The sequence below is a fragment of the Lethenteron reissneri genome, chromosome 16 (genome assembly GCF_015708825.2).
Source record: "Lethenteron reissneri isolate LAM-NWPU_2019-01 chromosome 16, ASM1570882v1, whole genome shotgun sequence".
Lineage (NCBI taxonomy): Eukaryota > Metazoa > Chordata > Hyperoartia > Petromyzontiformes > Petromyzontidae > Lethenteron > Lethenteron reissneri.
The window spans coordinates 4,136,981-4,382,773 of NC_083794.1; the positions used below are offsets into that span (position 1 = coordinate 4,136,981).

General features: G+C 43.5%; 2 protein-coding genes across 5 annotated transcripts; both read left to right on the forward strand.

The window, feature by feature from the left end:
- The first annotated feature begins 49,979 nt into the window (after positions 1–49,979).
- On the forward strand, positions 49,980–210,276 carry LOC133343101 (protein furry homolog-like). Its single transcript, XM_061552605.1, has 12 exons — positions 49,980–50,781; positions 133,434–133,735; positions 145,925–145,978; positions 165,293–165,432; positions 168,679–168,775; positions 175,167–175,246; positions 176,532–176,612; positions 177,865–178,033; positions 178,938–179,030; positions 182,399–182,497; positions 184,116–184,217; positions 210,235–210,276. Exons 1-12 carry the CDS (start codon positions 50,445–50,447, stop codon positions 210,274–210,276), a joined length of 1,596 nt encoding a protein of 531 aa, XP_061408589.1. The 5' UTR covers positions 49,980–50,444.
- Positions 206,341–221,081, forward strand: LOC133342865 (regulatory factor X-associated protein-like). Of its 4 annotated transcripts, none has more exons than XM_061552212.1 (5): positions 206,341–206,395; positions 210,235–210,361; positions 212,289–212,763; positions 213,296–213,381; positions 218,167–221,081. In XM_061552212.1, exons 3-5 carry the CDS (start codon positions 212,305–212,307, stop codon positions 218,429–218,431), a joined length of 810 nt encoding a protein of 269 aa, XP_061408196.1. In that variant the 5' UTR covers positions 206,341–206,395; positions 210,235–210,361; positions 212,289–212,304; the 3' UTR covers positions 218,432–221,081. The 4 variants fall into 4 exon arrangements, with proteins under 4 accessions (XP_061408196.1, XP_061408195.1, XP_061408198.1 ...); XM_061552211.1 differs by lacking the exon at positions 206,341–206,395 and adding an exon at positions 206,506–206,918; XM_061552214.1 differs by lacking the exon at positions 206,341–206,395 and adding an exon at positions 206,512–206,918 and having other exon boundaries at positions 213,296–213,406.
- The last annotated feature ends 24,712 nt before the right edge of the window (positions 221,082–245,793 follow it).

Sequence of the window (245,793 nt, forward strand, 5' to 3'; positions counted from 1 at the left end):
GGCTTTTTCATGGGTTTGGTGGTGGGGGGGGGGATCGTTTGAAGGTTCGTTCCTCTGCCGCAGAACCGGTTTAACGTGGGATGACAGTGGCGGCGACGGTGCTGACTGCGATAATGCCGGATTCTCAGCTGTGTGGCCATCAGCAGGACACCTGAATAGTCGTCACCTTCGCATTCCAACGCCTGCTCAAGGTGAGTTGCTATGCTTGTCGCGTTGTGTGAGATGTTAACTACCTCGCCTGGTGTGCAGGAGGTCGTGGGTTCGATCCTGACCCTGACCCCTGCTGTATATTTGGAGTTTGCGTGTCTCTCATCATCATCACGGTAGCTATGAGATGTTAACTACCTCGCCTGGTGTGCAGGAGGTCGTGGGTTCGATCCTGAACCCTGACACCTGCTGTATATTTGGAGTTTGCGTGTCTCTCATCATCACGGTAGCTATGAGATGTTAACTACCTCGCCTGGTGTGCAGGAGGTCGTGGGTTCGATCCTGACCCTGACTCCTGCTGTATATTTGGAGTTTGCGTGTCTCTCATCATCATCACGGTGGCTATGAGATGTTAACTACCTCGCCTGGTGTGCAGGAGGTCGTGGGTTCGATCCTGAACCCTGACACCTGCTGTATATTTGGAGTTTGCGTGTCTCTCATCATCACGGTAGCTATGAGATGTTAACTACCTCGCCTGGTGTGCAGGAGGTCGTGGGTTCGATCCTGACCCTGACACCTGCTGTATATTTGGAGTTTGCGTGTCTCTCATCATCATCACGGTGGCTATGAGATGTTAACTACCTCGCCTGGTGTGCAGGAGGTCGTGGGTTCGATCCTGACCCTGACTCCTGCTGTATATTTGGAGTTTGCGTGTCTCTCATCATCATCACGGTGGCTATGAGATGTTAACTACCTCGCCTGGTGTGCAGGAGGTCGTGGGTTCGATCCTGACCCTGACACCTGCTGTATATTTGGAGTTTGCTTGTCTCTCATCATCACGGTAGCTATGCGATGTTAACTACCTCGCCTGGTGTGCAGGAGGTCGTGGGTTCGATCCTGACCCTGACCCCTGCTGTATATTTGGAGTTTGCGTGTCTCTCATCATCATCACGGTGGCTATGAGATGTTAACTACCTCGCCTGGTATGGAGGAGGTCGTGGGTTCGATCCTGACCCTGACACCTGCTATATATTTGGAGTTTGCGTGTCTCTCTCTCTTCCCGTGGTTGCTTGATTTTTTTCCCTCCACATTTCTAAACAACATGCATTTCGAGTATTTGGCTGCTATAAATGTCCACTTGATGATGATAAGCCACTTCGTTGAGCTTTCATTTGTAGTCAGAAAAAGAAGATAGTTTAGTTCGTCACTTCTAGCAGCTATATAGACTACCTTGACACGGGGGTATTGAACTGTCATGTGTATTTGCCAGAGCATTGTTTGTTTCATTTGCTCGCCATGCCAATGTTGTGATGTGAATGTCGGCTCCATTATACTGAACTCTCATTAGTTGCCACTTCTCGGTTGTTCAGTGACATGTGACAGCTGCCGAGGAGCTTTACGCTTGTGTCTGAGGTGTAAACGTAGGACGTGTTTTACTGGGTGTATTTCCTTTTGGGTCAAGTGATACATCACTGTTTGAGGTTGTTGTTTGTTGGTTGGAACTGGCATGCGAAACAGAAAGCCACCGTTCGATTCGTGTTCAACACACGTTATGGTGCTGTCAAGCAATTGAAGTCAATGTCACTACAGAGATCCCCCCGTATAGCCTGTAACAGACTGTTGGGGTAAGTGCTGTTAGCGAGCACCTATGAAGGCTATGTTTACTCACAACACTGGTACACACACATACAGCATCACAGAACTTATACAACACTGGTACACACACAAACAGCATCACAGAACTTAGACAACACTGGTACTTATCTATGCTCACGTATGCTGTTAACTTTGACGTGTTATTATGCAACCACGATTCAATTATAATGTCATAGGCATTGGTAGAGGTACTTGTGGTGATAGTAATTGTGCAAACACATATTGGTTTTGTATTGGACACAATCTGTCTTTTTGGCTATTTACCTACAGGGGCACTGCCGATATGTGGTTATATAAGCACTGTGTCTGCATATATTGTTTAATTTATCACTACCTATAGAGGGGACTGGATTGAAACACTCTTCTGCCTTTCATGGCACAGCGCCAAATTGAAAATGAAATTTTTTATATATATCTGGACCCTTGTATGTAGAGAGGCTAAATAGTGCAAGAGAGATGTGTTCATACTTTTGGTTATTAAATTTAAACTCGGCGAGTGATCATCTGAATCCACGTTTTCTTTGCGTAGCGGAACTGTTGACAAAACAGAACATGGACTACTCATGAAACTCCACCACTGCAGTATATCGGACTTCAAGGTTGTGATGCATATTTTATCTGAAATTCGCAAGCGTATGCTATTGCACGCCATGATATCATGCGGTCCAATTCTCAAAAACGTATTAATTTACTCCAAAATAAGTTAACGTCTTACAATTAATACGTGCCCCTACGTCAATATAATTAATCGTGTGGGTTTTCTGACACAGGGGTTAAGGAATTTCAGTGGGCGTCCACCTCATTACATAGAGATGGTTCGATTTATATTGCAGTACTGTGATGTCCTAAAGTTGCTGTTTATATATGTAAAGGAACAATTGTTAGCATTAGTGGGGAGTGGTAACTGTAAATTGTACGCAACCCCATTTGATCGCAAGTAAGCTTGCACTTAGTACTGTGGCCCGTAACATAATCTACATCCATGGGCAGATAGGATTATGGGATTTTATTTCCTAACTTGGTCGTTTTCCAGTGACTTAAATATGATGGGGTGTAAATTGACAGTAAAATATTGTTCTTTGTCTGGTGGTTATTTTAACCATTGAGCAATACGCCAGGCTGGTTAGTGCAGTGGTGGCGAAGATGGGGAGCATGGACCGTGGTGGAAAATAAGTACAGCACAACAATGGATGTTGTTGCACTCTCCTCCGCTGCACACAGCAGGCCCACAGCTGCCCCACAGCTGGCAAGCACGGTGGTCAATCCATTCAAGCCTTATCCAGTGCGTGACCTTGCTTAGCTTAAAATTAGCATAAGTAGTTTAATAGAAATTAAAGAGTGGTGGTCACGGTATAAAGTTTGACCTCTGCTAAACTCTAGTGATATTGTGCGGTAACATCAGTTTGATGCACACAAAATATACACTTCAGTACAGCTTAGAATGCATACAATTCTTATTTAAATTATGTCCTGCGATTTCCATCACAAATCATGCTTGGGTGGTTATACGGATATTGCATTTACCGTAATAAAACCTGCTGTATCCACTGTCTCAAAGTTATATTTCATCATCTTGCTCTGAGAAATTCTAATCGTGGAATCAAACATTACAGCTGTGTGTTCTATTTGCCGATTCTTAACACCCCGGCATGGCACGGCAACATGCATCATCGAACACCAGCTAGGGTTACCTACCACCTGTCCTGGTTTTCTCAGGATCGCCCTCTATTTCAGGTACCTACCGTATCCTGGGAAACTTCTACGCCTTCCAGAGACGTTAAAAGTCCTGGTGTTAGTAGCATAACAATATACCACTCAAGGAAATGCATGTACATATATAGTGTGTGCGACTGTAGTCTAGGTTTTTGCACCCTTCTGGTAATGTTTAACACGTTGGCTTTTTCACGACCAATATTATACCAAAATAAAGGTTTTCTGGCAAATCACCTGATGAAGCTGGTTGTAATCATCAGCGAAACGTCGTACTCAAATTGTAAATATTGTGGGTTTACTCTCCAACACGTCGGTGTGCTCAACTAATAACTGATTAGCACGTTTTGTTCACGTGGCAAACCTTACTAATTGGCTTTGTCGGGTGGTGGTGGGTTAACGACACATTTATATTTGCACGAGCTAACGAAAAAATACCTTCTGGTAATTGCGAGATATCATTATTATTATTCCCATCATATACCATGGGTTTGTGCACTTGAAGAGTTGGAAAAACCGAAGAGTGGCTTATGACATCGAGTGCATAGTCCATAGTTTGATGATGCTTCTTACAGAATATGTTCTTGTCAGCTGTGCAGATGGGTAAAGTGGTTTTATTTCTGCCTGCCAAATATAGCTCAGCATGTACAGATTCGGCCATGACAGCTGTGCCCGGCCAGATTACAGTATGCAACAACTGTAGTAGTTCCAATCACTTTACAGTAACATTCTATATATAACGTCACGAGTTATTTCCCGATTGTCCTACCCGAATGAGGTTACTATGTGGACATGAAATGTCCAAATAGGTGTCTGTTTCTAGTTTAGCGGAGACAGACATCTCGTGAAGTATACAGTACTAGCGGGAAGCACCCGGTGTTGCCCGGCTGGAAAAATATATTGAAAAACTTCTCGAAACTTAAAAACATAACATAAAAAATGAAAAAAAAAACTTTGATCATGACCTCATTAGTATATAACTTGTTAATGCCAGAGGGTCATGTCACTGTGTAGCCACCAGAGGGCGACCGTTATCCGTGTTGAGGGTACTGGAGGTCACTCACCCCAATGGCTTCATCATCTACCCCAGTGGTGGTCAGTCCGTGTTGCGGGGGGCGTGGGGTACGTGGCATTGACCCAGGGGGTTGTTTCATGCATTACCGGGTGAGTGCCCATTGATGGAGGGAGCCTTGAGTCATGATACATTTCTGGGTTTGGCCAAATAAATTATCTCATCAACGCTGCATCATTGGAAACCTTCCACACCTCCAGACACAGCCAAACAGATGCTGCGTCATTGGGAAGCTTCCACACCTCCAGACACAGCCAAACAGATGCATTGTCACGTGTACAAGCGTTTAACAATGTGCCAAACTACGATCAAATGTTTGTCAGCTCACTAGGAAGTTCAAAAACAACATTCACAATCAAATTTAGCGATTTAAATGCAAAGTTTAGTTTGAATGGTTCCCAGAATTCATCATTACCATCATCAACCATGATCAATCAATCTACTGCCGGATCAAAGACCCCACACAATTCGTCCCCCTATCTCATGAGCCTACGAAAGTAATAAACCACATGGGACCTGTTGCACATGAGCTGATACGCAGATTATAATATCTCGGGGTAATGAGAAGTGAGTTCAGACTAAGTCAAGCGAAACATGGTTACTTTTGCTTTGGCGGTAGTCTCTTGTCAACCTCAGGCCTTGAGAATGTTGCTGAGTTATATTAGGTAGCTGCTCAGCATTCAATCCCAGTGCATCATCGGTGGCGATGACTTGGTACTCCGCGAGCTAATGTGTAACGGAGGTAAAGTGCATGACCAATAAGAGCACCCTTTTATGTAGTCACGTTTTCCTGTTCCCAAGGATAGAGGCAGTCAATTGTATTTGGGACACGCACACACAGTTCGGTATTTACACATGTGTCGTTCATAAATCCACTTGGAAGTTTAACCACCAAAGACACGGATAAAGATTCCCCGTGTAGCCTAACAGACTGTTAGGGCAAGTGCTGGAGCACCTATTAAGGCCGGCACAGCGCACGAGGGAGTGGGTGGCCAACACCACACCCGCTTTGTCTCCCTAGTGGCGATGTTTACACATCGCACCAGGTACAGGACTCATGTGAGGCTGAGTCGACCTAGCAGAAGCCCAGGACCAGTTCAAACAATCCTCACCGGTATTGGCCATGAACGAGAATCGAATTCGGGCCGCCAGGTTCGTAGCGCAGCGCGCTAACTGCTGCACTACCGCTTCACCACCACCATCACCTCCACCAACTTGCCGCCCCTTTGCCTAGCCATTAGTTATTTTAGCTGTGGGACCATTTCGCTTATCGTGAGTGTATCCACAAGAGTGCTTTTTGTACTATGCCTTAAGTAAATTTTGGCAATGTTTAAACGTTACAGGAGTGTTTATGACTTTTAGAACAGATAGCTTCTCAGGTGAAACGGCAAAGGATCCAGGCCACACATGTTGCAGGGAAATAACTCAGTGCCAGGCAGTGGTAGGTTTACGTATGAAGTACATATTTACGCAAAAATATATACATTATATACGCATGCCGTGCAGGTACATTGTGGGATACTCTGTATATACTATACTGAGTATCTTAATCAACAATCTGGCCGTTGTTACCCTGATACCACTCTTGCCACCTGGTTGGTTTGCATATTTGGTGCTTGAATTCCTGGTAATTTGGGTTGGGGAATTGCCAAAGCACATCATTTGGTGTTTAGTGCGTGTTAAAGACTCGGTGACATCATTCAAGTAAGCCTTTGTAAGGCGGTGTCATTGCACTTACCAGCGTTTGAAGAGCGCATGCAATTGAGCAAACTACTCTATTTACGCGATCTAGCCCAAAAACGTGATTGTTGGCAATATTGGTCACGAAAAACCGACGTGTTCATTTAAACTACTGCGGTATAGTAAAATACGCTCAAGAAGACTATTCTACTCCATGGAAATGTGGAATTTGCAGCACTGGTGCAGTGTCCGCTACTGCTGGAGATGAGCTACCACCTCCGATTATCATGGTTTGCTACATCCGATGCGAAAGAAGTTCAGCATACACACACCCAATGTTCGGTTGAAGAGGCAAACACTCCTTTTAACATCCAGCGCAGCAATCTATGCTAACTGACCTGTTTTCAGGTCGTTCGGCATGATGTCCGACGTTTCGCTATATGTGCTTGAAGCTTCTTAAGGAATGGAATGAAGATGCTCCCAGGGCGTAGAGAGGAACATCGGGTGTCATGCCTAATAATGGCAGTACAGTACTTGTACAACCACAGAACGCACCGAGGAGCTTCACGGCACAATTCCGAACACCTGCACAGTTGACGTGCACTAAAATGATGCAGTTTCCCTAGGTTGTCCTCAGTTTTACCTACCCTCGAGGGATGATTCCATTACGTGAGCCTAACTGGGATCGAACACGGACCCGATGTTCACAAAAAGCACAGTCAATTTAACACTTAGGCTTTCACAACCAATGTTATTCATAATGACGGTATTTGGGTTAGATTGTGTGAATATAAATGTGTCGTTAACCCACCTCCATCCGACACAGCCAATTAGTAATGTCTGTCACGTAAACAAAACATGCCAATTAGTGACTGCTTGAGCTCATGGGTTTGTGTTGGAGAGTAAACTCACAAGATTTACAATTTGAGTACAACGTTTCGCTTCATCCCTGCGATTGCCAGAATTGTGACGAAGTCTTCCTAGCAAACACCGTGCTTTAGTGACTAAGTTGTTTCGTCTTCTCATCCTTCAAACGTGATATTTAACTGATAAGTTTATGGTACTGTTTATCTCTCCTTCGTTTGGTGGTCCATACTTTTACGAGTTTCATGCTGCCCCCTATGCACGAGGTCGGCAACGGAGTCACACCGTCAAAGGGTTAATATGTGATGGGTACGAGTGGGAGAAAAGTCCAATTATGGTTGTGCAGGTGCATCCACTGATACCAAAAGTGAAGTTGCCGTAGTGAGTGTGCAAGTCTGACGTTGTATGAGGCAGCGGGCCACAAAATATGGAACAGATGGTAATTCTGGGCACAAGGCGAAATTTACGTTTCCGTGTAACGTGCACGGTTTTAAAACCTCAAAGTAAACCACATCTGATGGCTCAGCTGTTGGCTGTGTGAACAGCTCTTTTTTTTTGCTGCAGTTAAGATTGTATCATGTATTAGCACGTTTGGCTACGTAGGGTGCGAAAGAATTTCAACATGCATACATACATTGCAATGCGATAATGGCTCGTGCATGTACACTCTCACGCAATTGTGGTGCATGTAGAAAGGCAATATGGGTTGTTGATTTTTTTTACAAAAAATTCAGTTCCCTTATTCTCTGGCTTATCATATGCTCAGGATGTAATCTAAACTTATACCGAGTATCAATAAAGTGAAACAAACATGGCCACACACATACATACGATTATCTGAACCGACCCTGGGCTTCCCCTAGATCGACTCGGCCTCAAATTAGTACCTGGTGCAGTGTGTAAACATCGCTGCTGGGAACACAAAGGCGACCGGGCATGGCCACAACCCTCACACACACCACATAAAAAAACACACACACACCACACAGAAACACACACCACATTAAAAGACTGTGTGCCTTACAATCTGTAAAATTCAGCACAGTGAATTATGCCAATTAATCCGTCATGCAATGAGACATTTCAATATGGTCACAGTTGGTATTGCACAACGTTTCAGAGAACGGCCTCTCGAATACGTGACAATAACTACTTCTGACATCTCTTCAATAGGCTTTGTGTGCACCACAGGTGGTGCACATTTTTATAATCCCCGCAAAGAGTGTTTGTTGCACGGCACTCAGGCTTATTTGTTTTTGTCCTCAGGCCAAGTGTGCTCCAAATGAAATGAGAAGCCAACCGTTATCTTTATTGAATATATATGTATCCTGCCTCAGCAGTTCGCCTGCTGTATTTTTTCACCTGAAGACTATTGCTTGTGTTGCGTTCGAAACGTCGTGATTTTTTAAATATTTTTCTATCTACGTGACTTTACCGAAAGACCCAAAGAGTATCTTTAATGTAGTTTTTTTTTGGCTGCAGTCATTGGTGAGCGAGGTGAGGCATTCAATTTCCTGAATTTGAAACATTAAAGCGAATACAGTACGTGTTGTTTCACTGCATATCTGTTACATACCGCTCATTTAATCTGTTCACCATGCCCAGAAAATGATATGCTGTACATATGCATGCACCATTATGGCAGCTGGCTTGGTTCATTATCATGTATGAACTACGTGAGAGATTACAACCCCAACAGTGGATGGTCAAAGTTAATGTTTAGGATCATCGGCCTGTCTGCTTGCTCATGGCCAAGACCCAAGGGGTAATTTGAAACTAACTTTTTTTTCCTGTGGGACCTTTTAGCGAGCATCAAAGTCTGAAAAATTAAGAATAGATAGTTTGTTTTGCCCTTTCTGGCAATACAACGGGTGCCAACTGGTGTAGGCCAACCAGTTTCAAAGACAATTCACATGTTTTCAGAGCTTGTTTTTCCACAGGTACGTGTGGTTAATGCAGACTTGATGCCTCGCAAAAGGCATCCATTTGGTGTTTGAACTTCTTAACACCTCATTTATTGTCAGAAAGGGTAAAACGTATTATTATTTTTCGCAACTTTGTTCCCCTTTAGATTTACTTTGTTAGCTCCAGATTAACTTTGGACCTATTCACTTGTTTTGTTCTGATGCCATTCTACAATGGAATAATGCACAGTAGTCCATCAATATTGGCAGGATAAAAAGCAATTTGTGTGCCATAAATTGTGAAGCGAGCACGTTTAATCGGCTAGTTTCTTAAGTTTGCTTACATTATAGCCGGTTGATATGCACGATGTAGATATACGGTACAGTATACAGCCGTAATACTGTCAAAAATATAGTTCCAATTTGTCAGTAAAGTACAGCACTTTTTAAATTCGTGAGTTTGGTGGTTTCTGCATGAGATTGTTCCATTCCTTTTTTATTGAGTGTCTTTGCATGTATGACATACACACACACACATTTTCCTACTTGTGAAAATCTTCAAGTACGTCAGTAATACAAAAATCAACTTAATAGCATATGTACTTGTGGAAAGGTTAAAGTTTACTACATGTTGCTTATGGAATTTATGTTTTCAATTATTATTATTAGGGGCAGAAAACGAAAGAAAGCGCCAGTGCACTTTTCCCTTGACTTGACCGTTACGCCCCATGTGAATTGACAGACTGAATTTAAAACGTCTACATCATTGTGTTGCTGTGCACGCCAGTGAATGTGTCAGGAGGTGGCAGAAGTGTCATATTACTGAATATGGCATGGGTGTACGTTGCAGCCATTAATTTTTCAAGACTTTACCATTGTCGCAGAGTATTGTCGTTAGGTTACGAGCTTTTGCATAGGAACAAAAAAAACGAATCCTTATGTCGTGTAAGTGGGTTTTAATACATTTTCTTTTCTTAATATTCTCGTATTCGTTGTCAAGCAGTTGATATTTACTCTGCAATACGCTTTTTTGGGGTGGCACTCTTTTTAAAAAGTATCTCAAATCACGATCGGACGGCTTTGCGTTGAAATCTCTGGAGGTGGTTGACTCATTTTGTCCACAGGGTTTCAATATAATGATTGGAGCAATGAGTAAGAATGTGTAGGGCATCAACAATGGTTGTCCCGTCAGGTTTGTCCGTTGATTTCTTTCTCTCACGTTGGTTGAGGGCTACCAACGAAGGTGCATACTGCCCAGTGCTCGGTTGTGCTTAGGGGACATTTCGACCTTACATATCAGATCAGAATATTTATTTATCCTGGAGGAATCCTATGAGCTGTAAGACTCTTATTTCACAGATGTCCAGTAGGGGCACGGGGTAAGAATGGTACAACAAACAATACAGAAACACGATAGGAGTGCCACGTACAAGAAAGCTAAACAAATCACCCAGACACATACAAATGAAACTAAACCATCCCCATCTTACCAGGCGAAGCCCACTAAAGTATTACCATATATATCTAAAAAACAAGAGTATGCTATAAAGTGCTAAGCAATTGCCGCTTTGTTCTGGAGTTTTAATCCTGACAGCTGCTTCGTGATTATACCCGGCTCCTGATGTGTACTTTAGTTCAGTTGATGGTCTTAGCCCTGTCACGAATGACAATGCGAAACAAACCCATCCTGTTCAATTTCATTTTGCACTTGACTTGGCAACATTCTCACTGTGAGAAATAAATAATGTTGGTTTAATTGTCACGCAATGCATATTATACTCCTCTGTAAGCAGGGTGGGCGGCAAAGTGCTCCCCCCCCTCATGTGGATTTGAGGTCTCTTGAAAATATAAAAAGACAAAACAAATGCGTGTTCCATATTACATTGCAGGTCAATGCTGTATTGTTTTTTTATATTCAATCAATTAGAGCCTTCATGGGCCTTATTTTGCCATAGCCACTAGATGGCGTAAATTACTATAAATGAAGGATCAATCTGTGTCCATTAACACTGAAGAGGAAGTTATTTTTACAACCAAAACTGTGTGTTTTTGCTTACCTTTCCTATACTTTGCACTCCCATCGTGTTTTTGTATTGTTTGCTGTTGTACCGTTCTGACCCAGTGCCTCTTGGACGTTTGTGAAAAAGAGCTTCATTGCTCATCTGATTCCTCCCCCAGTAATAAATCAATACGCCCATTCTGCTGATGCCACCCCATCTCATCGCCAACGCTTTCTCCCCTCCGCCAGATCTCGGAGCAGGCTGCAGAGCAAACACACGACCCCCAACGCTCTGCCCCAATCAGCTTCCCACCATTTCGTTTCTTTCGAGCCGCTTTTTATGTTTAGTTTGTTTTTGCTGTTGTCCTTCTCCACCGCGCCTCCGATTAGCACGGTTGACTATGTACGGTGTGAAAGAAGTCCGACATACAAGACATACACCATCTGGCCTTAGGACTTCTGCTCGGTTGTCGGATTCGTGGAGACCACTCCAATTCCAGAATTAAGAATACAGTGCTGTTTGTCGTACGGGTAATTGAGGGCATAAAGGGTGCCACTGTGGTGAAATGTTAACTCCCTCACCTGGTATACAGGAGGTCGTGGGTTTGATCCCGACTCTGACGCCTGCTGTTGTATTAGGAGTTTGCATGTTCTCCCCGTGGTCTGGGGATTTTTCTCTGGGTCCTCCGGTTTTCACTCCACATTTAGAAACACACGATAAAAGCCCACATGATAAGCCACTTTGCCGAGCTATCATTTGTGGCCAGGTCACTTATAAAAAAGTGGTTTATAGCTCAGTGGGCCTTACTTGGTAAAAGAAACAGTTGTTATAAACTAAACTTCGCAGGTAGCCCAATTTACATACAAAGTGAGCTCAGCTATGAACTTCTTTTGCACCGTACGTAGCAAATCATGCTAATCAGAGTTATAGAGAAATTCGTTTTCGGTCTGCGACAAGTCTGTAATACGGTAGTATTGTAGTGACTTTCATCAACTGCAGTCACCATTGTACCTGCTGAAAAGTTAATTTGATCAGGCTGGGATATTAGGACACTAGTACAGTAGTAGATACTGTAAGCACAGTAAACATTTCACATCCGTTCATAAAGATAACGCAAAATAATCAGTGTAAGACAGACTCCTTCAAAGGCCAGCTGGCCGTTATGTTACTTCCAGGGCATTATGAATTATGTTGTATGTAATTGAAGTTTTGTGATAATCTTGTAATTATAAAAAAAAAATTACCCTGTATTTGATGCAGGTAGCCCGACCGGGGCATGCTCAGAGGGTGTACACGTGCAGTACTCTTATGTGTGTGTACGTACATCCCTGGATGTACCATTGCGTGCATATCTTCATTCATCTTCACACGCACCGCAATGTTTGCATTCCTTCCCTGTACCTGCACGTGTGTTTATCTTCATACACATCGATCCGTTCGTGTGCCTTTCAATGCTTCTGTGTGCAGCATCGCCAGCCTCTGCTAGGCTATACATGTAAGTGTTGACACATCCGAGTCCCCACGTGCTGTGAGCGCAGGGGGGGGGGGGGGGACTTGAACACACAAGTAAAGTTTTGCTTATGTGCTCGCAATAGACTGGGGGACATTCCAAATAAATTCTTGTTAAAGTTAGCCTTATGAGGTCAAACACATTTATCATATCCGAGATCGTGATCATGTATTGCAGCATTCTCAGAGTTGTTAGACACACACTTGTTTCCCCCCACCCAATTGCATTTTCGATAAACAAAGTCGAAGCTACCTCTCGTAATCTCGAGAATACATTGTCTTCCGGAAGACGCGTTTTAAATCTAACTTTTCACAATCATCTCCCAGAAGACATTTCCCCGATTAGCGCCGTTGGCTACATACGTTGCGAAAGAAGTTCAACATCCATACATGACCACCCAGAGGACTGAATACCACCAACAATCCGGTCAGAATCATCTTCCAGAAGTCATCTCTCCCTATTGTAAAGCTGCACGTTCATCATCTTCTGGAAAACTGCTGTCCATTAGTACCTTATTCTCCAAATTATAAAAGCATACTTTTCTTTCAAAATTACTCCAATGTTTGGGGAACGTCTTGCTTTCTGGAGAATCTTATAGTCTGCAGACTATAGCATTTGGCAGCAAGATAACTTCTTGTAGCTGTGTTGTTAGGGGTTGTTATAGTTGTTGTTGTTGCAGCATTTTTGACCTACCACGGCATGCGTGCAGAACCCATGTGTGGTTGACTGTGGAAATACTGGACCACAATGTGAAGTTCGCCTTGCACACACTGTCGACCTTATCCACCGTGACGTGAGGGACAAACATCGCAGATCCTATTCACGTTGTTATCCGCGAATTTTCTCAACTCATCTGCGAAAAACAACTGCTGGTAATCATGGCTTATCGGGAGAATAGGGACGTGAAATAAGTATAACCCGTAAAAACAAAGTTTTTCACTATAAATCCTTTATATGCGTGGCGGCTAGAGTCCTCTCGTCCTCTGGCTTGAGATGGCTGCCACCTATGGGTCAGATGATTGTCTGCCAGTATTAAGCAATTGGTAATTAAATATTTAATTTGTTTTCCCTAAACAGTGTAAAATTTTGGAAAAAAAAATTCACGAACATTAATTGTCTCGCACAACGAGTCTGTGTGCAAAATGTCAGCTCGATTGGATCACGGGAAGTGGGTTAAAAACGACCGAAAGATTTGCACGGTCGTAAGCAAGCAAGCAAGCACGCAAGCAAGCAAGCGAACTTAATATAAAGGATTTAAAAATGCGCGTTTCTATGACCCTACAGCTCCCACGGAACTAGGAATCGTGGATAATATGGTCACGGGTAAGTTAATTCTACTTTAGTGTTTGTGTACGAGTGCTTCGTTGTACTTTTTTTTGCTCCAGGGACTGCTACTTGCGATCGCTTTTGCCATAATGTGGTGTTGCTGTGCAGTGCGTGTACAATACTTTACTGCGATTTTGGCTTCTATATCACAGTACTGCCTCCTCTCGTGTTGCTATGTGAAGACAATGCTCGCTCGGTAACAGTTCTGTAGCTGTCAGGGCTGGCTGGCAGCCTTCGATAAAGCAACCCATACGCGCATTCAGTGGCAGTTAGGGAACATCCAAACACTGCTGTGCTGATGATGCCTAACAAAGCGGAAAAGGCTGAACCGATACTTTGCACAGATGTTCACTTACAACCACAAAAAGAGTTGTCATCGTGACTAAACAAAGCTGAAATTAGAATTACAAGGCAGATTACTGATACTTCATGATGAGTTTTAAAATCCCATGAACCTCTATGGGCCTGGTACCTTTTGTACGTGCGCTTCATGTCTGGCGGCACACCTTTGAATTGAGCAAAATATGAACAGGCATCGCTTAGGAAAGCACTGTAATCGTCACTTTTCCTGTTGTGACGTCACACAATGCTCATTTAAAGAGTAAAAAAAAGTGAAAAGTTATTTCCTGCCCAAATGAGCCTTGTATGTTGAACTTACATAGCCAACAATCGGAGGTGGTCCTCATCTCCTATTGACAGCCCTGAGTCAGTAGTGGGAATTCCTCATTTCTTTGGCGGGGTAAGGGGGGGTCTATCCACAGGACAATCACTTTTGCGACTCCACAAAGTGGTAATTATTGTATTGGCCCCTGAGGGATGATCGGCACAGTCAACCAATTAAGCAGGATTTGAATTTTCAACCCTCCAACTGCAGCCGCTCACTCTAGCGATGAGCCACCGAGACTAAAGTGTAAACAAACCCTGCCATGTGTTATGAAGTAGGCTTTGAATGGCCCCTGGAATGTTAAACAAGAATATGCTATTGTTTTCTCGTATAAGTCAACAAGTTCAAAGCATCTCCCTACCCAAACAATCAACAGGATAGTGCTCATCCTGTTCATTGTAATGGGCCAGTGGCATACAGCTTCATTCTCTTGGCAAGGGCCAGTCTTGCCATTGGATCTTCATGATCAATTTCCCTGGAGAGAATAAATGCTACTCCAACCATACATAATTTAAGGTAATACACTTTCACTTGAGAACCAAATGCTCCAAAACCAATTGCAAAAAAAACAATAATTGACCAGGCTTAATTACTATTCCACAGGTCACTTATGAAAGAGATATCAGAAATCCCTCGAACCTGTCACCTCATTATATGCCATTGACTGTGCACTTCACGCATGGCACAAACAGTAAAATATTTTCTTTAAAACGAATGAGAGGCCAGCAAGTTCATGGCCAGATGACTGAGCCAGCACTGCTGAGGTGCTGGCTTCAATTCTTGGCAGCTATACAAGGTTCCACTGGGTTCCTATGTGTAGCAAAAGTTGACGATCACCGACTACTGCACCAACCAGAATTTGATTTCCCAACCTTCTGATTACGAACCCGGCTGGAGTCCAAATAGCGCTGCAGAGACCCTTCTCAAATCCTGTGTGTAGCCTTCATCCTACCCTCTTGGAGGGGCTCCCTGGAGCTTCCTTGAGTTTAACTATTTTTAATTTCAGCAGGTAAGGCCCACTGAGCGATGTAGCTCTTTTTCAGAAGCGACTCGCCACAAATGATAGCCAAATGAAGTGGTTTATCACGTGGAAATGTATAGCAGCCCAATAACCTGAACGCATATTTCTTAATGTGGAGGGGAAAACCAGAGGACTCGGAGAAAAATCCATGCGACCACGTGGAGAGAGAGAAAATATGCAAACTCCAAATATACAGCAGGCATCAGGGTTGGGATTGATCCTACGACCTTCTGCATACGGGCGAGGTAGTTAACATCTCGCCATCGTGGCCCCCCTCCTTCCCACAGTGGCGTGGACAAGCAGCTACGGTGCTGCACATCATTCTACCTTTACCGATGCTCGCCACGGCATGCTGTACGCATGGCAACCCTTGCCTGTGTGCGGGTGCTTGTGCGTGTTTCAGTCTCCTGCGAACACACGTCTCACCGTGCCTCCTCGCATTGCTTTGCTTGTACACATCCGTGCATTTGCCCGGCTCTGATGGCGCCATTGACAGGAGGCACCAGCCGTCAATGAAACCTTGGCAATGGATTGTGTTGCATACTGTATGGGACCAGCAAAGCGTAACGTATGCAGCGTGGCATACGGTTACCGGGCTAATAGTGCTACGCTGATGACATTTACAGCAAAATTCCTGTTAGCTGTCACGGATCCTATAATCTGCATGGTTATCAACCAAAGTTATTCCACTCTGATAATAGGATGCATATGTTTATGAACTCCATTTATCTGCCCAAAAGGCACGGGTAATAGGAGTAAGGATATAAGTTAATGCTTGGAAAAAGAGCCAGACAATAGCTGTAGATTCGCCATGGATAATAATCGAATGAATTTACTGTGTTACTGTACTTCCAGTTATCCATGAAAATATTGCCGATAATTGGAAGAGGAATAGCTCCGGTGCAATCGTGCGGCAGGTGCCTCCCTGTCTCCGTGTGTGTGTATGTCTCTGTCTCCGTGTGTGTGTATGTCTCTGTCTCCGTGTGTGTGTGTATGTCTCTGTCTCCGTGTGTGTGTATGTCTCTGTCTCCGTGTGTGTGTATGTCTCTGTCTCCGTGTGTGTGTCTCTGTCTCCATATGTGTCTCTCTGTTTCTGTGTGTGTGTCTCTGTTTCTGTGTGTGTCTCTCTGTTTCTGTGTATGTGTCTCTGTCTCCGTGTGTGTCTCTGTCTCCGTGTGTGTGTGTATGTCTCTGTCTCCATATGTGTCTCTGTCTCCATATGTGTCTCTCTGTTTCTGTGTGTGTCTCTGTCTCCGTGTGTGTCTCTCTGTCTCCGTGTGTGTCTCTCTGTTTCCGTGTGTGTCTCTGTCTCCGTGTGTGTGTCTCTGTCTCCATATGTGTCTCTCTGTTTCTGTGTGTGTCTCTGTCTCCATATGTGTCTCTCTGTTTCTGTGTGTGTCTCTGTCTCCGTGTGTGTCTCTCTGTTTCCGTGTGTGTCTCTCTGTTTCTGTGTGTGTCTCTGTCTCTGTGTGTGTCTCTGTCTCCGTGTGTGTCTCTGTTTCTGTGTGTGTCTCTGTCTCCATATGTGTCTCTCTGTTTCTGTGTGTGTCTCTGTCTCCATATGTGTCTCTCTGTTTCTGTGTGTGTCTCTGTCTCCGTGTGTGTCTCTCTGTTTCTGTGTGTGTCTCTGTTTCTGTGTGTGTCTCTGTTTCTCCACGTCTCTCTCTCTGTCTCCCCGGATTAATGTGGTGGCAGTGTAGGTATGGAGTGCTCACCTGCTTACATCAGTGGCGAGTGATACCTGGACAAGGGCAAAGGTCCCCCCAAATGGCCTTGACAGGTTCTTTGGGTCAGTGTGGTTATCAAGTACAAGGAATAGGCTGACATCACGAATAACGAGCCACTCCTCAATAAGATGTGTAGCTGTGCAGTTGTGGGGGAATCCAGTTGGGAAAATGTTTATATTTCCACACAGATGCATGCAACTTACGGTATTGTAACTGGCGGAAAATACCAAAAATTAAAAGTGAAAATTACTTTTGTCTAGGCAGCACATTTTAGTCCCCATTTGCAGACGAGATTGGCTAGGAATAAGCTCCTGTCTGATATTTGACAGTTGCCCCCTATTAATGATTTGGTAACATATGTTGCATATCACGTGAGAAAATACACCTGCTAATTTAACTTTAGTTTTTTACACAGTAAGTACAAAGTCCAGTTACATCACTGCAGGGTCCTTTGTCAATAGGCAAGATAAATGTATGTTCGCTTATCACTTTATATGATTATTTACTCATTGCAACAGATATACTGTATCCACCGCTACGTCTAACACACTATAATTTTTATGCTAGTTTCATTGTCTCAGTCTCGAAAAAAAAACTATTTAAGCAACATATGGCTGTTTCCATGTTTGCAGTAGCAGATGGCTTTCTTTTTAAGTCCTCCCCCCCCCCCCATTAGCCTTAAAGGTGTGGGAAGGTAAGTTGTGCGAAAGTTATATTTTGCCTCAAGGATGAGTGTCACCATATTCTCCGGATTACTATACTGGAGGAATCCGATGAACTATGAAGCTCTTCTTTTCACAGATGCATCCCCAAACCTGTGCCTGTTGTCAATAAAGTTATTGCGTACGAATCTGGTCTCACACACACCGACCGGATGTTAAGATGCAACCCTAATGCTTTCTTTGAATCGCAGATGGGAAAAACAAGTGCATCTTATAATCTCTGGAACACGGAAACACAATACTGTAGTTTAATAATGCCTATCAGTGAGCAACACTTAGCATTCTTATTATTGACTGACAGAGGCATGTGACGTTCAGTTTGTACAGTAAGGTTATTCCGTATACACACACTGGTAAATATGCATAATTGTTCCTTTGCAACATAATTTTCGAGATAAAATATCATCTAGAAGTTGATTCGCCGAACCAAGGATCTTTCGTACCTCCGATTAGCATGGTTGGCTACGTACAGTGTGAAAGAAGTTCAATATACATATGGGGTACATACTTCACGTGGAATGTTAAAAGGCTCCCTACGTTATCAAAAATACAAAAAAAGCAATACCGTAGGAGCCTGGTTTCAGGGACATCGCTTGCAATGTGCTGAATTAATGTGTTTCATGTGAGCGGGTGAACAGCGTTGAAAAGGGGGTTACTTTTAAAAAGTGTATGCATCTTTGATGGCCGATTTGAGGAAACTCAAAACGACCGCAGGACGTTTCTCGAAGTTTGATGGCAAGTTCGAGGGCGGCCGCGCCTTTTGTGATTGAAGGGCACGGCATTTGTTGATTGTGCGGTCTTTTCTCTGACCCTTGCATTATGGGTCAGAGGGTAACCAAGATACATTGCTTGGAGCAGCAAAGAAAGAAAACACATCGGTACTGAGTTGTCTTGAAGGTCGATTCACAAGGAAGGGAACAGATTCCATTTTATGTTTTAAATCTCATAACTAGTTCTGTTCTGCGAATGACACAGTTTGCGTCATAAGTGTGTGAACGTCCCTCATTTGCACTCGTGATTAAAGGTCTTGGTGTGAAAACAGCAGCAAAACCTTCAACGAAAGCCTATACTACAGCACTTGGCACACTATTCGCTGCATGTGGATGTGACGGAGTGACCATTTTTACATCCAGAGATTTTCGAGTTGAAAATCCTCTTGGGGGGTAATAAAATAAATAAGTACACCTTTGAGGGAATTAAATGGTTGTCCTGTGTGTGACCTTTATCTCTGCCATTGGAATATGTAACTTCCACAACCTGCTGCTCAGGACCACCAATCATTTCCGCGCACCTCCAATTAGCACGGTTGGCAACATACAGCGCGAAAGAAGTTCAACGTACAATACACGCGCAAACCACGGAGCCCCAAACACATCCCTTGCAAGTGAGGCAATGAATATCACCGGGTCTATCATGTGGATGAAGAGCATCCAATTGAAAGCGATGCCATTGACCTTGCCCCAGAGTAACACATTCCTGCGGAGGGAGCTGGTAGGAACGTTGGGTTGCTCGGTCAATGGCCAGGGTCAACGGCGGCGTGCTGTATTCTGCAAATATGCCCGACTGTGGGGGCGGGCACAAGCCGGCGTGAGTAGGTTAAACGTTGAGTTTTATAAGGGCACCACGGGGTGACCAGCCCCTTCCCCACCCAGCCCCACCCTCCCCACCCAGCCCCTCCCCACCCTCTCCACCCAGCCCCTCCCCACCCTCCCCTCCCCACCCAGCCCCACCCTCCCCACCCAGCCCCTCCCTGCACGACGGACGGACGGACAGACACAATAATCCCCTGTGGGCTGGTGTAACCAGGAGGTTCCTACCAGTATTATTCTTTGATGCCCGGCCGATTACCACCTAGCGCATCAATTTTCAGGACAACCAAGCAAGCATACTGGATTCACAGTGGCTACTGGCACGCACGATTACGGGCCCACAGTCCCGGCCGAGTGCTCGCCACGCACCGTCACGAGGACAAATAGTTCAGGGGGGGGGGAAGACGTCCGTTTTCTTTCACCCCGAAGTGGTACCATGAATGCCCTCTGGGACTTCAGCTGAGCACGCGCTGCTATGCAGACAGCGGACTCACGTCTGATGATTTGCGACGGCCCGAAATGCTCCTCAAGGTTGATTTCCAATCTGTGAAAGCTTTTTTATAAGCTTCATGAACATGTTGTTGGCTTCATCTCGCAATGGTGGTTATGCACTGTGTAAAGTTGATCTGAGTTTTGTTATTTTAGGGTTACTTTATTGGTTAATGTTGGTATATAGGCTTACTTGATTACCCTTTAAGGTAAATACCGTACCACCGAATGTAACTGCATTAAGGCTAAGTTATGGAGATTAACACTTTATTGTTATTTTTTGGGTCTTTCGGTAAAGTTACGTAGATAGGTTGAAAGAAAATAACAAAAAACTACGACGTTTCGAAAGTAAAAGTTTTCAAAAGTAAAAGTTTATGGTAACACTGTAAAGTTTGAAATCATGGAGCATAAAATATAGGAGTAACGCGAGATTAAAAAAAACTCATTTAGTTTTACCCGTGATTTTTTTTCTCCATGTAAGGTTTGTTAAATCCAGCCATTTCCATTTTCCATTGCCTGCCATCTGTTTACTTTTCTCGAAGTGCTATACATAGTACTGTACTGTGTAGCCTAATCATGACCAAACACAAAACATCCTTTTAAGACATATCTCAAAAGCAGAAGAATGTACCCGTTAATAGATTTCATGAAAGTGCATTTAATTGCACAGTTATAACTGGATTTACTGCTAACATTTTACTGGCGTGTTTATGTATTTGTGGTTATACATTGCCTGTGATGCCCGACCATCTGTGCTTTTTATACACGCGCGCATACACACTGACATACACACACACACTTCAGCAGCTGAAGGTGTCAGTCATTTGCCAAACAGACCAAGTGAGAGGAGAAATCTGCTAGTGATGTTCACGTGCTCTCGCAAAAGTGGTTTCCTATCATGTGCGCAAACAAGATCGTAAGCAGACGTTTTACTTAAAGCGCATATGTGTTGTGCGGTATCACGTGTCTACAATTAACCACAAGAGAGTAAAAAAAACACGTTGCTATAATTGAGCCCTTCGGTGCATTTCTGAAAGTCTTTCACACTGGGTGTCTGAAAACATCCCCGCTCGCGGTTGGATCTCTAAACGGTTATTTCTGAATTGTTACGGAAAGCCGAGGGTCGTTTTACAAGTGGACGGAAGAGCACAAGCGACGAAGGGGGGAGGATGTTTTGTGGCTTTCTGTGTTCGGGGTGCAGTTTGGGGAGAGTGCCAAGCACATCTGGGTGAAGTGGGGCAGAGCCGCGACGTTTTGAGAGCCAAACGTTGACATGTCCTTTGGATGCAATTGACGGCTGGAATATTACGCTGGGAAACCGTCCGTCGCGGAGGGCTGAAGCGTCTGCCGTCATGCTGTTCAGGCGAGGAGCGGTCTCCCTCTATATTTGTGAGTACCCCTCCTGTAGAAACCCTCCTACCCTCTTTCACAGCTCTCTTTGTAATAGAGAAGAGAACATTGCCACATTGTCACAGCCTAACGGTCACCCATTTCCGTTCACGGCAAGGTCAAAGTAAACTTTTTGGAAGGGGTATATTGTCGGCACTAAACTAAGATAACATTCAGTTTTACTGCAGTGCAATAATTGTCTGATTTCGATATATATTTTTTTAATGCGTCTTCTTCCAAAAGAATGGCTTTAGGATGGCGCTGATCTCATTTGGTGGTCTTGCGCCATGAGTGGAGATTCCACAGTGCTATGGTGAGGCCAGTCTCTCTACTGGATGAACCCCTCTTTACTTGCCACAACTTGGTCGTAAAAATTTTTTTTTTTCACACCCGGAGAGACGGTGAGTTGAGGTGTTTCCCGACTGGGATTTGAAATTGTCCCCTTCTGCTTGTGAGCCGAGTGCTCTTGAGTCATCTCACTCAGCCAGCACGTATTGTTTTATATTATAATTAGTTATCTTGTTTAGTTCAGTGTTCTCTTCTAATGTCATTGTTCAGCTTTTCAACTTGTTAAAATACATACTACTCTATTACTGCAGACAGTGATCTACTGTTAGTATCGCCAGCTCTCTCCATCCACGCCACTGGGTGAAGACCGTTGAGCAATGCACACAGAGTTAGTGCCGTCTCTCGCGATCGCAATGCGATGTGACAATGTACCCAGCGCTGATTTCTTGCACAAGAGCCGGCTTCACCGCTCCATCTCCCCGGTGGAAATTCCTTCTCAGACGCCTTCCGGTTCCTCGGTTGCCACAAGCATTGCCATTTTATTGACCATCGGCCATCAACCCTCCTAGCAAAGTGTGCTTCTCAAAGACCACTTACTTTTCTTTACAGTTTGAATCATGTTCTCCAATACAAGTATGTCTCTCTCCCTCTGCATCTCGATGTCATTCCCAATGATGCATCTCTCCTTCCTTGCGTACGTTTCAGTTTGTGTTCCTGTCATTACAGGCAGTATGCATGAGGCACATTCGTTCGTTGCTTTTCATTTTCAAGTTGAGTTTTCCACGTGCACTCAAAAGTCACCGCTGTCAACTTCCTTAATTAATTATTATGATCCCAAGCGTCCATCAATAAATCACCTAGATATAAATGTTCTGCCATGTTTTCCAGTTGCATCATTACGACAGATAGCCAGTGTCTTGTTTGTTACTTTTGTTTTGTTCATTTATTTATCTTGGGTGCCCAAGCCACAGTAGCTGCACAAGTCACACATCTGCACCTCATCCATATCTCTTCAATATCAGGAGGAATTGGGGAAGATGTTAGCCCCAGATACAAGCAATTACTACTTTTTCACACGTTTGAAACTTTCAACAACTAGCTGAGACCAGGCTATTGAGGGATGATTTGGCTCCTAGGGAGAATGGCAAGAATTGCAGGTGCATCTTAGAGATGACAAGCCAATGGTCGATGTGTACAGATCAGTCCCGCTATAGGTTCTGGTATCAATGAGTTGGGCTCACATATTTTCCAGCAGATGTTCTTGCGTGAACCCTGATTGCACCCGATTAAATTATGTAATGCACCTCTGATGGAACGGTATCTGTAATTACATGCCCAAGGGCTTTATATGAATCTAGCAGTCTCTAGCAGATAATGTTGAACTAATCTGGCCGATGCCTTACAAACACTAGCTTGAGCACTTCCGATTAGCACGGTTGGCTACATACGGTGCAAAAGAAGTTCAGCACAGCACATACATTGAGCGTTAAAGTCACCCAAAAAGGAAACTTTCTTAAGGGACAACTTTCGCCAGTGTCATGAAATGTATCTGACTCATCAGCCTTACCCATGTGCTTCCACGGATATACATTTTATATTTGTCATAGGTCACCAGCACCACTTTTTTCTAGCCTCCTTTAATAACATCGTCAGAAGAAGTACCACTCCCTCCTGTTGTGTGACATATGCCCACCCCTCATCGTGCCAGGAGCTGGAACCAGTTTACTGGACCACCTGTGTCCCACAGAGGCCTCTGCATTACCAGTTCAGCTCCTGACAGAGGATTGGAAGTCTTTTCCCCCCGCATGTGCATCCCGACATTCTAAATGGCCAGCCGTATCAATTGCTCTTTGTTTCTGAAGGCTCACCGAGAGGGGGCTCAATCCCCTGGCTCTCCTTAATAGGCTTTGGCCAGGGGTTGTCAGGGATGCCAGTCTCTTCGAGGACTGATGACATTCTTACTTTATTTCCATAGTCCTTTGGTAATTCAAATTAAGGTGGACAGGTTACCAGCCCTTGACACTTGACAAGAGGCGGCACCATTTGCCATTGTGGTGGATGTGAGCCCTCTGCGAGCGTAATTGACCAACATCATCAGCCTTTCCCCAAATGGCATTTCTCGCAACACACACCACACGGGGTTACCGTCTGCCACCAACAATGTGACTGAGTTGTTTTGCCATACCCACTCGACATGCACACACACAAATTAGCACACTAACACACACACACTAGCACACTAACACACATGCACACAACAACAACCGCCATTCGCCACTAAGTGGCGTTGACGTCACCACGACGCTTGTGCCAGGTCATGTGCACCTTGAGGCCACGTGAAGTGTCGAACGCCCGCTGGCAGGAGGTCACGGGGCAGACCCAGGTGCCACGGGTCGACTGACTGAGATGACTGGCTGATGCATCACCTAACATACACACTAACACACACACACAAGCACACACACACTAACACAGACAAGATCACACTAACACACCTGTCTGCTGGCCACTGGAGCGTTGACCATGTGTCACACGTGGTCTATATTCAGCTCTGTTGACACACCTTGAAAAAACACCTGCAAGCGGTTTGCATGCTGCATGGTTAGCATCTGTTAGTATTTGCTGCAGTAGTTTACACCTTGGTTTACTGTTAAAGGACACCAACTTAAAATTGTATATTTACAATCTGTCCTCGATATACCAGGCTAATTCAGGCCCCAGTATAACCACTTTCTTTACAAACCCTGTTTATTTCCATGACTACCAAATTTAACCCACTTATAACTTGCAATACTCTGAAATCACCAGAAATCACAAGCATATTCGATAAAAAAAACAATCCAGTACAGGCAGTCTTCGACTTACGAACGAGTTATGTTCCTGAGAGACGTTCGTAAGTCGATTTGTTCGTATCTTGGAACTCATTTAATTGTACGTAGGTCAGTGCTATAAAATGTGTAATGGTTCAACAAAGAAGGGGAGCATTGTTAAACTCGCAACTTAGAAATATTGTACATTTGCATGTATGTATGTTGAACTTCGCGTGTAATATTGTAATACATAAAATAAAGTAACATGAAAAGAAAAAACTTTAATTTTCCCTTACCCTTGAGTTGACTGGTTCATTGTCGTTATGTATCACATGGGATGCAGGGACTCATTACATCTCGCGGAGGATCGCTCCACCAAATAAAATAGTTTCCGCGGTTCAGTGCGTAAGTACGACCAAACGTTCGCAAGTCGGATGGTTAAAAATAATAACATGTTATGGCGGTTGATTCGTACGTGCGTATGTTTATAAGTCGGACATTCTTGTATCTCGGGGACTGCCTGTACTACAGTAGTCACTCCAGAGTACAGTACTAAGTGAGGACTAACTGGTTCCGGGATCGGAATGCTCAGCCAGTGGCCCTTGGGGCCCAGTTTCAAATCCAGGCATTCATCTGTGATTAAACCAGGTGCTCGAGAGTAATACGTGATGGTTTCAGCCCGATCTCCAAAGACTTCGTATAGGGCTGTTGGCAAACATGAAGAACGCATGTATCGGGATGCCTTAATCCAGCAGTTTATGGATCATGGTTGCTGCTATTGCTGCCGATGATGGTGATAATACAGTAATAGTGTGGCCGATGGCTGTGGCTTTCTGTGTGGCCCTTTGTGCTGAAATGAAGCGATTGGGGACAACACGAGCTTTTTTTTGCAAACACGCAGCTGTGGGTGTTTTTCCTTTTGTGTAAAAGCGAGCATGGGGGTCGAGCTTTTCGGACCACTCGATTGTTTTTCAGAAATGGCCTTAATGGCACGAGGGTTCATCAGTTGATGCATGTCTGGCCCCTTGGAAAAAAAAAAGCGAGAGAATGAAAACAGGAGTCGGGTATTAGTGTATGCAGTCGCCCTATTTTTGGATCTCGAGTAGTTCAGCTGCCAGCTTGGGTTACGCTCGGGCCCGCACGTTTGCCGGCCTGCGTGCATCTGGTCGACACGCCACAGCTGTCGCGTCCACGTCGTCTCTCCCCTCTCTCTGTGCGTCTTTTTTCCTTGGCAGCGTTAAAGAAAAATCCGGGCCGTTTTTTTGGTGGCGGCGAATTCGGTAGAATAGACGTTGAAGCGGCTGCCTCTCGCGTCACACACTCCAGAAAACCGTTTGACCTGTGCCACCTTCCAAGGTCGCTCCCCTAGAGCTGCTTCACGTAAATAAACAGACCCAAACAAAAAAAAAAGATGTATTACGATGGTAGTCGCCCTGTGTGTGGGTTTCATAAAAGAAGCATTTACGTATTCTAAAAATGTCACTTGTTTATGGGGTTTTGTAGTGGTTTGCTCAGTGGTTAGCGCACTGTGCTGTGCTCTCAGATACCTGAGGTTCAATGCCAGGTCACGGTACTACAGCAATATCTGGTATCTGAACCAGAACCAGACCTCTTGATAAACCGGGTCTAAAATTAGTGCTTAAAGTGCGGTGTGTATGTGCTGTGGAGACACGGGTGGCTGCGTGTGTGTGCTACTTAACATAACTATCCCCCTGCAATGGGCAGATCTAAGGAATGAGAAAAATAAATTGCTTTGTGAGCATATTAGTCACTTTTTAGCACAGAGCATATGCATTATCATACCATAGCTTAAACAAACCAAACATTTAACATAGTTCAATAATTGTATACACTGCATTATATACATTATTACCACGTCATGTTAACATTGTAATACAGTACAGTGGAATTGTCTATGTTGATCCTATTATCCATGTGTAGCTTATCCCCATGGAACAAATGTGGGGAGTTTTCTGCTGCTTCTGGGCGATTCCTCATATCTGCGGAATCCCTGTGGATATGAGGAGGAATGCTTCCAAGGTGACTCAGAATTGCAAATAATTGTGGATGGTAGCGGGAATTCGCTGCTCGATTCCTCTTGTCAGTGTACTGCGGGAGATTTCAGAAGCACTCTTGAAAATCCTGAGATTGTACAGCAACGGGATATGATTATGATCATCAATCCGTCGTAAATCCAAATAAATAGCACCTCCTGAAAACTATTTAAGGGTGCCCTTGAACCGTGGGTTATACGAATACTTTTCTGAGCGACGACAGTTTTCTGTGACACTTTCCAGCAAATTCCTTGTACCTGCAGATAAACAAGAGGAAGTGACGCGGATCATAGGAGGTGTTACGGATAGATTTGTCATTGATAAGTGTGGTGTAGATATACATTGCAGAGCATACCATTGTTATATACCTCCGATTAGCATGGTCGGCTACGTCCAGTGCGAAAGAAGTTCAACATATGTATATATACAGTGCTATATATGCTGTGTGGGAGAGACAGAAATCCATAACATCCACTTGGTGGGAAGTCAGAAGTAGCTGTTCTACGAATAGACAGGCCTTCATAACGTGTAATTATTAGCACTGCTCAGCGCCGCCTAAAGATAAAAGCGCTAATCAGGGCCTGTTGAAAAGTGAGATGCTCTTAATTTATGCAAGGTATATTTTAACAATATGCAAATACCTGCCATTTGAATGCTTAGCATGCACGACTTCTTGACGTGTGCGCAACATTGCGCGGCATGAACGAGGCACCGCGGCAGTGTTTCGGATGTGCCATCGCAAACTCGGCTTCAATTTCACTGCAATTTGATTCGGTGTGCAGCATTTACCATTTGCTGCACGCACGTGTGTGAGCGGCGGCAGCGTCGCTCCATTAGTGTGGGCGAACAAACAGCGCAGACGCCAAGGGATGGGATGGTGTTTCTGGAGTAATCCGACCTCTCCATTTTGCATTATCTTGACCGGCGTGCGTGCAAGTCTGGCCTTCCTGCTGGCCGTGCGTCTCTGTCATCTGAACCCACGAGACAAAAGTCATATTCGAGGGGGGGGGGGGGGGCTTTAAATGCACACGCCAATCGGTAAAGTGAGCCCTACGTGGGGTGAGATACCACGTCCTGTGAGCCATTTTTTCGAGATGGAGCCACGGGTGGTGTGTTCTAAAGCTCCAAGAGGTACGGTGGTGCTGTGTTGTGCTTCGTACTAACCACCGGCGGTTGCAAGCTGTGTTAACTAGATATGGTACACGCGCAATATTAATATTTAAATGATAAGTCTTCCTGTGCTCAAACTACTTTTGGGTGGAGTTCTTCTCCATTGGTGGTTTTGAGTGAGTACAAGTGGACATTCCACATTGCGATGTCAGCAATTTGCTTATCTATAAGGTGTTCATAATAGAGTACTCGTTTTTATTTAAATATGTAGTACCGCATTGCATGTGCATATTTTTTTAACAGGGCAGATCTTTGTGGTCGCCGTGCCTTCTGTGCGGCAGCTGCTGGATCTGACGGAGGGAGGGTAGGAAGCATTGGGGAGGTGCAGTGGCATCGGCGGCCCTGCCCATGACATCTTGAACTTTTTAACCGGACAAGATGCGATTCAGATTCAATACCTGCTTGTTGCAAGGACTTGGGATCATCGTAGAGTACTGCACTCGCGTACGGATTGGTTATTGCGTAATTTTTGGTACTTTTCGAGCCTTTTACAAAGGAAATCGGTGGCTAGCGCTTTAATAATGCGGCTACCCAACCATATAAACAGAGACAGCAACATTTTTACGTAGTAGAAGATGAAGTCAATATGCTGTAAATAGGCTTGGGGGCAGGAACAGTCCCACGTCTCGGTTTAAACAAAAAAAGGCTTAAATTTCAATGGAAAATTTGACCAGCAATATGTTTGGTAAATATTTTTGCAGATCCCCATGAGCATCAGTGGTAATCCTATGGAAGTGTTGACCATAAGAATATGAAATTTCCACCACCGCTTCAGTGCTGCCAGTGCAATTAAGCACCACCTCACTATTCTTTTGCGCATGGAGGCAGAGTTTTCTGCACTAGCCCTAAGCCAACGTAGCTTTGTTTTCCCCACAGTTTTGTATCTGCTTATACTGTGGATTGGTACTCATCTGGATAGGTGCTACAGTTCACTTCCAAGTGTAGAAGAGTCGTCAAATACCCTCCAGAGAGGCTGTTTAAGAGCTCCCTCTTGTGACGGCCCTTCCACCAGCAGTGGTGTGGGGCTAAAAGCTGCAAGGCTGCACCTTTACCTTTTTAATTTGATGCATAGATTAATTTATAATTAACAGCAATACGATTTTGACGCATAATAGCACCCATCCGGTATCTTGTGATTCACATAACACGTGAGCTTGAGAGTGAAATGAAGGGTAACTTAGAGTATAGATGGCAAATAAATATGCTGTATTGCATTGACACAGAGCTATGTTCCTGTATAGCAGTGCATGATAAGTATAGCCATATTATATAAGTGCAGTGTGGTTATTGTATGAGCCACAGGCCAGTAGTGTATGAGCGACTTACTAATGCAGTGTTCTATTGAGGTATCTGCCTGAATAATTCACCAAACAGGAGGAAGGGTAAACTGACCTCGGGTTCTCGAGATGTCATACACAGGCGGACACACAGTGAGTGCACTGTCAAAGGGCACCAACCTGGCCTGGGATTCATACGTACGGCGCGAAAGAAGTTCAGCACACATCCAGTGCAGTGAGTGGTGCGGCTTCACTTGCCCGTGTCATGCAGTCCTTGATTGCACCGAAAGGTTTATGTTCCTTCGTAATACTCTCCCGAGCAATGAAACATGAGCTCCACTGTCTTTTTAGTGTGTGTCCAGAGAGATATTGTGCACTGCAAACACACCCACGCACACACACGTACTGGAGACCCCATGCAACCTGTGTTAACTCATTCGTCCATTATGTACCACATTGGTAGCTGTACGAAATGCAGACAGGGTCTTTATATAAGCAGTAAACAGACCGTGAATAAAATTACGTGGTGACTGTTTGATGAATGCACATTGCTAGTCAGTGTCTAGAGCCATGTTGTTTTACACATTGGAGAAACATGCACTTTGGGTATTACGACCGCAAATAAAACACGTATTCATGCACGCACATGTGTTTCCATGGAGCATCATGGGTAAGAGTAAATATAAGCAGAACCCCATGCTGTATCGCCACATTCATACGAATATATTTTAGTCCATCAGCTTATACCAGTGTTCTTCATTATGTAATGACATCGCGGATGTCACTGTGTGGTGCCGGCTCTCGCGAGGCACGGAGTGCGATGCATTGTCATCGCAGACACCCTGTAGGTGGATGTAGTACCAGCCCTAGAGGGGGAGCGGTGAGCGCTGGGATAGCACTCAGTAACACCACGCGTGGCGTGCAGTGCTGACTTCTACAGGAGGGAGTGTGAGAGTGTCAGCCATGGGATGAGGTTACCCTAGGTCAGGGGTCGGCAACCAAAATAACAAGAAGAGCCATTTCTTTCCAATTCGGTACAAAATTCAGTATTTCAAGAGCCGCAATGCATCTGAGTACATACTGTACATACGTACATATCGTCAAGAAGCAGCCCGTAAAGAGCCGCATGCGGCTCCGGAGCCGTAGGTTGCCGACCCCTGCCCTAGGTGGTCGTGGCCAAGGGCGAGGCCAGACACGACTTGGGAGCATATTAACCGGGTCCCCACAGGGACCGGGGTTCTGCGTTGTTGTTGTCATCTGAAGATCTTCGATCTATGTTCTACATCCAAGAAGAAGTAGCCAACACGTGGACAAGGACCCAAGCCAGGGTCCTATCCGTTGTAGCTACTCCCAGTAACTAGCATAGTTAGCCTGGTGGTCCACCACCATAGGTTATCTGGTAAAGGGGCAATAACCCCTTTTGTGTTAATGTGTTGATGTTAATAAATATATGTTGCCTCCAAAGAGTACGTCTGCGAATCGGTTTAATCCACTAAAAATACAAGGCCCACGGGCCACTGGCGGCCCCTGGTGGCCTGTAGTGCAGCCCCTAACATGCGGCCGCCCGACAATGCATAAATGTGAAAACACCCCACTTCATCGTGGTCCTGTCAAACCCAACAATGGTATCAAATGTGCGGCGGCCCCTCGCACTGATGATGTGTTATCGGTGAAAGTGGCCCCTCTCTAAAAATGAGTGAAGAACACCGGCCTATATTGGCTTTCCAGACTGAATATTACGATGGACTAAAGAATACGATTTTATCTGCAGCAACGCGTAATGAGCTTGTGTATTCTGTACAGAGGGCTTGTACCAGTCGTGCCAGTAACATCTGGCAATTCAGCACCATTGGCTTAACAAGCCTGCATGATGATGAGACCCAGAAGGTCAAAGCCAGACCAGAAATGTGCTTGCTTAAAACAAAAAAAGTCAGCTGCCCGTTTGTCACGAGTGCTCAAACACGAGAGCATGCACAATATAGAGTATTACCATAAAGTATCGTAATTGTTGCATGAATAGCCATCCCATTCGTGTCTGAATTCAATAGTAAACTGCAGTACTGTGTGCACTCGCTGTCGGGTGTAATTGGTGGCATGTGTGTAGCTTGGTGACTGGAAATATTTCCTGGGGGTCTGGGGTTCATTGTCTCAAATACATCCTCGTCCCCCTGTTTAGGGGATGTCGTCAATGGAGGGCTGGTTTTACATCTATTCATATTGTTTGTCAAGTAACGCTGGTGTTTGCTTTTTGCCAATGGCAACAATTCCTCATTGTACCCTACCGCGATTCAACATCTATACTCACCACCTTTGTTATTCCACAATGGCCTATGTTACGAAATGCTACGATTTATGAATTTTTTTATTTTACGATTTTTTTTTACCAGGTAAGCCCCACTTAGCTATCAGCTCTTTTTCAGAAGCGACCTGGCCCACAGATAATATTTCAACGAAGTGGCTTATTGCGTGCAAATTTATAGCAGCCAAATACTTGCACGTTTCTAAATGTGGAGGGAAGAACCGGAGGACCCGGATAAAAATCCATGCGACCACGGGGAGAACCTGCAAACTCCAAATATTCAGGTGCCAGGGTCAGAATTGAACCCATGACCTCCTGTATACCAGGCGAGGGAGTTAACATCTCGTCACCCCCTAAATGTGATCAAATAACCCCTACAACCCACACAGCGCAGAGGAGGCTCATATCTAGAAGTGAATTGACAAGAGAATCTGTGAGGTCGTGTTTAACTTCATAAACGCCCTCCAGTTAAATCTAGATTTGAAGATTCGTGACTGCAGGGATCCATACTCTTTGGTTCTTTTGGTAAAGTCAGGTAGGTATAAAATACATTTTTTAAATGTATTTTTGTAAAAAAAAAGATTACATTTTATACCTACGTGGCTTTACCGAAAGAACCAAAGAGTATGCCCTCCAGTTATTGTTGGAAATTCCACATTTATATGGATAGTTCCAATCAATCGCTATCACAACCACTGTTGACTTCCTGTGAAGTGCAATGCAGTAAAGTACAATGCAGTACTTTATTATACGAGCATTATTAATCTCGGGTGAGATTATGGGCTGAGTTAATCACCGATTGTGAGTCGAGCATTTTCTGTTTCTTTTCCCGCACCTCCGATTAGCACGGTTGGCCACGTACGGTGCGAAGGAAGTTCAACGTCGTGTACTTACGTTTTTGCCTCGGCGCCACCCAGGGTGAACTCAAACAGATAAGGCGTAGAACGTGAATTTTTTTTGTGGACGTGTTTACGATGAAGAGTCTTAACAAAGTGAACTGGATATATGATTGCGTGCCACACAGTGTTATTCTGTTACCAAAGCAACGGATCTGTTCATTGGTCCGGGTGCGTGCGAAGCGAGACCTTATCCCGATCCTTATCCCGATCCTAACGTGTGCGCGAGGAAAATAATCCGGGCCTGACCGTGAGTACACGATTCTGGGTTGTTCTTAGACTTGGACAGTATATCAAGTTTTAGAAATGAGCATGCACCCTTATGGCCAGTGTTATTCTACGTTTCATCAATTCCAACTCTATGGAATGAAAGGACAATGGTGTGCTGCAATGTACAGAGCTGTACACCAGTATATGTATAAAACTTATATAAAGAAGCAGCCCTGAAAGCACGTGCGCCACCAGAGGGTATTTTTTGGTCGACTTTTCCACACTGGCTGGATATCTTGGAAGTGGTGCAGATACGCACACTTTTACCCCACCATGTGACATGCGTTATCGACCGACTCATGGTGTAACAGTTTACACCGCTGGGTGTACAGAGGCGGTGGAGAAGATTTTAAGGAAGGTGCACCATTGTTTCAAACTGCCGTGCCAAGGAGGTCGAACCGTTGACCTCTCTGGCTTGTCCAGAGGTGGCGAGATGTTAACTCCCTCGCCTGGTAAGCAGGAGGTTGTGGGTTCGATCCCAACGCTGACACCTGCTGTATTTTTGGAGTTTGCATATCTCACTCTCTCCATGGTTGCGTGGATTTTTCTTCAGGCCCTCCGGTTTTCTCCACATTTAGAATCAACGTGCGTTTCGAGTATATGGCTGCTTTAAATTTCCACATGATGATGAGCCACTTTGTTGTTGAGCTATCATTTGTGGCCAGGTCGCTTCTGATCAAAGGGATATATAGCTCGGAGGACCTTACCTGGTGAAATTAAAATAGCAAAAAAATAGTCCCATTGTGCTGACGATCACACCAAAGCAGCCTCCCAAGTATATGGACAGTATACTTGCATGCGGCTTGGTTAACAACAAGAGCTACATTGCTAAAAAAAGTACTCTTAAGAGACATGCATTGGCAGTTGTGTACACGGTCAGATCGAAATCAGCCCATCACCGTCTCTTACAAACCGATTAAAAATATTTATATTTAAGCCAACATGGGCATTTTCCACCGTTACCATAACGTAAGGGACCATCATTGTCTCAACCATTGGCCCACGACTGCATGGCGCCACCCGTGCGTGTTTTCCCCCGCTATAAGACGGCGTTAATTAACATGGTGAGCCATTTATTTCTGATCCCTCGTGGAGTTATTTTGTCTTTTATTAGAATAATTAATAAAATAATGGGACCTTTTTCCCCGGAATCAAGATATGAAAAATAAGTATAGGTTTTGTTTACCCTTTCTGCAAATAAAACAGGTTTTAAGATGTTCAAACGCCAAATAGATACCTTTTGCAAGGAATCAAGTCTGCATTAACCACGCAATACTTGTGGTGAACATGCAAACAAAGCATGCTCTGATAATATATGCATTGTCTTTGGAACTGATTGGCCTACACCAGAGACAGCCTTCTTTATGGCCTAGTCTCACCAGTGTCAGACCAGAAAACAACGCCAAAAGGTGAACAGCGCAAAGACAATGCACATATCAGAGCATTTATAGCTTGGGGTGAGCAGCTATTTAATAGATACCTTTTTCCAGTATCAAAGTGTTTGAACATCTTAACACATGTTTTATTGCCAGAAAGGGTAAAACCTATTAGTATTTATCATGTCACTATTTATTTGTGTAGTCATTTAAGAGTAGGGGGCATACCTTTCAACCCTTACGGTTTACCCATATTCTTGTACAGATATATTGAGTTTTCAGGTCCATACGGCGGACAGCCGTTTCAATACTGGCAACAACAGAATTTATGTTTGTGTTTCTCTCCTTGTGATGGGACTTTGTAGGATGAACGTTGAGGTTTATAAGGGCACGGGGTGACCAATAAGGTCTGAATTGGTCTAATAAGGTAGGCACTGATAAGGTATAGAAGGCTGTTTTTGTTGTCTTTGAAGCCCTTTTCAAAAGCTGCTGGGCGTGAATGTTTCAGCCAGGTGGCGCTGTGGTGAGAGCGATCGCCTCGGAACCAGAAGGGTAGCGAGATGCCGATCCCCGCTACAGGGAGTTCAACAACTCGGCCTCATCATCGATCATTCGTCCAAAGGCAGTAAAACGCCGTAGTATTCGGGTAGTCGGTCAGCAAATAAAAATAATAATTAATGAAAACATCGCAATTAATTACCGTCGAAGACGGTACAGCAAGTCATACCGGTCAACCCCTTATTAATCTCAACGTTCATCCTACAAAGTCCCATTACACGGGAGAAACACAAACAAATAGACAAAAACATGTTTTTGCCCGTATTGAAAAGGCGGTATGCCGTATCGACCTACAAACTAAATTTCCCTGTACAAGAATACAGGTAACCCGTATGGGTTGACAGCTATGGCAAGTAGACTTCTGACCCATGTGTCTGTATTGTAATTTTTGTTACAGGTAACCCATATGGGTTGACACCTATGGCAAGTAGACTTCTGACCCATGTGTCTGTATTGTAATTTTTGTTAGTGCTATCCACTCATGTGTGGGTGACAGTATATGTTAAATCTATTCTATTTAGGAATTATATAGCGCCTTATTCACAATGCTTGGTCAACAGGGCCCTCATTAATGATCCATTTGAGATACATTTTACGCTTTCCTGTTCCTGGGTAAATGAAAAACATTAATTATTATTTTATTATATCATAGACCCAGATGCTGCCATGATGCAATGGTTGGCACACTGCGACTTGCAATCCAGATGTCGCTGGTTGGGTCTTCCGGCAAGGCAGTTGAAACAACGGGTCAAAGTTTCGCCTCTGTCCACCCAGCTGCATGTATGATCTATGCATGTGTGTATGTTGAACTTCTTTCGTACCTTACGTAGCCAACCATGCTAACTGAAGGTGTGTTTGAAGGACAACAAACAAAAAAAAACAATTCTAAAGGAATGAACTGTACATACTCCTCAGTTCTCAGGACTCACCCTTTGGGTTCTGTGCTGGAGCGTGGAGGGCGAGCAAGCAGCAGTACTTGGCCTCTGTGCTCGGTGAGCTTAGGAGCTGATGAAAATGTGGGCCTTCTCACCACTGTGACTTGGACAGAGGCTTTTTTACAGCGACTTGACAGGCGTGGGTAACACCGCAGTTGATCGGCAGGTTTACGTGCAGTGGGGTAAAGTGTGGGTTACTCCCACCTCTTCCAAGACGTCTGGCCGGCGTGGGAGAATAGACCTCGACACTCTCCTGAGCTTTCTCGATTGGCGGCTCTTCCACCAGCAGTGGCGTGAGCGAGACATTTCACAGCTGCAAATGTAACTTTTACCTGTGTCACAGGGTACAAACAGAGACAAATGTAAGTTTTTCCATGTAGATTTGGCTACATATTCAACCTCTTGTCATCGGTGAATGTATAAAGAAGCGTCAGTCTTCTTGCTTCACTCAGAGTGCTGTCAATCAGACACCGATGTCGCTCTTGCAAGAGCCAGTGATGTTTTGTGTGTTAGAACGGGTTTCTTTAATCTCCCGGTTAATGAAGGATACAAAAACTGAGCACCGCCTAGAGCAGTGGCTCTCAGAGTGTGGTCCCCCCTGACCCACCAGGTGGTCTACGACGGCTTTGATGCGAACGCAGCTTGATCCAGACAATAATGACAACGTTTGTGATACCTTTTGTTTCGGCCATGAGTTAATATTTTACTCGTGATATTTAATTTTAAAATGAAGTTAGGGAAACTAGGATGATTAAACTACCCTAACCCTAATATCTCAATTGCTCGTTCCCCCTAAAAAATCTTTCTAACTGCGTTTTAATATTTTTTTTGTTATTCCGGTAAAGTGAATCATTTTGTATTTGTGGTATTTGGAGAGAAGTGAATGCGTTTTGTCACCAGGGGTGGGGCGCTGTGTGGTCCACGGAAATGTTTGGATCGGCTTGAGTGGTCACGGGCCAAATAAACGCTTGAGAAAACACCGCGCTAGAGGGCTGGCAAGAGGTGCAGATGGAATCATGGCACTGGGATGAAACCTTGCTCATGTTGTGAATATTTTGTGGTTGCGTGACTGAACTGGGTGGAAATGTGGCACAAACGCAGCAGTGTTGGGAGCCAGTTATGGGAGCGAGTTATGGGAGCGATTGATATCAGCTCGTGTGCAGGTGCCACGTGAGTGATTACGTTGCAGGATCATGAGAGATGGTGGTGGCTCTGGAGGCCTTGATCCAGCATTGCATTGATCAGGATTGATAATGATGGTGAAGCAATTTACTGTATATGAAAAGAATTGTCAATGCAGTAATATACCCACTGTGAATTATGTATCTCATGCACCCCCTAGTGGGTTGATATGTGTAGTACAAAATACTTGTCATTTGAATCACATTTCCAAGTGGCTGACGAGCAACAGATACCTTGAGCCAGTGGTTTAATATCCATATTCTCATGGCGGGGCCCAGTCTTGCCACAATGTATCATTGGATGAGTTGATGTATGGGCAAGGATGTGAACGTTATGTTTGTATGTATGTTGAACTTCTTTCGCGCCGTAGGTAGCCAACCGTGTTAATCGGAGGTGCGGGATAAAATCGGAGGTTCCGGGGGGAAACATTATGCACTTCTGATTGTGAGTTCTGAACTTGTTATCACTTTTGGGTGCACGTGTCGTCGATACTGTACGCAACATGCCAGGTGGACGTTTTGCATAGTTTACCTGGGCAAAGAGCGCGGTCCTTTGAATTTAATCAAAATACAGGGTGTTTTAAAAAGATGGACCCGATTTGAAATCGCTATATCTCTGCAACCACGAACCACCCATGAATTAAACTCTTACCACTTGAAAGCGCGGGGCATAGAGTTTCAAATGATTACTACTAGATGCCTCTCCCAGTGCACAAAAGCCCCTAGCCTCAATCATTCACAAGATGGTGACCCCGCAACACAAGGCGTTTTGCGTTCTGCAGTTCAGCAAGACTGATTCCATAATTGCAGTGCAGCGTGCGTTTCAACGACGTTTTGGCATTGATCCGCCAATGTCAAAGAGCATGGTGGCACAAAAGACCGTGTTTTTGTGCCACCATTAGCGACTAATCTGGATGACCTCAAAAACAGAATCACGGCAGCGGTGACTTCAGTGGAAGAAGACACTTTGAGATGCGTTTGGGATGAATGAAACTCGTCTCGATGTTGTCCGTACAGCAGGTGGAGGGCACATACAACATGTATAAAATGGTTAGTAAAACTTGATAACTCATTAAACCGTTTGTAACTTTTTGTGTAATTGTAACATGTTGCCATCGTGAAATATACTGCTTTGAAGTTGGGTCCATCATTTTCAAACACCCTGTACATTACAGAGTCGTACATTTGACTCACTGGGGACTGACGTATAGGTGAATATGTAAAAAATCTCCGGTTTGTGAACATCTGGAGAATAGACAGTTACACCATGCACACATGCTGCACTGGGAATGGGCGGTTTATTGGTCAGGACAAATATGTAACATTCGGATATGTGATGTTGTACTGCATGCTTAATAAGCAAGGTAACAGCTGTATGATATTTATTTCTTCTGGAGATCCTGAAACTCATAATTACATAGGAACTATTACATCTACGCATTTACATTTTATTTTAATATACGATTATCATTTCGAGATTGGGACTGACACCAGAACGCAATAACATAATAGTATTTCTTGGAAATTGTGATTTCATAAATGTATGTAAAAAATGTGTAGTTTTTTTTGTATAAAATTAATTCATTGTGCAGTTGTGTATTTCATTATTCAAAATGAGTCAAGTGTAGGCGTCATTATATGATAAACGATTAATACAAACCAAAATTTAAAGGCGAATTCGTCATTTTGGTCCCATACAATTGTAATGTCCTTTTAAAGAGATAAAATTGCCTGTTCAACCTTGAACTTGATAGAGCTGAGAGGTCATGGCATGGATTATGTTGTTTATTTGTTTATGAGGCATGACCTATAGAGCCCTGAATGCCTTGGGAACAGTTGCTATGCTAAGCTAAGCTATACTCCAAGGTGGAGCCTCTAAAAAGTATGTGATTATGAATACACTGCTCCGTTTTTGAAAAGTTTTTAGCTCAAGATTATTATATTCTTTGGTTATTTCAGTAAAGTTACGTGACTTTATCAAAAGAACTAAAGAATATGAATTCCTGCAGTCACGAACATTTTAAGTCAAGATTATTCTAGTTTATTTACAAGAGTGTTTCTCACACAGTCCGCGTGAGCAATGGTGGTGCCATGTGGTAAGTGCATCGCGCGATAAACCCGGATGCCTGGGTTTGATTCATAACCTCAGTGGCACGAACCAGGTCAAACTGGGGCCTAAATGAATGCATGATGTGTTGTGAATATCAGCACTAGGGAAATAGGGGCAGCCAGGCATGTTGCTGACCACACCACCCATCCATCCATGTGCCATGTAGTCTTCAGAATCAGAATCGTTATTTAGACCGGAGGAATCCGATTAGCTCTGAAGCTCTTAATAGGATGTCACTGTTAGTAACTGTAGGTGCAGCTGCAGTGGCGTTCTTTGTCCTTGTTACAGTTTCTCAGATCCCAGAGTTTCCTGTATTCTCAGCTTGCATTTTGTCCTCAATGTAGTACATTAATAATATAATCAAAGGAAATGACATGGCTATCCTTTTATTGATTGACATCCTACAATAACACTGTCATTTTAAAATTTATTTATACTCATATGCTAAGAATAATTGAGTTATGGAGTCGATACGTGTCGCTATTCTAAGCATTTGGCGTTGACCATCTCCATTGATGGTTTTGAGCCAATGGTGGAAATTCTATATTTACATTTCTCCATAAGAACCACTGTTGACTTCCAACAAAATGGTATTTATTTTATGCACCCCCAAAGTAGTCCATGAGCCCAGACCTGACATTTCAATTGCTCCTAACATCAGGGGTGGCATAACATCAGTGGTTCCAATGTCTCGCTCTGGCCAATAATAGTGAATTTTGTGATAACCACTTGAAATGAGTTGCTTATTAAACTATTTAATCTCATTTATCCATCTATAAATAAATCGGTAGAACGAAATGTTTTTGCCACCTTATGTGGTACCAATTTCTTCTGGCCATGATTTTCACTCGCAAGCCGCCACCTCTCCACGATCGTAATTTGAGCCGCTCTGGGCCAGAGTGCCACCCGGCTTGATGCTGTTGTGTTTGCTCAGTGTTTTTTTTTGCACACACACACACACTGGTACTGTACACGTGATGGCTAAGCAGCCTCTTGCGCGACATAGTGCACTCCGCAGCAAAACAATCACCACCCCTTGTCTCACAGGGTGTGCCGCGATAACACACGAACGGCATCGTTGAAAAGTCTGGCAGCTTTCCGCACTCCTTTGCGACGACCACCTGTGTTGTTCTTTTCGACGACCACTTGCGTGTCGTGGCTTTGATACCCCTTCAACTGTTAGTGGTCGTGTGCCGCCACCGCTCTTGCTTTTGCGGCTCCCTTCCATTTGCGCCGTGAGCCGTGGGCGATGCTGCAGTGGAGTTGGTGGAATAAACGCTTGAGAAAACACCGCGCTAGAGGGCTGGCAAGAGGTGCAGATGGAATCATGGCACTGGGATGAAACCTTGCTCATGTTGTGAATGTTTTGTGGTTGCGTGACTGAACTGGGTGGAAATGTGGCACAAACGCAGCAGTGTTGGGAGCGAGTTATGGGAGCGATTGATATCAGTGATACCTCGGTTCACGAACTTAATTCGTGAACTGACTCTGGTCGCGAACCGAATTGGTCGTAAACCGAGGCACATTTTCCCATAGGGTTCAATGTAAATCTGGTTAATCCGTTCTGACCTTTTTTTTGGTTTTTGAAGCACAAAAATATGAAACAAATTACAATACACATTAGTACTGTACAGTATAGTAATGTATAAAGAGAGAACACTAACCTTGCTTCAGATGACTTCAGTAAGCACTCAAACGGGTGAACTGTACAATACAGTAAGTACAGTATTGTACAGTACAGTAGTACAGTATAGTACTGTATGTGCTAAAAAGCAAAAAGTCACTGAAAATGTCTTCACAGTACTCACAGTACTTATTTCTGTGTCTCTTCTTCTCTCCGCGATCTTCCTACAGGAAGTCACGACCATGTGACAGCCTGGAAATAGCATTAAAATGGCCGCGGCTCCTGTTCGTGAACGGAGTTCGTGAACCGGAGCATATTTTTATGAACTTTTCTGTTCGTGAACCGAGTTGTTCATGAACAGAAGCGTTCGTGAACCGAGGTATCACTGTATGTGCAAAGACACGCAATACAGTAGACTCTCGATTATCCGCACTAATGACCGGGAGGATGGCCGCGAATTATTCAGTAATCGCGGGTAATCTAAATATATCAATTTTCCGTGGATCTCTATGCCAAAAAAAACAATAATGTAGATATTAATTATGTTTCGGTGAAGAAAATAGAGTTTGTTAATGAACAAAACAAAGACTTGCCTCCTCCGCCCACTAAGGCTTGTCCCACTAAGTGGATAGCAGAGCCACGCCAATCAAACTCCACCCACTGTTGTAAAGATATGCAACTACTGCACTGTAGGGGCGATCACATGGATTTAGGATTAATATATTTAAGCAGTGACTTGCCATAATTTTTCCAAGTATAACAATGTATACTTTTTTTTAATTATTACTTTGGGTTTAAGGCAAAATCCATGAGTTATTAATTTATGTCAACATCTCAGGTGCACGGTTAATCCACAAGTCGGGTAAACCGCACGCGGATAATCGGGAGTCTGTGTATTTTAATTGTACCGTTGGCGTCCTACAATGAGACAAAGTGTCTTTTAGCAATTTTTCGCAGAGCCGTATGTAATCTTGTGTAGCTCAAAAAACGGCCCGTGGAATAAAAAGTCACGCAACTGCTTCTTAGATCGCTTCATTTTACACGTATTATCCATACAACAGGGGGAATGCTTTTATACACGCTCCTACAGTTCTTCTAAAATTTTGATAGCTGACATTTTTGGCAAATTAAGTAAAAAAAAACAAAGTTAACGTGACGAATTTTGGTGCAGTAATTAGTGATCAGCAAGATTGGTCTTGTGTCGCTGCCAAGAATTGAAGTCAGCACCTCAGCAGTGCTGGCTCAGTAATCTGACCATGGACTTTCTGGCCTCTCATTCGCTTTCAAGAAGAGCTGTTTTACGGTTTGTGCCATGCATGGAGTGCACAGTCAATGTCATTTTAGGAGGTGAAAGGTTTCGTGAGATTTGTGATACCCCTTGCAAAGGTGACCTGTGCAATGGTAATTAAGCCTGGTTAATTATTGTTTTTTGCATTTGGTTTGGAAGCATTTGGCTCTCAATTGAAAGTTCATCAACCTACATTCTATAAGGGGTGGAATCGTATATCATCTCTCCAGGAAAATCGTTAGTGATGGTCCTATGGCAAGACTGGCCCTTTCCAAGAGAATGCCACGTTTATGCCACTCGCTCATTACAACGAACAGCAATAAGCACTGCCCTGTTGACTTATACTAGAAAACATTGGCATACTATTGTTAAAAAAATCCACGGGCCATTTCATAGCCTACTTCATAACACATGGCAGGATTTGTTTATATATTGGACTCGGTGGCTCATCAGTAGAGTGAACGGCTTGCGATTTCAAATCCTGCATGGTTGGTTGACGCAGCCGATCATCCCTCAGGGGGCCAATAAAATGATTACCACTTTGTGGGGAAGTCAACGGTGATTGTCCTATGGGTAGACTCACTCCCACCATAGTAATGTGGTGTTTCCACGACTAGCTAAGGACTGTAAACAGGAGACGAGCCACTGCCTCAATGCTCATTTGAGCAGCAGGAAATCACGTTGGCATGTTTTTGTTAATAAAGCACATAGGTTATGTGAGTGGCTGTGGGAATTGGATGGTTGATGCTAAGTAATCGCTCTCAAAGACAAGCTTGCTGACCACAAGTTTACACGACCATAAAAGACTGTAGACATAAAATAAATGCAGTGTGCTTAGTTATGAGAACATCTATGACATGGCCGCTTATATGCAGTCTTGGGAGAATTGCATTTAAAAAGTAATCAGTTGCTGATTACTGATAACTCAATGTTTTTTATATAAGGTAACATTTTCCTGTTTTGCATTGATGCTTCACATTCATGCATGACTCGATTACTTTTACGTTCGTATTCTTCGAATTTCTGTAAATTTGTCGAGTGTTGAATATTCTGTCGTGTTGTGTCCCAGTTGTGTCCCCTATGACTTGGGTGTACAATTGTGTGCCCAACGTATTGTACGCGATTTAAAGCTTTCGTGACTGCAGGGATTCATCTTCTTGGTTCTTTCGGTAAAGTCATGTAGAAGGGAAGTAATAAAATAATAAAAATAAAACATAATAAAATAATTCTCACGACGTTTTGGCCACAACGCAAGCAGCCGTCTTCAGGTGAAGACCAGGTCTGTCGGGGAGACAGCGTCTGAATGAAACACCACCACGCTTGGTGCGTATATTTAAGCTTTACCGAAAGAACCAAGAAGAGGTATTGTACGCGATGTTCGTTTTACTCATTTATTTTGAGCCAACATTTGCTCATTAATGCTCTATTTTATTTTGAGCCCTCATTTTGTTGAGTTGTTCAGTCGTTTCCTGAAGGTCAATGTTCATTCATTGTTAGAATGATTACGTCATCTGAGTATCTGAGACTGTATCGTTCGTGTTTTCCATTTATTTTTATGCCTTTATTTCTTCAAAGTTTTTTTGAAGACCTTGGAATATTGCCGCGAATAGCTTCTTTCTTTCTCTGATTCACCTTTATATGTCATTAATTATGAAATTTAAGCGTAGCTATTCCAATTTTCTTAACGGTTCTAATAATTAGTATGAAAATAGGTTTTCCCTTTTTTTCTGGCAACAAAACAGGTGTTAAGATGTTAAAACACCAAACTGAAACCTTTTACAAGGAATCATGTCTGGATTAACCACAATACTTGTGGTCAGAATGCAAACAAAAAACACACTCTGATAATATATGCATTGTCTTTGAAACTGATAGGTCCACACCAGAGACAGCTTTCTTTAGAGCCTAGTCTCAAATGGTGTTAGACCAGAGGACGTGTTAGACCAGAGTACGCCTTTTGACGTGTCAGACCAGAGTACGCCTTTTGGCGTCCTCTGGTCTAACACTATTTGAGACTAAGCTCTAAAGAAAGCTGTCTCTGATGTGGACCAATCAGTTTCAAAGACAATGCATATATTATCAGTGTGTTTTTTGTTTGCATTCTGACCACAAGTTTTGTGGTTAATGCAGACATGATTCCTTGTATAAGGTTTCAGTTTGGTGTTTTAACATCTTAACACCTGTTTTGTTGCCAGAAAAAAAGGGAAAACCTATTCTCAATGTATATATAGTGTAAAGAAAAGATGCCTTTTGGATAAAACACTTTTTATTTAGCTATATAGATATTGTGATGCTGTGTTTTGATGTGTGCTTTAGGATACACAATTTTTAGGACTCAACACAAACGAAAACACGAATTGTGTTCTGGGTCCAATGTCCCTGTTAAAAATGGATAAATGTTCAGCATTGTAGTTGTGTGGGGATTAGGGACCCATTTACCTTGGCACATAGGGATGCGATGGTGAACCCATTCAAAAGGACACTTTTTTTTACAAATCCATAAGCTTAAAGAATCACCGTCATTCATCTGGCATTGTACTTGGGCCATTCCATTAGGCAAGCAGGGATGAGCATAGAAACTGGAAAACATTGTTACCTAGAAACGAGTTCCAGGATTATTAACATAATTTCTTGACTGTAACGAATACAAAGAGAAGTTTATTTTTCCTGACAGGATGCCCTTTTTCACATCTGGCATGACTGTTATGTCATTGATGATGCTATCAAGTGCTGGTTGGGTGGTGTAATGTTCTTCTTACGTAGTTCCCTTCCCCTTCTGTCCCCTCTTTGAGACGATGAGGCCAAATTAGTTCATTCCACCTCTTCCCATCTGGCACCAGCTTTCACAGCTTCTTTATACATGTTGCCCCTCCCTGTTCGAGATCGTTCTTCCCTGTGCCAACCAAGCGTGTAAATTATCCTTCCTCCATTTCTTCTTCCGTGTGCTTGAGCGTGCAAAGCCATGCTTGGTAATTCTGTATGTATCGATTCTCGATACATGTTCAAACCAGTCGTCTCTCTTGTATCTTCCCTTTCAGTGTTGCCCCTTGATTGCTTCATGTCATCATTTCGCTAGTCTAGACACTGTCAGGATTCTGCTCAGCAGAGCTCATTTCTGCTCTTGCCATCATTGTGTTTTCTCAATCTCCAGCATTCGGAGGCATACTTCCATATCAGCACAACTATAGTTTCTACAACTTTGTTTTTTTCTTTGCATAAACACGTGACCATATCAATCATTGCCAAGCTTTCCAAAGGCTATTGTGGTTAAAGCACCTCTGCTCTTGATGTCAATTTCACAGCATCTGTTTTACGTGACTAGGCCTTCGAAGATTTTCAAATTGTTGCAACTTTCCTTCCACCTCAATTTGTTATTCTTCCTCTTGTCTTTCAATCGTCAAGACTTTTGTCTTTTTTATGTTGAAAAACAATCCAAGTTTTTAGCTTTTTTCATCTACTTTGAGTTTTTCTTTGTAAATCCTATATTACAAAAACAATAACTTTAGCGAATCGTAATGTTATTGTTTCACCACCTACCAGGACTCCAAATTAAGTAGAACACTTTTGTCATTGAGGGACATTGAAAATTAACAAACTTAAAATGTATTTCCATGAAATGTCACAGACATCATTAGCTATGATCAATCCATTAATGGATGAAGGCCTCCGCAAGCCACCCTGATCTCTCAAAATTCTATGATTTAACAATCCGTCTAGCACCTGCACACGAGCTTATGTCATCGCTCCATCTCCTCACTGCACATCCTTAGCTGCCACTCTGTCACTATTATTGACCATCAGCTATAACCCTCTCATCAATGTCCAGCCCAAGACCCACTTGTATGAACATTTTAATTTACATGTCGTCTTTAGCCTGCGTTTTTTTTTATCCAGGTCTTTAGCTTTCTGTCTCAGAATGCAATACCAAACACGCAAAGGACAGGATCATTATAACATATTTACGTACCTTAATACTTCAACTTACAGCTCACAGTGCTGTTAAAACTCTGATCATCCATCTGCCACAGTTATTCACCATTATTCTCCCCAGCCCACTTCAGTGTTTATTGTTACTGTAATCTAGCACATACTGGCATGACCAGCTGCAATAATAATCATCATTTGAAAGTGACGCGAACTGTGATTGCACCTGTGGTCATGCCCATACAGTTGCGTGCCAGCACGATTCACATCTCGGACCGGATTCAACTTGGCATATAATGGAATTAATATAATGCAGTGATTTGCATACCATTTCACATGTGTGATTGTCTGTCATCACTACTCCCACCGCAACTATACTTTCATCATCATTAGCCATGGTCATTCTACTGGGAGGAGGGGGGCTGTGTTTAGGAACAGGTCAACATTTATTTTAGATTTTCAATATTTTCTTCTATATATAGTGCTTGGTCTGAATGCTTTGAGAATGGACATCAAGAAGTGTTTATTAAAGCATTTGACTAATATTTAACATGCCTACACCTTTTTAAAGATATAACTGTATATGAATAGTTGAGGCCTGGGCCCTTAAACTAGCTTAAAAATAAGTGTCACAATGTTATAATTGTCAATATATATTGCATGAGCCCCTGCGAGCCTCTTGGTTACTGAAGTTGTATTAGGAGGTATGTTGATTATTGCATGGTAAGAACATAATAATAAACATCCATTTGTTAATCCACCGCTGAAAGAAGACATCCCCATGGCATGCCAGTCATGGCATTGTTTGACCATACTTCACCTCGCTGGTCAGTATGGGTTGGTGGAGTTTCAGTTGCACTCAATGCTGATGTTAACTGTGGCTGGCAATCAAACTCGGCTCACTTTTTTTTCGTATGGCTGATGTAGATGCAGAGCAACAAGTCTAATTTCACATTCAAGTGGTCAGGCCAGATAACCGCGTCAGGAGGAGTGGAGTGTGTCGCTGTGGTGTCTCCGTATTATTTGTGGATCGGGGCATTGCGTCGGTATGTGTTGTAGGGTCTGTTCTGGATGACCACAGTCGCACACCGCAGAGTTTTGAACTTTCCATTTGTCCATCAGGTATCCGCATCTGCTGCCATGGGATTCATGCAGTGGATGCGACTTAGGGTGGACTCGGCTCACTGGGTCATAGTGCAGCAACACTAACCACGACGTGACTGCTTTACCTTCATTACAAGGAATGTGGTTATAATTTGCCAGTTTTATGCCCCAATTGTGAATGGACTACAAAGAGGTCTGTATACACTTGTAGTATTCGGGCATCATAATGAGTGCAGTGAAGTATATTTCATTGGGAAATCCTGCCACTCATTATCCAGGTATTTTACTAATCGTTTTTGCGCACATCTGTTGGTGGAAATGGTGGAGTCAATAGGGCCGTTGATGTGGCGTACTTTGAGCAACTTGACTCTGGGAGGGGGGGCATCCTGTTGTCCGTGCATTTTTTCCCCTCTGATAATTACGACACACAGGGCTCACCCAAAGTCCAGAGACATGTTTTTGTTTCATGCTGAAATACCATGCCAGGAATTCACAGATATTCAATTGATTCCGCATTGTTGTGCAACCCATGTTTTAATGTTATTCTACTGAAATGTGCTCACTTCATGTGCGTTTTAGTAATCGATTTTTCATTTGTTCATTCTTTTAATTTCAATAAATGACAATTAAAGCAAAGCTTACAAACAAAACATGTGTAGCCACTGCAGAGAAAATGTGCTCTTGATGTTTTTGTCAACTGGCTATGTATGTCCCTAGATTAGAGACTGTGCCATATTGTTTCTGACAAAGCAGTTCTGCTAATATTTCATGGAAAGATTTTCTATCTCAGGTTAAGACTTCATTTCAGTCAAATTAACAATATTCTATGTAAGTAAGTAAACATATTTAGCAAAGTAGAATGTGTCGAGAATTAGTTTTGTTTTCAACTCATTTTGCAGTGATATAGACAGGTAACAATTGTCTCGTGAACTCATTTTTATTAAATTGATGGCATTATTTTATTATACAAGACAGCTCTGTTAATCTAGGGGTTAGGGTTTTCTTATTAAAGAGGTCAAAGGGAGCAACCGTATTGCACACACTGATACCTTGAGCTGCACAGGAATAGGAAAGGAAAGCTGTACCCAGTACTTATCTTGTAATAGTTTTTTTAAAAAGTTAAAAATTCTACTGTGTATTTCATTTTCGGATTCCCATGAGAATGTTTCTAAATTGTCTTGTTTTTTTTACTTACTGCAGAAAATACATGTTATCAATAGAGTCACTGATCGGATAGCGGCACTGATGCGTAGGCAAGCATATTGCCTATACATTACTCTACTTGCATATGCTTTGGTATGTCAATGCAGCACGCAATGCTGTGTGTGCATGCAGAGTGCATGTAATTCAGAAATATGTAGAGTTTTCAAGCAAACCCTTATATTGTTAAATCAGTGGTTGGCGCATTAGTGCAGTTTTTAGCACACCGCACTATGAACCTGGCGACCTATATTCAATTCCCATCCAAGATTAACATCAAAAAAAGAAACACGAACCAGTGTGGTGAAGTATGGTCAAACAACCTCATGGCCAATAATATAGTGTGGAGGAAGCCGTCATTCAGCAGGGGTCAGTAAATAATATAACCGAAAGGGCAGTAAATAATGAATTTGCACAACTGCTTAGTTGATTATATTTTTTAAGTGGACACTTTGTATGATGAAATTATACAAAATGGTGGGTGGCACAATCCGGTTTAAGCAAGAAAATGCCGTGACATTATTCTGCCCGTTTGTGGATACAAGTCCACACATTATAGTATTGTATGTACCGTATTTCATTATATGGGAAAACTTAATTTGGGTGAGGGACTTTCATTTGTGTGTTCTACATCCGTTTATGTTTAAACAGTTGAAGGTATATACTGCTGTGCCTGCTAAAACACAAAGGGTGGATGACCCGAGGCACTCTATATGTTTACACGTACTGTTGAGGCTTGCTTGGCTTCCTCTCATAGAGTAGGCAAATGTTTTCCCCGATTTTTTTCCGTACCTGCCTGTAAAACCAGAGCAGTATGACATACAAATCCAGAAGCATATTTTGTCGTGCACAGTAGCTTGGGAGATGTTAACTACCTCGTCTGGTATACAGGAGGCCGCCGTGGGTTTGATCCCGACCCTTGATGCCTGCTGTATATTTGGAGTTTGCGTGGTCCACCCCGTGGCCGTGTGGATTTTTCTCCGGGTCCTTCGGTTTACTCCTTCACATTTAGAAACACGCGTTTAGACTATTTGGCCGCTGTACATTGCCACTTAGTTGAACTTTCGTTTGTGGCCAGGTCGCTTCTGAAAAAGAGCTGTATGGTGATCCAGTGGTCCTCACCTGGTAAAATAAATATAGTTTAACATACGGGTTACATGATTCAAAGTCTTGCATTGGTTGACTTGTGCGTTTGCATGTTAAGGCAATTGTAATGTTGGCACACTGCGGTCGTAAAAATTGTAGGGACAGACACGCACACTTGGTTTGTTGTACACCATCAATTGAAATCTTGTTTGAAACAATATAGCCAGGTGAGAATGTCTTGAGAGCTGAACTCTCCTCCCTCATTTGCAAGGAGGAAGCCAAAGCGAAACTAAGGGTAGCGGTCGGTAAATTGTTCAAACGGTGCACGATATACTGTACAGATTCTAGCATATATGCCGCACGCATTTTGAACGGAAATCCGAATGAGTGAACTGCTTTTGGGCACATTTGTGAACCTCTTCAGAGTTCATACTCTTTGGTTCTTTCGGTAAAGCTTTCCCACCTGATGATTGGACGCTTGTATTGCGCCCGAAACGTCGTGATTTATTTTATTTTATACCTACGTGACTTTACCCAAGGAACCAAAGAATATGGATTCCTGCAGTCAAATCAACTCTTGAGAGTTCGTGAAACATTGTGGCCCTTTTTTCTGATTCCCTTCCCACCCGTCCCCTGTTTCACTGGCCACCAAACCACCACCAAACCACCACCACACCACCACCACTAAACTACCACCACCAAACCACCACCACCCCCAAACCACCACCAAACCACCACCACCACTAAACTACCACCACCACCAAACCAACACCACCACCAAACCAACACCACCACTAAACTACCACCACCAAACCAACACCACCACCAAACCACCCCTCTGGCTTTGCCGTTTTAAAAAAAATGGTTCGGTCCCCTTTTTGCGATGAACGTGCCCGACAGAGCGAGCGAGAGAGAGAGGAAAGGGGGTGGTGGTGGTGGGTGGTGGTTGTGTTAGTAGTTATTATGTAAATACTGCCGCCCCAGGTGAACAGGGAGGAGGAGGAGTTGGTCAGACCTGCTCCTCCAGTCTTGACGAGCGCAGGCTGAGACGGCATGAGTGTGTTGCGTGTGCCCCTGTGGTGCTGCTGCTGCTGCTGGTGGTGTAAGAGTTAAGAGAGAGAGGGAGGGAGAAGGAGGGGGGCGTAAGAGTCAACTTTTTTTTAAACAATTGACACGTGCGACGCTGGGACAGCTTCTCCGCTGAACTCTTTGTTGGTTCGCGGCTGACAATTTGCGTGACACACACGCGAACCCGTGTCGCTCATCATTATAGGCGATACGAGGCGCTAGGTTTGTGGCGTACGAACACGCACGGCGGGGTGGGTGGGTAGGTGGTGGTGGTGGGGATGAGAAAGCCGAACGCTTTTGAGAGGAAAAGGAAATTAGAGCAACAGGAGTGGAGAAAATAATATAAAATCAAAGCAGAACTTGACCGTCGGCAAAAAAAAGGCAGCGACTGCGAGAGCAGTGGACGTTAGCACGAACAACGCGAGAGAGAGAGAGAAGAGCATTGTGATATACGCAATGAACTATTTCATCAAGAAGGTGTCCTTCATCGATGCCGAGAACCCTGAGCAACCCATCAGGTTGCTGAAGCAACCCGAGGTCCTGATGAGCGACAGACGCGAGCCCGTGACGCCGCTGAAGAGCGCCAGCAGCTTCCCTCCCATGATTCGGCAGCAGAGGCAGCAGCAACAGGAGGAGGACGATGAGGAGGATGAGATGTTCCCGGTGTCATCATCATCAGCAGCAGGAGCCACTTACTCGCCGGTCGGGAAAGCTGCTCGGATCCTGTCAACTCCCTCCGCTATGGAAAGGGCCCGCGCGTACAGACGGGGCTCGTCGAGACCCGAGATGCCAGGTGCAGTTGTTGTTGTTGTTGTGGTGGGGGAGATGCCAGGTGTTGTTGTTGTTGTTGTGGGATATTCCAGGTGAGGTTGTTGTTGTGGGGGAGATTCTAGGTATTGTTGTTGTTGTGGGAGATTCTAGGTGAGGTTGTTGTTGTGGGGGAGATTCCAGGTGTTGTTGTTGTGGGGGAGATTCCAGGTGTTGTTGTTGTGGGGGAGATTCCAGGTGTTGTTGTTGTGGGGGAGATTCCAGGTGTTGTTGTTGTTGTGGGGGAGATTCCAGGTGTTGTTGTTGTGGGGGAGATTCCAGGTGTTGTTGTTGTGGGGGTTATTCCAGGTGAGGCTGTTGTGTGGGAGATTCCAGGTGATCTCCAGGGGTGCGGTTGTTGTTGTGTGGGAGATACCAGGTGTTGTTGTTGTTGTGGGGGTTATTCCAGGTGAGGCTGTTGTGTGGGAGATTCCAGGTGATCTCCAGGGGTCCGGTTGTTGTTGTGTGGGAGATTCCAGGTGTTGTTGTGTGGGAAATTCTAGGTGATCTCCAGGGGTGCGGTTGTTGTTGTTGTGGGGGAGATTGCAGGTGAGGGTGGTGTTGTGGAGAGGGATAAGGAGGCAAAAGGGCTCTCGGTCTTGTCCGTGCAGATTGTTTCACGCTAAGGGGTACCGACTGGTGTTATCCACCTCGAAGCTGGCAAAGAAATTCACAACAGTGACCACAACAGTGGCTTTCTTTACCAGCTGAGAGGTGACTTCTGCTGATGATACCCAGTACAAGTAGTTTGGTTGCATTCAATTATAGAAATAACTTTTAGATTGAAACGGACGGCCCATATATATACCACAAAGCATGCAGAGTCGTGTTTAAACAAAATTTACATGCAGTAACTGGATTGTATCATTATCATCATCATGGGACCTCCTTTGCCAGTACGAAAATATGAGGATAGGTTTTTCCCCTTTTATCTGGCAACAAAACAGGTGTTAAGTTGTTAAAACACCAAACTGAAACCTTTACAATGAATCATGTCTGCATTAAGCACAATACTTGTGGTCAGAATACAAACAAAAAACATACTCTGATAATATATATTTGTATTGTTTCATCCTTATTTGGTAATAAAGAAAATTGAATTTTATGGGTTTTTTTACATGTATTTCTTAAATACAAACGCTACTGCGTCTCAATCTTCGTGGTTGTTGCGGTTAAGTCCCACGACGCACGGGGATGGACGTTTCGCTCCACGTGGCTTTTTGGGTTGGTGGTGGAGGGGGCAGCTTCGGCCAGGAAATGAAAACGCATCGGAGGGCAATGCGTCTGAAACAAAAAAATCTTAGTTTATTCTTCACTGCGTTTAGGGAGCTGCTAGAACAGCGTTTGAACCCCATGTGACATTCAGTGATTACTATATTACATAGCATGGTGATTTTAAAAGTTATGCTGTATCCACTTTGTGTTTTCCTGTTAAACCAAATCGCCACAGCTTACTTGCAACGTTGCACCACCTTACCTTGTTTTGTACCTGATGCCTTTTTCTCCCCAAAACTTTTCACCGTCTTGTTCCATTCGCGTGTGTTGATGGCACTAAATTATTGTAACCAAATTTTCCCAGGCTCCTCTTGCTATCATATTTGCATTTTTTGTGTGTGTGTGCTTGCGTTTCGTTTACAAACGCTGAAACACACCTCATCTGTTGTGCAATATTCCCCAACGACCCTGTTACTCGTTCTGCGCAATATGTATGTTGTCTTTGTTTTGTTGTTGATACGCTTACTGGCTGTCGTTGATATGCAAATTCAACACATATAATAAACTCAAAACTCACTATGTAATACTGCATTGGGATTTGAGTGCAGTGGCTATCGTTTTAAAACTGTAATCGTGCTGTTTGTACGTGATCTTTTTTTGGGGTGCAATCATAGCAAAAGCAAATTTCAAAAAATGTCTTGGACATATTTTGCTTTTACAATTGACACTCCGCAAACTTGACTGAGAATCTCGGCTACATCAAAGCGTTTGTCTGTTCATAGACACACGTGTCTGATGGCACCCGCAACAAATCTTGCATTCCCACACCTTTAGTGTGTGCATTCATCAGTACAGGACGTGAATAAGCCTCAAACCCCCTTTGGCTGTATGCAACGTTTGCGAATGTGTTTATTTTGCTTGGGTAAGGTTTTGTGTCGTTAAAGCAATTTGCTTTCGTTATTTGGGGTACAAAGCTGCGTTGAATGAACGCATACTTGAGGCCGAGTTAAACTTGTGTGTCTGCCAAGCAAAAATACTGTCCATATGTGCGTTTAAGATTGAATATTAGCGAGAGGCATGGCATGCCGAGCGAGTGTGGGCCGTTCTTTGTTTAAATATAACTTTCATTCCTTTTGGCGATGTCGGAAAGTAGTTCGTAAAACTTACGGTTAACTCACTGATTTGTATTTCGATTTAAAGCTTTCGTGACTGCAGAGATTCATCTTCTTGGTTCTTTCGGTAAAGTCACGTAGAAGGAAAATAATAAAATAATAAAAATAAAACATTATAAAATAATTCTCACGACAGACCTGTTCTCCACCTGAAGACGGCTGCTTGCGTTGTGGCCGAAACGTCGTGAGAATAATTTTATTATGTTTTATTTTTATTATTTTCCTTCTACGTGACTTTACCGAAAGAACCAAGAAGATGAATCACTGATTTGCATTTTAGTTTTGCTTGGCCCACGTGTCGTTTGTTGGATGTCTGACGTGTATTGCTCCACATTTTGGGGAGCTTATTCAGGAGTTGACACTGTGCACGGTTGGCCGCGTACGGTGCGAAAGAAGTTCAAAATGCAGTACATACTGACAACTTAAAAAGCACATACACATCGGAGAGCTGTGCAGCACCCTACGCAGCAGTAAAACTTCGCTCTAAATCAAGTTGCTTCAGGGCCGCGGAAGGAGATGAGCCAACTACCCCCTCCCCATTGATCGTTTGAGCAGAGAGACCGTTTGTTTGATTATTAGTTTGAAGTAACATTTAGGTGCTGCTTCCAGTGGCAAATACAATTAAAATGCCAAACAGATCCCTAATTGGTTTTGTTTGTACAGGTGGGAAGCTTCCACTCAATGACGTTTTGTGGGAAAGTCGTCATAGTTCCCAAATGGGCTTTCTTTGAGTTTGCCAGGTGGCAGTTAATAAATATGTCAAAACACTGGCTGACATTGAGATGGTCCTGCAAGAGATCCTGGGTTCTGGTCTGTGCAGCCACAGTTGCAGTGATCTGATGATGCACAACAACAACAAAAACCCCATTTAATTTGTGGTCCCCCCTCCCCCAATTAAGGTTAATGGAAGATTATATATTCGAATTTCATCTCATGCGGAGCATCTATCTGGGCAGGCACATCGCCCAGAGTAGATAGGCGGTGACTGAAGGAACTTAATAAGGATTTTTGTGGATGAGTAACTTAACCAAAATTTGTATTCATTTGTCATATTTAACACATAACTAATTGTAATATATGGTGTACTGCATTTGAATAAAAACACTCAATATAATTTACAAAAATAAAATGAAAAAATGTTGGTCTGGGTTGAATCATTTTTGGTGAAACATTATGGTACATTATAGATCAAAGATTACTTGGCTCAAAAAAAGTTTTCATTGTGATCCAGAGTAATCACATCGCAAGGCGGATGCTGGCAAAAAAAAAATCTTCCATAAATGATAAAAACGTGTCATAAAACCATTGTAACCGGTACTTTGATATTTGTAATTGGGTAATACCTTTTAAATGAATCCATCATGTGCAGTCGGACGTATTCGTGTCAAGATGCATTTGTACCGAAACCTTTTTGACAATGAGAAACAAAATATATAGACCCACCGTGACAATTAAGCGTGCGCGTACAGCGTATTTGGCAACCTACAACGTTATACAGTGCACAGTTCCTGCTGCTGACATCCTGCCGGTAATGTTTTCGCCACCCATTCCACTAACGAGGGATATAAAGCCACAACTCGAAAGAATTGTGCTTGAACAAATGCACGTTATTGTTGGCCTCGATTGAATCTCCCCGCTCTTGAAGCACGAGGGCAAGCTTGTGCATGAACACATCAACAATGCTATGATGTTTGCAGAGCACCGGTGCTCCCTCTACACGATTGACAAATCTTCCATTTGTAAACGGTAGTCGGTGCATTGGACGGTAAATATTTATCGACATCAGCAGAGCTTGCCGGTGACATTACACGCGGAGGGTGCTTAAGAGGACAGTAACGCACACACGTGTAAAGACTTGTAGCGCATTCCTGGCACTGTCAAGTTTTAAGTTTCATGGTTACGATAAAATAAATGGTCTTAAACCACATAAAAAATGTAGACTCAGAGGCATTTGCTTTAAATAAAGAAAACCACGTTTGTTACTTTCTACAGATTATATTATTGTCAACATATTATGCCATAATGTCGATTTATATTGTACATTTATTAATATATTGGTTTACATTAACACTGCATACCACAATTGTTATTTGTGCCTATGAAGAGGAGTGTTGAAATTATTTTGCACCGTACGTAGCCAACCTTGCTAATCGGAGGTGCGGGGGAAGGACAACAAACGAAACACCAAAAGCAGTTTTTAAGAAATAAGGTTTCAATCTAGATGATTTTAAAGTGCATAGCTCCAGTGATTTCCTAATTTTGGAAGAAAGAGCATTCCAGACGACCGCAGGAATGCATCTGAAAGCGCACGATGCAGTGACCAGTCACCTACTGGGAGTTCCTGAAGAAGCTCCCGGCACGTGAAAAGAAACGTTGGACATCACGCCAAACAACACGCAGTACAAGCTGGAAAAAAACCATCAGAAAGTTACCAAAAATTATTGCCAATTAAGCGTCGTTGTTTTGGCTTTAAAATAATGTCACTTAAAGCAAATACTTTGAAAATGTTAGCATCTGCTGTGAAGTCAGTGGTCGCTGGATCGAGGCCATCAAACTTGACTTCACTTCAGAACCCATTGGGTCACTGCTTACTCTGTACTCTGACTCAAACGTCAGCCCAGCCAGGCTACCTCCACTGCACGTCGTTAATTGATACGTTTAATGATTAACGAAGTGACCTTTAAAATAACCTTAACATAATAAGTGTTTTTGTTATTGATGTGTATTCCGGCGCACCTCCGATTAGCACGGTTGGCTACGTACTGTGCGAACGAAGTTCTAAATACATCCAACGCCATGTAGTTGCTGTGGTGTCGGGACGGCCACTTGCTCAACCATGGTGGAAGTTGACCTGCTTAAATCCCAGGCTGAGGCACTTCATGAAACCTTTGGTAGTTTTATTACTTGTGCATTGCTCACCACCAAGCGATAACTGCAGCAGGGAGGGTACAGTGCGGGAACGGCTATTTCTTGCAATTGCACTGACCTGCGTGAAAGAGTTTAGGTCAAATACACAGCAAGATCAGTCCTGGTGTTACAGATGTTATAACTTTATTACATCCTAGCTGGGCGTTTTAAGCAAGGTGACAATAACCTTAATCCTTGTCTGGAAACCCCTGTGTCAGTGGAGCCACATGCCAATTGTAAAATCATTAAAAACCTACTTCACAGTGTGCAGTTCTTCAAGGGTCTATCTTAAAATAACCATCGAAATGAGCCCTTTAGGCTTGTGAGTGGTTCGCTGCAGCTATGGATGATGAGCATTTTGCAGTGAACAATTAAAACAAAATTCAAAGTGATTTCCTGCTCAAATGAGCATCGAAGCAGTGACTCCTCTCATGTTTAGAGCCCTGAGCCTTTCGTGGAAATGTAATGTACGATGCGAAAGACAACCACTGTTGGCTTTCCCACAAAGTTGTATTTATGTTATCGATGGGCTGAGTCAACCCCAACCAGGCTTTGAACTCTCAACCTTCCGATTGCGAGCATGCTCACTCTGCCACTGAGCCACCTGGCTGGATTTTTTATTGGTCGATATGGTAATTATGTTTGTCCTGTTTAAATAAAGAGTAATTAAATAATTCGCTTCCATTGGCAATAATGGCGGAAAAATATATTTTGATTCAAGAATTTAATCAATTACGTCTCATCGATCCAATACTGCTCCCGTGTTACCAAATGAAGACAACCTTGCATTCAAAACCTAATACAGAAATCTCAATTTAAATTTATCATCAGGATTCACCTGCAGGTCAATATAGCACATACTAGTGTTGCATCAATTGACCAGAAAGCATTAATATGCAGTGCATTCAATTTCAATGGCGTGCTGGTCCTAGTCTTGGCAGTCAATCTATTGTTATCTGAGATCAATATAAGCCTAGTCTCTGGACCCCTTATTTGCTTGTTCAAATACATTTGTATTTCCTGTACAGAAGTAACTTAACACATTCTTCTCAAGCTGAACACTCAGCCAAATATCGTGGTATAATTATATCAATTACTTTCCATTCACAAGAAACACATCTTAGAAACATTTGCAAGGTCATGTCTTTGTTGCATTTCTATTATTGACAAGACAACACAAACTATTCAATGTACAACATTGCCTCTGAACTGGTTTTCTTGGAATTGTCTGAAGAACTTTCATAACAAGGGGAGGCTACAGGATGTGTTTGAGTAGTACTGTATAGAAGTAATCCATACCTCTGTTACAGCACTATTGCTACAAGACTGATGATATTATTTGGCTGGCTGAATTTTTCTCCTGGTCCTCCGGTTTTCCCCTCCACATTTGTGAATCAACATGCGTTTCGAGAATTTGACTGCTATGAATTTCCACATGATGATAAGTCACTTTGTTCAGCTATCATTTGTGGCCTGGTTGCTTCTGAAAAATAGCTACATAGCTCAGTGGGGCTTTACCTGGTAACATGAAATATACCACCAATGGAACCTCCTATGCCAGTAGCAAAATATGATAATTGTTTTTTTATCCTTTTATCTGGCAACAAAACTGACACCTTTTTTTACAAGGAGTCATGTTTGCGGTGATAATCATTTTTCTCAGCATTTTTGAGTGTAGGAGGAAATCAACGTGATTAAGAGAAGAATAGAAACATACTCCTTGTTATTGTCGATTCTAAAATGCATAAAGTAATTAAACAAATCCGCTATTTTCACATTTCTTTGTGTTTACTGAGAAGTTATTTCGGATAGCTATTAATGGATTGAAAATGTATTAGAGTATTTTACCCCCCACATTGTGTGCAATTAATAGTGCCCATTTGTTATTCGTAGAATATTTATGTAAAGTACAGTATATGCAAGTACTGAAATACATTTAGGCAAATGGAAATTATGATACAATACAAGCAAGACAGAACACACCAATCAGGAAAGATAAATTGATACATCAATTGACACAACCAAAATTGATCCTTGAAAATTATTCTGACTGATTCACGTCGTTTCATAGGGAGATGTAAATCACAACATATCAACGAGGTGTACACGTTAACTGTAGGGGTGTGGATTATAAACAATACCAATCTTATTGACGCTATTTACCATTGCTACATCCCACCTGCTTCGCGCTCTCTTCAAATTCTAATTGTGTACCTAATATTAACGTTTCGCCCCCCCCCCCCCCATGTTACGCTGCAGGCGGTTGTGTCTATGCTGCATGCGTTGTTGCCATCGCTCATCTCTCTGCTGTATATCGTTGGCCATAGGACCAGAGCTTGGGCAATTGCTGGCGTTCGTTCTGGCTGCCTGTCCCGCTTGTCTGTGGTGGGTTGCCCACGTGTCTCCATGCGAAAACTGGACGTTACAAATTTTCCAGCGTTTTGAGGTGCGATTTTGGATAAATGATGCTATGGAAATATTAACACTATTATTATTCAAACTAGATTCGAAGCTTTCCCGACTGCAGGAATTACTCTTTGGTTCTGTTGGTAAAGTCACGTAGAACGAAATTAAATAATAATAGAATACGACGTTTCGATTGCAACGCAAGCAACCATCATCAGGTACAAATGAATGAGAAAACAAACATAGTAAACTTGGAAATATAATGCAATACAACACAGAGAGTCGGCCAACAAAACAGTCAACACCTCACCTGGTTCATTAAGTTTTTCTAAAGATTGATAAATTAGAACTTAAGTGTGAAACAAACAAGCACGGCAAACCCTCTCCGTAGAGGTGGTTCAAACTAAATTCGAAGCTTTCGTGAATGCAGGAATTACTCTTTGGTTCTTTGCTTTCTACCAGTGCTTGTTTATTGGTCCATTCTCTCCTCCGGCCGCTATGGGCAGTAATTCCACACAACGCTCCGTGCTTGTTTGTTTAGAAGTCCAGTGTCCAGCTCCCCCTCTGCCCCCCCCTCTGCCCCCCCTTCTCTCTCTATTTAAGGCCTCGACACAGAGATGTTGTCTTTCTATGTGCCTATGTGTGTGTCTCTCTCTGTTTGTCTCTGTGGGAGTCTCTCTCTCTGCTTGTGTGTCTCCGTGTCTATGTTTTGTCTCTCTCTCAAATTTAGCAATCTTTGGAAGAACGTCATCAACCAGGTGGGGGGTGTTGACTGTTGTGTTGACCGACTATCTGTGTTGTATTGCACTATATTTCCAAGTTTTCTATGTTTGTTTTCTCATCCATTTGTACCTGATGACGTTTGCTTGTGTTGCAATCGAAACGTCGTATTCTATTATTAAATTAAATTTATTTCTCCGTGACTTTACCGAAAGAACCAAAGAGTACTGTTATTGTTATCGCTGGCTGTGCTGTCAGGTTCGTACACGTTGCTGAAGTGGCGTTGACAATGACTAATAAGATGGCATGTGGCGGCAACTCATGTATGGCATTAACAATCTAAAATTGTCTCCACGCTAACATGAGCACTGAATGCTGAGATAGCGTTGGAATTTCCACATTTGTATGGCAGGAGCCAGTGTTTTAAAATGGCAACCATTGATGGCTTCCGACCAAGTGGTGTACCTGTTTTTATCAACTCTTATCTGGCTATACGGCACGCAAGACAACGTTGTGTTTTCCATACTCAGTGCAGTCGTGTGTATCTTAACAGGCAGCACTTAAATATGGGTGTTAGTACACTTTCTACAGAATACTTCATATGTGCGTACTGTTTTCTTCAAAGTTGTGGCAAAGTGCCGTCTAAATCCGTTGTGTAGAAGGGGTTAATAAAGATGTTTTGCACTTGATTAGACTTTGGCGAAAACTGATACCGTCACAGAGTACAAACTGCACAGACTGTGCTGACAGTGATGCCGGGTTGTTATCAAGGGCTGGACATCTTTCACGCATTAAAATTTTTTTTTACCGATAATTCAAATGGGTCAAAGTTCGCATAGTGTTATTTAAATTCGATATTTTCTGCTCTGACAGTGACGAAATAATGTACAGTATAGTATCCCGTATCCAACTCGCTGGGGACTGAGGTATATAGGGGGATATGTGAAAAGGTCGGATGTGTAAACATCTATCGAAAATGACCGTTACACCACTGGGTGTGGGCGGTTAATTGGTCAACGGTGAATGTGCGATGGTCATTTTTACGTGGTTGTTGTGCTGTCCATAACCTCACGCGAAAATACATTAAAAACGTGGTGGCCATGGGGTTCATATGGTTGAAAAAGATACATTCTGTGTGTGCTGCTCAGATCCTGAGTTTTAATCTGGGTTTCAGCTGCCTATGATTAAACCAAGTTAATTGTAATGACTTCTATATGATCTTGAACTTATTTTGCACCGTATGTAGCTAACCGTGCTAATTGGAGGTGTGGAGGAAGGACAAAAGACTAAAAACGCAACAAAAAGCAGTTCTAAAGAAATTAGTTTTCAATCTAGATTTAAAAGTGCATAACTCCAGTGGCTCGCTCGGAAGGGAAAAGCGTTCCAGACGGCCCTGGTATGCAGGAGGCCTTTGCATGTTCTCCCCGTGGTTGCGTGGATTTTTTTCTCCGGCTCCTTCGGTTTTGCCCTCTGCATTTAGAACCACACGTTTAGATTATTTGATTGCCACTATACATTCCTACACGTGATGATATATCTATTTTGTGTGGCCAGGTCGCCTTTCAAATAAAATAGTAAGTAAATAATTGATGCTCACTTCTTTTAACATATTTAGAGCTTTTTGCACTGCACATTTTGCAGTTTCACAGCCATGCGATGGACCCTTCTACAGCAGGGCATGTCAGCAGTGGCATGTTAGCAGTGGCACTGCCTGGTACCACATGGCTGGTTAGAGGTATTTTAAGGAATTTAGGGGTAGGTTTTTTTGCAGAGGCTGTCGTTGAGGAATTTGTGATTCACTATCTTTGCTAAGAGATACAAATGATAATTATTTGAAATTAATGCCGCTGCTAATGTAACTGTCATGTAACGTGGAAAAAATATACGAATAAAATGTGTGCAGTACAGTAGTGTCATATAAAAATGCGTGAACAAGTTTGAACTTACTACAGTTGAACAATTAAATGTCTTCATTCACATTATATAATGCACCTTTTGGCGCCAGTAAGCAATAGTAATTTGGGAAATAATTGTGGTCTATGTGACATGAAGGAGCCGAAACTGCAGAAGTTTCAGTTTTTTTGGCTGCAAGGTATTTAATTTTCGATCTAAGTAGATGATGCATAGTTTAGCGTTGTTGTGCACTCTTGTTGAATAGTAATTATGTATTGACTAAATGTATGCGCATGTAAAAAATGTAAGTCTGTTAGAGGTGCAGAAATTTTATCTTCGGGCTATTTACTACTTTTTAAGAGTTAATTAATAAAAACTCACTCCCACCTGAAGACAGTTGCTTGTGTGGCGATGGAAACGTCGTTATCTATGATTATTTTTCTTCTACCTACGTGACTTTACCAAAAGAACCAAAGAGTATAAAAAAAAAACTGTTCCTTGAAAATTGTGGTGAACGTAATTAACGTAATATTTTGCTTTCATTCCAAGCGCCCTTTACACTGGGTCATCTCTCCAAGAGATCTTTAGATCTCAACACATTTTGAAGGGGCACCCCCCAGTGCCTACTGGCCCTGTGTGGCACAAACTCACTCGGCACCTGGCGAAGCATTCGCAGGTCAGTCGGGTGGTGGTGGTGGGGGGGGCATCATTGGTACGGATAATGCCGAGTGAACTATTTGTGAGTGATTTAATAATACAGTCTAGCACATGTGGGTTATGTTGTTCCCTCTCTTGGCTCTGGGTCACGTAACCTGTTTTTTTTTATAATAAAGGTTATCCGTAACCACAGTGCTCAAGCCACTACAGGCACAGTGGGCCTCTCCCTTTCTTGGACGCATTTATTGATCTTATTCTTTCTGGCCAGACAGGTTGAGGTACCCACATAATAAAAACGCAATAAATACGTGTATGCTCGACAACAGTTTGAAAGGCTCAAGAGCTGTGAATGATTAGACTCCTCCAACTACCACAGTCTTGGTTTAGCTATCTGGTGGGGGTACTGGCCCCGTCATAGGAATGTCTATTTTCCTTCACTGGTCAAGGATGCCAAAGTAGATGAGCATTGCAACTTGCTCATCTGAGTATGGAATAAACTTTTACTTAATTTTTAAAAAAAACATATACAACAATTGACACAACTTAAATGTATTGGCTTTGTAAAGTGTGAAGTTATCTTGCGCTCATTACTCATACCATTGTAATTGCCACGGGATGGAAAAGTCCATCTTACAATGATGACCGCCTATATGGTTCGCAGACAAATGAATGCATGCGCTTGAAACCAGAACAATATGCAAGTTATATACATGGGTTCATGCGGCGTGCATTAGGTTGTGTACTGTATATGGTATAGCTTGCATAATTATGTTTGCACGCGGACTCTGTGACTCACTAGCAAAACGAAACGGGCGTATGTAATCATTTAGCTTTGGTAAATAGGTACAGGTGAAGCCCTGGAGTTGCTTTCTCATGGCACTGCTGGTGGAAAGGCCTCCACTCGAGGGACCTCTGGAGGACCCCTCTCAGAGGCTCTTTTGGCCTCCTCTTCCACGCCGGCCATATGCGCCAATGTCTTGGCAGAGGTTGGAACCTCTACCACTTTACCCCACCGCACGAAACCTGCCGATCGACTAACCGTGCTTGTATCCATTTATACCGCTTGGGTAGACAAAATGCCAGGGGGGATTGAAAAAAAAACAACTTGTACCATTGTTTAAGCTGCAGTGCTGGGAGATCGAATTTGGTGACCTTTGGATTACGAGTCTAGCGTACTGACCATAACACCACTGCAGCATAAAAACTACAAAAAAACTAAGCGAATCTACTTTTTTTATTTTACCAGATAAGGCCCCCTGAGCTATACAGCTCATTTTGAGAAGCAACCTGGCTGGAAATGAATGCTCAACGAAGTGGCTTATAATGTGGACATTTATAGCAACCAAATACTCTTAACGCGTGATGTTGATTCTAAATGTGGAGGGAAAAAACTGGAGGACCCGGAGAAAAATCCATGCAACCACGGGGAGAACATGCAAACTCCAAATAAACAGCAGGCGTCAGGGTTGGGATTGAACCCACGAACATCACGCTTACCAGGCGAGGTAGTTAACATCTCGCCAGAGTGGCATTCTAGCTTTAGTGAAGCTACTTACAGTAAAGAAATAATTGTAAATTGGTGGATGATCCTTTATATGTGTTTTGACCTTTTAGAGGCAATGCTGGTTTAATTAGGGTACAACGTCCTCAGTGTTACTCGCACAATTATTAAGCCAGAGCCCTAAATAATGGGTGCACAGATCGTGTCTTGAATAAAATGTCAAAGTACCCAGTGTGTTTTAATCAAATGAAGTGTTTGACAGCACTTTTCATTCACATTCCCATGAACATTTTGCCATGCACAAGAATAGAACAAAGCTACGCTGACCGAAAATATCACGCAGACAGAACTTTCCGGTCGACATTACGTTATACCGTATACCATTTAGCCATTTTGTAGCTCACAAATGATGACATACATGTAACAAACCAAGAAATTGTTTTCGCAAAGCCTCCGTATACAGCACTGTGTTGACTGGAGCAATATATTGTACTCGAGTCACCATAAGGCAGCCGTCCACTATAAACTCGTTGCCCCCTATATTGACTAAACACAACGGCCTGAACAAGTGCCATCTCCTGTATTACATCACCCGTCTTGCTGAATGATGACTGGCTTGTACTCGTTAAACATTGCACGTGATAAAAACAAGACTTTCTACTCAGATTTATATACTGTATTGGTGATGCAATGGGCCTTTACAGAATGGAATTTGCAGGCCAGGTCTATTATGTGTATGCACATTGCAGTATGGTATACAGTACAAGTTGACATTCTCTTATCTCAGTTAACATTGCGAAACAATGAAAATAGAGTACAGTGCTATACGTATATCTGCTTATGTAGTTAATGGTCTCATCCTAGCCAATAACGATGCCCTAATTTAAGTTTTTTTTAATCAAATCTAATCACTTCAAGCCCGATTGAAGGCTAACATTATGTTGCACGTGTTGGAAGAGTCGATGGGAACGTAACCACTAACCTGCACAGCACGAATGGACATCGTCTTCTGGCTGTGATTAGAGAGTGCCCTGTGATGTCTCGTCTGAAGTTTTAACTGATTAAAAGTGAATCGCTGTTGTGTGGATGACTTCCTAGAAAATATGTTTATGTTGATTTATGTTTGTAACTGCATGCATACCTGTCAACCCGTTGTCAGTGCCTACCTTATTACAGACCAATTCAGACCTTATTGATCACCCCGTGCCTTTAGAAATCTCAACGTTCATCCTAAAAAGTCCTATCACAAGGGAGAAACACAAACAAATAAACAAAACGTTGTTTTTGCCCGTATTCAAACGGCTGTACGCTGTATGGACCTGGACTCAATTTCCCTGTACAAGAATACGGGTAAACCGTATGGGTTGACAGGTATGTGTATGTTAATGTAACTTATTTCGCACCGTACCTAGCCAACCATGCTAATCTGAGGGGTGCTGGAAGGACAACAAACTAAGCGCGAAAAGCAGTTGTAAAGACATTAGTTTTCAATGGAGGTTATTTAAAAGTGCATAGCTCAAATGGCTTCCTAACATCAGAAGAGTATTCCGGACAGCTGCAGAAGCTTAGGGGTAGGACTTTGTTGCAGCGTTTATGCAAAAATAAAGGGTCAAAGTTCCTCTGCTTGAGTGTCACGGTGGTTTTCATAGTTGATGGCACCGTCCATTAGTAGTTCTATCTATGAGTAATTCCCATTTAGGCACCGAGATGCCAGCCAGACATATTTTGAAGGTACTTCTTATTCTTTTGCTTACTTGTGTAATGATGAGTATTGATAAAAGAACCGTACTAATACGTGACATTTCACAGTACTATGCGGTTCTCCGATATTCTTTCGATGTTTATTCACTTGCTGAAGAAGGTTCTGGTACGTGCAGCGAACGTCGCGCAATCACTGCCGAACAACACGTGGTACAACCCAAAGACGACACATCGGACAATAAAATATACAAACACATAAACTGCTTTATCGAGGGTGTGCGTGTGTACCTGTTTTTCTGGGTATGCATGAATGACTGCATGTGAAAGCCTGCAGGTAGTATTGACCCATTTGTTTTATAACCAAATGCAAATGTCTGTGTGCCTGCAGCACTTTGAGCTTTTTATATTATTTTTTATGGTCACTGTTAAAGCCTACCACAATTACACTTTTATTTAATACATTATGGACGTTCATTCATTGCCCTACTGACAATGCTTTGCCAAAAATCATTCTAAAGTGAGAGTCTGCAGCTATAGATTCAACAGCACAAACAGCTTTGCATTGACTTTCAAACAAAGGAAATCACTGGCATAATGGAGTTTTTTTTCCCTGTCATACGAGTGAAAAGCCAACTGGAAATCCAGCCAACTTGTGAGTATTAGCATTTCCATTTATCAGCAGGATTCTTGTTGTAAGGCGAGAACATTTGCTCCATGCAATTATCTTTAAAATGTTGAATCATCAAACTAGAATTGATTGATCGAAAAAATGTTTGTCATCCTGAATAATAGTCTCTCTCTAGCCAATTTGCAAATTATTGTTTTGCTTAAAGGCATGACCGGACCTGGAGGAGTGGGCATAACAGTTTAGAGAAGTGATTTGGTTGGTTCGGATTGCACTATGTGTTTCATTGTCATCATATGACTTCTGTATGGGTTTATTAAAATACGTTTGTTTCAGCATCATCGTAGACTTACTACCTGTAGTTATCCATTAAACGATGTTTAACAATGAGTCAATTTTAAACTGGAGCAGCCAAGGTAGTGAAAGGATGAACCTTGTGTACATGGCCATGATAATGAGATGGCACCAAAGGCACCGCCAAAGCTAGTCTTCTATACATTGTGTCCAAACACACAAAGATGTTATCTAAATGGCAAACATTTTTAAAACGAGAGCATCCTGTATATTCTGTAACAGAGGTATTGTAATTGTACTTAGTGTCATATTTTTTTACTTTCCAAAGAAATGAACACTCGCACCCCAGATACATAGTGTATACTCATGCACAGAGTCCACTTGTTCATTAAGATGGTGCAGTAAGAGTGCCTGCTTTGTAATGGGAAGGATGCAAGTTCTAATACCAGCTGGGGAAGGGCTCAACCCATCCTTTCCCTAAGAGTCAAAAACATAGGTACTGTATCACTTCTATTACTTCTTAGTAAGGCATCTGTGGTTATCCCGTGGACAAACTCTGCCCCACGGCATAAACATGGAGAGCAGGGGAGGACGCATTTACCTTTTTGAGATTAATATTGGATTTTAGATAAAACAATAAGTTAACATTACTCGTTGTAAATAAAAAGGCAGTTTGAAAGAATAGTGTGGGCTAATTGTTAATGTCTATAATATTTTCCACCATTTATCCAGTAAGTTGTGACCCATTATTGCACTTAGCCAGGAATTCATGCGTAACGCTGCTGCATTGGGTCTCATGAGGACATACACATTCCGTCCATTACATGCAGCTGGTATAGTTAACAACACCATGCTGACGAGATTTGTTTTATCGGTGTGCAAACTGAATGGTGAGTCGGTGTCCAGAGCTGATGGGTATTAATGTCATGTCGGTTTATAAGTTACATGACGTCATGGAATTCTAAAATGTGCTTTTTTCCCATCAGAGGTGAAAATGTGTTTCTTTAAAGTAAAGCTTGTGTTTTCTGGGTGTGAGGGTCAGCTTGGTGGCTATTTCCTCCAAAAGGCGAAATTGTAGATAGTCCAAAAGTCCCAAAACTTCCTCTGCAAGGGATCCACAAGTGTAGACAAACCAAGCAGCCTTTCAATGCACATGATGGAGTTCATTCGCAGCTTGTCATAGGTTGCGTAGGGCTGCAGAGGTTGCAGGATCCGGAGGTCTCGGCCCGGACTGAGAACAGTTGAACAGATCCCCATACTCGAAGGTCTCGGACACGGACCGAGCAGCGTTGTAGTGGTGGCAATGTTTCAGAGCTGAGTTGCAACCGGCATAGCCTCTCCCAAGTGCGTTTCTCTTCCTGGCACTGTAAACACTCTCCTGAGATCTGCACTCCGATATCTTCAGTCATCGACCCTGCTAACACTGTACTTAGAGCGACTATCAGGTGCCTCCACTTACTCTCTGTACTGTGATCTGCTCATGTACCTCCAGTAATCGACACTGTAACACCGTTCTGAGATCGACTCTCAAGTATTTGCAGTCACTGGCACTAAAACCGTCTAGTTAAACTCTGTGCACCAACTCTGTACGAAACAAGATGGTGTTCACCGCACTTGGCAGCGCAGCGTTTGGGTATTTGAACGAGATGTGGGGACACTCTTGAGTAGCCAAAGTGAATCTCGGTAGAGTCTGGCCAGGCAGGTCCGTGCATACACGAGGCTGACCACGAAGCACAAGGCCTTTTACCTCACAGTCTCCACTAGTCGTTGAACAGCAGCAGCAGCAGCCCTGTCAAACGATTCGCCCACAGCTCCGAAGTTGTCAGCTTCTCTAGGCAGGTCTCCTGGGTTCTCCTGACAACTGTCCAGGTTGGCCTCTATCCCCCTCAGGTACCCTGTCTCCCAGCCTAAGATGGTGAACGCCACATAGCCTCTTCAAGATGACATCTTACGCCTCCAGAAGTAAAACTCTACTTAAAGAATCTACTCGTGGAGGTTATGTTTCATTTACTTATTCAGTTTGGCTCTACCAACCCGACCAGGAGTGCCTTCCCCCCCCTGAACAGGTTGAGCACTACGCTGGGTCTTAAAGGATTGTGGAAATTGTAAAGGTTGAAGTAACAATGTTGCAATGTTGCATTAAACATTCCATGAAACAGGTTATGGGAGCAATGTGGCCAAGCATTTATCTACACCTACAGACAGGGTTTGGCTTATAAATAGGCTAATTTTATAATAGTAATATATATATAATTATCTTCTTGGTTCTTTCGGTAAAGTCACGTAGAAGGGAAGTAATAAAATAATAAAAATAAAACATAATAAAACAATTCTCACGACGTTTCGGCCACAAACGTGGTGAGAATTGTTTTATTATGTTTTATTTTTATTATTTTATTACTTCCCTTCTACGTGACTTTACCGAAAGAACCAAGAAGATGAACCCCTGCAGTCACGAAAGCTTTAAATCGAAATATATATAATTACTCACAATGCTTTGTGTTTTTTCTTTATATTTATTGGTACTTGGGAAACAATCTGTTCACCCACATCACTTGTGCTTCTGGAAAGTTCGATGCAATTATAAAAAAAAACACTTCCACATATTGAAATATAATTGTCAGAATAATAATGTAAAACAAGCAAATGCGATTGTTGTTATACGAGAGCAGGGCTCGGCAACCAAAATAACAATAATAAGAGCTGCAATTCGTGTGAATACGAGATGGCGGTCGTTAAAGAGCCGCGTGCGGCTCCAGAGCAGGAGATTGCCGAACCCTGAAACCAGAGCATCCATAGAGAATTCATGATTTTGCAACTCAATTGATGCGAGTGCAGTTTTCTCAATTACAGAATACCACGTTACCATACAAACATCGCTATGGGCTGAGAAAGCACGGAAGCCGTGGGGGCAGCCAACACTTATATTTGATAAAGCACCTGTAGAAACCCCTCTTAACACCAAGAAGCCACACACGCCAGCCCAAACAAGTTCCTCTTGTATCGTCTTCAGTACGCATGCCATGTTGGTGCCATAGAACACCTGGACAATGATGCCATCGCGAATGCCATCGCGTTACATCACCGTGTTGACCCCACATATCATCTCTATGCTCCTGGTGTGTGAAATGACAAACATGTGCATTGGACATGTTCCTGTCAATGCTTGTGTTGGGTGAACCCCCTGTTGTCTGCATGCTGTTCTCCATTCACAAAGCACACGTTCAGCTGAATGCGGTGTCCCTTCGATGTAATTTTCCATCAATCAATTTCAGTTGTCAGAAAGTTAGCTGATTTAAATGAATTGCACCCGTATAAATACTTTGGTGCAGTTTTAATAGTTGTGTGTGCGGTGTAACTACTGTATACAGATGCCACTGGCAGAACATTCTTATCATATTCTATTTTTACGATTCAAATCCCCTCTCTGGGGTGAAGTCAAGCATGTCTACCAGGGTCAATAACATCGTAAGTACCACTTTGTGGAATGTTCATATTGGTTGTCCTATGGAGAGAATGATCACTACCAAATGAATGTTGAATTTACGGTGTGTAAATCCAGTCATTAATCATAATTATATGGGACCACAAATATTTGTAGAAAATTACCATGATGAAAACGTAAAGCTGTAAATTTTTATAATTTTTATGTATTTTTGACATAGATGTTCATGATGTTGACGTTACTGATGACACCACGGTAATGAAAATAGCGTATTATAGCTAAACTGAATGCAGTAGTTTTCCCTTGCGTAATTATATTTAAAAACAAATCCGTACCTGTCTGTGTATCAGGTCATTAGTGGTCGAGAAAAACAATCCCCGAGATGAAAGGGACACTCATTGTGTTGTGTGTTTTCATGACTTTTCCCACTTCATCCTCGTTCAGCCTTTTGTCCATTAACACAAAGGAGGTGGGTGTCTGTACTCAGACGTAGGACTTCCCAATTTTAAATCCAAGGTTGTCTGGACTTGATCCTCACGTGCTCGCTTATTGTGAGCAGACTTGGGTATGGCATTGTTAAAAGGGCTCTGTCAATATCGAGGAGGCATTCATCTGGATGTCCTGTCAAAATGCAGACATTAAACATCCTGCAAAATACCTTTCACAAGAGCAGGCCCTTGTGTTGGTTCGTGTAGCGCACAAATGCATGCATCAGCTTCGGTAAAAGTTCGTGCCAAGAAACGGCACGGCCATCTTAAAAAGGAATGAAAAGACGACAAAGCTGCATGCGTCTAAGTGAAGCCATCTTGTATGCGGATATTCGGTGCACACGTACGGATATATTCAGTACTGTTATTGATCACTGCAGCTAGGTCTTGCGTGTCAGCCAACAGGTTTCAGTGAGACAAAGGACCTGCAGGCAAAACACGGGAGTTCACAGAACAATAATAATAATAATCCAGGGAGCCCATTACTTTGGCTGTGCCTGCTAGCGGGTGTTTGTATCTATCATGTGCACGCTTTATTGAGTCGGTGGAATGTGCCCATGCAAACTCAGCTCTGCAGACTGCACTGCAATAGCGCTGGTCTACAGCCTTCGTTCGCCACCCCTAACACACTCACTGCAATGTTTTTCACCCTTTCCCGTTCCGAGACATCTGTAAGTTGCAGGATAGTTCCCGTTCACCTCAGGATCTTGAAAAGCGCAAGCGGTTAGCGTAAATTTTATTCGGAGAGGCATAGCGCTGCTTCTTTTAAAGACATGGCACTCACCGTAGAAAACTGTAGCGACACGACCACACTCTGTGATAGCTGGCGCCAAACTGTGCCACATGCCCTCCCGCATCGCCTCGGTACCGATAACGTAATTTAAATGTTTCAGTTCCTTTCGGAAATGGAATCGGAAGAAAAACTGATGATGTACACGTACGTACTCGTACGTCGTCGGAACGGGTTAATGGGCATTTCTGAAATCTGCATCAGCTTCCCTTTCCCTGTTCTGTATTGCATGCGTACGGTAGTGTGTGTGTTTAATGAAAACTAATCAAAGTGTCTTCCAGCTTAAATGACCATATGGCTGTTCTCATCTCCTTTTATAATCGTAAGTGTATTATTCATGCCATTGTTACAATGCAAGGCTATCACAAAGGTGCTACGTTTCACAGTGAAGGGTGGTCTGTCAGTCGGGAGTGATGTAGCAATGTGGATTTTTCCCAATAAAGTCATTCCCATCTAAGTTTTAAGTTGGCAAATTTGGATCATGACACCGGCATGCTTAGCCCTACAATTTTTTTTTATATGTCATAGGGTTTTTAACATGCGCTGTGTAGCAGCCAGTGTATACCTGTCATGAATGTATTAAGCAGGGGCGGACACTGGCCTTGAATCCAAAATGATTTTGCGAAGTGTGGCTAATGCCTGGCCATTTGCGCACAGCCAGTGGTTGGAACATGGCAAACAGCAGTGGTTTAAATTCATGTTCCTCAGGCAGGAACCAGTGTCTCCATATTGTAAAAGATATACCTTGAGGACTCCCAAATGAGGACCAAAATAAGATGTCATATATGTTTTATTATACCTTGTAGTTTATTAATGATCCACTCCAAGTGCTGGTATGTAGTGTCCATGATCTTGCTAATCACCTTGATTGTCCACACCAGCATGGGGGAATTCACAAACATCATGCAAATTCCTTGGCCATATCTGCTGTGCTGAGTCTAGACATTTTTACTCATTTTCATTTGCAACCCTTTGAAGCATTTGCCAAAGTTGAGACACTGGCGGCTCCAAAGGGTGGCCACAGACACGCACGTACATTTTTTTTCACTTCAAATATGATGTTGATGTATGCTTCTGTCTAATCTGATTCATAATCAGTTTTTTTACTAAGGCTTGTTATGATGGACAATGTATGCTCTTAGACACGAAGTTCATTAAGGTTCGGTTCTACTTATAGATTTGAAGCTTGTGTGACTGCAAGGATTCATACTCTTATGTTTTTTCGGTAAAGTCACGTAGGTAAAAAATAAATTAATAAAAGTAAAATAAAAAATCACGACGTTTCCGAGGCAACACAAGCTTCCACCTGAAGACGGAAGCTTGTGTTGCCTCCGAAACGTCGTGATTTTTATTTTACTTTTATTAAATTTTTTTTTGCCTACGTGATTTTATCGAAAAAACCAAAGAGTATTTCAGTTCTACTGTTTGAGCTGTTTTGTGCTGAATTGGCAAATGGAACTTGTTCCTTCCTGCCTACGCCATAGGAGCCTGTGAAACTCATAACATCTGGTTTCTGAATTATTGTGTTGAAAGGAAGAAGCCGCCCAATGCATATGTATACTCTAGTCCTTATTTCACAGAAATTTGAATACAACATTTGTGCTTTAACTCACCATCTTCAGGGGTCCTGATGCAGTGGTGGAATTTTACAATTTATTAGCAGGAACAAGTTTGTTCATAGCAAGTTCACTGTTGAGCTTCCACAAATAGGGAAAGCGTTTTAAGAAGAAGAATTCACATGTATAATGCGGCATTGAATCCTAGGATCCAAATGCGGAATGCATGAAAAGCAGGGAACAACAAAACCAGGGTCACCGTCCAAAACTCGAGGGAAAGGCCACTTTAAAGAGATGGGTTCTAAAAGCGTACGATGCCAGAGAGGGATGGTGGTCTGAGTTGACTCCTGACATTAGCTTCAGCTCACAATTGTGATGTGCAAGCACTCTGACCACTGTGCCACCTTGGCTATATTTCATTCGAGGCTGGCTGCATCGTAATCATATTATGATTAAATGGTGCCACACTAAAATTTGTGAATGCATCTTCACATGTCCACCCTATTATCCAAAGCACGTGTTGGTATCAGAACTACTGCATTTTATTCGTGGCTGTGACATTGTTTGTTATATTTACATTAAAACCCCTCTCTGCACGGCAGTGGACATTGTTGTTGTGTCTTGAACGATTCAACAACATCGGCTGGAATTTGTACTGATTTGCTTTTTCATGTTGATAAAATTGCAACACCCCCCGTGCCCCACCTTTCAGTCATGACTCAAGTGGTGTGTGCTAGTAGTTGGGTGGGACAGGTCATGCAACTCCTCCTCCCTTGTAATTTGACCAAATGTGCACACCCTTGCCTTGGCAAATGCCTGCAGCAATTTTTGTTCATTTCCTTTGAACCTTCTATTTAAACTGGGTTGGTGTTAAGTTGACTGAAGCCACTGTTGACAAAACTTTGTGCTCGCGTGTTGGGCAATTCGTTTTTATAAAAGATAAATGATACACTGCAATTGAGACTTCTGTAAACTGCTGTGAGTAATAAGCTAGCGCTGATTGTTCTATTAAGGTGTTTGTTGTTGTCACTCCACCACACTCTGCGCAGCAGTTGAACAACAGCGGAGGCTTCCAGCTCACGTGGAAGGTTGCAAAAGTACAAATCCTGGTTTTGTGAGATCGACTCGGCCAGATGTTCCTCCTGGCTCAATAAAATTGAGTTGCGATTTGTGGGAAGTCAACCGTGAATAATGAGGTTGGCCCCCTTCCATGGTAATTTGTAATGTCCCATGTATGGCTGACCAATAAAGGTGAGCAGCAATATCTCATGCTGATTTGAACTAGTAGACAATGACTGAAAGCATACAAGATGTTAATTTATTTATATACGTTTTTTTGGAAAGCATTTAACTCTGGCCTTTAAATGTGGATGGATAACTTTGATACCCATGCACTTGCTACTGAGTCAACGTCCGTTTGCCTGTGGGTTTTGTGCGTGAAATGAGCTGTCTTGACATTTTCTTTAAATGATAATTGGTTCTTTACCCTTCTATCTGGCAACAAAACTGACACCTTTTTACAAGGAGTCATGTTTGCATAGACCGCAATACCTGCAGTCATAATACAAACAAAAGAACATAACTCTGATAATGTGCACTGTCCTTAAAGTTGATTGGTCCACACCCGAGACAGCTTTCCTTCGAGCCTAGTCTCATATGGGTTGGACCAGATGACGCCAAAAGGCGCACAACTCAAGGACAATGCACCATCAGAGTATGAGAGCTCGGGGCAAGCATCTACACTATGGGAACCTCATTTGCCAGTAAAAATATGATAATTGGTTCTTTACCCTTCTATCTGGCAACAAAACTGACACCTTTTTACAGAGTTATGTTCTTTTGTTTGTATTATGACTGCAGGTATTGCGGTCTATGCAAACATGACTCCTTGTAAAAAGGTGTCAGTTTTGTTGCCAGATAGAAGGGTAAAGAACCAATTATCATATTTTTACTGGCAAATGAGGTTCCCATAGTGTAGACATTTTCTTTAAAGTTTGGCATCAAAGGGAAACCTTTACAAATGTTCACGGAGAGTAAGCTACTCTGTGTAGGTGTCATGCAAATCAGCCACGCAAAGTGGCTCGGCAGTAGAGGGAGCAGCTTCACAATCGGAATAGCACGAGTTCAACTCCTGGCTGGGGGTTGACTCAGCCCGTCATCTCTGCAGGGTCGAGAGAACGAGTAATGCCCATGGGGAAGTCAACCGCGGTTGTTCTATGGAGAGAGTGGTCCCTGCCATAGGATTGCACGATTTACACCACTGGTTCAGGGCTGTGAAGATGAAATGAGCGCCGCTCCAATGCTCACATCATCGGGAAATAACTTGACTTTACTCTTTTCCTGCAATGCATTATTTCATTGCGACCCACAGCCAGATGACAACACAATAGTCACTTTCCTCATATCAGTATGAAATATGTATGTATTGTCAATGCGTCTCGTCTGGAATAACAGATTGCATTATTATATGGAGTGGTCTTGAGTGTGAATAGGAAATGCTTAATTAATCTGCTGATTTAGATGGCCAAATCAAAACTATGATTTGATGTGTTAACACATTGGCTCAATTAGCACGGTTGGCCACATACTGGTTGAACATACATACAAAATATGTATTTATGCAGAATACAACCTTTTGTTACTTTACTTGTGGTCGTGAACGATTTGTTTGTATTTAATGAATTCATCTGATTGTTTTGTCTGCTCAGTGAGCACGGGGTGGGGCTAATGCTAGTTGGTGGCATGAACCCTTGTAAAGTCAACATTCCTATGATAGGGCCCCTCTCTTGATAGCACAACCAGAGCGCTATCAAGCTTATGCCAACAATTCCAAAACATTATTATAATGTACGTAGTTATGTAACTTAAATGTGTTCGTTAAATGTAATAATTCCAATAAATGTGGTGGTAATGCTGGCAATTTAAATATGTGGTATCATTGTTAAAAGTACTGAATGGTCATTATTTAAATATATGTGTAGTGAGCTCAACTGAGTCACAGACGTACTCTTTGGAGGCAACACATTAACATCAACACACGGGGTAACCGCCCCTTAACAGAATAACAACCTTTGGTGGTGACCACCAGGCTAACTACACTAATTACACCGTAACTAGCTACAATGGACCGGACCACAGCTTGGGTCCAGGTCCACGTGTTGGAGACTCTGTAGGACGTAGAACGTAGACGAAGGTTTCTTCAGGATGAAGAACAGCGCCGGTCCCTCTGGGGGACCTGGCTGATCTCCTCTGTGGCGTGGCTGGCTCCGCCCTTGGCCACGACCACCTTCCAGAATCTTCGAGCAGGATCTCGACCCTGACACGTGACCACCCCCGAGCCCCCACTTGGGGCCCCTGTGTAGACTTAACTGGTCACGTGTCCTCTGGGGTCAACCAGAATGCCACGGCCCTAAATAACCCCATTCCCATAGCCGGCACTCCCACACCCCTATCCTGTAGGGGCCGGCACTGCACGCCAAGCGTGATGCCATCCGGCGCTATCGATCAGCGCTCACCGAGCCCCTCTAGGGCCGGTACTGCACCCACATCCGAGAGGTGTCCGCGATGTCAATACACCGCACGCCGTGCCTCTCTAGGGCCAGCCATTACACAGCGACATCCCGCGATGTCACTACATATGTATAAACATTATAATATATAAAAATGCAATTATAGTCACGCACTTTAATTGTGTAATTTGATATGGGTAGGCACCTTTCTTTTCATTATGTATGCATCTTCAGAGTTGATTTGGGTGTTCAATTAATGGTTTAACACGTAGGCTTTCGCGACCAATGTCATCCATAATACAGGTGTTCTTTTGGCTGTCGCTTGATGAAGCTAGTTGTAATTACTGGCGAAACGTACTCAGATTGTAAATGTTGTGGCTTGGCTCTGCAACACACCGGTGTACTGTACTAGTGACGAATTGGCACGTTCTGTTTACTTGACAACCCTTACTAGTTGGCTGTGTCGGGTTGTGGCGGGTTTAACACACACATAATTACGTAATCTCACCCCCAAAAAAACCTGTATGTATTCTATTAATATTCGCAACATGGGACCCAATGAGAAAATTAGCTGTCTTGTCATTGCAGAAAATTAATAAGGCATTAACCCCGGCTATTCATATTCCCCACATTGGAAAAGATATTAATCTGTTTCTTTGAACACCATATTTGTACCCATGCTTAAATCTGTGTATGGCCCAATTGAGGTGTTCTATCAAGTCACGAGTGTCATCATTCTGAAACAAGCATTGGCTGATTTTTAACTGAAGTGGCAGTCCTGAGCTAGTCACAGATATTCCACATTCCTATGACTGGGGCCAGACTCTCAAAAGGACAACGACTTTCGATTTAAAGCTTTCCTGACTGCAGGGATTCATCTTCTTGGTTCTATCGGTAAAGTCACGTAGAAGGGAAATAATAAAATAATAAAAATTAAAACATAATAAAATTATTCTCACGACGTTTCGGCCACAACGCAAGCAGCCGTCCTCAGGTGAAGAACAGGACGCTGTCTTTCCGACAAACCTGTTCTTCACTTGAGGACGGCTGCTTGCGTTGTGGCCGAAACGTCGTGAGAATTATTTTATAATGTTTTATTTTTATTATTTTATTATTTCCCTTCTACGTGACTTTACCGAAAGAACCAAGAAGAGGACAACGACTGTTTCTCATTTTGTGGGGGGATCATGGTGTGAATCAGCCTCTATCTGGGAATTTAACTCGGGCATTCTGATTATTATGAGTTAGGTTCCCTGACCTATGGGTTACGTTGGTATGATGGGCACAACATGGATGAATCAATTCACCTATGGTTACTATTTAAAAGTTCAGATGCAGGTCATCACACTATCTGAAACAAATATGCTTTCCTGAATAAATTGCAAGGTTTCCACATTCACTTTGTTTATGTAGGATTTACGTTTGCATTTATCATAATGGAAAGACAGGTAAACCTGCTTTTACAATACTTTATATTTAAGCCTGTATGAGAATACACTGCTCTACTTTGTTCAGTTAATGGGTTCATTCGTCTTCATAGAAATGTACTGAATTGTTCCCAATTCTCTTTCAGCTCAGATGTGAACATCGGTGAAAATAACCTCCCACCCAGCCATAATATATATAAAAAAAGGAATTTGCTGAAGGTTCAGATGCACACTTTCTTGTAATGTACCATTAATAATGTACAACATTCCTGCTCGGGAATGAGTGTATGACCTCGTGGGACCCCTAGTTTGCAAATTTGCTAACTTTGTCCCACGCATTCCTGTGCCTTTTAATGAACATTCGGGACAAACTGTATGGATGTTGGATCCCAGTGTGCATTCAGTCCTGTTTTAATATTTCTCTGTCTGATATCAAACATTCAGGTCATAGTGGCCATCTCTTTTAATTTTGCATGAGAACATTTCCGATTTCCAGACCACATTCATAAATAATGAGTGTTCTTGAATTCCCAGGTGCAAATATTTTTTATTTATTTTTGGTTTGATGCTATATGTTCAATTCAGGCACAACGCTTTGCAGTCTAAATGTGTAAATACATTTACTGTATTTTCTTTTTTAATATAAGGTAATTTGTTCAGTAATTCCATTCCCTGTGCCTTCACATTAGTCAGGCTTTCCAAATCAAATAATCTTCCTCTATCAAATTGCAGAATACATAGCTGCAGTATCATTTTACCGATTGGCAAAGCTGTAAGGTTGCTAGTTAATGCAATAGAAATGTTGCCAGCGGTATTAGAACTTGCGAAAGATTCTGACAGTGCTGCGATCGCGCCACACAGCTCCATTAACATCACCCCACAGTAGTATTTTGCTCAGAAGTTGTTATTACAGACATAGGTATGTTTGACAAATATCGATAAGAGCCGATGCATACCACAAGCGTTGTTAAAATCCCATTACATCAATCAACACTCGCCACCAAAGCATGTCAAACATTTAATTATTATCATCCGTGGACAGTGTTTTGTCGCAAAGCGGTTGGTCCCAGTGGGTTATGCTTCATTTTACAATTGTGACGAAATAGTGGTGTGAGCAAAACAGTCTAAAAACTATTAAAACTATTTTATTAGTTACCAGGTAAGGCCCACCGAGCTATGTAGCTCTTTTTCAGAAGCGACCTGGCCACAAATGATAGGTCAACGAAGTGGCTCATGATGTGGAAATTGATTGCAGTCAATTACTCTAAACGCATGTTTCTAAGTGTGGAGGGAAAAACCGGAGGACCCAGATAAAAATCCACGCGACCACAGGGAGAACACGCAAACTTCAGGTATACAGGCGTCAGGATCAGCATCGAGCCCACGACCGCCTGTATACCAGGCGAGGTAGTTAACATCTCGCCAAGTTGGCACCCTTTCTCCAGTACATTGCAGTTGCTGCGCCTTTATCTTTAGCACGAGGGAGAAATACTCTTTGCAGTGTGTTAATGTATGTACGTATGTTGAACTTCTTTCACACCGTACATAGCAAACCATGCTAATCGGAAGGCTTGTCCATAGTAGGGGAGCCGTTATTGAGATTCATGGGAATATAACCAATGAAAATCAATCTGTCATCGGTTACTGATTATTTGAGGATATAGAAATATTGGTAGTATGTTTGCATGCTGAAGAGAGGATAAATAATATATATTCATTTTGAATGCAGCTCTGTACTTTGTGCATGCAGTGGTTGCCTAAAGTGATTTTTAATCATGAATTATTTACTGCTGGATTTAAGCCTCCCCTTACAACCTTCTATCTCCCTTCTGCGCGTCGCCGATCTCATCTCCGTAGTGGTCGGCCTCATGGACGTTTTTGACCCTTTGGCTGCCATTCCATTCCCAGTCTCGTCCAATAATTAATTAATCATAATCCCTTGTAGCGATGTGTCCTGCCCAAACCCCACTTACTTTTCTCGACAGTCATTATGATGTCTCTAATTTGCTTTCGTTAATTGACACATTTCTCCATGTTTTTTTCTGTGTGTACTTTATCAGGATTTCCACCACGTTATTTGTCAGCGTCCATGTTTATGATCCATGCGTCACAGTGGATAATGTGCACTGATGGAACGGTCTATTCTTTTACAAATTCTGTACAAGGGGAGATAAGTTGTTGATGGATTTTGACTACAATTTTTCGTATGATTTTTCACATTCTCTATGAGGAATTGGCAACTGATATAATACATCTTAATAACTAGTTAAAAATATATATATAATAAAGGTCCTCTACCTCATAACAGAATGCACCAATATGATTTTAATAAAAACCAGAGAAATGTGATTCATACTTTTATTGGTGTCCAATAATAGCAACGTTAATGACCCCATATTTAGCAAGTACTTCAGATACATGCTATTACTATTCATCGACTTACAATCCAGAGGCTATATTTATGCAGCAAACCACGCCAGATATCGATATTCCGTGTACTACGAGCTCAGATTGACACACCCCATGAGAGACGTTTCTGTTTGCACGTTGGGCGTTGAGAAGGTTGATAAAAGGCGACACCAAAAATAAGTTTCCACCGAGCCACGTGTTTCCACTTAGGTCATATTGGAAAGTTCCATTGGCTCCTTCGCAGTCATCACCATCGTCATCAGCCATGGTCAATCCACTGCGGGCTGAAGGCCTCCGCAAGCCGTCGCCATCCCTCAGTTGTCCGATGTAACAATCCGTCTGACAGATGCACACGACATGATTCCATCGCTCCATCTCCCTGTTGGGTTTTCCCTCGCATATGCATTCAATTTCTCAGCTACCTGCCACTTGAACCATTCATGGACCATGGGCTATCCGCCCCCCTTCTGGTGACGTGCACTGCCCAAAATTGCTTACTCTTCTCAGTGTGTTGAATTATGCCTTTAACATAATTTGCACGGTTGGCTACCTATGGTGCGAAATAAGTTCAACATTCATCCATACATGTTCTCGAATCAGTGTGTTACTCTTGTTCTGTCTCCCTGTATATTCCAATCTCTGGATACTTCTTTTTTGTCATTGTTTTATGAACGATTATGTTTCTGAACTGCATGTTATATGTCTTAGTGGAGATTGCACAGTACTTTGGTATAATAGCACATGTGTACAATAACTTTGAATAATGATACTAATGATTATTGTTTTAAATTATATATTTGAAGCCTCCTGCTACAGTCGATGATTAGAGTTTATTTTCACATTTGACTGTACTTTGGGTGTTTGAGGTTACATTTGGTGTGTGTATAATTAAAAATTATCACTGTCTGACTTGCTTATGAAATTTAGGAATGCAAGAATATTGGAGCTGTTTGAGCAAGTCATGTTAACGATTTGATGGTTTAGTTTTAAATGATTTAATTGAACCATTTGGTTAATCTAATACCAATATCAGCCCTTTCTCCCATTTAGCTTTTTTATTGGCCCAATAACGTACCTTGTGATCATGTTTTATATTTGCAGATGATTATGTATCCATTCTTTATGACTTGGTGAAGTCCATTGGCACATATATAGCATTTGTTCCCAAGCTGTATTACCAGCAATAAAATTGCTATCACCAATGATTGTTGGGGTGGAGTAGTCACGCAGTGGTTTGCACACTGAACCAAGCATCATATTCGATTCCTGGCCATTACATCAATGTTGTACTTCCCCCACAATTCTGATTAGCGCGGTTGGCTACGTGCGGTGCGAAACAAGTTAAACATAAATACATACAAGTGATATGTGTGCTTAGAGCCCCCTTCACCAACCCACATTGACCAGCATGATGAAGTATGGTCACACAATCCACCATGATCGACATTGCGTGTGCTTCAATCAGCAGAACTACCACACAAACATGCAAATGCTGTAAAACATTTCCACATTTCAACTGTGATTTTTAAATGTTATTTATGATTGCAATCTAGTCAATCGCCAGGTCGCTTGTGGTGCGGTAAAGTGAGGGTAGTCCCAGCACTTTCAAGATGTCTGGAGAGCATGGAAGAGTAGGCCAAATGCTCACCAGAGCTCCACACGGTAGAGGCCCTTACCCCAGCAGCATTTGGAGGGCTGAATCTTTGCCACCCTTACCTAATGATATATAACTTGCATAAAATATTTAGCCACTGTTTATATTGTACACGATGCTGATGTTTTCCATTATTATTTGTATATTTTGTTGTTTTCTGGATAACAGTGAAATTTTAACTTTATATTTTACAAGCTCTTTTGTTGGGATTCCATGCCGGAGTCTTTGAACTCTCACCTACTGCTATGAAGAGCTGATTGTTTGGTTTAACTTATCTCAGCGAGAACAGCTCTTAGCACAGTGTTCTTCATTGCAAGGCCCGCGGGCCACTGGTGGCCCCTCGTGGCCTTTAGTCCGGGCCTTGACGTGCGGCCCCCCGACGATACACAAATGTGAAAACACCCCTCATCTTCATTGTCGTGCTGTCAAACCGCAATGGTTTAAAATGTGCGGCGGCCCTCACACTGATGGGGTCTTATCAGCGAAAGTGCCTGCCCCCCCTCCCCCCTCTGAAAATGAGTGAAGATCAACTGTTTTTAGTCACTTGGACTTCTCAAGCCTTCACTTCGCCCCTCCTGTCTGCCGGCATTATGAATGCCCTGGCTCCGCACACTGAGCTCTCACATCTCGTGCCCTTTTGTGCTTCGCCCACCAAATGAGCTCGAAAAAGGCCGCCCGGTGTTTTTAACAGAAAGCATTTTTTTGTTTTTTAGCATCTTAAATCCTCAACTTTTGCCAGCGATTGAACAGGATGTGTCTGGTTGGATGCAATTGTCGCATTCACGAGCGTTCTTGTATAAATCTCTCCCTACTCGCGGAGCTTTCAGCGTGCTGTTGACATAAAGAGAGGGCTTACAAGAAGGTCAGCTTCTTGGCACATGCGTGTCGATTGGCATGAATGCAGCCGCTCCCCAAACGCTGTATGTTCATACGCTTAACGTGCTCACTGAGATTACTGTTGTTGTATTTTGAGTGTCTTTTCAAAGGTAGAGGCTGAATTCCTGATGCGTTGGAATTTGATAACACTGCGGGATAGCAGAAAATGTGTACCTTGAAGCTCAAAAGGTGATTTGCAAATGTTGATGTGTTCTGCTTGCCCTTGGAAAGGTCACGCTGAATCATGATGAACAATTTCGCCGGGTTTTTGCCTTGAGCTTAAAAAAAAGTAATTGCATACGACTGATAATTGCTGACAAATGTGTTGCGTCCAGAAAACTTTACTGTGCTCTCTATGCAGTATTTATATTCATTCACCAGGTTTTCCATCCTCGGTGTTGAAGGGTTCAAATTAAAATCCCATTCGAGCATTGGCACAGGCGTGGTTCCTTGTTTGTAGACTCGTTATGCGGAACAGGTATGTTCCTGAAAGGTTTTCCGTAAAGCGAAATTGTGTATATCGAACGCTGTTTCCCCATTGACTTCCTTGCAATAATTGAAAGATGCGTTCCTGCAGGGATAAAAAAAAATCGGCACCAAGACGTAATAAAATCACACTTGAGAATGCAGCAAACCTTTTTTTAGCACCTCTTTCATGGAAAATTTTTACTTTTATGATGTAATAATAATACTCAAAAGAAGTAATGGGGAAAGCATTTACAGTAAGTCGCGGGAAACCAGTACAATATGAAAAGTGTGCTGCAACGATCTGGAGCAAACGACAGATCATGCAATGTTCAACTCCCCCCCCCCCCCCATCAAAAATGTATCATTTAGTGATCCAAAACTTCTGTAAATGCGAATTGAACGTGTAACGTGTATCGAATTCACGCTTGCCATTAGCGTTTACATAATCCTGCAATGAAAATGTCAAAAGTGATCATGGTCATTTTTAGTTGTTTCCTTCGGTCTCGAGGATCCCTGTAAAGCTTAATCTCAATAAAAAAGTGAGAGTTTCCCAATTAGGGACCTCCCAACAGACATCACCGTCACTCATTGTGTTATGGAACACTGAACATTTACATCATGGGTCACTTACGTGATATCTTTTGAGGACAAACCTTTCCGGTGGAGTCATTGGTTTTTCGTTTTCGGCTGGCCATAATGCTGCCTTTAACTTTGGTGGGAGCTCAGAATTCAAAGTGATGTCAACAATGCCTCATAACCCAACCACATCTAATCATGGTAATTCCTAATATAGTGCTCTAATGTATTTAACCAGAAATGTATCTGTGTCGTCCACATTTTTTGAGTGATGTGATTGTTGAGTGGCCTGATTGAGGGGCTGGGTTTAAAACGAAACTTTGTTTTTATTTTACCAGGGAAGTCCCGCTGAGCTATTGAGGTTTATTTTTCAGAAGCGACCTGTCCACAATTGATAGCTCAACGAAGTGGCTTATCATCACGTGAATATTTACATATATATGCTGGAACCCACAGATTTAGTTAATTGTCCATGCTTGATGCAACATTCCGCTCACTTCACCTTCCAGCAAAATCTAACGTCATCATGGCATGTATGAGGATGGCTCTGAATTTAGCGCATGTTCTACGACATCAACTTGATTTTCTGTGTGCATTCCTCCGACTGGGTTACTGCACCATTACAGAAGGCATTCAATTGCATCATACTGTACAGCAGTTAAACATTTTAAATAAAGAACAAATTACGAAGTAAACCAACAAATTCAAATACACAAATTTAATATAGTAATAATTATCAAAACCCCTCCCAAAACCTTTCCATTTTGACAGAATGAATAATCTCCCAATAGATTTTGCGGGGCCACAACAGAAGAGCTTTGTAGCGAGCGGTCATATTTGAACAGCCAACCCGCTGTCCCACAGTGTGTGTGTGGTGCAGTACACAGGGGGACTGTGTCCTGCTCGGAGCCGTTTAGGGTGTGGGTCTGTTTTTACTGGAAGCTGCCATGGCCTCATCGGTGCCCGCGTCAGACGTAATGTGACTTGGGGATAGCCGGGCTGTGGCCGGCCGTGGATGGGGCGGGCGGGTTCGCTGGCGTGGGTGTAACTGGCTTACGCCCATGGCCTGCTTATATATTTGGAGCTGGCATTTGGCGTGTGAGTGAGCGTGTGCGCGTGATACTGCACACACGCGCGTGTTCACCCTGCTTGCCCGCGCGCGTAGCCCTTCTACACTGGCCCTTTTGTCGATCTAATGAGAGACTTCAGTGGGCACGCCCTGGTGACTATTTACTGTACTGTGCCGCTGTACAGGCTTCATATAATGAGGGCTCTTGAGACCTTTGCCATTTTGAAAGAAAAAAACCCTTATGCGTGCGCGATATTGCGTGTTAATTTGGTTTTGGTTTTCAGAAATGTTTTCACGTGTGATGTTAAAAATATGTGGTTAGTTTTATTTTCAACCGAGATGTCAGTGGTTTGCTTGTTTTTGTTAATATCATTAGATGTACACTTGTATTTTGTTCGTAACACCTCACCACAGTTCCTTTTCATAAAAAGATGCATAAATGAGGGTTGAGCGGCACTCTCCTCCACTGGTTGACCTGAACCAGTGGTGGACATTCCACATTTCTGCGACATGAGCCAGGATATTAATATAATGACAAAATCCGAACAATATGATATGCATATTCTTCACCCCCGGACCCTTCGTAATGGCATCTGTAGTCTAAAAAGTTCATTTCTGAGTCGCATGCTTGTATTTGCACCACTCGGCAAGATTAGCAATGTACAATATTCACTCTAAGTGCGAGGCTGCCAAGTAGTAAATCTTTTTGCCGTCTACTGATAGTCGAACCAAAAATTACTTACTTTTTCTGTAGTAAAAAAAATCCAAAGTGGGACGTTCGGATTTAAACATTGGTATTCTGTAAAAGTATTTCGCATTGGCAAGCATCTGTCATTGCGGTTGATTGGGTTGGCAAGTAAGCAATATTGCAGTTATAAATGTCATCTATAATTTGCACTTACATATTCCCATGAAGCCATATCAACTCATACATGTAAATATATATATCTAGCTCTCGTTGAGTCTACTTTGGCAAGTGAGAATGTTTTCTTTAATTTACAGTTCAAAAATGTAAAATTCTGTTCTTTGCACCGGATGACAAGTTTCTCGTGAACTATTTCTGTGCATGGAAAATATTTTCGTAATTAAGTCATGAAATTGTAGATGACACTTTATTTACACAGTAAACATTCATTAAACTGCTAAATTTAAACCCAGCGGCTTAATCCAGCGGCTGTTTTGCCTGACTATACAAGGACATTGGACTGAACCAAGCAGATTTCTAAATTTTTCCATTATTTTCAAATGGCACGTATAGGTTCTGAAATTTGCGAAACGTTTAACCTGATCAGTTTGAATTTTGTTGCGCATTCACCAATTTTACCATTTTCACACGATGGAATGATGCAAAATAATAACAATGTGCCTATCCACTGCTGGTTTATTTTTCTGCTGATCGTCGTGTATTGTATAGCACAGCAGCATGGTGATTGCGCATGCAAGCAAACACTGTCCATGCTCCAGCCTGTGTGACGTCCTATATCCGATGAGATTGGACGCATTTATTTTGGACAATTTTGATACATGCAATGTCATAATACCCTATTGCATGGGAATTTCAATGCGCTGGAATGATGCATTGTCTTTATTATCACGCGAGCTAAATTGTTACTTTTGTTCAGTTCAACAAATGTGAGTTGTCATTAACTTAACAGGACTAACCGATCAGTGTCTCCTGTAATCATACTCCATTTGGATGTTAACGCGTTTTGGTCAACCTCTTTCAACTGGCAGTGACCTCAACTGCTCTTGCCCTGCCATTACATTGGTCAAGTGAATGCACAGGCATCGATATTAGAGCTCAAAATTAGCGATTGTTATTGTTGTACAAAGTAAGCCGCACATCACTCGTGTATCACACATTTGAAGACAAAGTATGTGTGTGAAGATACAACGATTATTTTAAAACCTTAAACATTTTAAACCCTAGGACAGGAAAGAATCGTGTCTGTTGTCATTTTAAATTGTGTACGTTTACTGTGCAGAAAGAGTTTAAATCCAGAATTGTACAGAACTGTATTTCAATAGGACCTTTAATATGCATTCATTTTGATAAATTTAGTCTCATCAGTCTCAAACAATCGATTGACATTTTCCAAATAATTACACGAAAGCCTAAAAAGAATGAATGTTCTTAGAGAAAGGGAAAAAAACCATGCTGGTACATTTTAGTCTAGGAGATTTCTGGTCATATGGATATAATTTTCTCGTCAGCGTTGGCACGAGACTGCCTTGGTGCCCCGAGTATAATCCAAGAATTGTACCAACTTATACAAAACAGTCGGCGATATCCAGAGGTTTCCTTTGGGTGGCGTGCGCTCAATTAGCCTTCAAACCACCAAGTTCTATAATGGGTTCTGGACACACTGAACATGTGTTCTGCACTCAAACAAAACCATCTGCTCGTGTTCCCTAATCTTGTTCACGCTGTTTTCATTTTCGTAGGGCGAGAACAGCGAAAGGACATTCCAAAGGATAGTAATTTAACAGTCCAGCAAGTTTCAAAAACCAATTCGCCTTTGATCCACAGCCTTTTTGCTTTGCTGTAATAAACCGGCCACCTTGTGTACCCCTGCAAATGGGAGTTAAATGCAACACCATGAATGAATGCTGTAACAGTTCACAAACCCCACTCCCACACAGTGCTGGAACACACCACACCCATGTGCCACCACCCTTCTAATAAAATGTCCTGAGGGACTGAAATGCTCAGGTCACTATTCTTTTTATGACGATGAGGTCTGTTGTTGTCCACTTGAACTTCACTCCTTAATTCCTTTCCACCCTCGGTGAGGACTTTGGTCCATCCACACCACCCATGCTCAACCCACCGCACACTGCAAGGTTGCAGCGCTTCTCTCTCTGCGTCTTTTCTCACACAAGCTCAACTTCGGAATCCCCTCCCAATAATGCAGCTGACACGTTAGGGTCGTCCGTAAACATTTCTCAAAATCCGAATGTCAGAACCAAAAGGTACGCACATTCGTGTTGACCTTGGCTGCTTAAGTAGCGCTCAACAGTTGAGGTTGGGATTCCATGAATGCCTTCTGCTTATGTGGCTGAAACCTTTTATCTCTCTGGCATTGGTAAAAAAATTACATGCGTGGCATGCATGCATGTACTGTCAATTCAAAAGTCAAAGTATTGTCCTTCTCCAGTGAGCCACGGGGTGGCACCCATCTTTGTTGGTGGCAGGCACAAAGCCAAAGATGAACATCACTAACAGCGGTGAACAGTCTCTCCAGACGATAACGTACTTTTTCTTTCAACAATACGGTACATTTTGTATCCATCACAGAGCTGCTTTAAAGCATTTGACCTTGTTTTCCCACTTGCACTCTGATGGTGAATCAAGTGCTTCTAGCCAGAGTGCTGCTTGACCAGAGAAGGCTTGTTTAATGCACGCGTGTCTCGGGCATCTGGTGGTGAAATGGCACAGCGGAATCTGGCCGGCTGCCCTGGTTTATTACTGCAGGTGTCATAACCGTAACATACACACCGTCGACTTCACAGGGGACTTTAAAGATCCCCTTACATCATCGAAAACGAGTAGGGTCACAGTGTTGCCGGCGTCACGGTCCAAATTTACCAGATTCGGTCAAATTACGCTCAAATTATTTAAATGGGGTTGTACGTAGCGATCGTAGCCCCCCCCCCCCCCCCCCCAACGGGCAAGACATGGGCCCACAAGGCAAGGTAACCTTGTGCCCACAAGAGCAGCTTACCCCTGGGTGTGCCCTCTCAAATGTTAGAATGCTATTTGATGTCAGTTCCCTATCGCGTGTAAAGCACTCTGAGATATTCCGGAATAAAGGGCATCTGTATGTCAACAAAAACAAATCACGATATAGCCATGCATTTTTTAAAAAGAGGTTTTACCCTTGATGCTAATCAAACAGGTGTTAAGATGTTCATACACCAAAAAAAAAACCTTTTGCAAGAAATCGGAGCATGTTTTTGTTGCATGTTCACCATAATTCCGTGTGGTTAATGCAGACGTGATTCCTTGAAAAAAGTTTCTATTTGGTGTATGAATATTTTAACTGCTATTTTATTGTCAGAAAGGGTAAAACCTATTCTTATTGTTTCATATTTTGATCGTGGCAAAAGGTCCCACATATAGCTATGTAATTGTTTAATTTGAAGACACTATACCTACTCCTCTTCACTCCCTGTGGAGCATAAGGCCGCAACAAGCCCATGCCATGCCAGACTGTCTTTAGCAGCTTTTTCTACTTCACCTCAAGACAGGCTCACGGTCTTTAGTTTGTCTAGAATGGTGCCGTCGCCAGATGGCCTTCGGCCTGCCCCGTCCGTGGTCTTTGTCCCTTGTGGTGTCCACCCGAGGGCAGTTTTCGCTATGGACTCGGGTTAAATTCTCAGCGCATGTCCCAGCCACCTGAGTTTGAAGACACTGTTACCCAATAAATAGATTGCGATTTTTTGTTGTGTCGTCCCCACCCCCCCCCCCCCCAATTACATTACTCAACAATTGCAGGAATTGTGAAATGTCAACAATGTAGAATGTGGGTACGTGGTATTTATTTTCAGCAGCAGCAGCAAAAAAAAACACATTTTTCTTGCAACAACAATGCCTTCCGATTAAAAACTTGCTCCTGCAAGTTGCGTTATCTAAATGAAGATCACGTGTGGCATAAGGCAAGGTGAATTCGGTTGTAGCTGCTCTGCCGTAAATCCAGCCTGTAATCTCATTTTGTGCTCTCAACGAACGCCACACGCCACTCTCCGTGACGATTATGTTGGAATTATACCGACCCAGTTGCTCGGTCCAAAATGGATGACAAATAGAATACAAGTCACCTCGTATCTAGTTTGATTGGGTTTTTAACTGTCCTTTATCCAAATATTATTTATATAAATAATTTACAAACAAATTCTCCAGGCACATGCCTTTACTGTATTCTTTATTGATGGATGCATTGATCTGGTTTGTGAATTCTATAAATCTAAGCCACTCAAAGCGTGAGACGGACTAAAGAATCCACAGCTATGGCCCTTTACATAAACCTACACGAGATCACATCACACTTATTCAGAATAAGTTAACATTATTATAATTCAGGTAAGTTTACACTCAATATATCCGAATTGTATAAAACAATTTCTCCTTTGTAAAGTACATGACCTGTTTGTGTTGTGTAAGGAGATGGTTGTCTGCATTATAAGTGTCTACAATATTCACGCACATGCTTTTCAGTTGGTTAGCCAATCTTGGGTGCTGACACCTGATACAAATGTTTGAAATGATGACATGCACCACGGACACAGTATCATACCATGAACGTGAGGCTTGCGTGATGGATGGTCACTTCACGTCCTATTCTGCTCCCAGTCTAGACTGATCTTTTGTTTAGTTACCTCTCTCGTGGCCTTTTCCTTATCGTGGCCGTGGATTCCTCACCTTGCCGGTCAGCATATCGAGAATTATATCAGCAGAGTACCTCGAGTTGGCCTTGTGTTCCTTTTGTAAGACCAAATTGAAGGCTGTACGGACACAAGATACGGGGCACATTTTTTGGATCAATACTGCAATATATATTTCCATTTACTCAAACGTGTAAGACGTGCCTTCGCTGGGACATGGGAAAATGATGACGGCGTTGGCAGCACTTGTACTCCATAAATGCACGTTTCTATTTTTAGAAATCCATGCATGTCAGCCATGTGAGCGTTGTTCAGAACAGGGTAATGGCCAAACAACGACCCTAATACACTCGCTATATCGACAGTGTTCCTCAGTCGTGTCTAATTGAAGCAACTGACTGTACTCTAATATTCTGCCTAATTGTTGCTTAATCCTTAGAGCCTAAGATTACACGCCGGTAATATTCTCATTCAGAGATGCCCCTTGGTCCGAAAACAGTGCCAGCAGCGACAAAATATAAAATAACACAAACTAAAATGTGAATTAACCCGGCTAAACCATGATCATCCTAGGAAGATAAAAAAAAGTTTAGTTTTATTTGAATATATATTTTTAAGTGATTTTACCTTTCCTATACTTTGCACTCCTGTCGTGTTTTTGCATTGAATGTTGTTGTAACGAGCTTTATAGCTCATCGGATCCCTCCAGTATATATAATAATTCTGATTTTTACCCTATGATTACGCTTTGTCTCCATCATAGGAATGTGGAATTTCCACTGCCGTCTTTGGTTTGCCAGTTTAAATGAGGTCCATCCGAAGATTGTTTGAGCCTAGATATTATTTCACTCTTTATATGAAGGAGCGTTCTTCAGCCGTGAAGACTGTGCATTATAGTTATACTGTACTGCTTGGTGGAGAGAGGCAAGAGGGAAGTTACGACCCTCGCCCGTCTTTTCAATTGGCGCAATCGAATCAAACCGGCGACCTCTGGATTGAGAGTTCAGGCCGCTAACCAACATACCGCAGCAACATCCCGAATGACACGGTACGTCGGTAAGCATTTACATATCGAGGTTAATCTGCACTAATTAATACATTCTATGTAGGGCGTCTGTGAAAAAGAGATTTTGTGGCTAATCGAATTCCTCTTGTATGAAGCAAGATTCTGATTCTGATCCATATTTATTGATAATCCATTTTCTCGTTTATCGCAAGCGGCATCTTGGGACCTATGGATGAATACTTTTCCCCTCGACTGTGCCACGCAATTGGCGTCTCCCGACTCGCGCCATCAGCAGAAGGTGGCCTGAATCCGTTTGGAAATTATTTTGCAGGAGCGTTTTCGCAGCTGTCATCATGAATCTCTTGCGCATTCAAAGCTTTTTTTTTTTAGAGAGATTCAACGACAGTGGCAATAATGGTTGTACTGGAGAGACCGTGTAGGTGAGATTCCTTAAGTGTGAAGTAATATGCACGATTTTGTTTGTGTGGTTGTTGTTGCCTTCGTTTTACAATGCCTTTTTGCAATTTTGTTATGGGTGGGGAGTGTTAAGTTGCGGGATGAAACGAATGCGATGACACTCGGTTACTGTTCTGAAGTATGGCTGATGGAGCGGTGATGATGTTGATTGTGTGAGCGAGGCAGTAGTGCTGCTGGTCTTGTTTATCTTTATCTTTTTATCTCCGTAGATCCGTTGGCACTGCTCACGAGACTCTCCCATTAATGTGCTGTTATCGGATGGTCACTTCTCTGGCTGATTGCTGTATTTGTGTAATATAATCAAGCGTTGGCATTATAGAGCCCTTGTAGAGGGTTTTGGGTTTATTTATTCAATAATTTGTGCACAAGACCAACTCTATCTATATTTGCTGCAATACATTCGTTATTTTGTATGTATGTATGTAGAATTGCTTTCACACCATATGTAGCTAACCATGCTATTTGGAGGTGCTGGAGAATGGTCAAAAATGTTTAGTGGGGAAACAGTGAATTCCGTCAGAGAAATGGCTCCCTGCTCAAATGAGAAATATCTTTGAACTCATTTCCATGACTGGCCCTGAGCTCATGATGGAAATTACACATTTCTGTGATTGGGCAGAGTCTTGTCCTGAGGACAACTGATGTTGACGTCTCACAATGTAGTGCTAATTTTGCATCATGAGACCTTTGCCAAAAAAAAGAGGGGAAAAACCCTATTATTATATTTTTGTACTGGCAAAGGAGGTCTAATGATGTAGATGCTCACCCCGAGCCCTCATTACTTTGATAGTGCACTGTCTTTGAGCTGTACGCCTTTTGGCGTCTTCTGCTCGAGCATCAATTAGGTCGAGGCTCAAAAGAAAGCCGTTCCTTGGTGTGGACCAATCAGTTTCAAGGGCAATGCATATATTATCATAGTGTGTTTTTTGTTTGCATTGAAGTATTGTGGTTAATGCAGACATGAATCCTTGTAAAAAGGTTTCAGTTTTGTTGCCAGAAAAAAAGGGGAAAACCCTATTATTAGTTCTAATTTTGTTCACCACTGGGAAATGTTTTTCTTAAAGTCCTGCCAATGGCGATGCAGCAAGCACTGTCACAGCACTGTCCATCCGGATTGCTGTTCCGTCATTGATGTGCAATCATCCGGATGGATGTTCAGTCATTGCCTTTTGGTGGAGTGTTGGCGGGTTTGTGCACGAGCAAACCAATTTGGAATATGCAATCGGAAACGAAGGCTGAACATTTCCGGCCTAAATAATGTAATATAAAATCTTCGAGTCTCAACGGTAATCACATAAAATTTGACCTGCATTACAGTTCATCCGAAGCCGAATGTTCACACAACTCTTATGATTTGTGTTGACGTTTCCATTCTGACAGCCGGCGGAGGAAGTACGGTGCTGAAACTTGCATATTGACATTTCTATAACGTAATTCGCAAGAATGGGTCATATCTTGTGCTGCCAAATCATTTTTTTTCAAATTGCAAAATTAATCGCACCAAATTGAGAACCATAACAGTAATATTCCCGACCTTGTACTATAATCCCTTCCAGACATAGGTCGCATATCAAATTGTTCTCAGCTTCTTAAATAGGGGACATTGAATTTAACTCATCATTATTATTTATGGACATTTTGACTGCTAGAGAAATACTGGACCTGTTTTGTGGCTTATGGCATAAAAGGTGAGTTTATCGCTGGGCTAATGATTTGTGTGGGAAAACCACACGTGTTTGGCAAGGAAGTGCGTGGCTTGCATCTCTGATAATAACGAATAGCGTTATAAAGAGAGGGCCTCAAAGCAGCAGAGGCTGGGCACTCCCGGCATCTTTTGGGCGACAGGACAGCCATCAGTCCGACATTGTACACAATGTGTTTGCCACAAATGAACCACAATACCTTGCTGATCTTGTCAAGCAGCATAGACCATCATGCAAACTCTGGTCATCCTCGCAGTGGCTTTTGGCTAGCCATCTATCAAATATGGTCACCGCATCGTGCGGCGCTTTCAGATGCGCTTCTACGGCCGTCTGGAACACTCTTCCTTCTGCACTTTAAAATCTAGATTGAAAACTATGGTGTGAAAGAAAGTTCAACATACATATGTACATACACTTTGGTTCTTTCGGTAAAGTCACGTAGGTATAAAATACAATAAATCGCGACGTTTCGGCGCAACACAAGCTTTCCCACCTGATGACGGACGCTTGTGTTGCGCCCGAAACGTTGTGATTTATTTTATTTTATACCTACGTGACTTTACCGAAAGAACCAAAGAGTATGGATTCCTGCAGTCACGAAAGCTTAAAATATACATACTTACAGTTAGGACGATGCTGCCACGTGTAATCCCGATTGAGTAAATTTGCATGTAATGTTTTTTTTCCACCATTGCAATGTTTGGCCAATAACCATTACACTGTTGTTTTTATATCTCTGCGAGGAATTCGGAGAACCCAGAGGGAACCCATGTAGAACAGGGTGAGAGCATACAAACTCTACACACAGAAAGGTGCTCGAGTCGGGAGTTGATCCCAGGCCCTTATTGGCGTCAGGTATGAGGTTACCACTGCTGCCCAAGTTAACGCGATGCAAAGTTAGCATCTTAAGAACGTACTTACATTTTTGCTGTCCAAAAGAGGAATTAAATGGTGTTTGCCTCTTGATCAACCTGAGCCATCCATTGGATGCTCTACATTGATTCATGTTGCAGGGACCAATCTCCGTTGGGTCTGTGTTATGCGTAGTACGGAAACAGTATCTACATGACCACTTCTGAAAATGTTCGTCTCTTCTCCACATGCTGTGTTCTCAAGCTGTTCACATGTAGTCAATGACAATATTAATCATTGAAGGGTTTCTTTGTGATACACACTGAACTAAAACAACATCCGTGCAAAGGGAACTGCTGTTATGGTTCAAGCTGAAGGATTTACTTCCAATGCATTTGTAAATATGGTCGAAAAAAGTGTGAATTATTTATGCAAGCTTTATACCAAGCTCACGACCATCCTTTTTTCGCAAAGTCACGATGCCCTTCTCAGAATATCGCGTTTTGTTGTCCATGGAGACGAGAGCGAAAAAAATATATTCATCTTTTGTTCTAGTTTGTGAATGAGCAAAATACGATTACTCAGCAGGGGCTCGCAATGGTTGGGCTACACCACCTCGCGCATCCTCCACTCTTGTTTTCGCCTCCCTTCCACCCCTTCCCATTAGCTTGCCCACAGCCTCCGCGCAGCCACTCGCGCACGCACGCATGCTCTCTCTCTCCCGTGGGATTATGCAGCAGGGAGCAGCGTTTACGTCACTCGCTCAGTGACTAAAATAACGGCAGACGCTTCGCCGGTGGGCCCCGGCTTTATTCCCGTGCCTTGCCGACACCCGCCGGCGGATGAAAGCCGGCACAATGGCTTTAGCAGCGCGGCCAGAAGGTCTGGGCAGGAGCTAGCGGTGCAATAATAACAACTTAAGAAAAACGTTTTTATTTGTAGCGCTGACAGGTCGACGTTTGGTCAGGGTGCGCCTGCTGATCTGCATTTCAGCAGAGTCCGTGCCGATTCATTTCGTGGGTTTGGTCGAGCTGCGTGTTGGGCAGGAACCTCCGGTGGAAACGCCTCTGCTCATTACAGGCCGGCAGCCGCATATATCTTCCCTGCGACTCCTGCTCCTTGGCTGCGTTCACCTGTCGCAAAGCGCCGAGGAAAGGGATTCCGGAAATATCCACTCGCCCATGGCTCGGCTTTGCTTTGACGCAGAGAGAGGATCGTGTGTGAGTGTGGCCGGCAGAGGGGCGACCTCACAGCTGCCTTCGTGACTTGGCTCCCGGAGATTTTTTTGTCTGTGGCTACTCGCCGTTTTTATGACGACTGACGTCGACACAGACTGAGCTTGCGTGTGAAGCCCATTTATATTTCTTGTTCTGCAGTTGTTATTGCGGTTACTGCTCATAGAGGTTTTTTTCCGTTCACATTTTTTTCATCGCTACAAAATAATTTACCTAGTCTTTTGTTACTTTATATGTCGTTGCTAACTTCATTATTTATTACTGTTATTTATTTTAACAGCAACTTGAAGGACGTAACTGCCGACATTATGTCAACATTTTGTGGTTTGTTTTAACTTCATCCAGTGACCAGCATTAGTAATTTGCAGGATGGCATAACACGTTTGAGGCTCGTTATTTCAGCAGAATACTCCACCAACCTTCCATCTATCTTTTGCCATCGATTTGTTGATGCAATTATCTCATCAAGAAAAAAAAGAAATCCCGTGGATGTTTAAACATCCTATCGGCTTCACGTAGACCACTGTAATTTGGTGAAAATATTAGCGATCCGTATATCATTTAGGAACAGTCGACGGTCAAATGCCTTCTAGCTTAAGCAATTTTTCGAGTCATTGATCAATATTTTAAAAAACAACAAGGACCCTTTTTTTCTGCCGGCTCTTGGGAGGCTATATTTAGGAGACTTCTTCACGAGTGAGTTGAGCACATTGAAGTTCCAAGGAAGCGAGCGCATCTCACGCTGTCAAAGTCCAGACTCTTGAAGTTGGAACAGTCTGTACCAAACATGGCTGGACTCCATGATTCAGGCTTTTTTGAAATTAGTCTCAAGTCCCTGCTGAAGTCATGGAGCTGTGAGTATCCGGGTGTTTAATTACTTTATATTCGTATATATTGTTTACCCATATCTATTCACTGTCCCTAAAAATTGTGTGATGCAAATATTTCGTGTGATATGTCTCTTTTTGTAAAGATTACATAAAAGTGTAAGATTTGTGCAGATTGGTGCAGTGTATGAACATCTGAAACTCAAAATCTGAAGGTCATGAATTTACATTCCGGTCGGGAATCATCTCACACCTTCATCCCTCTGGCGTTAACACATTTATACTTTACCACTGAGAGGAGAGTCAATACAGTACTGCAGGAGGGCTCCTATGGATATGCTGGTCAGTGCCAGGGAATGTGGAATTTGCACCACTGTCTCAGTGACACCGAGAGAGATGAAGTGCTGCCCCATTGCACATCAAAGCAGAAGGACACTGTGGCTTCTCTTGATAGCCAATACACTCTTTTGAGTCGCCTTCTTGTCAATCTATAAACTATTACTGCATCTGTTATGCCTCATTTATCCGTAGTTGCACAACAAATAATGTACGCTTCCACCAGTTTCAGAAGTATATTGCGGTTATGCTCTCGGTTGTATAGAATTTTTAAAGGAAACAGCCATATTGAAAGTACTGGAAATAAATTAAGTGTTGTAATTCTAGATTTGAAGCTTTGGTGACTGCAATGATTCATATTCTTAGGTTTTTTTCGGTAAAGTCACGTAGGTAAAAACATTAAAAAGTAAAATAAAATAAAAATAATAATCACGACGTTTCAGAGGCAACACAAGCTTCCGTCTTCAGGTGGTACCGTCACAGCCACGACAGCTGTAATCTCTCATTTACTTGATACAGCTGTCGTGGCTGTGACGGTACCACCTGAAGACGGAAGCTTGTGTTGCCTCTGAAACGTCGTGATTTTTTTATTTTATTTTACTTTTTAATGTTTTTACCTACGTGACTTTACCAAAAAAACCTAAGAATATTAAGTGTTGTAATTTTAAGTCAGGAAGTTTACAGACATTACAAGTGAATGGGTATTAATTGTTTGCAAAATGACATTCTAATTACAATTTTTTTGTGTTCTAAAAAAACTGACATCCATCTGCATCAATATAGCTGTATTACTTGTCATACTTACACGCTTTGTACGTTGAACTTATTTTGCACAATATGTTGCCAACCGTGATAATCGGAGGTTCTTTGTGAGATAATTATTACGTTTCTCATTCGCACATGCACACACCCATCATCCTGGGCAATGATATTCTGGGCATGACCTTAAACTACATCGTTGCGTGCCCACCGCGGGTAGCGGACAACGGCCTAAGCAAGGCACCGCTTGATAGCGTGATGTCCTATGGGGCTTGTTCCCCAGTGGCCGTGAAGGCCTGCCAAGAGCCTGCCAAGAACCTCGAAAATGGTGGCCAATGAGGCTGTGGTGGCGTAGGTACTGGGCAGCAACCACATATCCGGCCGGCATCGGCGGATCAGGTCCTCGCTTTGTATGTACGCTCGCACGTGCTTTGAACTTCTTTCGCACCGTACGTTAGCAAACCGTGCTAATCCGTTTGTCAGACACAGTGGAGAGCAGTTCACCGGTCACCCGGGAAGCAGGCCTTCGTTACTGCCCTCCGCATCCCCCCCCTGTCCTAAAAGTGGGAGGACTACCGTAGGTCATCACCAAAAAGCATGTTACAAACCGACACACCACCTGGGGTTAAGGTCCCCTGCTTTCTACGGCCCTGCGTGTTGGCGTCACTTTGTGTCATGACACCCTGCCACGCTGCGACTTTGTGAAGCGTGGCACCCACCACACAGCCTCTTAGGGGACGCTGCCAGGCTGACCGTGGGCACCTTGCATGGGGCCCAATACATGACCTACGTCCATCTCTCCTCGTAGCCAAATGGGATGTGTCCTCACCGTGGTGAATATTGGATATCCAGAAGCCGTGGCAACGCGAACTCTCACGCTGCCGCATCGGTCAACCGTGCTTACTGGGCAACTCTGCGTCCTGGCTCAAGAGCATGATACGCACACATGCTGCATACACGTGCGACGTCATGCCAGTTTTCTCCTATAACCATTGTTATGCACACATGCTGCATACACGTGCGACGTGATGCCAGTTTTTGCCTATAAGCGCATGCTGCCTGCACTGTGCTTACCCACCAAGAGTGCAGCATCAAGCTGTTTCACGCTACAAATTGAAGTGCTCAATACGTTGCGGGCATGTTACGTAAGAAGCCAGCGATGCAAGCAACACAGGCTCAACCAATACGTGTGCAGTATGCTGCCCAGCATGGTGCTGCAGGGTGGCAGGCAAGCTGGGATCATAGCGGTGTCAACAACAAAGCATCCCTTTGCACTGTACACAGCTGCCTTCATGTGTAACGCAGGCCTGCCACTTTCGATATTGCCAGATAGCCTGTGTGTGGGGAATGGTAATCAGAAGGGCTGTGATGATTGTGTGATGCGCTGGTCTGGCCTGGCCTGTACCCTCGCATTACGTGAAAAACAAAGCCACAATAGGACTGCTCAATTCCAGGCTGTGGATGTTATTGTCGGGAATATAATTTCGAGGTAGGGGGGAGGACAAAAAAAGAAGCGCATCTGAAAGCTCGCGATGCAGTGACCGTCTCTGTTCGATGGTTAATAATAATGCTGGACACATCAACAGTCAGTTAAAAATCGTGTTTTATTTATGCCGTGTCATGCACATGAACTGCATTTCAAAAGGCTGTAGAATTTGGAGCACGCGCAGCTTTTGCATGGAGGTGCGAGAAACTGTAAACAAACGGGAAGGCAGCCAGAAGCAGTGCCAACAATTTCCCAAGTTCTGTGGTCCTATATTTGGATGTTTGGCCAACGCCACTAATGAGCGGAGTATCCGCAGAAGCCCTTTCTGTAAACTGCTATATTTGGGTGATTCGCAAAACCCAATGGGCACAACACAGTCCATCGGCAGGGCTTACTACGTGTAGTGGGGTAATGTGTGGATGCTACGACCTCTTCAAAGGAGAAAATATCCACTACAGAGGGTCTCCAGAGCTCCGACAGTGCCATCTGACGGGATAATGCAATGGTTAACACGAATCAAATTTGCAACGTGGCGGTTTAGCATAGCCCATTTGAATTTTTGTATATAGATCAGTAGAGTGTATATATTATTTTATCCAAGACAAAACATTACAGAAGACATTTTTTTTTCTATTGTCATATAACTAGCCTTTTTCCCGTCCTAGGACGGAAGCTGTAATATTTACGTAAATAAACGTCTGCGTAGAGTTTTTTTTTATTTTAGTAGCTTTCAATAAAGAAACGTCACATTTAAATCGAATTTGCGTCACAAAATGTCTTGCTTTAGATAGTAATGACGGGGGGGTGGGGGGCCTCTTTTGCAGTGACGTCACGTACGGATGCAGCACTGTGCTGCGTAGATTTAATTTTGACCGTCACTTTCTGTAAAGAAACGTCATATTTGAAGCGACTTTGCGAAAAAAATATCTGTCCACTCGACCTTCCGCGTGAGTGTAAAAATCCACCCGCTCATTATTATTTTATTATTAATTACGGGGGGGGGGGATTCGGCATGTGGAGTGACGTCACGCGCGTTACACACATTTCTGGGATATTATAGTAGTAATGCTGTGTAGTGTGCATTCATGATGGTGATTTGGGATTTTTATTTACACAATTATTTTATCGAAGGCTCATTCAAGGATATGTGAACAATGCTGGTTGTTTGCCATTGTTTGATAGACTTAGTTTGCTGTGCCAGCGCATAGGAGGACGTGTGCACGTTTGTGTGTGTTTGTGGGGAGCACAATGATTAGCACACTGCCTTACGAACCGGATGACCCTAGTTCGATTCCCGCTCATGGTCAACACCAGTGACGATTATCTGAACCAGTCCTGGGCCCTCTCCGAAGTCGACTCGGTCTCAAATGAGTACCTGGTGCGGTGTGTAAACATCGCCACCGGGGAGACAAAGGTGGCCTTGCCTGGTGCTGGCCACCCACCGTGCCGGCCTTCATGGGTGCTACTCGCTAACAGCGCTTGCCCCAACAGTATCGTAAGGCGATACGGTGGATCTTTGTCTTTGCAGTGGCATTATCCAGCTTTGTAATGCTCTGTCTCGGGCCTTGGCAGCAATTGCAGAAATGAGGGGCTGTTTGACCGCGGAGTGATGTTGTCCCCGTGGTCGGTTATCACTCGTTTGAGAGCTGCGTTCCCTTTGCGCCAGAGTGGTGGGGCACCCCTCCGTACGAGACAAATAGGCTTTACTCGTGAGCACACCTCGTTGGTCTGGCGTCTGTCCGTGAATTTCGATGGAAATTATCGGTATGAATGTACGTATGTATGTTCAACTTATTTTGCACTGCACGTAGCCAACCGTGCTCATCGGAGGTGTGGAAATTTAACCAATGGGATGTAACAAGAGACCTCACAATGGGTTTTTTTAACTGCTGAGTGCTCATTTTTGCTTTGCAGATTGCTAGTTGCACAGACTAGACAGGCACACTTATACAGGATGAGAATATTGTGCTGCTGTCATCATGAACAAGCAACTTTTCTCATGTGGTAGGGTTTGCTCATGGCGGTGGTTTGGTGATGACACTGGTGGTATGTTTTTTGTTTTACCTGTGCTTATATTATTTATGGATAGTACTATACTGGATTACTGCTGTGCTGCAATGGTTAAAATACCAGACTTGTCATTCGCTATGTCTCTGTCCTCCCAGCAGTATATATGGGTTCACCACGGTTAGTCGATCGGCAGGGTTACGTGTGGTGGGGTAAATTGTGCATACTATCACTTCTTCCAACACATCTGGCTCGCGTGGAAAAGTAGGCCAAATACCCTGTAGAGGAGCTTTCTATAGTCCCGCTTTTGAGGGCAATGGCGTAAGTAAGCGATCGATGGGCTGCACTGTTAAAAATTCTGCTCCATTATTGACGTCTCCCGATGTGGTACTCATTCTATCTACCCTGCAAGTACGAGGGTCAAGCCATCTCCCTAACAGGGATTTCAAGTCGCAGTCTTCTGACATAGACGCCACTGACACGTTTGTGGTAAACATTGCAGGCAGGGCATTGTGGCTGGGGGGGGGGGAGCTGCGTTTGAGAGTGCGTTGGACTGTGTTGAGTGATGCCTGGTGGCAGATGCACGAAAAGGCCGACTTTCAGTGGAGAAGCTTCGACAACTAGGCAGTGTTTAAATCAAGTGCGACCAACGGGAAAGCAATCGGTGATGGCGTTGACAGCTTTGTAAACACGAACTGAACTCACTTGAAAGCATACATAACGTACATCAGTCATCCAATTACCATACACGTTTTGTTGTCTAGATGAGCTAACTAAGACAATTATAAAAAAAAAATCCGACGAGACAAAGGCCTCTTTTTTTAAATTCCGTTAAGGTCTTTTGTACATTATCTGTACGCGCCCATGTTACCCATTCAGGCAGCATTCTGCCCAGCACAGGCTGCTGTTATACAGAGAATCCGAGCCCAGAACATTTGAAAACAGGCAGATCCCAGAGTTCATCCCATAAAATTGTGATCCAAATTTTCATATTAATATGTAAAATCCCCAAAATCTGGTCTTATAACACAACATCTTGGATGATCCAAACACCTTTTTGTTTTTGATCTATTCAAACATATGACGTCACCAGGAATGACGTCACTGCTAATGATGTCCTGACCGTTCGTATCACCCCAAGAGGGTTGTCACGTAGCCTCAGGTGATGTTACGCTAATTGGCACAAAGACACGTTTAAGTATTATTACCATGACATGATGTAAATGATCCGAAAATCTGAAAAAAATATTCAACTTTGTTTGCGCTAAAAAAAAAATCGAAAATATTTTGATCCCAAACTCGTCCCCCTAGTAGTCTAAACTAAACTTTAAACAAAACTAAAATTAGTATTTTACCAAATAAGGCCCACTGAGCTATAGAGCTCTTTTACAGACTTAACCTGGCTAGAAATGATAGCCCAACGAAGTGGCTTATGTGGAAATGTGGAGGGAAAAACCGGAGGATGCTGAGAAAAATCTATGCGACGATGGGGAGAACATGCAAACTCCAAATATACAGCAGGCATCAGCGTTGGGATCGAATCCACAACCTCCTGTAAACCAGGAGAGGTAGTTAACATCTTTCCGCAGTGGCGCCGTGCCTTGTATAGCAGGAATCCACCAGGAGAATGTCATGTTGCATCTCTGCAGATGATAAGGGGATTCGAGTGATCTAATAGGATTCTGTTTTCCTCCACCACACATTTTTGCACCCTTTTATTTGGTACCTTGACAAAATGCAGTTCATCCAAATACAATACAGTTATGTGATTAGCTGCCTATCTAGCAGCTTTGCTGTGCCTGCGTTGATGATTCCTGCAGCATACACAATTAACAATGAATGCTAATAATCTTCAGAATGTCAGTCTGGCCCTATGGGCCTCAGGCACTTAAACTGAACCATAATAATCATTATTTGTCCTTGTAATTTCCGCCTGAACACTATTAGTAATTGCACGTCGCACACCATAACACGGTGACTGCACATACCCTCAAACCACGCTGGTTATCACGGGGATAAGAACTCTTATTTACCAGCGATTTATCTGCAGGCTTTGTCAGACATGTTCGTCAATGTTCTTCAGAGTGACATCATTCGATAACGTGGCATTGCTTTTGTGTGTATTCAATAATGGGACGTGTTCGTTGCTTGTGTGTGGCGAACAAAGTCAGCACGTGTATATATTTGCACGAGGATATATAAAAAAAAATCGAACATCCAAATGGCGAAAAATTACCTACAAAATTGGGATTGCACACAGTGACATCGCTCTCCCGACTGTGAACACTTGGCAGGACCTGGCGGAAAAACAGTCTTGATACTCACCGAGGCTTTCCTGGGTAGACAATCGTAAGCATAGTATGCGCATGTGGGAGTAATAATAATGTACAACCCACTGCTGGATGAAGGCCACTCTGTATGCATATAGACATTTAAAATGCTGGCAATGCACAATTTTTTTCAGCTGGATTGAGATTTTCCGGTTATGTTCGTTTGTCTTTGATCCATAGGAGTGGAGGGAAGGAATTACGTGATGCGTTTGTCAGTGATCGTGTCTTCATGTGCCATGGAGGGATTGGCGCTGTGGTGCTAATCTCATCGAGAGTGGGTGATGTGTTTGTACGTATGGCTATGTATGGGATTGGAGAAATGCCAATGCCATGTACCTATCAATTGAGTCTAATATGGAGTCATTGCACTTTTACAGAGAAAAATAGTGCCGTAAAATAAACGATTTAACCTTAGCCCTCTTGATGTGGCTTCGGGTTGTACTGCGTGTTGTTGCGCATGCATGTATGTACTGTGTGTTGGACTTCTTTCACACCATACGTAGCCAACTGTGCAAATCGGAGAGCATGTTTGACGTTTCGCTCCATGTGCTGGCAGCTTCTCAGGAATTTAACTGGAGTATCTCACCTTCTCCCTCGATTATATAAAGTTTACTGGCTGCTACCAGTATTTAATGTCGGCCGATGAGTATTGTATTAGGTTTGTCACTTGTGCGCACGAGCGCGTGCGTGTGCGGTGAGAAAGTCGAGAGTGCTCACCCCCACAGTGCATACCAGGGTGATAGAACGGCACTCTATACGAGTCCACATGACACACAGCTCCAACAACTCCCTTGCACGTGGAGCATAACGTTGGGCATCACACCGAGCAAGGCGCGCCGCGCTATGAACCAAAACCACACCACAACCGCAAACACCCGTGTAGTAATTTAACCTGCTTTTCAAGCGCAGACAACAGTTGCGTTGTCTCATTGAGCTTAGAGGGTTGTGCTTATATCTGTTCGTGGTTCTGAGTATGTGGTACGCGTCCCCCATTTACACGATAGGAGCCAGTCTTCTTCTTTCGTATGGCTGATGTAGATGCAGAGCTACAACTACACTTTCACATTCAGGCGGTCAGGCCAGATAACAGCATCAGGAGTAGCGGAGTGGAGTGCTGTGATGCGTCCGTATTTGTGCCTCAGGCATTGCGTCGCTATACGTTGTATGGTCTGTTCTGGACGACCACAGTCACAGCACATTGGTTCATTGACCTTGCCAAGGAGCCACTGAGCCCATTTACAAGATTTTCACCGTTTAAATACCACTGGAGCCAGTTATGACATAAGACAACCACACTATATATCTGTTTAAAATTATAATTGTGAGTGAACTGTGCTATTTTAATCGCATTATCTGTGGTATAATGTATGGCAGTCCACATGATCGGAATCAGTTGGAATCTGAATGTGGCTTTAGCCCAACCGAGGTAAACTCTGTCACAGCAGCCCTTAATGGTATTCACCAACAGCACTCTTCCAAAGTCTCTCTTTGGTAAATTCCCCGCAGCCACCGTGCACTCTGCAATTAATTTTCTCAAACTGCATAAACTACTAAAAGTAAACTATTTATTTATTTGACCAGGTAAGGGCCACTGAGCAGCTCTTTTCAGAAGCGACTTGGCCACAAATGATAGCTCACCAAAGTGGCTTCTCACGTGGAAACTTATAGCAGCCAAATACTCTAAACGCATGTTTAAAAATGTGTAGGGGAAAGACCAGAGGACCCGGAGAAAAATCCACACATCCACGGGGAGAGAGAACACACAAACTTCAAATATACAGACATTGGCAGGGTCAGGAACGAACTCAGGACCTCTTGTATACTAGGTAGTCAACATCTCACTCCCCCGTGGTGCCCCAAAGGGTAAGCGACTCATTATTCTATTCTTGCGCGTGATGGCAAAATGTTGAGGCGCTAATTACCCATGTTGAGGTCTGCTCGCCAAAAGAGGGCTTCGGGAGATCGTGTCGTTCAGCTATTCCTCCGTTGCTGGTCATTAATGTTTTTCTGCGTCATTGCCATTAAAAAACCTCGACCTTCAAGACCTGTTGCACCCAAATTAGTGTTTTTTTTTATTTTAGGTAATAAATTGACCGTATACAATATCGCTTGTTTACACTCAAAGTTCCATTTGACCAGTCAAAAAGCTCTGTCAATAAATAACTTGTGTAAACAAACACACAAATGTTGTTAAATGGCCAAAAATATATCGGCAGATTTCCACATTCAAAACACTATGCAGATTTTTTATATGGTCGTCTTTGTTGTGATTTGGAACACTTGTGTTTTGGCTATCCTTATTACTGAATATACAGAAGCAGTGTTTGGACAATATATTTTGTAGACAAAATAATAATACAAAAATAACTATACCAAGATTACAATTGCAATTGAGGGGTACAAATACTGAAACCACTTTATTTTTTTCGCTGTGGACCCAGCACCCAAAATATCTACTGCATTGAACATCTCAAAAAACCTTTGCTTAGTGAATAATTTCCTTCTACATTAAGAACAGAATAGTTTTAGCAGCAGTTGGGCTTCATCAGTTCCCATTAAGCCCAGGGTTCATTGCCCTTGCCAGAGAGCCACTGAGCCCATTTATAAGAGTTGCACAGTTTAAATCCCACTGCCGCCTAGCTAATGCACTTCTTTAAACCCACAGTTGTAAATATGGCCGTTCAGTTCAGTCGGCCGTCGACTTGGCTCATCATCTCTCCCAGGTTCCAGGTCCGTCCCTTGCTGCTGACACGTCAGGCAAGGCAGCACCCTTGCTCATCTACCATTCTGTACCATCAGCGGAGCTCTTTCCACATAATCCCAACAGGTGTTATGTCCCTTTGTGTTAGAGTTTTGCCTGCAGCTCATTAATAGCTATCCTCTCTTGGGTGTTTCGCGGTGTTCAGCAGAAAGCAAGCTTCGCTCTTCTTTCCCGTGCCATTTAAACCCACCTCGACATTCATGTCAGATTTTAATTTCTGTGCAGGCCTCATACTAAATTCCAAATTCTGCTGTTTACAGGTGAATAGAGTGAGTTGTTCACTATGAAACTGTCCTGTCAAGTAAGCCTAGAGAGCTAGTATTTGATCAAAGTATTTTCAAAAGCAGTAATGATTTATTTAATTGATGATGCAGGTTGAGGCCATGAAATTAACATTTCCTGTCGGAGCCTGGGATTTTAACCCACGTTCTCAGCGGTGTTGGCTCAGTCCTCTGACTTGGGAATATTGAGCATTAGTTTCCAGAGCCACCTACATTTTTTTTTGGCAAAAAAAAAAGCATACGATATCCGCTCCATCCCCAATGGCCCCATTAGCTGTGAACCCCTTTCGACAAACAGTGCAAACCTCTCATGTGTTCTCGGCTGGTGGGAAATTACCTGAGTGGCACAATTTAGGAAGTGCTGCAGGTAACATGTTTTGCCTCTTCTGGTCTCCTGGACAGACGCCACCAGACTGCTGTGTTACAAAGTGTTTCTTTTTTTCCAGAAGGAAGCGCATGCTCAGGGCCAATTCTCACTAATGATGTTTTTGGCAGGGATTTTACGTCTCAAGAAATGGTTATCGTTCCATTTTTAGCAGAATTTTAAGCATACGGTAGAAAGATGTTTGATGGACGGCATGTTTGCATGCCTGTCAGAAGCCAAGGTTGCTTCTCCCCCGGTCTGCTTTTGGGTTGGACTGCGCGATGTTTGGCGCGATGTCCGACGTTTCGCTCCACATGGTTTCCTGTAGAAGCCCCCCGGCGCACGTGGAGTTATGTACAGTATGTATTTTGAACTTCTTTCGCACCGTACGTAGCCAACCATGCTTAATTGGAGGTGCAGGGGAAGGCCAACAAACTAACACACAAAAAAACGTTGGCCATCGTGCCGATTAACTTGCGACGCGTCCTGAAACACAGCGGAGCGCTACGCAGCAACATAACAACGACTATTCCTATGCAGTAGAAAAGGATATGCATCTCAAGAGCGAGCGTCGAGGGGAATGACACAAAATGTCGACATGAGTGTCGACGTGATATAGGAAAATATGTTAATATATACGCTGTGCCGTGCACTTTACTTTGGCCTATTAATTGACTGGCCACGCTTTGGCAATGTTGCATTTCCAGAAATACCCAAAATGATCCCCCCCCGCGTTGTTTTTATACAAGGGGAGACGTTTTGACACTTTATGTAGTGCGGAGTACGTACAACATGAAGAACCACGTAGACGTTTACTATAAATACACTTGTAAACCCTGGACTGAATTTTTGTGAGAAAGGTATTTTTTTGCAAGCACCTATTTAGCCTGGTGGCGTTAACACCATGCATGGATAGCTGCTTTTGTATGAGTTTGACAATGTTCATCACACCGCACCAGGTAAAGGTATTTTAGACTAAGTTGACCTAAGCGGGTGGGTCAGAGCAGGTGCACACATTACGATACAAATGATCTTACATCGAGATCACAGTTGTCATCCACGGTCAGCAATCAATCCGTGGTTGTCGAGATCTTTTTTTGTTTGTTATCGTGACTTAAAAACGCGAGCCAAGTGGGGACCCTGCATGGGGTGGGGGGGGGTGAAGATTTATATGGGCGGGGGGGGGGGTGAGAGGGGAGAGAGAACCAACATACTAAGGGAAGACCAAGGATACGGGGGGTAGGGGTTATTGAGATCTTAACCCAGTGCACTTGCCACCACATCACCGTCTCCCACGTACTGTACGACGTAACATTTCAGAAAAATAAGATGACAGAAATATAACACGATTACAAAGGATACGTGAACGGGTGTTTGAAATCACATTCTCTACGAGACCTCTATCAGTCCTCGCCACAAGGAATGGAGAGCGAAGGAAAGTCAGGTTGAAAGAAAAATCCCTCCCTGCTGCAATGAAAAATTTGAGATGTGTCCTGAGGCGATTGTGTAAATTCCACATTTCCGAGACGAGGCCGCGCGTGTCTCCATGGTAAGAGGTGATCATCGTTCACAGTCAAATTGAGAGTCGGCTTGTAGATGATTGGTGTGGAAAGAGAGGGATGGGAGTTCCAAGCTGACCTGTGCAAAGCACAAGAGGGGGAGGGCGAGATGCGTCTTCCTGCGGCGACGATGCCGATTCACATCAGCACGAGAGCGACAACAAACTGAACTTGTTCGATTTAAAGCTTTCGTGACTGCAGGGATTCATATTCTTGGTTCTTTCAGTAAAGTCACGTAGAAGGTAAATAAAATAATAAAAATAAAACAATGCTGTCCGTTTAGAAAAAAACGCCACTTTTTTCAAATTTTATTGTTTTATTTTTATTATTTTATTATTTCCCTTCTACGTGACTTTACCGAAAGAACCAAGAATAACAAACTGAACATTAAAGCATTCCACCGTATGTTGATTAACTGTGAGCAACCGATGATAGGTACTGCATATGCTCTGATCAACAAAATGTATGACCAAAAAACTAAACATAAGAGAATTCCACTTAATGTTGATTAACTGTGAATAACCCAACCAATAATAGGTACTGCATATTCTCAGATGAACAGGATTCATTGTAATTTATTTGACTACATTAACCCCCCTCTGGTCTTCGCACCTGATAGGCTCACAGTGATGACATCGTCTTTACTCTAAGACCAAAACAGGATGATTTCTTTACAATTCTGGCCAATCGCCTGACGAAGCTGGCTGCCATCACAAGCGAAACGTCGTGCTCGAATTGTAAATGATGTTTGTGGGTTTACTCTCCCACGCACCGGTGTGCTGAAGTAGTAATTAATTGGCACTTTTTGTTTACGTGACAAACCGTACTAATTTGCTGTGTTGGGTGGTGGCTGGTTTAACGGCACATTTATATTTACGCGATCTAACCCAATAAAAAAAAACTTTTATGGATTTTGGGTTGCGAAGGCCTACGCGTTAAACTGCTTCAGCGAGTGTGACATAATTCAAACAATGACTGAGGCCCGCCGAAAGGTTTCCATATGCAGCACGTTGCTCAGGGCGGGCGGGTTGCAATTGACGTACGTGGCTAGAATTCGTGGCCACGAAAAGACTCTGCGTGGCAAAGCGGGCAGGTGAGGTGCACAATAATTTACAGCCTAAAGCAATGACGAAGCAGAGGATCAGAGAAGATCGATGCGCCAGGCATTGTTGAAACCCGCAGTGCATCAGCAGTAAGAGAGCTTAGTGGCAGGAAGCTAGTCGCCTTCGTTCTCGGAGTACGTCTATAAAAGGCCCAGAAAAATCCTTGCCCCGAGCGATTATTTTTAATGGGCACTGAGCACGCATGTCCTGCATTGTTTGAATGGCCATCTACCAAAGCATTTAATTTATTGGGTTATATCTTTGGTTAGTGCTTGCTGTGTGAAATACATAATTTATGTACTCGTATATAAACATTTTACTGCATAGAGAGTAATGTTGATTTTTTTTCCTTTCAGAGAATTACTTTGTTTTACAATGTCTTGCTGGTATCACCACATAAGCAGTATCTGTAAGATGTATCATAATTTGTTTTATTAAATCGCTTGCCTACCATGCATGCGAAGGTTGGGAATTTACAGCCATAGTGTTGTTGCTCAGGTAGATCTGTTTAAAACCACAGTTTTAAACTGTGATACTGCAACATACTTGCTTTCCCTTATTCATGAATCAAAGCACCTTGAGAGTTCCGTGAATATCCGGTGACGGGGGGACATTACTTTAATGGAGAAGTTACCGCGCAGCTGTGGCAATTTAACCAGCAACTCTGCGCAAGGCAGGCACTCAAAACGTATTTCTATTCAGCTTCATCCGTGAGTCACAATACAAGGTTTTGCACGTTTGCATGCGTGATTGCTCTGCATGATACTGTGCAATCCATATTTGACGGCAGTCTTGTATATATGACCACGATGGCTGTGAATGGCAGGGCTTTTTTGTGGATAATAGACCACATTTAGATGTTATTAACTATTACACCACTATTACACCGTTCTTGTGCCATTAGATGACATTATTTTACCGAATACTGTATGTTACATTTTTACAGGATGTAAATTATCCGAAAATCCTAAAAGAAAATCAGAAATTTTGCTTCAAATCTGTAAATCCTAAATTCCTTTTCTTTTGATCTAAAGCTCATGCCAGCTGATATGCAGCAGTTTTAATTAAATCAATATCTTGTTATGTACAAATATTTAATTATTGTAACACACCTTGGACTAAAGTGGTATATACATAGATGATACGATAAGAGATAAAACCCAGGTATTGTTATTAGTTATTAACCAGAACAGCAGTAACTAAATTTCGATGTAAAGCTTTCGTGACTGCAGGGATTCATATTCTTGGATCTTTCGGTAAAGTCACGTAGAAGGGATTATAATATTTTATTATGTTTTATTTTTATTATTTTATTATTTCTCTTCTATGTGACTTTACCGATAGATCCAAGAATAGCAGTAACTAACTCGTGCCCTAATATGTCCTTGGGGGTAGAGCATGATATTTTCCTGATAAATTGGATCAATTGTGGGAACGTTGCCTGCAGGGTTCGTTCTATTTCTGCTTGTCCACATCACTGGACCGTTCTAATGCCTGTGGCTCTCTGTACCCTTACCAGATTAATTCAAAGTTAATCTATTGCACAACACTAAGATGGGGGCTACCTTTTAGTGAAAACGTCTTTGGAGACCAGGCAACTTCACTCGAATTGCAGCAGCTTGGTCAGAAAGTTATTGCGCACACCCGGCTCATGTAGTTACCACTCTCTGAGAATTTGCATGATTGACAAATGCACCGCAGGGCTTTCGAAGCCAGTCCGATGCGTAACAGTGTCGTCATGCTGCCAAGTGCATCGCAGCAACAGCCGTGCCTGCTAAATGGATTTTTGTAACGCTCTATCGAGATGAGAGCTTGTATGCTATTTTTATTATATTTTCAGTGTTGTTGCTTGAATATTTTTATGGTTTCTTTCAATACCAGTGATGCTGTTTAATGCCTTCTTTAATATATTTCGCTACACTGTTTGCACGATTGTGGGGTAATAACTATTTACCCAACAGCAAGCAGTTTATATAAATAATGAACACAAAAATGATTAATATATTGCGTTGCAGGCACTTAAATCAGCAGTAATAATAATGATTTTAAATGTTATGTTGCTACATATGAACCAACTTTATCATATGTCACCGTGAAACATCACATGCCCAGTAAATGCTGATGGAATTCTTTGATAAAATTTCCCTGCAATTTTAGCGGCAATTTTCCTGTCGCTGCCTCCGAGTAATGCGTCCGATCTTAATCTGCAGTGTCCGGATTCCATTATCAAAATTGTGCGTGCCCCAGTAATGCATCCCGCTGCTCCGATGTACGGCACGGAATTGCATTAAGGTTGATCGGTTGGCTTTTCTAAGCATTGGAGCTCTGTATAAAATAAAAAAGCAGGCATTAATCATCGCCCTAGCAACAATAATGACCGACGGACAGACGCACGCACGCACAGTCCGTGAGTATAGAGATTGAGCCGAGAGTGACGGAGGAAGGGCGCGGGATTTTGAGGGGGGCAATGCCTTTGAGGCCCATGTGCACCCCCTCCCAATGAGATTTTGTTTTTGTGGGTGGTGACGTTAGCATCGGCGGGGTGGGGGGGGGGCGCCACTGAAGAACGCTCGTGTGGACACGGCATCGTCCTTCACGGCCACCTTGAAGGTGTTCTTTTTTTTTTGACCGCGTCATCGCTGCAAAAACCTCCCGGTGCGCACTCTTTACGTAATTGTTCTAAATATAGATTTCGCCGATGAAGTCCCATTCTTCATCGTATGCAACGTATATTAACATACGAATAGATATTGAGTTGATCATTGATTATCTGGCACGCGATTATCCGGCTTCCAACATTAATCCAGCGGTCCTGGGCTGATATGGCGAAACCGACAACTGATCCAAAGGCTGTGTACCAGTCCAGCGATCGGCACCATGTGCGTTACAAAAAAAGTATTTATGCTTCATTTTGGCGTCAAGTATGATACATATAAAACCAGTTATGTAGTGCTCATTAGGTGGGGTGCCGGATAGATCAGTGGTCAATGCATTCGCCACTGAAACAGTTTGCAAAAATGCCACATTTAGATTTCCTAAGGGGACCCCGCCCAGTATTTATTATCTGTGGAAAATTACCAACGTGCATTGTTCTAGAATTCATTTTGACGAGACCGTGATGTCATTCACAATAGTTGGGCAATGTTCTTGTTTCTCAACCCGAATGTCAAATGTGAATCTTTCAGAGACTGTGAGTTGAAATTCTTGTTTGAGGTCAGCCCTTCACATTCATGCGTCCATAAAATAAGCACCTCTTAGTGGGTTAATCAACACAGGGGGTGCCCTATGCATAGCCTGGCACTCGACATGGTCATGTGGAATTTCCGTGCACTTGTTCAGGGCCGAGAGCGGAAATGAGTTCTCATGCCAAATTTATTGGAGGCTATTAATCTCTTTGGGGTCTCATTTGAATAAAGGGCATTGGTGTTTTTATATATATGTGGCCACATCAATCTCTCGTTACTTCATAACGAGATAAGTGCCCACTTGGATACAACTTCTCTTCTGCATGCTGGAACTGTGTCAAAACCAATACAGTGATCTTTTATACATGATGTTCAGCATATTAGCTAACAAATTATAAAAAATGTATAAGCATATTGCTTTCCCTTAGACGTGTATAATGTGTTCCACATTTGGGTCCGTAGCCTGCTTTGTCAAACATGAAACATTAGGCCATTGCGTGCGTCATATCCTTCTTAAATCTTAATTCGACCCAAACTTTTAAACATATCATTTATCCTAGCGTTATTTTTTTTTATAACAATGCTATTATTGCAACATTCACCGTCTTCAGATACGTTGAAAAATTCAAATGTATCCATCATTAGACCTCCTTTGTCAGTTCCAAAATATAATAATAGGGTTTTTCCCCTTTTTTCTGGCAACAAAACTGAAACCTTTTTACAAGGATTTATGTCTGCATTAACCACAATACTTGCAGTCAAAATGCAAACAAAAACACACGAGGATAATATATGCATTGTCCTTGAAACTGATTGGTCCACACCAAGGGACGGCTTTCTTTTGAGCCTCGACCCAATTGGTCGTGCACCAATTGTGGTTAATGCAGACATGAATCCTTGTAAAAAGGTTTCAGTTTTGTTGCCAGAAAAAATGGGAAAAACTCTATTATTATAATTCAAATTTAGTTTATTATGTATCACTTATATGTTCCGTCTTGGTGTGTAAAACTGCACCGAGTGTTGCTTACCGGAATGCTCCTAATCCCATCACACCTCAGAAGCCAAGCAGGCGTGGATGGGTGACCACGATTGACAACACAGGTGCAGTAGGCATTGTGGGCAGTAGAGGGCAGTGAAGAAAAATTAACTGGACATCTGTGAAAGAGCTTTATTATAGCTCATCGGATTCCTCGAGTATAAATACATCTTTTGATTCAGAAATATTCTGATTCACTATGCTCCACTTGGCAGACTTTCACTCAACCCCTGGTCCAGCGTGGTCAAGTCAGGTCAAATAACCCTCGCTACTGCCGGCATGGCGTGGGGAGGCCCTCGTCCAGCAGTGGATCGTGATCCAAAGTGGCGCTGTAGTTGGGGAGGTCAACTCAAAATTTATTTGTCACCAGTTTTGATCCTGATGGGGTTTGCCTCGCCCCATCATTCCTTACAAATTGGTAAACTTAAGTATCACTTTGTGGTGGATCAACAGTGATCGTCGAATGGAAAGACAGATCCATGGGAAAGTAGAATTACCACGATTGAATAACTACTAAATATTACCATTACTACTAAACTAAAAACCATTGTTCCTTTTCTAGGTAAGGAATAATAAGGGTTACAAATGGAGGTGAGCTCCATCCACTTGCTGTGTTTTGAGAATGCCATCGCTTTTTGGCCTGACTTATGACTTCAGCGGTGTGTCTACTGCACTATGAAACCTGACCACCTGGGGTCAATTCCTGTTAACGTGCATCAGCGTCGACTTTAATCTCAATCGGACCAGTGTCTCCTATTTGCAATGCAGTCTAAAATGTGTAAGTCATTCTGTGATCAGCAGCATCAGCACTGAGATGGGGCAAGACTTTTTTGAATGGACGCAATTGTGAACAACAGCCATATCATACATTAGTACATCTAATCGGCATCGTCATTTGTTCACTGCAGCTCAAAGACTCAGTCCTACGATGGCGTGTGGTGCTTTGTTTCTTGTGGCAATTGAGAATAGGATTCAAAGGTTGCTGACCCTTGACCGCAGACACACTTGAGCAGTGTGGTGGAGGTGTACGCTATACATGACCTGATCTAATAGCATCAGAAGACTCTACAGATCGTGCTCAGTCATGAGCCACTTGGTTAAGGGTGAGGTGACCAGCGCCCACTAAACCATTAGACTTGGTCAGGCTGTGAACAGTCCTCTTTTTGTGTTGCATTTTGGCATCAATAGGTGCACACCAGCATCGCTTGCCCCCCCAGCACTTTAAAGATCCTGTGGGGGGGCGGAGGGATTGTTGCATGTGGTTGTTTGGCTGTGTTCTTTGCAGCTGTGCAGCGGTGATAAATGCTACACATGCTGCGGCCGATGCCAGTTTTGATCACGTACAACATTGGATGGTCACAGTCGTGCTGTTGCTGATAAGACTTGCCCTTGCGTGTTGTCCGGCCGTAATTTTTCTTCCGTGAAAATAGCACAAATGTCATGGTGGCCCCCACTTCCATTGTACAGACAGAGGCATTCAACTTTGGTTTTCAGCAGGGAAAATAAATTGTGAGGCTGGGACATGTTACACTTTATTTCCACACATTCATGGTGACAGCTACAACAGAACATTTTGCTCTAGTCCCAGACTGTTGGGGAGCAATGGTTTTTTTATGTAATGATATATTTGCTGTTTACTGCACACAAGATCAGTGTGTTTTATATGAGACGCCATTTAAGTTAAACAAGCTGGGAAAAACAACCACCACCGAAAGCAACTTTTGTTTTGGCATGCTTGGCAATTTATTTTAATCAAACACTTGCTCATTTTCAAAAGCTAACGGCAGAAATCCTTTGACTTGAAAATAATCATTTGCAGCTCTTCGATTCCTTCATATGCCATGTTGATCATAGGGGGAGGGGGGTGTTTGACCATACTTCACCACACTTGTTAATGCGGGTTGATAAAGCGAGGCCTCGGGCTGGTTCAGATAGCACTCGCCACTAATGCTAGCCATGGCCAGTAATTGAACCCCAGCTTAGCTGTCCCATAGCGCAGCGTGCTAACTACTAGCCATGACAGGAAATCTGAATTAGGTCACCGGGTTCATAGGTGCTTTGCGTTGACCACCGTTGCATGGATGGATTTTGGTAGTATTTTTTACGTGAGACTTAGGGCTTTGTTACGAGGAGACAATGGTCGACTGTTGCCTTTGTTACCGCAGAGTGTTTTAAGCCCACTTTGTGGCAGAGAGCATACTTTGGGAAATTTCGAATCACCATGTCTGTCGAAATCCAACCATCAACTCGGTTGATGGTTGGATGTGCCATTCATACAGCTGCAAGGGGTATCTGTGTAGATTCACGGCAAGGGATGTTGTGTTGGCAAGCACCGTTTAAGGCCAGTATGGCACATGAGGTGGAGTGGCCAGCACTGTTCCTGGCCATGGATTTTTGTTTTATATATACTGATGGTGGCTATACTCCTTCATGCATGAATGAATGTTGGACGTGTGGAGGCCCGAACCTGAAACAGCTGCTGACTGTCATGGTGTTGTAGTGACATTGCGCACTCACCAATTTGCTACCCATCCCAAATATATGATTGGCCCATCATCACTTCAGGATAGTTAAAAAATAAGTGTCAATGTGTGCCCCCTGGCTCTAGTAATGTAAAATGTGCCTTCAGACCCCCATGTATTGACTTGTACATATGGAGTTTAAGTATACAGTACCATACTTATTTTACCACCTCGAGGTGGAGGCCAATCTACCAGCAGTGACGTGTAAGCAAGCGATTGTAGGGATGCAGCTTTGCAAATGTTTTCCTTTTTTTATATCCTACGCAGTTGTAGCTTCTCAATATAATTCGACGACTACAGTTGTTCATTGCACTCACGTGCACAGTGTGCCGTCTCTGTACATTTCCTCGTTCGATATGATGCGGAACACATAAACAACAGCGGCCTTTGACTACATTCCCCCTAACCCACTCATTGGTGGCGAAAGACCCTCCAATTCAGCCTACTTTCCGATCGGGAAAAAAAATTAACGGCGTGTTTTAGAACCCGTCTTGTAGTCTGGTAGTCATATGCCGCGTGGGCACGGAGTGATTTACAAGTACTCGCTACTGCCACGTGTTCAACACTGCATTAAAAAACCACATTCGGACCCTTAATCATGTGTTGCCTTCTACGTGAGTCTTTAACAGTTTATTGCTCGTCGATAAGAGTGTAAAGGCACGTTAAAAGATAGAATGGTGGTGGAAGAGAGATAAAAAGATAACAGGCGTCCAAGGTTAATGCTTTTTAAGTGCAGTAATTCACCATAAGCGCTGGCTGCTTTACGAGCATATAACACAACACCAATGTGTATCTATAAAAGGCAGTCAAATCGTTTTGAGAATGGGATCCCAAAAAATAACTATCCAACTTTTTTCAAGAACTCTTCACAAGTTATACCGTACCCTCAGTCTACCAATTGATCAAAACAGACTTCATCTCTTGGTGGCCACAAGTCAGAAGCCAGTGGTGCAAATTCCACATTCCCATGGCAGGGACCAGTTTATCAATAAGACAAACATGTAATTTCTACACTGAGTGTTATTCACATGTTTGTGTTCAGTTTCTCGTGATACTGGCGGATTGAAGGACTGAGTTGATCCTTTTTGCAATGTTTATTAATGACTGAAGTAAATGCTGCTCTTCCACCTAAGTAATGTCCACGCCTTGGTCTTCAACATGTTCAAACCTGCGCTGTTACTGCACACGGCATGACCTAGAACTGCACATACTGTTTGCGTTGTGGTTCATGAAACGATGTGTCTTCAAAGTGGACCATTATATTAAAATATAAATAGTTTAGTTTCTGATATGTGAAAAACAAATTGATGCCACTGAATATTTACCCCCTGTTGCAATGTGCATGTCTAAAGTTGATATCTGCAAAGTGTCCTTTGCACATATTTTAAGTGTGAGAGATTAAGTATTCTTGCATTCCAGTTATGTCAGGACAACGATCAATGTGAACGATTTTATTTAATATAACATGCTAAACACAGCACTCATCCATTAACTGCAGGCATGTTCCAGAGAAGATTCTATAAGCGTGTAAAAAATGTCCCCCCAACGCACGGTGTAAGCCAAACACCTATGGGAAAGAATTTACGGTTTTGTTGTCCAGGTTAATATCCAGAACGTCAAGAGAATTGCACGAACAACCGTAACCCAGCAAGTCTGACAGGGTGGTTGTTTTTGGGTTACGTCTGAGGAGATGACATTCGGTGTAATTGGTGTTGAGTCCCCTTGCTGATCTTCTATTTACATCCCCTTGATCGTTGTGGTTGAGTGTCTCAATTTGGTCGGGTCGCTTGCTTTGCCGTAGGTCCTTTTATCTGCTTGTGCAAATTGCTTAAACAAGATTCCACAACTGTTATTGTGGGCTAAATTATTGTACAGAGTAATGTGGTACCCTGTGTTCCATTAACGTGATGAACATGTATGAAGTTACATTAAAAAAACTTTATATATGAAGTAATTTGTGCTTGTGTAAAAGTGTTAGCGTGGCATTTAACAACTCTGCACTATGAATCCGATGGTCTGACTTCCAATTCCTGGTCATGGCTAACATCATTGGCAAGTGATATCCGTAGTAATAATAATAATATATCGTTTTTAGACCACCAACTCAAAACCACATTTTCAGAAAATGTGGCCAACCAGCCAGATGCGATGGGGTTTTTTTTCATCGTTTATAGATTTGAATTGAATGGGAGGCTGGCGACAACCTCTTCAGATATCACTCACCACTGGTGTTAGACGTGGCCAGGAATCGCATGCACATCACCAGCGATTCATCGTTCAGTGCGCTAACGACTGCACCGCAGTCCCAGCCGTGTCGTCATATATCGCCGTTTTAAATGCAACCCATATGGACTGCTTTGGCACCCGTGCAGCATTGCCGTTTGCCTGACGCTGGGAGTAGTTGCTGTTACGCGCCATGTGCTTCATGCTGCGTGTCAAAATGTGCGCGCGTGCCCTGATGTGAGCCCTCTTCCCAACACAGGTGTTCTTCCACCAGCCGAACAGCACATACAGGAAATGGAGCATTTATACCAATGTGAGATACAGAAAAACAAAAAAACATAATATATATCGATCGTTAGCCAGGGCGAAGTGTTTTCTTATCGGTTACACTTTTCTCCCATGATTGTGATCACTGGGAGTCTATGCATGTGTTAATGAAAAAAAATACTGTTAAGTAATGAGAATATTAGCATGCAATTGGTATTTGCAGTGCAATTATTGTTTTTTTATTTATTCAGATGAGCATCTATTACAACCCATAACATCTTCTACATTGGAATGTTCTGTCATTTTAATTACTCATGAATAATCATTATTTTGTGATATTGAGTATTGTAGTTGCATGTTACCTTCAGGTATAAGATCTGGATGTTAACTTCAGTACACAATAGTCTGCCGATATTACAATATCATTACTCACAGTCCTTCATCAGTCCACTGCAAGATGAAGGCTTCCCCATGCCATGACAAGGGGATTGTTTGTCCATACTTCACGCTGGTCACTGAGTTGATTAAAGAGGGCCTTGGACCTTTTCTGCTATCACTCGCCTTTGAGGATAGCCATAGATCAGTGGTTCTTAACCTTTACTGCAGCCTTGCACCTCTTTGGTTCTCAGAAAGGGCATCTCACACCCCCAGTAGGTGCGTTCACCCCAGGTTAAGAACCAATGCCATAGATGTAAGTCAAAGTCTGGTCGCTGGCTTCAGAGCACAGTGTGCTAACCACTCTACCACCACTTCAAACCCATAATGTACAATCGAACAATCACTATGGCATAGCCACCAGTCCTCCTGGTAACATGTTGCGAATATTAGCTGAAGGTTGTGGGATTTTAACTTTCTCCTCGGTGCAAACCGGTTCACTGGCTACAGCAGAGTCCACAAGGTTTACAGTCACTGGTAGCTGTGTGCGGCAGCACCTCCAATCAGCACGATTGGCTATGGACAGTGCGAAACAAGTTCATACATGCTGGAGGAATCCGATGCGCTATAAAGCTCTTTTTCACGGATGACCGTACATACCTACGCTGCACACGTTAATCTATTGCCGTATTCATATGCAAAAGAAGACCCTGGCAATGGGCAGAACGCCTATAATTTATGGTCGGTCAATTGAGTCTCACTCCACCGTAAGCCCATTTCGGCTGAGTGCCTCGCCTCTTTCATCATTTCTCACGACGTCCAGCGTCACAGAAAATTGAATGGCGATAAAGTGCAGTGAAGCCAGACCGTGCTTTAAACGTCAACCCGTGAAGAGTGTTGAGCGCTGAGCCAGGGTCCAGATTGGGTGCTTATTAGAGTACTTCACCTTGATCATCCGCAGCCATTTCGGTTGCAGTGAAAATTCTAATTTATTATTTTCCAAATCGGTATATTCGTTTTTATATCTTGACTTAAAGCTTTCGTGACTGCAGGAATTCAATTTTTTTGGGTCTTTCGGTAAAGCCACGTGGATAGAAAAATAATAAAATTAATGAAATAATAACAATATCACGACGTTTCGATCGCAACACAAGCAATCGTCATCAGGTGAAAATATAGCGGGAGAGCTGCTGAGGCAGGAAAAATATATGGCGGGAGCGCTGCCAAGGCAGGATGTTATAAAGGTTTGAGATGGGTGTAGCCCAAGGGTCAGTGGGTGGGACTAGAGCTGAAATTTGCATGTAAATGTATGATCGGAGAAATCTTGACAAACGAAGCTGTGGGGGTGGCCATTGTATTGAGAGAGATTAGCATGTCAATGTACGAAATTTGCTTGTAAATATAAGCTCGGAGAGAGCTCTGAAAGAGCCACCACCACATCGAGGAAAGCAAACAACGGTGGCTGTGTTAGTGAATGTCACTCAGAGAGTCGAAAATATTAATTTTATTATTTTTCACACATAGGCAGGTAGGAAGGGAACATCACAGCCAGTTATGACCTAAACTGGTTAATAACGTCTGGCACCTTCCCATTTGATGTACATTATTTGTGCATGAACGATTGTGGTAATACCTGCAGAGGGTTAACCCCCGAGCATTCGTATAGAAAATATGTTCCTACTTTGTCAGTTTAGCATCGACAAACCAATATCATTGCCTCACAAGCTCGTTCTTCCAGTAGGACTTCATTTACTCTTTGGTTCTTTTGGTAAAGTCTTGTAGGTATAAAATAAATTAAATTAAATCACGACGTTTCGATCACAACACAAGCGACCTTCAGCAGGCGGAACCGATACAGCAGGACAACTGCTGATTTAGATAGGACCTCATTTGTCAATATTCTCTTAATTTATTTTGAGAGTAAAATGCCGAATAAATACGTTACCGAGATATTTCCTCCAATGTGCAGCTCTCGGAATTGGCAGCAGACGGTCCTCATAAACATGTGTTCCAGCAGAACAGATGGTTTTGATGAATGGGGTAGTTAGAGGCGAGGATAGTTTAATTAAAAATGTTTAAATGACATTCCTTGTGGCTACTACATGTATGCACAGGTGTTATGATTTATACAGTTGCGACTGTTTGACAGATTTGAGAGCATCTTTTGTTACTGCAGACAGCTGCAGTTAATCCAAGCATGGCATAATTGCGCACATTAATTTGAACAACAACAAATTGTCATCAACAACGCATTGACATGTCCGATCCACGGTCAAGATGAGAACGATTGGTAGCGCATGAGTCCGTCGTTAACGATCATATTGCGTGAGTCCGTCAGAACAATGTTGCTGGCTTCCTCGTGCGTTTACGATTGTTGCTCCCTGAGGATTCTTCGCCAAAACAGAGGTTACCTAGGGTCACAATAACAGGGGTCTTTTGTGTCACTGAAATAACGAAGGCCCGGCATCAGTTATTGATCATTCATTAACGTGTTGTGTTGCGAGAAGAATATGCTATGGCTACATCGAAGGAATTGCATCTCAGCATTGCAACAAACCTCTGAGCTGCATAACCACTATGATTACGAATGCTGGCACGTGTATGTGTGTATGCGGAACTTCTTTAGCACAGTATGTAGCCAACGGTATAGATCGCTCGCCAATGCAGCGCAACATCGACGCAGTTTGATGCTTTTAATATCGTCATGGGGACTGAATCGCATCGAATATGTGATTCCGAACGAAGCCAACTATTTCTGTGCACATTAAATCCATATAAATAAATAAAAGTATCGATTGGGTATAAACCAATGCATTTAATTTGCCCAATATTGATCATGATCAATTGTGATTGGAGCAAAGTTCAGCTGGTCTGCAGAACTGACAACTCGATGGGTCAGAGATCATACAATTTCCCATAATGATCAGATTCAATGATAAAGGCCCTCTGCAACACCATGGCAAATGTGACTCATTCAAATCTGTGAATTTACACTTAACCTATTTATGATGATTACTACATATTTCATTCAGTGGGTGGAGCAGTGGTGCAGTGGTTAGCACAGTGCGCTGTGAACCTGGCAATCTGAGTTTGATTCCCAGCCACAGTTAACATCAGTGGCGAGTAATATCTTCACCGGTCTAATCAATATAACTAGCACTCTGATGTATGGCTAATACAGCATGAGGGGGCTTCGTCCTGCAGGGCACTGGAAAAGGGTATTTGTGACTACTTTAGTTATCCTTAACTGCTCTTACTCAATCTTAATTTTGGAGCTTTCGTGACTGCAGGAATTATTCTTTTGTTCTTTCGGTAAAGTCGCGTATAAAGATAAAATAATAAATTAAATAATAGCATACTACGACGTTTCGATTGCAACACAAGCAATCATCATCAGGTATAAAAGAAATAGCAACAAAAATCTAACCAGAAAACTATAGACAGACATATAAGCAGACAGATATCACAAAGATACACAGAGAGAGAACACGTATCGGCACAAAGAGAGAGATCGTCTCTGTGACGAGGCCTTAAATATAGAGAGGGGGCGGGGGCGGAGAGAGGGAGGGGGCAGAGAAAAAATTAGCATATCAATGAGTGGACGATGACGTGGTACGGTACGCAAGCTTGAAAATTAGGGGAAAGACACACTAAACTTAAATAACCTAGCAAAATATCGAAATGTAATGTAATGCAACACAGAGAGTCGGTCAACACACAATTAACGCATAGCCTGGTTGATTACGTATTTCAAAGATTGCTAAGTTAGAATTTAAGTGTGAAAATTCCAAAGAGAGGACACAGGCAGAGAGAGAAAACAAAAAACCAGAGAGAGAGAAAAAGATAAGCTTAAAACTTCCCCGTAGAAGTGGTTCAATCTTAATTTTGGAGCTTTCGTGACTGCAGGAATTATTCTTTGGTTCTTTCGGTAAAGTCACGTATAAAGATAAAATAATAAATAAAATAATAGCATACTACGACGGTTTTTTTTTCTGCCCCCTCCCTCTCTCCGCCCCCGCCCCCTCTCTATATTTAAGGCCTCGTCACAGAGACGATCTCTTTCTTTGTGCCGATACGTGTTCTCTCTCTGTGTATCTTTGTGATATCTGTCTCTCTCTGCCTGTGTCCTCTCTTTGGAATTTTCACACTTAAATTCTAACTTAGCAATCTTTGAAATACGTGATCAACCAGGCTATGCGTTAATTGTGTGTTGACCGACTCTCTGTGTTGCATTACATTACATTTCGATATTTTGCTAGGTTATTTAATTTTAGTGTGTCTTTCTCCTAATTTTCAAGCTTGCGTACCGTACCACGTCGTCGTCCACTCATTGACATGCTAATTTTTTCTTTGCCCCCTCCCTCTCTCCACCCCCGCCCCCTCTCTATATTTAAGGCCTCGTCACAGAGACGATCTCTCTCTTTGTGCCGATATGTCTATAGTTTTCTGGTTAGATTTTTGTTGCTATTTCTTTTATACCTGATGATGATTGCTTGTGTTGCAATCGAAACGTCGTAGTATGCTCTTACTCACCCAGTGACTTGACTCTAGTGTTTCTCACCCGAGGGGGGGAGGAAGAGTTAAAGGGAAAAGGCGTGAGAGTCGTCGCCCTGCAGTCTTAACCACCTCGGAGAGTGACCTGGACACGTGTCAAGGCTCGGCGGAAAGAGGGCAGCACTGATAGCTGTTGGAATTTCTGTCGGGGTTATGATGCCTCGCGTACATAACATGTCACAGCATCTGTGATTTATTTGTCACGAGTCGCTTATTTAAGCCAATGGCCAGACAGGAATATCATTCATATGGAGCCTATTTCAGTCGTTTTGGTTTATCTCTATCGTATACATTTGAAGAAAACAACCTAGATGAATGTAAAAAGTCCAAGTGCGGCTCCCGTAGTCATGTGAGCGCGCGGTGGTTCATATCTTTGTTCCCGAACCAGTGATAGAAATTCAACGTACACGTAGCACAGGCCCTTCTCTACACCGAACATAGCCACGGCAAACAAATTAACTTTTTTTTCTCAAAGGAAATGCAAGTGTGTCATCAAATGGTGCTTATTGTTTAGGGGCGACTGCAAGGGAACACAACATACGTATTTATAATGCCCAAAGAAAACAGGGATTCCATTCAGATATTGTTCAAGTGCAAAGTGTTTTGTTGCTTACGCAAACCCATTAAGGTAAATCTGCGTCACGTTCAATGTCCATTGCTCATTGTGTTTTTGTGTCCTGTTTTGCGTTCGGACTGCAGTGGGCATGATATCGCCCAGGAAACAGACCGGTGTGTGCAATAGGGGGATCTTTGTTCTCTGGGCCCCTATTTGCATAACCCTTCTCACTGCCATGCATTTCCTTTTATCAAAAACGGCCTAATCCCATTTTTTTTGCCCCTGGAGCTGCCAGCGTGGAAATTGGATAGCTTTGGTGACCTGTGAGGTCGCATCGCGTCCCATCTGCCGTACCGCTTCAACTATTCGTTTGACGCTCTTGCGTCAGAAGGCGTTACTGTTTTTGAGAAAGGGATATATGATTATTTAACTAATTGATTATATATTAACGAGGATCAGTTATGGTTACCCCACCAATTTGATTAAAAAAATATATATTTGAGGGGGTGGGATCATTAACATCACCCCATTGTCATGCTGGGTGTGGTTTAGTGGAGCGTTTCCTGCATTCGTGATGTGGGATGGGGGGGAAAGGACGGGGCAGCTGTCACGTTGTTAATTGTCCGAGTAATCGAGCACAGCAAAGTAGTTTTTTCCAATTTTTCGTCGATCAATTGATTAATTATTCTCATCCTGTTATGGGGGGGGGGGGGTCAGCTCAGCTCACAATTCTTCTGAGGTGGTTAAAATTAAAAACAATTGTCAGTCAATGATGGTTGTGCAATGAGAATTCTGCCCCCCCCCCCTAATGAGAGAGAGTCTTGATTCGTGAAAAAGTGTTTTGGGGCTCCCAGCAGAGAGATGGGCACCGCCTCATTGCCGATTTGAGCCGGCACATGCACCACGCTGTCCCACTCTGTTTCGTCCCCTTCATACGGCTCCGAATGAAAACAACACGCAAGGCTGTCTTGCCCCTTGAAAATGAGATGACACTGCGGCACGAGCACGATGTGCGACGCATACCTTGGCTTAATTGTACGGGCAGCCCTGGTTTAACCGCGCGAGCACAGCAAGGAAAGCGGAAGCTGACCTTGAGCAACCTTGGATGAGGCCGCCGCGCATGCTGTTTCCATCTGACAGCTGTTAAAATCTGGAGCCAGGTCCACCTGCCATCTGCGCTAGCTCGGGATGTGGCGATAGCGTATCGGCATAGCTGACGCGCTTCTTTTAATCTGTGTTCTCTCCATTGAATGTCAGAGCACGTACGTACGCACGCACGTGGACTCACGGGTGGAATTGACTTCACTGCTAAGTGCTATGTAGAAAGCTGCCCAGTCTTCTTAACTCTACAAACAAAATCACCACATGTCATAAATGCTAAGTTTAATATATTGCCGGTATTTGTATACTTTCGCTGCAAGTATATTCGAGTGACAAGCTGGGTGAATGATATAAAATGGTTATGCGATTGCCTGGAACAAAATAATACGCTTTCTTAATATACACAGGCAAGGAAACTTTTTAATGGCAAAGAAAAACGTGAACGTTTAAGTCCATCAGCCAATGTTCCTTCTGCGAGTCTCATCGGTAGGATGTGGCCTGTGACAAATGCTGCTGGGTCGCATTTAGTTAGAGGCAAGGTGCCCTCCACAGTCACTGATGGGGCCAATCAGCGCAGTTGCTGTCTGCTGATTGTTCAACATGGTAATTATCATGGACCACGTAAGATTAGGATGCTCTATTGCCATTTTATTCAAGATTTATATGACGTTTCTCATGCCCTTTTTTAAATATGGGAGCTGCATTTTCTTTATGTCACCAATGTAAGCCTTGTGGTGGATGACGGCACAACGTTGATGTTTTTTAAGGTTGTTAACAGTTTTGAACAATTTATTATACACTAATTTATTAATTCAGTTTGTGTAATAAATTTATATTTTTTCTTCAGATGACAATCCATCATGACACGCTATACTTGAGAGACATGGGAAATGTGTACCGAGAAGAGACTTGTGAGGATTTTGAGTGTTTAGTGTTAATGTCAAAATTAATCTCAGAGAGCCATATTGATCAGACGAGAATTCTAACACCAGTGGCTCATGGAGCCAAAAGCACCACTACCACAGACAATTGTTAGTAGTCTTCAGTGTAAATAGCGAGTAACAAAATGTAAGATTTAAGTGATTCCACCACAAATGCATACAAACAGCCGCTATGATATTCTTGGTTATTTTTTCCCTTCTACGTGACTTTACTGAAAGAACCAAGAATATGAATCCCTGCAGTCACGAAAGCTTTAAATCGAAATTTACCCGCTATAATGTTTCACCGTAAAACTTAAGACATGGGTGTTGTTTTTTGGTAATGCCTTGCAGTATTACTGGGCAACTTTAGCCCTCAAATAGCTATGTGGTGAACACATTGACCACTAAGCTTATATATACACACACACATACCTCCACATTGTACACCGTTACCTTGCATTGCAGTAACGTATTCCTGCTGCATTAATGTGTTTGCATTATTATAATGAGGGCTTTCATCTGACGTGGAAACCTATTTCCCACACGTGTGATTCATTAATTAACACTCGGCCAATGCCATGGTAAAATGCAATCATTTCATGAGACGTGCAGCATAAATGCCATGAGCATACTATTATACAATGATGCCACGCTTTTTTTAATATGCTTCCCTTGAGCCTTTCGTAAAATCTTTTTTTTTTTGCAAGCACTTTCTTGTGTAGAAACTGAATGCGTTGCTGTGGTATTCATAAGCAGTGGTTTTGTTTACCCTATGGAGAGATGACTTCCACCCACAGCTCATTGGCAATGTTCTGTCAGACACCGTGACTACGAATGGCTCTCGTGTTAATAAAGAAAAAAAAAACTTTTTGTCTTTGTATACGGAAGTACTCAAGTACTTGAACATATTGGCACGAGACAGAGGAAAGTGGAAAGAAATTACGAAATGTGCAGTGGACACCTACGGGCTTACCTGCCCATGGATCGTGATGATGATATGGGAGTGATGGTGCACTGGTTCGCGAACTGTGCTATGAGCCCAGCAAGCAGAGTTCCACCCTAATCGCGACTAATGCTGGTGATGAATGATATCTGATTTCTCATCCACGCTTGTCTCTTAGCCAATATTAACAATCGGCAAATCCCTTAAATCGACACCGGGGCGACCCTCTTCACAAACGTGTACTACTACTGACAAGCTTGTGAAAAGTTTGGTCAAATAACCCCCCCCCCCAGTGGCTGATGCAGCATGAGGAAGCCTTTCATCCAGCAGTAGATGAAGACCTCTGTACGTGGTGGTCGAAGGTCGCGCAGTCTCGAGTCGCAAATGGGTTATGAGGACCATAACGTTCCACGTTCTTATAAAAGTGAGGGACCAGAGCGTTTACAGAATGACCACTTCATAATAAAGGTTATTTTGGGTTAGATCCCGTAAGTATAAATGTGTCGTTAAGCCGAGTTACCCCCCCCCCCCTCGCTGACTAGGATTTGAACTTTGAAATATTCTTCTCGTGTCACATTGCTCTCGCCACAACAAACATTTTGGCGTGACGTATTGCACTAGGAAAACAATGCATTCAATCTTTAAAATAATGTATTTCGCCAAATGTAATGATTTTCGAAATAACGTATGGAGAAATCAGATATCATTTCTCCTTTGTCAAGGCGCTCTTCTCCTCCCACCCAGCTTAAATACGCCTCCAAGCTTAGCAGTGTTCATTGGAGGGCTGTCTCTCCAACAGCTCTGTTTCTTCACCTGGGGATGGCTGCTTGTGTTGTGGACGAAACGTGGTGAGAATTTTATGATGTTGTATTTTTATTATTTTATTATTTCCCTTCTACGTGACTTTACCGAAAGAACCAAGAAGAGGGAAAAAAACGTATGGATCGAGAAATTCCTGGCATTTGCATGCCCATGTGACGTAGATTGCCGATGCGTCAATGTCATCCGCGTGTTGTTTGGAGCAGGGAATTACAGTGCACGTGGGAAATGCAGTTTAAGTGCAAACATGAGGTTCGAGGTGATTCATAAGGCTCATAATGCCTATGTTAGAGAAATGAGTCAACTCTGCTTGGGATCCTGGGTCCAAATCCGGTTACACCCCACTGAATAAACTTGGCTCTCAAGTAAAGTGAGTAGGTGATCTCGGTCTCGTTACAAAGCTGCATGATGAGAGAAAAAAAAACAATCTAAAAATAAATTTTGACTTAAAACTTTCGTGACTGCAGGAATTCATATCATTGGATCTTTCAGTAAAGTCACATAGATAGAAAATAAAAATGTAATTAAATAAAAATAAATTCAAAATAGAAGCAAAAACGTTTCGATCGCAACACAAGTGGTCTTCATCAGGTGACTTTACCGAAAGAACCAAGAATATATAATCTAAAAATAGTACATATTACACGTACATTTTCACTTCATGTGACCTAGGGTCGCTCTGAGGTTTAAACTTTAATAGCAGAATTGGTCATTGAAATGCGGCAATCCACGTGACCGGGAGCTGTCCAGTGTTCTATTGGCGTGGCCGCTCGTCATGACTTCAGAAGTAGTTCTTCGTTGTCATCTTCAAGGGCCATTCACTGACCACGACTTTATACACCGCTGACGCAAGGTGTTCTGAGAAAGACATTTTTTCACCCCGTGACAGTAAATCCGATATCACAATCTGCTCTGCTGCAGCTGCAATTTAATATAAGTGCTCTGTCTTCTCCTGCGTCGTCTCCTGCAGCTGCTGTTCCTTCTGAGCCGCCATTCATGACTGATGTCGTTCATCTTTTGTCATCCATTCGTGGCTTCCCGCTTTTCACAAGTCGCCTTTCATACATGTCCTATTGCCGTGGTGACAGTGATGCCTTGGAAATTGTTTTAAAGTGCACTGCAATTCAGATTTATGTCATGCTGACGCTACTTAATTCTAAGTTTAAACGCAGCTGGATGGCACGATGTGTACTTGGATGAAAAGTCAAAGCTAAGGTGTTAACCCCTCCTTGCCATATATATAAACTGATCACATTCATCATTAACAGTGCCTGATTACAGATTCATATATCAGAATCGGTTTATTTATGTATACTGGAGGAATCTGATGAGTTATAAATCTCCTTTTTACAAATGTCCAGTCGGAGCGTGTCAGAATAATTGCCTATTGGTTAGAGTGATAGGAAAGTGAAACTTTGTGGAAGGAACAATGCCCCCAATGTCAGCCTATCACCTATATATTTCTGTTATAAGGCAGTGTTCACGATGAATGTGAGAAAAAAAATCTTTGTTTAAAAGTTCTCTAAATATCAGCACGGCATCTGCTATGAAGTCCAAAGTGATGTTCGCATGTACACGTACGGCCAGATTGTCAATCTACCAGCTGCCGGGTAAAGGGCTTCCTTGTGCCGCACAATGTCATGGCCGTTATTTGACCACACTTCATCGTACTGGTCAATGCGGGCTTGTGAAGTTTGGGGGGGGGGGGGGGTGCAGAACAATAGGGATTAGTTTTTTGGTTGCACTGCCCACATCACCTGCCACACTTGTTCTGTTGTTATTTGTGGTCACACCCATCCAAGCAATATCCACGCTGCACCCTGCTTATGACAACGTTATTTTATTGTAGAGAGACTATGTGTTGTCTCTTGCTGTGGTCTGGGGCTGTTCTTGCTGTTGTTTTGCTGCCTTGCACAAGCTTTGGAATTGGTTTACTTTTGAAATTTGAACTTATATATTTGATCTATTTTACGTATTTATTTTTAGTGATTTGCTTATCTTTCCTATACTTTGCACCCTTTAGATTTTTTGTATTGATTTTTGTTTCTAACTTTCTGACCCGCCCCTACTGGACAGAGGTCATCGGCTTTCTTCTCCAGGATATATAAAGATTCTGAATCTGATTCTTCCCAAGCCTGATGGGATCTTGTGCATTCTGAGCGATTTGATCAAATTAAGAAAAGCGTCCACGTTCGCGTCCTGTTCAGCAATGGCGGAACACCACTCGTCAGCCGAAATTAATGGGTTCCCCTGGGGAACAACACAAATACCCTGCACCAACGCTGTTGTGGTGAGAGCCGTTCATTAAGGGGGAACAACAGCCTGTTCTTATGTTGCTGTACATACAGCTTGTGGGAAACTGAAGTTGCATAGGCCCGAGAAATGCAATTTAAAGATGATGCAGAGCGTGTTGTGGTGAAGGCCGAGTGTAGTGGCATCCACGGTGTTGTAGTTGTGGTATTTCTGTTGATTGCTATTGAATTGTTTGAAGAGAACTTGGGTAGATGGGATGGTTTTTGTCCTTTATTCGGTGTTAAAACAAGGATGTAGAAAATCAAAAGCGAATTTCAATGAGTGACATTCACAATACACGGTGCTGAGGTAAAAAGAAAATTTTATGGAAAAGTTTCCAACGGGGACCTTTTGTACTTGAGCTCATTTTTCAAAACACTACTTTTTGAATCTCACGCAATTCAATAATTATTTGAACTCATGGGAAATGCATTGACTCAATTTGCTGAGAAAGTCATGCCAGTATTGCATTGCCAATTCTCATGGGATATTTAGCAGTTTTTTTACCGGTTGTGATTGGGCACATTTGATAATATACAATAATGGTTTGAAAGTATATTTGGCTGCTGTAAATTTCCACAGAACAAGCCACTTTGTAGAGATATAATTTGTAGCCAGTTTGTTTCTGAAAAAATATCTCTTTAGCTCAGTGGGCCTTACCTGGTAAAATAAGAAGCTACGTTTTTAGTTTAGAAGAAATTTGAAGTGTAAGGGGAAAAATACTCTAATGCTTAGATTATTTGCGTGCGCGCGAGAGACATTTTAAAGTTAAGTACGCCTTGCCTGGAGTGTGAGTGTGTGACAAGTTACAGTGCTTCATTTGTTTTGCGTTAAACCGAAGCTATGGGCAGGAGGATATATTACACCATCGCTCCTGTCAGATGTGACCTTAAAACCAATAAGTTCTGTCCCAACCATAGCTTAAAAATATGAGCCCTACGTTACAGGATATATCTGAAATGCGTCACTAAATGGGTACAGTGATTGCTTGATTCACCCTATGTTATTGCTCATTCAGCTGGTATGGTTGTGTTGAATGTTAAGGAGTTTTTTTAATCCATTAATTCTGTCAACGACAATGGCTATTTTGATTGTGAAATTTAGGTGAGGTTCAGATACCACTTGCCCCTGTTTATGAAACGTGGTTGTCTGGGAGCGCATCACCTTCGTGCTAACCGCTGAACTTTATTGGCTCAAGCATAATAGAGCTTAATTTCCAAAGTCCAGAGACAAAGCCAGCAACCACAGCACATCTCACCAGGTACTTGTTTCAAGCTGTAGCCACTGTACCACTGCAAGCCACTGCACCATATACACACCGTACATAGACAAAGATCCCCCATATAGCCTTTAGCAGACTGTTTAGGGCAAGTGCTGTTAGCAAGTAGCACCTATGAAGGCCGGCACGGTACACGAAGAGGATGGGTGGCCAGCACCATGCCCCACCGCCTTTGTCTCCCCAGTGGCGATGTTTACGCACCGCACCAGGTACTCATTGGAGGCTGAGTCGACCTAGGGGAGGCCCAGGACCTATTCAGATAATCGTACTTGGTGTTGGCCGTGAGCGAGGAAAACGACCTCAGGTCACCGGGTTCATAGCGCGGCACACTAACCGCTCCACCACCGCTCCCCACGAGCATGCACATTTACACACTGTACACAAACATCCATATATACATCACACGTGTAGTGAGCTCTGCGGTTCAGAAAGAAATACGTTTTTGTCTTCGTAGAAGAGCTTATCCACAAAACACTGTTGTGTGAATGTCTGCTGGGGATTTGTGGAGCCAGGCATTGATTGAAATAAAGCGTAGACGCAGGGCAAGCGTGCATATATATTAAAATATATTGTTAAGAATTTCACTCGGAGCAATGGGGAGGGGCGGTGCCAATTTTCCCCGTACAATTTAATGAGTTGGCCATTGCAAGTCACTTAAAAAAAATCTACTTTCAAGGCTCGACCTTTGTGTTAACTTCCTGTCACATTATAATGCAGCCGTCTGGCTGAAAGTACAATTGATGGGACAACAGAAGATTTAAAAATATCCCTGCATGTGAGCCTCCGGCTGTACAATCTTTTATATACTGTCTCTAAAAGGCTCGGATGTAACATTGACAATAAGAATCAATTTACGTTTAAGTAATGCCCCGGTGAGCACAAACTAACTAGCGGGCATTAGGCTGCCAGTCGGGGGTGTTGATTGCTTCTCTGTGTAATCCCAATTAAGTGATTTGTGGGTAATCTTCAAATTTGCCAAATTTGAACCAATGCTCACATATTGGCCAACTCGTTTTGTAACGACGTCAGTGGATTTTTAACGTTCGCTGTGACCCAGATGGCGAGTATTTCATGGGTGATACACACCGCCGCAGTAGTCACCAGGGAAACCTGCTGGATTCGAACTACGAACATCAGCAACGATTGGCGAAATATGCCTACCCCTGTGCCGTGTCAGCGCCCCCATATGCAGTTAAGATTAATTGCTCTAAATTCTACTTATTCTGGCGTTTTGGTGACTTGCCTTTTCTTTAGTCAACTTTCTTGTTTGCTGACAATTAATATACGTGTAACACCTTTGTGCTTAACATTGGCTTAGAACAGACTTTATTTCAGTAGGTTATTGTTGTGGGCTATGGTCCTTCCGATCTCTGCAGAGCGTTGTTGTCTGATTCTAGAATTGAAGCTTTCGTGACTGCAAGGATTCATATTCTTAGGTTTTTTCGGTAAAGTCACGTAGGTGAAAGAATTAATATTAATAAAATAAAAATAAAAAACACGACGTTTCGGAGGCAACACAAGCTTCCGTCTTCAGGTGGAACAGTCACAGCACGATAGCTGTATCAAGTGAGAGAAATTCCAAGAAAACCGTATTTTTATATATACTGGTTGAGGGTGGGAGGAGCCAAGGTAGGCCCTGAATATTATTTTTTGTGAGGTTCGGTGCGGCTGAAGCACGCTGTTAGGAAAGAGCCTTTGTTGTGTAAACTAGGTGCGGATGATGTAAAGGTGCATGTAAAAGGGACTGAGCCTTTTTGTTATGTAGAGATGATGCGGCTTAAATCGCTGCCAGGAAATTAGTCTTTGTTGTGTAGAATGGTTGACTGAGCCTATTATTATGTAGAGGTGGTGCGGCTTAAATCGCTGCCAGGAAATTAGTCTTTGTTGTGTAGAATGGTTGACTGAGCCTATTGTTATGTAGAGGTGGTGCGGCTGAAATCGCTGCCAGGAATGCTCCAAATATGTGTAGTTAAATCTTTTTTGCATGGCTAATAACATCTTTCCAATGATTACTAAGTTTGTACCCATCATCACGGTTGAAATTATGTCTGTGTTTGTATATTTGGATGGCCTCGTGTCCAAACCTTTGATGGTAGCAAAGAGGCTTGCAGAGCACCTTAGTCTCGGAAAAGACAATTTCATGGGAGCCCACAGCGTTGTAGCAATGATCGGCAATGGCGGAAGAATCAGTTTTGCCGTTTTTCAGATCTGACTTGTGCTCGCGGACACGATCAGAGATATGACGTTTCGTTTCTCCAATGTAGCAATCACCACAACTGCAACTCAGTTTGTAGACTCCAGGGTATTGTAAGTCAGGAATGACATCTTTGTCTGGTATGTTAGAGAGCGAGCTGTGCTAAGAACCTCGGTGAACTGACTACGATTGTCAGCCACGACCAACATCATCGGCCAGTGATATCAGAACCGGTGCCTCCGCATCCCCCATTCACCAACACACACCGACCAGCATGGTGAAGTATGGCCAACAAATCCCTGTGAAGTGACATGGTGTGGTGGGGGAGACCATCAATTGGTGGATTGAGAAAGTGGCTGCAATATGTTCAATCTTTGTTTGACCTAATTGAGTGCACTGTACATGGTCTATTAATGATGACAGCGGTCGTGCGTTTCTCATTTGTACTCGTACGCTACCGGCAACGCAATCGCTTAATCATTTACGCGGCATTTAATATTCATGCGCTTCCCCCCCCCCCCAACCCTTTGTCCACCCCAGCAGCGTCGCCACCGTCGGCCAACGGCCTGAACCGCTCTCCCGCTGCTCCTCCTCCTCCGTCGAGCGGCCACCCGTCGTCTCTCGAGCCCCTGGGCCGCAGTCGCAGGGGAGGCCCGGTGGGGGGCGCCGGGGGGGCGGCCGTCACAGCCGCGGCCGCACCGACCTCCTCGGCGGGGGCCATGTCGTCGTCGCCGCATGTGGACCCGGACGTGAAGCCCGGCGAGTTCGTGCTGCGCTCCCTCATTGCCGAGTTCACGGTGCACGCCGAGCTCAAGTTGCACTCGGTGCTTGTCGAGTCGCTGGTGAGTGGGGCGGGGGGGCCGCCACGCGTCAGTCACAAACTTGCCCGCGGAACTGCCCGTCGCATCCTGTGGAATCCCTACAGCTTTTGGCTAGCCAAGTTTTTTTTGTGCAGGTCTCATTAATTACACACAAAGTGCTTGCCACAAGTGAACCACAATATCTTGCTGATCACGTGAAGGAGCACAAACCATCGTGCGAACTCGGTCATCCCCGTAGCAGTTTTTGGCTGGCCATCAAACAAAGACGGTCACCGCATCGCACGCTTTCAAATGCACTTCTGCGGCCATCTAGAGTGCTCTGCCTTCCAATATTACGGAAGCCACTGGAGCTATGCACTTTTAAATAATCTAGAATGAAAACCCATTTCTATAGATCTTATTTTTGTGTTTAGTTCGTTCTCCTTCCCCCAGACCTACAATTAGCACGGTTGGCTACGTATGGTGCATAGCTCCAGTGGTTTCCTAATATCGTGAAGCCACTCTGAATATCGGTAAGCCACACCCATGCCCCAACTGTATATTTAGCATCTTGCCTTTACCCGGTTCTTTTTTGGAGTGTTTTGCATGTATATGGAGAAAATATCAACTTAAATACCCACAGACGTGTCAGGATTCTGCCTTCCCTGCTGCCATCTTTTAGCCACTGTGTAGCTCAGTAGTTTGGGAATCTTTCAGCACATGGTGATCTCTGAATCATCCACTAACCCTGCCTCAGAAGTGCTGAATTACAGATTTAAACTACAAGCCCACAGAGATGATCCTATGGATAGTCTGGCCCCTGTCATAAGATTGTGGAAATTTGTAAGCTGGTTTGAGGAACCCAACGAATATAAGTACACCGTCTAACACTCCAATTATCCTGATTTATATGATGCATTATTATTAATGTATGTCACAAACTAAAAAGGACATCAATGTATCCTCCAACTGCGAACACAATTGTAATCTTAACCGTATCCATAATTCCCTTACATAACACTCACCGTCGATTGGCCCATTGTGAGTCTCACGTTATTTTGAATGAGAAAACTTGTTGCAAAAACACAAAGCACCGTCAAATTGAGACCAAGCTGGCATTGCTCGTGCAAAGTAGAAAATCACTTGCATTTTTCAATAGGGCTCACTGTGTGTGTGCGCGCGTGCATGTCGTGTGCATGCCCTTCATGGTGCGATGTGATTTTTTGAATGAATGCAGCACATGCCGATATTATTAGTCGTGGTAGTAGTACGGTTAATGCTCTCATTCGCATGGCAGAGTTAAGGCGTTATAATGGCTTAGATGTCATTTACTTTCTCAGCCAAGTTTCTTCTTTTTTTCTTGTCATCACATTCTTTGCATCGTGCACTCACGCCAGGCTAATCGCGCACGTCCAAATGGAACGCAGCTATCTCAGTTGGCACCAACGCATTCCATGCTGATATCTCGTACCGAATGTATCGCCATGACCATGTAAAGACATGACCCAGCGTGTGTGGATATTCTACGTTGTTATTGCTGCAATCTTCATTATATCCTGCCTGGTGGTGTCGTGGGTAGATCGCACAAGTAACAGAAGGCTTAAAGTTGACATTTCAAGTGGTAACCAGTTAATCTTTCATCCATCTGGGGGTGATAAATTGTGTAACGATTTGTGGAAATTCAACAGTGGTTGTCCTATGGTGAGACAGATCCCTTCTCGAAGAAAGGTTTCTCTATAAGCTCGTTAAAAAGTGGTAATGTGAGTGACATGCATTGCAGGTTTATTAAAGTGGGTGGAGTGCGCAAACTTGGTGGGTGTTTAATTACAATAAGCCATCATAGCCAATTTATATATATTTTTTATCATGATGCTTGTTTACCTAGGAAAGCCTCACTGAGCCTCAAGACATTTTCAGGCGAGTCCTATCAAGTTTTCTTAGTAGGGGGTGATATTGCTGTATGTAATGCAAATTAAATTGCATTTCATAATTCAGCATTGGGATGCTTTGGCATATATATTTATTATATGGTTTTGCTTTGAAAAAAAACAGAGAACTCAGGAAAAATCCCATGCAGGACAGGAGGACATAACACAAACTCCGCACACAGAAAGGAAGCAGAGTTGGGAATTGACCCCGAGGGCGTCTTACTGTGAGGCGCAACTGCTCTGCAACTAGGCCCAGACTGTCCAGAGGTCAGCAGTCCATAGGGCAAATGCCCTTTGGGGCTGGTCTATGTGGGGAAACTGGAAATGTGATCAGAGTAAAACATTTGAATATACATTTTTTTATTAAACTATTTTACTACCTCTAATTTGCACGCTTCATTGCTTATTTAGGCTCTTAGTAGGCAATAAGTCCAATATTCGGCAGCCCCAAGGATTTTTCCTAACCGGCCTATTTGATTTTAGACCCAGCTCAAATGGGCCAATAAGATGGCACTACAGAATCACGCTAATATGTCACAACACAATTCTACCTACGAGTATACATTTTGTCGCACAGCCGATTTTTTGTTCATTAAAAAAATAATTTCCCATAATCCCGAATTTGGGCCGGTGTGTTTACAAATGCCGGGGCCGATTTTATTTCTCCCAGTCCATCACTTGCCTGCAACACCCATGTGACGGAGCTAGACCGCATCGACAGTTGCATCAGAAGGTAAACCATACTTCACCGGTGAATCAACGTAGTTATTTTTTTCAGTGTTTACCTGATAAAAATATATATATTATTAACACAACGTAAATAATGTCCACCGTAATTAAAGACACATTTTAACATTGAGTGCTGTACGGAGAACCAAATGTCAACCCATTTTATGTACCCCATTTGTTGGAGGATTATTTTACACTAAACCTACTCTCTTTCCATTTATCTGTATACTTTATAACACGGAGCATCCCGTGTTTGCATTGGTCCCCGCATGAGGCTATAGTGTTACGGTGTTGTCGCTAATTGCACTACATTTCAACATTTCAAGAGTACGGCGGGGCACAGCTCAGCTTCTTCTGTCGTCAATTTAGTGCCAAAATACGTTGTTCGTAAAAAAACCACATTTACAATGTGTGGTGTATAACCCACATATGAGATGATGATTACTGGTGGTTGAAGGGTCATCTTTCACGTCGAATACATTTCATCCATTTGACAAGGTGAGAGTTAATGGATGTGGAGGACAAACTTGTACAGAATCATTAGCGAACTGCAATTAAAATGGTACCTTTATTTCTGCAGTTGAGCATTATATGCACGCAAAAAACATTTTCGGGATGTGGGGGAATTTGAAAGTCAGAATCTTGATTTAAGCTGGAGGAATCGTATGAGCCTGTGAAGCTCATTTTTTCCACAGATGTCCAGGAAACCTCTGATACCAACACGTGCAGCTCTCGCACCAGTGAGCCTGGCTTGGGTAGGACGCGTCGCTAGAAGGGATGATGGCCCATGGTCAAAAATGCTGATGGAGTGACAGCTAATGAAAGGGATGCATCCGAAAGGATGTTGTACACCAAGGAGATGGTGGGTTAAACCCGGGTCATGGAGGAGAAGCTCGGTAGATTGCTACGTCGCAGGACTGTGAGAGATGGCGACGGTTTGGGGGAAGGCCTTCAACCAGCAGTGGATTGATTGTGGGTGATGAATACTGATGACCAGCGCACATGCTTTTTGTTATGCCCCATCACTCTATGGATTTCGTTCGTCGATTTTTTTTCCCCATTCTAATCACTGTCATCACGGGCATGATATAACCATCGTTATCCTCAATTTGGAAAAGAGACTCATGGAATACAACTCGGCATGCAAAATGGCTGTGGGTGAACTAACTGGCTGTTATATCCATGGCTTTATAAGTGTCTATACAGTCATCTTCATTGCCATCAGCATCATCGTCACCACCATTGTGATAGCGGTCCACCAGGGCACAGAATGCTGCATTATGGAATCGGTCAAACGTCCCAAAAAATACTTTGCCAAAAAAGACAGTCGAGACTCAGTCTAGGCTTTTCCAGATAAATAAATAGACATATTGTTGTTATTATTATTATTAGCTGGAAATGTCATGCGATTGCCCTTTAGATATGTTGCTCATGGATAAATTGTACCAGATAATGTCCTGCTCAGTGTCTGTGGAATGAATCACAGAGCAATTATGTAAGTCTGCCCTTTCCTCTATCCCTCCCACTCATTCCCTCCGTCTCCCTTGCATTACAGCACTCACATCATAACCATGCATCCGTGACTACGTGATGTGTGCGTATATATACGGTGTACAGTGTCTTCTAGAAAACACATCTATAAAACACAAATTGTTACATGGTATGTGATCTAATGCACACATTTGTTCACCAAAGCCGATCTCTGTGCATTGGTGTAGATATTTCCAGCAGGTAGCATCTTCCCAGAGCGGTTTCATGGAACGCATATCACAAATATTCACACTGTGGCCCGGTAAACTGTAATTCAGAAAGGGCGTCACGTATCTGACCGTGCCATATCCACTCTGACCAAGTAACCGCCCACACCCATGTTAGTATTTTTGCACTGTGTAATTATCATTGCCCACCGGTGCAGATTTGCGATAATGTATTATACACTGATGAGAGTATCTTAATCTTTATTGGTAGCCCTAATGGCTACAGCAGTGAGAATTCCACATTCCTATGACGTGGATTACTCCTTCGGACCAAACGCTGTTGATTTCCCACAGTTATGTTCTCGACATCGAGAGATGATGGGCTGAGTTACCCTATCATTTATCAACCTTGTAATTGGTAGTGAAGTGCATTGACCACAGAGCCGCTCAGCCAGATTGTACCTGAAGGTTAGAAACAGGAGTATAATGGTGGATTGTGGGGGATTTATTACGAGGGAAGGCAAGGGCAAATATCAAACATTTAGCATAACAATGATTCGTCCCTGACACGATGTAATGAATTGTCATCATAGAGGGTCACAATTTCCTGAAAGAATGGCTTTTATGTGCTGCTGTTGTGGAAAATGTAGTGCCTCTAGTGGCTGCAGGTGTCCACATTGAACCTGTTCTGTATGGAGTACTAGCTGTACTACCCGGCTTCGCCCGGGACTTGTATCTACCACGGCCGGCCGCCTTTGTCTCCCCAGTGGCGATGTTAATACGCTACAGCAGTTACTCGTTTGAGGCAGAGTCGACCTAGGGGAGGTTAAAATAATCGTCACCGGTGGTGGCCGTGAGCGGGAATCGAACTGGGTTTGCCGTGTTGGTAGCGCAGCGTAGCGTTAAGCACTACACCCACCGCTCCTCACACACCACACACGCACACACACAGACACACACACAGACACACACACACAGACACAGGCAGCACGCTAAGCACTACACTACCGTTCCCCCTACACAACACACGCGCGCGCGTCCATAGGTACACATACACGCGCTTGCTGCAGACACACGCGACTTTCAGGGTGCGTACGGCAGTAAACGACTGAAATAATAAAGCGGCAATGCTGTGTAAGGAACGCCTTAGACCCGCATTACACATTTGTGTAATGCGAGCGTAAACACACAAACACACACGAACACATACACAATACACACACACATACATGCAGACACACAGACAGACACATAACACACATACATACACACACAGAAACACATACACACACATACATAGACACACACATACACATCCACAGACGTACATACACACATACATACAGGCACGCAGACATACACATAAACACATACAAAAAAACCCACATACATACACACACACATACATACACACAAACACATGCACACACATACATACACACATGCATACAGACACACAGACATACACATAAACACATACACACATACACATGACCCGGCTTCGCCCGGGACTTGGATCCACCACGCCCGGCCGCCTTTGTCTCCCCAGTGCCGATGTTAATACGCAACACCAGTTACTCGTTTGAGGCTGAGTCGACCTAGGGGAGGTTCAAATAATCGTCACCGGTGGTGGCCGTGAGCGGGAATCGAACTCGGTTCGCCGGGTTGGTAGCGCAGCGTAGCGTTAAGCACTACACCCACCGCTCCTCACACACCACACACGCACAGACACACACACAGACACACACACAGACACACACACAGACACACACACAGACACACACACAGACACACACAGACAGACACAGACAGACACACACACACACAGACACACAGACAGCACGCTAAGCACTACACTACCGCTCCCCACACACCACACACGCACACACACAGACACACACACAGACACACGCAGACACACACAGACAGACACACACACACAGACACAGACAGCACGCTAAGCACTACACTACCGTTCCCCCTACACAACACACGCGCGCGCGTCCATAGGTACACATACACGCGCTTGCTGCAGACACACACGACTTTCAGGGTGCGTAAGGCAGTAAACGACTGAAAAAATAAAGCGGCAATGCTGTGCGAGGAACGCCTTAGACCAGCAACACATTTGTGTAATGCGAGCGTAAACACACAAACACATACAAACACATACACACACATACACACAAACACATACACACACATACACACACATACATACACACAGACATACACATACACACAAACACACACATACATGCACACAAACACATACACAATACACACACACATACATGCAGACACAGACAGACACATAACACACATACATACACACACATACATACACAAAAACACATACACACACATACATAGACACACACATACATACACACAAACACATGCACACACGTACATACACACATACATAGAGACACGCAGACATACACATAAAGACATAAAAAAAACCCACATACATACACACACACATAAACACAAACACATACATACACATACATACACACATACATAGAGACACACAGACATACACATAAACACAAACACACATACACATGACCCGGCTTCGCCCGGGACTTGGATCCACGATGCCCCGCCGCCTTTGTCTCCCCAGTGACGATGTTCACACACGACAGCAGTTACGCGTTTGAGGCTGAGTGGACCTAGGGGAGGGCCAGGTCCGTTTCAAATAATCGTCAGCGGTGGTGGGCGTGAGTTGGAATCGAACTGGGGTCGCTCAAGCAGCTTAATGACTGTTTGTACAAAGAACATATAAAGAATCGATTATAATAACCAGGCTACAGTCCACATTATAGACTGCCAGTACACGCAGTCAGCTTCATAAGCAGGCTAGAGTGTACATGATAGAGTGGCAGTACGCTCACCGAGCTTAATAAGCAGGCTACAGTGTACATGATAGACTGGCAGTACGCTCACCCAGCTTAATGAGTATTTGTACAGTGAACATTAAAGTAATCGATTGTTGGCGCGTTGGGTTTAAAAGTAATATTAATAGCACACATTGTGGTGGGGGTGTAGTGAAGAGTAGGAAAAACTTTGATGAATTTACCTCAGAGTGGCGTGGTGGGTGTCGAGGCCTAGTAGCGTGCAAAGCCTGCGGCCTCGCCTAAAATTGTCGGCTTGGAAGAGGCAGGGTACGGGTGGCGTTCCTTCCCCCCCCCTCAGCGCTCCAACAATACTGTGTAATGGCTATTATTTAATTAAATACGGAGCTTATGAAAGCGGCGAAGGCGTGGCTAGCCGTTGCCAGGGGCAACCGCCGTCCAATGAAAGTGCGTATGGGCCGAAATACACACACACACACACACAGACAGACATGAACGATTTTATATATATAGATAGAATTTATATCTGACCAAATCACCTGGACTAGACATCTGTAAAAAAAACTACTGGACATCTGTGAACAAGCGTTTTATATCTCATCGGATTCCTCCAGTATAAATAAATATTCTATTTCTGATGTGCTGCCACGTCTATACTGTCCGCCTTCACCAAACCGCACTCCGTGACTCATACGGCACACAGAGGCCTTGATCCAGTAGTGGACTTTAAAAAGGGATCTACATCTACGTCCATGCAAATACACAAAATCTTTCCGTGCACGCATCATGATTCCATGCATGCACCGACTCAACCAGGGATTTGTTGCTGCTGCTGCTTAGCACGCCTGGGGTCGTTTTTGCGGCATGATGCAACGCTTCCGTTTTTAGCCCCGGGAGCTGCGACCCGAGACACAGTGAACCCATGGGGGTGAGAGCAGTGGGAGCTATATCCAGTTACTAGGAAATGCTTGTTTTGTTGGCCTACGGGGCGGGCTCCCGACGACTTGGTGGGAAAGTGGAGGTTGTGTGTGCGCTCTTGCTTAGGAATGCGAGCACCGTGTACTGGGAGGAATTATTATTTCTGGGTACACCACAACGTACGTTATTGTATGCAGAACTTCCTTCGCACCGTACATAGCCGAGCGTGCTAATCGGAGATGCGGGGCTGCTGCCATGGTGCAACGGTTCACACATTGAACCCTCTTTAACTCCCCCCCCCCCCCCCCCGCTTATGTCCATCTAGCAATATAAATGGGTACAACGCAGTCGATTGGCGGGCCTTGGGTGTGGGTAACTGGTACCCCTTCAAAGACGTCTGGCCAGTGCGGAAGAAGTAGGCATGATGATGTACACGTACATCATCAGTTTTTCTTCCGATTCCATTCCGCTTACGTGCGTTTACCTCTTTGGGACGGAATCGGAAGTAAAAGACCGTGTGGGAGTCCATGTGGCAGCTATCGTAGGGTGCGGTCGTGTCGCTACAGTTCTGTGCGGTGCATACAGTCTTACAACATCGGCGCTATGCCTCTCTAAATAAATTAACGTTGAACTGCTTGCGCGTTCCGAGATTCAGCGGCGAACGGGACCCACACCCTGGAAGTATTCACCCTGGAAGTGTGAATAGGAGCTCTCTGGAACTCCCTCTCATGGAAGCTCTCCTGCAAAAAGTGGCGTGATGAAGCTATTTCAGGGCTGCACCTTTACCTTTTTGCACTACATGTATTCATCTGATTGCGAGGTGCTGGAGCAGAGTGCTTGATGCACAGTGGGAAGGTTGCACGTTCAAACCCCAGTCAGTGAGTCACTTTGATCCATCACATTTATGACGTTGATTAAATGAATACCGCTTTGTGGGAAGTGAGCAGTATTTGTCCTGTGGATGGACCATTTATTTCCTTAGTAATGTAGAATTTCAATGACATGTCAGGAATACGAGTGATTTAGATTCACCTTAACTGGCAAATGATTTATTTGAACACATTTGCAAAGTCGATTATCATGGTTAGCTACGTATGGTGCGAAAGAAGTTCAACAAACATAAGTGGCATTTACATGATTTAAAAAAAGAATCGTCATTGATGTCCTTGTCTTTTTTGACTTTGTGATGACGCTTCCCAAATTGCTAACCGTATGTTCCATGGAGTTCATTGCCACTTTTGTTGAAAAAAAAGTTTCAAGCTCAGACTTTCTTTGCACATCTACATAGTGTAGTTTTATTTCAATACAAAGAGGCAGGCGTGTTGTTTCACTTCCTCATTTTTGCTTTGTACGTATCCTGCAATGCTGCTGCTATGTGCCCGGGATTTTCTCTGTCTCTGGTAAGAAGGACACTTTGGGTCCCTGAGCCTTTCGTTTCATTCTAAGGATCGTCGTAGGCTTTAGCTGCCAGCTTGATGTTTAAGCAGCTGGTTCTGTTTTGGCTCGGAAAATTGCTTATTTACCATGAGTGGTTTATTTTGGCTGACACTTGTTGCACAAAGGTGCGGCCTTTCATTTTTTTCTCTCTAGGGGCTTACAAGACTGGATCAGATGTCCCCACAGTTAATCTGCTGTCTCTACGCGTGTAGCGCTGTCATTACTATGTCAGGACTTGTTGCGTGGCTGGTATGAAGCATTCGCTCGCATCTTTTGAATCCTTGATGCCTGTTTGGTGCAGCATCCGCCGTTGATAGATTGTGCAGTGGAGAGAAAGTGTAGTTTCGAGCGCAGCATCGCATGAATGGGACTTTGACGAAGGCGATGATTTGTGGCGATTTTTGTGCAAACTTGTTTGCTGCATCATTGCGCACACGACATTCCCCCATCACGCCATGTTCCCCGTCATCAGAGCTCAGTCAAATACCAGCATTTGATTTTCAACTGGCATGCATAGTAGTTGAATACAAGTGCATTTTATGGAAATCTATTGCTGTAGAAATGTGGGCCCTTGTGTATAAAGTGTATGTATGTAGACCTTTCACACCGTACGTAGCCAATCGTGTTAGTTGGAGGTGCGGGGGAAGGACAACAAACTAAACGCAAAAAGCATTTATAAAGAAATTACTTTTAATCTAGATTTAAAAGTGCATAGCTCCAGTGGCTTTCTAATATCAGAAGTGAGAGATTTCCAGATGTCCACAGAAGATTTTAAAGGAACATCTCAGTCCTTTTGTTTAACATTAATGAAGACTACATTGAGCCCAACCACCTACAGAACTTGTATCATAAGCCAAATATTTCACTCAACCTCTGCAGAAGAATTGTGCTGCGTTTCACCAGCCATTGGAAACTCATTCTGAGCCAGGCCGGGCTGTTGTACTGGGTACGGCCCATTGTGGCTCGATCTTTGTCCCCAACGCATCGTGGTGGCAGTGCATTGTGGGCTTGTCTTCTCTCTCCTGAATTGCCCGTGCCCTCATTTCCCTCCATGGCCAAAGAGAAGCAATCATTTGAATTTATTTCATATTTTATCAAGTTTAATATATGGTTGCGTCTAGCTTTTACTACCCCGAGCCAACATCTTAATATTTATTTTAATGCTCTGCAATGTTTAAAAACAAAGGCAGCCGGCGTAAAAGGAGTTGCTTCCTTCACTTGTGCCAATGCATTGGGAACCCGGCGATTTGAGTTTCACCCCGGCCATGGCTAACATCAGTGTCGAGTGATATCTGAACTTATCCCCACTGACCAGAGTGGTGAAGTATGGTCGATCCGCTTCGATGACCAACATGGCATGTGGGGATGTCTAGCGATGAATTCACAGAGTTGTAAATTATGGTTACGAATGACATTGTAAAATGAGAATGGTAAAAAAATCTAATTATAACTCTTGATTTTCCATAATGATGATGAACCATCCGATTGGTCCACGAAGAAGAATATATACTTGAGCCATTGTGCTAAATGTGTAATGTAGCTCTCAGAGACACCGTGTTGTCTTTATATATATTTATTATGAATAAAGACGACTCTATTCTGAGACAACATAGCTCTGGCCTAAAGGGGCCTTACATAAATGACGTCACGCACCTGGGGGGGGGGGGGGGTCAGACATTTGTGACGATGTGTGACGAGGGGGGGGGGGTTTGAGAAATGTGACGTCACATCAAAATGCGCAACTTTAAATATAGACAACACGTTCTACTTAATTAAATAGACTTTTTAATAAACGTTTTCTCCTACAACATAAGAGTGCAGCACCACATTAAATACGCACTACAATGACAATAGTTTAAAGCGATTTGAAGCATGTTTTATTTTGGGGGGGGGGCAGAGCTTTGTGACGCCATCTTTGAGGGGGGGTCTGACTTTTTGTGACGCCGTGTGACGAAGGGGGAGGGGGGGTAAAAAATTGTCCAAAATCGCGTGACGTCATTTATGGACGGCCCCCAAGACAACTCGCAGACGATGGAGACGACCCGTTCCAAGGTGACGCCAACAGCTGGTCGCACGACCAGGCCACGCCCCTATTCTCGAATTCTCGCTCAACGCACCTGGCTCTATCAATCTCCGTCAATCTCCGCCCCTATTACACTTTGCCTGGATCACGTGCTTCCCCTCACGTGACTCTGTCAACGCTTGTCCCATCAATCATCATTAGCACGTCCCTTGGTAACCATGGTCCTGGGGAACCATACTGTCCCTCTATTCCTTCGTACTGTCTTTACAAATGGTTTAATGCAGTTTCAACTGACTGTTCAATGTATTATCAAGACGCCGTGTCAAGTTAATGTGAATGCATTTGGCATACCATAGTAAGGCTTAATTTGAGCCAATTACGCCGGTGAACGGTCATCTCGTTTTTATGTTGAAATGAAAAAATGATTTAGCAATAACAAAGTGTCCTGCATCTGATAAAAAAAACATTCTCAATAACAAAATGTCAGATTAAGACGTGTGCCATTAGCACATGCATAGTACATTTTATTGTTTCTAAACTCTCACGAAGTGTGGTGTTCGTAGACTCAGTGCTCTACGAGACGAGAGCACGATGCGATATTCACGTGGCTTTTTGCATTATCTTGTTTGTGCCTGCAGGAAAAGCCTCTGTCCAAGTCATTACAGAGAGGAGAAGACCCACATTTTGATCAGGTAAGTTCAGTAGAACTAGCACACACACACATACATTTGGATTGTTTTGGAGTTAGATTTTATTGGTGTCAGCCTGCATGTGTGTGCGTTTTGTGCTACACCTTGTGACCTCTGGTTGAAAGGTATTTTAGAAATGTAAATTATTATTATTTTTCACAAGTACATGTGCCTTATGCAAATTTATGACATAGAAGTACATGTTTCATGGAGGTGTGTGCGTGCACATTGTGTAATGCTTTTTTTTTGCAGGCCTGTCTTACACATCATCACAATCATCTCTACACTTATATGCTGTTTATAGCGCCTTTAAATTAAGATCGTGGTTCAATGTGTTACTCATATCATCCACAGTGTGCGTAGTTCACAAATAACTCACATTATCTAATAGAAAGCCAGATATAATAGCTAGGACACCCCACAAAATAAATTGAGCGTAAAATAATAAGAACATTAATGTAGTAAGAACATTTCACATCACACATTTCGTGGTATAACAAAAAAAATGGCAGTTAAAATAAACAATAGTATATTTCAAGGAAAGTTACTTGAAAAAAGGAAAGTTTACATAAAGTGTGGCCGGTTGAGTACAATCCTGCGGACATCTTATAAACACATTTTTGTAGTTTCCACAGCCATGATTAAAATCCATATTTCAACTTTATTCGGATGTGATTGCATCACCGGCCGTTTCTTACAAACAAGCATTTGTAGTGTGCTGTGAATAGCAGTGTGCAGGCATACATCATATACCATGGACAAGAGCGGCTGCCTTGCACAGACAAAGTTACGCATACTTGTCCCATGCAGGTGCTCATGTGCGGTGCGAGTGAGTGCGGTGTTCCGAGCCTAGGCCAGGTGGACGGCTTCAGGGCAAAGCACCACTTGAGCTTTATGTGTCAAGTGGTGAGCTACATAGCATCACCATGAGGCATCCAAGTCTTTGAGTCAATAATCGCGTGACTTGGTGCATATGTGTGTGGTAGTGTCGTGGTTAGGATGGGGAGTGGTAATGCAACGGTTAGCGTGCTGCGTAGCTACGAAGCCGGTGACCCGAGTTCGATTGCCGCTTACGGTCAACACCAGTGACGATTATCTGAACCGGTCCTGGACCACCCCTAGGTCGACTCGGCCTCAAATGAGTACCTGGTGCAGTGTGTAAACATAGCCACTTAAGAAGACAAAGGCGGCCGGGCGTGGTGCTGGCCACCCACCCCCTCGTGGTGCCGTGCCAGCTTTCATAGGTGCACGCTAACAGCTTTTGCCCCAACAGCCTGTTAAGCCTATACAGGAGATCTTTGTTTGTGTAGTGGTTAGGGCTCTGCGCGACCAACCCGGTAAGCCGAGATTGGTTCTCGTTTGTGGCTTACATCAGTAGCGAATATCTTAAGTAGTCCTGAACCTCCCCTGGGTCGCCTCAGCCTTAAATGAGTACCTGGTGCAGTGTGTAAACATCAACTTTGACGAGACAAAGGCAGCTGGACACGGTGCTGGTGACATTACGCCCTCATACACCGTGCCAGCCTTAATTGGTGCTCGCTAAGGGTGCTTCTCACTGCAGTCTGAGGATGCAGGGATCCGTCTTTGTGCGATAAAAATAAGTCAAATGTAACCAGCGCATGTCTGGATTCTAAGTAGACCAGCATTAAACTATCAATATAAAATTACCTTGTGAAACCTATTTTATTGTTCAAATGTCAAAGCAATGTATTCTAATAACTGGCATTAAAATGTTTTGTTTGTAAATTCGAAATTAATTTTGAGTAGGCCAGAATATCCTCTAAGTCAGTCATAATGTGCAAATCGTCCAAACGAGCTATGCAGTGGAGCATTATGAGCACAGATTGTACAAATGTTTAACCTAATTTAGTTTAACCTTGATTGAAGTGGAATTTGTGCATGTCCTAATGCGAATTGTAATAGATAGCATCTGTCTTCGTGAATTTTACTTACATCTAATCATAAGTTCAATGACAGTGACATGCACGTTATCAATTTTTGTGAATCATGTTAGAGCTGCGAGATGTGGCAGTTGTAATCTTGTTTGCGATATTTGTCCTTACTCCAAGAGACATCAATAATGGCACTGTGCCTTTATTATAGCAGCAATATTCGACTAATCTCAAATAGCCTTTGCCAGAAATTTTATAAAATGAGGCAATCATTTTTCTCAATGTTGTCTCAAGTTTTGTACGGCAATCATCGCCTGACCTTCCTGGGCTACTCATTAAAATTCTAAATTTCTAAGCAGAATTCCAGTGCTTTATATTCATAGGGCCAAAGTACTTTTGATAGCCAGTTGATTGTAAACGTATCGGTTGTTATTCACTTCAGAATATACTGTAGTACAGTGAAACTCCTCTTATCTGTGGCCATATTTTCCACCGCTATTTATATCCATACCTCCATGTAATTTGGAGACACTCCTGTAGGCTGAGTGTTGTGTCTTAACCACCTCGCCTGGTATACAGGAGCTTCATGGTTTCGATCCCGACCCTGACGCCTGCTGTATATTTGGAGTTTGCATGTCTCTCTCCCCGTGTTTGCGTGGATTTTTCGGGTCTTCCGGATTTTCCCTCCACATTAAGAATCAACACGCATTTAGAGTATTTGGGTGCTATACATTTCCACATGATAAGCCACTTCGTTGAGCTATCATTTGTGGTGAGGTTGCTTTCGAAATAGAGCTATATAGCTCAGTGGGCCTTGCCTGGTCAAATAAAAAATGGTAATAAATACAATTTAAAAGAGTCGTGGTTACATGTGGGTGAGAGGAGCCACTCAGCAGTAGTGCCAAATTAATTCTGTTATCCACAGTTACCCATGGATAAGAGGCCCTTGGAAGTGGTGGAAAGCTAATCCTATTGTTCATCTTAATGCACCACGCAAAAGTCTGGAATTATTTTCGCAGATTGGCACCGGATAATTGTATCCATCAATGGAGTACCCCGGCCCCCACACACCAATGTTGATCAGGAGAATTTCACTGTAAAAGTCAGGCGATGTAGGGTGTGTGCGATCGTTTGTTACGGATGCACAAGTTAAACGGAAACAAATGTTGCAGTTACACAACTATGAAAGCATATTGAGCAACATGAAGTGCACAGTTTGTTAGTGGAGCGTGACACCCACCCTGTCCGTGTAGCCGGAGGTGAAGTTAACTCACTGATTAGGTGTTGAGAGAGAAGTCTTAATGGAGCAGCTGTTCAACGGGGTTTGGCAGGAACAAGGGTCAGGGCAGGTGTTTGTCAGCATCAATAGAGGATACAATATTTCACTTAATTTTTTTGTGTTGGGATGGCTCTTGTTGGCTGCCTACAAGGAGGGGGCAAGTGCCTTTACACAAGGACACTTCCCACTACTTAAAGGAGCTCGCCAAGCACAAAAAAAGATCATCGCCGCCTCTCGTTGCCACGCAAAAAGGGGGCTTTTGGGAGTATCGTGTGGCCCTGGAGCTCTTAAAAGAGAAGACTGCGGCTTTCTTATCAGCTCTTGCGCATTGATGGCGAATTTGGTAATGGTTCGCAATCCTCCAAATTCACCTTCTCCCTTTCTGCACTTTGGGTTCTATCTCTGAATAAAAAAAACACAAATACCGCACAGCAGTGCCATAGAGAAATGGTAATGTCATTGTAATGAAAACCCTTTTGGCCATAAGTGATGGCTATCTTTGCTGCGCGTCCATCACAAGCCCCCTTTTTACCAGGCGAGAAGAGAGACATGCCCTCATGAGTCCGGCCTGGGAGACCTTGGGTTCGGTAACCTTGGGTGGTGCGCTAACCACTTTGGTGTTGCATTACAGACATGGGAAGAAGCTCGAATAGCATTGCTTCCTGAAGCGCCATGCTGTCATATCTTGAGCATGTTCTTCAGAGAGGGCCTTGATAGCTCAATCGCCCCGCTCGGGAGTGTGTTATAGGCGCTCATGACTGGCTCGTGGACACATTTCTGCTGTCCGAGTTAGAGGATCGGCAGTTTGAAACTCAAACCGGTTGCATGGCTCTGACCGAGTGAAAATCATAACACTTGGCTGGAACGTTACACAGAGGCACCCGTTACTTGGTTGATTTAAGGCATCCCCTAACACTGAACATTGGTAAGATCGCTATGCCACGGTGGCTTTTTAAATCCAAGTTTTTAAAAATGTACATCAACAAAGTCAAGTAACTCAAATTGCCTCCCCGTCCGCGTGAGTGTGAGGCCATGATAATTATCTGTGTTGGTGGCAACTGAGCATCTGTGGAATTTCCAAATTGCCTATTGCGGTAACCACTCTCCACATGAAGACCATTGATGATTTCCCACTAAGCAGTACTCATTTCATGAACCCAATAATGGTGATGAGCTCAGAACAATTGTAGATTTGTCAAATTAATTTCTATAGAGCCATTGATGACCAAGTTAAAAGCAAAATTTCACTAATCTTGATAATAGTTTTTTAACCTTTTATCTGGCAACAAAACTGACACCTTTTTTACAAGGAGGCATGTTTGCATTGACCAAAATACCTGCAGTCGGAATGCAAACAAAAAACACAACTCTGATAATATATGCATTGTCCTTGAAATTGATTGGTCCACACCCGAGACAGCTTTCCTTAGAGCCTAGTCTCACATGGTGTTGGACCAGATGACGCCAAAAGGCGCACAACTCAAAAACAATGCACCATCAGAGTATGATAGCTCGGGGTAACCATTTACACCATTGGAACCGCATTTGCCAGTAGCAAAATATGATACTTATCATATTAGCAAAATATGATACTTATCATATTTTGCTAATGGCAAATGAGGTTTTACTAATCTTGGTTCGAAATGTAATCATGAGTTTTGAATATAGGATTCGAATCCAGGACCTTATAATTGGATGCTCGCGGCTCCAATGCAGTCATTAGGTCCCTGAGCATCACGACTTAATTATATCGGTTAAGTTAGCTGTCAATCTATTTTCATTCATTTTGGAGGTTTTCAGATTAGGCGTAGAGCCATAAATCCCCCACACAACAAACCTGGCATCTGAAATCAATAAAGGCTAAATGAGGCATTAGCTGTTCTCACTTTAGGGTTTAACTTGAAACCACGTGTCCAATAAATGCTGAGCATGGCCAAGTTGCAATAAGTTTCGTGTCTGTGGCCTAATTCATCCCTTATTATGTACAGTACGTTTCTTAAGAAACATTTTACCTTTGAGTTGAACTGCATGGTATTGCCCAAGAAGGTGCTTTCCAATTAGTTTCCTAATATAATGCTTTTTTTTGCCACGTGGCGCTGCTTTCACAGTCAAAAGGTTATACGTTAAAATCGTGATTGCCAATTGACCTTTTGTGGGAATTGAAGTGGTCTTGAGCAACAGCTGGTCCCAGCTATTGCAATGTAAATTTCTCACCAGTGTGGCTTCGGGCTAACAATCAAGATGAACATTGCTCTTGTTTCTTTTACAGGCGGAAATGTTTTTTTACTTTTTGTTCTTGCTGTTTGTGTATATTGGAAAAGACAATACCCCCCCCCCCCCCCCCCATTCGGGTGGAGTGGTGGCGCAGTGGTTAGCAACGCTGCACTATTGATCAGCTAACTTGGGTTCAACTACATGCGATGGTTAGCTTTAGTGGCGAGTGATATCTGAACTGGTCCTCAGGCTAGCTCTCTTCCCAAACCCAAACTGACCAGCATGGTGACGTATGGTCAAACTAAACTACCCCCACGAGAGACATGGCATGAGGAGGACCTCATTGAGCAGTGGATTGACAAAGGTCTGTAAAACGACCTCTAATTCTGCACTATATATAACCTAAAATCAACAATTAAGAAACATCGTTCTGTATATTTGTTCCACCACCACGGTCATGGCCGGGTGATTACTTGACATTTAATGATGCGCAGAGCTGAGTGCCCGTCGCCCTTCATACAATTGAGAGGGCATCTCTAATTTCACCATTGTTCAATGGGCTCACTGATGACTTGCTTTGTTCATTACATGTCACGGCAGTCTGTCTTCCTGTCTCGGCCCCCTCTTGATAAGTGTGCAATTGCCTCGTTGGCAGTGGTAAGCTTTTTTGCAGAGGAGAGTCATTCCTTAGCTCAGAAAGCACTGCCACCAGTACAGTTGAACCGTAATTAAATCAATACATTTGTTCTGAGCCAGCAAGCCAGACTTTGAATCAAGATAAAATGCCTTTTGAGCAGTGAATAGTAAAGAGGTTGGACATCACGCCGTTGTCAGTAGGACACATACACATTGAGAATGTGTGTGTGTTGTCAGGAGGAGACGTACGCATTGAGATTGTTTGTGGGTGTTGTCAGGAGGAGACATTAATTGAGATATTGTGTGTGTGTGTCTGTTGTGAGTGGAACATACGCATTGGGATTGTGTATGTGTGAGAGAGACAGAAAAAAGTAGTAGAGCAGTGTGAGGGAGTGGTTCGCAGTGATGCGCACACTAGGCTCTGATTACGGTGACTTTGGCTTGATTTCCAGCCATGAATATCATCAGTGGCAAGTGGCATCTGAAATGCTCCTGAGTCACTCTGAGGTTGGCTCAGACTGAAACAGGGAGGCAATTTTGCTGGCAAAATCACCTCTTTGCATGCATTGTTGGTCCTATTCACTCTGCAATACTAAGATACTGGTCCCAATTAACATTGATAGTGGGTGGTACCTGAACCGGTTATGGGCTTTCAGCTAGGTCGGCTTAGCCTCAAATGAGTACATAGTGCAGTGTATATAGATGTATGTAACTGGAGAGGCAAAGGCGGCCGGGCATCATGCAGCCTCACCATTCCCTTGTGCATCATGATGGCTCTTTACGAGCTGCGGTGCCTTTAAGAGCTATTCGCTAACAGCACTTTCCCCTATCAGTCTGTATGGTAAAATGGGGGGGGGGGGGGGGTGTGGGGGGAGGGGCTTTGTATTTCAGGAATATTTGAGCTTAAGCGGTTGGGTAGTGTAATGGTCAGTGCACTTACCACGATTTGAACTCGCAATCTTCATAATTTGCTTGATAATTACGCAACAAAATACTTAACCAAGTCACACAGTGAAAACAATAAAACACCCCACTAATGCATTTATAATGGAGAGATTCACGTGCCAGTGCCATCCCTAACACTTTAAAATTGCTCGCGTTATATATACAGGGTGGTGGCCCACATAGGGTTATATATATATATTTTATTTTTACCAATCTCATCGGGTTTATATGAATTATTTTCTCAAATGTTCATACTGAATTCCATGAACATACATTTTCTTGGGATGAAAAGATTATAGGTGTCATCTTAGAACATTCGTACATTTTTGTCTCGATTCACGCTAGGTTCTTGGTCGAGTTCTGTAAACAACGAATTTGAGGTGACCCCCCCAGAAGAAGAATTAAAATAAATATTAATAATGACAATAAATAGAATATTACCTTAAAGAATAAACAATAAAAAATGTTAGTGTCAGTGTTAAAATAAATGTAATAACCCAATGTGTCCTGATCTTTGGGCCACCCTGTTTATATTAAACCTAAACAGCCAAGTGGTATTGTAGCATATCAGAGCAGCTGAATAATTATATATCAGAAGGCTGTAAGTTCAAATTCATGTTGGGGGGGTTGACTTGGCCCTTGATCCCTTAAAGCATCAATAAAATCAGGACCATTTTGTTGAAAGTGGTACCGACACCTACCAAAGCAAAGTAGAATGTTTATGCACGGCTTAGGGCCATCAGATTCTGTGAGCACTGCCCCATATGTCATTGAGATTGTGGCGGTGACTAAAAGAGGTCCTTCAGTTATGATATGGTTTGGAAATTCTAGTTTGGCATCATTAGCATGCCAAATGTTGCCCTAAGGCAAAGTTTGGCATGAAAATTCCGTGGTTGGAAACTCAGCACATAGATGTATATTCTTTATAACCCTTGAGCTACACCCATTTCAAACCTTTTTAAAACAGTCTGCCTCAGCAGCAGACTATGTTTTCCCACCTGATGACGGACGCTTGTGTTGCACCTGAAACGTCGTGATTTATTTTATTTTATACCTATGTGACTTTACCGAAAGAACCAAAGAGTATGGATTCCTGCAATCACGAAAGCTTCAAACCAAGATGGTATGTTTAGTTATGACAAGCAAAAACGTTGATGGTTTTCATACTCACGACCTGCTTCTGGAAACGTAGATACTTAATCTTCTGAGTAATGTAGTTATTATACATTGTGAGTGATCCCAGACATTCCAAACTGTATGCACAAGGGCTCATCTGATGTCAAGTTGCTATCGATCTCAAGGGATTAGGAACAGCTTGACTCTGGGGTGTGTGTGTGTGTGCATATGTACTTGGCTTTCAGGATCCATACCCAGGCTTGACATAAATAAGTATTCATTTAATCTAGGATGACACATTGCAATGCAGGATTATGAGAAATGGTGGCGGCTTAGAGCTGCCTTCATCCAACAGTAGATTGTTGTATGTGTTGGTATTATGAAATTTTGATGAAAATAATAAAAATTAATAATTTTCCGAAAAATGCGCAAATCGCATTAATTATGATAGTGTGTGTATTGATATGCATAAATTATGATAATGCGTGTAATTATATGCATAAATTATGATAATCGTAGTAATTTATGCGGAGGCTTGCGATTATGTTAATGTGTGCAGTTATGATAATTTGCTTAGTTTCGTTTATCCAGAGTTATCAATCAGGATAACACGATTATCATAGATTCATTTACCGATTATCCTAGTGTGTGTTATAATATTTTAGGTCTCCATTTTCATATCTCATCGCAGGATACAGCTCTTATGAATAAGATGGTTTTGCATGGACTTGGAAAGAACACTCAATATGCTTCTGTGATAACGATTTTATTCTAACAAGCACGCGACATTCTATCATGCAGGTCAAACATGCGTCAATAATTCATGGGCAAGATTATGCAATTAACTAATATGAACGACAAAACTTATGCAGTTGCGAAATTATGCAATTATGCAATATGAATAACGAACTCTTATGCATTTGACTAAAATGAATGAATAAACACTTATGCATTGGTGAAATTATGCAATTATGCAATGTGAATAACGAAAACTCTTATGCATTTGACTAAAATGAATGAATAAACACTTATGCATTTAGCTAAATTGAATAACTAAAAATTCTTATGCATTTGCGATATTATGCATTAACTAATATGAATAACCAAAACTCTTATGCAATTACGAGATTATGCATTTGACTAAAATGAACGAATAAACACTTATGCATTTAACGAACTGAATGACTAAAAACACTTCTATCAATTGTAACCTCTACTTTTCCTACCAGGCATCATTAGTTCGCCCATGTATTGATCACAATCGGCGACTGGTCGAGTTTGAAAACAAGCATGACACACTTCATATGGCGGTAATAAAAAGCACTTATTGTATCCCAGAGGCGAAAGTATATGTCAATAGATTCATCGGCAAGTCTAAAATCCTTTTTAACGGAATGTTTGATACAATGGTGGGTGAGGGCGTGTGGGCGCGAGAGCGAATCTGGCTCTGTTGTAATTAATTCTTCGGCGAGACTCCGAGACAAAGGAAACTGGTTTGACAAGATGTTCTCTGTGTTTCTTTGAGTCTGTATGTGGGGAGCGATACGACCTCTGTTGTTTGTGCGAGCGGCAGCTGAGACTTTCTCCGCTGTGAGGTGAGCGGCGGCGCTCGTTCAGAAGACTTTGACTCTTTTTCTCCACGGCGGGATGACGAGTCGGTTTGGGTTGATGCTGGTCGATCTGGGTGTCGCTCGTTGTCGCTCGGTGTCGCACGGTGGCGCACGGTGGCGCACGTTCAGCGCAAGGTGGTGCACGGTGGCGCACGGTGGCACAAGGTGGCGCAAGTTGGCGCTCGTTCAGCGATCTCCGCCTTTCCTGCGGGTTGTTCGCTGGTCGTCACTCTGACGAGGAGCGATGCTTCGTTCGTGGCAGGGTGGACGTTGGCGTCTTTGTTGGCTTCACTCGCAGCTCTGCGACTCAGGGTAGCGATTCTTCTCAGGTGGTGCAGACCTCGGCTTGTAGCTACGCGTCGCTACTCCGCGACCCTCGTCATTCTGAATGACAGGAGCTTCTTCGTTGGCGGCGACGAGGAGAGATGGTTGTCGCCCTGGAGAACTCTGGTGGGGCCTTAGCCCGGAGACGAGATGAGATGTAGGCCGGAGCTCGTGAAGATCTGGGGTGGAGCCGAAGATGGGCTCGTAGCCCGGATGATATGTGTGTTGGAGCCGAAGCCCGGACGATATCTGTGATGGGGGCCAGAGCCCCTGACGATCTCTGTGATGGGGGCCAGAGCCCCTGAAGATCTCTGTGATGGGGGCCAGAGCCCCTGACGATCTGTGATGGAGGCCAGAGCCCCTGTCGATCTGAGTTGTATGGATTTTCCTTCGGTTTATATCGGAAAATTCCACTCGGCTTCCCGAGTTGTTCAAAAGCTGTGTCATAAAACCTTCCTGTGGGGGTGGACCATCTGCGTCCGTGTGTGTGTCCGTCCGTGTGTTTCGCGTGCGTGTTTGTCCGTGTGTTTCGCGTGCGTGTTTGTCCGTGTTGTGGGGAGACAAAGGCGGTTGTTTCCACGGTGGGAGCACCCGGCGCATGCGCTTATTTATTCGAAGACGTGTTAATTTCCTTTGAGCCATTGCCCCCTTTATGGGTGTCATTTCCTAGCTTTGTGCCTGCGTGTGGAGATCCTCTCGGAAAGACAAAGGCGGCCGTGTTGCTCGCTTCCCATGGGTTGTTGTGTTTGGTTAATTTTGAGAGCCTTCTCCGCCCTTGATTCCTCTTCTACTTTAATTCCGTACTTATTATTTGACTTCTTGTGATTATTTAATCTGATATCCCGGCTAGGAATTTTGTTTTGGAGCGAAATCGATGCCATAATTATTCTTTGATGCTTCGGCCCGGCCGTGTAGATATTCTTTAAAGGTAAATAATGTCAGTATTTATTAACAATGATGGGTCGCGATTCTGGTTCAGATTGTCGTCTGGTTTTCAATTGGAGTGAGGATGGATACTGTTTGCTTAATCTTTATGGTTAAGTTGGTAACTTGTTCCTCTTGTGTGAATTTAGGGGAGTTTTTTTTTTATTACCTTATTGCCCCCCCTTTCATGTCCTCTCTCCTTTGAAATGAGGTATGCGCGCATCTGTGGAAGTGTGGGGGCCTCTGTGGAAGTGTGGGGGCGTGTTCGTTCCCACGTGGCCGCGTCTATTAAAAAAAAACGATATTATCTATGTTGGCAGAATAATTCATAAAAAAAAAAATAATATTAAAAAAAAATAAAAAGGGGGTACATACACAACAAGATTGAGCATGGATCATAATGATGATGAGAGCGGAGATGAGTTGAGTCATCTCTTGACTGGGAATTGAACTGGCAATCTTCCATTTGATAGCCAAATGCTTTGCCCCATCAACATCCAGTTAAAAGTCACAATCTGAAATTGTATTAATACGTGCTTGCCTACAGCACTGGCCTAGTCGGTTTTCACGCATTTGAGTTTGAGGCATTGAGAGTGGTGTTACGAATTTATTAATGGGGGGGGGGGGGGGGGGGGGGGGGGGGGAGGATAACAGTACTGAATGGAAAATGCAATCCAGGTTTCTATAGCAATTTGAAGCCACTCGTTAATGTGAAGGAGAGGTCGGACACGCGAGCGCCGAATCATTACGTGTGATGTGCGTGGCGTCACAGCATAAAAATGTAACTAATGAACATAAACGTCAGCTTCGCCCTTAAATTTATGGGTGAGCCGGGTTGAACTGGCGTGGTCTGTCCAGTGTGAATGCCTCAGAAGCGCCTGCTGCATAAAATCCCTTTCCAAATTTTAGACGGCCGCTCAGTTCAGCATTTAGTGGTGGTTCATTTTTACGTTCTGATCGGAGTTAATGGCTATATTCGCAAAGCAAGGTCAGGAGATCATCACTGGCAATACTTTTGACGTTGATTATCATCTTGTTCACAATCGCACAACGATCACACCGAGGGGATTCTGTGCGGTGTTTGTAGCAACGTCTCCCGATCTTCCATGGGCAAGACCCCTTTACATTGCTTTTGTAATGAGAATGAGTTGCAGCAGAGTTCTTGCCCCACACTTGAAGGTTGCGAGTTCAAATCCTGCTCAGTGGTAGCATCGGTCTATTAACATTGCTAGATGGATACAGGGGGCACCATGGCGCAGCAGTGGATTGACCAATGGGGTAACCACCAGTAATGCATTGGCATGTTTTGTTTACGTGATAAACTTTACTAATTGGCTGTGTCAGGTGGTGGCGGGTTTAACGACACATATTTACGTGATCTAACCCAAAAACCTCTTATGGTTTAACGACACATATTTACGTGATCTAACCCAAAAACCTCTTATTGATAATATTGGTCGCGAAAGTTTACGTGCTCAACCACCAGCCTATTAATTGGCATTTGCATAGATTGGTCTCTGCCATAGGAAAGTGGAATTTACGCAATTGGCTCAGGGACTTCTTACGGAGTTGATCACCCGCCCCTTGCTCGCGAACGTAAACACTTTGCACATTATTTAATAAAGGCTGTGTAAGACTTTTAACTAATTATCTTTAATGTAGCACGTTCTAAATTCCCGCTGGAGAATATGTTAACAACATTTAACACATTGTGATTTTGGTAAATGTTTGGTGTAACTACACTTATTGAAAGTTAAATTTGCACTCGAGTAAACATAATGTGCCCCTTGTCGCACACCATACTGGAGGAATCCGATGTGCGATTAAGCTCGTGTTCACAGATGTCCAGTCGGGGTGGGTCAGAACGTTACAACAACAAACAATACAACAACACGATATGAGTGCAAAATATAGGAAAGGTAAGCAAGTCACAAAAAATTACAAGTAAAACTAAACTATTTTTTTCATTTGATCAGATAAAGCCTACTGAGCTATTAGCAAATTTTTCAGAAGTGATCTGGCGACAAATGGTAGCTCAACGAAGTGGCTTAACATGTGAACATTTATCATAGCCAAATAGCCGATATAATTTAAATGCATGTTTAGATTATTTGTGTTTCACAGCAAGAAGGCTCAGGCCCCTTTCTGCATGGCGCTTGTATTTTCTCCCCCTGTTGTTCTGCACCGGTTCCTTCTGGGTGCTCTGGTTTCTTCCCATTGCAAAACAATACTTACATTGTTACCAGTTTTCGGCTAAAATATCCCATTGCTAAAATAAATTACCTTCAAATCACTCTTGGCATTGCACAAAGCGACATCGCACCCGACTTGAGAAACTTGACAGGACCCTCCTGAAAGAGAGTCTTGAGACTCGGTGAGATATTCCTTGGTAACAAGCGTCATAATAAAAAAACATACGTATGAAAGGCAGTTCGTCATGTGCCGGCTGTGGCGTGGAATTTGTGGGAGTCTTAAAAGTTAAACCAAAGTTAAACCATCAGTAAGGTAAACATATAAAGAGGCATTCATAAATACGCAATGGAAATCTAGAGCAGATCAACTGCAGATTACACTCGTTCATATGAGAAGAAACACTTTACGCCCAGTTATGCCCCATTGCTGTTGACTCGCGTTCCATTATTGTCATTTAAAAAGATTTACCATTTCTGGTCACTGCAAAGCACTTATTTTTTTATCTCTTCCTGAAGCCGTTGTTTTTTTTTGTTCCGTGGCACTGCACCCTATTCGAATTTCAAAACCTGTACCTGCTCATAAACAAGAACCTACGTTCCCATCCTATGATGCAACACCGCACAGAGTAATTAATGCAGTTCAATTTTAGAAACTGAGAGGCGCAGCGAAATGCAACACAGTGTTAATACAACACGCTGACAGCTTTGGTTAATTTCACGAAGACAAAATAAAAAAGCTTTTTTTTTGCTTGCGATTTTAGAAATTTCGAGGCCGAGACGTGCACAGAAATACATTAGTTCACGATGACCAAAGATATTAGTGAGACACGCGTGCATCATAACAAAATAGCTTTTTAGCACTTGTATATGACGTTTTGCGACATTTGAATATGAACTTTAAAAAGTGATAGTTAAGTCAAAATTTGTCTGCTTCAATAAGCAGAGATCTAGTCCACCTCTGTGGGTAGTCCTGAGCCAATGGAAGAGATCTGCCACACTTCCACGGTGGGGGTCACTCTCTCTATGGGGTGACCGCCGCTGACTTCCCACAAAGTGACAGTCATTTGAATGACCTTGAAGGGATGAGTCAAACTTGGAGTAAAACTTTTAATCTTTCTATTGTGCGTGGAACACTCTGCCACGGCCTCAGAAAGTAGGATACTGACCGCTCTAAAGCAGACATTTGTTTCCGGTGGCATGAATTTCAATGATCGCAGTCAGAGAGCCAGACACACACACGGTGCTATCAGGACTCACAAAGCCAATGCCAGGTTTGAGATGGATGAGAAAAGATAAAGTTCACACACAAAGTCCCAAGTTTAGCCTCAAGGACAGCAAGACTGATGTGTTAATTATGCCCACAATGTAGTACGATGCTTATGGGAGATTTCATTTTGTAGGGTTATTCATCTGCCAGATTGCTAGACCTTTACGTAAGAGTGACATCACATTTTAATTATAAATAAAAAAGACTGTGGCTTATTGAAAACACTGGCTCAAAGTGCAGGGCATAATTGAGCTTCAAGATTACTCATTGTTTTGACGCTCAGACATGCAGTCATTCCTCATTTGGTGTCTATCAAATTAAAGCAAAAAACAAACTGCCCATCTTGCCAAGATGATGACTGTGGAAGGGCAAATAACAAAACATAAATACTATTTTGATTGGAAGCTTTCGTGACTGCAGGAATCCATACTCTTTGGTTCTTTCGGTAAAGTCACGTAGGTAGAAAAATAATAGATCACGACGTTTTGTTTGCAACACAAGCAATCGTCATCAGGTGGGACAACCACAGCAAGAAAAAATTGCTGAAGTAGGTGAGAGATCTGCCGTGGCACGAGGTTATATAGGCCTCGGCAGTAGGGGGGGAGAGAGGAGGTAGGGGGAGAGAGGGGGCAGGGCAGAAAGTAGACCCTGCGGCAGCACTTGGAGAGATCTGAGAGATCGGCTGCAGGGGGGAGAGACAGGGGGAGGAGGAGGCGGGGCAGAAAGTGGACCCCGCAGCAGCACCCGGGTTATTGGAGTAGAGATCAGAGAGAGATGCACAGAGAGAGAGAGAAAGACACACAGAGAGTCGGAAATAACAGCTGATATAGGCAGGTAGGATGGAAACATCACAGTCAGTTAATAACGTCCTTCCAATGATTGCTCAGTTTGTACCCATCTTCTCGGTTGAAGTTGTGTTTGTGTTTATATATCTGAATGGCTTCATGAACAAATCTCTGATAATAGCCGGTGGGTTTGCAGAGTACCTTCGTCTTGGAAAAGTCAATTTCGTGTGAGCCCACTGCGTTAGAACAATGATCAGCAACGGCAGAGGTATTGGTCCTACCGTATTTCAGATCTGCCTTGTGTTCGCGAACGCGGTCCGAGACATGTCGTTTCGTTTCCCCAATGTAACTGCTGCCGCAGCCACAACTCAGTCGGAAAAAAAATTATCCAGCAGTGGAACTGCTGAAACAGCGAGAGAGCTGTTATGATGGGCAAGCAAGCGGGGTCTGAGCTGGAAAGGAATTCCATCCCCGGACGCAAGCACGTCAGTCGTGTTAATGGGGGAGATTAGGTAAAGAGATTAGGGAGAGAGATTAGCATGAAATGAGCTTCCGTCGCAGCATAAGAGTATCATCCTTGCATATGCGCACAACAGAAGTGTTAATGGGAGATTAGCACTATGTTGATGGGAGAGATTAGGCAGGGAGATTAGGGGGATTAGTAAGTTAATGTCACGTCTAGGAGGACGACCGCTTATGTTGCGATCGAAACGTCGTGATATATTATATATAATTTTTTGTTTTATTTTATTTTCTACCTACGTGACTTTACCGAAAGAACCAAAGAGTATGTAATTAACGTGACCAATACAGATGTTCGAATGTCCCTACAACTTCATTGACAAGTGAATAAGGTGAACATATTTTGTTCAGGCAGTCAGTCTATCATTTGTCAGTGGTCACCATTCGGCAACATTTGAAGTCACATTTCAACACTTGAGTGATGATGTAGGTGGTGCATTGGTTCGGATACCGGGCTTGCGATCCTTAGGTCACCGGTTCGATTCAATCTCCCGTCCCAGCCGTTGAAACAATGGGGCGACTTTCTTGAGTCCCGCCACCTCTGTCCTCCGCCAGTATGAATGGGTGTACCGCAGTCCATCAATCGGCAGGTCGCGTGAGGTGGGGTAAAGTGTGGGTATGTTGTCCACCTCTTCCAAGACGTCTGGCCAACGTGGAAGAGGAGGCCAAATACCCTCATGTGGGGTTCCCTGTAGCTCCGTCTAGTGGAGGCTCTTCTGCTGGCAGAAGCTTCAATCGATAAATCAATTTTAATTTTGCGTGCCAATATCGTCCTCAATAAAGTTGATGTCAGTAGGCTTAGGCACCTTATCTTTTACCTGGGAACACCTCTTGTATTTGTATTCATGTACAAATGCAGCGACGCTTGAAAATGGGCAGTTTTCTTATTCTATCTCGCTCTGTTAAATGTACAATACATATGCATCCTATTATTTTGCTTGCTAGCACGTTACAGTAGGTAGTGTTCAGTCATGTTTGGTTCCAAATTGCAAAACTAAATAACAGGATATGTTCAACAATGAATGCGGTGTTTCAACACTCGCATGAAAAACATGTCCTGTTGAATAAACCTTGAGACCTTTGGACGCGCTAAAACAAAACACAGCTTGGTGCACCCACAGGAATTTTTGGTGCGTGCTACCGTCTGAAGAGTCAGTGTCATGTCAAAATAGGGCTTCGATGCCAGATAAAGATGACAGGTATTGCTCTGAAACGAGTCCTCCTGGTGTTCCACCGCAGTGAGTGAGGTTGTGTCTCAGCAAAGCTTTGCTGAGATTAACAAAAACATATTTTTATAAGGTGCAGCAGACCCCCACAAAAGGGCCTCAGAGTGCCGGATGGTAAAAACAAACAAAAACATCTCAAATGTATCTAACATATCATGGCAATTAAGTAGGCTTTATTTTATTTATAATTGGGAGAATCTCGCCAGTTATGTGCAGTTCTTCAAGCAGAGCGTTCCAAATTTTGAGGGCCAAGGACCGACAAATCCTGAGCTCCGAAACGTTTTCCCCCCGATATCTTAACAGTACTGGAAAAAAATGATGGCAGATAGTGAAGAATATTTTACCGAGTGTCAACCAAGGAACAGAATACTTCTGAGAGGACATCCACCCAGGAGGTGGAGCGATGAAATCCGCTTTGTGTGCAGCCACATGTTGGATTCTTTTTTCTCAGGATTGTGAGAGATTGTGGCGGATTGGGCAGGCCTTCATCCGGCAAGTGGATTAACCCAGGCTGAGTGCTAATTTCATACGAAGAGTTTGAATGTGCATTAAAGGAAAGGGAAAAAAAAATTGTGAAATCAGTCTTTGTGTCTCTACACATTTTTCATCGCTTGAGTATGTACGTTTTCTCTCCCCCTATTCTGCATCGGTTTCTTCCGGGTACTTCGGTTTCCTTACATAGCAAAAAAACAATGGAACTGGTCTTGACAGAACATCTGAGTCCTGAACAATTACCTGCAACTTTGGGATTAAACAAAGCAACAGCAACATCGCAGCCATACTGCGAAAAACTTGTCAGAAACCTCCTGAAATAGACTTTGTAGGCTTGGTGAGGCTTTTCTGGGCCCTTGGTGCTGGCCAAGACCAAATAAAGTAAAACAAAACTCGCGTATGATGTGGTATTTGTCTGTGCAATCATTGGTGACTGGGCTGAGACCCGTGAACTCACTTTCCATCAGAGCCTCGTTTTCATCACGGGCGGCTGTCCCGCACTCACACCAGGATCTCAGCAGCGCTGGTTCAATGCTAACGCAGACATTAGCCTACTGAGCAAACCTGCCACACAGTATTTCCACTCTCTGTTTACTTGACCACATTCCACAAAGCACCGCGGTGGAAATATTGCCGTCCGCAAACGAGGCGGCAACGTATGCAAATCCGGCCGCCTACGTGGCACTCCGTGGCCAGAGTGGTTGTCTCACAAGTTGATGATTGCGAGTTCACGTCCCAAACGGGGGGGGGGGGGGGGGGGATAACGTTCTTCCATCATCACTCGGGGCACGGGGTGGGAAACCTGTGGCTCCGGAGCCGCATGTGCCTCTTTAAAGATTCCTTCAAGACGTTATTCGCATGCATTACGGCTCTTGATATATTGAGGGTTGTTTTTTTTTTTACCGAATTCTAAGAAAAATTGCTGCTCTTGTTATTTTGTTTCAGGCCCCTGCTTTGGGGGTCAGTATTTGGCTTACGTGCAATACAGCATAGAGAGTCGGCCAACACAAGTCAGCACCTCGCCTGGTTGATTACGTTCTTCCAAAGATTGCTAAATTTGAGAGAGAGACAAAACACAGACACGGAGGCACACAGACAGACATACAAACAGAGAGAGACAACACAGACACACAGAGAGAGACACAAAATAGACAAACAGAGACCCAACGCCTGTGTGCCGAGGCCTTAAATAGAGAGGGGGCAGAGAGAGAGGTGGGTCTGCTGGAGCAGAGAAATTAGCATGTCAATGATAGAGCTGTGTGGAAATCCACCCAAAGCGGCTGGGGGAGAGAAAGAGCGAATGGACATATGAGAGCCTGGTAAATTTTATAGATAGAAATAGGCAGTTTGAGAAAAAAACTTAGCAATTTTTTGGAAATGTATTGCAATGCAATACAGAAAGTCGGTTAACACACAGTTAACGCATAGCCTGGTTGATTGCGTTCTCCAGAGATTGCTAAATTAGAAGTTAAGTGTGAAATTTGACAAACAGACACACAGAGAGAGAGAAAACAAACTTAAATCCTCCCCGTAGAGGTGGTTCAAACTTGATTTGAAGCATTCGTGACTATAGGAATGACTCTTTGGTTCTTTCGGTAAAGTTTGTACGTGACTTTAAATTTTCTACGTGACTTTACCAAAAGAACCAAAGAGTAATTCCTGCAGTCACGAAAGCTTCAAATCAAGTTTTTATCTATTTGGTGTTGGAAGATCTTAACACCTGCTGTTTTATTACCTTTTCTTATTGTTTCTTATTGTTTCATCAATAATCCGTTTGCTTCGGTAAGGCAAGTGCTCTCATTCACCGAATTCTTTTACAGATAGTAAGTAGCATGATGCAGAAAGCACGTGTTAACCAGCTTGTCACCGTTGTTGTTGTGTCACTGACGGCAGCTCATAAGCTCGCTGAGCGCAGTGGCCGAGTACTGCCTGCCCTCCCTGCTGCGCACGCTCTTCGACTGGTACCGGCGGCAGATCGCGTGCGAGGATGGCGCACACAGCTATCGGCCACGCTCCAGCACAAAATCCAAAGGGTGAGTCCTGAGAACTGAGGAGCATGTGCAGCTCATTTCAGTTTAACACCTCGATTATGGACAGTCCATTCCTTTAGAATAGTTTTGTCTGTTTGTTTAGATTGTTGTCCTTCCCCCGCACCTCCGGTTATCACGGTTGGCTACGTACGGTGCGAAATAAGTTCAACATACATAAGCCAGTGCATCAGTGTGTGTGTGTATCAGTACATTGTCTGTGTGTGTGTCAGTGTGTGCCTTTGGGATATGAGTCTTACAGGTTCCAAGTTCAAATCCTAGTTGGGGGTTGACCCGATCTGTAATCCTTCCAGGTTCAGATAAAGTAAGTGCCCCCAATGTGGAATGGCAACACTGCTTGTCCCATGGAGACACTGCTGGCCCCAGCCATCAGAATGTGGAGTTTCGGTCACTGAGCCAGGGTCCGCCATTGCAGATGAATGCTTACGCCATTGCTTGATGGAGCAGGGAGACACTTTGACTTGAGCGCTTCGTTTTTTTTTTAGGTTATAAATCCCCTTTATTGTCTTGGCATACGGTGTCTGACGTTTTCGCTCTCCGTGTGCCGGCAGCTTCTTTTTGCCGCAAGCTTCAACTGAATTCAGTTCCTGAAGGAGAAGGACCCGAATTACATTTTTTAATGAAAATTTTCCTGCACGTCTCAACTGTGTTCAGTTCCTGAAGGAGGACCCGAATTGCATTTTTGAATTGAATACAATTTTTGCTGCGAGCTTCAACTGAATTCAGATCCTGAAGGAGAAGGGCCTGAATTGCATTTCTGAATTTAGTTTTTTAATTGAATTGCATTTTTGCTGCGAGCTTCAGCTGAATTCATATCCCGAAGAAGGACACGAATTTAATTTCAGAATTGAATTTTTGAATTGAATTTTTGCTGCGAGCTCAAACTGAATTCAGTTCCTGAATGAGGAGGACCCGAATTACTACCCAGAAACACGTCGGGAGAGAGCTTATACAGTGCACCCACGAAAACCTACGTTTGTGGTCCACTTTGACTTTACTTAAAAAATCGAGCTGTTTTAACCTGTGTAGTGGGTCCAATCAGGCGCACACTAGAACTTGGAGGCAACACGGTTTATTAACTAACATCACATAACCCTTAACGGAATAACAACATTAGGTGGTAACCCACCGTTCCTACACTTAGCCATCTACTCCAAGTGTATATAGCTATTTACATTCTGGATGGGCAACTACAAACCGGACCGGGTCAGCCAACGCGCTCCTGGTCCACGTGCGCGGCACCCAGAGACCCGAAGACCCGCCGCCGACGATGGTTTCTTCCAGCAGCATCGACCCCAATCCCCCCCCGGGGCTCGGCTTTTATCCTTACGGCGTGGCCAGGCCCCGCCTTTGGCCACGCCTCTTTTCCCGATCCTTCGTGAGGGTTCAGAGCCAACCTCACGTGTTCCTCAACCCTGACACCCCCGTCCACACCACCTCTCGTCACGTGCCCCTTCCTATTTACCCAGCCTCCCCTGGTATGCCCATCCGGTGTCCGGGGAGAGGCTCCGCCCCTACAGTACCACCCACAGGGTACTGTCTCTACACAACGGTACTCATACCAACGACACTACATCTGTAACACCCGGTTTCTTATAACCTCGTGCTGGGCAATGTTAACTCGGCTTGGCTTCAAAGTGCGCACCTAGCCTGACACATTCACCACTTAACAGTGAATGGCGGCTGTTATTGCCACATGCTTGGTGTGCAGCATACCAGGCTACGTGCAATACGTCAGCTTGGCATGCAAATATGTACCGAGCAATGAACATCCGCAATGGGAAGACGAGGCAGCCAAGGATTGCATTGGTGGATGCGCGAGCAATGTGGTTGAGCCATAAATCCAGTGGAGCGGTCAACTAAACTACATACAAATGTGAGGGGAGATAACTGAATGCCTCCAGCTAACCCCCCACCCCCCTCCACACATCAGTTTTGGTTGAGAAGTCTCAGGACAGAAAAATCAATGCTTTACACGGTGAAAGTCAAAGTTATCTTCGCAACCCCCCCCCCCCCCCGACTGCATCATCTAATGCCTCGACTGGACATAAAATATCAATAGCTCAGGGATGCTCTTATGCCGCTCATATAGAATTCTTGCGACATTTACTACATGCGGCACACACAGCATAGTCTTCGGAATAATTTTTAAAAATAAATTTTGCCAATTCCTTCAAGCGTGTTGGTTTTCAAGTTGACAAACTGGTCCCTGCCATGGGAATGTGAATGTTTCAACCCTCTGGCTTAGCTCTCAACAGAGATGAGCACAGATTATCTTCTCTTGAGAATGGACCTGATTTGATTTAATTAATGCTCAAATTGGAACAGTTGATGCATCTTATTCTTCGATGTGAAAAGTTGCATTATTGCGTTGTTTGTATAGTACATGTGTATACGATGCAAACAATATTCTACAGTATATTGGTAATATATTTATAATTTCCATTTACACACAGTAACTCAATCATTCCAATGTTTGCAGTCTCACCTGACATTGAATTGTACAAAATTAGAGAAATTATTACATATCTATCATTATACAGGCCCTCATATTGTTCAGTGCCGTACAGTACTATATACTGCATTCAAGTAGGTATTTCTGTGTACACGCGTACGTGTGAGAATACTCACATTCACCTGCATGCCTGTATGTATAAACCGTGAGGTTGTGATGCTCGCACCGCATTGTAATCTCAACAAACTGGTATTGATTCATGCACAAGACCATTAGCAACTGATGTCTGAACTTGACGTAAGCCTCTCCTGGGCCACCAACCTTAGTACCGCAGAGAAAGAGGGGGCCAGGCACAGTTCTGGCCACACCACCTTCTCGTGTGATGTTCTGTGTATGTATGTATGCTGAACTTGTTTTGCACCATGCGCAGCCAACCATGCTAATCGGAGATGCGGGTTAAGGACAACAAACTAAACACGAAAAGCAGTTCTATAGAAATGAGTTTTTAATTTAGATTTAAAAGTGCATATTTTGGCCTTAATAGGTGCTCGCTGATGGCTCTCCCTCCCACAGTCTGCGTGACTGAATGCGGACAAACTTTGCCCTGGCTTGTGTTGTGCAGAGGCCAGTATGTGTTTACACGCGAGCCTCCGAGTGCCTCTGCGTCAAGTTAATTATCAAAGGCACGGCTGGTGTGCCACTTGTCTGAGCACGCTAAGCCCCGTGTTGACATCCGAGCGCGCCCTGCAGTGCTTGCTTTGTTACCGTGTTTGCAGGGAAGAGCCTTCACGAGAGCGGGACCCCGTGATGGAGAAACGCGAGCTGGCGATCGACTTCATCTTCTGCCTTGTGTTGATTGAAGTCCTCAAGCAGGTGCAGTCCGCTTTTCCACCCCATTTAGAGTTATGAATGCACCATGTGTTTTCGCATCGAAAATCCTATCTTATTTTTGAACTTATATGATGCTTTAACCAAGGCGCTGAACAAAGAGTCAGCTATTTGTAGAGCAGAAGTGTGTGATGAGATGAGACGAGTCGATGAGAAGGAGGGTAGTTGCATGAATATGATTGTGTGTGAAATGAACGATGATGAAAGTGACAATTAGTGGTTAATGATGAGCGAGTGATGATGAATGGGTCGGGAAGTTTGTAAAGGGGATGATGATGATGATGGTGTTAATGATGGGTAAGGGAGGGGGAAGAGGCATTTGGGTAAGGGAGGGAAATTAAGTAGAGAGTTTAAGGAAAGAATGAAAAATAGCCTGTGAGTCTGATTGACGTGTAGGGGCAGCTTGTTCCAGTATCAGAATATTGATTTGTACTGAAGGAATCTGATAAACTATGAAGCTCTTTTTCACAGATGTCCAGTAAGGGCATGAGGTCCGATTGTTACAACAACAAGCAGAACATTACAATAACAACAACAAAGGGAGCCAGAAGCGAACAAGAATAGAATCGTGATAGGGCACAGGGAGGATATAAAAAGACCACATCACCCCAGTGCTCCAGTCGTTTCGCTGGCTCCCAATTCAATCCCAGATCAAATTTATGATCCCTCTCACCATATTCAATATCCCCCATGGACTTGTTCCTGCCTACCTCTTCCCACTCATCTTACTCTACTCCCTTCCATGTACTCTCTGCTCCAGCAACCAACCATTTCTCTAAAGCCCCCAGTCAACTTTCACTCAGTGGGATATTGCTCATTCTCCTCTGCTGACCCCAATAATCTGGAACTCCTTTTCAGGAGTCATCCTTTCTAATGACTCCATTGAAATCCAGCCTCAAGATCGTTCTTTTCTTTTTCCATCTGTCTGTTTTTCTCTATAAACTTCAACGTATCAACTATCTCTGTACAGCATCTCGCAATGCGGTTGCATATAAATGTAGCCAAATTGCGAGATGCTGTACAGTTCCGTACTGCTGTGTTCTATTCCCCCGTGTTCGTATATTTTCTGGTTGGCTCCACCTTTCTTTGCATGCACTGAATATGTAAGAAGGAAGGGTGGCTTTGTGACTCAAGGCAGAGCGTTTAATCGCGACCACTGAGACCCCTTGAGGTTCAATCTGGGCAGTCACCTGTGATTAGTCCAGGTTCTCAAGAGTAGCGAGTTATGGACTACGCAGCCTGGTCAGCGTCGACTGCACGCAAAATGTCATCTCGTTAATCTTAGGATTTTACTTAATTTGCAAAAGTTGTAGCTCTAAAAAAAATGCCATTTTATCGTCACGTGAATTAACATTTAAGTTTCAAGGTCGGTGCGCGTGGTGTGCGGGAGGGAATATGCACCTTCTATTGTGCGGATACAAAAGGGCGCTTTGAACAGATGTGAGAAGTAGTTTCATGAAATCTCTTTCTGCGAGATTTTCTAAAACACATGGCGGTGGTAGTGGCAGGGAGGGGGTTAGAGGATAGGCTGCCAAACTAGATGCCAGTCGTGCGATTGGAATACATTTGGGGGAAAAAGAAAAACATCTTTATTAATCCACAAACGAATTTGCTAAAGAACCAAATGGAGGACCATCCTGAAAGTCTGGTGACTCAGTGAAGTTCTACCGGATAAAGAAAGAATATATATATTTTTGTAAATGGAGAGAATTTTAAATATTGTAAAGGCAAAAAAGCCGTCATGATTATGGATTGGCAGATGGATTGCATTCCCTTCTGTATGCATTTTCTCTTTGGGAAATTTTATTTTAAAAAGTCTTATTTTCGTAACAAACACGCTATGTTTGGTTTGGAAATGTGAACTTAATGAGCGTCTCTTTAATGTGTATGCATTATGAGCCGATCCTTAAGCAATGATTAATTTCCACATACATTCTTCCAAAATCTTGACTTAAAGCTTTCGTGGCTGCAGGAATTCATATTCTTGGGTCTTCTGGTAAAGCCACGTCGATAGGTTCTTCCTGAAGACGACCGCTTGTGTTGCGATCGAAACGTCGTAGTTTTTTGTTGTGTTGTGATCGAAACGTCGTCGTTTTTTGTTATTTTTTTGTTATTTTATTTGAACCTATCTACGTGACTTTTCCGAAAGACCCAGGAATATATTTTTCCAAAAATGTACAAATCTTGTTTTTGCCAGTAGGCAACTGTTGCATTTTTAAGCATTGACATGTCTATTTTTAATTCAGAATCATAATCTTTATTCAGACTGCAGGAGGAATCCTATGAGGTATGAAGCTCTTTAACAGATGTCCATTATGGGCAAGTCAGCAAATTACAACAGTAAACAATACAAAAACACAATAGGAGTTCAAAATAGAGAAAAGTTAAGCAAATCACTAAGTATAAATGCATAACCTATCAGTCCGATTTATCAAGCTTGGGTAAGGCAGCAAAACAACAAAAAAAGTCCCAGACCATACTCTTTGGTTCTTTCGGTAAAGTCACGTAGGTATAAAATAAAACAAAATAAATTAAATGTGATTTAATTAAATGTAATTTAATTTATTTTGTTTTATTTTATACGTATGTGACTTTACCGAAAGAACCAAAGAGTATGGATCCCTGCAGTCACGAAAACTTCAAATCTAGTCCCAGACCACACCAAGATAACCCCGCACAGCAGTACTCCCTCAATAAAATGCCACATTAACATTGAACTATCGATACACGGGTAAGGATCAAAGTTACAAATCGCATTGCAAATGTGACTGCTGTATCTCAGCGCTAATCTTCTGCTTCGGGATATTTTTTAAGGAAGATTTACGATGTTAAGGGAGGGAAACAAGGTTGTTGTTGTTCCAAAACGTTGGTGCTGCAACGGCAAAGGCTTTGTCACCTATTAGTGGCGGCCTACTCCACTCGCAGTGGCCCAGCTCCCATCCCTGGCCCCGACCCCCTTTGTCTTCCCAGTGCAATGCCTCATTACTTTCCCGCGCCCCAACTTTCTGTCGCCTCCCCCCCCGCCTCCACCCCAAGATGCGGCCATGCCTATCCCAAGCCCTCTTGTTTCACTCTCTCCTGTTCTACCATCACTCGAACTACACCACCACTTTCAATAACCCAATTTTTTATTTCAAATAATTGTCATCTTGTATACAATTTTATAATTGCTCTAAAGTGCCGAGGAAAAGGCGCTTTGCAAATCTAGATAAGATAAGATAGAACTGTAATGTTTCAGATGGATACAGTACTTATTATGTCAAGGTCGGTGCACACAGTATAAACCAGAATTTAAATAACCAAAGCAAATGCATTCTCCAAAACACCAGGGTCTATTAGACTACCAGAGTCTATTAGACTCGTTAGTAGAGGCTGGCCTCGTGCCACAATATAAAGCATTTATATTGTCATTTTGCGTTTAACTAAAACTTAAAATGGCAAAGATATAACTTCTATATATATAAAAGGGAAATTTGTGAATGTGTGTCTGTTCGAAATGCTTAGGATACTTCCCGACATGCAACAAACTTGAAATTTGGCATGTGGGTAGCTTCCAGACTACACAATGCAAAAAGTATAAAAATTTACTTTTGTATTTTGGGGGGCGGGGGGGCGCAATAATGCATATTTTGCACGGCAAGTGAGCGGTGACGTCACATCTGTGACATCACCCGCATGCGGCAGCGTTACGCAGTGTGCCTGCTGACGTCACGGATCCACCCCCCCCCCACCCTCCGCGGTAGACCCTGTATTAATCCAAGACTAGAATCCAAGTCTCGGGCGAAGCCGGGTAGTAAAGCTAGTTATTTCATAAAAAATATATGAGTGTTCCCATTATTAACCCATGGTCCACTCTTCCATCTCTTCCAATAGACATATACATGCAGAATGCATTGTCTGAATGATTCACATATTCATGATGTAATTTAGCACACACGGTGGTTTGGTCGTTTCGTACCATGGAGAGACGGCTTCTAGTCCAAAGTTTTCTCTTGACTGATGTAAACAAGGAAGCATCATGACGTGAAGCGTGATTTTATTGCCTGGCGTGTGGCGTCATCACCGTGGCCGAAAAGGCTGATTGTTTTTTTTTTGCCTACTTAACGAGTAACCCATTGATAAATTTAGCCTGTTTTCTGTCGGGTTATTCCACCATACCAACACAAATCTACGTGAAAGATTTTACTTATATTGGATATTTTTTATGAGCGTTATCATGAACCCCCGCTGCCGATTGAGGGGAGCTTTTCAACTGTAGTTGGGGAAGTGTTACAATGCACACGTAAAACAATTGATGGGGCAGGGCATCATAAAAAAGTATATTTTTCTTGAGAACCCCACAGAGACAGTGAAGACAAGACATGAATTGTGTTGCATACTTTGGACCTTGTATTAAATAATTTTGTTTGAAAACCCAGATTATGATGAATAGCATTTCTACACTTGTGTATGGAATTACGTTCAGGAGCTAATGCCAATGTCGAGGTTTGATAGCCACGAGAGGGCTTCAGGAGAGACAGAGAGTTTGTGTAGTTTTGATATTTCTCTGTTGAAGGAGTGAAAACTACACTGGTTTACTTAATGGTTCCTAGTTTGGGTTGCATGGCCACAGTCACACGACTGTGGCTGGTCTTAAATGTATCTCTATGGGTCTCTGTGTATCTCGATGTGGTCATTATGTGTCTGTATATATCTTTCTGAACTTTATAGTAAACCCATAGAGACACAAGTCACAATTGCACTGTGGCTTGTCATTAAATTTCCATTCATGAAGGAGATGTGTGCATTGGCCTGTTGATGTTCTTAATGCGGTTTATGGTTCCCCAGCCAGTGTCATCGAGGAGTAATGTGGTGGGGTGTTTTTGTCTCGAAGAGCATTGGTAATTTGAAATGCTGTGATCTAGCATTTTTATCTGAAATAATTCACTTTGGCGAAGTGTTGGGAAATTTGGAGGCTAATTAGTTTCCACGATGTATGACCGACATCATAAATTGTCCTTATTGATTTTCTTTGTATGGACGTTGAATATCTCAGCGACGCGCAACAGTAATGTCATTATCCATTTGTCAACGTTCACCTTGCCGAAGTTTGTCCTAATTGAGGTTGATAATAGTACAAGTTTAACATTTGATGTGGGGAATTTATGGAAAATAAGGCACCGATGAGGATGTAACACTTAGTGACTGCATGTGGTAAAGAGGAATTTAAGGGTGGCAATTAAGCAGAGCGCTTCACTCAACATTTTTACAGCTAGCATCACGACTTCAGCAATTCCCCGTAGAAAATTACCTAGTGGCTTTAAAAATGCAATTTTCAGCTAATCCAACCAATTAAAGATTACAACTCATTCATGTCTCGTAAAGTCAAACTGTCTCCACTAAAACTAGGATTGGGGCAGTGCTCATGACCACTGTTGACTTCCTGTGAGTTGGCTATTACTCTTTTGTTCTGTCGGTAAAGTTAAAATAAATTAAATCACAACGTTTCGGGCGCAACACAAGTGTCCATCATCAGGTGAGACAACCACAGCAATCAGCAATTGTTTCTTGCTGTGGTTGTCCCACCTGATGACGGACGCTTGTGTTGCGCCCGAAACGTCGTGATTTAATTTAATTTATTTTATACCTACGTGACTTTTCCGAAAGAACCAAATAGTATGGATCCCTGCTGTCACAAAAACTTCAAATCTCGTTTATTATTTTATCATTCACCAAAGCAATGTTGGCCTGAGGGGACCCCTCACTGGCATTTGAACTCCCAACCGTCCGATGCTATGTGAAGCACTCTAACTACAGAGACACCTGCCCATACCACATTATCGGTAGCGTTAACAATATGTATTTATGTACGTTGAAGTTCTTTCGCACCATACATAGCGAACCGTGCTAATCGGAGGTGGAAACTGATAGATGTTTATTTTAGTGGGAAATCGAAATAAGGAGCACCTCCGATTAGCAAGGTTGGCTATGTACAGTTCAAAAGAGGTTAAACATATGAAGTAGTTAGAGATGGGAATGGCTTAAGAGGCACTTTATTCAGCAGTAGATAGATCATGGCTGATGGTGGTGGTGATGATTGTGATTACTCGAATAACACTTACAAAAAAGCTTTAGGCATTCCATTTTTTAAACATGATGGTTCGCTCACGGTTACCTTTACTGTCCAGATTTCCTCGGCCTCTTTTGGGACTTTTGAAATCACTGCGTTTTAAAAGTCAAATCGCCTATTTAAAATAGGCACACGGCTCATAATTACTTTGAGAATGCTGCCGGCAAACGTTCTTTTAAGGTCAGATGGGGCGAGGCATAAACTGTGCCTGGAGCATTTGGCAATATTTCCAGTTTATAATGTAATGTCACTTTGTTTACTTTGCAGATTCCTGTCCACCCTGTTCCAGATTCGTTGCTGCAAGATGTGATTAACTTAGCTTTTAAGCACTTTAAACCCAAAGAAGGGTAAGTCTTGCCGACATCATGCACATTCTCCTGACAGCAAGTGTAACCACGTAATTAATAATATTTTTGCAACCAGTTACATTGCGTGTCTGTCAGCAAAGGGGGCTTACATATTGAACTTCGTGCACCTCCTTAGGATGTTGTTTTGCCTCAATGTTTGAGCTTTAGTCTATGCTTGATCTAAATCGGTTGAGTCAGTGCACCGAATGTGAGACCGCGCCCAGGCAATCACATGCAGTTGTTATTGTTTCGCTGTGTTGAACTATGCGTGTGACGAAGTATGGAGGATGAGAAAATAATAGTACAGGCAAATCCATACGAAGAGCTCCACTTTATTTTCAACATCGCAAACTTATCATGACTGTCGTTGCATTATCACGCGTGATGAATGCGTAAAAATTGGTTTTCAAATTGAACCTCGCATTAGTTCAGCGTAGCTATTTGAACGACGGCTCTCTTAAAGCATCTGCAACTTATCAGATGTATATCAGTATAGGTATACGGACTACAACTTACTCAATTGGGATTACACATGGCAATCATCGCCCCTTACCGGCAGACTAATTCCCACCAGCAGGTCAGTGCTGAGCCAACTTGTACTGCACAGGCACAGCTGGAAATGGGGGCTCCCCTTAGAATGTTTGAGATGGGATGTGACGCAAGGAGCTTTGAGGTGCGGAGGCTGTTAAGCAAGCGGCATATGCATGCACAGGATTATTATTATTAGAGTATAATTATGATTAACTTGGCTAAAAATGTCATGTACGGAATAATTGTACTGAATATTTTTTTCATAAGTGTTTTATAATGGTAAACTCAAGTATACATGCATAGCTAGTTCAATATGAGTCGTTGGGCAGAGTGTTTGATTAATGTAAGGAACACATGGTAAAACTAACATCCAACTAATAACGTAACATTTTGCCCATATTTGGATAATTGTTCCTGGCAAGCAGCTGGCCATATTATGTGGTCCAAAGTCGATTTAAGCACATTCCACCATGGATATGGAATGCTTGTGAAGCCTAAGGGTAAAACAAAATACCTTGACACTCCTCACAAGTTCAATTATAGCTTTAAAAAAAACTGCACAATAATATTACTGCAACGTAAAAGGTGTGAAATCACAGTGAATAAACACTTCGGTTGTGTTTAAAATGTCGAAATGAAGCGCGTGGGAATAGGATTTTAGAGAAACTTGCTTCTGGTGGTGGTGCGTTTTATTGTTTTTTTTTATGTTCGGGTGAATTGTCCACTGACGGTGACATCCCCGCTGCCGCTGCAGGTACAATGGACCGAACACTGCGAATTTGCACATTGTCGCAGACCTCTATGCGGAGGTGATTGGCGTTCTAGCACAATCAAAGTAAGTGTCGCTCGCTCACCTGCAGAACACTCCGCTGGCATTCAAACTGCAATTCTCCAAAGTTGCAAAGTATCTCATACTGTAATATGTAAGGTGTGCATAACGCAACAACAGAAAGCCAGCATTAAGCCAGAGTGTCTCCCTGCCTTACAAAAATTCGGGTTTAGCTCACATCTGTCAGTAGCTCTGAGCCCCGGGGGAGAAAATGTCACATTCCTGTGATAGTCCAGTCTCTCCATAGGATAAACCACTGCTGATTTCTCACGGTAATATGAACTTTTGAATTGAGTCCAGTGGGATACTAGCCTGAGTTAACCCTCTGACCAAGGTTTGAATCCCAGCCTTCCATTGTGAGTTGAGCACTCTTGCCACCATACCACCCGGACAGATCTAACTTTTAACTTGCACGTGATTTGGGATTTGTGCTATAGCACTGCCACACAATTGTTTACTCCTTAAAGAGTGTTCGACTCCTTTATCACTGGCTGCAAGTCGACGCAGGACCCCTTACAGTAATGGGTGGTTTTCCACTGGCTTTTTTCAAAGTTGAGCCAGAACCAAACAATGCCACGCTGGACCTCCAAAAACATCTGAACCTTGCTTGGGGCCAAGCGGCGGTGATAATACATCCATTGCGTGTGACGTCAGTTCATTGAACTACGTGCGTCTCGACGTGTCCATTGCGTGTGAGGCCATCGGTACGACTCTGCTTTTAAAACAACCTCGTGCTTCCTGAGCCAAGCTGGCCTGGCTTGGCACGGATACAGTACGGCTCGGTTGTCCTATGAAAAAGGGGTTGTTAAAGTCCAGTTTCATCTTCTTGGTTCTTTCGGTAAAGTCACGTAGAAGGGAAGTAATAAAATAAAAATAAAACATAATAAAATTATTCTCACGACGTTTCGCCTCGACGGACCTGGTTTTCACCTGAGGACGGCTGCTTGCGTTGTGGCCGAAACGTCGTGAGAATAATTTTATTATGTTTTATTTTTATTTTATTACTTCCCTTCTACGTGACTTTACCGAAAGAACCAAGAAGATGAATCCCTGCAGTCACGAAAGTTTTAAATCAAAATTTAAAGTCCAGTTTATGTAGCTGGTGGTACAAGTTGTGGTGGTGACTCCGGCAGAATGTAACAGCCGCTTACACGAACCGAGTTCAGTTGGCTCGCTCGAGAGCAACATTCGTAGCTTCAGGGTTCAATGATGAGCTCATGGTACCCCCCTCTGCCACGTGTTCCCTAAATCTGGCCAGGTTCCAGGCGGTGAGGAAGAAGTTCATGACGGAGCTGAAGGAGCTGCGGCAGAAAGAGCAGAGTCCCCTGGTCGTTCAGAGCATCATCAGCCTGATCGTTGGCCTAAAGTTCTTCAGGGTCAAGATGTACCCGGTGGAAGAGTTTGAAGACTCCTTTCAATTCATGGGGGTGAGGAGAAGGCTCTTGCCTCCTCATACACACAGCACATTCGAACAACGATGGACCCTGTCCGCTTTGGCTCTGTGCGATAATAATGCTCAGCCAGGCCAACTTGTGTCCCCGTGAATAATGTGTGCGGCCTTGTTCACACATAGATGTGTTTGAGCTTTTGCCTCCCAAATTCCCATGGTTAAATGTTAATATGTGCGTGTGTGGAGTGTTTGTATGAGATTGTGTGGATAATGGAGGCACATTCATTACCACAGCGCACTGTGATACTTGGCAATTCGATGTCAATTTCTGAACGTGCTTTCTTGTGGGATTTGGTCCGTTAGGCTTACCTGGCCCTGCCCTAGATTGATTTGGCTTAAATGAGCACCTGGTGCGCTGTGCGTTCAGCATCCGTGTACTGTGCAGACAAAATGATCCAGGAATGTGTGTTTCTGCCACCCCACCCCCTTGTTTGTCCTGCTGACCTTAATTGGTGCTGGCTAATAGCACTTGCCTCACATTGCTTAAACAGGGGATGTTTATCCGTGTGTATACATGTGTATATGCAGAATTGTGCCAAATACTTCCTGGAAGTCAAGGATAAGGACATCAAGCACAGGAGTGTAGTGGTTGGTTAGCGCGCCGCGCTACGAACCCAGCCACCCGAGTTCGATTCCCGCTCACGGTCAACACCAGTGACAATTATCTGAACCGATCCTGGGCCTAGGTCGACTCGGCCTCAAATGAGTACCTGGTGCTGTGTGGAAACATTGCCACTTAGGGAGACAAAGGCGGACGGGTGTGGTGCTGGCCAACCACCCCCTCGTGTGCCGTGCCAGCTTTTATTGGTGCTCACTAACAGCGCTTGCCCCAACTGTCTGTTAAGGCTCTATGGGGGGTGTTTTTGTCTTTGTATATGCAGGAGTGTGCCAAATACTTCCTGGAAGTCAAGGATAAGGACATCAAGCACGCCCTGGCTGGCCTCTTTGTGGAAATTCTAATTCCCGTTGCAGCAGTAAGTCACATTACAAACGCTCAATTGCACGTACGTGTCTGCAAGCCGATGTTTAATGGTAAAACAAGAAACCACGTGATGCAACATGGCATAAAACTACATTTATTGGAAATAATACTGTAACGTACAGTATACTTATTTTTAATAACAAAAATGTTGTTGATCGCACATTATTTAAATATAGTCTCACTCATTGCATGCAATGTCATACTTTTTAAAATTCTAATTCAGTAACAGAGCACGTAACAAATGGTTCAGTGTCTTTTGCATTAATGAGTTTTTGGGTCAAACAAGACTATCAAACCGAACTATCTTTCCAATGGCTGCATATTTGACAGAAACGAATAGAATTCGGCTCATTGCATTTTAGCCATTTTCCATCATCTGCACAGCTGTGAATTGCAGTGGTACTTTCACTGTTGATGAATGTTCCGGTGTCTCGTTCACAACCATTCCCTATCATTCTTCTTGCCAATCTGTGGACCTTGCTGTGAACCGCATGGTTACGCATAGGGACCTAGGACTTGCCATTACATTGGGCTGATAAATTAAGCTATTTCTGGTTTGCCTGGCTGTGTTAAGAGACACAGATGTCACCACGTCCCCCCCTGTGTTGTGTTCCTGCACATGGGAAAATGATGTTGGTGTCTTCCGGTTCAAAAATGTTGCTGTTCTCACGGAGCTTAAAATGGTGTGTGAATACGTCCTGAGCCAGTGTTGCATGGAAATTCCACATTTCTATGCCATATATTGGGGAGTAACCAGTTACTCATCACGTATTACTCTTATCAGATATTATAATCCAATAGCTTGAAATTGTTTTCATTTTTCTTGGTTCTTTCGGTAAAGTCACGTAGAAGGGAAATAATAAAATAAAAGAAATAAAACTATATTTTGTATTATTTTATTATTTCCCTTCTACGTGACTTTACCGAAAGAACCAAAGAGTATAGATTCCTGCAGTCACAAAAGCTTCAAATCAAGATTGTATTACTTTTCAAGACTAAGTGTTGTGAGCACACCTTGGTGTGTTACTAAATACGTTTTACTGACCGTGTAGACACTGATGATGATGGGGCTGAGGTTGGATGACCTGAGTCAGGATTTGAATTCAGGTCCTCTTGACTGGAAGCCTGCTGCTCTGCTACCTCAACTATATCCCAGCTGAACCTTTTGATTAAAATAACAATGATTTTATTCTCAGCTGTCACTTCGTGTGCATTTGTGCTGATCTGCAGTTGAACATTATATTTATTTCTGTAATCTGTAGGCTACAGAATTGCCTGGGGTAATCATATATATATAAAGCAAAGGAAGGTATTAAGCATACTTTCAAATTGGATTATATCCCTGGTCAAAAGAACATGAGGCAGTGTTGATCTCCATCATGGCCCTAAGTCAGTGGTATAAATGGCACATTCCTGTGAAAGGGTCGAATTATGGAAATGTACCACCTCTATTGACTTCCTGCAAAATTGTACTTATTTTATACACCCTAGGGGAATAGATGGATGAGTCAAAGCCTAGCCCTGGGATTTCCACTGTCAACCTGCCATTTGCAAGGCACCACCCAGCCGGTTGGAAACTCTTGCATTACAATGAGTTCAATTCAGTATGCTAAATAGCAAGTCATCATCACAGCAATTTGGAGATCTGTTGATATAGGCTATGCATATGACCACGAACACTTTAACACTAATTTAGATTCTTTCTGTAGTTGCTGATAGCTCAGAAATTAATCAGTGTGGCTTGACAATTTTGTGGCGTTTTGTGAGATATAAAAGCACTAGGATTTAGTCGAAGGTGCTGAATTTAAAAATGCTATAAATGTGCAGTAGAGCATGCCTTACCAGTAATGGCTTTCATGTAGCTCTAGGGGGAGCACAGAAATAGTGGCGTCCATGTACTGAAGGGAGGTGAAGGGAAGATTACAGTGGGATGAGAATAGCCTGGAAGGAATTAAATTAAAGTGTGCACATTTATCGCAATAAGGGGCCAAGCTGGCACACAATTCATTATCGCAAGGGTATGGAGCAATAACCTAATTTTAATTAAATATTGCGATATTTTGTTATGTTAATGTTACTGCTTATATTTGCCATCACCTTTTCTAATGCGAAGTTTATAGTAACATACAATATATATTTTTTATTTCTCATATTAAAGCTTTTCTTTAAATATTTAAGCTACGAATCTAAAAAACAAGCCACATTTTTATTGCTTTTCTACCTATTTTACTGCTCGTTGTGTATTCAGAAATGTATTTTGTCATATCCACATTTAACACTTAACAATAAGCCAAGGGTCAATGTATTTCTGCATGCAAATATATATCAAGACGGCACTTCCAATGGCAGCCCTAGGTATTCATGGAATTTCCACAGTCCTGTGGCAGGGACCAGTATATTTGTCGCAGTGTTCAACACTCATTTTCAGAGGTGGGCCACTTTCGCTAGTACGACTTTAGTGTGAGGGCCGCCACACATTTGAAACCATTGGGGTTGGACAGCATGATGGGGTGTTTTCACATTTGTGTATTGCCAGGGGCTGCACATCAGGGGCATTGCAATGAAGAACACTGATTCATAGGGTGGCCACTGGTGAATTCCTGCAAGTGGTACTCATTTTGTAAACCCTGGAAGGATGATAGGCCGGGTTGAGCGCTGCTCCGATGACTGTTCCACCCAGTGGGATGCTATGTAGCTCGCCGTTTGCCTTCACGGGGGATCCATGAGATTCTAATTGCCCAGTCACCGAGAGTGGAGAATACCTCTGCTATATTCGAGATTTAAAGCTTTCATGACTGCAAGGATTCATACTCTTTGTTCTTTCGGTAAAGTCACGTAGGTAAAAATGAAATTAAAATTAATAAAAATAAAACAATAAAAAATAAAAAATCACGACGTTTCGGAGGCAACACAAGTCTCCGTCATCAGGTGGGACCGTCACAGCCAGATTTGCTGATGCATCAGCTGCTATACATTGGCATCTCCCTCGACTTCGTCAGCCTCAACGATACGAATGTACATGGTAATCCATTGATAGATATCCAACGGATTTCCAACAACCCTCTTAGATGTCACTGACCTCCGCTTGCACATCATTGGGGCAAATCACGCTGGCTATGTTGTGCAAAGTGTATCAGCAGAGAGTTAAGCCACTTAGTTCATGTTTTGAGACTGATTGGAGACATATAGAGGCTTTGAATTCCAATGTTGCTTTCTCCAATATCTCCCCATTATTTTAGTCGGGGGGGGTATCCATAAACGGAACGGCCAGTTACCCGCATGTTCCATTACAGAGCTGTGTTTGGGTGCCGTATATAATTAATGTTGCGTTTTGTTTCGTGTGTTTTTTTTTGTTTCCAGACGGTTAAAAATGAAGTGAACGTCCCGTGCCTGCGCACCTTTGTGGAACTACTCTACCAGACCACCTTTGAGTTGTCATCTCGCAGAAAACACTCCCTGGTGAGGCGTGCATCTCTTCGGGCGCCACGGTGGCTCGGAGATGTTAACTACCTTGCCTGGTATACAGGAGGCATGGGTTCGATCCCGACCCTGACGCATGCTGTTATATTTGGAGTTTGCGTCTCTCTCTCTCTCTCTCTCGCTATTTCTCTCCCCGTGGTCACATGGATTTTTATCAGGGTCCTCCAGTTTTTTCCTCCACACTTAGAATCAACATGCGTTTAGAGTTTTTGGCTACTATAAATGTCTACGTGATAAGCCACTTCCTTGAGCTATCGTTTGTGGCGAAGGTCGCTTGTGAATAAGTATAACCAGTAAAAACAAAGTTTTTCACTATAAATCCTTTATATGCGTGGCGGCTAGAGTCCTCTCGTCCTCTGGCTTGAGATGGCTGCCACCTATGGGTCAGATGAATGGCTGCCACCATTAAGCAATTGGTAATTAAATATTATTTATTTTTTCCTAAAAAGTGTAACATTTTGTTACAAAATTTTCACGAAAATACATTGTCACGCACAACGAGTCTGTGTGGAAAATGTCAGCTCGATTGGATCACGGGAAGTGTGTTAAAAAACGACAGAAAGATTTGCACGGTCGTAAGCAAGCAAGCACGCAAGCAAGCGAACTTAATATAAAGGATTTAAAAATAGCTATGTAGCTTAGTTGGCATTACCTAGGAAAAAATCAATGTGTTTAGTTTCATGGTAGTTTTTCTTTGCATGCTTCTCCAGTTATCTCTGCAGTCATCTTATCATGCATTCCCACTGCTCTCTTCAATAAAGAAGTCATCGTGGTCAATGCCTTCGGTTCTTCAAAGCAGTGCCATTGCTTCTTACCTTTTGCCAGATTTTGCAATCATTGTGGGTTAGACACTCGACCTCACAGTCTGCCTTTAAAGTAGCCCCCAAACCTCCCCTTCTGTGTGGACCAGAGGGTCACTTGCATGTATTTCAGCAGTAGCTCTGCGATATCCATTTCCGTGAGCAATTCTCTAACACGAAGGGATATGCAATGGTCTACGAGAGGTACGAATGGATACTGCATCTCATGACTTGATTCTGATAGCACAATCGGAATAAGATTGTGTGAAAATTAATGTTAAAATTTTTTTTATGTCAAAGTCCTATCTTGTTTGTGGCTTGAAAACCACAGTGCTTCTGCTCTGTACCATTCCCAATAACATAATTACAGTATCCATGATTACAGGAAAATAAGTTCCCGATTTTAATTCACAAAAGTTTTAAAATAAATAATTTTCATCTCATTTCACTTTCATGGTTTTTGTCAAAATGGTTACATTATATCTGCCTTTTTCAAATGAAGGGGCTATTGATGCCATGGTGCATTGCATTATGTAAAATGTATGGTCGTTGCAGTGCATTAAAGTGAGACATCAATGAGTTGAGATTTAGAAATTAACATTTTTTGCTGCATTAGTATTAATCGCAAAACTTATTTTAAATTGGAATTAACCAAACATGCTTATGCAGAATCCTAGTCTGAAATATTTTCGACATTCGTGGAGAATTTATTGGCTAAAAAATTATTATGATGATTTACTTTGTTATTTCATGACGGTTTGAGATGGAAAATCACCACCTTGGAATGTTGTTCGCAGGCACTCTTCCCGTTGACCACGTGTCTACTCTGCGTCAGTCAGAAGCAGTTTTTTCTTAACAACTGGCACATCTTTCTCAACAACTGTCTATCCCACCTCAAGGTGAGCAGTGCGAAATACGCAACATGGAAAATGCATCTCCGCCAAGTTAACTGGACCCTTTGGTACATCGCGAGGAGCAAATGAGACGTGTTTTGGGACGTGTTTAAAAAGATTTGCGTTGAAGAATGCAAGCGTTGAAAATATAGTTAACTGTAGTCGTCATAATTGTTACAGCTTGTACTCATTAAAGTGTAATATCTTCACCACCAATGCAAACAAACATAATTTTACAATGACACACACTGCGTGTGACACTGTTATAACGTTAAATGTGGAAAACAAATAAATTGTTTGTAAATACATTCTACAACAAGGGAGGACTGTCTAATTCTAGCCTTGTTTTAGTGGCCACTAACTTTGAGATTCTGAGTTTTTGGCTTAAGGCATCAGGCAGTCGTTATGTTATTTTTCTTGGATTTGGCTGTATCCATCCTTGAGACTAAAAGAAGGCATTAGACAATGTCCAGTACTATTGCCTCCACATTTTAAGAGCGTTTTGTATAGAGTGCAATCGTTAAGGGAAGCGCATTGCATTTGGGGATATCCTGCAGAGCCTAATTACAGGACCATTCCTTGCCAGTGAATTTCCATCTGGGAAGCAGTTATGAAGATGAAATATAGATGTTCACTATAATTTCTGCCAGTCACGCAATTGGCAAAAAAAACTTTGATATTCTGAAAATGCAGTTTACCTTGCACCCACGTGCTAATCTTCTATTCCAAGTAAATGACCTATGATTCAATCATTCTGGCAAGACAACCCTAAACACTTATCTACAAACTCTTTGGTTCTTTCGGTAAAGTCACGTAGGCATAAAATAAAACAAATCACGACGTTTCGGACGAAACACAAGCGTCCGTCATCAGGTGGGAAAGCATGGTCTGCTGCTGAGCCAGACTGTTTTATAACCTTACTCAAGAGAGATTAAAAAAACCCACAACAAATGTGGTTCCACGATCTTAACAACTTTGTGGTCAGGTGTCTCCACCATGATCAATTGCGTTTGCTAGTTAACAACTGGAATTGCAATCGGTGTGTGGCAGTTGTTTTGGAGAATGGACTATGATACGATGCCCACTCTAGTTGGTTGTCCTTCCCCCCCACACCTCCCATTAGTACGGTTGGCTACGTACTGTGTGAAATAAGTTCACCATATATAGATAGGTTGTGCAACAGGACGTCTAGAGACTGGTGCTGTCTCCCATAATTGTATATTATGACCAGAGGGCAGGAGGTTACTGGCCGTAAGATGTGACTGATGAGGGGCCGTGCCAGAGGTACATTTATAGCGATCCGTAATTTATTATTTCGCTGCCCTGGTGCATGAGCGCGTGAAGGTTCAAGGGCTTCAATTAAAAAGAGATGCACGTGTCAATCGTTGAGAGTACATTGGAGCCTGAGGCCCGAATCTCAAGGGCTGCCCTTTCTCACTCGTGCATTGGTCTCTTGCTCCTCTTTTGCAGAGTTCCCAGCAGTGGGCTGCAGATTAGCACATTGATTTTGAAGCACATGTCTAGAAATTATAGCTCACTTGTTTATTGCTGATGTCAGTGCAGAGAGTATGGTGAGGAGCAGTTGAAGAATGTACTCTTCAACTGGCACAGATTAGTGAGCGGTTTGCTATTGGTCAAACTCTCAGTGTCTCTTCTCTGTTAGTGGGGCTTAAATAGTATTCATAATATAGGTTTTTGGGTCAGATCGCGTTATTTATAAATGTGTCGTAACCCTCCACCACCCGACACGGCCAAACAGTAAAAAATGTGTCACGTTTTTCAAAGGACGAAATAATTAACTTCTTTCGCCCACCGGTGTGTTGAAGAGAGAATCAACAGCATTTAAAAATTTGAGTACGACGTTTCGCTGGTAATTGCAATCAGCTTCATCGGGCAAGAATGGTGAAGCTCTCCTGTTGCTCCCGGTCTTAAATAGTAGTTGAAATTCGACATTCCAGTGGCAGAAGCTAAGCTATCCAGAGGACAACCACTGTTCTTTTCTCAGGATACTCTAATGAATTCATCTGGATGAAAGATAGGCTGCATAGTCCTTGGGGATGTTATCTTGCCAAGTGCTCTCACTAAAATCCCACCTGGCTGGATTCACTCTATGAGAAATCAAGAGATATCAGACACTGGCCCCTCTGAAGCCAAATCGTTTATTTCCAGTGGTTTTGGCCATGAGACTTAACAAGCCCACCCTTTAAAATACTCAAGTTGTCCACTTGGCTAAAATTACCTCTAGAGATAATTAGGAGGCGTTCGACATCAACAGATAAATCTTGGGGTTCTATGAGGACAAACATTTAGCGAAGCAGCCTCTCTCTCTTGCCCTTCCCAACTGTGCTGACAATGGGAAATTTCTTAATTGCTGATTATTGACCAGCAGCCCCCACCCGCTTGGCACGCCCGGCACTTCACTTGTAAATTGCTTTTACACAAAGTACTCCAGCATTAGAATAAAATTAGGGTGCCGCAGAAACATTTTCCGTTTGGCCATTGCGCTCTGTGGTTTAAAAGTATTTCGCTTGCAATCAGGTCACAATTTCAGTCCCCTGTCTGGGTTAACTCGGCCCCGCACTCCGCCTTTGTGTCAATGAAATGAAGTTGACGGTGGTTACCCCATCGAAATGCTTGCCCTCCTGTCCCAGGATGTGGTAAAACTAAACTAAACAATTTTTTATTTTACCAGGTAAGGCCCACTGAGCTGTATAGCTTCGTTTTATAAGCGACCTGACTACAACTGATAACTCAAACAAGTGGCTTATCATGCGGACATTTATAGCAGCCAAATACTCTAAATGCATGTTTCTAAATGTGGAGGGGAAAATCGGAGAACACGGAGAACAATCCACGCGACCACAGGGAGAACATGCAAACTCCAAATATACAGGCGTCAGGGTTGCGATTGAACCCACGATCTTTTGTATCCCAGGCAAGAGAGTTAACATCTCGCCACCATGGCAAGAGCAACTGCTGGCTCAGGTTTACTGGTGGAGAGTGTCACTTCTCCAGTGCTTATTTGACACTTTGAACTTGATGTTAAAAAAATTAATAATAAGTAAGCAGAATTTAGATTGACAATAGGGAATGGTGGTGTTCAGCAGTGACAAGCACACAAAGATCCTAGAAACTTGGCAGTGCAGGTGACGAGAATGACATTGCGCTACATTTTTCTTGCACACTTTTCCCTGTCCACTTGGCCTATTGCTGGGGTGAGACCTAAGGGTGAGCAATTGCGGACGAAGCATTTGCGTTCACGTCACGCGCGGCAGGCGGCACATGGATGAACTAACGTGGCACGTTCCTAGCGTTGCAATGTCATTAAGGATAGGAGGTGAAAAACATTGGGGAGGGTTTTCACGCATCTGTTAGAGCTTTTCCACATTAACATCATGCTAATCCCTCACATTAACACAGCCACTTCCGTGCCCTCGTTTAGGAGGTCGCTCTTCTATCTTACAGTTACATGCTAATCTCTCACAATAACATCACTAGCCCCGGCCACTTATTTATAACCCTTGAGCTACACCCATTTCAAACATTTTAAAACAGTCTGCCACTGCAGCAGACCATGCTTTCCCACCTGATCACGGACGCTTGTGTTGCGCCCGAAACGTCTTGATTTATTTCGTTTTATACCTACGTGACTTTACCGAAAGAATCAAAGAGTATGGATTCCTGCAGTCACGAAAGCCTCAAATCAAGATTGGGCATATTTAGACTTCAAAATAGGGTGGCTTCCTCGGTTTAGAATATCTACCCGTGGGGCACTGTGGTTAGATCCTGCAGTTCACAAATGGAAGGATGATGCACGTTTGAGTTCAGCCAATGGTTGATTCGGCATTTTTTTTCTCTCTCCAGGTGTGGTAACATGTGTTGCAGTGTGAGGGTAATCAACATTGTTTGGTGTATGGACGTCTGATTTCCATCACTGGCATCTGACTGTTAACATGAGATTAGTATCACTCTGTACTTGCTTTTAAGCGATAAACCACCTTTGTAAATATATTGTTTTACAATCACGCTTTCCTGGTGTAATGGTTAGCACACCGGACTTGCTATCCGGAGATGATCAGTTTGATCCTTCAACATGGCATTGAAGACAATGGGCAAGTTTCTTGGATACCCCCTCCCACCACCTCTGTCCAACCAGCAGTATAAATGGGTTCACCACAGTGAAGTCGATCAGCAAAATCATGTGTGGTGGGGTAAAGTGTGGGTACTCCCACCTTTAGCAAAACAATTTGGCCAGCCTGGAAGAGTAGGCCAAATATTCTCCAACAGTGACTTCCTCGAGTTCCCCCTCTACTGGAGGCCCTTCTGCCATCGGTTGTTTGAGCAAGCAATTGCAGGGCTGCACCTTTACCTGGTACAATCATGCTCGTGGTTACTGTCCTTCCGCTCAAACATGGGGACACTGATGTGTGCAGTCCGTCTTGTGTGAGCATTATACATTCTTCATAAATGTGACAGTAATCAGTCATCTTCTTGTTTCTTTCGGTAAAGTCACGTAGAAGGGAAGTAATAAAATAATAAAAATAAAACATAATAAAACAATTCTCACGACGTTTCGGCTACAACGCAAGCAGCCGTCTTCAGGTGAAGAATGAGACACTACCAAACTAGGAGCATATATATAAGCTGCATTGGGGGTTGAAGAGCGCCTTAACAAAAAGAATGTGCATGTGAAGAGGGATTTAGCATATTCATGGAAAATGCGTAGGCGTTGGGCGGGGGGGTGTCAAAGTCATATTATGCCCATGCATTATGCAGGATCAGCAGCAACCAAGGGGGGTGCAGGGATTAGCAGTAACAAAGGAAAGGAATGTTAATGATATGTAGCTGCAGTTACTCAACAACCACGTAGAAAACTAAAGTATAAACTACATAAAAAACTAAAGTATAAACTGCATCGCACCATCAGTATACTTACTATACTCTATAATAAGCTGAGTTACTAACAGCAAGTAATACATTACAATTTTACCTCGTAAAAATTCTATAATATGCTTCCATCTAAACCTTATTCTCTTACATCACACGAGCATATACCGTACTATATACTGCCATAGATAAACCCAACATTAAATTATATACTGTATTGCTGTAAACCAACCTATATCTTATACATTTAATATCACACTATGTATTATTCTACACACCCTAATGTGTATCGAAATGGTTTATTACGTCCTTCCAATGATTGCTGAGCCAGAATCCATCTTCTCGGTTAAAGTTGTCTCTGTGTTTGTATATGTGGATCGCCTCATGAACGAATCTCTCATGATAGCCAGATGGCTTGCAGAGAACCTCTGTCTTGGAGAAGTCAATATCATGTGAGCCCACTGAGTTGTAACAGTGATCTGCCACGGCTGAGGTGTTAGTCCTACCGTGTTTCAGGTCAGCTTTATGTTCACGGATGCGGTCCGAGACATGTCGTTTGGTTTCCCCAATGTAACTGCTACCACAGAGGCAACTTAGTTTGTAGACGCCAGGGTACTGTATGTCTGGAACCACATCTTTTACAGACGGTACCAGATCACGGATTTTATGTACTGTGTTGAATCGGACCTGGATCTTGTGTTTAATCAGGATTTTGGAGATCTTTTTTGTGACCCCAGCAATGTAGGGTAAGGTGATGGTCTTGAAAGGCTCCTCAACAGGATCCTTCTTGATGGTTGGAGTGATGGCTTTGCGGATTGTATAGTCGGAGTAACCATTTGCCTTAAGAGCTTGGCGTACGTGTTTGAGTTCACTGGAAATGTGTTCATGGTCGGAGATGCATTGGGCTCTATGATATAGAGTCTTGATGAGGGAATTCTTCTGAGATGGATGGTGGTGGGAATCCGGTTTTAGATAAGCATCCGTGTGGGTGGCTTTCCTGTAGACAGAGTGGCTCATTGAACCATCAAGTCTCCTTTTGATTAGGACATCCAAAAAGGGTAGCTTGCCATCATTTTCGACTTCCATGGTGAATCTGATGGCTGGGTGTATGGAATTGATGTGGTCGAGAAATTGGTCTAGAGCAGGCCGGCCATGTGGCCAGATGACAAAAGTGTCGTCTACGTACCTCTTCCATAAGGTCGGGCGTAGAGTGGCAGTCTGGATGGCGTCCGTCTCAAATTTCTCCATGAAGATGTTGGCTACAACCGGAGATAGGGGGGAGCCCATTGGGGTGCCCTCAATTTGCTTGTAGAAGGTTCCATTCCAGGTGAAGTATGTATTGGTTAAGCAGTGTCTCACCAGGGGGGGTACCCCAGCATTCAGTCCTTGATGAACCAAGTCTTCAATGATTGCGATGGTGTCAGGCACAGGTACCTTGGTGAACAAGGAAACCACATCAAAACTGACAAGCAGGTCGTCTGGGGACAGGGCAATCCCCTTGATTGTCGATACCAGGTCAGTAGAGTTTAGTACTGCAGAGGTGGTTTTTCCAGTGAAAGGCCGTAGGATTTCGGACAAAAAACGAGCCAGTTTGTAAGTGGGGGAGTTGATAGTAGAGACAATGGGACGAAGAGGTGTATCTTCTTTATGTATCTTTGGCAAGCCGTACAATCTTGGTGGTCTGGCTGCAGAAGGTTTCAACGAGAACTGTTTGGTCTGATCAATTAATGCGGTTGAAGCAGAAATGATGTTGTTGGTTTTGGAGACGAGGCTGTTGGTGGGGTCTCTTTTTATTTTTGTATAGCTGCCATCGTTTAGTAGTTCTTGAATTTTGTTGTTGTATTCTATTTTGTCCATGATGACAGTGGCATTGCCTTTGTCGGCTGAGAGGATGACAATGTCATCCCTCTTTTTTAATTGAGCTAATTCAAAACGCTCCTCTTTGCTGATGTTGCTAGCTGGCATCTTAGCGTTTTTGAGGGTTACAGAGATTTCGGATCTTGCTACGTCTGCAGCGATGTGACTCAAGCCCTTGAGAGCTACATCTACTCGAGCAATTATATCATTAACTGGTATGTGTCTAGGTGTGACTGCAAAGTTTAGTCCTTTAGCTAAAACGGATTTCAAACCTTCAGAAATAGGACTGTTACTGCGATTAATTACGACTTTGTTAATATCTAGCTTTTCAATGTGTGGGTCCGGTTTCTTGTTTGAGAGGCGATTGAATTTGGAAATCAAGTTGTCCTTACATTTAGTCGACATAGCGGCAGCTGAAGAGGCAGTCATTTTTTCCACATGTTCCCAATCCGATGTGGACATTGTTACACTCAAAGATAAGTGTGATTTGTAGAGTGTCTTGTCTAACTGATCTAGTTCGGTGCGCGTAAGTCTGATTTTCTCTGAGATAAGAGCTAAGCTAGTTCTAGACAGAATTCGTTTCGCATTAGAAGAAGTTACAGCAGCAGATGTTAGTGTAAATGCGTTTGGTATTACCTTAGAGTCGCGGCATCTCTTCAGAAAGGTGAGAGACTCGATTAGCTGAGCCTTCTTATCCCGGAGCTTGTTGAAGGATCTCAAAGTTATGTGGAAACCCTCCCCGTAGAGGCGGTTAAATTTCGATTTAAAGCTTTCGTGACTGCAGGGATTCATCTTCTTGTTTCTTTCGGTAAAGTCACGTAGAAGGGAAGTAATAAAATAATAAAAATAAAACATAATAAAACAATTCTCACGACGTTTCGGCTACAACGCAAGCAGCCGTCTTCAGGTGAAGAATGAGACACTACCAAACTAGGAGCATATATATAAGCTGCATTGGGGGTTGAAGAGCGCCTTAACAAAAAGAATGTGCATGTGAAGAGGGATTTAGCATATTCATGGAAAATGCGTAGGCGTTGGGCGGGGGGGTGTCAAAGTCATATTATGCCCATGCATTATGCAGGATCAGCAGCAACCAAGGGGGGTGCAGGGATTAGCAGTAACAAAGGAAAGGAATGTTAATGATATGTAGCTGCAGTTACTCAACAACCACGTAGAAAACTAAAGTATAAACTACATAAAAAACTAAAGTATAAACTGCATCGCACCATCAGTATACTTACTATACTCTATAATAAGCTGAGTTACTAACAGCAAGTAATACATTACAATTTTACCTCGTAAAAATTCTATAATATGCTTCCATCTAAACCTTATTCTCTTACATCACACGAGCATATACCGTACTATATACTGCCATAGATAAACCCAACATTAAATTATATACTGTATTGCTGTAAACCAACCTATATCTTATACATTTAATATCACACTATGTATTATTCTACACACCCTAATGTGTATCGAAATGGTTTATTACGTCCTTCCAATGATTGCTGAGCCAGAATCCATCTTCTCGGTTAAAGTTGTCTCTGTGTTTGTATATGTGGATCGCCTCATGAACGAATCTCTCATGATAGCCAGATGGCTTGCAGAGAACCTCTGTCTTGGAGAAGTCAATATCATGTGAGCCCACTGAGTTGTAACAGTGATCTGCCACGGCTGAGGTGTTAGTCCTACCGTGTTTCAGGTCAGCTTTATGTTCACGGATGCGGTCCGAGACATGTCGTTTGGTTTCCCCAATGTAACTGCTACCACAGAGGCAACTTAGTTTGTAGACGCCAGGGTACTGTATGTCTGGAACCACATCTTTTACAGACGGTACCAGATCACGGATTTTATGTACTGTGTTGAATCGGACCTGGATCTTGTGTTTAATCAGGATTTTGGAGATCTTTTTTGTGACCCCAGCAATGTAGGGTAAGGTGATGGTCTTGAAAGGCTCCTCAACAGGATCCTTCTTGATGGTTGGAGTGATGGCTTTGCGGATTGTATAGTCGGAGTAACCATTTGCCTTAAGAGCTTGGCGTACGTGTTTGAGTTCACTGGAAATGTGTTCATGGTCGGAGATGCATTGGGCTCTATGATATAGAGTCTTGATGAGGGAATTCTTCTGAGATGGATGGTGGTGGGAATCCGGTTTTAGATAAGCATCCGTGTGGGTGGCTTTCCTGTAGACAGAGTGGCTCATTGAACCATCAAGTCTCCTTTTGATTAGGACATCCAAAAAGGGTAGCTTGCCATCATTTTCGACTTCCATGGTGAATCTGATGGCTGGGTGTATGGAATTGATGTGGTCGAGAAATTGGTCTAGAGCAGGCCGGCCATGTGGCCAGATGACAAAAGTGTCGTCTACGTACCTCTTCCATAAGGTCGGGCGTAGAGTGGCAGTCTGGATGGCGTCCGTCTCAAATTTCTCCATGAAGATGTTGGCTACAACCGGAGATAGGGGGGAGCCCATTGGGGTGCCCTCAATTTGCTTGTAGAAGGTTCCATTCCAGGTGAAGTATGTATTGGTTAAGCAGTGTCTCACCAGGGGGGGTACCCCAGCATTCAGTCCTTGATGAACCAAGTCTTCAATGATTGCGATGGTGTCAGGCACAGGTACCTTGGTGAACAAGGAAACCACATCAAAACTGACAAGCAGGTCGTCTGGGGACAGGGCAATCCCCTTGATTGTCGATACCAGGTCAGTAGAGTTTAGTACTGCAGAGGTGGTTTTTCCAGTGAAAGGCCGTAGGATTTCGGACAAAAAACGAGCCAGTTTGTAAGTGGGGGAGTTGATAGTAGAGACAATGGGACGAAGAGGTGTATCTTCTTTATGTATCTTTGGCAAGCCGTACAATCTTGGTGGTCTGGCTGCAGAAGGTTTCAACGAGAACTGTTTGGTCTGATCAATTAATGCGGTTGAAGCAGAAATGATGTTGTTGGTTTTGGAGACGAGGCTGTTGGTGGGGTCTCTTTTTATTTTTGTATAGCTGCCATCGTTTAGTAGTTCTTGAATTTTGTTGTTGTATTCTATTTTGTCCATGATGACAGTGGCATTGCCTTTGTCGGCTGAGAGGATGACAATGTCATCCCTCTTTTTTAATTGAGCTAATTCAAAACGCTCCTCTTTGCTGATGTTGCTAGCTGGCATCTTAGCGTTTTTGAGGGTTACAGAGATTTCGGATCTTGCTACGTCTGCAGCGATGTGACTCAAGCCCTTGAGAGCTACATCTACTCGAGCAATTATATCATTAACTGGTATGTGTCTAGGTGTGACTGCAAAGTTTAGTCCTTTAGCTAAAACGGATTTCAAACCTTCAGAAATAGGACTGTTACTGCGATTAATTACGACTTTGTTAATATCTAGCTTTTCAATGTGTGGGTCCGGTTTCTTGTTTGAGAGGCGATTGAATTTGGAAATCAAGTTGTCCTTACATTTAGTCGACATAGCGGCAGCTGAAGAGGCAGTCATTTTTTCCACATGTTCCCAATCCGATGTGGACATTGTTACACTCAAAGATAAGTGTGATTTGTAGAGTGTCTTGTCTAACTGATCTAGTTCGGTGCGCGTAAGTCTGATTTTCTCTGAGATAAGAGCTAAGCTAGTTCTAGACAGAATTCGTTTCGCATTAGAAGAAGTTACAGCAGCAGATGTTAGTGTAAATGCGTTTGGTATTACCTTAGAGTCGCGGCATCTCTTCAGAAAGGTGAGAGACTCGATTAGCTGAGCCTTCTTATCCCGGAGCTTGTTGAAGGATCTCAAAGTTATGTGGAAACCCTCCCCGTAGAGGCGGTTAAATTTCGATTTAAAGCTTTCGTGACTGCAGGGATTCATCTTCTTGTTTCTTTCGGTAAAGTCACGTAGAAGGGAAGTAATAAAATAATAAAAATAAAACATAATAAAACAATTCTCACGACGTTTCGGCTACAACGCAAGCAGCCGTCTTCAGGTGAAGAATGAGACACTACCAAACTAGGAGCATATATATAAGCTGCATTGGGGGTTGAAGAGCGCCTTAACAAAAAGAATGTGCATGTGAAGAGGGATTTAGCATATTCATGGAAAATGCGTAGGCGTTGGGCGGGGGGGTGTCAAAGTCATATTATGCCCATGCATTATGCAGGATCAGCAGCAACCAAGGGGGGTGCAGGGATTAGCAGTAACAAAGGAAAGGAATGTTAATGATATGTAGCTGCAGTTACTCAACAACCACGTAGAAAACTAAAGTATAAACTACATAAAAAACTAAAGTATAAACTGCATCGCACCATCAGTATACTTACTATACTCTATAATAAGCTGAGTTACTAACAGCAAGTAATACATTACAATTTTACCTCGTAAAAATTCTATAATATGCTTCCATCTAAACCTTATTCTCTTACATCACACGAGCATATACCGTACTATATACTGCCATAGATAAACCCAACATTAAATTATATACTGTATTGCTGTAAACCAACCTATATCTTATACATTTAATATCACACTATGTATTATTCTACACACCCTAATGTGTATCGAAATGGTTTATTACGTCCTTCCAATGATTGCTGAGCCAGAATCCATCTTCTCGGTTAAAGTTGTCTCTGTGTTTGTATATGTGGATCGCCTCATGAACGAATCTCTCATGATAGCCAGATGGCTTGCAGAGAACCTCTGTCTTGGAGAAGTCAATATCATGTGAGCCCACTGAGTTGTAACAGTGATCTGCCACGGCTGAGGTGTTAGTCCTACCGTGTTTCAGGTCAGCTTTATGTTCACGGATGCGGTCCGAGACATGTCGTTTGGTTTCCCCAATGTAACTGCTACCACAGAGGAAACTTAGTTTGTAGACGCCAGGGTACTGTATGTCTGGAACCACATCTTTTACAGACGGTACCAGATCACGGATTTTATGTACTGTGTTGAATCGGACCTGGATCTTGTGTTTAATCAGGATTTTGGAGATCTTTTTTGTGACCCCAGCAATGTAGGGTAAGGTGATGGTCTTGAAAGGCTCCTCAACAGGATCCTTCTTGATGGTTGGAGTGATGGCTTTGCGGATTGTATAGTCGGAGTAACCATTTGCCTTAAGAGCTTGGCGTACGTGTTTGAGTTCACTGGAAATGTGTTCATGGTCGGAGATGCATTGGGCTCTATGATATAGAGTCTTGATGAGGGAATTCTTCTGAGATGGATGGTGGTGGGAATCCGGTTTTAGATAAGCATCCGTGTGGGTGGCTTTCCTGTAGACAGAGTGGCTCATTGAACCATCAAGTCTCCTTTTGATTAGGACATCCAAAAAGGGTAGCTTGCCATCATTTTCGACTTCCATGGTGAATCTGATGGCTGGGTGTATGGAATTGATGTGGTCGAGAAATTGGTCTAGAGTAGGCCGGCCATGTGGCCAGATGACAAAAGTGTCGTCTACGTACCTCTTCCATAAGGTCGGGCGTAGAGTGGCAGTCTGGATGGCGTCCGTCTCAAATTTCTCCATGAAGATGTTGGCTACAACCGGAGATAGGGGGGAGCCCATTGGGGTGCCCTCAATTTGCTTGTAGAAGGTTCCATTCCAGGTGAAGTATGTATTGGTTAAGCAGTGTCTCACCAGGGGGGGTACCCCAGCATTCAGTCCTTGATGAACCAAGTCTTCAATGATTGCGATGGTGTCAGGCACAGGTACCTTGGTGAACAAGGAAACCACATCAAAACTGACAAGCAGGTCGTCTGGGGACAGGGCAATCCCCTTGATTGTCGATACCAGGTCAGTAGAGTTTAGTACTGCAGAGGTGGTTTTTCCAGTGAAAGGCCGTAGGATTTCGGACAAAAAACGAGCCAGTTTGTAAGTGGGGGAGTTGATAGTAGAGACAATGGGACGAAGAGGTGTATCTTCTTTATGTATCTTTGGCAAGCCGTACAATCTTGGTGGTCTGGCTGCAGAAGGTTTCAACGAGAACTGTTTGGTCTGATCAATTAATGCGGTTGAAGCAGAAATGATGTTGTTGGTTTTGGAGACGAGGCTGTTGGTGGGGTCTCTTTTTATTTTTGTATAGCTGCCATCGTTTAGTAGTTCTTGAATTTTGTTGTTGTATTCTATTTTGTCCATGATGACAGTGGCATTGCCTTTGTCGGCTGAGAGGATGACAATGTCATCCCTCTTTTTTAATTGAGCTAATTCAAAACGCTCCTCTTTGCTGATGTTGCTAGCTGGCATCTTAGCGTTTTTGAGGGTTACAGAGATTTCGGATCTTGCTACGTCTGCAGCGATGTGACTCAAGCCCTTGAGAGCTACATCTACTCGAGCAATTATATCATTAACTGGTATGTGTCTAGGTGTGACTGCAAAGTTTAGTCCTTTAGCTAAAACGGATTTCAAACCTTCAGAAATAGGACTGTTACTGCGATTAATTACGACTTTGTTAATATCTAGCTTTTCAATGTGTGGGTCCGGTTTCTTGTTTGAGAGGCGATTGAATTTGGAAATCAAGTTGTCCTTACATTTAGTCGACATAGCGGCAGCTGAAGAGGCAGTCATTTTTTCCACATGTTCCCAATCCGATGTGGACATTGTTACACTCAAAGATAAGTGTGATTTGTAGAGTGTCTTGTCTAACTGATCTAGTTCGGTGCGCGTAAGTCTGATTTTCTCTGAGATAAGAGCTAAGCTAGTTCTAGACAGAATTCGTTTCGCATTAGAAGAAGTTACAGCAGCAGATGTTAGTGTAAATGCGTTTGGTATTACCTTAGAGTCGCGGCATCTCTTCAGAAAGGTGAGAGACTCGATTAGCTGAGCCTTCTTATCCCGGAGCTTGTTGAAGGATCTCAAAGTTATGTGGAAACCCTCCCCGTAGAGGCGGTTAAATTTCGATTTAAAGCTTTCGTGACTGCAGGGATTCATCTTCTTGTTTCTTTCGGTAAAGTCACGTAGAAGGGAAGTAATAAAATAATAAAAATAAAACATAATAAAACAATTCTCACGACGTTTCGGCTACAACGCAAGCAGCCGTCTTCAGGTGAAGAATGAGACACTACCAAACTAGGAGCTTATATATAAGCTGCATTGGGGGTTGAAGAGCGCCTTAACAAAAAGAATGTGCATGTGAAGAGGGATTTAGCATATTCATGGAAAATGCGTAGGCGTTGGGCGGGGGGGTGTCAAAGTCATATTATGCCCATGCATTATGCAGGATCAGCAGCAACCAAGGGGGGTGCAGGGATTAGCAGTAACAAAGGAAAGGAATGTTAATGATATGTAGCTGCAGTTACTCAACAACCACGTAGAAAACTAAAGTATAAACTACATAAAAAACTAAAGTATAAACTGCATCGCACCATCAGTATACTTACTATACTCTATAATAAGCTGAGTTACTAACAGCAAGTAATACATTACAATTTTACCTCGTAAACATTCTATAATATGCTTCCATCTAAACCTTATTCTCTTACATCACACGAGCATATACCGTACTATATACTGCCATAGATAAACCCAACATTAAATTATATACTGTATTGCTGTAAACCAACCTATATCTTATACATTTAATATCACACTATGTATTATTCTACACACCCTAATGTGTATCGAAATGGTTTATTACGTCCTTCCAATGATTGCTGAGCCAGAATCCATCTTCTCGGTTAAAGTTGTCTCTGTGTTTGTATATGTGGATCGCCTCATGAACGAATCTCTCATGATAGCCAGATGGCTTGCAGAGAACCTCTGTCTTGGAGAAGTCAATATCATGTGAGCCCACTGAGTTGTAACAGTGATCTGCCACGGCTGAGGTGTTAGTCCTACCGTGTTTCAGGTCAGCTTTATGTTCACGGATGCGGTCCGAGACATGTCGTTTGGTTTCCCCAATGTAACTGCTACCACAGAGGCAACTTAGTTTGTAGACGCCAGGGTACTGTATGTCTGGAACCACATCTTTTACAGACGGTACCAGATCACGGATTTTATGTACTGTGTTGAATCGGACCTGGATCTTGTGTTTAATCAGGATTTTGGAGATCTTTTTTGTGACCCCAGCAATGTAGGGTAAGGTGATGGTCTTGAAAGGCTCCTCAACAGGATCCTTCTTGATGGTTGGAGTGATGGCTTTGCGGATTGTATAGTCGGAGTAACCATTTGCCTTACTCCGACTATACAATCCGCAAAGCCATCACTCCAACCATCAAGAAGGATCCTGTTGAGGAGCCTTTCAAGACCATCACCTTACCCTACATTGCTGGGGTCACAAAAAAGATCTCCAAAATCCTGATTAAACACAAGATCCAGGTCCGATTCAACACAGTACATAAAATCCGTGATCTGGTACCGTCTGTAAAAGATGTGGTTCCAGACATACAGTACCCTGGCGTCTACAAACTAAGTTGCCTCTGTGGTAGCAGTTACATTGGGGAAACCAAACGACATGTCTCGGACCGCATCCGTGAACATAAAGCTGACCTGAAACACGGTAGGACTAACACCTCAGCCGTGGCAGATCACTGTTACAACTCAGTGGGCTCACATGATATTGACTTCTCCAAGACAGAGGTTCTCTGCAAGCCATCTGGCTATCATGAGAGATTCGTTCATGAGGCGATCCACATATACAAACACAGAGACAACTTTAACCGAGAAGATGGATTCTGGCTCAGCAATCATTGGAAGGACGTAATAAACCATTTCGATACACATTAGGGTGTGTAGAATAATACATAGTGTGATATTAAATGTATAAGATATAGGTTGGTTTACAGCAATACAGTATATAATTTAATGTTGGGTTTATCTATGGCAGTATATAGTACGGTATATGCTCGTGTGATGTAAGAGAATAAGGTTTAGATGGAAGCATATTATAGAATTTTTACGAGGTAAAATTGTAATGTATTACTTGCTGTTAGTAACTCAGCTTATTATAGAGTATAGTAAGTATACTGATGGTGCGATGCAGTTTATACTTTAGTTTTTTTATGTAGTTTATACTTTAGTTTTCTACGTGGTTGTTGAGTAACTGCAGCTACATATCATTAACATTCCTTTCCTTTGTTACTGCTAATCCCTGCACCCCCCTTGGTTGCTGCTGATCCTGCATAATGCATGGGCATAATATGACTTTGACACCCCCCCGCCCAACGCCTACGCATTTTCCATGAATATGCTAAATCCCTCTTCACATGCACATTCTTTTTGTTAAGGCGCTCTTCAACCCCCAATGCAGCTTATATATAAGCTCCTAGTTTGGTAGTGTCTCATTCTTCACCTGAAGACGGCTGCTTGCGTTGTAGCCGAAACGTCGTGAGAATTGTTTTATTATGTTTTATTTTTATTATTTTATTACTTCCCTTCTACGTGACTTTACCGAAAGAAACAAGAAGATAATAAAATAATTCTCACGACGTTTCGGCCACAACGCAAGCAGCCGTCCTCAGGTGAAAACCAGGTCTGTCATTCAGACGCTGTTTTATTTTATAATTTTATGTTTTATTTTTATTATTTATGTTTTATTTTTATAATTTTATGTTTTATTTTATTATTTATGTTTATTTTTATAATTTTATGTTTTATTTTTATTATTTTATGATGTTTTGTTTTTATTATTTTATTATGTTTTATTTTTATTATTTTATTACTTCCCTTCTACGTGACTTTACCGAAAGAACCAAGAAGATGTCTAAAACACGAAACAGAATCATGTCTGCAGGAAATACACGCACTTGGGGTGAACATTTAAACACAAAAACATGCTCTGATAATGATACCTACATTGTCTTTGAAACTGATTGGTCAGTTTGTAATGTAGTGTGTAGACAGTATGTGTAATGTGTAGTAGTGTGTAGACAGTATGTGTAGTGTGTAGTAGTGTGTAGACAGTATGTGTAATGTGTAGTAGTGTGTAGACAGTATGTGTAATGTATAGTAGTGTGTAGACAGTATGTGTAATGTGTAGTAGTGTGTAGACAGTATGTGTAATGTATAGTAGTGTGTAGACAGTATGTGTAGTGTGTAATAGTGTGTAGACAGTATGTGTAATGTGTAGTAGTAGTGTAGACAGTATGTGTAGTGGTGTAGTGTGGTAGACAGTGTGTGTAATGTGTAGTAGTGTGTAGACAGTATGTGTAGTGTGTAGTAGTGTGTAGACAGTATGTGTGATGTGTAGTAGTGTGTAGACAGTGTGTGTAATGTGTAGTAGTGTGTAGACAGTATGTGTAATGTATAGTAGTGTGTAGACAGTATGTGTGATGTGTAGTAGTGTGTAGACAGTGTGTGTAATGTGTAGTAGTGTATAGACAGTGTGTGTAATGTATAGTAGTGTGTAGACAGTATGTGTGATGTTGTAGTAGTGTGGTAGGACAGTATGTGTAATGTGTAGTAGTGTGTAGACAGTATGTGTAGGTGTAGTAGTGTGTAGACAGTGTGTGTAGTGTGTAGTAGTGTGTGACAGTATTGTAATGTATAGGTAGTGTGTAGACAGTATGTGTAGTGGTGTAGTAGTGTGGAGACAGTAGTGTAGTGTGTAGTAGTGTGTAGACAGTATGTGTAATAGTATAGTAGTGTGTAGACAGTATGTGTAGTGTGTAATAGTGTGTAGACAGTATGTGTAATGTATAGTAGTGTGTAGGACAGTATGTGTAATGTGTAGTAGTGTGTAGACAGTATGTGTAATGGTTAGTAGTGTGTAGACAGTGTGGTGTAGTGTGTAAGTAGTGTGTAGACATTATGTGTAGTGTGTAGTAGGGGTTAGACAGTATGTGTAATGTATAGTAGTGTAGACAGTGTGTAATGTAATAGTGTGTAGACAGTATGTGTAGTGTGTAGTAGTGTGTAGACAGTATGTGTAATGTGTAGTAGTGTGTAGACAGTATGTGTAGTGTGTAGACAGTGTGTGTAGTGTGTAGCAGTGTGTAGACAGTATGTGTAGTGTGTAGTAGTGTGTAGACAGTATGTGTAGTGTGTAGTAGTGTGTAGACAGTATGTGTAGTGTGTAGTAGTGTGTAGACAGTATGTGTAATGTGTAGTAGTGTGTAGACAGTATGTGTAGTGTGTAGTAGTGTGTAGACAGTATGTGTAGTGTGTAGTAGTGTGTAGACAGTGTGTGTAGTGTGTAGTAGTGTGTAGACAGTATGTGTAATGTATAGTAGTGTGTAGACAGTGTGTGTAATGTATAGTAGTGTATAGACAGTGTGTGTAGTGTATAGTAGTGTGTAGACAGTATGTGTAATGTGTAGTAGTGTGTAGACAGTATGTGTAGTGTGTAGTTGTAGTGTGTTGTAGACCAGTATGTGTGTGTGTAGTAGTGTGTAGACAGTATGTGTAATGTGTAGTAGTGTGTAGACAGTATGTGTAGTGTGTAGTAGTGTGTAGACAGTATGTGTAGTGTGTAGTAGTGTGTAGACAGTATGTGTAATGTGTAGTAGTGTGTAGACAGTATGTGTAATGTGTAGTAGTGTGTAGACAGTATGTGTAGTGTGTAGTAGTGTGTAGACAGTATGTGTAGTGTGTAGTAGTGTGTAGACAGTGTGTGTAATGTGTAGTAGTGTGTAGACAGTATGTGTAGTGTGTAGTAGTGTGTAGACAGTGTGTGTAGTGTGTAATAGTGTGTAGACAGTATGTGTAGTGTGTAGTAGTGTGTAGACAGTGTGTGTAATGTGTAGTAGTGTGTAGACACTGTGTGTAATGTGTAGTAGTGTGTAGACAGTATGTGTAATGTATAGTAGTGTGTAGACAGTGTGTGTAGTGTGTAATAGTGTGTAGACAGTGTGTGTAGTGTGTAGTAGTAGTGTACACAGTATGTGTAGTGTGTAGTAGTGTGTAGACAGTGTGTGTAGTGTGTAATAGTGTGTAGACAGTATGTGTAGTGTGTAGTAGTGTGTACACAGTATGTGTAGTGTGTAGTAGTGTGTAGACAGTGTGTGTAGTGTGTAATAGTGTGTAGACAGTATGTGTAGTGTGTAGTAGTGTGTAGACAGTGTGTGTAATGTGTAGTAGTGTGTAGACAGTATGTGTAATGTATAGTAGTGTGTAGACAGTGTGTGTAGTGTGTAATAGTGTGTAGACAGTATGTGTAGTGTGTAGTAGTGTGTAGACAGTATGTGTAGTGTGTAGTAGTGTGTAGACAGTATGTGTAATGTGTAGTAGTGTGTAGACAGTATGTGTAATGTGTAGTAGTGTGTAGACAGTATGTGTAATGTATAGTAGTGTGTAGACAGTGTGTGTAATGTGTAGTAGTGTGTAGACAGTGTGTGTAGTGTGTAGTAGTGTGTAGACAGTATGTGTAATGTGTAGTAGTGTGTAGACAGTATGTGTAATGTGTAGTAGTGTGTAGACAGTGTGTGTAGTGTGTAGTAGTGTATAGACAGTATGTGTAGTATAGTGTGTAGACAGTATGTGTGTGTAGTAGTGTATAGACAGTATGTGTAGTGTGTGTAGTGTGTAGACAGTATGTGTAATGTATAGTAGTGTGTAGACAGTATGTGTGATGTGTAGTAGTGTGTAGACAGTATGTGTAATGTGTAGTAGTGTATAGACAGTGTGTGTAATGTGTAGTAGTGTATAGACAGTATGTGTAATGTGTAGTAGTGTGTAGACAGTATGTGTAATGTGTAGTAGTGTGTAGACAGTGTGTGTAGTGTGTAGTAGTGTATAGACAGTGTGTGTAGTGTGTAGTAGTGTGTAGACAGTATGTGTAATGTGTAGTAGTGTGTAGACAGTATGTGTAGTGTGTAGTAGTGTGTAGACAGTATGTGTAGTGTGTAGTAGTGTGTAGACAGTATGTGTAATGTGTAGTAGTGTGTAGACAGTATGGTAATGTGTAGTAGTGTAGACAGTATGTGTAGTTGTAGTAGTGTGTAGACAGTATGTGTAATGTTAGTAGTGTGTAGACAGTATGTGTGTGTGTAGTGTGTAGACAGTGTGTGTAATGTGTAGTAGTGTATAGACAGTGTGTAATGTTAGTAGTGTGTAGACAGTATGTGTAATGTATAGTAGTGTGTAGACAGTATGTGTGATGTGTAGTAGTGTAGACAGTGTGTGTAATGTGTAGTGTATAGACAGTGTGTGTAATGTATAGTAGTGTGTAGACAGTATGTGTGATGTGTAGTAGTGTGTAGACGTATGTGTAATGTGTAGTAGTGTGTAGACAGTATGTGTAGTGTGGTAGTGTGTCAGTATGTGTAATGTGTAGTATGTGTAGACAGTGTGTGTAATGTAGTAGTGTGTAGACAGTATGTGTAGTGTGTAATAGTGTGTAGACAGTGTGTGTAATGTGTGTAGTGTAGACAGTAGTGTAGTGTGTAGTAGGTGTAGCCAGTATGTGTATGTGTAGCAGTGTGGTAGACAGTAGTGTAGTGTGTAGTAGTGTGTAGACAGTATGTGTAATGTGTAGTAGTGTGTAGACAGTATGTGTAATGTATAGTAGTGTGTAGACAGTATGTGTATGTGTAGTCGTGTGTAGCAGTATGTGTCATGTGTAGTAGTGTGTAGACAGTATGTGTAGTGTGTAGTAGTGTGTAGACAGTATGTGTAGTCGTGTAGTATGGTGTAGACAGTATGTGTAATGTGTAGTCGTGTGTAGACAGTATGTGTAATGTGTAGCAGTGTGTAGACAGTATGTGTAATGTGTAGTAGTGTGTAGACAGTATGTGTAATGTGTAGTAGTGTGTAGACAGTATGTGTACTGTGTAGTAGTGTGTAGACAGTATATGTAATGTATAGTAGTGTGTAGACATTGTGTAATGTATAGTAGTGTGTACACATTGTGTATTGTATAGTAGTGTGTACACATTGTGTAATGTATAGTAGTGTGTAGACATTGTGTAATGTATAGTAGTGTGTAGACATTGTGTAATGTATAGTAGTGTGTACACATTGTGTAATGTATAGTAGTGTGTACACACTGTGTATTGTATAGTAGTGTGTACACATTGTGTAATGTATAGTAGTGTGTAGACATTGTGTAATGTATAGTAGTGTGTACACATTGTGTAATGTATAGTAGTGTGTACACATTGTGTATTGTATAGTAGTGTGTACACATTGTGTAATGTATAGTAGTGTGTACACATTGTGTATTGTATAGTAGTGTGTACACATTGTGTAATGTATAGTAGTGTGTACACATTGTGTATTGTATAGTAGTGTGTACACATTGTGTAATGTATAGTAGTGTGTACACATTGTGTATTGTATAGTAGTGTGTACACATTGTGTATTGTATAGTAGTGTGTACACATTGTGTAATGTATAATAGTGTGTAAACAGTATGTGTAATGTATAGTAGTGTGTACACATTGTGTATTGTATAGTAGTGTGTACACATTGTGTAATGTATAGTAGTGTGTAGACAGTATGTGTAATGTATAGTAGTGTATAGACAGTATGTGTAGTAGTGTGTAGACATTGTGTAATGTATAGTAGTGTGTACACATTGTGTAATGTATAGTAGTGTGTAGACAGTATGTGTAATGTATAGTAGTGTATAGACAGTATGTGTAGTAGTGTGTAGACATTGTGTAATGTATAGTAGTGTGTACACATTGTGTATTGTATAGTAGTGTGTATACATTGTGTATTGTATAGTAGTGTGTACACATTGTGTAATGTATAGTAGTGTGTACACAGTATGTGTAGTGTGTACACATTGTGTAATGTATAGTAGTGTGTAGACAGTATGTATAGTAGTGTGTACACATTGTGTAATGTATAGTAGTGTGTAGACAGTATGTATAGTAGTGTGTACACATTGTGTAATGTATAGTAGTGTGTACACATTGTGTAATGTATAGTAGTGTGTACACATTGTGTATTGTATAGTATATGCATGTTGAGTGCAGTATAAGCGTGTATATCTTACACACAAGCACAGCATGTACGAGTACAAATCGTGTGTGTAGATTTAACACAATCCACACACACCAACTTTGACACAAACTCATTGTATGTGTGTAGACACCGTTTGTTAAGCTGTGTTACACTGCACATGCAATAAAAACTCTGTGTTCATCACGCAAACAGCGTACATGTGTACGATGCACAGCTGCACATTGTGTGTACGCAACGACGATGATAATGATGATGATTATGATGATAAAAATGCAATAATCGCAGCAAAACGAACCATCCCAGATGCTTTAACGTGTCCATGAACGGAGCAAAAACGCACAGCGGAACAACGGGAACTCGTCCGCGGGTTTCGCGACGCGCACATTCGCGCGCGAGAGAATTTGCAAATTTTTAATTTAAAAAACTAAAATTTTTTTAAAAAACTTCCGCCGATGTTTGCCATCTTACGAAGACGCCGATTTTAAACGCGCACGTGTTTTTTTTGTTGTGTTGGCGGACGTGAATTAACTCGAATGGAATGTATTGACTGGGGAGGGCTGGTGCTTTGACGGCGAATCTGCGAGTAGAGAACAAAGCGGAGAAGCTCCGTGCCGGCGTCAGTCGAGAATCCACGTGGGTCGCGCGTGTGACACCCCCAGGCGAATACAGTGCGGATACAGTAGTACAGTGCTGGTACAGTGAGGGGGACAGTGAGGGTACAGTGAGTACAGTGCGTGGTACAGTGAGGGTGACAGTGAGGAGGCAGTGCGGGTACAGTGAGGGTGACAGTGCGGGGGCGGTGAGGGGTACAGTGGCGGGTACAGTGAGGGGACAGTGAGTACAGTGAGGGGTACAGTGAGTGGTACAGTGAGTGGTACAGTGAGTGGTACAGTGAAGGGTACAGTGAGTGGTACAGTGAAGGGTACAGTGAGTGGTACAGTGAAGGGTACAGTGAGTGGTACAGTGAGAGGGCAGTGCGGGGTACGTTGACTACAGTGAGGGTACAGTGAGTACAGTTCCCGGTACAGTGCGCGGGACAGTGCGTTGTACAGTACGTTGTACAGTACGCGGTACAGTGCGCGTGAACCGGGGCTCCTCCCCCCCCCCCCGTCTCTTCCCTCTAGGTCGCCTCGGCCTCAAACGAGGACCTGGCGCGGTACGTAACCAGCATCGTTGCCGAGGGAGACAAAGACGGTCGGGCTCGGTTGCTGGGCACTTGCCCCAGCAGTCTGTTACGGGCTACACGGGGGGTCTTTGTCTTTGTGGGAGCGGTGGTGCAGCGGTTAGCGCCCGAGTTCGATTCCCGCCGATAACCAGGTTGTCGATAATTATCTGAACCGGTTCCTGGGCCTCCGCCTAGGTCGCCTCAGCCTCAAATCGATAAGTAAACATCGCCACAGGCTACACGGGTGATCTTTGTCTTTGTGGGAGCGGTGGTGCAGCGATTAGCGCACGAGTTCGATTCCCGCCGATAACCAGGTTGTCGATAATTCTCTGAATCGGTTCCTCGGCCTCCGCCTAGGTCGCCTCAGCCTCAAATCGATAAGTAAACATCGCCACAGGCTACACGGGGGATCTTTGTCTTCGTGGGAGCGGTGGTGCAGCGGTTAGCGCCCGAGTTCGATTCCCACCGATAACCAGGTTGTCGATAATTCTCTTGAACCGGTTCCTGGGCCTCCGCCTAGGTCGCCTCAGCCTCAAATCGATAACTCGGCGAGATGTGTTAGTGTTCGTGATTTCAAGGATCAATACGTCGTAATAAAATCAATACATTACATTTAATTTATTTTATTTTTACATGTAATTTATTAGATTGTATACCTACGTGCTTTTAATGAAATAACCAAAGAGTTTGTGTGTTCTGTACTCTTTCGCCAACACGATAATTATTTAATCCGTAATTGTGTGCTGCACGATACGGTAACTTTAGTGGCTTGGAAGCTTTCGTGAGTGCAGGTTCTTTTTTATATTTTCGCCCTTATTTACTGAAGAAGACCGCTTGTGTTGCGATTTAAAGCTTCTTTCGTGACTGCAGGGATTCATCTTCTTGATTCTTTCGGTAAAGTCACGTAGAAGGGAAATAATAAAATAATAAAAATTAAACATAATAACATAATAAAAATAAAACATAATAAAATAATAAAAATAAAACATAATAAAATAATAAAATAAAACATAAAATAATAAAATAAAACATAATGAAATAATATAAATAAAACAATAAAATAATAAAAATAAAACATAATAAAATAATACAAATAAAACATAATAAAATAATAAAATAAAACATAATAAAATAATAAAAATAAAACATAATAAAATAATAAAAATAAACATAATAAAATAATAAAAATAAAACATAATAAAATAATAAAAATAAAACATAATAAAATAATAAAAATAAAACATAATACAATAATAAAAATAAAACGTAATAAAATAATAAAAAATAAAACGTAATAAAATAATAAAAATAAAACATAATAAAATAATAAAAATAAAACATAATAAAATAATAAAAATAAAACATAATAAAATAATTAAAATAAAACATAATAAATTTCGATTTAAAGCTTCTTTCGTGACTGCAGGGATTCATCTTCTTGGTTCTTTCGGTAAAGTCACGTAGAAGGGAAATAATAAAATAATAAAAATAAAACATAATAAAATACAATTCTCACGACGTTTCGGCCACAACGCAAGCAGCCGTCCTCAGGTGGAGAACAGGTCTGTCTCATTCAGACGCTGTCTTTCCGACAGACTGTTCTTCACCTGAAGACGGCTGCTTGCGTTGTGGCCGAAACGTCGTGAGAATTATTTATTATGTTTTATTTTTATTATTTTATTATTTCCCTTCTACGTGACTTTACCGAAAGAACCAAGAACAAATATCGAAACGTCGTGGGGTTTTTTGTTATTTTTTGTTGTTATTTTTATTTGAAGCTATCTACGTGACTTTACCGAAAGAACCAAGAATATGCGGTGACTTCTTTCGCACCGTACGTAGCCGACCGTGGTAATCTGAGGTGTGGTTGGGTAACCAGGGGAACGGGGACCTCAGTAACCAAGGGAACGGGGACCTCAGTAACCAAAGGAACGGGGACCTTGGTAACCAGGGGAACGGGGACCTTGGTAACCAAGGGAACGGGGATATTGGTTCTGAGTTGGTCTGTAATAAGGTAGGGTACTGATAAGGGGTTGACAGGTTTGTAGTGGTGAGTGTAGTGGTGGTGAGTGTAGTGGTGAGTGTAGTGGTGGTGAGTGTACTAGTGAGTGTAGTGGTGAGTGTAGTGGTGGTGAGTGTAGTGGTGGTGAGTGTAGTGGTGAGTGTAGTGGTGGTGAGTGTAGTGGTGAGTGTATTGGTGGTGAGTGTAGTGGTGAGTATAGTGGTGAGTGTATTGGTGAGTGTGATGGTGGTGAGTGTAGTGGTGAGTGTAGTGGTGAGTGTAGTGGTGGTGAGTGTAGTGGTGAGTGTAGTGGTGAGTGTAGTGTGAGTGAGTGGTGGTGAGTGTAGTGGTGAGTGTAGTGGTGAGTGTAGTGGTGGTGAGTGTAGTGGTAGTGTAGTGGTGAGTATAGTGGTGAGTGTGGTGGTGGTGAGTGTAGTGGTGAGTGTAGTGGTGAGTGTGGTGGTGGTGAGTGTAGTGGTGAGTGTGGTGGTGAGTGTGGTAGTGAGTGTGGTGGTGAGTGTGGTGGTGAGTGTAGTGGTGAGTGTAGTAGTGGTGAGTGTAATGGTGAGTGTAGTGGTGGTGAGTGTAGTGGTGAGTGTAGTGGTGAGTGTAGTGGTGAGTGTAGTAGTGGTGAGTGTACTAGTGAGTGTAGTGGTGAGTGTACTAGTGAGTGTAATGGTGAGTTTAGTGGTGAGTGTACTAGTAGTGAGTGTAGTGGTGATTGTACTAGTGGTGAGTGTACTAGTGGTGAGTGTAGTGGTGAGTGTAGTGGTGAGGTGTAGTGGTAAGTGTAGTAGTGGTGAGTGTAGTGGTGAGTGTACTAGTGGTGAGTGTACTAGTGAGTGTAGTGGTGAGTGTAGTGGTGAGTGTACTAGTGGTGAGTGTACTAGTAGTGAGTGTAGTGGTGAGTGTAGTAGTGATTGTACTAGTGGTGAGTGTACTAGTGGTGAGTGTACTAGTGGTGAGTGTAGTGGTGAGTGTAGTAGTGATTGTACTAGTGGTGAGTGTAGTGGTGAGTGTACTAGTGGTGAGTGTACTAGTGGTGAGTGTACTAGTGGTGAGTGTACTAGTGAGTGGTAGTGGTGAGTATACTAGTGGTGAGTGTAGTAGTGGTGATTGTCTATTTGTTTGTGTTTCTGCCCTTGTGATGGCACGTTTTAGGATGAACGTTGGGATGTATAAGAGACACGTGGTGACCAACACGATCTGAATTTATCTGTAACAAGGTGACAGGAGGTTGACAGCAAGTGCAGTCGCCACACTGCTAACGGAGAGTTTTGAATTTTCCATTTTGTGCATCACCAGGGCATCCGCGTCGACTGCCTCTACGGCTTGTGCCGTGGTTGATGCGATTTAGGACGGATCTGTGAGCGGCTTCGTGGAAGATCAACCCCCAAGGCGCGGATTCTCCGGCTGTTGGCTCTTCGAGACGGTGAGATCGTTCGGCAAAGTAATTGCGGCGTCCGATCGAAACCCAAGTCTCGCCCGTGCGTTGTCGCGCACGGAAGCTGGCCATACTCTTAGGTTTTTTTTCCGGTAAAGTCACGTAGGTAAAAATTATTTTTAAATTAATAAAAAGATTTAGAGAAATTTTCACTGAAGCCACAGGTCCTGAACTCCTTAGTGATAATTCTAGATTTGAAGCTTTCGTGACTGCAAGGATTCATATTCTTAGGTTTTTTTTTCCGGTAAAGTCACGTAGGTAAAACATTCAAATTAATAAAAATAAAATAAAAATCACGACGTTTCGGAAGCAACACAAGCTTCCGTCTTCAGGTGGAACCGTCACAGCCACGACAGCTGTATTAAGTAAATGAGAGATTACAAGAGCTACCACTCCGTATATATAATGGTTGAGGGGGAAAGGGCCAGGAACGGCACACTTTTTATTAATATGGTAAGGTGAGGCTTAAGACTAAGAGTAGACTGCATAACATTTACTCGTATGTGCACGTGTGTGTGTGTGTTTGTGGGGAGCGGTAGTGCAGCGGTTAGCGCGCTGCGCTATGAACCTGGCGACCCGGGTTCGATTCCCGCTCACGGCCAACACCCAGTGACGATTATCTGAACCGGTCCTGGGCCTCCCCTTGGTCGACTCAGCCTGAAATGAGTACCCGGTGCGGTGTGTAAACATTGCCACTGGGGAGACAAAGGCGGTCGGGCGTGGTGCTGGCCACCCACCCCCTCGTGTGCCGTGCCGGCCTTCATAAGTGCTCGCTAACAGCACTTGCCCCAGCAGTATATTAAGGCTATACGGGAGATCTTTGATATTTGTGTTTGTGAGCCCGGGGAGTTTCTTTTCCGAAGATCGATGCGAATTTTTCTTGGTGGCTGTGGGTTGCCCAGCCCCTTGAGACTCGTTGTGTTGTTCCGTCCGCTTTTCACCCTCGCCCCTGTCCCTCCATCGTCTGGCTCTCCTGGCAAATTGGCTCCCAGGCGACGCAGCGGACGTCCCCATTAGTGTCCTGGGGAAGGAGGAAAAAAAAAGTTTGGGTAGAAATATTAGTAGCTACGAATGGAACCCCTAATACGTGCCATCATGGGGATGTCGTTTTTTTTAAAATCCTTTATATTAAGTTCACTTGCTTGCTTATGACCGTGCAAATCTTTCGGTCGTTTTTTAACCCACTTCCCGTGATCCAATCGAGCTGACATTTTGCACACAGACTCGTTGTGCGTGACAATTAATGTTCGTAAAAATTTTTTTCCAAAATTTTACACCTTTTAGGACAAAAATATTATATTTAATTACCAATTGCTTAATGGTGCAATGCAATCATCTGACCCATAGGTGGCAGCCATCTCAAGCCAGAGGACGAGAGGACTCTAGCCGCCACGCATATAAAGGATTTATAGTGAAAACTTTGTTTTTACGGGTTATACTTGTTTTACTTTACGTGAGATCAGCACTTTCAATGGCCACCGTCATTTGGCAATTTTATTTGGCGCACGAGACGTTTTCAGAGGTCAATGTGTCACCGCTGCATTAATGCCTTTGCTGAATAATTGGCGTGTACGGTTTGTCTACATCAGACCAAGGTGTCCTGAAACGTCCCCTCATAAAGCAGGTAAAACGCCACGATTCATTATTTTCCAAAGAGACCAGGTTTTTTTTGTTGCATATATATAGTGTCCGCGTGTTTTTGTTAAAAACCATCAGACCACTCCATTGCGAATCATTAAAGATTAGGGGGGAAGGGGGGGGAGAAAGCCCGGACTCAAAAAATCTTTGGCAGGCAGCAGGCGGCAACGGCTTCCTTTTCCCGCAAATGCGCCCACGTGTTCAGCGAAGCCCCGTGGTGTCGTCGCCCCCTTTCATCGAGCGACAAATGTTGACACGTGGCCCACTCGTGTCGCAGGGCCGTACCCCCAACCATGAGCGCAGCAGCAGCAGCAGGAGCAGCAGCAGGAGCAGCAGCAGGAGCAGCAGCAGCAGCAGGAGTCTCCGACAGCGGCTCGGACCAGAGCGGAGCGGCGAGCCCGGGCGGTGGAGTGCATCCCGCGTCCACGGACGACGCAACGCACGAAAGTCCAGGGAGCGCGAGCGAAGGGGACGTGACAGTCGGAGGAGGAGGAGGGGAGGAGGACGACGAGGAGGAGGAGGAGGTGGACGCCGCAAAGGACGAGGTGCCCAGGCTGCGACGGTGCTCGTACGAGGGCTGCGCCGAAACGACGGCTCGCTCCGCGCGGCAGGCCGGGCAGCTCACCGCCACCGGCAGCCACCACCACCACGCGGCGTGGATGTGTAAGAAGCACAAGAACAAGGCGTACAAGGCCAAGTTCAAGACCAAGAAGAATTTCTCGGCTGGCGGAGCGAGCGACGGAGGCGCCAAGGTTGGTCCGTGGTTTAGGAGGCTGGCTTCTTTGGGGCTGAGTCGACCTAGGGGAGGCCCAGTACCCGGTTCGAATATTCGGACTGTTGATGATTGGTTTTTTACCCTTTTATCTGGCAACAAAACTGACGCCTTTTTTTTTTACAAGGAGTTATGTTTGCATAGACCACAAAACCTGCAGTGGTAGTGCAAACAAAAAACTCTGATAATGTATGCACTGTCCTTGAAGTTGATTGGTCCACACCCGAGACAGCTTTCCTTAGAGCCTAGTCTCACATGGTGTTGGACCAGATGACGCCCAAAGGGTGATTGTGTGCCTGGGTAATTGTGTGTCTGGGTGCGTGGGTGACTGGGTGACTGGGTGATTGTGTGTCTGGGTGCGTGGGTGACTGGGTGACTGGGTAATTGTGTGTCTGGGTACCTGGGTGACTGGGTAATTGTGTGTCTGGGTGCGTGGGTGACTGGGTGCGTGGGTGACTGGCTGCCTGGATATCTGGGTGACTGAGTGAGGCGTGCGTTGTGTCTGCTGCCAGGACAAGAAGGACCTGGCGACGGCTCAGCAGCGACGGGGCACCCCCATCAAGGAGCCGCCCGTTGGACGCAAGGCCACGCTGCTCGAGTGCGTGCTCAACCAGAAACGGCAGGCACGTGACCTGCACGGGACGCTCGTGACACCGTAGTCACCCACGCACACAGTCACCCAGATATCCAGGCAGCCAGTCACCCAGTCACCCACGCACCGAGGCACACAATTACCCAGGCTCCCAATTACTCAGTCACACAGTCACCCATTCACCCAGGCACTCATGCACACAGTCACCCAGATATCCAGGCAGCCAGTCACCCAGGCAGTCAGTCACCAAGGCACCCAGGCACACAATTACCCAGTCACCCATTCACCCAGGCATCCAGACACACAATTACCCAGGCACACAGTCACCTTTTCACCCAGGCACACAATCACCCAGTCACCCAGACATCCCATTGAGTAGCGAGTTGCAGTAATCGAGCCTTGCCTATACGACGCTACACGCCACCGTGTTGGCCATGTCACGACTCAATAGAGGTTGAATGTGTTGTAGGGCCTCTGGTATAAACAATTGCAGGACTTGGCGATGTTTTCCACGTGGTAATCAAACGAGGTATTCTGGTCGAGTTTGGTGCCGGGGGGAGGGGGGGGCCCTCTTTAGGTACGAGTAGAAAACCGAATCCTGGGGGAGGGGGGCGGGGGGGTGTCTGCGACCACCACGCACGCTGCCCCCCCCCCCCCCCCCCCCCCCCGGAACACAGAGACAATTTCAACCGAGAAGATGGATTCCGGCTTAGCAATCATTGGAAGGTTTTGATGAACCATTTCGGGTCTTAATTGATTCGGACCGCATTCCATTTTCTACTCCCCCCCCTCCTCTTTTCCGAACATAGATGGACTTGTTCATCTGGCCAACTGCCAAATCGCTGTCCTTGGTGCTGACCGTTAGGACCAACCGCCACTTTTTAAATCCTTTATATTAAGTTCGCTTGCTTGCTTGCGCGCTTACGACCGTGCAAATCTTTCGGTCGTTTTTTAACCCACTTCCCGTGATCCAATCGAGCTGACATTTTGCACACAGACTCGTTGTGCGTGACAATTAATGTTCGTGAAAAATTTTTTCCAAAATTTTACACTTTTTAGGGAAAACAAATTAAATATTTAATTACCACTTGCTTAATACTGGCAGACAATCATCTGACCCATAGGTGGCAGCCATCTCAAGCCAGAGGACGAGAGGACTCTAGCCGCCACGCATATAAAGGATTTATAGTGAAAAACTTTGTTTTTACGGTTTATACTTATTCAATCCTTTATATTAAGTTCGCTTGCGTGCTTGCTTGCTTACGACCGTGCAAATCTTTCGGTCGTTTTTTAACCCACTTCCCGTGATCCAATCGAGCTGACATTTTGCACACAGACTCGTTGTGCGTGACAATTAATGTTGGTGAAATTTTTTTTCCAAAATTTTACACTTTTTAGGGAAAAAAAATGTTCATATTTAATTTAAAATACCAATGTGATAAAAATGAAACTTTTTACTCAAGAAAAACAAAAATAAATAATAAAATAAAACCGATGCCACGCATATAAAAGATTTATAGTGAAAAACTTTGTTTTTACTGGTTAATTTTTTAAATCCTTTATATTAAGTTCACTTGCTTGCTTACGACCGTGCAAATCTTTCAGTCGTTTTTTAACCCACTTCCCGTGATCCAATCGAGCTGACATTTTGCACACAGACTCGTTGTGCGTGACAATTAATGTTGGTGAAAAAATGTTTCCTAAATTTTACAGTTGTTAGGACAAAAATATTATATTTTAATTACCAATTGCTTAATGGTGCAATGCAATCATCTGACCCATAGGTGGCAGCCATCTCAAGCCAGAGGACGAGAGGACTCTAGCCGCCACGCATATAAAGGATTTATAGTGAAAAACTTTGTTTTTACGGGTTATACTTGTTTCAAATTTTCTTGCTGTGGATTTCACACCTGATGATGATTGCTTGTGTTGCCGTCGAAACGTTGTGAGAATTTTTATTGTTTTATATTTATATTATTTTATTATTTCCCTTCTACGTGACTTTACCGAAAGAAGCAAGAATATGAATCTTTAATCCATCAATTCTCCGTCTTTTTCTTGGTTTTTTGGGTAAAGTCGCGAAGATAGAAAAAAATATATATATATAACAAATAATAAATAATAAAAATAATGTATTGAAAAGAATAAAAGCAAAAAACCACGATAAAAAAATTGTTAAATAAAACAAAAAATCAAAATAAATTGAAAATAATAAATTAAAAAATTCTCACGACGTTTCGACTGCAACACAAGCAATCATCATCAGGTGTGAAAACCACTGCAAAATTTTTTTGAAAAAGTGGCAGTTTATTCAAATTTTCTTGCCGTGGTTTTCACACCCGATGATGATTGCTTGTGTTGCAGTCGAAACGTCGTGAGAATTTTTATTGTTTAATATTATTTTATTATTTTATTATTTCCCTTCCACGTGACTTTACCGAAAGAACCATAGAGTATGAATCCCTGCAGTCACGAAAACTTCAAATCTAGATTTAAATACATTTTGTCCCCGAGTCCAAACTGTAAAACATATATATTGTTTTGATTTAAAGCTTTCGTGACTGCAGGGATTCATATTCTTGGTTCTTTCGGTAAAGTCACGTAGAAGGGAAATAATAAAATAATCAGGTGTGAAATCCACAGCAAGAATATTTTCTTGCTGTGGATTTCACACCTGATGATGATTTGCTTGTGTTGCAGTCGAAACGTCGTGAAAATTTTATTGTTTTATATTAATATTATTTTATTATTTCCCTTCTACGTGACTTTACTGAAAGAACCAAGAAAAAATTAACCCGTAAAAACAAAGTTTTTCACTATAAATCCTTTATATGCGTGGCGGCTAGAGTCCTCTCGTCCTCTGGCTTGAGATGGCTGCCACCTATGGGTCAGATGATTGCCTGCCACCATTAAGCAATTGGTAATTAAATATAAAAACATTTTTACTAAAAAGTGTAAAATTTTGGGGAAAAAATTTCACGAAAATAAATTGTCACGCACAACGAGTCTGTGTGCAAAATGTCAGCTCGATTGGATCACGGGAAGTGGGTTAAAAAACGACCGAAAGATTTGCACGGTCGTAAGCAAGCAAGCAAGCAAGTGAACTTAATATAAAGGATTTAAAAAATGGAGCTTCCCGAAGTACACGTTGCCCTGCCATGTTCGGACGGGTTTGAGAGCCTGTCAATAAAGCTCGCTATGTCCTGAGCTTAGAAGGTATCATCATCCTGCAAAATGCTGCCGCTACACCACCATAATGTATGTAATCATTTTGGCCCGTACAGTCGTATGTGTTGCAAGTGTGAATCACCTGTTTGGCAGAGGGTCATTTAAGCCTGCCTGAGCTAATGGCAAAAATGCACGGACTGATTCAATGGGCCCCATGTGAATCGCACCCTTTTTTTCTTCGCCCGCGCAAGAGGTTTTTTTCGTTGTGGCCGATGGAAATCAAACGTGCCGGGAATGCATCCGAGACGAAATCAAAGAGGGTGCCGTGGTGGCTAGGTGATGTTAACTGCCTCGCCTGGTGTGCAGGAGGTCGTGGGTTCGATTCCTACCCTGATGCCTGCTGTATATTTGAAGTTTGCGTGTCTCTCTCTCTGTCATCATCATCGTCGTGGCTAGGAGATGTTAACTGCCTCGCCTGGTATGCAGGAGGTCGTGGGTTCGATTCCGACCCTTGACGCCTGCTGTATATTTGGAGTTTGCGTGTCTCTCTCTCTCTCATCATCATCGCGGTGGCTAGGAAATGTTAACTGCCTTGCCTGGTATGCAGGAGGTCGTGGGTTCGATTCCAACCCTTGACGCCTGCTGTATATTTGGAGTTTGCGTGTCTCTCTCTCTCTCATCATCATCGCGGTGGCTAGGAGATGTTAACTACCTCGCCTGGTGTACAGGAGGTCGTGGGTTCGATTCCAACCCTTGACGCCTGCTGTATATTTGGAGTTTGCGTGTCTCTCTCTCATCATCATCGCGGTGGCTAGGAGATGGTAACTGCCTCGCCTGGTATGCAGGAGGTCGTGGGTTTGATCCCGACCCTGACGCCTGCTGTATATTTGGAGTTTGCGTGTGTCTCTCTCCCCCGTGGTCGCGTGAAATTTTTCTCCGGGTCCTCGGATTTTTTTTCCCCTCCTCATTTAGCAAAATGCATTTTAGAGTATTTGGCGGCTGCTATAAATTTCCACGTGATAAGCCACCTTGTTGAGATATCATTTGCGGCCACGTCGCTTCTGAAAAATATCTGTACAGCTCAGTGGCCACGTCGCTTCTGAAAACTATCTGTACAGCTCAGTGGGACCTTACCTGGTAAAATATCCATCTATATAAAAGGCAAAGTTGCAAATGTGTGTCTGTTCAAAATGTTTAGCGTACTTCCCGACATGCAACAAACTGCAAATTTGCCATGTGGGTACTTTCCAGACTGTACACCATGCAAACATTATTAAAATACACTTTTGTGTTATTTTAGGGGGGGGGAGCTCAATAATGCATTTATTTTTTGTACAGCAAGTGAGCTGTGACGTCAAATCTGTCACGTGACCCGCGCATGTGGAAGCGTAACGCGTTGTAGTGTAGTGGTTAGCGAAAAACTTTGTTTTTACGGGTTAATTTTTTTGTATCAAACACCACCCAATGCGTTCGTTTACCCGCGCCTTGCCTCCCGGCAAGAGCGAGCGGCCTCCTCCGTTCGAGTGTGACGTTGTCGTTGTTGCGGGGGCGTTCCAGTCGAGCCTATTTCGTTGTTCATGTTGTTGTTGTTGTGTCACTTGTGTGCTCCTTGTCTTGTCCCAGGCTCTGCTGCGCAGTCCCGCGGTCATGCAGACGTTGCGGGAGCACCAGCAGAAGTGCCTGCAGACCTTCGCCACCGACATGGATCCGCAGCCGTGACGGACGCTCACCGTCTGCATCGTTCGCTGGCGGCGGTGGCAGGCACGTACGCATGTTGTACGCATGTTGTACGCGTGTTGTACGCATGTTGTATGTAGTGGGGAGCGGCAGCATAGGCGGTTGGCAACCCCGCGCTCCGAGTCCCGCTCACGGCCACCAACGCCGTTGACGATTATCTGAACCGCTCCTGGGCCTCCCCTAGGTCGACTCGGCCTCAGATGAGTACCCGGCGCAGTGTGTAGTAAACATCGCCACTGGGGAGACAAAGGCGGTCGGGCGCGGTGCTGGCCTCCCACCCCCTCGTGTGCCGTGCCGGCCTTCATAGGTGCTACTCGCTAATAGCATTTGCCCCAACAGTCTGTTAAGGGCAGAGGTCGCAATCGGGTACCCGATACCCGTACCCTACCCGATACCCGGCTACCCGTACCCAGCCGGGTACAGGTACAGGTACCCGTTTGCGACCCTGGTGCGGCCGGGTACGGGTAGGCCGTGAGTCACTGGTGAGTCACCGTTTGTCACTCATTTCCCAACGTCTTGTCTCTTCTCACAATTCAAGTTGCTAGAATCAACCCACCCGCGCCTGCAACATGGCTTCATCCCAGAGGTCGCAATCGGGTACCCGTACCCTACCCGATACCCGGCCAGGTACGGGTAGCTGGGTATCGGGTACGGGTATCGGGTACCCGTTTGCGACCCTGGTGCGGCCGGGTACGGGTAAGGAATCAAAACCCGTTTGCGACCTCTGGTTAAGGGTGGTTTGTGTATGGTATGTATGTTGAACTTCTTGCACACCGTACGTAGCTAACCGCGCTAATCGGAGGTACGGGGGAAGGACAACGAACTAAACACAACAACAACAACGAGCAGTTCTAAATAAATGAGTTTCCGGTGGCTTCCTAATATCGGAAGGAAGAGCGTTCCAGACGGCCGCAGAAGCGCATCTGAAAGCGCCGCGCGATGCCGTGGCCACCGCCTTTGTTCGATGGCTGAAACAGAATCTGCGGTGACGACCAGAGTTCGCGTGGCGGTTTATGTTCCTTGACGAGATCGGCAAGGAAGCGTGGTTCATTTGTGGCGAGCGCGGTGCACATCGTGGCCAGCGTCGCCGCGTGTCGTGGCTCGTTTAGGGTCGGCCGTTGTTTTAAAGCAACTTCAGAATGAGAATCTTCACGTTCGCACTGGAGGAATCCGATGAGCTGTGAAGATATTTCTTTATAGATGTCCAGTGGTTTACGGATGTCCACTGGATGTCCACTCTAATGGAGCTTCCCATAGGGCCAGTTTGGCTTTACTCTTTCCCATTCCGATGACGCACACGCACGTCGCGAAAACGAAAGCGGAAAGAAAACTGCAGTAACTTCATCGGAACCGAGGCTCCCACAAGGCCGTGCGGGAGGGCCGCGTGGCAGAGTGTTGGCGCCGGCGATCGTAGAACGCCGGCGGTCGTGCCGCTACGGTTCTCTGCGGTGAGCGGCGATGTCTTTAAATAAACACAACGGCGCCGCTGCTACCACGCCTCTTTGAATCAAATGAACGCCGTGCCGCTTCCACCGTTCCGAGATTCAGCGGCGAGCGGGAAGTCTCGGAAGGGGAAAGGGTCAAGCCTCTTGTGACTGTGGAGGTGTAGTAGTAGGTTTTTACCCTTTCAACTGGTACAAAACTGACACCTTTATTACACAAGGCATCATGTTTGCAATAACCGCAACACAAGCAGTCAAAATGCAAACTAAAAGAAACAACTCTGATAATGGTAATGATATGCACTGTCCTTGAAGTTGATTGGTCCACACCCGAGACAGCTTTCCTTAGAGCCTAGTCTCCAAAAGGCGTCATCTGGTCCAACACCAATGGAGACTAGGCTCTAAGAAAAGCTGTCTCGGGTGTGGACCAATCAACTTCAAGGACAGTGCATATCATTATCGGAGTTGTTTCTTTTTGTTTGCATTTTGACTGCTTGTGTTGCGGTTATTGCAAACATGATGCCTTGTATAAAGGCGTCAGTTTTGTACCAGTTGAAAGGGTAAAAACCTATTACTATATTTTGCCGCTGGTAAAGGAGATGTCTCAAAGTCTAAATGTGGAGGTGCTCCGCGCACCTCCAACTGGCACGGTGGGTTGCGTACGGTGCGAAAGAAGTTCAACGCGCACACACACACACTGTCTTCATCTTCTTGGTTCTTTCGGTAAAGTCACGTAGAAGGGAAATAATAAAATAATAAAACATAATTTTATAATTCTCACGACGTTTCGGCCACAACACAAGCAGCCGTCCTCAGGTGAAGAACAGGTCTGTCGGAAAGACAGCGTCTGAATGAGACGCTGTCTTTCCGACAGACCTGTTCTTCTAAGAATAAAAACTCTTACTCAAGAAAAACTGAAATGAATAATAAAATAAAACCGATGCCACGCATATAAAGGATTTATAGTGAAAAACTTTGTTTTTACGGGTAAATTTTTAAAGACGTCGTTACACCGCAGAGAACTCCGGCGACGCGACCGCCGGCGCTGTACCGTGCCGCACGGCCTCGCTGGTGACGTACACGCTTGCATCATCGGAATGGTCGAGGGTGAATGGTCTTCTCAGGAGAAGAGGCGAGGGGGTTGATGCCCCAGTCTGTCGACCAGACACTCAGAAATGGTGCATCAGTGAGAGTGACCTTCTTTTTAGGTGTATGTCGTACATGTTTTAAGCGGTTGTGAGAAATTGCGCTTTGTCCAGGTTGATTGATGTTGAAACGAAACAAACATCGTAAGTTGCGTCTCTTCTCTGTGATGTACGCATTCTGGGTTCCTGAATAAAAAAGATTTTTGTTGAACGTTTGCGATGTGTTGAAAGTGTAAACTTCATGACGGCGGCTGGCGTGGCTTCATGTTGGAGTCAGCCACTCAACTAATTCTAGATTTGAAGCTTTCGTGACTGCAAGGATTCATATTCTTAGGTTTTTTCGGTAAAGTCACGTAGGTAAAAAAGCTGTTTCATTGATACAGCAATCGTGCTGTGACTGTTCCACCTGAAGACGGAAGCTTGTGTTGCCTCCGAAACGTCGTGATTTTTATTTTATTTTACTTTTATTAATTAAAAATGTTTACCTACGTGACTTTACCGAAAAAACCTAAGAATACCGCTCAAATAACTTTGTGTCCATACGGTAAAGTCACGTAGGTAAAAAATGTAATAAATTAAAATGAAAACAACGAAATTAAATCCCGACGTTTCGGAGGCAACACAAGCATCCGTCTTCAGGTGGAACCGCCAACAGCAAAATGACTAGTGAATGAAGACAGCTGTTTAGACTTTACCGAAAAAAACAAAAAGCATGGGTCCTTGCAGTCACGAAAACTTCAAATCTAGAACTCTGTGTCTGTGTGTCAAGATCCACTATCACCATAATAATAAAGAGTGGGTCATCCCTGCCCCTTCCCCCCCCCTCAACCATTATATATACGGAGTGGTATCTCTTGTAATCTCTCATTTACTTGATACAGCTGTCGTGGCTGTGACGGTTCCACCTGAAGACGGAAGCTTGTGTTGCTTCCGAAACGTCGTGATTTTTATTTTATTTTACTTTTATTAATTTGAATGTTTTACCTACGTGACTTTACCGGAAAAAAAAACCTAAGAATATGAATCCTTGCGGTTAAAATCTAGAATTATCACTAAGGAGTTCAGGACCTGTGGCTTCAGTGAAAATTTCTCTAAATCCTGAACTACGTAGCCCTCTTTCAGACACGATCTGGACCTCACAAATGACTGCCCAACGTAGTGACCACGACAGTTTCACGTTGAGGTGGTCAAAAGCCACCGATAATACCACACGCAGAGGAGGAGGAGGTGGAGCATCTGAGAGTCGTGCATCAACGCTGTAGCTACCCGGTGTGACGGCCGATTTGCAGTGCTATGGTAACTCAGTGGGGCCTTACCTGTTAACACATTCTCCTGCGGAGGGAGCTGGTAGGAACACGTTGGGTTGCTCGGTCAATGGCCTGCAGGGTCAACGGCGGCGTGGTGTATTCCGCAAATATGCCCGACTGTGAGGGCGAGCACAAGCCGGCGTGAGTAGGTTAACCGTTGAGTTTTATAAGGGCACCACGGGGTGACCAGCCCCTCCCCACCCAGCCCCACCCCCCACCCAGCCCCACCCTCCCCACCCAGCCTCTCCACACCCTCCCCACCCAGCCCCTCCCCACCCTCCCCTCCCCACCCAGCCCCACCCTCCCCACCCAGCCCCACCCTCCCCACCCAGCCCCTCCCCACCCTCCCCTCCCCACCCAGCCACACCCCACCCTCCCCACTCAGCCCCTCCCCACCCAGCACCTCCCCACCCAGCCCCTCCCCACCCTCCCCACCCTCCCCACCCAGCACCTCCCCACCCAGCCCCTCCCCACCCTCCCCTCCCACCCAGCCCCACCCTCCCCACCCAGCCCCTCCCTGCACGACGGACACAATAATCCCCTGTGGGCTGGTGTAACCAGGAGGTTCCTACCAGTATAATACAAATGTAAAGTGTGCAATGAATCAAGAGCCCTCTGGTAAATTGGCATGAAATGGACCTGGATCGGGGGTCCGGAATGCCTTTTTTGAACGCGGCGTAACTTTCATAATAATTCAAATTTAGAACGCGCATTCCATCCTAAGATCCCAATGCGCATTGGCATGGAAAGCAGAGAAACGAAAACATAACCAGGAGCAACCGAGTAATCTAAAGAGGGAAGGCCACTTTAAAGAAATGGGGTTTTCAAAGAAGACTTGAAATGTATCTGCCGAGTGATTGCTCCGATTTCCCTGGTTTCAAGTGGCAAAGCGTTTCCATGGCTTGGGTGACACGCTCATAAAAGCCAGATCGCCAAAAGAGTGCAATCTGTAAACCTGGGAGTGCTGAGCAGTTAGAGATAAGATGATACTAAGGACCTTGATAGAATATATAAATGTATTGGTTACTACAAGTGATGTGTGGTGGTCAGAGCTTTCAAAGCCTATAATTGGTTAATAGCAGCATCTTAAAATCCACTCGTAATTTGACGGGTAGCCGATGAACTGTAACTTACCCTCGCGATCCGAATCCATAAAACAGTTGTTAACACTCGCAAATTACAAGAATAGAAGAAACAAGTATAACCCGTAAAAACAAAGTTTTTCACTATAAATCCTTTATATGCGTGGCGGCTAGAGTCCTCTCGTCCTCTGGCTTGAGATGGCTGCCACCTATGGGTCAGATGATTGCATGCCACAATTAAGCAATTGGTAATTAAATATTATATTTTTGTCCTAAAAAGTGTAAAATTTTGGAGAAATTTTTTTTTCACGAACATTAATTGTCACGCACAACGAGTCTGTGTGGAAAATGTCAGCTCGATTGGATCACGGGAAGTGGGTTAAAAAACGACCGAAAGATTTGCACGGTCGTAAGCAAGCAAGCAAGCGTGCAAGTGAACTTAATATAAAGGATGTAAAAAACAAGTACGCTAATTGGATGTTTTACGGTGTCACATATTACGAATTCCTGTTTTACGCTCCGTAGATGCAGTTTCTTAGCAAGGTTGTCAATAGCGGAGAAAATATTATCACAAGTACACAGGCAATTCTAGATTTGAAGCTTTCGTGACTGCAAGGATTCATATTCTTAGGTTTTTTCGGTAAAGTCACGTAGGTAAAAAGATTAAAATTAATAAAAGTAAAATAAAAAAATTTAAGTTAATAAAAGTAAAATAAAAATATTTTTATTTTACTTTTATTAATTTTAATTTTTTACCTACGTGACTTTTATTTTACTAAAATTAATAAAAGTAAAATAAAAATATTTTTAGTTTACTTTTATTAATTTTCATTAAAAGTAAAATAAAAATATTTTTATTTTACTTTTATTAATTTTAATTTTTTACCTACGTGACTTTACCGAAAAAAACTAAGAATATAAACACAGGCAATTCTTCTTGAATGTCACCTTTTCAACTAAGCTCCCACCACACAATGGGGACTAAAACCTTACACAAATGAAGTGCTGTTGTATATTTATACCGCCTTTTATGCGCAGATTTTATTGTGTCGCGCTGTTTTAATCACCGTTTTTTTTATTTATACTAGTTCGTAAATTCTGTCTTCGCCAGGCAAACGTTTTGCAATAAATATGATAATGAACCTGATACAAGAATAATTTTATTATGTTTTATTTTTATTATTTTATTATTTCCATTCTACGTGACTTTACCGAAAGAACCAAGAAGATGAATCCCTGCAGTCACGAAAGCTTTACATCGAAATTTTATTGTGTTTTATTTTTATTATTTTATTATTTCCATTCTACGTGACTTTACCGAAAGAACCAAGAAGATGAATCCCTGCAGTCACGAAAGCTTTACATCGAAATTTTATAATGTTTTATTTTTATTCTTTTATTATTTCCCTTCTACGTGACTTTACCGAAAGAACCAAGAAGATGAATCCCTGCAGTCACGAAAGCTTTAAATCGAAATTTTATTGTGTTTTATTTTTATTATTTTATTATTTCCATTCTACGTGACTTTACCGAAAGAACCAAGAAGATGAATCCCTGCAGTCACGAAAGCTTTAAATCGAAATTTTATAATGTTTTATTTTTATTATTTTATTATTTCCATTCTACGTGACTTTACCGAAAGAACCAAGAAGATGAATCCCTGCAGTCACGAAAGCTTTACATCGAAATTTTATTGTGTTTTATTTTTATTCTTTTATTATTTCCCTTCTACGTGACTTTACCGAAAGAACCAAGAAGATGAATCCCTGCAGTCACGAAAGCTTTAAATCGAAATTTACTGATACAACTCTGTTTTCCAATTTGTTATCTACGAACAGACACTAATAACTCTTCCAAAAATTTGCATTTTTCCACGAAACTAAAATTGTTGACGACTTGACTCAACGTCTTATGTTTAAAGACGTACCAATCGTAAACCGCTCAATTGAAAGAGTCAGTTTTTTTTATTTGAAAGAACAAAAATTCATTAACTTAATACTCTTAAGAGGAAGCTCTTTTATTTCTTACCGTTTTCTAACTATTCAAAATTTGAGCATCATAAAATGCGGATTGTTTCGTTCTAACCCACTCGAACCCCAAATATCTCAAAAACAATAAAAGATAGAACAATGGTCTTCGCTTTAATATGATTCGCTGTTTAACGCATCAAACAAAAAACCCCGCAATCTTATATTTTGAACAGTTCCCGAATGACACCAGGCACCAACATGTTCATGGTGCACTTAAAATCGAGATTTGAGGGCCTTAAAATGACAAATCTCGGATTCAGATTGTTCTTGTTGTTTGTATCCTAAAAGCTACCAACGTACCAAATGTCATCTTTCTACCCTGTCGCGAAGTACCCTAGAGGATTTTTGAGCCATACCGATTAAGGTCTTTATTTATATCGATTCTGTTTAATGTTGCACAAGCCACTACACTTGAGGCCCTTTCCACACTTTCATAAAAAACGAACTCACTACATAACTTTCCTTTATGTTGGCAGCTTCTGGTGCTAATGCCACCCCCCCCCCCCTTTCAAAAAACAATAATCAAATGTGCCATCACTAACAGCCCATGGAGTGGACAGCTCAAGTGAATGGGCTTCTTTGTGTTTCTCTCTCTCTCTCGGAGTTGCTTTTTTCGGGCACCAATTAATCACCGCGTGTCTTTTTTTTTTTATAATCTTGGGAGCGCGGTGGGTGAGGTAGCCAAAATATTTACGCCTTCCCCAAGCGGGCGTTTACGTTGGGAAATCTGAACACACTGGGGGGGCCCTTGGGAGAAATTTTGCCAATTGCTGTTTTTTTTCCTTGCTGGCCCTCATGGCTATTATTGCAACATATATTGGAACAATTCTGCTTTGGGGCCGAGACAACGGTGGCTAGGAGATGTGAACTACCTCGCCTCGTATCCAGGAGGTCGTGGGTTCGATCCCGACCCTGACGATGCCTGCTGTATATTTGGAGTTTGCGTGTCTCTCTCTCTCATCATCACGGTGGCTAGGAGATGTTAACTACCTCACGTGGTATACAGAAGGTCATGGGTTCGATCCCGACCCTGACGATGCCTGCTGTATATTTGGAGTTTGCGTGTCTCTCTCTCTCTCAGCATCACGGTGGCTAGGAGATGTGAACTACCTCGCGTGGTATACAGGAGGTCATGGGTCCGATCCCGACCCTGACGATGCCTGCTGTATATTTGGAGTTTGTGTGTCTCTCTCACAGTGGTGAGATGTTAACTACCTCGCCTGGTATACAGGATGTCGTGGGTTCGATCCCGACCCTGACGATGCCTGCTGTATATTTGGAGTTTGCGTGTCTCTCTCACAGTGGTGAGATGTGAACTACCTCGCCTGGTATACAGGAGGTCGTGGGTTTGATCCCGACCCTGACGATGCCTGCTGTATATTTGGAGTTTGCGTGTCTCTCTCATCATCACGGTGGCTAGGAGATGTTAACTACCTCGCCTGGTATGGAGGAGGTCGTGGGTTCGACTCCGACCGTGACGATGCCTGCTGTATATTTGGAGTTTACGTGTCTCTCTCCCTGTGGTCGCGTGGATTTTTCGCTGATTCCTGCGGGCTATTCCCATCCACATTTAGAATTCACGTGCGTTTTGGAGTTGTTTGGGCTGCTTTACATTCCCACGTGATGACAACCCACGTTGTTGAGCTATCATTTGTGGCCAGGTTGCCCCTGAAAAGAGCTTTAAAGTAGCTCAGTCGGCCTCACCTGGTGTAAACAAAAAACTGTTTATATTCTTAGGTTTTTTCGGTAAAGTCACGTAGATAAAACATTAAAATTAAAAAAAGTAAAATAAAATAAAAATCACGACGTTTCGGAGGCAACACAAGCTTCCGTCTTCAGGTGGAACCGTCACAGCCACGACAGCTGTATCAAGTAAATGAGAGATTGCATAAGCTACCACTCCGTATATATATAATGGTTGGAGAGGGGGGAGGGCCAAGTGCAGCACACTTTTTATTCATATGGTAAGGTGAGGCTTAAGAGGGTGAGCCTTTGTTATGGAGAGGTACGGTTTGTGCCTAAACCTGGCCCACATAACAGTGTGAAGAGGAGAAAACAACTAAACTTGGTAAAACAAGCCTGGCTGTCTATCAATAACCTGTAATAGTTGTCTGTCAAATAAGATTGGCAAAATAAGTGTACCTGAAGACGGAAGCTTGTGTTACCTCCGAAACGTCGTGATTTTTATTTTATTTTACTTTTATAAATTTTAATGTTTTACCTACGTGACTTTACAGAAAAAACCTAAGAATATGAATCCTTGCAGTCACGAAAGCTTCAAATCTAGAAAAAAAAAAACAGTTTAGTTTAAATAGTTTTGGCTTGAAAAGGAGAGCAGTTATCAACCTGTTTGCAGAATGTTCCTGACCCTACGTTCCCACGTGGGCAGCGTAGAACTCCATAGCTGTCAACCCATCACGGTTTACCCCGTATTCTTGTACAGGGAAACTGAGTTTTCAGGTCCGTACGGCATACAGCCGTTTCAATACGGGCCACAAAACATTTTGTGTCGATTTGTTTATGTTTCTCTCTTGTGATGGGACTTTGTAGGATGAACGTTGATATTTATAAGGGGCACGGGGTGACCAATACGATCTGAATTGGTCTGTAGTAAGGCAGGTACTGATAAGGGGTTGACAGGTATGTAGTGGTGAGTGTACTAGTGGTGAGTGTACTAGTGGTGAGTGTACTAGTGGTGAGTGTAGTGGTGAGTGTACTAGTGGTGAGTGTACTAGTGGTGAGTGTAGTGGTGAGTGTACTAGTGGTGAGTGTAGTGGTGAGTGTAGTGGTGAGTGTACTAGTGGTGAGTGTACTAGTGGTGAGTGTAGTGGTGGTGAGTGTAGTGGTGAGTGTACTAGTGGTGAGTGTAGTGGTGATTGTAGTAGTGGTGAGTGTACTAGTGGTGAGTGTACTAGTGGTGATTGTCGATTTGTTTGTGTTTCTCCCTTGTGATGGGAATTTGTCAGATGAACATAGAGATGTAGAAGGACACGGGGTGACCAATAAGGTCTGAGTTGGTCTGTAATAAGGTGGGGCACTGAGAAGGGGTTGTTAACACATTCCTGCGGAGGGAGCTGGTAGGAACGTTGGGTTGCTCGGTCAATGGCCTGCAGGGTCAACGGCGGCGTGGTGTATTCCGCAAATATGCCCGACTGTGAGGGCGGGCACAAGCCGGCGTGAGTAGGTTAAACATTGAGTTTTATAAGGGCACCACGGGGTGACCAGCCCCTCCCCACCCAGCCCCACCCCTCCCACCCCCCACCCAGCCCCTCCCTCCCCACCCAGCCCCTCCCTGCACGACGGACACAATAATCCCCTGTGGGCTGGTGGAACCAGGAGGTTCCTACCAGTAATAGGTATGATGACCGGAGTTCGCGTGATGATGGTTTTCTGCTCCTTTGACGAGATCCAGCTATGTACCGTGATTAATTTGTGGCAAGCAGTTTTGTGTGAACTCGGTGAACTTGTGACATTTATTGCATTGCCAAAAGACACGACGATGCGTCTGTCCCGAGCGTGTCCCTTCGTGCGCGCACACAAAGCGTTCGCCACAAATGGACCCACAATACTTCGGGTGATCTCGTTAAGGAGCATGAACCATCATCACGCGAACTGTGGTTAGTCGTCGTCACCGCATCACGCGGCGCTTTCAGATGCGTTTCTGCGGCCGTCTGGAACGCTCTTCCGATAACGGGACGCCGAAGGGAGCTATGCACTTTTAAATCATCTAGATTGAAAAGGAATTTCTTTAGTGTTTTCGTTTGTTGTCCTTCCCTGCGCACTTACCATCGGCATGGTTGGCTACGTACGGTGCGAAAGAGGTTCAACGTATTGTGGTTCATTTGAGGCAAGCACTTTGTGCGCAATGAGTGCCACCTTATAATGTTTTCGTTCGGCAACTGGAAGCCAATGCAACTCAGCGAGCACCAGACGGACACGGTCGAATCTCCTAGGTCGAAGCGAGTGTGAGTTTATCATGATGGGCAGCCGAGAGGCAAAATACAATTTGTATGATGATTGTTTTTTTTACCCTTCTATCTGGCAACAAAACTGACACCTTTTTACAAGGAGTCATGTTTGCATAGACCGCAATACCTGCAGTCATAATACAAACAAAAGACATAACTCTGATAATGTGCACTGTCCTCGAAGTTGATTGGTCCACACCCGAGACAGCTTTCCTTAGAGCCTAGTCTCACATGGGTTGGACCAGGAAAGCTGTCTCGGGTGTGGACCAATCAACTTCAAGGACAGTGCACATCATCAGAGTTACATCTTTTGTTTGTATTATGACTGCAGGTATTGTGGTCTATGCAAACATGACTCCTTGTAAAAAGGTGTCAGTTTTGTTGCCAGATAGAAGGGTAAAAAACCAATTATCATATTTTTACTGGCAAATGAGGTTCCTATAGTGTAGATACAATTTGTATTTGACCAGGTAAGGTCCACGGAGCTAAAGATCTCTTTTTCAGAAGCATCTTGGCCACAAACAGTGAGGTCACTGCGATTGGCTTCGAAGCGACCGGACCGAGGAGACGTAGCGTGATGACATTGTTCTCCAGTTCCCACGACAGAGTTGTAAAAATAACACACTCGGAGCCGGTGACATGAACATCGATGCACTGCGTGACAGCTGCAACATTCGAGCTCGCTACCCCCGGAGGCGGTGGCAGAAACAGATCCCCTCAGGGCAATCCCTTCAACCGGTAATTGGTGACTTTTGACAGACCGCCCGCTGGTTTTGCTTCCGCAGTGAAATGTGCCAAACGTGGTATTGGCCACCAACCCCCTCACCAATAACCGGACTAAAAAGGCACATTCGGCTTTTCTATAAACGTTGTAACAGATGATTGTGATTGGCTACTGTCACCTCTATAGGTAGCGAGACATCACTGTGATTGGTTATGGGAGCCTCTATAGGCAGTGTGAGAGCTCACTGTGATTGGCTACTGATGCCTCTATCGGCAGTGTGAGAGCTCACTGTGATTGGCTACTGATGCCACTATAGGCAGTGTGAGAGCTCACTGTGATTGGCTACTGATGCCTCTATAGGCAGTGTGAGACATCACTGTGATTGGCTACTGATGCCTCTATAGGCAGTGTGAGACATCACTGTGATTGGCTACTGGTGCCTCTATAGGCAGTGTGAGACATCACTGTGATTGGCTACTGATGCCTCTATAGGCAGTGTGAGAGCTCACTGTCATTGGCTACTGATGCCTCTATAGGCAGTGTGAGACATCACTGTGATTGGCTACTGGTGCCTCTATCGGCAGTGTGAGAGCTCACTGTGATTGGCTACTGATGCCACTATAGGCAGTGTGAGAGCTCACTGTGATTGGCTACTGATGCCTCTATAGGCAGTGTGAGACATCACTGTGATTGGCTACTGATGCCTCTATAGTCAGTGTGAGACATCACTGTGATTGGCTACTGATGCCTCTATAGGCAGTGTGAGACATCACTGTGATTGGCTACTGGTGCCTCTATAGGCAGTGTGAGAGCTCACTGTGATTGGCTACTGATGCCTCTATAGGCAGTGTGAGACATCACTGCGATTGGCTACTGATGCCTCTATAGGCAGTGTGAGACATCACTGTGATTGGCTACTGGTGCCTCTATAGGCAGTGTGAGACATCACTGTGATTGGCTACTGGTGCCTCTATAGGCAGTGTGAGAGCTCACTGTGATTGGCTACTGATGCCTCTATAGGCAGTGTGAGACATCACTGCGATTGGCTACTGATGCCTCTATAGGCAGTGTGAGAGCTCACTGTGATTGGCTACTGATGCCTCTATAGGCAGTGTGAGACATCACTGTGATTGGCTACTGATGCCTCTATAGGCAGTGTGAGAGCTCACTGTGATTGGCTACTGATGCCTCTATAGGCAGTGTGAGAGCTCACTGTGATTGGCTACTCGTGCCTCTATCGGCAGTGTGGGAGCTCACTGTGATTGGCTACTGATGGCTCTATAGGCAGTGTGAGAGCTCACTGTGATTGGCTACTGATGCCACTATAGGCAGTGTGAGACATCACTGTGATTGGCTACTGGTGCCTCTATAGGCAGTGTGAGACATCACTGTGATTGGCTACTGATGCCACTATCGGCAGTGTGAGAGCTCACTGTGATTGGCTACTGATGCCTCTATAGGCAGTGTGAGACATCACTGTGATTGGCTACTGATGCCACTATAGGCAGTGTGAGACATCACTGTGATTGGCTACTGATGCCTCTATAGGCAGTGTGAGAGCTCACTGTGATTGGCTACTGATGCCTCTATAGGCAGTGTGAGAGTTCACTGTGATTGGCTACTGATGCCTCTATAGGCAGTGTGAGACATCACTGTGATTGGCTACTGATGCCACTATAGGCAGTGTGAGAGCTCACTGTGATTGGCTACTGATGCCACTATAGGCAGTGTGAGAGCTCACTGTGATTGGCTACTGGTGCCTCTATAGGCAGTGTGAGACATCACTGTGATTGGCTACTGATGCCACTATAGGCAGTGTGAGAGCTCACTGTGATTGGCTACTGATGCCTCTATAGGCAGTGTGAGACATCACTGTGATTGGCTACTGATGCCTCTATAGGCAGTGTGAGAGCTCACTGTGATTGGCTACTCGTGCCTCTATCGGCAGTGTGAGACATCACTGTGATTGGCTACTGATGCCTCTATAGGCAGTGTGAGACATCACTGTGATTGGCTACTGGTGCCTCTATAGGCAGTGTGAGACATTACTGTGATTGGCTACTGATGACTCTATAGGCAGTGTGAGACATCACTGTGATTGGCTACTGGTGCCTCTATAGGCAGTGTGAAACATCACTGTGATTGGCTACTGATGCCACTATAGGCAGTGTGAGACATCACTGTGATTGGCTACTGATGACTCTATAGGCAGTGTGAGACATCACTGTGATTGGCTACTGGTGCCTCTATAGGCAGTGTGAGACATCACTGTGATTGGCTACTGATGCCTCTATAGGCAGTGTGAGACATCACTGTGATTGGCTACTGATGACTCTATAGGCAGTGTGAGACATCACTGTGATTGGCTACTGATGACTCTATAGGCAGTGTGAGACATCACTGTGATTGGCTACTGATGCCTCTATAGGCAGTGTGAGACATCACTGTGATTGGCTACTGGTGCCTCTATAGGCAGTGTGAGACATCACTGTGATTGGCTACTGATGCCACTATAGGCAGTGTGAGAGCTCACTGTGATTGGCTACTGATGCCTCTATAGGCAGTGTGAGACATCACTGTGATTGGCTACTGATGCCTCTATAGGCAGTGTGAGACATCACTGTGATTGGCTACTGATGCCACTATAGGCAGTGTGAGACATCACTGTGATTGGCTACTGATGCCTCTATAGGCAGTGTGAGAGCTCACTGTGATTGGCTACTGATGCCTCTATAGGCAGTGTGAGAGTTCACTGTGATTGGCTACTGATGCCTCTATAGGCAGTGTGAGACATCATTGTGATTGGCTACTGATGCCACTATAGGCAGTGTGAGAGCTCACTGTGATTGGCTACTGATGCCTCTATAGGCAGTGTGAGAGCTCACTGTGATTGGCTACTGATGCCTCTATAGGCAGTGTGAGACATCACTGCGATTGGCTACTGATGCCTCTATAGGCAGTGTGAGACATCACTGTGATTGGCTACTGATGCCTCTATAGGCAGTGTGAGACATCACTGTGATTGGCTACTGATGCCTCTATAGGCAGTGTGAGAGCTCACTGTGATTGGCTACTGATGCCTCTATAGGCAGTGTGAGAGCTCACTGTGATTGGCTACTGATGCCTCTATAGGCAGTGTGAGACATCACTGTGATTGGCTACTGATGCCTCTATAGGCAGTGTGAGAGCTCACTGTGATTGGCTACTGATGCCTCTATAGGCAGTGTGAGAGCTCACTGTGATTGGCTACTCGTGCCTCTATCGGCAGTGTGGGAGCTCACTGTGATTGGCTACTGATGCCTCTATAGGCAGTGTGAGAGCTCACTGTGATTGGCTACTGATGCCACTATAGGCAGTGTGAGACATCACTGTGATTGGCTACTGATGCCTCTATAGGCAGTGTGAGACATCACTGTGATTGGCTAGTGATGCCTCTATAGCAAAGGCTGACTTACCCTGGTGAGAATTATTTTATTATGTTTTAAATCGAAATTTAACCGCCACTACGGGGTGGGATTCCACAAAACTTTGTGAGAATTATTTTATTATGTTTTATTTTTATTATTTTATTATTTCCCTTCTACATGACTTTACCGAAAGAACCAAGAAGATGAATCCCTGCAGTCACGAAAGCTTTAAATCGAAATTTGACTTACCCTTGTTGAAACCCAATACAGGTCCACATTCAACGTGAAAGAATCCGTGGCTCGAAATTGAACCCAGTGTTGCAGGGTTCGTGCTGCAGTGCCACTCCCTACACACACACACACATGCATGTGTGCGCCAACACGCGCAGATGCCAGCCCAATTGCTCAACGTAGCATATGGTATTAATTATTCCTTTCATATAAACAGACTTGGGCCGCAATAATGAGTTGGAAGATGTATTACGCCGTGGAATATTTGTTTTCATTCTTACATTAATCAACGCCTTTAAATGCAACCTTGAAAGGAATCCTTTCGAAAATCGTTATTTTTAAAAGGTGCTTTTTTTCCCCACGTCCAAGTTCTCATAATAAATTAAAGGCTCTTTAGGCGATTACAAAGTTACGACATTCTTCGCGATGAAAGGGGGATTAATTTTATTCACATTACGGGCAAATTCGTGAATTCGGCTGGGATTGAAACCGCAACGTGGAATTCAAGTGAGCTGCACCGACTATTTAAAGACACACACGCCGCTGAGGTTCATTAAGTCATTTTTAGAAGATACCTGGCAACGTATTATTATTGTTATGATTTGTGTTTACCCGTTAAAGGCTTACCCGGTCAGAAGACTCGTTTCAGGAGTTCCTTATTATGTTTTATTATTATTTTATTATTTCCCTTCTACGTGACTTTACCGAAAGAACCAAGAAGATGAATCCCTGCAGTCACGAAAGAAGCTTTAAATCGAATTATAGTTCCTGCTAAGTTTCTTTTTCACAGAAGGGGGCGATGTTGCTCACAATCAGTCACCAAGTTCGCATGGTAAAGGTGCCTTGGCAGCTAAAACCACGTGATCTCACTTACCTTGCTGGCATGGTAAAGTGGCCTGGGCATCTAAAACCACGTGATCTCACTCAGCTTGCTGGCATGATAAAGTGGCATTGGCAGCTAAAACCACGTGATCTCACTCACTTGCTGGCATGGTAAAGTGGCCTGGGCATCTAAAACCACGTGATCTCACTCACCTCGCTGGCATGGTAAAGAGGCCTTGGCAGCTAAAACCACGTGATCTCACTCACTTGCTGGCATGGTAAAGTGGCCTGGGCATCTAAAACCACGTGATCTCACTCACCTCGCTGGCATGGTAAAGAGACCTTGGCAGCTAAAACCACGTGATCTCACTCACCTGGCTGGCATGGTAAAGCAGCCTTGGCAGCTAAAACCACGTGATCTCACTGACCTCGCTGGCATGGTAAAGTGGCCTTGGCAGCTAAAACCACGTGATCTCACTCAGCTTGCTGGCATGGTAAAGAGGCCTTGGCAGCTAAAACCACGTGATCTCACTCACCTCGCTGGCATGGTAAAGTGGCCTTGGCAGCTAAAACCACGTGATCTCACTCATCTTGCTGGCATGGTAAAGTGGCCTTGGCAGCTAAAACCACGTGATCTCACTCACCTCGCTGGCATGGTAAAGTGGCCTTGGCAGCTAAAACCACGTGATCTCACTCATCTTGCTGGCATGGTAAAGAGGCCTTGGCAGCTGAAACCACGTGATCTCACTCACTTGCTCGCATGGTAAAGTGGCCTTGGCAGCTAAAACCACGTGATCTCACTCATTTTGCTGGCATGGTAAAGGGGCCTTGACAGCTAAAACCACGTGATCTCACTCACCTCGCTGGCATGGTAAAGGGGCCTTGGCAGCTAAAACCACGTGATCTCACTCATCTTGCTGGCATGGTAAAGAGGCCTTGGCAGCTAAAACCACGTGATCTCACTCACCTTGCTGGCATGGTAAAGTGGCCTTGGCAGCTAAAACCACGTGATCTCACTTACCTTGCTGGCATGGTAAAGAGGCCTTGGCAGCTAAAACCACGTGATCTCACTCAGCTTGCTGGCATGGTAAAGAGGCCTTGGCAGCTAAAACCACGTGATCTCACTCACCTCGCTGGCATGGTAAAGAGGCCTTGGCAGCTAAAACCACGTGATCTCACTCACCTCGCTGGCATGGTAAAGAGGCCTTGGCAGCTAAAACCACGTGATCTCACTCACCTCGCTGGCATGGTAAAGTGGCCTTGGCAGCTAAAACCACGTGATCTCACTCACCTTGCTGGCATGGTAAAGTGGCCTTGGCAGCTAAAACCACGTGATCTCACTCACCTCGCTGGCATGGTAAAGAGGCCTTGGCAGCTAAAACCACGTGATCTCACTCAGCTTGCTGGCATGGTAAAGTGGCCTTGGCAGCTAAAACCACGTGATCTCACTCACCTCGCTGGCATGGTAAAGAGGCCTTGGCAGCTAAAACCACGTGATCTCACTCAGCTCGCTGGCATGGTAAAGTGGCATGGGCAGCTAAAACCACGTGATCTCACTCATCTCGCTGGCATGGTAAAGAGGCCTTGGCAGCTAAAACCACGTGATCTCACTCACCTCGCTAGCATGGTAAAGAGGCCTTGGCAGCTAAAACCACGTGATCTCACTCACCTCGCTGGCATGGTAAAGTGGCCTTGGCAGCTAAAACCACGTGATCTCACTCACCTCGCTGGCATGGTAAAGTGGCCTTGGCAGCTAAAACCACGTGATCTCACTCACCTCGCTGGCATGGTAAAGTGGCCTTGGCAGCTAAAACCACGTGATCTCACTCACCTCGCTGGCATGGTAAAGTGGCCTTGGCAGCTAAAACCACGTGATCTCACTCACCTCGCTGGCATGGTAAAGTGGCCTTGGCAGCTAAAACCACGTGATCTCACTCACCTCGCTGGCATGGTAAAGAGGCCTTGGCAGCTAAAACCACGTGATCTCACTCAGCTTGCTGGCATGGTAAAGTGGCCTTGGCAGCTAAAACCACGTGATCTCACTCACCTCGCTGGCATGGTAAAGAGGCCTTGGCAGCTAAAACCACGTGATCTCACTCAGCTCGCTGGCATGGTAAAGTGGCATGGGCAGCTAAAACCACGTGATCTCACTCATCTCGCTGGCATGGTAAAGAGGCCTTGGCAGCTAAAACCACGTGATCTCACTCACCTCGCTAGCATGGTAAAGAGGCCTTGGCAGCTAAAACCACGTGATCTCACTCACCTCGCTGGCATGGTAAAGTGGCCTTGGCAGCTAAAACCACGTGATCTCACTCACCTCGCTGGCATGGTAAAGTGGCCTTGGCAGCTAAAACCACGTGATCTCACTCACCTCGCTGGCATGGTAAAGTGGCCTTGGCAGCTAAAACCACGTGATCTCACTCACCTCGCTGGCATGGTAAAGTGGCCTTGGCAGCTAAAACCACGTGATCTCACTCACCTTGCTGGCATGGTAAAGTGGCCTTGGCAGCTAAAACCACGTGATCTCACTCACCTCGCTGGCATGGTAAAGTGGCCTTGGCAGCTAAAACCACGTGATCTCACTCACCTCGCTGGCATGGTAAAGAGGCCTTGGCAGCTAAAACCACGTGATCTCACTCAGCTTGCTGGCATGGTAAAGTGGCCTTGGCAGCTAAAACCACGTGATCTCACTCACCTCGCTGGCATGGTAAAGAGGCCTTGGCAGCTAAAACCACGTGATCTCACTCAGCTCGCTGGCATGGTAAAGTGGCATGGGCAGCTAAAACCACGTGATCTCACTCATCTCGCTGGCATGGTAAAGAGGCCTTGGCAGCTAAAACCACGTGATCTCACTCACCTCGCTGGCATGGTAAAGTGGCCTTGGCAGCTAAAACCACGTGATCTCACTCACCTCGCTGGCATGGTAAAGTGGCCTTGGCAGCTAAAACCACGTGATCTCACTCACCTCGCTGGCATGGTAAAGAGGCCTTGGCAGCTAAAACCACGTGATCTCACTCAGCTTGCTGGCATGGTAAAGTGGCCTTGGCAGCTAAAACCACGTGATCTCACTCACCTCGCTGGCATGGTAAAGAGGCCTTGGCAGCTAAAACCACGTGATCTCACTCAGCTCGCTGGCATGGTAAAGTGGCATGGGCAGCTAAAACCACGTGATCTCACTCATCTCGCTGGCATGGTAAAGAGGCCTTGGCAGCTAAAACCACGTGATCTCACTCACCTCGCTAGCATGGTAAAGAGGCCTTGGCAGCTAAAACCACGTGATCTCACTCACCTCGCTGGCATGGTAAAGTGGCCTTGGCAGCTAAAACCACGTGATCTCACTCACCTCGCTGGCATGGTAAAGTGGCCTTGGCAGCTAAAACCACGTGATCTCACTCACCTCGCTGGCATGGTAAAGTGGCCTTGGCAGCTAAAACCACGTGATCTCACTCACCTCGCTGGCATGGTAAAGTGGCCTTGGCAGCTAAAACCACGTGATCTCACTCACCTTGCTGGCATGGTAAAGTGGCCTTGGCAGCTAAAACCACGTGATCTCACTCACCTCGCTGGCATGGTAAAGTGGCCTTGGCAGCTAAAACCACGTGATCTCACTCACCTCGCTGGCATGGTAAAGAGGCCTTGGCAGCTAAAACCACGTGATCTCACTCAGCTTGCTGGCATGGTAAAGTGGCCTTGGCAGCTAAAACCACGTGATCTCACTCACCTCGCTGGCATGGTAAAGAGGCCTTGGCAGCTAAAACCACGTGATCTCACTCAGCTCGCTGGCATGGTAAAGTGGCATGGGCAGCTAAAACCACGTGATCTCACTCATCTCGCTGGCATGGTAAAGAGGCCTTGGCAGCTAAAACCACGTGATCTCACTCACCTCGCTAGCATGGTAAAGAGGCCTTGGCAGCTAAAACCACGTGATCTCACTCACCTCGCTGGCATGGTAAAGTGGCCTTGGCAGCTAAAACCACGTGATCTCACTCACCTCGCTGGCATGGTAAAGTGGCCTTGGCAGCTAAAACCACGTGATCTCACTCACCTCGCTGGCATGGTAAAGTGGCCTTGGCAGCTAAAACCACGTGATCTCACTCACCTCGCTGGCATGGTAAAGTGGCCTTGGCAGCTAAAACCACGTGATCTCACTCACCTTGCTGGCATGGTAAAGTGGCCTTGGCAGCTAAAACCATGTGATCTCACTCATCTCGCTGGCATGGTAAAGTGGCCTTGGCAGCTAAAACCACGTGATCTCACTCACCTCGCTGCATGGTAAAGTGGCCTTGGCAGCTAAAACCACGTGATCTCACTCACCTCGCTGGCATGGTAAAGTGGCCTTGGCAGCTAAAACCACGTGATCTCACTCACCTTGCTGGCATGGTAAAGTGGCCTTAGCAGCTAAAACCACGTGATCTCACTCATCTTGCTGGCATGGTAAAGTGGCCTTGGCAGCTAAAACCACGTGATCTCACTCATCTTGCTGGCATGGTAAAGTGGCCTTGGCAGCTAAAACCACGTGATCTCACTCACCTCGCTGGCATGGTAAAGGGGCCTTGGCAGCTAAAACCACGTGATCTCACTCACCTCGCTAGCATGGTAAAGTGGCCTTAGCAGCTAAAACCACGTGATCTCACTCACCTCGCTGGCATGGTAAAGTGGCCTTAGCAGCTAAAACCACGTGATCTCACTCACCTCGCTGGCATGGTAAAGTGGCCTTGGCAGCTAAAACCACGTGATCTCACTCACCTCGCTGGCATGGTAAAGCGGCCTTAGCAGCTAGAACCACGTGATCTCACTCAGCTTTCTGGTCAGCGGCAGTGGTGTAGTGACTACATTACACTGCTCTTTGGTTCTTTCGGTAAGCGGTCGTCCATAAATGACGTCACGAGATTTTGGACGATTCCTGTAGCGGGGGAAGGACTGTGAGAGTGATTGTGGAGCCAACTCGCCACTCCCAATTTACACAGCGAACCGGGGTCATCTATATGTATATATATAAAAGAGAAATTTGTGAACTTGAAATTTGGCATGTGGGTAATTTCCAGACTGTACACAATGCAAAAAGTTAAGAAATAGACGTTTATATATTTGTTTTGGGGGGGGAGAGCACAATAATGGATATCTATATATATAAAAGAGAAATTTGTGAATATGTGTGTCTGTTCGAAATGTTTAGCATACTTCCCGACATGCAACAGACTTGAAATTTTGCATGTGGGTAGCTTCCAGACGGTACACAATGCAAAAAGTATCAAAATAGACTTTTGTATTTGGGGGGGGGGGGGGGGGGGGGGGGGCGGCGCAATAATGCATGTAATATATTGCACGGCAGGTGAGGGGTGACGTCACATCTGGGATGTCAGCCGCATGCGGCAGCGTCACGCAGTGTGTCTTCTGACGTCACGCATTCCACCCTCTGCGTAGGCCGTGTATTAATCCGGCTAGTCAAACTAGTCATCGATAACCAGAAAGCAGTGGCAGCTGCTGACATGTCCAATAGGCGGGGCTGTTGTGATTGACCTCTGAAAAGATGGTGTTCTATTTCGATTTAAAGCTTTCGTGACTGTTCTTCACCTGAGGACGGCTGCTTGCGTTGTGGCCGAAACGTCGTGAGAATTATTTTATTATGTTTTATTTTTATCATTTTATTATTTCCCTTCTACGTGACTTTACCGAAAGAACCAAGAAGATGAATCCCTGCAGTCACGAAAGCTTTAAGTGGAAATTTAGTATTTTTATTAGTTAAATTATTTATTGATGGGGCAGTGCCCCAAGTCCCCTAGTGGACAAACCGCGCCTACCAGAAATATTTTTTTTGGGGATCAATTTAGTTGACATGCCACCAGTTAAAATCCCACCGAGCTATTAGCTTCTCTTTCAGAAGCGACCTGGCGCGCAAACGATTGCTCGACGGAGTGGCTTGTCGCGTGGAACATTCATATCATCCAAAACAAGTATAACCGGTAAAAACAAAGTTTTTCACTATAAATCATTTATATGCGTGGCGGCTAGAGTCCTCTCGTCCTCTGGCTTGAGATGGCTGCCACCTATGGGTCAGATGATTGTCTGGCAGCATTAAACAATTGGTAATTAAATATTTTAAAAAATGTCCCTAAACAGTGTAAAATTTTGGAATTTTTTTCACGAAAATGCATTGTCACGCACAACGAGTCTGTGTGCAAAATGTCAGCTCGATTGGATCACGGGAAGTAGGTTAAAAAACGACCGAAAGATTTGCACGGTCCTAAGCAAGCAAGCGAACTTAATATAAAGGATTTAAAAAGAACAAATCTCATCCAACAAAAGTAATGTTTTAAAAAAACTTTTTTAAAAACACGCTTTAATTAAATGTACTAGTGTTGGAAGAACTCCACGACTCCAGGAAGTGGCCCCGAAGCTTGCCGTAACGTAACGGACCGTGGTCATTTACAGCCAACGTCAGTTTACCGTGGGCAATTAGACCCAAGCCGAAACATAACGTAAAAAAAATAATGTTTAAAAATATGTTTTTTTATTTTTTTATGATAGAATATAGTATGGTCATCAGTAAGACATAAGTATACCAACTTTGCAGTCGATACCACATTGGGAAGTGGGTAAAAATGTAGTTACAAGATTTGAGGATACAACAACAACAACAGACAGAGTGAGTTAATAAAACGCGTGTAATATTAAAAACCCGTGACATGAAGGTTTTCTTGTCGACGCGTTGGAGATGCTCGTTGTGTCTTCGCCAGTGGATGACACGCGCGTGCGTGCAGACACACGGTGTGTCACCCTCCCTCCCCCCCAAAAAAAACAATGTCCGTTCATGCGTGGCCTTCAAAGAGTTGAGCACATTCCGTTACCAAACCCAATTCGCTTTTAGGTCTAAAATAGGACGTTGCACGGTTAACAAGTATAACCCGTAAAAACAAAGTTTTTCACAATAAATCCGTTATATGCGTGGCGGCTAGAGTCCTCTCGTCCTCTGGCTTGAGATGGCTGCCAGCTATGGGTCAGATGATTGCATGGCAGCATTAAACAATTGGTAATTAAATATAATATTTTTGTCCTAAAAAGTGTAAAATTTTGGAAACATTTTTTCACGAACATTAATTGTCTCGCACAACGAGTCTGTGTGCAAAATGTCAGCTCGATTGGATCACGGGAAGTGGGTTAAAAACGACCGAAAGGTTTGCACGGTCGTAAGCAAGCAAGCAAACACGCAAGCACGCAAGCAAGCGAACTTAATATAAAGGATTTAATAAAGGATTTAAAAAGAACGTTTGTCCCATGTACAACAACCCTGAAATGGAACGTGTCACAACTCTTGAAGCCAGATTTTTTTGGAAGCACATCATGAGCCTAAACCTACAATTGGCTCATAAATAAAGAAATATGAACACAAAGCTAAATTTGCGTGCGCACGAAAAGGCAAAGGTCCCCCGTATAGTCGTGACAGACTATCCGGGGGGGGGGGCAAGAGCTGTTAGCGAGCAGCACCTCCCATTAGCACCGTTGGCTACGTACTGTGCAAAAGAAGTTTAACGTACAGACGGCACCTATGAAGGCAGGAACGGCACACGAGGGCCAGCGTCACAGAATGCTCGTGTTCCCGCATTGAATTAGGAGCCAAAGTGTTCTTTAAATGTTGGCACTTGTGTTTTTCTTCTCTTTAATTCACCACCAGGACCGCAAATTGACACCGGTCACTGTGAAACACAAAGACAAAGACCACCCGTGTAGCCTTCACAGGCCATTGGGGCAAGTGCTGTTAACGAGCAGCAACCTACGACGGTCGGAACAACACACGAGGGGGTGGGTGGCCAACGCCACGCCCGGCCGCCTTTGTTTCCCCAGTGGCGATGTTTACACACGGCACCAGGTACTCATTTGAGGCTGAGTCGACCTAGGGGAGGCCCAGGACCGGTTCAGATAATCGTCACCGGTGTTTTTGGCCGTGAGCGAGAATCGAGCTCGCCGTGTTCGTAGCGAAGTTGCGGCGCTAACCGCGACACAAACAAAGACAAAGATCCCCCGTGTAGCCTTAACAGACTGTTGGGGCAAGTGCTGTTAGCGAGCACCTATGATGGCCGGCACGGTACACGAGAGGGTGGGTGGCCAGCACCACGCCCGGACCGCCTTTGTCTCCCTAAGTGGCGATGTTTACGCACCGGGGAATCGAACCCGGGTCGCCGGGTTCGTAGCGCAGCGCACTCACCGCTACACACAGACGCACCAAATTAGCACGGTCGGCCTACGTACGGTGCAAAAGAAATTCAACACCGTGCACACATCCAGCAAGACCCCGTGGGCTCGTGACACACGGTGGAGGTGAATGCTGATAATGCTGTGGGCCGCTAATCTTCAATACTCCACTAGGTAGCGCCTGTTGCACGCGTAGCAGCCCATGCTTGGGCTTGTACGGGTCACATGGGTCAGCGGCAGTGGTGTCGTGACGACTTTGCACTGCTCTTTGGTTATTTCGGTAAGAGGCCGTCCATAAATGACGTCACGTGATTTTGGACGATTTTTGACCCCCCCCCCCACCCCCTCGTCACACGGCGTCACAAAAAGTCAGAGCCCCCCATAAAATATGACGTCACAAAGCTCTGCCCCCCCAAAAAATAAAACATGCTTCAAATCGCTTTAAACTATTGTCATTGTAGTGCGTGTTTAATGTGGCGCTGCACTCTGATGTTGTAGGAGAAAACATTTGTTAAAAAGTCTATTTAATTAAGTGGAACGTGTTGTCTATATTTATTTAAAGTTGCGCATTTTGATGTGACGTCACATTTCTCACCCCCCACCACCCCCTCGTCACACATCGTCACAAATGTCTGACCCCCCCCCCCCCCCCACTAGGTGCGTGACGTCATTTATGGATGGCCCCTAAAGTCTCGTAGAAATAAATAAAATGAAATCATAACGTATAATATTATTACATTTAATTAAATAATAATGTAATATATTATTATTTAATTGCATTTCTTTCTACGTGACTTTACTGAAAGAACCAAAGAGTTGCGGTTGCACCCGATTCAAGAGCCGAATGGCTCACAGGGCTACATCTAATACATTAAACTTGAAACTTGAACTTGAAAGCTCACATAACAAGGATTTACCGTGCTAATCTCATTTGGAGGACAATAACAACAACAACAATAATTAATTTAAGACGTAGGCTTTCACAAACAATATTAATCACAATCAAGTTGTTGTTGTTGTTCTGGGTTAGACCGCGAATTTGGGAGAATCGAACTCGGCTCGCCCGGCCTATGGAGCACGGCGCGCTAACCGCTGCGCCACCGCTCCCCAATGCTAGCACAGCGGACGCATAGACATTCACACGTTGAGCGTAGTGGTGGGGGGGGGGGGGGCACGGGGGGGGGGTGCACGGCACTTGTCAACCCCGTTCAGGCACCACAAGCGGCCCACTCACGCAGCTGTGCACAAGCTGCCCACACCACCACCCCCCCTCTCTCTCTTTTTCTGATGGAACGGAATTCCAAACAGCCTCGCCCAATAGACCGGGATTGATATCGCTTTCAAACTTTCTCTGGACCTACTCCAAAAGAGGGAGGTGTGGGGGGGGGAGAGGAAGGGGGATACAAAATAGTTGGCTCGGTCTGGAGGTTCACCTTTTCGTGATCGTTCGTGGAGTGAGCGAAGCAGCTGTCGGGCCTGATTAGGAGATTCGTGAACTATTTGGTGAGCGTAATAGGTTTTTACCCTTTCAACTGGTACAAAAACTGACACATTCATACAAGGCATCATGTTTGCGATAACCACAACACAAGCAGTCAAAATGCAAACAAAAAGAAACAACTCTGATGATGATGATGATAATGATATGCACTGTCCTTGAAGTTGATTGGTCCACACCCGAGACAGCTTTTCTTAGAGCCTAGTCTCCATTGGTGTCGGACCAGATGACGCCAAAAGGCGTACAACTCAAAGACAACGCACTATGAGAGTTTTGAGAGCTCGGGGTAAGCATTTATACTATGAGACCTCCTTTACCAGTGGCAAAATATAGTAATAGGATTTCCCTTTGAACTGGTACAAAAACTGACACCTTTATACAAGGCATCATGTTTGCAATAACCACAACACAAGCAGTCAAAATGCAAACAAAAAGAAACAACTCTGATGATGATGATGATAATGATATGCACTGTCCTTGAAGTTGATTGGTCCACACCCGAGACAGCTTTTCTTAGAGCCTAGTCTCCATTGGTGTTGGACCAGATGACGCCAAAAGGCGTACAACTCAAAGACAACGCACTATGAGAGTTTTGAGAGCTCGGGGTAAGCATTTATACTATGAGACCTCCTTTACCAGTGGCAAAATATAGTAATAGGATTTCCCTTTGAACTGGTACAAAAACTGACACCTTTATACAAGGCATCATGTTTGCAATAACCACAACACAAGCAGTCAAAATGCAAACAAAAAGAAACAACTCTGATGATGATGATGATAATGATATGCACTGTCCTCGAAGTTGATTGGTCCACACCCGAGACAACTATATATAAAGGTGTCTGTTTTTGTACCAGTTGAAAGGGTAAAAACCTATTACTATATTTTTTCACGGACCGGGGGGGGGGGGGTGTTGTTGGCTAGGGGTTAGAGCCTATGGGCTCACCAAAACTGTGACCGAGACAATTTTGCGGTTTGGGAGAGAGGCGAGGACGGAAGTGGTAAATAATATAATTGGCGGACCGACCACACGCGGACTCACCGCTCTCACCTCCTGCCGTGCGGCCCAGTTCCTAACAGGCCACAGACCGGTACCGGTCTGTGGCCCGGGGGTTGGGGACCCCTGCTCTAGTGGGTTCGAGAAGGGAGGCGCGGCTAGGGCGGAGCCAAGCCGCACCGAGTAGAATAAAAGCAGCGGAGAGCGAGAGCTCCGGGCTGCCGGTTCTGGGAGTGGACTCATCTCATCGTCGCCACTTTCGTTGTCGCCAGAGGTCGCAACCGGGTACCCGATACCCGTACCCTACCCGATACCCGTACCCTACCCGATACCCGGCTACCTGTACCCGGTCAGGTACGAGTACGGGTACCCGTTTGCGACCCTGGTGCGGCCGGGTATGGGTACGGGTAAGGAATCAAAACCCGTTTGCGACCTCTGGTTGTCGCCGCCTTCGCCCGATCATTGCGCGGCCGGACAGCGGTTGACTGTCTCGGTCGACGCCGTCGGTGCGACGCGGACGGGGTCGTGTCTGGGCCGCACCATACGGCAGCGTGGTCGTGAAAGAGGAGGCCGGAGTTGGTGGTGTGAACGACATAGAGAGAGCAATAAAGAGAGCGACGGTGCCTCCTGCGACTACCTCGTCTCCGACGGAGCGTGTGTGTGCGCACCG

Coding starts and splice junctions, on each gene's coding strand:
- LOC133343101 (XM_061552605.1), top strand. CDS start 50,445: ATGAACTATTTCATCAAGAAGGTGTCCTTCATCGATGCCGAGAACCCT. Junction 168,776..175,166: donor TGATTGAAGTCCTCAAGCAG/GTGCAGTCCGCT, acceptor TTTACTTTGCAG/ATTCCTGTCCACCCTGTTCC. Junction 182,498..184,115: donor CTCGCAGAAAACACTCCCTG/GTGAGGCGTGCA, acceptor TGTTGTTCGCAG/GCACTCTTCCCGTTGACCAC.
- LOC133342865 (XM_061552212.1), top strand. CDS start 212,305: ATGAGCGCAGCAGCAGCAGCAGGAGCAGCAGCAGGAGCAGCAGCAGGA. Junction 212,764..213,295: donor CGAGCGACGGAGGCGCCAAG/GTTGGTCCGTGG, acceptor GTCTGCTGCCAG/GACAAGAAGGACCTGGCGAC. Junction 213,382..218,166: donor CGCAAGGCCACGCTGCTCGA/GTGCGTGCTCAA, acceptor GTCTTGTCCCAG/GCTCTGCTGCGCAGTCCCGC.